This window comes from Sorex araneus, chromosome 2, assembly GCF_027595985.1.
Source record: "Sorex araneus isolate mSorAra2 chromosome 2, mSorAra2.pri, whole genome shotgun sequence".
Classification (NCBI taxonomy): domain Eukaryota; kingdom Metazoa; phylum Chordata; class Mammalia; order Eulipotyphla; family Soricidae; genus Sorex; species Sorex araneus.
This window is the reverse complement of record NC_073303.1, coordinates 86,670,095-86,958,452: the sequence shown is the minus strand read 5'-3', so window position 1 is coordinate 86,958,452 and position 288,358 is coordinate 86,670,095. Positions and strand designations below refer to the sequence as shown.

The following is a 288,358-nucleotide window of genomic DNA, read 5'->3' as shown; positions in this document are numbered from 1 at the left end:
TAATGCTTCCTTTTCAGCAGGTCTGACTTTAGGGGAGAGACTCTCCAAACAATAATAGTGAGTTTTGTTGAAATATTGTATGCAATTAAAATGAAAGTAAAGTGAAATTTATTAGTTACACAGGCAGGGGGGCTTAGGGTGGGGGGGCTAGGGGCGTGGGGGGGGTTGGGGTGTGAGGGGGCGGGGTGGAGCTATACTGGGATTTTTGGTGGTGGAATATGAGCACTAGTGAAGGGATGGGTATTCGAGCATTGTATAACTGAGATTTAAACCTGAAAACTTTGTAACTTTCCACATGGTGACTCAATAAAAAATTTTTTAAAAAAAGAGAAAAAAAAACCATAATATCGATGTTCAAGAGTTGGAGAAACATTCAGGTATTATTTTATGAAAAAAAAACACAGTATCAATGCATTTTAAATAACTGACTTTGTTTCAAAGTTTCTCTCTCTTAATTTATGTAGTAGTGCTTCTTAACAGTTTGGTTTTTTTTTTGCATTTGAATTTCTTAATATTGTGGCTGCAAATTCAGTACATGACTACTTAGAGGAACACAACTGGTTCAAGGTAAAAGAAAATAATTTATGTGTATCCCAAAGGCTGCCTTAAACATCATAATATCTACATTAAAAATATAGTAAAGCATTCAAATACTTTATAGTAGAAAACATGTTTTCTCGTTTTAAAAGATGGCATTCTGCCAAACTGGATGATTTGTTTTCATTAATGCAACTGCTAAACAATCTGTTTCTGTGTATTCCTACTCTTGTTCTGTGAGTATTGTCATGATTGTATTAGCTCCATGATGAGGAGTTTATACGTCTTTGGACAGTGCTAGTCAAAAAAGCCAGCAGGAATAAGGAGGAGACCTAGTTTAGCAAGAAGAAATTCAGCTTAGCCAGGGAGCGCTATGCCGCGTAAAGCAGAAACAATGACTTGAAAAGAGGATTTACTGTTGGAAATAAAACCAAAGCCTCGTTTTGGAAAAGCAAACCAAAATATAGCTTCCAAAAGGCAAAGTAGATATATTAAGGGAGAATGGGAAGTGGGTCAGGTTGTCTGAAAAATACGTATGACGGAAGGAAACTAGACAAAAGAGGCACAGTACCCAGCAGCTGAGAAATGAGCGGGCAATTAAAAAAATAGGTCAGTCATTAAGATGGAACGTCAGGCAACTTTCTGCCTGAGACTGAAGTGTTCTTGTACAAATAATGAGTAAAGCATTGATGGATCAAGAACTTATTAGTACTCAAAATACTAGAAATTAATGTTCTATAATAAAAGGATAAGGAACTGATACCCAGTTCCTTATCAATCATAAGAACAACTGTTGCACTTTATCATCTCCTATGTGTCAGACTCTGAACTAAGTAATACATACATATTCTCATTGAATCTTAACTGCAATTTTAGAGAATAAATGGTATATCTGGTCATATGTCTGAGAAGTTAAGAAATTTACTCCAATCTCATAAACTAATAAGTAGCAGGCTCAAAAATAAAATCTAGAATCTCTAGTTATTGTGAATGCCTTATGGTTGTGTAGAGCTTTCTCATTTTTTCCTCTACTGGAAAAGTTGAGAAGAAATGATAAATGGCCTTTGGCCACTTAGTCATGGAAAATAAGAGAGAATTTTTAAAGGCTAAGGCCCGTACAGCAGTAACATGAGTAGCACAGCCATCCTCTGGAATCCAACCAGTCTCTCAGAGCTTGGGAAATTAAGAACAGGATATGGAGAGTTGCATCATTTTTTCTTTGAGTTTGAGAAACTGGTTCAAGGAAAGGGCATTGAAGTTAGATGATTAGATTTAACTAAAGAATTTCAGTAGTCAAATGTTGAACTCAGTACCAAGATCTGGATAGCGGTCTTTGGAGTGATGGCATAGACCAGTCAGAGGGAACTCAGATAGTTCCCTTGGATACTTGGAAAGTGCTGGGAAAACAAGGAAGACTGATAGGGCCAGACAGAGGCTGAAACCCACTCAATTATTACTCTATAAATTTAGTACCTAAAACCAGAGATCTCATGACCTCAAACTTTTGTTGTGGACATAAAATAAAATAATACAGGTAAATGGACTGGTAATTTCTGAAATTTAGTACAATCCTTATGAACAATAGGTCTCCTTATATTGAATAGTTCATTAGTATTGAACTCAAAATGCATTCTGGACATAATTTTTCACTCTATAATTTATTCCTTATTTGAAACTGTAGCACTGGAGGACTGTCCTCCCGTTGTTCATCTCCACTATGAGACTTGTTACTGTTTTTGGCATATCAAATATGTCACAGGGAGCTTGCTGAGCTCTGCCGTGCGGGCAGGATACTCTCGGTAGCTTGCCAGGCTCTCGGAGAGGGATAGAGGAATCAAACCCGGGTCGATCACATGCTAGGCAAGTGCCCTACCCACTGTGCTATGGCTCCAGTCAAATTTTCTGGTGTGGTGCCAGAGACTGATCCTGGGGTGATAGTAACCGCAACATTTCTTGGAGTCTCGGAAATATGTGGATCAACTCAGAAATATGGGGATCTGCCTTACAGAGGGGTCTTGAGGAATTGTGTTGAGGGGTATCTTGCCAGCAAACCTGGATTTGATCCCCATATCTTCGATTTGATTCCCATATTTGAAATTATTTTCCGTAATTTTTTTTATAATGTAGGAGTGGACTGGAGCAATAGCACAGCCGGTAGGGCATTTACCTTGCATGCAGCAGACCTAGGTTTGATTCCTCTGTCCCTCTCGGAGAGCCCAGCAAGCTACCGAGAGTATCCCGCCTGCATGGCAGAGCCTGGCAAGCTACCTGTGGCGTATTCAATATGCCAAAAACAGTAACAACAAGTCTCATAGTGGAAACGTTACTGGTGCCCGCTCAAGCAAATTGATGAACAATGTGGGGACAGTGATACATTTCAGCACACAGTGCAACGTAAGAGTACTGCTATTCATTCAGTCATTGATTAAGCTGATTAAACTGGGCATGAACTCCACATTACTTGTTTTAAATTCAGAATGTTAATTTTATTTTATTATTTTATTATTATCCCCCCTTTTTATTGATTCACCATTAGATACAGTTACAAAGCTTTCATGTTTGAGCTTTGGTCATACAATCATCAAACACCCATCCCTTCACGAGTGCACATTTTCCACCACCAAAATCCCTAGTATTCCCACCACCCTCATTCCAACCCTTCCCCCTGCCTGTGTGGCAGACAATTTCCCCCATAATCTCTCTACTTTGGTTATATTCGATATTTTGACACCAGTCCCACCACCACTCAAACCTGCCAAAAAGGCAATGGTAGACAATTTGTTTTGCATTGATTGTTATGGATAGGTGTAGGGTGTTTGCTTTACACTTGGCTGACCTGGGTTCAATTCCTCCCACTCCAAGAGTCCAGCAAGCTACCGAGAGTATCCCGCCTGCATGGCAGAGCCTGGCAAGCTGCCCGTGGCACATTAGATATGCCAAAAACAGTAACAACAAGAGCCCAGCATGGAGATGTTACTGGAGCCCGCTCGAGCAAATCGATGAGCAATGGGATGACAGTGCTACAGTGCAGTTATGGATAGAATACAATGTCCAGGAAGTTCTGAGTTGTTCTCTTCTGGGAGCACTGGTTTATAATCTCTGGGTCTTGGCCGTTGATGAGATTACATGGTGCAGGGGGCAGTTTGTGGGTGAGACTACCTAACTACTGGAAAACTGGGGACCTGGGGGGAGGAGGATCAATCCTGATCCAAGGGGGCTGGAGATCTCTTTCATGTGTTCCCACTTACCTCCATGCCTAACCGCGTCTTTTGATCTCTTTCAAGATTTATGTGTCTCTGAAATAAGGCCAATAAATGAGCTTATATAGCTGAGCCGGAGGTGGTTTGTGGGTGTGGCTCCCACATACCTAACTTCTACTTCTGTTTAATTTCTTGGTAAACTTGGCCCCAAGTTGTTGAAGTCTGGCCAAAAGCACAGCAGCAATTTGGGGGTATCTGGAAGTCTGAAGGCACATCAGGCTGCTGGTGCACTCGCCCCAGAGGTACAGATTGACCTGCTGGCAGCATCATACCCCCATGATATTTGTTTTAATAGACAGAGAATAGGTTTTGTATATATATGTATATATACACACATATATATGTATATATATGCATGTATGTATACAAACACATATATGTACATATATACACACATATGTAGCTATATCCTGAATTATATTTCAATCTCTTCTGTAATTTGATAATAGAATATTACATTTTGTTCATCTTTTTGTCTTTTTTTTCTAAGACTCAAAGTAAGGGACCTGGGGATAGCTCAATAACGAAAGACAGACTGGTGAGTCTGATGGTTCAATCTCTGGCACTGCCCACACGCCCCAGTACAATTCCAATATTCCTGCTGTTTGGAATTCCCTGAATTACAAAAAAAATTGACCTTCAGAAAGTGTAGCAGCCACACACACAAGTACTGCAATCAAGTATGTGACCTCTTGCTATTGCAACAAAAATAACAACAAAGGAATGGACAGAAAAAGAGAACATTTAAAATGACTTTTATTTTTAAAAATAACTGGAAAATCAACAGTATAGGGAAATTAAGATGCATATTAACAAGCTATCTAAATTGAACCATTAATTACTTTCCCTTATATTGCCAACTGTCATTGGGAAGAATTAATTTTGTTGTTTAATATCATAATTAAGGTATTTTTTCCTAAAGAAAACAGAAAATGTTCTTAATATGTTTACTTATTTTGCTAATGAATTAATTTTGGCAATATTAGTACTTGTAAATGCTAGTCATGTTCTCTACCAGGTGAGTTATTACCTTGGTCTCGTTCATATTCTTAAATATTCCGATATACAGATAAATTGTGATCATGGTAGCATAGCACTGCACTGTAGCACTGTCTTCCAGTTGTTCATCTATTTGCTCGAGCAGGCACCAGTAACGTCTCCATTGTGAGACTTGTTGTTACTGCTTTTTTGGCACATCAAATATGCCATGGGTAGCTTGCCAGGCGGAATACTCTTGGTAACTTGAGATGGACGGAAGAATAGAACCCGGGTCAATCGTGTGCAAGGCAAATGCCCTACCTGCTCCAGTCCATGATCCTGGTATATTTCTTAAATTAACTGACAAATTTTAAGGCAAGAAACAAACACTATAACACTATGTCATTGATATATATATATATATATATAGCTAAATGTTGGTACATTCAATTTTCGATATAATATTTTAATACATATATTCATACTTTTCGGGGTGAAATTTCAGATTTCTTGAGAACGATTCTTCTAATTGTCCTCTCCTTCCAGGTTGTCTTTAATACTTCAAATATAGCAGAGTGGAAATTGAATGGGAAATGAAAGGGGAGAAGGAAGCTAACAGACCATGGTGAAGGATACTAGTATTCTGGTGTGGGTGTGGGGTAGAATTCCATTCTTAAAATACATGCAGCTGTCAACTAATAGATTCTTAATAAAATGATAAAAAGTATTAGTTATTCTGGGACTTGCAGATAAAACAGCATAACTGGCATGCACCTGACCCGGGTTCAATGCCTGGCACCACATGGTGCCCAGCATCTTACAGTATAGCTCAGGAGGCCTCCAAGCACCACTATGCATGGTCCTGGAGGCCCCCAGACTCGATAAAGTGGCCTAGGTATTCCGATCCAAAGAAAATATTTGTAAATAATTTAGCTGATGTTGCTTCTTTTTCTCTGTGCATTCTTCTAAGGAACTCATGTCTGCTCACATTTTTGATTAACTGACTCGAAGTTCTTTCAATACTTTCCAATACAGCTGACTCTAAATCGAGCCAATTTCTCATCTTGACTACAATGTCAAATGTCCGATAAGCTACTTTCTCATCTCTAAGCTGAATATCGGACAACCAACTTTTATTCTTATTTCTCTGTGTCGCTTAGGATAAACTAAGCCAATCTTATCTTCTTAATTTACGTAGTGAATGACCTCAAGCATACTAACACTGATTCATATTTCTAACTAGTCTGTTGACAGTGAGATCAGATTATAACTTTTATAATAATTTTCCTCAGTTTTTCTTCTATTAATGCATTTCTCAAAAAATGCATCCTTTGGGGGGGAACCGGGGGGTAAAAATGCATCCTTTGATTGTTATCAATAATCTGTAGCTTCTTTGTACTTTATTCATTGTTCTTATGTATTTCTATTGCATTTGTACTTCTGATCTTGTGGCTACCACACCACATCATAACTACTGACTGGAGTCACTGTCACTGTCACTGTCATCCCATTGCTCATCAATTTGTTTGAGCAGGCATCAGTAACGTCTCTCATTGTAAGACTTATTTGTTATTGTTTTTGGCATATCCAATATGCCACGGGTAGCTTGCCAGGCTCTGCCGTGTGGGCACAATACTCTCGGTAGCTTGCTGAGCTATCTGAGAGGGGTGGAGGAATTGAACATGGGTCGGCTGTGTGAAAGGCGAACGCCCTACCCGCTGTACTATCACTCCAGCCCACTGACTGGAGTAGGAAAATAATGTAACCCAACTCCTTCTACCCATCCTCACAAGGTTATTGTCAAAATTGCCAAAAATTATGATTATTTTGCTTATAAAGTTAGTTTTGTAAAAGTAAACTCAGAATCTTATAATAGGACAGTTGCCCTAGAATACATAAATTGGCCTCAAGTTATCCAATAATACAAAGAAGAAAGTATCAGAATTAGAAAAAGAGAATGTACTATGAAAATAGAAGTGAGAAAGTAAGGCAGTGGGGGTAGGAACAGAAGGAAAGGAAAGAGAAGGGAAGGAAGAGGAAAAGAAAAGAGAGGAGGTGTAATCATACAGTGAGGGAGAAAAAAAAAGAATTTTTAAGATGCTATACTCTGGCCTGGGCTGGAGAGATAGCACAGTGGTAGGGCATATGCCTTGCACGTGGCCAACCTGGGTTCAATTCCTCCGTCCCTCTCGAAGAGTCTGGCAAGCTACCGAGAGTATCTCATCCACAGGGCAGAGCTTGGCAAGCTCCCTGTGGCGTATTCAATATTCCAAAAGCAGTAGCAACAAGTCTCAAAATGGAGACATTACTGATGCCTGCTCGAGCATCTTGATGAGCAATGGGATGACAGTGATACAGTAATACAGCGATACTCTGGTCTTAAAGATGCTAGAGTAGGATGAATCAAAAAGACCTTTTATCATATGGAGACTTAAAGATAAGGAATCATTTCTGCTTCTATAGGTTTCCGGAACATCTTGATTTTAGACTCATAAATCATATTTTGGATATGTAATTATCTATCACCCATGAGATTTAAAATTACTTAGCCATTACATTGTTTGTGATTTGTTTTAGCAACAATAGAAAAATAATATACTTGTTCATATTTTTTCTCTGATTAGACTGTGGGCTCATGAGGTCAAGGGCACTCACGATCCCTATAGGAGACCCAACGGCAAGCTAAGGCACAACATAAATACGGTGTATAAAGAAATGCTTAAATATATCTTAGTAACAGAAACAAACATTTTATTATGTGTAAATAAATTACATTCGGGATAGTAGTATCCAGACACCAGGTTCAAAGGTGTTTAATGCTTAAATCCCATGTGACCAACTTGTTGCAGGCAAAAGTTTGGGTTTTCCCAGAAATGGGATCTTAAACTATCTACCAGGAATCTGCTGATATGTATTAACTGGTTATCTCCCTGATAGACTCCTCCCATGTCCTGAAGGAGTCTCAGCTTGAAATCATTCATCTCCTTGTTTGCTTAGTAGCTTCCATAATTCCTCTCCATCTCAGTTTCTACTCTGTAGAGCTATTTGGAGCTCCAGTTGACCTGGTAGATTGGATGCAACCTAATTTGAATCAATTTTTGCTGGAGTAAACTGCACAAATTAAATCTTTCCATGTGTTTCAGCTTATATTTTAACATTTTTCATTCTTTTGCTTTATTTTTATAATGTCACCTTGCCTTGACAATTCCAAACTAACAATAAATTTTTGATCATCTTATCAATAAAACGTGTGTGCACCCACTTTTTGGGAGGAGAGGGCCACACTCAGTATTGCTCAGATCTGACTCATTTCCATGCTCAGAGGTCATTCTAACAAGCTAGGTGGACTCTATGGAGTGCAGGGAACTGAAGCCCAGTTGGTGCACTCAAAACAAGCTCCCTACTCACGGCGCTATTACTCTAGCCCTCAATGAGTCTTTTTCATTAAGATGTAAAGAAGAAGGCACTTTCACATTTGATGAGATATTTTTTAGCACGTAGTCTCCATTTTTATTTGCCTTGATATATTTGAATTGTTCCTTCTTTTTACCTCTTAGATGTACTTGTATCTGTAACTCAGCTTTCAGATTTAGTTTTTGTTTTGCTTTGTTTTGTTTGCATTCTAACGGAATTTTTTGAAGAAATTCTGGGTTTTATTTTTATTATTTTATTGGTATGCAAAGAGGGTCCAATCCATTCCCTTTGGGCAGGACTGACCACTTGCCCCATCCTATAGCACCGTCTTTGTCTTTGGTATTTTCTTCTCTTGTTATCTAAAATTTGAAAGTTGAACATACAACTGCTCAGATTTCACAGAAGCTATTTTAAATAGCTATATTACCAAAGTGGCAGAATTTTGTTAAAATAATTAATGCTTATTAAAAATGCCATTTTCCTTTACCATTTAACTGAAACTACAATTATTTCATTGTAAAAATTACCACCATTCATAAAATAATGACAAAAGATATCAAATAACTAAAACAATAAGGTGAAAAGCTATCAAATAACTAACAAAGACAAGCTTGTTGTAATTTTTAAAGGTGATTTTTGCCATAAATCACTATATTTAGGCCACAGGAGATATTTTTGTGCCTAAAGTATATATAAGCTACTATTATATTCCTAGATCATACATTCACTTTGACTGTACAGTAGCAAACTAAGTTTAGAATTGCTTGCTAAGTTTTTCTTTAAGGTATCAAAAGCCAAATATCTTTCTTTAACTGTTACTTAAAACACCATCAGTAAAGAATAACATCCTAAATACAGATTTAGTTTTATGATGATCAAATGAAGAGAATTTATATATGCAATCTGAATTAGAGTGGCTTCTGGGAGGTGATGAATATAGAAACCTCATTTATGCTGTACACTGATTATGATATCATCTTTATCCAATAATCCAAGGAATCAACATTGCTATTTTTGAACAAAAGATAGAAAACAACCTAAAATTACTTAGGTTGCAATTAAGAGTTCTATTTTTATTAGAGACTTGAAATAACTCCAGGAAGGAGTTTGTGAATTTAGAGTATGATTTTGTTTTATGTGGTAGAATTCCACTTTAAAAAATGAAAATTGTTTTGTAAAGCCATCAATATTAAGCAAAAAGTCAGATTTAATTTGCTGTCAGAGAGAAATTAAACTTTCTACCAAAAAGAAAGTGTGGCTCTGAAACTGTTTATAAATACACTATTTTAATATCAAACAAACAAAAATTGCTTGTTTAATGTTGCCTAAGTGCAAAAAAAATTTACAAAATGTCCACTAAAATATCCCTGATAATTATATTTCAAGTTTAAATAGAGTTTCAAGTTGAAAAACCCAATGACTAGACTTTCTCCAAAACCTAATATATATCATTTTTAAAATTTTTTCTACCATGTAAATTTAATGAGGCTTAGATTTGTGTCAAAAGAAAATCTGAATACGTAAAGCATCAAATTAAATTCAAGTAGGTTTTCATTTTGATTAGAGGGAGGGGAGTAGAATAGGAACTGGAAGAAATGAGATTTTGATTTTGCATTAATGTTACTTTAGGCAGTCAGACAGAAGACCAACTTTTAGTATATTCTAACTATGGAAAAATAGGAAAAGAAGAAAAAAAGTGGAAGATTCTGGTACATGAAACCTCAAAAATAAATACATATTTTATGTAGTATATACTTGCATCCATTATTATTATCTTAAATGATATAACTGTAGGGAAAATACACATGCCTTACCATTTCTTCCCCTAAAACTTATCAATAATAATAGGCATTCACCTTATTTGTAGTTAAACAAATGGAATTGAAAAAATAATATAATTGGGGGCTGGAGCAATAGCACAGCGGGTAAGGTGTTTGCCTTGCATGCGGGCCACCCGGGTTCGATTCCCAGCATCCCATGTGGTCCCCTGAGCACCGCCAGAAGTAATTCCTTAGTGCAGAGCCAGGAATAACCCTTGTGCATCGCCAGGTGTGACCCAAAAAGTAAAAATAATAATATAATAAAAAAATACTTATTAATTTATTTTGGTTTGGGGACCACACCAATGTTGCTTAGGGGCTACTACTAATTAAGTACTTGGGGGTCACTTGTGACAGTGTTTGAGGGACCAAGTGGTGAAAAAAACTGAACACCAACCTCCTACATGCAATTCATGTGTGCCAACTCTTTGGGTTATCTCCCAGGCGCAATACAGCCATTTAAAAAATAAGTTTGTAGAAATAAATTTAACATCATCATATTTGATACCTAATATAGTTAAATGACTCATCAAGAAAGTGACTGCTTGTCTAGAAAATTTACAATTTTTGTGTGGCTGAAAGATAGTATAGGACGTAAGATGCTTACCTTGCATGCAGCCACCCCTGTTTGATCCCAGCACCTCATACCAACACTGTGAAGATTTACCCCTACCCACAGGTCTAAGAATAATCCCTGAATGCCAGCATATAGTCCCAAAACAAAAGAAAATTTCCCGAGGTGCAAATTCTAGTGTGTAATCTCACCAACGGCCAACATCCGAGACTATAAGACCAAGCTCCCAGAAGCGCGTGGCCGCAAAGCAGCCACGTGACATGTAATAGCCTTGTTCTCCCTCTTGGAGAATCTGACAAGCTACCAAGAGTTTATTTCCTCCAGGGGAGAGCCTTGCAAGCTTCCCATGGGTATTCATATCCCAAAATACAGTAAAATATATATGCATGCCTCTCAGAGAGCCTGGCAAGCTACCAAGAGTATCCCGCCCACATGGCAGAGCCTGGCAAGCTACCCATGGAGTATTTGATATGCCAGAACAGTAATGATAGGTCCATTTCCCTGACTCTGAAAGAGCCTCCAATCGTTGGGAAAGTCGAGTAAGGAGAGGCTGCTAAAGTCTCAGGGCTGAGTGTAATAGAGACATTACTGGTGCCCACTCGAATAAATCGACAAACAACGGGATGACAGTAATACAGTGATACAAATTCTAGAATCAGCTTAACTCCTACCTCAATGAGTGTTAATATTAGTCCAAAGTCGTATGTACTAAGTTTGAAAAGTAATCAAAATTCTATAATAACCCTACAGTTTTTCTTTAGTATCATACAGTCAGTGACGGTTGGATATGAACCTGCATTAACATAAAGAAAAGATAGATAATTCCAGCACTAATCTATAGACAAAAAGAAAAAAATCAATTTTTTAAACTCCCTTATTTAAATATCAAAAATAATCTTACTAAATTATCCTTGGCTTCAAGAACACAATATTCATTCTACCTAAAAGTTCAAATATAAGATAGAAAAACCACAGGGAAATAGACATTTTGCTTTTTCATTGTCACAAATATTTTTATCATGTAGTAATAATAACAAATTATTTACTATGGGTGTTTTCAGTTTAGATTATTTTATTTTACAGATCCCACAGACATCAGAGTCGGAGGTATGTGGGGTCCAGGGCCATTCCCTCATGCTAAGGAGCAAGGCTTAGTGCTGGGGGTCATGCCGTGTGTGGGATTACAGAATTGAATCTGGGGCCTACTTCATGCTAGGATTCTTCTCTATTGCTTTAGTTCATTCCCTGGCCTTTTAACTGCCATGTAATTTTTTTTCCCTTTTTGGGTCACACCCAGCGATTCACAGGGGTTCCTCCTGGCTTTACACTCAGGAATTACTCCTGGCAGTGCTCAGGGGATCATATGGGATGCAGGAAGTCGAACCCGGGTTGGCTGGGTGCAAGGCAAATGCCCTACCCGCTGTACTGCCATTGAACAGGAAAGATATTTTGTTGAAGATGTGCTCAGATTCGGAGCAACCATACATGTCAGCCATCTTCCCTTTAGATTAACTATCCAGATACATGATGCATACAGCAGTACGTAAAACCACTCTTGGGGACTGGAGAGATAGCACAAAGGACCATGCTTTGGCCTTGCACGTGGTCAAAGCAAGTTTGATTACTGGCACCCCATATGGTCCAGCAAGCCCCATCAGGAGTGAAGCCTCAGCAAACAGCCAATAGTAAGCCTTGAGTACCTCCAGGTGTGGTCCCCAAACAATCTGAATTGAAGTAGACAGTGAATGGTGGGTGATTTAGGACTGACCTGGCAGTACCCCAAGCTTCCAGGACCACCTCCCTTGCTGCTGTTTGGGCCTTGTGTAGGTTCAATCCGCACAGGACTGAACCCTTGTCCATGTGCAGCCTTGCGTGTGGCCTGACTGCTGGGCATCTCCCCAGCCCAGGATTGCACCATTTTAACCATATTTCAACTGTTCTTAGCAGACAGTCAAACCTCTAAATCCTGGAGAAAGTAGCCACTCACCACTTAGGAGCACACTGGACAAGAAAGCGTGGGAAACTGCACTAATGGTCAGATTAGAATTTGTCAGATTTTCAAACAGTGCTGGAAATAGTGTTGTGGTCACAGAGTAGAAGTCCAAGTACTCTAATGCCTGGATTCAGGGAAGAAAATGGGATTTCGTCAAATATACTTGATTTAGAGGAAAAAACTTATTTCCTCAAAACTCCTAGTGACAGTTTGTTAACTGCCATGTCTCACAATCATTAGCTAAGCAAAAAATTCCATTTGTTATAGCATTTCATTCATGGAAATAATAGACATGTGTTTTATATATACATATATATATATACATATCATATATGTATATATACATGTTTTATAACAACTAAATTAAAATTATATAAAACATTTAGCAGGAATCACTTTTTTATGAAGATATATTAAATACTCTTCAAAAGATTTAATATCATAGCCCTAGGATGATGAAAAGTATTAAAAATTAGTTAAATAGTAATTTTTGTTTCTTCATGCAGTTGCTACATATTCTACTCTATCAATTAGCGTTACAACATAGATTAAAGATAATAAAATACCATGTTATGATCAATTTATTATTTTAATTAAATTATTAGTTTGATTCATTAAATAATAAAGTTACTATTTAATAAAATACTAATTAAATTTTAACCAAAGCAAATATTACTTTGAATAGTTTTTTATAGACTATATTTTACATGAAGATTAAAAACAAATTTAAAAAAAGTCATTTACTTGTGTTGATAAGCCTGGCAGGAAACCCGTGGCGTATTCGATAATGCCAAAAACAGTAATGATAACAGGCCTCACTTCATGTTCCGGGACCAAGCAGATGCCACTGGGCTATACGGCATGTGACAGTGACAAACGGAGGCATTACTGGCACCCACTTGAGCAAATCGATAGACAGCGGGACACAGTGCTATGGTGTTATAGTGCTATTTTAAATGTATTTATTTACAAATGCTCCATTTTCAGGATTACAATTTAAGATGATAATCTAGGATAAGCATTCTTGAACACTAATGTCATATGGAATGATAAAAATATAATTTTTATATATTTTACAAATATGTGAAAATCTTTTTTCCTTTGGAGAATTCTTCAGAAAACTTAATAGATGTACCTTTACTTTTTTCACATGTAGCAATGAGTGTTATACATTCTGGGTGCCTTCGGTTCTTTATTTTTCTCAAGTGATTCTATAACTTTTGAAAGGACACAATCCAATCTCTTATAAAATGACCTTTGTTATATATAAAAAAATGCCCTTATTTCCTTCTGTGGAAAGATATGCTAAAAATAAGCCTCTCTTTCTTTCTTCTTGTTTTCCAATCCTCTTTACCATCTTTCTTCTTTCCTCCTAGTGATTGGTAGCCACAGAAGTAACTTTTATTTACTGTCTTTGAAATTTGTTTTCATTATTTACAGTGACATCTCTGGAGCTTTCTTCTATCTTAAATAGCCAATATTTGATTTTTTAACTTTTTTGCAAGTCTAGCTCTTTGCTATTTTGTCCCGTCAAGGGATTAAAAACTTAGTCAAAAAGTATGGGACCTTCATATTACCAGCAATAAGTGATATTGCTACCTAAAGTGGCAAACACTCTGTATTATCCAGCAAATATAGCCCCTTTTAACTTTACCTTACTCTATGATAAAATCTGGGAAATTAAACCCCAAACACCCTAACATCCTTTGAGACAGTTAGGATACAGAATGAATAAAAATAAAGTGTGACAGGCAACTGGTTGTGACATTGTCAATACAAAGACTGTGCTATGTCCTATGGTGAGAAAGATTATGCACAAAAGAATCAGGAGGCACATATTTACATATGCCACTCATTTCATGTCTACAATCTCTGGAGATAGTTTCTCTAATATAACAAATTATTGCCAAGTGCCAAATGCAATGCATTTATGTCCACCCTGTTTTTGCTCTGAGGTTGAAATAGAATATTTCCAATTTTTTTTTTGGTCTATAATCGAAGGGATTTACTCTTAACTTGCATCAAATTTATTGGAAATCAAGAATCTGAATACTTCTATATTCAGTACTTGGTTATACCTTTTCAAAGTCTGTGCCAACATCTACTTTGAGTCATCCATCTGGCTTTGTATGGGTCTAGTGGCAACCTGTGTCAACATTCCATTGAATAACTCCATCCTGAGATCTTCACTCCGAGTTTATGTTGCTCTGGACCATTACTGGGAATTAGTGGTCATAAGCTGACTTCAGCAGCTATAGTATTAGGGACTAGTAGCCCAGTGCTACCTCCCCAAGCTCAAAGTTGCTGGTTACTGACAGTATTTGTGGTGTCAACCCCTAACAGATCTAGGAAATCAATGGAAGCTTGTGATCACCAATGCTTAATAGCCATCATAGCACTGATCAGACTTGCATAGCATCTATGGTATTTATTTGCACTTGTCAACAAGTAGGAATACTTGTATTTTCCAGCTCAAACAGATTGAGAAGCATCCTGTGGTCCAGAAGCATGGTGTTTGGCAAGATTTGTGGCTCCAAGCTTGAATAGTTTGGGCTTTAGCCAAATGCTTAAACAAAGGGCTGAAAGTGGGTGTAATGGGAAAAGGGAGGTCTCATGTGTGCTTTTCTTATCTTTGAAGCTCTAACTCAAGACATTCATTTAGGCAGTCTAAGATCAGCCTGCTGTCCATTGGGAGGAGCTGGGTTTGTTTACCTGGTGTAAGCATTCACCCAGTCTCCTATCTCTCAGCACAAGGCTTTGAATGCCACAATTCACCCTCAGGCTGTTCCTCATTTTGAGAGGATTCAGTATTACCTGCTTGCAAAATGTGCTGCATGCCACAGTTTCTGGCTCCAAATTCCCTGTCCAATGTAGCAGTTAATCTTGCCTTCTGATCAACTTTTATAAAAGTAAAATCTGGAATTCTAAGACTAAAGCACCCAGGGTTTTACTACTCTTTCTCAGCCTACTGCAAAATTCTGAATCTCAACAGTCTCCATTCAAGTCTCTATTACTCCCTCCATGACCGTTCCCCCTCCTCAGATTTTAAATCCTAGGAAATTGTTTCACAAGAGGTTATTTTCTGGAAGAGGATGATTGAATTCTCCAGAAAACTTTTGCAGTGGAGATTCATGAATAATTTTATGTTTAATTTGATTTTAATGCATCATATTTTGGCCATGGGGTTTGGAAAGTTGTTTTAGATCCTTCCCTGTTTGAGCCTTTAGCCTTGCTTCTACACAGTCCCACGTTTTGATCTTTTTTTTTCTTTCGATTAATCTATGTTTCTTTCAAAACTGAATTTAAATCTGCTATCCAAAAAAAAAAAAAAACCTACTTCTCATTAACCAGAAACTTATTCAATGGATTTTAGGTTATATTGCTCACTTAAACTTTATGCAAGACTTCTTGAATTTCTATTAGTATCTTCTATTGCTATAGAATAATTTATGTTAAAAAATGTTAAGTATGAGGGCTGGAGAAACAGCTCAAACTATCTCTTAGTTTGAGCACACATTCCTTGCATTCTTGAGGCCAAGGTCCCCTAAGCATCACACAGATGGAAGTGACCCCTCCCCCCACACACATTTCAGCAACACAGCAGGAGTAGCTATTGAATGACACTAGGCATGGCCCCCAAACAAACAAACATAAAAAAATGTTGAATATGAGCTAGCAAAGATTCTATGACATGGTAATAAGCATGGACAATGCTTGTTGCATAGTTTAAAACTGTGTAATTATTTTTAGTAACCAAGTTATTCTTTGTATGTCTCTACTAATTAGCAGGATATTGCAGATAAACCCCTACATTAAATGCAAATTGTAAGAAATGAATATGACCATTTATGTCAAACTGTAATCACAATATTAATCTATTAATCATGTATAGGGAATAGCATGAACTCCTGGTAAATATAATTAGGCTTACTTTAAAATCCTGAAGGGTAAGAACAATAGCTATAACTTATTATCCACAACATTTGATAAAGAGTGGATACTTTCTACCTTACTACATACCTGTCATACAGAAATTTAATTTATTGTACATAACAGGCACTAATTAATAAGTATTGGGGGATGATAGCAATAATGAAAACTTTGTTATCCATCAATCCTAAATTAAGCAAACACAAAATAAATAATGATAACTTAGACTATGCCAATAATTAGAAAGATACTTTAAAAGTGGTAAATTATGAATTGGGGTCAGAAGTAAAGATAATCCAGACTTCTGTTTTGCCCCTCACATTTTATTTCCTAAGAAATAAAATAAGTTTTCAAATGATTGAGTTAAATCTGTCACTGTCACTGTCACTGTCATCCCATTGCTCGTTGATTTGTTCGAATGGACACCAGTAATGTCTCTCATTATGAGACTTATTGTTACTGTGTTTGGCATATTCAATACGCCATGGGTAGCTTGCCAGGCTCTGCCGTGTGGCCGTGATTAAGTATATGTCTTAATAGTTTTTAATGTCTATAAGATCATATGGAAATTATATTATAAATGGATATGAAATGAAGGAGGCAAAGTTTTGGCTGACAACACAATTAACATATAGGCCATAACTAAATAAAATATTTAGTACAAAGGAAAGTATCAAAAATCTGAGTGCTCTAATGTTTAGGAGTCAGATCTACTGGCCTTGCTCCAGAGACTCATTAAAAAAAAATCTCAAAAGAGATAATCCAGCCACCAAAAATACTTCAAACATCCACATATGGCTGACACATCAAGGGCACTTGGTGGCTGACCAGGAGGGCCTGGGCCGGCATGCCTAAACAGAGCCACTTGCTCCCACATTGAAAAATCATCGCCATGCCTCTGGTTGGACTGCATTGTCTCAGGATTGATCTTCATCCAGAATTAAGCTGCTGAAAATTCAGGTATTTGGGGGTTTTTGTGACTGAAATCTCCAGGCTTTCTTCAGTCAGGATTGGCTACTTCCCCCAACCTCCCTGTAATACTAGAAGCACCAGCAGTGATGTCCACACTCCAACACTGACTTCCAGTTAAAAAGTTAATTCCAGTTGTGCTCCCCATTTAAAACTTCTGAACTTCCTGGAGCACACAGCTGCATTTGCAACCAAATGGCATCTCGGAACTCTACAACACTGATAATCCAGTATTAGCATTCAAGATTGAATGGGATATAACATAGAAGGCAATCAATCTCAACTAACCAAATAGTAATACAGAATGCTTAACCTGTATCAACATCTTAATAAGTCTTCATATAAGGATTTAATATCTCCAGGGTGAGATACAACAATTTACACTTATTTTCTTCCAACAAAATATTTTTGATCATTTTGTTAGCATTTTGTTGATAACAAGCACTGTAGCACAGTAGCACTGTGGTCCCATTGTTCACTGATTTGCTTGAGAGGGCACCAATAACGTCTCCATTGTGAGACTTGTTACTGTTTTTGGCATATAGAATACACCACAGGTAGGTAAATTTACATAAGTAGGACTTATCTATTTCATGTAAACTGCAAATGTATTAGCACAAAACTTCTTTAGAAGTTTTATTAAAGACAGGTAAGGCATGACCATTACCATAATGAGATCCAAATATAAAATAAAGTTTAATGCAATATACTTTAGATTCCAGAGTAGAGAACATACTTATGCAAATTAAAATAAGTGTTTTATTACATTGCATGAAAGGGTTTTATTTTTCTTATTTACATAGGACTGGCACGATAGCACAGTGGGTAGGGCATTTGCCTTCTATGTGGCTGACCCGAGTTCAATTCCTCCATCCCTCATGGAGAGCCGGGCAAGCTACCGAGAGTATACTGCCCACAGAGAAGAGCCTAGCAAGCTCCCCGTGGCATATCCGATATGTCAAAAACAGTAACAACAAGTCTCACAACGGATACGTTACTGGTGCTCGCTCGAGCAAATCGATGAACAAGGGGTCAACAATACTACAGTGCTACATAGATGAAAATCATATAGCAATCACAAATTGGCTCTTACTGATTTATTTTCTGATTATTCTACTGGCCATTTCTTAAAATTTTGTTGGAACAAACAATATAAAGTCAATTTTTTATGTGCCTAAGGGGGCAGGTTGGGGATAGGAGGAAAAATGGGGACATTGGTGAACAGAAGGTCACACTGGTGGTGTTGGAACTCGAAATGCCTGAAACAACTGTATAATGAACAACTTTGTAAATTACGGTGCTTTTAATAAAAATATATATTTAGAAGTCACAGATAAAATGAAGTTATAAAAGTAGGCTAAAAAGTCATGAAAAATATTTTAAAGGAAATATGATGTTCTAGAAACAAGTGAACAAAGTATTGCAAAAAGAAAGTAATTGACTATTATAATCAACAATAAGACTGATCATCGGATTTGGAAATATGACAATAACATACTTTTGACAATGGTTTTGGTAGTGTGAAAAGGATAAAAACAGCATTAAAATGTCTAAAGAGAAAGAAAAATAGTATATCACAGCAAATTTAGATAAAGCTTTTATGAAGTTTTACTATGAAGGGAAGGAGAAAGGGGGCTATTATAGGATAAATGGGTAGTTTAAATATTTTTTGTTTATTATTTTTTGAGGTGGTAAACATTACATTCTTGTAACTGATAATAATTAAAATGAGAGAAAAATACACAGAGGTGAAATGAGATAGAAGCAGATATGGGGTGAGGAATATTAGGTGGCAATGGCAAAGACAAACGTGTTGATGGAGAAGAAAGGAGATTGGCAGTAGTGTTTTTGCTTAGATTAGAAATGGGCCTAAGAATGAAAGTGGAAGTTCAACATGACATCTACTTTTCTGATAAAAAGAAGTTAGTGAATAAGGAAATAGGAATTAAAAGAATGTGAAGATAAAGGAGATGTTAATATGGAGACATTCAATAAATGGAGAATCAATCAGTTAAAGTAATAGTTTTCAACTTTTTTTATAACTGTGGACTATTGAATATAGCAAACATATTTAATGTATGACTAAGGCAGAAATTTTTATAGCATTTTTATTCATCTTTAATATATTATAAAATAAAATTTCTGTTATTTAATTTTTCAATAACCATAAACCAAAAGTGAGTACAAAACTAATAGAAAATTCTTGAATTTCTGAGTGAGTAACGTTCAATCAAATATTGCTAGTGAAAAATCTGCTGGTATTTCTTTGCTGGAATATTCGAGAATAGTAGCTTCAGTATCATTTCTAAGAGACAATGGCCTGCGTTGACATCCATTGCAGGTCTCTGTTTGGTTTTTAACATTGTTTATGCTGAACAAATCTTTATACACAAATAGGCAGTTGAAACTATGACTAACATTGCAAAGATCCATACTGAGGTAGCGGTAATCTTCTCATAATACTCCTCAAAATCAAGACAATGTTTTGTTTAAATGCCAGAGACAACAAAACACTAGACCAGGATTTTGTTCACAGGATGAAGAATGCATGAGGTATGCTCCACAAAGAAATTATTTATCCAGAAGTTATCTTTATGGAAATCTTCATATTTTTAAGGTGACGATGATTAAAATACTCTCAAATGTTGATGTAATAAATTTAATATGACTTTCTGATCCATTATATGAGCAATCCAAAATTCTTGGAAAGGTGAAGCTTTTTTTTATTTCTTCATCTTGCATGCAACTATTGCAAAGAACCAGGTTCATTTGGAAAGCATCCATCTTATTTCTCAGTGTAAAATGTTTGACCAACATCCCTGAAGCAAAATGATAAACAAGACTTTCAGTTCAGCCATCTATTCTTTATGCAACAAAGGCTCTTCTAGTGCAGAGTTTTGATCACATAGAAACTGCTTTACTTCTTCCATCTTCCCTCCACACAAGGCATGAAAGAACCTCCTCTCAATAGCCCCATCCTTCCTGCTCGGAGGAGATGCTGCTGTTGGGAGTGCATACTCTCAAAGGGGCTTATGAACACTCACAGTTAAACACTTGCCTGTGGGATTTCATTTATGATCTTTACTGCATCATTCATCACAGTGTTTCCTTCCAGTAAAAAGCTTCTCTGCAATCAGGCATCCCCAGGATTCATGCAGTGAGTGCATACAATTTATTAATTAGCAATGTCTGTTATTTTCACGATTGCTCCTCAGTGATGCCTATTTCTGCTTGTAACATCATCCACATGAAATTCAGTCCAAGTCCTGTCTTTGAAAATACCAAGAGCATCGGATAGCTTTGAACTTGTGGTTGCTGGGCAAGTCAGGGCAGTGATAAAGTTCTTCCTTAAAGTCGTTACCTTCTCTATATCTCAAAAAGCAATCTCAAATAGCACAGCAACTCAACATCAAGACAGTTGATTCTGTTACTTTATATTCCACAGATGAGCACGATCTTTCTATGTCTGTCTCTCTCTTTCTGACACATTTCACTTAACATGGTACATAATAAAGTAACAGAGTGGGAGACTAACACTCAAGAGTAGTAGAGATAAGGACCAGGAGGTATGCCCCATAGCTTAGAAACTTGCCTCACATGCTGGGGGAAAAGGCAGCCGAATAGAGAAGGGAACACCAAGTAGAGGATGTTGGGAGGGCCCATTCAGGTTGAAAGATGAGTGCCGAAAGTAGACTATAGACTGAACATGAAGGCCACTCAATACCTCTATTGCAAACTACAACATCCCAAAGAAGAGAGAACAAAAGGGAATGTCCTGCCGCAGAGGCAGGGTGGGGCGGTGGGGGAGGGGGTGGGGGTGGTGGAGGGATACTGGGAACATTGGTGTAGGAGAATGGGCACTGATGGAGGGATGGGTAAATAATCACTGTATGACTGAAATGTAAACACAAAAGTTCATAAGTTTGTAGGTGTACCTCATGGTGATTAACTAATAAAAAAATAATAATAAAAAAAGATCCAGAGATGATAAAACAAAACTCCCGGAAGGGAGTGATACAGAATCTCGCACAGCACAGTCTGGCAAGCTACCCGTGGCATATTCGATATGCCAAAAACAGTAACAATAATGGACCTCATTCCCCTGACCCTGAACTCGACAGGAACGAATGAAGACATTACTGGCGCCCACTCGAGCAAATAGATGAGCAACAGGATGACATTGATACAGTGACCCAGTGAGATACAGTGATTTATTTCTGAAATATTTTCCACTATAATCAAGATATTTGCCTGATGTAAAAAAAAAAAAACCCAGTTAATTCATCAAGTGAAATGGTAAAACATCTTTACCCTTTACAAATTGCTCTTTAATATTGATGGACATGCCAATGTTTTTTCTAAATAAGATGCTTGAAGGAAAAGCTTGTCACTAATCTTCATTTTCTTCATTTGATCTTTTATTTGGTTGTGTAATCTTCCAGAAAAATCATATGGCTAATCAGTAAAATGATTTGAACACAAATGATGAGCAAGTTTAAAAGGTTTCACAGCATCATTTAATAGAATTTCTGAATATACTACGTTCAAGGCTCATGAAAATAGTTCAATACCAGTACTGAAATCAAGCTTTAAGTATTCTCTACTGTCATGAGTGATCACCCCTCCCCTCCCCTCCCCTCCCCTCCCCTCCCCTCCCCTCCCCTCCCCTCCCCTCCCCTCCCCTCCCCTCCCCTCCCCTCCCCTCCCCTCCCCTCTCCTCCCCTCCCCTCCCCTCCCCTCCCCTCCCCTCCTCTCCCCTCCTCTCCTCTCCCATCCTCTCCCCTCCTCTCCTCTCCCCTCCCCTCCTCTCCCCTCCCCTCCTCTCCCCTCCCCTCCTCTCCCCTCCCCTCCTCTCCTCTCCCCTCCCCTCCCCTCCTCTCCCCTCCCCTCCCCTCCCCTCCCCTCCCCTCCCCTCCCCTCCCCTCCCCTCCCCTCCTCTCCTCTCCTCTCCCCTCCCCTCCCCTCCCCTCCCCTCCCCTCCCCTCCCCTCCCCTCCCCTCCCCTCCCCTCCTCTCCTCTCCTCTCCCCTCCTCTCCTCTCCCCTCCTCTCCTCTCCTCTCCTCTCCTCTCCTCTCCTCTCCTCTCCTCTCCTCTCCTCTCCTCTCTTACCACCCTGTCCCAACCTGCAGAACCAGATAATGGTGAGGAGACAGGGTGAGGAGAGGGTGGGAGAGTAATACACACATACAGAGAGAGGTGAGCAAAAACAAAAGCTACTTTACTGTAACTCCACAGTGCTTATGTATACTTCGGTTTCAATCTACTTGCATCATGGCCTTAAGGTAAAACTAGAAGTAACTAATGTGCACCCGGGGCAACTAGGGGAGATATCAGTAGATATCCAGAAGGCTGATCTCTCTGTTCCTGTCAGCTAACCATCCTGCTCTTGTAAAAACTTCCCAGTCCTCTGGTTCTTGTAAAATGGCTCTCAACCTGTTTGTGCAAATGTTTGACCGCAAGCTATATGCTGAAGGTCCGCTCACCACACCACCGTCTCCCACTCCTCCCCTTCCTTCTCCTCCCCTCTCCTCCTGTCTTCTCCACTCCAATCTTCTTACCTCTATCCCCAGAATATATCAGCCTAAATATAACTTTTTAAAACTTTTATTATTTTGCTTTGTGTTTTGTTTGGGGCCACATCTAGTGGTGCTCAGGTTATTGCTGGCCCTGCAATCAGGAATCACTCCTGGTAGTGAGATGCTGAGAATGGAACCTGATGGAGCCTGAGTCAGCCACGTGCAAGGCAAGTGCCTTACCCACTGTGCTATTTCTCCAGCCCCATCAAACATATCTTTTCATTAAAAATTGCACTGAGCCTAAAGAAATTAACAAACAGGAAATCAGAAGAAGCGCCTCATTTTCTGCCCAGATGTAGTATATAAATTCCTTTTTTTTCTGACAATTGACTCTTTCTGTTCCACAGTGCACCAAAACAGTCTAAAAACCAACCTTCTTCCATTAGTTAGTACTGTATGTTTGCCATCTTTGGGAAAGTAAAATCAATTTCCTTTGCCTGTGTTTATCACTGTTGATTATGCTGTATAGACTAAAATTCTAATCTTCATTCATTCACCCATTCTAAGCCTGAAGAAGTTAGCATAATATGGAGTGAGAGGGGCTGGAGTGATAGAACAGCGGGGAGGGCGTTTGCCTTGCACGCGGCTGACCCGGGTTAGATTCCCAGCATCCCATATGGTCCCCTGAGCACCGCCAGGGGTAATTCCTGAGTACAGAGCCAGGAGCAACCCCTGTGCATCGCCAGGTGTGACCCAAAAAGCAAAAAAAAAAAAAAAAGAAATGGAGTGAGAGAACAAATAGTTATCAAAAAGTGTTTTCTGCACAGTTCACCACGCCTGCCAGTTAGAGACCTTTAAGAAAAAATCTAAGGATCTTAGAGACCTTTAAGAAAAAAAATCTAAAGATCTTTCACAAAAGTTCGACCTGTTGGCAATTCAGATATGTTTCATGCATACATATATGTATGAATGTGTATGTGTGACTAACATTGTAAAATTATATTTTTTAGTTGCAAATAACATAAAAATCAAGTCTGACTAACTTGAACCAGAAAACCATTCCTCACGTACTTTGGTAGGATGACAGGAGTATAGAACATACAACAGTTGAGCATAAAAATAGCCCTGAATGACAGGAATAGGAGCCGCAGATAAGGTCTCAGAACATGGACTGTTATAACACAACTTGTTTCATTCGGTTTGCATAATATATCAGAGGTTCAAAGTCTGTAGGACGAGCATCTAGGCTTGACGTGATAGCCTAACACGCTGGAGTGTAAGTTTTGCATGAAGGAACCACAGCACCAAATCAGCCCTATGCACTGCCAGGGGTCATCTCTGAGTTCTGAGCTAAGACTCCCGTAGGGACACTGCTAGGTGTGCCCTCAAACCCAACCCAAACCAAATAAATAACAAAAAACAAGAACATTTAGTTAACTTCCTTCCGATGGCAACTTGCAGATGACTGGGTCCATGAGAAGAAAAAAATAATCAAAAAAATAAGCTGTAAATCCACAGCAGGAATCAATGACCATGTCAATCAGACTGCACATGGACAGAGAAGTGAGAACTCAAAATAAAGCTGAGATTCTGAGTAAAAGAACAGATATAAATACAAGCCATTCATAGACCTCCTTTTGGAACGGGCATGAGCACTTGGTAGAAAAAAAATGCCTGTGGTAAAAGAGATATGTAGCTTCAGGAGATGACAAGAATTGATGCAGTCTTTAAAAAAAAAAACGAACAGTTGCTGTCATTTTCAGCTCTGTCAACGGGTTGTGGGTCTAATTCCTGACCTAGAACTTTTCCATCTGTAAAGTGATTATAACTTGTAGATATTCTTGTAGGGTTGGTTGTCATAAACTAATAGCATTCCAAATTAAGGTAGTTTTAGGATTATTTGAAGCTTTCAAATTTTTAGGACTATTTGGTAAATTCAAGCTGTCAAGACTGACATAGCCTATTCATATATAAATCTGAGTCTACCTTCTTCATTTATCAGACCTTCCTGTGTTACTGTTGAATTTAGAATTGCTGTTTTAAAATGTGGGCTATTACAATAGCTTGTAATCCTTCAGAAAGTGCAGTTGCAGAATGGGTGTTCAAAGTTTGTCCTCTTAATTTAATACACAGACTAATTTTCATTATTTCTCATCTTCCATTCTTTACACTGGGTATTGGTGATTAATGGTTCAGAGTTTACACATTTGTACTCCATGTAAATTATTATAAAACACTACTTTAAAATATCTGAAGTCATGATTTAAGCATGGAATTTCTATGGCTTTAATTTTTAATTATCATTTAACAAGATTAATCAAATTGCCTGTTAAACCATTAAATAAACAAATGGGACTATAACAAATTAAGAAGTTTGGGTTTTTTTGTTTTTATTTTTGCTCTTTGGGACATACCTGGAGATGCTCAGGGGTTACTCCTGGCTATACACTCAGGAATCACTCCTGGCAATGCTTGAGGGACCATATGGGATGCTGGGGATAGAATCTGGGTCAGCCACATGCAAGGCAAATGCCCTACCCACTGTATTATCACTCTAGTACCTAAGAAGATTTTTATGGCAAAAGAAATGACTAGAATAAACTTACATCCCATAAAGTGGAAGAAAATATTCACTTATCACATATCTGGTAAAAGACTAATATCCAAAGTGTATATGGCACTCATGGGCTGGAGTGATAGCACAGTGGGTAGAACGTTAGCCTTGCACATGGCCTACCTGGGTTTGATTCCTCCGTCCCTCCCAGAGAGCCCAGCAAGCTACCGAAAGTATCTCGCCCACATGGCAAAGCCTGGAAAGCTACCCATGGCGTATTCGATATGTCAAAAACAGTAACTACAAGTCTCACAATGGAGACATTACTGGTGCCCACTCGAGCAAATTGATGAGCAACGAGATGACAGTGATACAGTGATACAGTGATATGGTACGCATAAAACTTAATAACAGTGAAAAATGAATAAATTCACACAAAAATGTGGAGATCAGTTGTTTCAAAATCATAACATATGATCCAGTTTCTTTACATCTTTATATTGGAGTCTCATCCCAATTATAATTAGATACAGAAATCTTTGAGTTCATGTTACTATCTTCAAAGGTTTATCTTCAAATATACAACTTAAAAATTGTATATGAAAATAATTTTGCACTTGGAGAGAATAAGTAGTGCAAAATATGAAAAATGAGTTTATAAAAATGAAAGAAGACAATGTTTTAAGTGAGAATAATAGTACAGCAAGTAGCTTACTTGTCTTGCTAAGGGCTAATCCAGATTATACCCTGGGAATCACATGTAGTCCCCCGAACAACCCTCAGGCCCAAAACTAAATTAAAATAAAAGACATTAATACAAACAACTTTACATTAATGTCTTTCACTAAATTAAGAATTTCCTAGCATTATTTGTCTCATTGTGTGTGAACATGTATGAGTGTGCATGTGTGCGTGTGTGTGTGTGTGTGTGTGTGTGTGTGTTTACTTTGTTAGTCACTTGGGAATACAAATATATCAGGGTACTTTGCCCTTAAACACTACAAGGTATACAACTTATTATACTTCCCCAGTAGAGTTACCAATTTGTTACTTTTTAAGTTTTATTTTCATAATGTTGTTCACCATAATTTATTACATTCTATATTCCAACATCGATCCCACCCTCATTATACCTTCCTGTCACCAATATTTTTAATATTCACCACCACCACCCAAGCCTACCCCAATAGCAGGCCTAAATAATTTATTTTGTATTGCTTGTTATTGAATAATATGCTAAAAATAAAGTTTTTTTAAAAGAAAGTATGCAAAGATTATTGTATCTCAGCCTGGAGCCATTAAGCCATTATATATGAAACTTACTAACAAGCTCTTCCTTTACATCCCATCCAATGTGGTGTGCTATTCCTTGCATATCAGTGGTGTAGAGAATGAGATGTTGAGTGGCCGTGAATGTGGCTGAGAGCCCCTGATATTATAAAATTTTAAACAGGTTGATACTGGAGTTAAGTTTTAACTGGGTGGTGACTTTTGGTCTGGAGGCATATCTGCAGTTTGTTGCTCTGTTCCAAGATTCATTTGTGAGTCTCTGGATCATGGTCATTAATGAGCTTATGTGGCACCAGAGGCAGTTCATTGGCATGACTGTCAGGTTCCCAGGAGAAAAGAGAGATAGGAAGAAGTGGTCCATTCCCAACTATGTGCAAACCTGGAGATTTCAGTCACAAAACCCGCATACCTGAGGTTTCCAGCAGATTTACTCATGAATGAGGCTCGTCTGAATCTATGGAGATCAGCTATAAGCATGGTGGTGATTGAGTTCTGGAACTTTTCGGCTGCTGGGGCTTTGTTGGGGTGGGTGAGTCCCTCTACCCACCTCCCTCCAGGCTACCCCTGGTATGTAGTTCAGCCTGCGTGAAGTCCAGAGGCATGTCTGCAGCTTGTTCCTTTCTTTGGAAATTTATTTGTGAGAGTTTTAGAATGCTTTGATATAACTTAGTGTTTGCATTTGAAATTAGTATTTATATTTGAGTTTTGTCAATAGAACCAATAATGTGCTTAAATACTATGTTTTTCCCTTTCTACATAATTAACTTTGGAATCAACCCCTTGCATTTAGTTAACAAACTCACTTTTCACTTGAATTAACAGTTTCACATTTTTATTATCTGATGCTCTTTCATGTCCATGCATGATCCTTGCATAAATTGTGCTGACCATTCTCAAGGTCTAACATCTAAGTGCATATGACTTCCATCTGGCGCTCATCATTAATGTTAATTTTGATCACTGAGCCAATAAACTGTCTAGTTTCTATATTGTTTTGTTACAAACCATTAATGAGATTTTTATAACCATATTAGTAATCTTATATAAAACTCTCACAAATTTCTACAGGATTTATTATTCATTAATTATTTTTACTTAGTCTAATTTTCCCTATGATGGATGCAAAATCATGTGGGTTTTTTAAATGATTTCACTTCCATATTTAACATTTGACTTTCCTTCTTGATATAACTATTCACTGTCTTTTACATATTCTTCTATTTAGTTATATCCATCTTTATTTATTGGTGTTCATGTAGTGAATATAGTCATGCTACCTCTAATGGCTTGAGATTATGTCCTTAGTTATTGTGGTCCTGTATTTTGGAGTTAGAGTCATCCCATATGTTTCCTATTTCTTTATCTAATATCCCTATCATTTTCTAAAAGCACATGTATACTTTTTGACATTAAAAAAAAGCTCTATGCCCCAGATGAGGGATTATTTATTGATCTATGGATCCTATTAGTAGGGATGGAATGAGATATTATAGTCTGCAGTCTTGATTCAACAAAATACTTTTGTGTATACAAAATAGAAGTAATTTTATTATCATAATATTATGATTAATAATGTTTATAGTTTATTAATTGCTCACATAGCAATGAGTCTATTTGAAAATAATTATGTATGCTTTTATTTAGTATACAATTAGAGAATAATTTTAATGTGGTCAAGTTGAAAATACATTTAAGGAAATATGACTCTATGAATCTATTCAGTGTCAAATCATAAGGCATTTATTTAGAAGCTTCCTTGGTGATAAACTCCCTACAAATGAGTCTTCTTGTCAGGAGTTGCTGTCTGCTATAGGATTTCTTTCAGGTTGAACACTTTGCTTAGTTTGGCAGCTATTGACATTAAAGGTTGAAGTAAAGGAAAATAAGCTAATTTTAAAGCTTATTCTTGCTTAAGAGGAATGAGTCACTCTGGATCTGAATTACACAGGGCCATAGAAAATATACAACCTTTCCTTCTCTTTGCTGCATTGAAACAGTCATCTGAGGAATCTTTTTTCCCTTGTTTCTTGGCAAAGTCTCAAGGCACTAAAGTCTGGCTGGAACAAAATCTTGTGGGTTGAGGTTCTGAGACAGATTCCAATACAGGTACAATCTTCCTTTTCTCTCAGAGCTGGGGAAAAGAGAGAAGACTGGAACAAGACTTCTACAAAGACGTATGAATAACATAACACATAAAATACAGAACACTTTGTATAAATTCTTTTTTTGATTAAAAGTTTGCTTCTTTTCATTTTCAAGCTACTTTTCTTAGTAGTGTTTTAAATGTCTGAAACTCAGGGGGGAAATTGGGTTTACTAACATTTTTAATAAGTTGTCTAAGCTCTAAGAAACTTTCCTTCTTTTTTGTTAGACTAGTTATGCACCCACTCTTGTTACTAGTTTTAAGGCAATAATTATGATAAAGAATAAAATTTTATGAAATTCACATGCATCATACAATTCTGGAGAAAGAAATATTTTCTAGGGCCGGAGCGATAGTACTGTGGACAGGGCATTTGCCTTGCACGAGGCCAACCCGGGTTCAATCCCCAGCATCCCATATGGTCCCCAAGCACTGCTGGAAGTCATTCCTGAATGCAGAGCTAGGAGTAACCCCTAAACATCACTGAGTGTGACCAAAAAAGAAAAAAAAAGAAACATTTTCTAAAAAAATATTTCTCTAATAGGCAACTTTCAGTTACTGAATGTAATGATAATAACTAGTCATAATATTTTTTTGCCTCTGGTGTGTTGTTAATTTTTAGCAGGAAAAAAACAAAACCAGTATTTTTTAACAGCATCCAAATGGTTAAAATATATACTTAAAATTACATAATATTTATTTTTAGGAGTGAGAATGTAACTCAGTGCTAGAGTATGTGTCAGCATATAAGAATGAGGTCCTGAAAAATTAAAACCATCAACAGCAAACAATAAATACATATGCTGGCACCAGATAATCTCCTCATCGGCCACCCCCCAGAACTCATGGCTGCTTCCTCTGGAAGGGAGCATAAATTGAGGTTCCCATAATCATGCCACTGGACTCCACTCCAGAGACTGTTTTCACTCAGGGCGCCCCAGGGGGGGGCAGGTGAGAGCCAGCCCTCCACACCCCAAGGGACCCAGTCCCAGTAGCCATCCTCTACTACCCACCCTCTGCCATGCTCCAGGCTGCTTTCCACATGCTTGGGCCAAGTCTCAAGCATGAGTGAACATATTTCTGGACCACGTGACTGCACATCTTATGAAACTCCCTACCCATTTTCCATAAAATCATAGAAATATATAAACATATAGATATATACCTCTCAGAGAGCCTGGCAAGCTACCGAGAGTATCCTGCCCACACAGCAGAGCCTGGAAAGCTTCCCGTGATGTATTCAATATGCGAAAAACAATAACAATAATAAATCTCATTCCCCTAACCCTGAAAGAGCCTCCAATCCCTGGAAAGACAAATAAGGATTTAGCCCTGCTAAAATCTCAGGGCTGGGATAAGTGGAGATATCACTGGCACCCACTCGAGTAAATTGATGAACAATGGGATGACAGTGATAGTGACATATATGTATATATATAGCATCAAACATATTACCATGTAATAACTTCTTTTTTAAAATTTGTCAGAAATATAAAATGAGTGTGAGTGTAGTGCAGGAAGACTAATAGAACATACAATAATAAAAAATGTGTTATAACACAAAATAACAAATAACTGTGAGAATGCAAGAATTCATTGTATATACTAATATTTATATTTTAAATTTAAATTATATTTATATTGAAATTAGAATAAAATTTTAAAAACATGTAGTCTCAGTTCATGACAGAGCCTGGCAAGCTACCCTTGAAATACTTGATATGCCAAAAACAGTAACAATGACAGTCCTCATTCCCCTGATTCTGAAAGAGCCCCCAATACACCATTGGGCTACACTAGCACGTGACAGAGACGAATAGAGACATTACTGGTACCTGCTTGAACAAATCAGTAACAAAGGATGAGAGTGATACAGTGATACAGTAGTCTCAGTTAAAAATGGTAGTCTGGTTAGATTCTAATATTGCACTCATTCTCTTTGAATATTCACATTGTTAAGGAACATTCAGATTTAGGGAGAAATAATTTCTAGATTAACATTATTACCAGAAATTCTTGTCTGAATTATTGAATCAAAACCATTACCCTTATAAGTTGTAGTGGTTCAATTTAAATTTTCTAAAATACCATGTTTCTAACCAGTTTTATAAAGGCTAACTTGTGATATTTAAAACTAATCAGGAGTAAAGATGGAATATTGTTTCTTATCCTACGTCCATCACAGAGCATAACAATAGTGGTATTGACATATATATCATATATATACATATGTATATTTACCAAAAGTATTTTCTACATTTTGGCTAAAGATATATTTAATAGGTGCCCTCTCAAACCCAAGAAAAGAACTTAACATTTGTCAATATTATACTTTGCATTTTATAATATTAGTTTTTGTTTTATGTCATTTGTTACATTATTCTAGCTACTTGAGATATACCTACATTTGTTCAGTTAGATTGACACTTTTGTCATTTAAATCTAGTGAGTTTCTCTAAGTATGAGGAAACACTTTAAATTCATTTCTGTGACGAATCTTCTTGCTTTTCCTCTCAGTTCTCTGGCCTCTCCTCCTTAGTTATCCTGTATGGTTATTATTCTCCGACAAAAATCTACTATTTCTCTGAGTCCCATGACAAACCCTCTTCCATTTTATACCTACATATACTCTTTAGGAAACTCTGTATGTTCCCTTAAGAGAGTTTTTAATCAAACTTCCAACAAGGGGCTTCAGGAATTCCCAAAACATTGCATATATGGACTGGAGTGATAGCACAGTCCGTAGGGTGTTTGCCTTGCACGGGGCCGACCCAGGTCTGATTCCTCCATTCCTCTCGGAGAGCCCCGAAAGCTACCGAGAGTATCCTGCCTGTCCAGCAGAGCCTGGCAAGCTAGCCATGGCATATTTGATACACCAAAAACAGTAACAACATGTCTCACAATGGAGACGTTACTGGTGCTCGCTCGAGCAAATCGATGAACAACGGGAGGACAGTGCAAAAGTGCTACAGAGCATATGTGCATGTTTATTTTATACCATAGCATTAGATGGATTTTTAGTGTCCAGTATGACATGTAAATAACAATGAATTTAAATCAGCACTAATAATTCTTACATATATGTTCATTTTAATCTATTTCCTGCTCATCACCTGCCATACTGACTTTCTCATCTATACTCCCAAATTTCAAACTTGCTTTCTTTTTGTGTCCTAGTTCAGTTATTGTCCTCACCTTCCACAAAGGGATCCATATTAGAAACAAAATTTAATACCATTTATTCCCATTTATCTTTATTCTATGTCATCCATGCACTAGATTTCAAATTTCTATTAACAGGACCAGGGCAATATTTCACAGTACCACTATATCTCCATTCCAATTAAGTAAGTCACCAATATCTTTTTGCCTCTGGGATTTTTGCCTCTGAAGTGAGACGGTAAAAATTGTTCCCCTGACTAAGGAATTTTCCTAAAAGTAACAGTTGATAATATTGCATTCTAGCACAGAAAACATACATTTGCTGCTGTTTTGCAAAGAAAAAGGAAGAATGTACTTTATGAACAAGATTCTTAGAACTCTGTTACCCCATGTGTGTACTAGTTTGCTGCAATTCTATATATTCTGAGATATGTCCCTAGAATTTAGCAGTTATTACTCCTTTTATTTGTGAAATCCCCCTTTTATTTAACTTTATTTAACTTTAATTCCATAGCTAAAAGATATGGCATATTTTATTTTTTTTAATTTTTATTAGTAAATCACTGTGAGGTACAGTTACAAACTTATGAACGTTCATGTTTGTATTTGGTTTACATCCCACTACCAGTGCCCATTCTCCTCCACCAATGTTCCCAGTATCCCTCCCACCACTCCACCCCAATCCCCACCATCCCACCCTGCCTCTGTGACAGGACATTCCCTTTTGTCCTCTCTCCTGCTGGATATTATAGTTTGCAATAGAGGTATTGAGTGGCCATTATGTTTGGTCTATAGTCTACTTTTGGTACTCAGTTTTCAACCCGAGTAGATCCTCCCAACATTTTCTACTAGGTGTTCCCTCCTCTGTCTCTGCTGAATTATGGCATATTTTCCACCAAATTAGAACATATGCTCGAGCAGTGTAGAGTTTCAAATATACTATGCACACTATATACTATATAACACCTTAGATCTGTGTGCTTTATTATAGCACACTCTAGATGATTAACCATTAACCCACATTTCCATCATCTTTCAAAGCATTTCCACAATGTGTAAAAAAATAATTAAGCAAATTCAGTCCATGCTTTCCATACTCTTTCAAAATAAACCCCAGAGGCATAACTTCAGCCAGATTGTCAACACAAAACGCATCCTATGGTGTAATGTTTGCGCTTCCACTTTTTTTTTTCAGCTTATTTAAACTTTTCTGTTGCTTCTAGCAGGATTAATACATTCCAATGGTGGGATACTGAGCCCCCTTGTACACTGTTTCATCCTAAATATAGCACAGTGTGCATTAAATAAGGTGCTCAGGATTCATAATTACATCTATTATATTCTAAGATGTTTACATTTTTAAGCAAGGTTGTACTGAAGATAAGAGTTTATAGAAAGTAAATAGAAATCATGTTCTACTAATAGTTATTCATTAACACCCGTTGGAAAATTTATCACCTACCAATAACTCTAATTGTTAAGTTCTTCTGATTATGACCAAAAATCCATTGTTAGAAATGTTGTCAACTGCCTTGTAAATCCACTTTTACTTAGTTTAAAATTAATATTATCTCTAATCTTAAAACATAAATTGAATGTTAAATCTCAGACTCAAAAAAATATATGTGCCATCCATTGATTGAAGATTTTTTTCAATCTACTTAAGGGAAACACATATGTAGACACATTATTCCTAGGAACATAAGGTTCAAAATAGAGAGATATGAAGAAAATAATCTTTGGGTAAAAAGGGAAGTAGAAGATCAATTCTGAAGTTATCCCAAAATGATTCATCCTTTATGTGTCTATAATCTAATTTCTAGAGATTAATAATTGCTTCTCTCTAAACTCTCATTTCAAATTATTTAACTATTTGCTATGGAGCTTTGCTTAATTCTACCTCAATGAACCATATTCAAGAAATAAAAGAGTAAATAAGAGGAATGATAACAGGTAAAGTTTGTTGGAAGGACCTACTGAAACCTCTTAAACCAGGATATATCTCCTTTGTTATTACTCAGAGTAGTTAAGGACTCCCCGCAACAAATTCTCTCAGTTCCTTAGAACAATTTGTCAGGGTCCAGAAAATTGAATTCATTTTGAGTAGATGAGTGCTTCCTTACAATCTCTTTATTTATCTTTCAGTTTCAATTTTCCAGACTTGACATTATTTTTCATTCTTTCTATCTGAAAGTCATTCTCTTTGACATAAAGAACAAATGAAATAAGGTGTTTTCATTTTCTTTTGTCGCTTTCATATTTGGTAACTTTGTATTACTTATTCATAATTTAAAAAATTATAACCAACCTAAGATATTAAGTTTAGTTAAAACATAACTAAAGCATATAATATGACTTCTAAACTTTAACCTTAATAATACAGCACTAATCCCACCCTTCTTTTTATATTTCTTAACATATTTACATTTCCTTAGTTGTTACTTTTACTTCCAATGAGATAAAAACTTATAAAGATAACTTTAATGATTGTAGGCTGTCACTCCATGATCACATACTTTCTTTTATAGACAACTACCTGAGATGCTGTGTGGCTAAGAAATTTTAACCAGGTATCAAACAATAATTGACAGAAACTACCACTCAAACTCTTAAGATTCTAAGAGCACTCCTCTCTCCACAAGTCTACCACTTCTTCACTCACCACACAATTTTCCTTCTATAGAAAGTCCTGTGACTAGCTTATTCTTCAATAGATTCTTCTGTGCATAAATAAGAAAATATGTTTATAGATACATAGATATTAGTTTCACAGTAATGCTATTGTATTCATACACTCAGAATGCAACATCAAGACACCAGACTTAGTGTTTAAGTTGTACCCTTCTTTACACTGAAAGTGAAGCAACTTTCACTGCAGAATTTCCACATATGATTTACTCAGCCCAGTAGCCAGTCAATAACACTTTAGCATATAACCATTGATTGGTGTACTTCTTTTCATTGTGCTCTATCAAGGTAAATAGAACACCAATGTATGCACCAGTGGCATGGATGTACATTTGTCTTCAAGTGCACTGCATGCCTTCAGTTTAGAGTTCTAGACACAAGTACATGCACTACATGAAAATAAAGTCTTTAAAGACCATCAACACCATTTCTACCATTAGTGCATGCTTTGTGGTGATCAGCTGATGCTGGCTGAAATATTAAGTGCCTGTACTTGAAGCCATTTTGTTCTTAAGTAGTTGAGAGTTGGACATTATACCTTATAAAACAGTCATGAAAAACTTCAAAAAGGTGGGAGTTTTGATTGCACTAGATGGATCTGAAGATAATGTCCTGTGGCAGAGACTAAATGTACCTTATATGTGCAGTGCTGTGGAGGGCATATCAAATAACTAAACCAATTTACTCCAGTAAGTTTTGTCAAGTGTGTTCTTTCAAGTATAATGCAGAAATCAATAGAAAGTAATGAATTAACTTTTTCCCCCCGACCATAAAAAAAAATGTTCACTGGATTGTCACAGATGATATATGCCAATTTTGACTGTTTTTAACAAGAGTCTCTTGCCTTCGCACCTGACTGTTTTCACTAGGGCCCTTCGGAAAGGGTGGGTTGAATCTCCTTCCCCGCCCTGAGCAGAGCCCGGGCAACTGAAGACCTCCAGAACCTAGCCACAGCCATGCTCAAAGCCCCTTTTCACACATTAAGATGAGCCTCACGCATGAAGGAACTGGCAGAGGAACCCAGGTATGTGGGACCTGCAGCTGAGATCTCCAAGTCTGCTCGAATGGGGACCGGGACTCTTCCGCCCAGATTCCCCATTTTCCTGTAGTTAGACAGTCACACCCAGAAACTGCCCCCACTCCCCCACCCTCAGCGATGTGTAATCCCATCAAGGGCCAACATCCAGAGACTATAAAATCAAGCTCCCAGAAGACATCTTATTTTTTAAAAATTTTTATTGAATCACCATGTGGAAAGTTACAAAGTTCTCAGATTTATGTCTCAGTTATACAATATTCAAACACCCATCCATTCACCAGTGCCCATATTCCACCACCAAAAACCCCAGTATACCCCCACCCCCACTCCCCCACCCCCAACTGTATAACTGATGAATTTCACTTCATTTTCTCTTTACCTTGATTATGTTCCATATTTCAACACAAAACTCACTATTATTGTTGGAGTTTCCCCCCAAGAAAGACAGCCCTACTACCAAGGAAGCATTTGATAATTAGTTTTCCATTAAAAGATTGTATGTTTTCAGTTTTTAGAAAAGGTCACACGGCTGCTTTAGTGGCCAGGCGGTTCGGATGTGTTCCAGTCCCGCATCCCGGAGCACTGTTAGTTGCTGCTCAGTGTCGCCATATGGAGGAGGTGTGGTGGCTTCACCTCCTCCGTCTGGATCACCAGTGTTGCTGGCCCGGTTTCAGGTCCTGATCATTCTCCGGCTGCGTTGCTCACCAGAATGCCCAGCTTCTTCTCTGTTGAATGTGGCAAGATGGAGCCGAGGGTGGGTCAAGGGCGTGACTTCCGGCAGCCGGCCAGAAGATGTCTTATAGCCTAGTTCTTCCTCTCAGAGAACCTGGCAAGCTATTGAGAGTTTCCTGCCCGCATGGGAGAGCCTTACAAGCTCTTCATGGCGTATTCACATGCCAAATACAGTAAAAATGATGGGTCTCATTCTCCTGACCATGAAAGAGCCTCTCATGTGGCACTGATGAGTAAAGAGAAGCTGCTAAAATCTCAGAGTTAGGACAAATGGAGACGCTACTGGGCCCACTTGAACAAATCGATGATCAACGGGATGATAATGATAGTGATTGATTTTTAACATGCTGTCTCAATTATTCCATATATTCTAATCTTAAAGCAAATGCAGTTTTGCAATAAATTACTTTAAAGTATTAAGGCATAAGCAATTAATAAAAGCTTGACAAAATTTCCATACTTTCTTTTCCATAAAAAAAATCACACAAAATCTGCAATGATTATGCAATGTAATATAAGATGAAGGTAATAGAATTTTTAGTTTTACTTTTAAAATTTTATTTTGTTGAGTTATTCTATTGTTTTAGGAAACATGGTTGCAATAATATAAATGTTTATTATATCATTATATTGATGTACAAAGCTACTGCTCCACACCACCCTCAATTTCCAAGATCCTTCACCACTCTTCCATGTTACCTCAAATCCATCTTTTTTGGACCCCTCTATTTATTTGCACCCAAATTGGTAATACATTTCACGATCCAAGGACAAGGTTTTGCCACTATTTGATACTGTCTATTACCTCTCTGTATGCCAAAGATGAGTGTGATCTTATAAGATGTCACATACATACATCCCTCCACTAGTATACATTTTCCATGACCAATATCTCACATACCCCTCCTGTTTCCTCCCTCTCACCAGCTGCCTCTATGGAAGAAACTTTTCTTCTCAGACCTTTGTCTAACACCAAGCACAAAAGTCAGATCAAAATGGGTTAAAGACCTCAATATCAGACCTAAGTCCATAAGGTATGGGGCTGGAGCGATAGTATAGCGGGTAGAGCATTTGCCTTACATGCGGCTGACCTGGGTTTGATCCTTGGCATCCCATATGGTCCCCGGAGCACCTCCAGGAGTCATTCCTGAGTACACAGACAGGAGTAACACGTGAGCATCACCTGGTGTGACCCCCCAAAAGGCAAATAAATAAATAAATAAATCCATAAGATGTGTGAAGGAGAACATAGACCGCACCCTCCGTGACACTGAAGTTAGGGCAACTTTAAAGATGAAACACCACTGACCAAGCAACTGAAAGCAAAGATAAACAAATGGGACAACATTAAACTTCCAGTTGCCAACAATTACTGCAGTTTGATTACTTCTTAATAACCTATATTTTCTTTTTTTGGCAGGGGGACACACTAAACCACTGCTCAGGGCAAGGGTCAGGAAATCAAATGGGGTTCCAGGAATTAGACCTAGGTCGACCACAAGTGCCCTTTCTGCTGTACTATCTCTCTAGCACCAGTCATTCATATTTTCTACTAAAAATTTTCATTTGCTTTTTTTAGTTAATACAGAAAATGCTCTATGAAAATTATATAGATTTTTCTCTTTTATCTGATTGATTATAAACAAGTACCACACCGCTTACAGATAGCTGGCTTTATAATGGTGCTTAAATAATTTACAAAGGTAATCTTGTTTAGTGTTTATAAAATTACATTTTGTCCACCAACATACATTTAATATTGGGAAAAATAAACCTAGTATTCATACATATGTACATTATTATTATTCAACATTATAGCAGAAATTCTCATTTGCTTATAAAAAGCCAAGCTTTACTAGACTTTGAATCTGCATCCCAGATATTTATTTGCTTTGTTTTGTTTCAGGAGTAGTAAGTGGGTCTAGTGATTTTCTAGTGATTTTCTGTCAACTGGACTGATGGTTCCATGTGACCATAATCTTGCTTGGGCTCTGAATGCCATGGGTTATTTGAGCAGTGCTCAGGAGCCCACAACTCTGGCTAATGCTGTGACTCAAACTAAGGTTGGTTGTCTGCAAGGCCTTAGCCCCTAGAGTATCACTCCTTCCCCTTTACTTAATATTTATACTTCTTAAAGAATTATAGTATCTTCTGTTATATATGTTTATGTGTACATGCATTCACATAGTTATTGGGTCGTATTATTTTGCTGTAATACTTTCCATAATTCTGTGTCAATGCAGACATGTATAATTTATATTTATAATGTTATCCAATCTAGTTATGCTTTGTAATAGATATTTCATACTTAAAATAGTAGTTGTATCATAAAAAAATACCTAATTTTACCATAAAGCAACAATTGTTTAAGTTCAGTAATCTTCCTATTATTTAATAGTACAGAATTTTATTGATGTATTTTATTGTTGATCTGCTTCAGAGTAAAATTAGAAATAACTATACGAATTAAAGCAATATTTCAAAAGACATGATAATTTAGCCCCCTGTAACTTTGGCTAAAACAATAAAAACAAAACAAAAATGTAAGAAATCATACAGTCTATCTGTGAAAATTATTATAAATGAGCTAATTTCATTTCAAATTTACATTAAAATTTAAATAATGTTATTATTAATTGCTCCTTATCTTTTCTAGATAATGGCAACCCTAGAAAATGAGAATTTATTCTTAGATAGTCTTTATTTATTCCCTTTATACTTCAATTAGTGTTATATAGTTCACATTTTTTCATATTCCTTATTCTTATAGTAGGCCTGTTTTATGTCTTGAATATAAACTCACTGGTAGCAGTAACTATTCAGCATCAACATCCTATCCATAACTTCCTTTCCTTAGAGCAGTTATAAACATCCAGTAACAAGGAATTAGTTGTTTATAAAATTTAGTTTTATTGTAGCAATTATAAATAAATAGATAAAAGGAAATGCTTAAAGATTCACCTGGTGAGCTTTAGTGTTATTTTGTGAGAGGTAAATAAAGAGCAAACCTTGTAATAATTAGTTGCTGATGTATTTAGATATTTCCCACTGGCATCATTTCCAATTCATAAAAAGTACAGCATATATACTTTGATAATCGTGGGGAAGCAACATTTCAGGGTCAGGATGAAAAGTACTTCCCCACTACTACCAGTATTATTCACTACAACCACACAATAAATTATAATGTCCACCTTAAAAAATGAATGTGGTTCCTGGCTATAAAACAGTCACTTGCTTTCAGTAACTGATTCACTCAAAAATAAACAAATAAGTGGGCATTAAATAACGCAATCAATGGGGCTGGAGAGATAGCACAGCAGGTAGGGTGTTTGCCTTGCATGCAGCCAACCCTGGTTCGATTCTCAGCATCCCCTCGGGTCCCCTGAGCACCGCCAGAGGTAATTCCTGAGTGCATGAGCCAGGAATAACACCTGTGTAACGCCGGGTGTGACCCAAAAAAGAAAAAAAGAAAACACAATCAAGCAGATAATTATTTTATGAACAAAAGAACAATATTTATAAAGTTTTAAGTGCCAGTATTCCAGACACATGAGCAATGTTTTTGCATGAGCCCTATATTCTTCGACCTTTGGACAGTTTCTAATTTCTAATCTGTCTCAAGTGAGAAGCTAAAAAGACAAACAGAGAGCTTTAGTTTAGAAATCCCACCAGAGTTTTCAGCAGTCTCAGGAATCTAACGAGAAGATAAAAAAATGGAAATTCAGGGTTCACTAGGAAGAAAAATTTCCTAGGATTCCAGTCAGGCCCTATGTCTTAGGAATTAAAGCAGAAGTTACAGCAGCCCTCACACAGACTAAAATCTTTGACTGGATTAAGGAGATCAATGTTTATTATAAATGCTTATCAGAACTAAAGCAAGTCCTCTCTAGAGAAAAATAATATAATACAGAACTTCACATATGTCAAAATGAAATGACTTAAAAGAAGAGACATGAACTACAGAAACAAATAATTGTATGATCAAGGTATTAGAGAGAACAGGAACAAGCATGAGTAAAAGAGTTTTTAGATTTATTTCTTTTTTTTAGAATTCAATATTTTACCACATGAGTTTTTCCAGGAAACTCAAATTAATAAAAATATCACATGCACATTTTGATACTTAAAATACACAAAAGTAAAATTAAGAAAGTAATAATGGCCTAAACAAAGAATAGGTCCAGATGGATTAGAACATAAGTAAGTAGAAAATATCCAAACTTATCACATAAGAAAATATGAGGGGTTTTTTAAACCCATGAGACACAGAGACAAACACTAAAGCATATATTATTGTAGGGCTTTCACATTAAGAGAAGAAAAACAGGGGCTAGAGTAATAGCACAGTTGGTAGGGCATTTGCCTTGCAAGCGGCCAACCCGGGTTCGATTCCCAGCATTCCATATGGCCCCCTGAGCCCTGCCAGGGGTGATTCCTGAGTGCAGAGCCAGGAATAACCCCTGTGCATCATCGGGTGTGACCCAAAAAGAAAAAAATAGAGAGAAGAAAAACAGAATATAAACAATTCTCACAGAAATACTGGCATGAGAACTTTCTGAAGCTGAAGAAGTCACCAACCTACAATTTTAAGAAGTAATTTATTCAAACAAAATGAAGAAGACATGTATTTAGGAATTTATAAAATGCTGGAGACCAAATACAAAGAGCTTAAAAATATCCAGAGGAATATTTGCTCCTTTAAAGGTGCAAAAATAACACTGTCAGTTAACATTTCAGAAAAAAAATGAAAACAAGAGGAAAATTTTTATAAGATCATCTTGAAAGTGGTGAAAGAAAATGACTGTCCACCTGGAAATATATACCCAGTTATGATATTTGTAAAAAAGAGAGAAGTAAATAGACTTTCATAAAAACAAAAATAAAGAGAAAACGTTTTACTTTTAAAACATATTAAAATCTGTAAAACACTCATGCAAGCAGAAGAAAAACTATTCCAGTTGCAATCATAAAAATGAAAGAATAGAAATAGTTCAAATTAAGTATGCTTATAAATTTAAATAAAAATATTATACAAAGCAATAATGTGCTGAAGAATATGTATATGTACCTTTTCGATAGTAGTTTGAATTTTCTTGGTTATCTTCTATGCAGATGCTTAAAATTCCCTCACACTAAGATCTTCCTACCTATAATCCCTTGTGTCTTTTCTGTCTTCAGGCCTTTCGGTAGTGAAACACAGCCAAGCAGAACTCACTAACCAGAGCAGAAGTCCAGCAGGTTAACACTGGCGTTAATCCTCAAATTTCAGATGAGAGTCAGTGGCCAACTTCCTTCTCTCCAATGTCTTTCCAGAGACTGTCCTCTGTTTCACAGAGAATTTCTAGGTTTTCTGCAACAAATTGACACCAAAATTGTTTAAAACAAGAGAAATGTATTCCCTCACACTACTGGAAACCAGAAATCAGAGATACAGATGTTAGTATGTTGAACTTCTTGTATTTCTCTAATCTCCGTAAACATTCACATATGGCCTTCTCTTCTCAAGCATCTGTGTCTTCACTTTCCTCTTTTATTAGAATGCTTGCCATTGGATTCAAGATCTATACAGGTAATCCAGGGATGATCTCATTTTAAGATGCTAAATTGCTTAAGCCTGCAAAGACCACTTTTCCAAATAGAACCACATTCAAAGGTTTTGTGGATTAACACATAAGCAAATTGGATTTTGGTGGTGATCACCATCTGACCCACTACAGTCTGACCTCAGCAATGCTAAAATTCATACCTGCTTTACATGTAACTGTATTTATTCCATACCACTGCCAACTTCCAAATCCTAACCTATTCCTGCATCAACTCTAAATCTATAATCTTATCTAAACATCACAAATTAACAACAAATCTAAACATCATAAATATTATCCCTGAATCTCATCATCTAAATCAGATACGAGTGAAGTTCTAAAATATGGTTCATCCTGGATAAAAAATTTCCCCTTCATCCTTGTACATAAATAGTTTCTACTCTTACAGTGAAAAGTAGACATTGCCATTCTGACAGGGAAATTTGGAGGGGAAAAGGGAATCACTAGTAAGCATTTGAAATCCAATAGAGGAAAGTTTTGTTAGTTTTCAATACTTGAAAACAATTTCCTGTGATTCTATATTTCACTGTCTGACTGTACAGTGGATCTTCATTCTCAAAGTCATTCTTTCTTTTAAAACTTGAGTTTTCAGATGAGTAAGCCATGTCCTACTTGTAGAGATTTGACAGTGTTCTCTCATTTTTGTCCTGTTTTTATCCTTTCTGTCAAGCTTTGATTTTTTTATGATATCAAATACCTTGTGGAGTTCCAGTTTGTGTCATGTGGCCTACAATAGTGGCCAAAAATCTTTCTCAGGTAACTCCTGTCTGTCTATTTGTGGCATCTGCAAAAATGATTTAATAGGGTCCATGACTAATTTTTTCAGTTAAAGATTGTCCAGTCACACCTTTCTTTCCAGAAACAACACTTTCTACATTTTCTTTATTATTTATTTATTTTTGCCACACTTGTACTCAGTACTTTCATCCTGGTGATGCTCAGAGTCCTTATGCTATGCCAAAGATCAAACCTGGATTGGCTTAATACAGCAGAAGCACCTTATCCCATGTACTATTCCCAGACCCAGAGGCACTTTCTTAACCATAAATGTCCTTATTTTAGCATCCCTGGCAGTTTGGATAGACTAAGAAACTCTCAAATCATAAAACGGTCATTTCATTTTGCTTAGAATTTCCTTCCTCAATTTATCGTTTTTCCCCATAATATTTTAATAAGCTGCAAGGAGAAATCAGTCATAACTTCATTACTTCACTTAGAACTCGCTTTAGCTAAATATCCGATCCCATCACTTACAGGTTATACATGCCACTCAACAGTAAAACATGATTTAGCCAAATTTCCTTTATCTTTAAAACAGGAATTATATTCTTCTTAGTTTCCAGCATGTTCTTAATTTTCTTTTGGAACCGTCAAGAGAAATAAATGACTTCAACATCATCCTTAATTCCACCAATATATTTCTCAAAGTAATCTAGTCATGTTTTAACACGTATTCTCAGATTTCTTCCATTATTTACCATTAACCAAATAGTTTCTTCCACAATTTAGGTACTTGTTATACCATTTCCTGCTATAAAAATTTGCCAGTATGTATGAATTTATGGGACTGCTATACCTACAAATATATACTATAAATATATTCATATACTGTGAATTTGATGACTTAAAAGAATAGAAAATTAATTGTTCATATTACTGGAGGTTAAAAGTTTAAATCAAGTTGTCAGAACTTTATGTTTTCTATACATGAATGCTGTAAATAAGAATCCTATTATTTCCACTCTAATATCTTCAAAAATTCTTTGACTTGTGACTAGCATAATTCTAGTTTCCTTTGGGATAATTTCATTTCCACCTCTATTTTCTCAATCTAAGTGTAATTTTTACCTTTCTGTCTCTTAAATGATTAGTCATTGGATTTAGGAATTTCTCGTAATCAAAGCCTATTTCCATGTGTCAAGTCCTTAAATCTATTATATCTGTATGTTGTCTATTTCCCCCCAAAAGGACATATGCACATATTTCTGGATAATGACATGTACAGAGCCCTGTACATGTCATTGAGTGGTACAGAACCCTCTATAATAGAACTCAAACCTTTGAGTTGATCGTAAAGAATACTTTATTAACTTTTGTCCCTTTCTCGTTGATACTGTCTATATAAATAAAATAGCAAATAACTCTCTAAACTCTAAAGTATGACCCAAAATTTACATGGGGAGCTAAATTAAAAAATACAGTCAACATAAAAAACATGAAAACACATTATGACAAAAATTGTGAGAGTATAAATGAATTATTAAAAACATTCAAAGATATTTCATGACTAGGATGCTGTAAAAATTGCTAATTTATAATGATCTTATATAATTTATATATATATGAGTATTCTGATCTCTGTGTTAATAGCTAAAATAAAAATAATTTTAAAGCAGGATAGTTAACTTAGGAAAAAATTGGAACAAAATATTCTTAGAAACTTCCTACAAATCAAAGGCATACTTCCAACACAAATAATTCAGTATTTTATCAAATATAATTGTAATTAATGCATTAATTAAAATGAATTAATAGTAATAAAAAGCAAATACATGCTATGATAGGTAATAGATCTTAAAGATAATTAATACAGGTCTATTACTCACATATGGCAGATGGTTAGATTAACAACACTGATAAATATGCAAAGTTATTTTCTATAATACATCAACAGGTGCAGAGATCCTAAGGTCACAAAAATACAGTAAAAGGATCACGGTATCACTGTCATCTCATTGCTTATCGATTTGCTCAAGTGGGCCCAGTAACGTCTCATTCATCCCTGGGTGCACCCAAAACAAAGCTCCCGGAAGAGAGCAAAGCAGAATCTCGAATGGCAGAGCCTGGCAAGCTACCTGTGGCATATTTGATATGCCAAAAACAGTAACAGTAATGGGCCTCATTCCCCTGACCCAGAATGCAACAGGGACTAATGAGTAAAAGTATTAATGAAAATTAATTCAATTTATATTTTACCAAGAAAAGACATTGTATGATATATGTTTGGAAGCTGGTCATCTGTAATCACCATCTTTTGGAGGCAGGGAAGTGGGGGGGGCGGGGTTTGCATACCCAACTATGCTCAGGACTTACTCCTGGCAAAGCTCAAGGGACCTTCTGCATTGCTGGAGACTGATGCCAGGCCACCTTCCTTGCTGCTCTATATCTCTCTAGCCCTATCATCATTTGTTTTACAACAGAAAAGACTTTGCAACACACTAGAAAGAATATAATCTGAAAACAGCCCTTTAAGGAAATACTATCTTTGAAAGCTCACTATGTCATATTTCTCTTATGAGATTACATTACAGATGAGAAAAAAAAAAACTGTGCTGCAAAACTGTCAGTACTGGCAAATTCTATTTTAGTGGTACTCTTCCCCAGCATAAACTATTATTAGATTATTCCTATTTGTCAATGATATAGCCAATCTTATTCTACCTAAATAGTTGGCACAGCGTAATATTAAATTTGATTTATCTAATTTCAGATATCATTTTCATTTCTCAATAAAATCTTGGAAGCCCAAGGATGACTTAGTGACAAAGTACTTGCCTGGCAAATGAGTCCTTGAATTTGATCTTGTCAGCACCACACATATGCCAAGCACAGTTATGGTAGCATTACTCTAGGGCTACCATAACGAAGTGTGCAATCTCCAGAAACACAGTGTATGAAAAAACTACAAATGAAACATAAGAGCACTGCAGCTAAGTGTGGAGCCCCCTGGAAGCATCATTACCAAGTATGTGACCCTTGATTATAGTAACAGCAATAGCAAAAGTGGGGAGAGAGGGAGCAAGGGAAGCAAAATAAAAAATAATTACTTAAAATTAAATCTTTCTAAATTCCCTGCCAGGATGTTTGAGCTTTTTGCTTGTTTGTTTCATATCTGGAATTTAAGAAAACTAATGTTTTTTAATTCTTGGCTTTCAATATAATTCCCTACCTCACATTAACAGTTTAGTACAGTGATTACTTCCTATAAATTTTTCCTTTTTTTGCTAATACCAAAATTCCAGTCCTTTACAAAGATCTGATATATTACTTTCATAGTTTTATTTACAAATGCATACATCACTTGTATCACTTGTCATCCCATTGATCTTCGATTTGCTTGAGCAGGCGACAGTAATGTCTCCATTTGTCCCTATTGCATGCTAGTGTAGCCCAAAGATATCTGCTGGTTCCAGGAACAGGAAGAGCCTCAAACTGTTCATTCAGGGTTTTGATGAAGAAGTCTGACCATCTCATTGGTGGGCGGCCACGTGGTCTTTTGATGTCCCGTGGTATCCAGTTGGTAATAGCTCTAGTCCAGCTGTCTCTCAATTGCAATACGTGTCCAGCCCATCTGATTTTTGATGCCTTGGCAAACGAGACAGCATCACTCATTCTTGACCGTGCACAGAGGTTGGAATGCCAGATTCTTTCTCTCACTTGAGTGAAATGTGATACTCCAAGCATAGCTCTTTCAATTCCTCTTTGGGATACCTGAATAATGTTCTCATCCTGTTTGTGTAGGGCCCAGGTCTCTGAGGTGAAACAGCTTCTCAGTCCTATCTTGGCATTAAAATCACCAACAATGATCTTGTAGAAGGTGTGGTCTTCATTATAGAATCTCTCCAGCTCCATGTGGAACTCCTCAATTTCTTCTTCATCGTAGTTGGACATTGGTATGTAGACACATACATATCTAATCACACACTGCATAATATTTATCTAATATATATGATCATCTAATATATATGCATTTAGAGAACTTGAAAGTTTTGTATTATATATCTATGTTTTTAAGGAAGGGGGAGTTTGGCGCTACACCTAGCAGTTATTCCTAGCTCCGTGCTCAAAGATCACTCCTGATGTGGCTCAACAGACCATATGTGGTTGGCTATTGAACCTGGATTGGCAGCATGCAAGGCAAGCACCCTGCTCACTGTAATATATATAATACATATAATACATATCATACCGTGATTACTAAATCTTAATTGGGCCAGCTCCTCTCTGAGATAAAACTCCTCAGATAAAATTCATCCTAACTTGTTTGTTTCTCCATCCCCTCTAAGAAGTTAACTGACTTTCCAGTTCTCTATATCTAAACTTCTGTTTTTCAGTGACCAAAACAAAATAGGGTAGATTTTAATCTTTATATCTGAAGCAGAAATCAGTTTTAATCTGGAAAGGGAGGAACTTCCAGAGATGACAACTTTCTAAAAAAGTATCATTGTCCTTCTAACTCTACTGTTAGAGCAGTTTTATTGCCATCCATCTTAATCAAGGAAAAAATGTTTTCATGATTACTCTTGTTACTTGTCATTCAACTGCCTAGGTTTAATAAACTTGCTTGAAAAACAAAACGCTTCATCCTGTGATTTGTGATGTGGTTTAAAGTCCCTTTAGTCTCCTGAGTGGTGTTTAAACAGTACAAATTAAAATGTAAGCACTTGAGAACTAGATTAAATTATGTATCACAAGTTTCTTATCTTCAGCATTCCAAACTCATGTTGTCTTTGAAATTGAGTAGTAAATTATCCCCTGTGGTACTGAGCATTTCTTATATTTTAGAAATTTATATTAATATACAGTAAGTTAAGAAAAAAGTCACACTTACCTAATTTATTTTCTGACTCTTCTAAGAACATTGTTCAAAATAGAGAGCAAGCATACCTTTTCTTTACCTAAAAGAAGGCTTTATTTGGGGGGCAATAAAAAGAACAAATTGCATTTCTTAAACTTGCTGTGCTTAAACATATTGGTAGAATGTTTCCATGCCCCATTTGAATTGTATTCTTTGAATATATATGAGGCAGGGATTTTTCTAGAGTTTATCAATGAGAGAACTAAAGTCAAAGAACAAAGAAATTTTTCTAAAAATTTTCAAAGCCTATGATTGATCCCAACATATTTTGTATATGTTATGTGAAATTACAGATAAGGTAGACATGCATTGTGAGATATTTTTGTTTTCCATTTTTAAAAAATCTAGCCTTAGTCCTTTGTCATTATTATAATATCTGTCTATTTGTCCCCAAATCTCTCAGTGTTTCCAAAGTTGTTTTCCCCAATGAGTTCTGAGGCTTTTCTCTTTGCTCTATGTTGTTTGGATACTTGGACAGAATAAAAAATGGGAGAACCACAAAATTAAGGTAATGGCTAACTGTTAGATTCTCAGGATTCTCAGGGCCTAAGGAGAAAAAAGTTGGTCTTGTCAGTAATCTCACAATTCAGTCAAGATGAAGTGAGTGATAAGACAGCTCACCAGCTCCTCTTACTTGTATGTCCACTGGCTTGTTTTACTTTCATGTCTATGTTAACAGTTTTCTATTATTCTCCATACTGAATAAATTAACCTAGAATCTCTTCCACCCTAGTACTCTAAAAGCATTAATTCCAATGTTTTAAAATAGAGGCCTTATCCAAAAAGGTATAGTAGAAATGACATTTGCATTTCTATGTTCATTGCAGCACTGTTTACAATAGCCACAATCTGGAAAAAACTGGAGTGCCCAAAAACAGATGACTGGTTAAAGAAATTTTGGTACATGTACACAATGGGATACTATGCAGCTGTTAGAAAACATGAAGTCATGAAATTTGCATATAAGTGGATCAACATGGAAAGTATCATGTTGACTGAAATGAGTCAGAAAGAAAGAGACAGACATAGAAAGATTGCACTCATATGTGGAATATAAAGTAGCAGAGAGGTACGAGCTTGCAATGATGCAACTTCTGCCAGAAATTTTTCTGGACTTAGTTACTAAAATACTAAAATACAGGAATCCAAAAGCTCGTAGCCACTACTGTAGCCAGATGACCTCATATCTCTTAATTCTCAGCAATGGAAAACAAATTATTATCAAATGCTTCCTTTCCAGCAGGTCTGACTTTGGGGGGGGGGGAACTCCAAATAATAATAGTGAGGTTTTTTGTTGAAATATTGAATGTAATCAAAGTAAAGAGAAAGTAAAGTAAAATGTATCAGCTACACAGGCGGGGTGGGGGACTGGGGAGGTGGGAGGGTGGGAGGGAGGTTTACTGTGGTTCTTGGTGGTGGAATATTTGCACTGGTGAAGGGATGAGTGATTGAGTATTGTGTAACTGAAACTTAAGCCTGAAAGCTTTGTAACTTTCCACATGGTGATTCAATTAAAAAAAAAAATAGAGGCCTCATCAGTATTCGAACAAATAAACTCCATTTACCAAAAACTAATTTGAAAAGTTTCATATCAAAAACAATTTATTTCTCTGATGACAACTGCTAACCCCTTTTTACTGTTTATTTTAATCTCAAAAAATGCCACCATCTTCTATTGTCCTGTTCTCTTGCTATTGCAACTTTATTTGCAATATACTATATGTAAAAAAATATTTCATCACCTGAAATCTTTATGTGTATCTATATCACATGATTTATATCATATAATAGCATATAATCATATGATATCATATAATATATAACACCATATAATCATATAATATCATGTAACATCATATAATATATAAATCATGTGGTATAAACATATTTAAATTTTTTAGCTAGGACATATTTATTCCTTCCTTTAAATCCCAGAAGAACATAGACCTATGTCATCATGCAACTTCTGTGTGCAGAAAATTCAATCTACGCTCATAAGAAATTCCAAAAGAAATTTTGCATACATTGAGGGTTGGAGAGGTTGGCTGCAGTCTGTTTCTATCACTTTTCTTTTTCATCATTTTGGTCTTTGGGACACACCCAGTGATGATCTTGGCTTGTTCCTGATTCCATGCTCAGGGATGGTAGTGTCTGGGGGAACAATTATAGGAGATCAAATCGGGGTTGGATATATGCAAACCTTGTGCCTTACCTCTATACTACCTCTTTAGCTACTATTATATATATTATATGATATATATATATACTATATTTATGAAATGTATATGTTATATATATACATATATATAAAACACAGTTGTAATATATTTGGTTTTTGCTTTTGGGGCTGGATCCAGCAAGGCTCAGGAGTTACTCTTGGCTCCTCAGGGACTATCCTGTCAGTGCATTGGGATCCATATGGAATGCCAGGGATCAAGTCTGGGTCAACCTCATGCACTGCAAATATCCTAACTGCTGTATTATTGTTCTGGCCCTCCTATGATATTTTATGTTAATATTTATACACTTTTCTGTCCTTAAACTTATACTATGCAGATAAGCATACCATACTTCATTCAAAGACTTATACTTGTCATGTTATTCTTTCTCCAATGGCACAATGGCTCTCAGCTATTTCTTCAAAATTAATTTTGTATCTTATGTTAAATTTTGCATCCATCTTAAGTGGTGTTTGGGATCAGTGCTTAGCTCCTTAGAGCAGCTATGAATGCAAGTATGCTGAGTAGGATAATTAGGGTTTATTTGGAATTCTTTCCCTATCTTCTTTGTCCCTCCATCCCTTCGGCCCTCTGTCCCTCTTAATTTCCTTCCTTCCTTCCTTCCTTCCTTCCTTCCTTCCTTCCTTCCTTCCTTCCTTCCTTCCTTCCTTCCTTCCTTCCTTCCTTCCTTCCTTCCTTCCTTGCTTCTTTCCTTCCTTCCTTCCTTCCTTCCTTCCTTCCTTCCTTCCTTCCTTCCTTCCTTCCTTCCTTCCTTCCTTCCTTCCTTCCTTCCTTCCTTCCTTCCGTCTTTCCTTCCTTTCCAGTTTTAGGGTTACACCTGGAAGTACTCTGGGTCTATCACTCCTGGTGGTGCTCAGGGGAATTCAATGCAATACAATGATCAAACGTAAGTTGGCTGTATGCAAGGCAAGTGCCTTACTCACTATAGTAGCTTTCTGATCCCCCATTTGGAATTTTCAACTCTGTGAAGGGATGTAGTTGAACTCTGAGTCTTTTCATTATGACAGACCAATCATAAGTAAATAAAGGAAAATCTTTTGGGTACAGAAAGCCATTCAGGAGGTAAAATCTTGAAGCACAGTCCGGAAGACAACTAACTCGCCAGGCATTCTGCTGTCCTACACCCAACTGTGAGTTTTTTCTTCTGGGAGCAAGGCTTTAAATGGGACAGAGAAAATTCCCGCCTCTGTTTAGTCTCCAAAGGCTCTGTCACTTTCCATGTTGGGTGCTATTTCTAGTGCTCTCCCCTAACTGTGCTGTCAGCAAAGAGAAGGATGAGATTGAAGAAGATTAAACCATGTTTTGGTATTTTTGTTATTTTCTTGTAAATCTGTCTTTCAGTCACTAGATTTCTGACTTACCCCAAATAAACTAAGGGACTCAAGATAAAAGTTCTCTTTAGCAATAACAATAGTAAAAATCAATAAAATTTGACATTTGTAAAGAAGGTTGTTTTAGAGTTAGGGCCAGTTTTGCTTTTATTCTTTTGCTAGCTTTATTTTTTTTTTATTTTCCATCTTTCTGTTGGGAAAGGTTTTATTTTTCTCATTAATCTGTTTCATTGGTTAAAATGAATATAAAAAGTCAATTTGAAATGTTTCCCCAAATAGCCCAGGTTTCAAGTGAATGTTGCTGAACATTATAACCTTCTTATTAAAAAATAGATGAACTCAAGGAAAGGATTTTTGCAAACATCTAAAAATTAAATATGACATTTATTTTTTTTAAACTCTACCAAAAGCAGTTTGTATTTAACCTTTGCTTCCTGCATCTCTAGTCCCAATCTCCAACCCTTCCTTTAGTACTTTTTTCCCTCTTCCTCTGTCTCTTCCCAGGCCCTTAACTGCACAGACAAGTTCTTTCAAGAGCTGGGACATTCAGTTCTACCGAGCTGTTGTTTTCCATTATTCATTTGGTTTCTGTATTTTTCCATGTACAAGGTACTTTCACTTTTATAAAAATTGAGAAAAAAGCAATGTTGTCAGTATCAATAAATCTGCATCCACAGAGAGTCACTTTCTATCAAGGTCTCAAAAGTGCTTCATGGTTTTCCGATCTCCTGTCTCTGCTAATCAACGCTGATGTTTAACATACGCAGAACACGCCATGCCAACTTCTAACCCAGCTCTTGCTGCATTCCATTTTAGGAATGAGAACCTGGATTATTTATTTATAACTGTATAAAGTCCTGTTGTTAAGCTGCTTTCGGTGAAAAGCAGAGTGGTTTAAGCCAGATGGGGAAGAGGGGGAAGCAGGAAGGTGGTTGGACTCTGTGGGACAGAGGAGGGCAATTTTACCTCCTACTATAAATTAAGTAGTCTAATTTGAGTCTTCACCACTAAAATGATAACAAATTAATGCATTAATGGACAGGAATTAGAGTGTCTAGTTTTAGAAAATGGAAATTAAAAGTCATTTTTCCCTTCTCTGTGTAGCCAAAACTGTGATTATAGATCAATGAGAATTTTTAGAGAAAGACAAACAAAACTGCTTGACAGTTGTAATGTTACTTTAATATTTAGACAAGAAGTGCTGTATGAACTGCCAGACATGATATTTATGTAGAATAATTACATGAAGAGATAACCCAACTTGTGGGGGAAAATTTTATTTCTCCCAGTTAACAAATTACTAGCACTTTGTTCAATATATTGATACTGAAAGGTTACCAGAATATCCTGCAAACGAAAATGCCCAAAAGGGGAGAGAGATGAGAGAGAGAGGAGAGCGAGAGAGAGGGAGAGAAAGAGGGAGAGATACACAGAGAGAAAGAGAGATAGAGAGACAGAGAGAAGAAAAGCGCCTGCAAAAAGCGCCTGCATAGAGGCTTGCAGTGGGTGGGGGGTGGGGGGTGGGGGGTGATGGGAGGGAACCTGGGGACACTGGTGCTGGGAAATATACACTGGTGGAGGGATGGATGTTGGAATCCTGTATGCCTGAAATCCAATCATGAACAGCTTTGTGAGTGTATATCTCAGTGATTCAAAAAGTTTTTTAAAAAATAAAATATAAGAGTTAAATTCAAAAAAAGAGTCCATCAATATGATGTGGCACTTTCAACTCTGAGACAAGGGCATTCATTCACGTAAGGGTTATCACATGTTTTAGCCTTGTCTGAAGAATTTTGAATAATATTTTCGCCTCAATCACATAAGCTAGTGCTATCCAATACTATGTAATTTGCCAAATCTCAGTTTTAAGAACTCTTTAAAATTAAAGAGACACTGACACAGATTTAGAAACTAATACATACAGATGTGATAATGATAATCTTGCAATTGAATAATGCTTATTGAATTGGAATTCATCTTCAGTCTTCACATATCGTGTGATTTGGATTGACCGAAGTGGAATAAGAACTGCATTTGGATAAAACAGAAAATGAAATAAAATTGCTCCTTGAGTATAAAGCCATTCTGTAGATCTCTAGCACCCAAATATTTGGGAAAGAAAGGCTCGTACTCTGGAGATAATGGGCATATTTAAATATGATTAAGCATGTTTTTTTTTTTTAATTCTTACAAATGTGGACCTTGATGAAGACTGGCTTCTGTTGAGTCCCACTGATTTAATTTGGGTGTGCTGTAATTTACTGGGCTGGAGTAGAAATAGTAATTTGGTGAGGCCATCATAAGCTCATTAGAAACACACTGAGAATGCTTAATGGCAGAACAGCCCACAGCTTTTTTGTATCCATTTTATAGTGGTCCCCTCTTACCATGCCCGCAGACTACTGCTTCATGCTGGTGAGAGTCTGATCATTTTCAAACACACCCCAGAAAATGAGAGGTATTTTTATAACAAGATTGAAGTCACTAAGAAACTTTATAAAGCCAACGTTTTAGTGATATTCAGTACACGGCTAGGATTAAAAAAAAAAATAACTTCTCATGTATTGTTAATCACAGTGAGATTGGTTAGCTGTTAAATACTGTATAGTGCAACTAATCAAAAAGCTCAAAACATCCTACACAATGGAACAGAAATAATTACTCTCTGTGAGCTTCTATTGTTTTCTGCCTCTGCCTTCCCTGGACTAATAAAAGGTTTAATTTTAAATTGTGTGAAGGAGATGTCAGCATTACAAAGAAATATAATGTTCAACTGCTTTGCTCACCATCAGGTAAAATGCATAATAAATTAGACCTTAATAGGCTTAAGCTAAGTGAAGCCTAAACAAACCTGAACCCCTCCCTTTCCCACCACATATTATTCTCTAACACCCCGCCCCCAAAGCCCTTTACTCCTAATTGTTATCACCACAGGATAACAAGCCTGGTTCTAACATCCTTGTCTTTCAGATGAGAATGTTCTGATATGGTGTAAGAGCTCTGGTTATGGGGTATTTATGTCTGTGCTTATGATATCAGCTATACACAGTGGGGTGGTTTAGTTCAAATGAGGTTCGTTTATTCTGTTGCTTCACAGGAAGAATGGGGGAAGGGAGGGCAAAGGAGAGAAAGATTGCATAAAGGCTTCCTGCATTCAAATGTGTGAGGTGTTTTTTTTTTTTCACTTTTACTATCTTCAAAAAAAAAATGGTAAGTCTTCTATCCAAAACTTGTTTTTTGAAGTTTCAGTTTACAAAGAAGAAAAGACTGTATGAATATGTTTAAAAAGTGTTCAATTCTACTGAAATCTGAATTGTGTATTTCACAACATAATTTGACTCATGTTTCAAATAGAAACAGCAAAAAGAAAAACATACTAGAAGTCCTTGCATGTTAATTAGTTAAATTTTTATGTTATTGTCATATCAAATACGCAAGTAACATGGAAATTCCGGGAGATCTGATTATCTTTATTTATACTCTAGTCTGCTCACATATATGTTAATTATTGCTTTTTTGTATGAAATGTTAAGGTAGCTTCTAAAGGCAGAAAATAACAGTATTTTTTATTTTTTTATTTTATAAAGTAATTCACACTATTTGATTCCATTTAATATTCCAACACCAATCCCACCACCATTACACCTTCCCATCACTATATTTCGGATGTTTCCATCCCGAACCCCAATCCCTGCCCTAAAGCAAAACGAAAACAATATATATTTTTTACTCTTTGTTATGAAAAGACACTGAAAATGCTACAAAAAATTATCCTTGGAGGAAAGAGTGTGAAGAAAGATTGTTCTATTTCACCCAGGAACCATTAAGCCCTTCTATAAGAAATCACTAACATGTTGTTAAAGGTTGAGCCTTATGTGCATATATATATATATATGTATATACATATACATATATATGTATATATATCTGAAAAAAAATATTTCCTTCTAAGATTGGTTGCCTACTACTTTAAACCTCATCAAATGTGGCATGCTACTCTTGGAGTACAGGTAGGGTGTGTGGTATGAAGTCTCCAGGAAAAGGTTCACTTGTGGGTGAGGTTCGGCCTGAGCATGTGGAAAGTGGCTGTGAGGACTGGCGACAGGGGAGTTCTGGAGGTTTTTGGCTGCAGGGCCTAGTTCCCTTGGGGAGGGAGGACTCTCAACCACTTCCACTGTGGGGCACCACCCCTAGTGAAACAGCCTGGCACAGGGTCTGGTGGCATGGTTCTGGTGCGAGTCACGTTATGTTCCCTTTCCAGAGAGAAGGACATGTGATCTGGATGGTGGCCTATGACAAGATTATCTGGCACCAGCCAGAGGTGGCTTACGGGCGTGACTGCTGAGTCACTGGAGACAGGTGATAGAGGCAGAGAATCTCTGTTCCCCGATTCCGTTGAACCCAGAGTTCTCAGAAATAACACAATTTTTTCCCTGAGTTAAAGTCTATTGAAGTCATATGCAGCATTTTAAAACAGAGAACGATTTTATGTCACCATATTCTCAGAGCCTGGAACTGAACAAGTCACTATCCATTTTAGGTCACTTAATGGAGGGTACTAACCAACTAGCTGGTTTTGAGCGTGACAGATAAATAATGAGAGGGAAAGGCCTGGCATCATGCCAGGCATAAAGGGAAAGCTGAACTAATTGTAATTTCAATAATCAAAACAGTTGATAGAACACTATATGCTTTAAAAGTCTTATGTTTTATGTTATTTATAAACCATATTTCAGCTAATATGACTTCTCTACTCAAAGTCATTTATATATATATACACATATATATGTATATATTTATATATATACATATATATGTATATATATCATTCCAAGTATGTCTTGGGAGATAATCTCTTTTTAAACCATTCTATAAAATATAAAGAAAAATATGATTTTAATAGTCTACTCTTCATAAACTCAATTATTTTTTTTTTTTTTTGCTTTTTGGGTCACACCTGGCGATGCACAGGGGTTACTCCTGGCTCTGCACTCAGGAATTACTCCTGGCGGTGCTCAGGGGACCATATGGGATGCTGGGAATCGAACCCGGGTCGGCCGCGTGCAAGGCAAACGCCCTACCCGCTGTGCTATTGCTCCAGCCCCCATAAACTCAATTTTGCAGCATAATTTGGAGCAGGAACAGAGAAACTCTGTTGAAGAACTTAAGACTTTATGTATTTTATAATAATTTTTAAATTGACAACAAAGAATGATAGTGAAGTCTGCTATCAGTCTCAGTAGGGAAAGAAGTTGGAGTTTTTGTTCCATTATAAACTGAGTAGAAAATATATTTACTCATAAGAATAACTAGTCATATGTCCATTTTACATGTCATTTTATAATTAGTGGCTTAATTTAACTGAAATGTGAGAGAAATAATGGTAAATTTGATTTTCCTACTTCTCACAATTCTGTATTTTGGTGGGGAACAACAACAACATGTCACAAAATTTTTAACTTTTCTTAGCAGGCAAAGTATAGGTGGCAATACATACTACGAAAATTTATTTTGACTTATGCTTCACAGGATTCTTTCCCGCCCCTGTTTTATATATATATATTATTACCTTCTGGGATTTTTCATTTGGTAAAGTATTTTGGGCCTCTCCCTCCAAATAAAACCTTCTCTTCCCTCCAAATAAAGCACGCCCCCTCCAGGCCACAAGCCCAAAGGGACAAGTTGTGTGCTGCTAGGATTTGAAATATCCTAATGCGCCATGCTTTTCCTTGCATATTTATTAATGTTAGACTAGGCACAACATCCCAAGGTACTGTACCTTGCCTCAAATTTTAGTTGTGGATGGGAAATCTATTAGCACATTATTTACTTTGTCTATCACTCAAGAAACTTGGAGGAATTTCTCTTTCTTTGGAGATAAAAAAAAACTTTGCAGGTTTATGCTTTAGGATTTTTTTTATCTTTCTGCTCTTAATCTTAACTAGCACTTGGTGAGTATTTTTTTGTTTGAGAACTCACTTTCCATCAAAAGCACTTTTTGGCCCCCATATTGTCTTGATAGCACAGAGGGTAGTGCGTTCGCCTTGCATGTAGTCAGCCCGGGTTCTATTCCTCCATTCCTCTGGGAGAGCCCAGCAAGGTACCAAGAGTATCTTGCCCACACAGCAGAGCCTGGGAAGGTACGCGTGACGTACTTGATATACCAAAAACAGTAACAACAAGTCTCACAATGGAGATGTTACCGGTGCCCACTTGAGCAAATTGATGAGCAACAGGATGAGAGGGACAGTGACAGTGACAGTGATATTGTCTTGTTACAATCTAGTCTATTGTTTAGGGGAGGGGTTGTTCTTTTAGCACTGTCTGCCTTGGGGCATGACAAGGTGCTTCAGGCCCATTTTGTATATTTGCTGTACAAGTCCTAGAATTAATTAGAATCAGCTATTTTCTCCTTAGAGCTTAGATTCCCTTAATTGCAGAATGGTACTACAAACCAAGATCTTAATACTGGGTGTACATGTTAGTATAGTAGTGTGATTGTTTCTATGCCCTCATAGAAAGTAGAGCTATAAAATATATACTAACTGTATAAATATATACAACATCTTTGTGTGTGTTTGTCTGTGTATGTGTGTGTCAACATTGAGACCATTTTAATGACATTTTCAAATGGGATCTTTAGGAGATGATCAAATTTAGTGTCCTTATAAGAACTGAGAGTGTTCTCTCTTACTCCCTCCACGAGAAAGTCGTGTGAACATACAAATCAGGGAGTAAGTCTTCTGGCATCTTGATTATGAATTTTGAGTCCTGCAAAAATGTGAAAAAATAAGCCAACCAGTTTGTAGTATTTTGTTATAGTAGCCCAGTTAACTGAGAGAATTGGTAATTCATGAATACTAGCTGTTCATTTCTTAAACTGAGGGGTTAACAGCTACCTTTTATTACTGAATTTCATTACAACTTTTCTCTACTAAATTGCAAATAAATATGTAAAGCATATTTATACAAACATATGATTTAGGTCACTTTACTTTGGGGAAACAAATAAGCCTGCCAAAATACCTACACTATAAAGATATCAATTTTTAACAGGCAAGATATGAGGACTTCAAGTCAAATTTCATATTATAGCTACTTACAGTTGTGTATGTGATAAACATCCCATAAAATAATAAATCCACATGAAAACACCACACCCTGAAGTACAATGACTGTTCTTGTCTTGACTGAATTAGAAATTACATTTTCTAGTATCTTAGTCATAAAAAATTTTTGCAATATAAGTACAGAAAGTTTAATAAGCTCCTTCCTGGTAATGTAGCTTTTCCATCAAGTGATGCATTAAAGTATTTGAGTAATATCAACTATAAGTTTTAATCATGTTTTCAAAATATGTTACTCTGTTTTTTCAGTCAGAAAAAAATTTAAAGCTTTATTTTCATGCAAGCTATGTTGTATTACAGAATGAGGTTAGTATTTACAAGAATTTAGCAAAATACACCGCATAAAACATAGTGGAGTTGAAATATTTTATTGCAATATTCTCAAGGATAAATAAATATGAACATAGAACTTTAACCAGAAATAATTTCATGTAAAGGTTGAACATATTCATTTTTATTGTAGCCAACACAAGTTGATAATAGTTTGATTTGTTGTTTCTCCTCAAAACTAGTCTAAGATAAATCTTTATTTAATGTTTCTTAAATTGAGTAAGCATTATAGCTTTTATTAAATAAAATTATTTTACCTAACAAAACATTAAGAAAGTAGTATTGATAAATTAGTAAAATTAAAAACATATTTAGCATAAATTCTAAAAGTAGTTTTAACATATTTTAGCATTTCCTGATCTTAAGTGGACACGCAATTGAACACTTAAAATGATAATCAGTACAGACATTTTCCAAGTTTATTCACATTCTGATCCTTTTCCACTTTAGGTCTTTTCTCCTGGGATTTCCTCTTGCCAATAAAGCCTACCCACAACCTTTTCTTGGACCCTCTGTACTTTCTACTTCTGTATTTCTGACTGTTCTTTTGCAGAAGTTGTTTTTCTTGCTAGTCTTTTTGGTAAACATTTATTAAGTTTCTGTAAAATCTTAGCTTAGAGTCTGCTCTTTTGAGAGGTCTCTGATTTCCCCTGTCTGTTGGGCCTTTTTATATTCAGTGCACCTCAGGACTCTGCCTCACTCTACTTTGTGAGGAAAGCATGGTCCCTTTCTTGCCATACTCAGAGAGAAGGAATCCTGTGCACTTTCCAACACACAGTAATGAACAGGACATGCCCAGAGTCTCTAGCCCTACAATAGGACGCTAAACAGAACCTACACAAGAAGTTCTGGTTGACCTCTTGGTTAGAGTTTGACCTTATCTATTTTCCAGTGGACACATTAGAAAATAAGTATCTACTCATCCCTCACCCTTCCTGTACTCTCTGTGAGAGAGAAACCCCTAATCTTTGAAAATGTGGGTGACAGGTTCTAGTTATATATTTGTAGGACATGATTTGTCTTATGGTGGACTAAATATGTATCGATGGTGCCTCAGGTCTTAGCTTATTATTACAATGTTGTTTTCAAAACTGTCTACATGTTGGAGGCTATGAAATATTTGTTCAGATGAATAATATTGTGTCTCATTTTTCATTTTGCTTTCCATCCTTTAATGTGTATGCCATGGTCAGAAACCTAAAAGAAATAGAATAATAGGATTCAGTCATATCAAAGGCAGAACTCGTATGCTGCCTCTCATTCATCAAGATGTCAATCTCCTCTACTAGGCTGTTAGTTTCTGGATGACTTAAGAGGGTATCTTGAGCCCCAACTGACTTGCACAGGTACAAGCCGAAAGCAGACATGTAACAAGAATGTATTTAATAAATGTCTGATCAAAATATCTAATAGAGATTGACCTGGTATTGTATGAGAAATAATTGGAAAGGGAAGGAGAGATGAGATGAGGAGAATGAAATGGGAGAACTAGTGATAAATAGTACAAAGCATGTAGATCCACAAATTGGTTTGATTTCTGCCAGCTGTGGTACTGAAGAAAGATATTTCCTATGCCTTAATTTCTTCACCAAGAAAATAAAATTATGGTACATAAATATATTAAAACATATATTAAAAGGAATTAAACAAATAGGTATGTTTAAATAATATGTGGATGCTTCAAAAGATGGGTACTTTAAAAGAAATTTCTATTAATAATTATAAATATTTTTTGTGCAATGAATCAACAAACCAATTGATAACATTTAGATTATATTGTATTAGTAAAGTTGCCTTGAACCTAATTGATAAATTTAAAATGAAACATTGTAAGAAGAGTATTGAATAGATGACAGAGTGCTATTTAGTATACTTTTGAAATAATGAACTCCAGGACCCATCAAGGAAACTGGAGTATCTGACTAAGTCTGTGTAAATTTGACTTTACAAAGGCGAAGTTACAGATTTATTAATACTTTTCTGACATCAGAGAAATATAATTCTATATGCATCTATCTATTTTAGTTGCATTTCACCTAACCCCATTTTCATATTATGTTTATGTGAGAAAATAAACATCATGAGACATTATTTACAAGAAACTTTTGAGTCAGTCATACTATAAAAAAATTCAGAAAATGTCACCAATACTTTGACATCTGAAAGAAAAATAATTTTTATTCTAGAGATTTATTAAACAATATTTTAACATGTTTCAACTATATTCAATATAGAAATATAATAACTGGTTTCATTTTAATAAGATAAAAACCATTCTGTTGAAAAGAGATATTTATTATAGCACAAGGGTACGTATGATACCTCTGTGCCTTTTATGAATTGCAAGAAGTCACCCTTTCTAGGACAATGAAAAATGAGAAGAAAGTTTTTCTTCCCTCTTGATAGTGTTTGCCAAGTTAGGACCTGGATGTACAAGTACTCCCTTTCTTCTGACATAGACAGGTATACAGAGTCCTGCATGATAACCACATACACATACACATGTTCAGCTTTTACAAAAGGAGATGATGACATTGTTTGTGACTAAGACTGACTAGCTTAGACTAGCTTAGACTTAGGTGTCAACATAATTTGAATTTGTTAACTGGATTATATATAATTTTATTTTTGTTTATTATAAAAAACAGAAATTATTAAGGAGGAAACGTAAAAGTTTTGTTAATAGAAAGTTAATGGACTACTTTGTTAAAAGTTATGTTAATGGAAACATAAAAGCAATAGGTACCTTCAATACACCTGGCTTAAATTATTTGATTTTGAATATAAAAAGAATGAATCGTAGCTCAAACATTTAGATTTATTTTCTCATTTAAAACGAAAATAAAGCAAACAAAAATATATTCCTCATATCTTAAATATATTTTAAACATATTCTTATTAAAACACAAAAAATGACACTGTCACTGTCATCCCGTTGCTCATCGATTTGCTCGAGCAGGCACCAGTAATGTCTCCATTTCTTTTTTTTTGAGACATGTTGTTACTGTTTTTGGCATATTGAATATGCCACTGGTAGCTTGCCAGGCTCTGCCGTGTGGGCGAGATACTCTCTCTCGGTAGCTTGCCAGGCTCTCCAAGAGGGTGGAGACATCGAACCCAGGTCAGCTGCATGCAAGGCAAATGCCCTACCACTGCAGCCCACAAAACAAAAAAAGCAAACAAAAATATATATTCCTCATATTTTAAATAAGAACTGAAGATTAAGGTAGGTAATAAAGATAAAAAAACATGTATATCTTAATGTGTTTGAAATGTTACTTAATGATATACTTTAGTAATTTCATAGTAATTATTTTAAGTAATAAAATATGAAAATGATAAATTATGTCTAAAAAGAAAATAAAAAATATTGCTTTTGCTTTTAAAATTTATATACTGTAAGCCCACTATTTTATTTATTTAAAAAATCAATATTTAGATCAAAGTAAGAATATAATTTTTTAATGTGGTACTTTAAATTCATATTACCAACTTGTTGTATAAACGAAATTTCTTTCTTTATATCTTAGAATGAAAAGGAGTTACTACTGCATCAATATCTCTTTCATCGAAATGATATCTGAATATTTAGTATTTTCATATTGAAAGTCATTTAGAAATACTTTCAAAAGTGAATTTTTGCCAAAGTGAAAATCATTCTCTACATGGTAATAAAATTGAAAATATTGTCTTTTCATATATCTATATTTACCTATTCCCAGAGAGAAAATATTGTTTTCCAGTTTAATCATCAGAAAATTGTGCTTACTTAGTTAACATTTAGCATTTTGATTTTAGGTTACTATATATGCTCATCTTAAACTAAATAGAAAATACACTGAATTCTGGACTGTGAGTAAACAATAAATATATTTATTTCAGACATACTAATGTTTGAAAATATTTATGGATATAAATTATAAATTTTATTTGCTTCAATGAGTATTTTCTCAATATCTTGTTTTATTTTACATTTATATGCATTATTCACATTCAAATCCACTATAATCGGTTCAGGCTGTGTCCATAATAGTTCTTACTGTTTGCTCCATATGCAACATATTTCAACAAATTTTTCACACCAGTACTGAATTGCAACATACAAAATTTTTGTGAACTGGGCTGTAAAATATTAGAAACAATATGCTCTATCCAAGTTGACAGCTGATATCTGATCTGAAAATAGTGTATTTTCCTTCAAATGTTGGTATTCTGTCACTTTGCATTGCATTGATATAAACAGTTGTACAAGAGGAAAAATTACTGTGAAAAAAAATTAAATTGTTCTTTCGTAAATAATAACTGAAAAGCAAACCAAACAAAAATCAAAACTGTCTCCATGTTTTGAGTATCTGAAATCCTGCTTCACTTCAGGAGTGTGATAATCTGTTGCAAATGTTTATAACGCGGTGTATCATTCTCTTATTGCTGCCCTAACAAATCACCAGAGGTTTCTTGACTTAAAACCACACACATTGGAGATCAGAACTTCGAAAATAATCACAGGTGGCTCAAAGCAAGGTGTGCATGGTAGTGCAGTTTCCTTTTCGGGAGAGAGTGATAGTGTAACTACATGCCTGGGCTCTTCTCCAGAAGCCAAAATTGAAAGCATGGGATAAGGAACAGGAAGGCAAAACAGAGTAGAGGTTTTATTTGAGAGGAGGAAGGGAACACAGGTATTCCTGGGAGATGAGCAGGCTTTTTAATCAGGATTCCCAAAAATGTGGACAATCCCTCCCTTTTTAAATCTTTTTAAGTAGGGATAGGTGAGTACTTTGCACTAGATTTAAGGTATGAAAAGCAGTAAGACAGCAGTGGGTCAGGCAAGTGCAGGATATTTGAGAGAATTATTTTCTGTCATATCCTGGTCCCACTTTTGAGGCATTCCATACTGGTAATCCCTTTTATTATGCTGACCCTACCAATTCTCTTTTTGCCTCAGTATCCTAGAAGAGAATTTATTTATTCTTTGTTTTGGTCCCTGGCATCTGAGCTCTTAAACCCTTGGAATCTCCAGAGTGAGAGAAGTGTCATTGGTATGCTAATGGATGAGTCTTGGTTCTCAGGCTAAGTAGCTTCAAAATAAAGCTGGTCTTTAGAAGGATCAATCCTTCATTAGAATGTTCAGAAGTTAAAGCACCACCCTACTACATCTGGCCTCCCCTGTGCCCAGGGGAGCTGGAAATTGAGTTTCCAATAACTGGTAATTGCCAATAACTGGTAATTCAATCAATCATGCAGATGTAATGAAATCTCCATTAATATTCCCTAGCCTATAGGGTTTAGAGTTTCCAGGTGGCTGAGAACATCAAGGTACTGACAAAGTGGCAAAGAACCTAGAAGCTCTGCACCCCTCACCCCACCCCTCAGTCCCAATACCTGTCTTTCTAGTGAACAGGTAACAGTAAGAAAACTCAGTCAGAGTCTTGTGAATTGTTCTAGCAAGGTATTGACCCTGCTGTAAAACCATAGGAACCCCTATATTTATTGTTAGGCAGAAATATGAATTGCCTGTCACCACCCTCCCACCCCATTGTGCATTGTGGCTAGTATTTCAAATGGAGACCACTTGAGGGGATTGAACACTTAAATTCTTGTGAATGCTAACTGAAGGTGTTAGGCTGTCACAATTAAATTGAAATTTTGAACACCAGTGGTGTCAGAGAATAGTGGACTAGGTGTTAGAAAAGACATGGATTGTGTGTCTCTGGGAGAATCCACTTTCTTTCCTTTCCTGGTGTTACAGTGGGCACAGGAGCTTGGATTCTTGACCTCAAGTAATCAAGGTCAGAAGCGGGACCACAGATGAGTGACTGAACACAGTGCTGAACACTGAAAAATTTTTAGGGAAAGGAATGGAAGGGGAAAAAAAGGTAGCAAACTCCCAGATTGTGGGAAAGGTCCCAAGAAAGATTTTGGAGTAAGAAAGGCAAAATCTGTTCACCCTTTATACCTTTTTAACAAAGGTGTACGGGGGGGGGGGGGGGGGTGAGTTTTTTGTTGTCTTCCAAGAAGGTGGACCTGTGAGGTAGAGATAAGATGATTCACTCACCATCCACTCACCATCCAGGTTATCTGCACAGTCCAGGCCCTCTAGGTTATCAGGTGCCATCCTCCTGACATTCCATTACTGGAAACTCTCTTTGGGCCATATTCCCGATCTCCCTCTCCCTGTACCCCCTTTCTCCCAGCTTCTAAAGACCTCCAGTTTTTCTTATTTTTGGGCCCCTTCCTCCTCAAACCAAATAATGGTTGGTTTCAGCCTTCTAGTATTGTCTTCTGTCACATCTTCCCCATTTAAAGGACTTTTGTGAGTAATTTTGGCTCAAGAGATAATCCAGGATTATCTTTTTATCTTAAAGTAAGCTGTTTAGTAACCATGATTTAATCTACAAACTTAATTCTGTCTTGCTACGTAATTAAGGGCAATGTATTCACATCACAGTTTAGGGAATTAGGATGTGACTATTCTTAGGAAGCCACTATTCAACCTACTTTAATTGTTGATAGATGCAAATATACTTTTTCACAAAAGAAATCATCTAGTAGGTTAAAATTTTAAGAATTACATGAATGCTTACAAGGTATCCACGTTATTTGGTGATGCGAGAATTTTTATTGCCAAATGAATGCTTGAAAGTGTGGAGAAAAAATTGCATCTGCCAAACCCTCAGAAGACCTGACATTTTACAACTTGTTCTGTTTCCCAAGTGACTTGGGCAAAATCTATCAACATTCTCAGTGTTCTCATGAATGGGAAGGATACTACCAGTCATGTTCAAAAGTTGTTGAAATGAAATAATGCGCGTGAAAATTTACTGGAAATATTACAGAGCTAGTTATGCATTGAAATATATCAGTGTGCCATTACTTGCTCTTAATAAACTTTTAAAATAAGCTTATTTTTTTAAATTTTAACATTCTTTACTATAATATTTAAGTATCAAAACCCAAGATGAGGATGTTTTTCTCAAAATTAATATTTCTTTATTACTGCCCTAGATACTCTGCCCTTTACCATCTACAACATCCCTACCCCCCAAAAAGTTTGAGAAAAACATAGTCAAAGAAAGAACATAGCAAGACTATAAAACTAAGGAAAAGTTTGTGAGTCATTTTTTCCTTGTACTGAGAAAGAAAATGAGAATGCAGTAAGAGGTTCTTTTTCTTATTCTTCTTTTTTGTATCTATCCTTACAGGATAAAGAATGGTGAGGAAATAAGAAAACTAGCTTAAGAAAAAGATATTTAGTTTAGAGCTAAAAAAATAATTTTCAAAAATGAAAAATATGAAACAGGGTATGAAAAGAATTTTTTTATTTTTATGATTTAGACATATTTCAAAGTATGAAAATGTGATATTCTATTTTGTGATCTCCAAAGGACTTTAAGTATTATCTCTTTTATTTATTTTTTATTTTTTTAAATTTATTTTATTGAATCACCATGTGGAAAGTTACAAAGTTCTCAGGCTTATGTCTCAGTTATACAATGCTCAAACACCCATCACCAGTGCCCATATTCCACCACCAAAAAAAAAGAAAAAAACAGTAGACCTCCCACCCCCCCACCCCCCACCTCCACCTGCATAATTAATAAAATTCACTTCATTTTCTCTTTACCTTGATTACATTCCATATTTCAACCCAAATATCACTATTGTTGGGGTTTCAACACAGAACTCACTATTCTTCTTGGAGTTTATCCCCCCAAAATACGGCCCTATTGACAAGGAAAAATTTGATAATTAGTTCTCCACTAATCAGAATGAAGAGGTAAAAGGTTTAGGATTTCTGTGTTTTAGTAATTAAATACATGGAGATTTAAGTGGGAAATTTCATCATTTCCCTTCCTGGGGCAGGATAAAGCAAAAGCTAGTTCACGGTCTGGGGACATGGCTGTGAGCACTTGCTGGGTTCAGAAGTAATCTAACTGGCTCTGGATGTTGGTCATTTAGCAGCAAAGCGGCTATGCAGATGCATGGCCACCCGATTCGATATCTCTTTTATTTTTAAAGGTCATAAATTTAGGTCCTTACTAAGTAACATTTTTAGTATCAAATTGAATTTGTACTTGTTCAGAATGATTTTGACTTGGAATTTCTCCCCCTCTGATAATCACTTGGCACTACCAATTTCTCAACCTCCCCAGCATTTCCATTTGTCAATTTTTTTCAGAATAGCTTCACTTTTAATATTAATGTGGGACAAGTAAATATTTTTTTACATTGAGTGTTGCACTTATAGCTAATCATAGATTTGTGTTCTCTTTAAATTCTTCAGTGACATTTTATAACTTTGCCCTATAGTTTATTGTTCAACTTTAAGGTTATTAATGAGGGACTGTTCTTTCTTAATTATATTATAAATATTTTAATTTTATAATCAACTAAAATACACAATAAAATTAGTAAAATATTGTGAATGGGATTTTTTTTAGTCTCTTTCTTCTCTTTCATTATTTGTATATAAGAAAGCCATGGACTTTTGGGTGTTGATTTTGTAGCCTGCCACATTACTATATAGACTTATTGTTCCTAAGAGCTTTTCTGTAGAATATTCAGAGTTTTCTAAGTATAGTATCATATCATCTGCAAATAGTGATAGCCTAACTTTCCTATCTGTATGCCCTTGATATATTTTTCTTGTCTAACTGCTATGGCCAGGACTTCCAGTACTATATTGAATAGGAGTGGCAAAAGTGGGCAACCTTGTCTTGTGCCTGATCTTAGAGGGAAGGCTTTTAGTTTTTTCCCACTGTTGGTGGGAATGCCGACTGTTCCAGCCTATCTGGGAAACAGTTGTGTTGTCCTTCAAAAACTAGAAATTGAGCTTTCATATGACCCCGAAATACCACTTTCTGGAATTTATCCCAAGGATGCAAAAAAGCACAGTAGAAATGACATCTGTACCTACATGCTCATTGCAGCACTGTCCACAATAGCCCAAATCTGGAAACAACCCAAGTGCCCTAGAACAGATGACTGGTTAAAGAGACTTTGGTATATCTACATAATGTACTACTATGCAGCTGTTAAGAGAGATGAAGTCATGAAATTTACTTATAAATGGATAAACATGGAGAGTATCATGCAAAGTGAAAAGAGTCAGAAAGAGAGGGATAGACATAGAAGGACTGCACTCATTTGTGGAGTATAGACACATGAGGTTGACACCCAAGGACAGTAGATAGATGCAAGGGCCAGGGGGATTGCCCCATAGCTGGAAGCCTGCTTCATGAGAGGAGGGGAGAAGGCAGACAGAATAGAGAAGGGATCACTAAGAAAATGATGGCTGGAGGAATCAGTTGGGATGGGAGATGCATGCTGAAAGTAGATAATGGACCAAACATGATGAGCTCTCAGTTTCTGTGTTGCAAGCCATAATGCCCAAAAGTAGAGAGAGAGAGAGTATGGGGAATATTGTCTACCATGGACGCAGAGGGAGGGTGGGAAAGGGGTTTTATGCCGGGGATATTGGTGGTGGAGAATGTGCATGGTGGGGGGATGGGTGTTTGATCATTGTGATTGTAACACAAACATGAAAGCTTGTAACTATCTCTTGGTGATTCAATAAAATTTTTTAAAAATTAATAAAATACAGTGACAGGATAAAAAACAAATGAGCAAAATAAACACAAAGATCAAGTACTAGTATATTTCTTGCACTCTGGAAAATGCCTTCTATCCTTTTTACAAACTAATTGCAACTACATTTGAAATAACATATTCCATATCTTAAATTAATCTTAATTTTTGAGAGTTATTTTCTAAATTTTGATTATAGTTTTACCATGTAATTATGTACTTGTAGAATTTATAGTTTTATAGCAATGAGCTTTGCTATAATTAGTACTATAGTTTTTTTATTTCTTTGCTAGAAATTTGTTTTAGTGAGATTTCTTCATGTTATGTTAAAATTTGTCATTTTATTTTCCTTAGCTTTGTCCATAGTGATATTTTGGACTTAGAAATGTGCTTTTAACGTACGTATATCTCTGTGCAGTATACATGTCGAAGTATATAATTAATAAAAACTACCATATATATGTATACCTGATATGTATGTATATTTTTAAATATCATTAGGTGACAACATGTTGCAAAAGAGCTAGAGAAATCATACAAGGGTTAAGGCATTTGCTTTGCAGGTGGTCATTCAGTTTCAATCTTCTATACCACATATGGTCCCCTAAGTTACCATCATGAACATTACCTGAGCACTGAGAGTAAGCCCTGAGAATTGCTGGGTGTGGCCTAAATTCTTACTCCCCAGAGAAAAAGTGCAGCAAGGTACATTGCCACAAGTTGCAGTTTTGATTGTTCTGTATCTTTACCAATACTTGATATTGGCAGTCATTTCAACTCTACATTGATTAGTGTGCATGCCTTATTGTGACATTAATTTGCAATTATAGGAACAACAGCACTTTCTCATATCCTTAGTGGTCACTTGAAACTATTCTTTATATGAAGCCCTTTTTTGTAAAATATTAATTATCAATTTTCTGTCTTTTGTTTAATGAAGTTTTATGTTAATTTTAATCCTTTATTTACAAGTCTTCTTTATCATGTTTTGCTCAGCATCTTATTGCATTTTAAGAAATATGTTATTTTAAGATACTTATCAGTGTTTTTCTTTATTGCAATTGCTATTTGTGTTATATTTAAGACAACATTTTTGAGCTCTTGAACATATAATGTTGCATATCTTTTAAATGCTTCATATATTTTTCTTTGTATTTTTAAATACAAAAAAATTAAATATAAATATATCTTTATATTTTTCTTTGTCATTTCACTTACCTGAAATTGATATTTTCTGTAAAGTGTGAGACTTGAAATCAAATTTATTTTTTCCAAATGGTATTCAGCTGTATGGAGTCATTTATTGGACTATCCATAATTTCCATTGATCTATTTAGCATTTCTGTCATATGTCAAGTTCTATACATGTGTGTCTATTTCTTGGTTCTCTACCATGCTTTTTGTGCCATTTTTAAACTCATAATATCTAAATTATTGTAACTATGATATGTAAAAATATCTTGAAATTAAGTTCTCAACTTGATTTTCTTTTCCTTCAAAAATAGTTTGGTTATTATTTTTCCAAATTTATTTGGACTGGAACAATAGCATGGCGGGTAGGGTGTTTGCCTTCCATGTGGCTGTCCCGGGTTTGATTCCTCTATCTTTCTTGGAGAGCCAGGCAAGCTACCGAGACTATCCCACATGCATGGCAGAGCCCGGCAAGCTACCTGTGGCATATTCGATATGCCAAACACAGTAACAGCAGGTCTCACAATGGAGATGTTACAGGTGCCCACTCAAGCAAATCTATGAACAACTGGATGACAGTGCTGCAGTGCTATTTTAAAATTACTTTGTTAAGTTCCACAAAAACAAAAATCAAGACATTGGGAATATAAATAAATCTATTATTATGTTTGTAATATTTTAGTCTTAAACCCACAAATACAGCTTATTTTTTCATTCAGTTTTTTCTTTAATAAATACTTACTAATGAAATTTTGTTATTGAAATATGCCTTACATATTTATTTCTATATAATTTATGACTTTAATAGCATATTCAATGATACAGCTTGTTTTATTTTTATGTAAATTGTATAATAAAATAAAATTGATATTTGCTTCAACATGTCATTGTCATTATTTCTTCTTTTATATTTCCTGTGATCCCTTTAATTTTTAAAAATTTTTTTCTTAATTAGGAAAATTTTTTTCCTAATTTTCCCAACCAGTACTGCAAGAATCTAAGAATATAATTGTAAAATTTGTCAAGTTCTTCTTTGAACCAAGTATTTGTTGATACTTGACAATGTCATAAAATTTTATGTTAAAATGTCATTTTAGTCATTTATATCCATTTTACTCCATTCAACATTTGCAATTCAGCTAATTTCTTTTGCCATTTTTAATTAAATATGTAGACACAACTTAATAAGTAATAATTAAAAAGGTCATCAATATCACTATTCTTCTGAATAAGACAGTATTTCCTTATAATCTCAACTGTCTAAATGAGAGATTTAGACAGTGTTTAGGTTAACCCTAAGTGTTTTAGGTTTCATCACTGAATTGGCCCTTTTCCTCTCACAGAGAAGCTTACAGTGCTCTTATGAGCACCCCCTGAACCCCAGAAAAACCTTTCCTTTGTGCTTTTCCACTCCTTCTGTTAGCTAGTAAATTCCCCAAGTCAGGCTTGGTGATTTATAAAGCCAAACTTTCTGGTCACTCTGGTCTTTGTATCTGTAGTGAATGACTTGCTTTTCTCTTTTCCCTATAGCCTCTTCATATTTTACTATAGAACAATGACTTTGCTTAAACAAGAGAGATAATTAATGCTATGCTCCTAATATTTGGGAGTTAATTGACTCTGAAATATGTCTACTCTGGGCATCTTTCATAATTTCTTAACTCAGTCTCCAGTTGCCATAATTCCTAACACCCCTGAAAACAGGGCCCCACCATGAGATTGCTGGATGGGCCCGAGGAAAGCAGCAAAGTTACCCTGATTTTAATACAGGAAATCATAATGCATAGTCTTGATACAAGCTGTAATCACTAAAAGATAGGAACCCAAGACGTAAGGAAAAGTAACTGGCCCAAGATATCACTTCTGGGAGCTTGCTTTTAAGTCTCTGGATGTTGGCCGTTGATGGAATTACACACACCTGGGTTCCTCTGCCGGTACCTTCAAGCATGAGGCTTGTCCGAGGGGCCTTGAGCATGCCTGTGGCTAGGTTCCGGTGTTCTTCAGCTGACGGGAGCTCTGCTTGAGACGGGGAGGAAAGCTGGAGCCCATCCCCTCCAAGGGGCCCCAGGGAAGACAGCCAGGCAAAGGTTCCGTTGAACAATGTAGTGGTGCTGGATAACCCTTCTCCTTTCTACTACTCATTCCAGTTCGAGATCACCATTGAGTGCATTCAGGACCTGTCTGAAGACTTGGAATGGAAAATTATCTATGTGGGCTCTGCAGAAAGTGAAGAATACAATCAAGTTTTAGACTCTGTTTTAGTGGGTTCTGTACCTGCGGTAAGGGATATGCTTGTATTTAAGGCTGATGTGCCTAATCCAGGACTCATTCCAGATGAAGATGCAGTAGGTGGTGGTACTCATATATTTTTATTTCTACATGGAAGCAATCTCAAAAGGCATTGTTATTATTTTAAACCATCAATAATATTCTTTTGAATGTTGATGCATATTTTATTTCATTTTTTTCATGTTTGGGGTTTTGCCATAATTGATAGTATAAATTCTGGGGAAAAATATTTATTTTTAAACTCCTTTTATTTGGAGGCCACGCCCAGCCGTGCTCAGGATTTACTTCTGGTTCTGAGCTCAATGATGACTCCTGGTGGTTTCAGGAGACCAGATGAGGTTGGGAATCAAATCTGGGCCAGCTGCAAAGAAAAGCAAACAGCTTAACTATGTACACTGATGAGCATCACTAAAATTTATTATAGCAGTGATCGTTTGAAAATATACACAAATATTGAGTCATTGTATCAAAAACCTAAAGCTACTTGAATAAACGCCAATTGAACCTCAATAAAAATTCACTGAGAAAGAAGAGAATAAAGTGCAAATATATAAACTTCATTATTGTTGGAATTTGAATCACTTAAAAACTTTAACCCTATAAATTAGACAGAGAGTCCCAAAGCAGTGGGAGACAGGTATGAAGTTATAGGAAAAGGTAACACAATCAGTTTCGAAGCTTGGAAAGAGTTGAAAACATGCTTCTCTAAGGAAAATAAAATTATGCTTATAAAACACTGAACACATTTTCCTTACTTTCATGTAGGAAAAGAGTTGAAACTGCTTACACAAGAAGGAAGTTTCTCTGACCCATTAAATATGGAGAAGGAGAGGAAACCAGAATAGAAACTCTAAAACAGTTAAACTATATTTTCTGGAAGCAGCCAAACTCTGTGACTTAGGGTGAAAAAAAATTCATCATGTGGAAAATTCAATAGCTTCATATCTCTGTTGGACAGGCCGAAGTAGAATTTTAAAGAATTTACAGACCAAATACTGCATCTGCGGAAAAATTGTTGCTAGCATTGAACACAATTATAGATTTTCCCCCAGAACACCTATAAATAGGTGTATCAGAAATAGCTCTCTCTTCAAAAAAGGGAAATCAAAAATTAAATTAAACAACAGATGACATATTTAAATGTACAGGGAAATTAACTACCAGAAGAAAAATACTTGAATTTCTCACAAAGAAGAAAATTTTGTTACTAAGAAGGAAATTATGACCCAATAATCTTCAATGAATTAAAAATCCCAAAACAAAATGACCTTAATTAATAAATTGCCCCTATGTGGTACAAGAAAAATTAAAATAGAAAAGAACTTCAAGAAGAAATAACTGGACAATACGTAGAAATGAAATGACAGTTGGGAACCAGAGAGGTAATACAGGGGTTAAGACACTTATCTTGCATACTTACCCAAATTCAATCCTAGCACCACTTGAAGCCTACTCAGGTTCAATATCAGCATCGCATATGATCCTCCAAAGAGCTAGGAATGATCCCTGAGTATGGATCAGAGAGATACCTGAGCACACACAGGTTTGACACAAAAATCAAAAACAATAAAACAAAAACTAAAAGCAAAGAAGAAATTCTAGTTGGACAAGGTCAAAAAAAATAAAGTGGGGGAAAAACAAAAAACTATAAAAATATGAACTAGGGGCCAGAGAGATAGTAGAAGCTGTCAGTTGTAGCACCCTCTAATACAATCTCTTTTTTAAAAAGTAAGAATATTTCATTCTTTGTGCAGGAAAATATTTCTTAAGAGTGAAAAACAATATAAATTGATATTATATGATTGGAAAAATATATCACATAAGTATATAAAAATATAATGACTACATCAAATTATGCAAAGTATACTCATGGATAAAGACAAAGTATATGCAATATAAGGACTTTTAGTATACAATAAATAGCTAGTGTATCTAAATTAAGAAACAACAAAGCATGAATTTTTATTCCACTAGTAAGTCAATGTTGAATACATACATCAAAACCTGAAAGAATTGAAACAAAACACAGATTTTTTGCCATTATAATTGGAGACACTACTTCTCTCAGTAACTGAAAGAAAACATCAGTAAGGATATAGAGAAACAAAACATTATCGACAACTGAAGCTATTTAATATTTATAGACCTGACCACAGCACACACACATTGTTTCTAAGAGCACATAAAACATCTAAAAAGGATGAATATTTTATTTCACAAGACATTTTAATTTGATATGATCAAAATTATATAAGATATATTCAATAACTACTTTAACAAAAAAAATCTGGAAAAATCCCCAAATATATTCAAACTCTGAAGCAGACTTATAGAAAAATCCCCAAAGTGCATAAATTAAACTACATACTTAAAAATAGCCCATAGGTAAAAGGAAAAGTTTGAAGTAAATTAGTTGACACTTTCACAAGACTGAAAATATCAAAATATCAAAATTTCAGTAGCTATATATTATTTTGCTTTTATTTTTTTGTGATGCCAGTAATCAAGCCACGATCTCTAATGTTAAGCTACATCCTTCACCCTATTTAAGAATTATTTGTGTTAGAAAATAAGGATGGTCTCAGTTCAGTCATTTTTTCAGTTAAAAAGTGATTAAAAATTGGTGCTAGAGCAATAGTACAGCAGTTACACTTACATATACATATGTGTATTACATATTTTTTATATGCTTGCATGTATTATATATATGCTTTCTAACCATTTGAAAAGTTGCATTTTTTTCAGTTTACTCTTTGTTTATTTTATCATTAATGGAGATCGTATTTTGTCTGGAACAATTTTATGCATTTATTAAGTTAATCATGATATTTTTCCCCATTTAGACCGTTAACCAAGTGAATTAGAATCATTGATTCTTTTGAGTAGATGTGACAAATCTTGTTTTTTCTTTCATGAATCTTACCTTTTTGTAATGTGTTTTTCAAAATATGTAAATTCAGAAGGAAAATTTAAAACCTCAATTTACAATTGCAAACTCTGAATTATTTGGAAGACAACTTTTCAACTCAATAAAGAAAACTTTAAAACATGCCAATATTATAACTAAAGGTGAAAATCAGTACATTTCCACTAGGGTTGCAACAAAGCAAGCATTTATAATCTCACTAATTATATTTGACACTAATCTAGAGATCCTAAGTAGTGACTGAAGTAAAGAACACGAAGTGCATACAAATTGTGAGGAAAGAGGAAAGAATATCTCTATTCACAGAGGGCATGACTATTTATGTAGATAATCTCAGAAAATAGAAAAAAAAGCTGTTACATTAATAAGGAAGATTACCATGTCACAGGACCCAAGGCTAATAAACAATCAGTTGTGTTTCTAAATCTTGGCAATGGTCAATTGTCAATAAAAATTTAGCATTAACATTGTTTGTAATTTGAAAAAAGTGAAGTACTTTGTTATTAATTTCATAAACTATATGCAAGAAACATTTCTTTTGGTAAGAATTTGTGATTTTAAATTATATGGAAATATAAAGGACTTAAGACAGTCAACTTGTTATCTAAAAGAATAACTGCAAGATTTAAAATTCTGACTTTAAAATTTACTACAACTTGTTGGTACGTGGATAGATGTACAGAACCAGAAAGGGATGTAAAAAATTGAGACAAATTATATAGTTAATTGACTTATAAGAAATATATTGTTATAGGAAGAATTTTCTCTCAAACTACCATCCCATATGATTACGTATGACCTCTTAGGATAAAAGGATGGAATAGTATAGATGGAATTGAGGTTAGTCAATCAACTGACATTAAAACACGAAGGCTGTCCTAGTACCAAGTGTAAACAAATTAAGAATAAGATCTTAAAATGAGAGAAGGAGATCACAAGTGGTTAAAAAAAAATAGAGTGAGAAGCCTGTGAAATCTGAGAACTGCTTGACCCACCATTATTTCAAGTGAGAAGCACATAAAGAGAAAACAAGTTTTTGTTTGTTTGTTTGTTTGTTTTAACCGTTAGGGATATATTTTTTTAACTTGTTGGTTAAAAAGTAAACCCAGAACCAATTTCTTATTTATATCAGGCATTCAATTTTAATGGGTCTGCAGAATTTCACTTTGTTCTGACATTAAAATCTTTGAGCTAAATTCAAATGGTGGCAATTTCTCCACTGTATAAAGACTACAAATTGTGTTTAACTACTGGCCCGCATGTCTTTCCACATTTGTACTATCTTCACTATAAACATTATGCTTTTACTTTTGAAAATATGCATGTATTTATTTTTTTCTGCATTTACCATTTCTGGAAAGATGAGATTAAAGAGACATGAGGGCCCCAATGCTTGCTAGTTCCATAGATACGCTATTCAGAAGAGCAGTTACTGAGATTTCTGTTAGCATAACTTCTAAATCTTCCTGAGTTTCAAAATTTTCTGAGGAGATAGAGTTTTGTTTTTTTGTGATTTTTGATTAAAATGCTTTTTTTTTGCATCCCCTTGCAGTTATATTATTTAGTTATATTAGGAAAGTATAGTTTACACAGGAAGTTTGGTGTTTGTTTAATGTCAAGTCTTTAGCAATGCAATGAAAACAATTTCCTGGGGATGCCAGGATTCTTGGGAATTCTAGAAATATTTTTAAATCATTGACCTTCTTCTAGGCCAATAGCTCAGCATTTTTCTTACTTTAAATGGCAATGAGAATAATTATAGTTAAAATTTTACACATATATAGTTCTCTAATTTTTTTCCTCAAGGTAAAACTCAAGAGTTGTAATTAGTTATCCAAAGATATGTTTTTTAAAGACTTTTGGAAAAAACAGCAACAATGATGCATGGAAATTAGTATTTGCGTCTAAGACATTTAAAATTTCTAATTTAATAACACATATTTATTTCTAAAACATAGATATACTGTTAGATAAAGCTATATCTCACTGTATGCATTCCACTCCATGAAATCTACCTAGTTTCTTGCAAACTCTATAGCCACAACTTTAAAACAATTAACATTCATGCACAAAGTAACTCATAAAGTATTGGGTACTCAATACTTGGTATAAAAAAAGAGATCATATGTCCTTGAAAAAGGGAAAATTCAAGAATGGTCACTATACAACTCCTATTTAACACTTTTCTGGAAAATTTTGTCAGTGTACTATAAAAAGAGATTATAAAACCAAAGCTTAATTTTTTAAAATGAAAAATTAAGATAAATTAAAATTTATAATTAAGTTGCTTTCGTAAGGGCACTGTTAAGAGAAACAAAAGTTAGATCAGAAAGATAGTAGAGTGAGTAAGGTACATATGTCGCAGGCAGCCAACCCAGGTTCTATCCCCAGCACAACTTATGGCTATCTGAGATTACCAGCGTGACTTCTGAGTACAAAGTCAGAAGTGAGCTCTGAGTCCCATTGCACTCAGACAACAAGTGAAAGTGAGTGAGCAAGATGGGTGGGGGAAGGGCAGGATTCTAAAATCATCTCTACCACTGACTAAAAAAAAATTACAAATCATATATTTAAGAAAGGATTTCTATTCAGAATATTTATATTTTTGAAGGCTCTCAAACCCAACAATAGAAAAGTAAATCACTAAAGTAGACAAAAATCAGAATTTACACCTCATCAATGAAGCTATTCAAAAGGGAAAATAAAGCACATGGAAAGAGGCTTAACATTCCTAACCAACAATGAAATGCAAATCAAAACCACAAAGAATTGTCACTACAAACTGAGTAGATTGGCACATTTAATCTAGGACAAAAAAGGTCTTGCAGAAAGTGGAGCATAAAAAGCCTCTTGGTATTGGAAAAATTGGTTAGCCATATGCAAAAAAAAGAAACTGGACCCACATTTTATATTGTATACAAAGCAAATTCAAATTGGATATATATAAAGACTTTACAATTAGAATTCATAAGATACATTGAAGAAAAATATAGGCAGAGAATGTCAGGATATGAACCTCAGAAGTGTTTTCATGACTTGATTGCATTGACAATGATACCAAGAACAAAAACATGAGACTACATCAAATTTAAAAGTTTTCATATGGCGAGATCGTGTTAGGCTATAAAAAGAACATACTACCAAATAAGAGAAAATATTTGCACACAATGTAATTGAATAACTAAAAACAAGATAATAATAATAATAGTAATAATAATAATAATAATAATAATAAACTCCCAAAGCACAGAAACAAAAAAATTTTAACAAGCCTATCAAATGGGATAGGAGAGAAAACAGGCATTTCCATGAAGAGAATATATAGAAGATCAAAAGCAGATAAAAAAGTGTTCACCATCATTTGTTTATTAAGGAAATACAAATCAAAATAACATGAGATATTATCTCACACCAGTGATAATGTCATATATCAAAACAGATTGGAAAAAAATCTTTGTTGGCTGAGATATGTTGAAAAGGAACCTTTATTTAATGTTGGTAGAAATGTTTTCTGATTCAACTTCTATGGAGAACAGTAAGTAAAATTCTCAAATACTTAGAACTAGAGCTCCCACATGGCCATGTGATACCACTTGTTGTTGTTTACATTCAAAACGCAATAGCATTTATTTGAAAGATATGTGCATACCTGCGTTTATTGTAGTACTCAGAACAATTGTCAGGATTTAGAAGCAACCCAAATGTCTAACAACAGTTGAGTGGGTAAAGAAGTTGGGATATAGATACACTATGCAATACTATGCAGCCAGAAGTCAGATTTAACAGCTTGAAAGGATTTGCAAGGTATATTGAGTGAAGTAAGCCAAAGGAAAGGAAAAAATATCAAATAATTTCACTCAATTGTGGTATATAGAGTAACAAGATAATGGAATGAAAAGTGATGGCAGATCCTTGATTCTGGAATCCTGCATTATAGAACTGAGAATGCCAAGGAAAAGAAAGTTTAGGGTAAAAACAATAAGATGGACTGGATATAACACAAAAATATTGGTCTAGTTTCTTATACATTTTGTTAGTCTCAAGGTGAAATAACTGTGTTCATCAAAACCATAGGCAATAACATTGCAAGTACGTGACCCTGGAACTAAATAAATAAATAGCAACAAAAAACATGTTTGCTAAGGAGGCAGAGGGGACGGTAGGAGAGAATCTGGGACATTGGTATAGGCTTGCTGACACTGATGGGTTTGGAGTTGGCACATCGCATGCCTGAAACATTACTATTAATAATATTGTGAATAACAGTTTATAAATACTCAAATCAAAAAGAAAACAGTGTACAATGACACCTGAAAAAAAAAGACAAGGAAATAATATTCTGAAAATATCAAATGGTGACAAGGACATAGGAGAGTGAAATATCTAGTTTCTTATTAGTCCTCAAATTTATATTATCTCTCTGAAAATAATTTGACAATATCTCATAAAGTTAAATATTTCCTTATGATAGTATACAGCAGATTCAGACCTACATGTTTGTTCTAGGAAATAATAATCTGTGCACATGTAAAATGTTTTAAGTGAATATTTATTGTATCATTTCTTATAGTCACCAAAAATGCATATCACTAAATAAACAGAGAAGCAACTTCCTATATTCTAATAAAAAATAAATAATACTTAGCTACAAATGTGATTGATATATGCTACAAAGTGGATGGATTTTAAATGCATATGCCAAATGCAAGGATCTGTCCTTCAGAATTTGTTTATTCTAGGAATGGAATGGTATAGAATAGAACCACAAGGGGGATAACAAAACAAAGTTTCTATTTTTTAATTTTTTATGTGGTTGTTACGTGGTTTGATAAGTGCTCTGAATGCCATATATGTATATAGAAAACTAATCATTGAACTAAATGCAAATTAAAATATAATAATCACAAAGCTGTTCACATTAAGCATTTTTTACCAATTTTAAAAAAGTCATATTCCTCCTGTGTTTTACTAATAATTTTACTCCACAATTTAAAAATTCTAATCTAAGAATAGAAATTGTAAACAGATAATAATCAGGGTATATTTTAGTTTTAAAATTAAAATTATAACATTTCAGATAAAATATAATTAAATAGTTACAGATTTCAGTTAATTTGTAAAATTGAAAAAAAGTCCCCTACCACTACTTGTGACTAGAGACATTTATAGATCTACTTTTGACATTAAAAATGTCATTTTTAAAAATTGAATCACGGTGAGCTACATGTACAAAGCTTTCATGTTCAAGTTTCAGTCATACAATAATCAAGAACCCATCCCTCCACATGTATACTTTTTTCACCACCAATGTCCCCAGTATCCCTACCCCCTCATCCCACACCTTCCCCTGTCTCTATGGCAAACAGTTTCTCTCTTTCTCTCTCTCTCTACTTATGGGCATATGGTTTACAATACAGATACTGAGAGGCCATCATGTTTGTTTCTTCATCTACTTTCAGCACACATCTCCCATCCTGAACAATCCCTCCAACCATCATTGACTTAGTGATCCCTTCTCTATCCCAGCTGCTTTCTCCCCCTGCTCATAAGGCAAGCTTCCAACTGTGGAGCAATCTTCTGCCCTTATTTGTGGAATATAAACACAGTAGAGACATAACAGTGATGGATGCTTAGTGTTGTTCAGAGCCATTGCACCATGTGACCAGACGTCCTCTGGTGTGTTCAAGCAAATCACATGGGGTATAAGGAACTAAGGGCAACTGAGGCTTAAGTCAAGTAAATATGATGGATGCCCAGGATTAAATCTTATTTGAAATCAATTTGCTCTCACGTTACAAAAATATTGCATCAACTATCTTCCCATGTCTACAAAAAGGACATTGCTCTAAAGTAAACTATGCAAAGGACATAAAGAAAAGAGAAAAACAATATTTCACTTACATGTACAAAATCCAGAGCCCCAGGAGATTTGACTTTACAGGTTAGTGTATGATATAGAGATATTTGTGATTAACAGATAGGGAAGAAGAGCACAATGAAGAGGTGAAGGATAAACATAGAGGATTGGGATTGCCCCAGTGGATTCTGTGCCTCAGAATCACTGTGGTGGGTGTAACTCAATAAACTTAAGCTCTCTGTCAGAGGAAAAAAGGACAAAGAAAAGTTAAACCTAAAGTTCTTAAGACTATAATCCAACAGTTTAACATTTACTTCTTGTTTTCAGTATACTATAATGTGATAGACTTCTAAAATTGATGATTTGTTGGGTTTAAATCCAAAATCCCTTTACAAAGTATGTTATTTTTCCTCACTTAGGGTCACAAACCACCATCTCTTTGATTTACAATAGTGAGATTTCTAACACACTGACTTAAGATCACTCTCCTCACAGTCTACTGAGATTGGAAATATGTTTAGACTAGAGATGTCAGTGGGTTACTGACAATTTGCCAAATTTGCCCAAAGCTGACAAGCAATGGAGAAATTATTTTAGTGGTTCTCATAGAGTAACCCAAATGTAACCCATAATGTAATAGATCTACACACAGAGACACACATACATTGATTTATATATAATAGAATTATTTATGCAGTTCAACTCAAAGTTAGTTTTGTGCAAATCTATAGAGACTGATATATTATTTATGGATGGAGAGAAGTTGCAAAATTACCACAAGAATTCTTAATGCACATATGTACATTTAGTGCTGTTGGGTGACTCATTTTCATATTATTTGACCAATGATAGATACAACACATAATTACAAAGTATAGAAATATTAATTATTAATGAATCTATGATAGGCCTTATTATTGTATGTTATTTAGAAATTAATATTCATTATAATTGCAATTATAAGGGTCAATTAGATATTTTTAATTAAGAGGAGGTGTCAGAAGGTAAATTTGTAACACAAAAAAAATGTCATATGATACTTGTAGAAGACCTCAACACCAAGCCAAAGACTTTTTCTCTCCATTATTTTTTCATCTTTGCCTCACTCAACTCAATTACTTTATTTTGGGGGCAGTGATCAAATTAAGAACATAAGGGTTCTTTTAAATTAATTTTTATTAAAAACACTGTGATTTACAAAGTTGTTTGCTATACAGTTGTTTCAAGTATTTAGTGTTCCGACACTTTCATGTGACCTTCCCTCTACCATTATTTCATTTCCCTCCCAATCCCAACCTGCCCACTTAGACACCTAACAAATTAGATTACTTACTCCAACAAAACTTTAAGAAATGTCAATTTGAATGATTAGAAAATAAATCATTAGAAGCCAATTTGTTATTTTATCTTAAATATATGATTTTGATGTATATAAATAAGAAAATTCAAAGCATTTAATACAATATAATAAAATGCCTATTCTCATTTATATATATATATATCTATACATTTTCAACTCTGGAATCTAAAGTATATTGCATTAAAATTATTTTATACTTGGTTACAGTTATGGTAATCTTCTCTCACCTGTCATTAATAAAACTTTTAAAGCAATTCCGTATTAATATATTTGGGAGTTTACATGGAATAGTTAAGGCCTATATATGTAAAATTTTCTCTCTACACTTTATATAAACACTGTGGTTTATGAAGCTGTTCATGATGATTTGTTATAGGCATTCAATATTGCAACACCAATCCCACCATCATTACAACTTTCCTCCACCATTGTCTCCTATTTGCTCAGTTACCCCTTAAGCTTGCCCCTATAGCAAGCCCTCAATATTTTATTTCTTATTATTAATAATTTGCTAACAGAATTGTTAAATATGTATTTTTAGAAGAAAATAGTGTAAATTGTTGTATCTCACCATGGAAACATTAAATCCTTGTGAGAGATTACTAAGACGTTATTGGCTAAGACTCCTGTGTTTAAGTTTAATTAATCAAGATTGGTTGCTCTTACATTACATACCATCAAGTCTGGTGTGCTCCTACTGCTTTATCAGTGCTGTAGAATTTGAGAAATCTGGAAGTTTTAGGGGGTGGCACAGCTTGAGTTAAATTTTTAACTTGTGGCAGCTTTGGGGTGTGTGCAAGACTGCTTGGGCTAACTAAAGTACGGGAAGCTGGGGGAAGGTAGCCCATCCTGACCCTGAAAACCTGGAGATTTCAGTCTCAAAACATACATATCTAAAATTTTCAGCAGATTAATTTTCAGGTGAGACAGTGGAGTCCAGCTGAGGGTATGGCAGCCTTTCGCAGTGTGAAAGCAATTGACTACTGGAGCTCTGTTTAGGCGGGTAAGTCCAGAGACTGTCCCCCTTTACGGTAACCCTGATGTCTCAGCCAGGAATAGGTGTCTGGAAATATCTTTCCCGGTTTGTTGATCTCTTTTGAGGTGTATTTATGAGTCTCTGGAGCATGGCTGATAGGTAAGCTTACATAGTACTGGAGATAATTCATGGGCATTACTCAAAGTCTTTTTTGTTATTATCATTATTATCTAAAAACACCTTTCAACCTGGTTTCTTTACAAAAAGAAAATTTTCTCAACTGTACAGATATTTCAGGTTGATCAGAGCAAATTCAATTCCATTTGAAGTTAAACAATTCATTCTATTAATCTACTGCTGACTGCTATGAGGAGATGCCTATCTAATTAGCTCTCCCAACAATTCGTATAACAATTCATGTAAAGAAAATTATATAGAATGTATATTTATGTTTTATTCTAGTCAGTGGATATTGATGTGATTTGTGTTAGGCAGCTCATCGATCTCAGCATTACTGTTTTGCTTTTTTCAATATTTTACATACTTGGAATTTTACTTTCTGACACTGTGTTAATTATTTTTTGTCATGTTTGACTTTAACTCTACAGATATGATTTCATTTATTTTGTTTAACTTACTTTGATAGCCATTTTGATTTATTTTCTGTTACAAACAGCTTGTAGGTTCAAATGGACTCAGCCTACTTCTAATTTCATCATTTCCTGAATTCCACGCAGATCACAATGGGTTATACTTTTCTGTTTCTTTGAGCATCCTATATTTTTGATTAATAACTCAATATTTTAAATGATACATTTTTTACTTTTTCTGGTTCTTATACCCTCTGATATTTGTTGCTGTTATTTATATTTATTTTTACACTTGCTTAAATATTTTTGGTATAAATCTATGAAATATTTTCTTATCTTTGTATTAAATATTAGCTTCTTAGAGGTTGCCCCATTTTTCATTGGTTGAAAATCATCCACTGACAGCATAGAAATTATTTTTAATGATCTTGATATGGTGAGGATTCCAATCTATACTCAGGTAAGAAAAGACATTTCTGACCATTTTCAAGTATTCTCTGACGTCTGCTTTTTATATGGATATTTTCACATTTCCTAGGTGAATACATACCTATATGTGGTTTCAGGAAAATTTGTGGGTGTGTTCTCACTGGAGTCCTCTCTCTAGTCTGTTTTACATCTGCATATTCCCAGCCAGCAATAGACTTGTCATAACCATAACCACAAATTCAATCTAATGCAAACATCAGAGCTTCTCACTCACCTATCTCCAATATCATCACTTCTAATGACAGTGCACTTCTTAAAACTAGGTGGTCCACTTTGACCACGAAAGAGAAAATACTGATCTTCAGAGACTGAAACACTCTGGCAAAAATTCTGCATCCACCAGGTTTATATTAGGCTCAATCATAATGCTATAAAATTCAAAATATTTTTTTAAAGGAACTGAATCAATTTTTTTCAAGTCCAAATGTTTTTATGTTTTTGGTCAATTTACAAAGTGCTAAAAGTGGTTTACAAAGTGTTTTCTTTGTCAAATTTGTTCAACTTTTTAGTTGCTTTCTAAAAATAGTATTAAAGAATCTTCTCAGTGCCCATAGTCAAACAGTCCCCAACTACCTGTTAGCATTTTGTTTGGGGGTGAATTAAATCTCGGCATGAGTTTAGGGAGAATTAAAATTTTAACTATATTTTATTTTCAAACAGGAACAAAGACTTCTTCTTTATATACTTAGGTATTACTTAATCATCCTCTGCAAGTTTTGCAGAAAAAATGATATTGAATTTGTTGACTTTTTTCTATATTTCTCTGATGCAGTCATTAAAGGATTTAATTTTTATTTTGGTTCTTCAAAACTATTTACGATTATGTTTCTTTTAGATTCTTGTGAGTAGGAAACTTACTCTTCTTTAAGTACTTGTGTCTGGCTTTAGTAGTGCTATTTTATAAAATAAGTTGGAAGTAGTTCCTTTTTCCTCTATTTTCTTAAAGTTCAAATATGATAAGTTGTCTTTCTTAACTAAAGTCAAGGCTAATAAATATTATCTCTTTTAAAATAAGGCATTGTTGTTAACAAAACTATTAATAGTTGGTTTTCAAACATAAAACATTCCAGAGCTTCCATTTCAGAATATACTTAAAAACCCTGATAATGCTTCCATTTAAAAATATTTCATCTGGTATTAATATAACACCATATGGTACTTATGCTATGAATGATGTATTTTCCCCACAATTTTACTTGTAGATTATCCAGCACTTTATATTTTAATAATGTATTTTATAGACAATATGTACCTGGGTATTTTTTACCCTTTATCAATTAATCTGAAGTTATTTATTGAGTGTAGTCCCTTATAATTAATATAGTTATAAAGTTGGTGCAAATATATTATTTGAGTCTTACTTATTCCTTTTATTCATATATTTTGCCATTTTTCAATTATTCTGATCTCTAGAGAATGCCAATTGCATATTTCTAGTGGTTTTTCAACTGTATTCTTATTGTTTTAGTGGTGTTTTAATCTTTATACTATCACTGTATCATTGTCATCCTGTTGCTCATTGATTTGCTCGAGCGGGTGCCAGTAACGTCTCCACTCATCCCTGTTGCATTGTTAGTGTAGCCCAATGGTGTCTGCTCACTCCAGGAACATGAAGAGCATCAAATCATTCGTTTAGGGTCTTGACGAAGATGTAGTTCGGCCCTGAGATTTTATCAGCTTCTCCTTACTTGTCCTTCCCAAAACTGCCATACTGGAGGCTCTTTCAGGGTGAGGGGAATGAGCCTCATTATTGTCACTGTTTTGGGCATATCAAATATGCCACGGGCAGCTTGGCAGGCAGGCGGGATACCCTTGGTAGCTTGCCAGGACCTCCAAGGGGAATGCATGTTGTAATGATGCACCTGTTGGTTCAATCTTCGCTGGTTGGCACCATTGCCACCCCCCACCACGAGAGGCAGTGAACTGTCTTTACACTATATACCAAAAAATTTTCAAAACTTTGTTTTGACTACTATTATATAACTTTACACAAAATACAGAATACCATCAACTATGTACCCCTTTCTTTTATGCAGTGTGAGTTTGGGTTTTTACTGCTAATGTTTAGTAATGCAGAGGCCTTTGAAATCAGCAGTGCTGGGTGCTACCAGGGCAGCATTACAATGCTCACAGGCTCGATGAGGGAGTCATGCAGTGCCAAGGACATAATTTGGGGTCTATTCACACAAACTACATATATATATATATGCTCTAGCACTTTGAACTATCTCCCTGCCCCGCCCCACTGAAACCTTAGAGATGAAAATTGAATATTGAAATAGTTATTCTGTAAACTGAAAAAGAATCTCAAATTAATGGTAACTTTTGCTATTTATTTACACACATACATATTTGTACAAAGTACTCTAAGTACTATATGCATAGCCATATCTATATCTACATCAATACTTAAGTCTATTTATAGCTTGCATAGCTGTGAACAAACATTACAAAGATAGATTGCTATTTTTTAGGAGAATATTTGTTCTATCAGTCCCCTTGTATTTTAGTGTTTAAGTAAATTATATTTTATAAATAAATGTAAATATTTATCTTTAAGAAATATATATGTATAAATAACTTTTAGGATTTTGATTAAAAAAAACAAATGAAGTCACCAAAAATAGTCACTGTTTTTGTAACATATTTGTTCAGAACTATGAAATCCAGAATATAATTAATGTAATAATGAAATAAGTGTCTTTTCAGAATCTGTACTCATCTAAAGTATAATTTACTTGACAGAATTTTTTAAGTGTTTAAATGTATTGAAGAACTCTGAACAATTTCTACCACTGCCATCTAAGGAGAAATATTTAATTTTAACCAATTAGTAAATGAGACTGCAATCTGAGACCATTAGAATAGAAACTCAACATTCCTAATGAAAGTGAAATAAAAAGTAGAGAAGAAGAATGTGACTATTAAGGATAAAGTACCATAACTTATAGATAGGATATGGGAAGGAGATAGGCTATAGGAAAAAAAGGAGATAGGAAATAAATTGATATAATTAGAAAATTGCTGGGTGACAGTGAAAAATAGTTTAGAGATCAGAGCTCGTACGAGGGATAAGGCATATGCTATCCATGCAGTCCACTCCAGTTCAACCCCTAGAATCTCATGGTCCTCAAGCATTCATGGATGCAGCCTAGTGAGCCTGAGTCCTAGTGAGCCTGGTGTCACCCAGAAGGTTGCTGAGCACTGTTGTGGTAGCACAGATAAACCCCGGCACTGCAAGCCTGGAACGCCACTATAGCCTCAGGTGGCTGCAGGTTGCAGGTAGGGTCCTGGACTTTCAAACCAACTCTTAGGAGACCCCTCCAAAGCAATAAATGCAAATAATTAAAAAGACATTAATTTCTATGTTTTCAATCTATGAAAGGAAATAAAAAGCAACTGTGAGCCAAGCAGTAGAAAGAGGAAAGGAAATAGTTTAAATACACAATCCACAACGAATCTATAACAGGATTTGGTTCAAACACATACTTAAATGTTTTTCAATTTTTTAAAAAATTTTTTGGCTTCATTTCTCACTTGGTAGTGCTCAGGGGCACTTTGAAAGGTTCTCAAAATGCTCATTAGAGCTGAACTGAATTCATATGTAAATATGAAATATGATAGTTTAGATTGTCTATTTTTCCATACGATAACATGATGTTTCTTAGTTATTCAGATTCCTTTTATGTCCTTCAGTCAACATAGTTTTTACAGATAAACATTTTCAGTTTATTTATTCTTCTCTTAGAGGAATTTTGATCACACTGTGAATAGAATACCATCTTCAATTTTCACTTGTGAAGTTCATTGTTAGACAGTAAAAATGGTTACTTTGATGCTTATCTTGTGATTTATTTCTATTGTGAAGTTCTCTTAAAATTGCATACCAAAAGCACGAATATTAATTTTTATTGTTTTAAAAATTTTAAGGTTTCAAAATTTTTTATATATAAAAATAAGGAATAAGACCAGGGATATAGTTTAGCTGTAGAGTACCTGCCTTAAACGTGTGGGTTCCTGCATTCAGTCCGGGCACTGTTAAAAATAAACAGCCCAGTCAGTGTCTCATCCCAGTCCGCCCCCTCCCAGTCCCAGACTACTGGCCTGGCCAGCTGCATACCATTCCCCAGCACCACAGCGCTTTTCTCTTCTGGCCCAGGTGTGTGACCTTTCCTGACCTGACTTTAGTGGGTCCCAGCCAGCGACTCAGACCCAGCTACAGCGCTGCAGGGACGTGGCCTATTTTCAGGGGCGTGGCCTCTGATGAAGTGGGCGTGGCCTCTTTTGGAGCCAACTGTAGTTATTTTCCTCAAACCCAGCAATCTGTTGTTACATCTCAATATTCATTACCTATGTCCGTGAGTAACATCCTAGCTATCCAAAAACCAGTAGGCCAATAGGCCACTAGTCTATCCAATTTCACCAAAATACTAATGAATACAAGCAGCTGTACAAGCCCAATGTAAAAGAGCACATTTTTCAAAAGCATCACTTGAGACCTCACATACGGATTAGAGGAACATCTGAGAAAAAGGACATGTTCTAGAAGGGGAAGATAAAAATGTGACCACCATTGACCAAGCCCTTCCAGAATCCTTTTTCGCAACAAGAGAGGATAGGAATAGTGAACTTGAAGGTCACTCCTCCATACTACCACAACAATATAAAGAAACAGCAAAAATCCCCACCACAAGGAGAGGATGATAAAGGAGTCCAGAAGCCTCAGTAGGCGTTTCCCACAAACTTGAGCTCTCCAATGAAGAATTCAGAGATGAAATGCTGAAGATGTTCAATGAACTCAATATAAAGATGGAACAGATATCCATTAAATTAAAGGAGGACCTGAAAGACACAATGGAATAGACAGCCAAGAAAATACAGTAAGAAATGAGAGTAGAAATAAAAAAGCTACAAAAAATGAAAAATGTCATGAATAAAGGACTCGATATGTAAAATAAAAATCTCAGTGGGTGCCCTCAACTACAGAACGGCTACAGCAGAATGCAGAATCAGTGAGATTGAAGATGAGCTGCAGGAAGCCTACAGGCAACAATAAACAACGGGAAGAGACCTCAAAATAGCTCTAGGGCAAATCAGAGTCCTAAGGGATGATTTCAAGAGGAAGAACATTATAATCATCGGAGTACCAGAACCCCAATGAAAAAGCTAGAAAAGCCAGTCAAGGAACTCATTGCTGGAAAGTTCCCAGAGCTGGAGAATTCAAGCATCCAGATTCAAGAAGGGTGCCAGCTAAAAGAGACCCTTACAAAAAAACTCCAAGACATATCATAGTCAGAATGACGGATACTGTGGGCTAGAGACACAATACTGCAAGCAGCAAGGTCAAAGAAGGAAATCACATAAAAAAGGCGCACCCTTTAGATTCACAGCCGACCTATCAGAGGAAACCCTCCAAGCCCAGAGGCAATGATGGGATATAGTGAAAAAACTCAATGAAATGAAAGCTTCATCAAGAATACTTTATCCGGCTAAACTTTCACTCAAACTCGAAGGAACGATACTCTATTTTGAGGATAAACAACAGCTCAGGAACTTCATAGACTCAAAACCAAACCTAAAAGAAGGACTAAAGGAGCTATTGTAAGACAAGAAAAACCCCTACAAGCACAACAAACCCTTACAGAAAGATGGCACAAAACCCCATAACAATAATCTCTCTCAATGTCAATGGTCTAAATTCACCAATTAAGAGACACAGAGTGGCAAAATGGATTCAGAGACTGAACCCAACATTATGTTGCCTACAAGAAATACATCTGAACAGCCAGAACAAACACAGATCAAAGTCAAAGGATGAAAAACAATTCTGGAAGCAAACAACTTCCTCAAAAAAGATGGGGTGGCCTTACTAGTATCAGGCAACATAGATTTCAGGTTAAAAAAGATTAGAAGGGACAGTGAAGGTCATTTTTTATTAATCAAGGGATATGTACAACAGGAAGAAATCACACTTCTAAACGTGTATGCACCCAATGAGGGACCAGCTAAATACCTACAATATCTGCTAACAGACCTTAAGAGAGACAGTGAGAACAACACAATAGTAGTTGGAGACTTCAACACCACCCTGTCTCCTATGGATAGATCAAGAAGATTAAAATTTAACAAGAAAATACTGGCTTTGAAGGAAGAAATAGATGAGAGAGTGCTAATAGATCTATACAGGTCTTTATATCACCCCCAAAAAGAGAATACACATTCTTTTCCAGTGCCCATGGAATATTTTCCAGAATTAACCATGTACTAGGCCACACAACATACCTTAACAGAATCAGGAAGATAGACATTGTATAAGCTATCTTTTTCAGACCATGATGCACCGAAGATTGAAGTTAATCATGTACATACGCAGAAAACCAAATCAAACACCTGGAAATTAAACAACTCAATGTTAAACAATGAGTGGGTCAGGAAGGAAATCAAGGAAGAAATCAAAAGGTACATGGAAATAAATGAGTATGAAGACATGAGCTACCAGAACCTGTGGGACACAGCTAAAGCCTTGTTAAGGGGAAAATTTATAGCCCTGCAAGCATTTCTCAGGAAGGAAGAAAGGGCCAACATAAATAACTTGACTTCACAGCTCAAGATTTTAGAAAAGGACCAACAAAAGGAGCCCAAACCAGGCAGAAGGAAAGAGATAATAAAACTTAGAGCAGAAATCAACAACATGAAAACCCAAAAGACAGTCCAAAAGATTAATGAAACCAAGAGCTGGTTCTTCGATAAAATAAACAAGATTGATAAATCGCTAGCAAGACTCACAAAGAAAGAGAGAGAGGACCCGAATAAACTGAATCAGAAATGAAAAGGAGAATATCACAACAGAAACCAAACAAATTCAAAAGGCCATCAGAGACAGCTTTGAAAATCTGTGTGCCACCAAATAAGAGAACCTAGAAGAAATGAATAAATTCCTGGATTCGTATAATCTCTCAAGGCTGAATCAAGAATACCTGGAATACCTGAATAGTTCTATTAATAGCAAGGAAATTGAAACTGTAATCAAAAGTTTTCCAAAAAACAAAAGCCGAGGTCCAGATGGATTCACTAGAGAATTCTTCCAAACATTTAAAGAGGACCAACTGCCAGTTCTTCTCAAGCTTTTCCAGAAAATTGAAGAAACAGAAACCTTCAAAACAGTTTCTATGAGGCTCATATCTCCCTAATACCATAAGCAAACAAAGACACCACAAAAAAAAAAACTACAGGCCAATATCCCTGATGAACATGACTGCAAAGATTCTCAACAAAATACTAGCAAATAGAATTCAACAACTTATCAAAAAGATCATACACCATGACCAAGTGGGACTCATCCCATGACGCAAGGATTGTTCAACATTTGGAAATCAATCAACATAATCAGTCATATCAACAAAAGAAAGGATAAGAGCCATATGATCATATCAATAGATGCAGAGAAAGCATTTGACAAATCTAGCACCCATTTATGATAAAAATCTTGCCAGAATGGGTATAGAAGGGACTTTTCTCAATATAGTCAAAACCATCTACTACACGCCTACAGCAAGCATCATCCTCAATGGGGAAAAACTAAGAACCTTCCCTCTAAGTTCAGGGATGGAACAAGGATGCCCATTCTCTCCACTTCTGTTCAATATAGCAATATTGAAAGTATTGCTTGTAATACTTTCAATATTGAAAGTATTATTGAAAGCAATATTGAAAGTATTACTTCCAAAAAATGGAAGTACTTGCAATAGCGGTTAGGCAAGAAAAAGATATTAAGGGCATTCAGGTAGGAAAGGAAGAATTCAAGCTCTCATTATTTGCAGATGATATGATACTATACTTAGAGAACGCTAAAACCTCTACCAAGAAACTCCTAAAAACAATAGATCTGTATAGTAAAGTTGCAGGCTATAAAAATCAATACCCAAAATTCCATGGCTTTCCTATACACAAATAATGAGAGAGAAGAAAGTGACATGAAAAACGCAATCCCATTCACAATCGTGCCTCAGAAATTCAAGTACCTCAGAATCAGCTTAACTAAGGAGGTAAAGGACTTGTACAAAGAAACCTACAAAAACGCTACCTCAAGAAATTAAAGAGAACACAAGGAAATGGGAAGATATTGCCTGCTCATGAATTGGAAGAATTAGCATTGTTTGAATGGCAGTACTCCCTAAAGCATTGTACACATTCAATGCAATCACTATAAGGATACCATGACATTCTTCAAAGAAATGGAGGAAAAACTGCAATTCATATGGAACAATAAGCCCCTACGACTAGCTAAAGCTACTCTTGGGGAAAAGGAATATGGGAGGAATCACCCTCCCCAACCTCAATCTCTACTATAAAGCAGTAATAATGAAAACAGCATAGTACTAGAACAAAGGCTGAGCCACAGACCAATGGAGCAGGGTTGAATATCCTGACACACTCCCTCAAATATATGATCATATAATATTTGATAATAGAGCAAGAAATGTGGTTTAGAGCAAGGAAAGCCTGTTCAACAAATGGTGCTGGCAAAACTGGACAGCTACTGTTACTGTCATCCTGTTGCTCATCAATTTGTTCAAGTGGGCACCAGTAACGTCTCTCATTAAGAGACTTATTGTTACTTTTTTTTTGCATATCCAATATACATGAGTAGCTAGCCAGGCTCTGCCGTGTGGGCAAGATACTCTTGGTAGCTTGCTGGGCTCTCAGAGAGGGGCGGAGGAATCAAACACCAGTTGGCTGTGTGAAAGGCGAACGCTCAACAGCTGTGCTGTCGGAGCGATAGAAACATGCAAAATAAAAAATGGGCTTAGATCTCTACTTAACACCATGTACAAAAGTCAGGTAAAAGGAGATTAAAGATCTCAACATCAGACCAGAATCCATAAGGTACATGGAAGACAAGGTTGACAAAACCCTCCACGACATTGATGCTAAAGGTATTTTAAAAGATGACACACCACTGGCCAAGCCAATGAAAACAGAGATAAACAAATGGGACTATGTTAAACTAAGAAGCTTCTGCACCTCAAAAGAAACAGTGACCAAAACATAAAGACAGTCTACAAAATGGGAAAGAATATTCACCCAATACACACCTAATAAGGGGTTGATATCAAGAATATACAAAGCACTGGTTGAGCTCTACGAGAAGAAAACATTCAACCCCATCAGAAAATGGGGGTGGAAGTGAACAGAAATTTTCTCAAAGAAGAAATTCGAATGGGTAAAAGACATATGAGAAAATGCTCTACATCACTAATCATCAGGGAGATGCATATTAAAACAACAATGAAATGTCATTTCATACCACAGAGACTGGCCCACATCTAAAAGAACAAAAGCAACCAGTGTTGGCGCGGATGTTGGGAGAAAGAGACTCTCCTTCACTGCTGGTGGGAATGCTAACTCACTCAGCCGTTTTGGAAAACAATATGGACGATTCTCAAAAAATTAGAAAGTGAGCTCCAATTTGACCCAGCAATACCACTCCTGGGAATATATCCTGGAGAGGCAAAAAGGTACAGTAGAAATGACATCTGCATTTGTATGTTCATTGCAGCACTGTTTACAATAGCCAAAATCTGGAAAAAACCGGAGTGCCCAAAACCAGATGACTGGTTAAAGAAACTTTGGTACATCTACACAATGGAATACTATGCAGCTGTTAGAAAAGGTGAAGTCATGAAATTTGCATATAGGTGGATCAACATGGAAAGTATCATGTTAAGTGAAATGAGTCAGAAAGAGAGAGACAGACATAGTAAGATCGCACTCTCTGTGGAATATAAAGTAACAGAGTGGGAGACTACCACCCAAGAGTAGTAGAGATAAGGACCAAGAGGTTTTCCCCAGTTTGGAAACTGGCCTCACACGCTGTGGGGAAAGGCAGCTGATAGAGAGAAGGGAACACTAAGTAGAGGATGTTGGGAGGACCCATTTGGGTTGAAAGATGCATGCTGAAAGTAGAGCAGAGACCAAACATTAAGGCCACTCAATACCTCTATTGGAAAGTACAACACCCAAAAGGAGAGAGAACAAAAGGGAATGCCCTGCCACAGAGGCAGGGTGGGGTGGTTGGGAATGGGGTGGGGGTGGTGGGAGGGATACTGGGAACATTGGTGGAGGAGAATGGGCACTGGTGGAGGGATGGGTAAAAGATCAATATAGGACTGAAATGCAAACATGAAAGTTCATAAGTTTGTAACTGTACCTCACAGTGATTCACTAATAAAAAATTAAAAACATAAACAAATGAGTAAAAAATAGTGGTATTTTCTAAAGATTTTCTCTATATCAGAAAAAATTAACATAACTATTAATTTCTTTAAAATACATCACTTTAAATTGAGATTTTGGGTAATCACCGGGAGCTAGCGAAAGCCCCGGTGGCTCTCTCCCTCGCCACCTGGGTTTTGTGAATTCAGGCCACTCCCCCTCCTGGGGCAGCCCAGGCCATTAAGGATGAATCGAGGACCACACTGGTTGGTGATCAGTTGCCTTATATTCCATTCTTCCTTCGTGCCTGTTCCAGTGTCACTAAGCTCCCCATTCCAGTCTCACACAGAACCCTCATTCCCATCTCCTCCTGTCTCTCCCACTAATCTCTGCACTCCATCTCACAGCCGCGTCTCTCATCTCCGCACACCTGCTCCTGCATTCTTCCCCTACAACCTTCTCTTGCTAGTCTCTCCGTGCTCCAGTGCTCCATCTTGCTGCCCTGGTCTCTCTCTCTCTCTCTCTCCAACTCCCTCACATTAGGAGTAGATACCACACCCTGTTCCAAAGCAAAATCAACATATCAAAAGCCCTTGTTTGTTGGATATCATTGGTTCGTCCTTTCTTCCTTGCCACAGAGTTTGGGCTTATCTGGTAATAATCTCTAAACTATTCTAGACTACATTGGTATGTCCTGCTCCCCTTGCCACTAGGAGCTTACTTATATCAGTTACACCCATCAAAGTGCTCCCAAGTCACTTCCATTCCTTTGTTTATCTGTAACCACTTCTACTAGTTTATCTGCTCTTTCTCTAATCAAACTCTGTTAATTTGTAAGGTCAGACCTTGCTAGGACAGTGAACTTGTATTGTAAGTTAATATTGTCTTTTTCCTCTCATGTCTTTTGAATAGTTTACTTTAAAACAATATCCTTTCTGTATGGACAAAGAAAGACATTTGTTCATATGCTTTGGTAACATGGGATTTAATTGACCTCAAATATTATTCACTCCTGGGCATCTGCTTTCTTGACTTAAGCCTCATCTGTCCTTACTTCCTAGCACCCCCAAAAGCAGGGTCCCGACGAGGGACGGGACGGACCCAGGGCAAGTGGTGAGTTATGTGCTACCCTGGCATCGAGATGGGCCTGGCCAAAGCGCCTAATGCTTAACTATATGTTAAGAGATTGGTCATGGACATGTCATGTCATGATCCAAAAGCAACAAGGAGACTAGGACCCTGCTAGGGATAGGAAAGACTAATCTGGCCTGAGCACTGTAGCCTGAGATCGAGATACCCCAGGAGAGCAATTCTATAAGCTTAATGCATCTCTTGCTATGTCCATACAAAATGATTTATAATATGAGTACTTATATGTTAGTTGGACAAAGAGAGGAGAAACACACCCATGGGATTCCACTCTTGGGCAGATGTCCTGCTGAAAGAGATTCTGTCCTAGTGAAAGCATCCCCAAAGGGATAGAACTTTACCCCTTATTGATTGTAACCACACCTATGCATAAGCCCAGGCACCGCATGTGGGGGAGGGGGGATTTAAGGTGGCTGTATGAGGGGGTTGGGGAGGAAGCAGTGAGAGAGACAGGAGTGGATAGAGAGGAGATTGGAATAAACTGCGATTGAGACCAACCAGCTTGGCTCCGTTCCTTTCTTCGCCTGCCTCGTCATCGCCATCAACCTCCCCGGGGTGGGAGAAGCAGCTGGAGACTACCGAACGCGGGTGGCGGGAGAGACAGCGCCATTGCCCTGTGCCCTGTGCCTGGCTCGGTGTGGTGAGGTGCTCTTCGCCCCTTTCTTTTTCTTTTTGTGTTTTTACATACTTGTTCTGCTCAAGGGCAAAATACCATGTAGGGGTGTTTCTGATCTCCTTGGTCCAATGACTTAATTAACATCTTAATTAACATCTTAATTCTACTTCATAATATTAGTTATTTCGTATGAACACAGTAAGAGATACATTAAGCTTGTAGGGTGGCTCTCTTGGGGACATCTCACCACAGACTCAGACTACAGTGTTTAGGCCGGATTAATCATTCCTAACCCTAGCAGGTTCTGCATCTAGTTATTACTTTTTGCATCATGACACAATTTTTCCATGGCCATGCTCTTACCTTATAGTTAAGTATTATGGCATTTTGGTCTGGCTAATTTTGATGCCATGATAGCTCACTGCTTGCCCTGGGCCCAACCAGTCCCTCCTCGGGACCCTACTTTTGGGGTGATAGGAAGTAAGGACAACTGAGAACAGTTGTCCAGGAGGAAAATATCATTCAGAGTCAATGAACTCCCAAGTTACAAAAGCATAGCATTAACTGTCTTCCTCTGTCCATACAAAAAGGACATTGAGGACATTGCTCTGAATTTATTATGCAAAGGACTTAAGGAGAAGAGAAAAACAATATTTACAAGGCAACAGAGCACAAAGAAAGAGGTTACAAATAAACACAGAGGAATGAGAGCACTGTAATGGGAGTAACCCAATAAACCTAAACTCCCTGCAGCAAGGCTAAAAGGACAAACCAATGTTATTCTAAGAGATATCACTACTTTATATCACTGGTTATGTTCTAAAGTTATAACTTCATGTCTCTTCATGGCATATATTGCTGAATAACAGTCACTAACTCTCAAAGTACCAATATCACTCCATAGCCCAATCAACCTTCTCCTGAGTCCCACCTTCCCTACTTCTCAGCTGGTTACATCAGCATTACAGTCTGAGTCCACAGGTTTGTTTTTACATGGTTTTGTCTGTTCCAGAATGAATTACAACTATCTTAGAAAAGATGGACTTGAGTTCAATATTCAAAACCAAAAAGAAAAATTAAACATCAAGTCAGGCACATGGCATAACAATAGAGCTCCTGCCTCAGATATATGAGGGCCTGGGTTCAATCCCCAGAATAATCTCCTCTCCTCCTCTCTCCCTCCCCCCCATTCCCCACGAAGAAAAGGAAAGGAAAGATAAATTAGCATTAGAAGGACTCTTAGGTGTGATTTGGCTTACCAAAAATGAACATGCTGCATATCTATCCACTCATATTATATTGGAACAGCACTGTAGCACTGTCGTCCAGTTGTCCATTGATTTTCTCGAGCAGGCACCAGTAACGTCTCCATTGTGAGACTTGCTGTTACTATTTTTGACATATCAAATACGCCAGCGGTAGCTTGCCAGGCTCTGCCATGCGGGCGGGATACTCTCAGTAGCTTGCTGGGCTCTCAGAGAGGGATGAAGGAATCGAACTCGGGTCAGCCGCATGCAAGGCAAACGCCCTACCCACTATGTTATCACTCAGGTGAAATTAAATATATCAGCAAATTAAATATTCAGAATCAGATCCTTAGGATGAGAAATATACAAGGTCATTAGAGGGAATTCAGTAGCTAAGGTATTTGGCTTGTATGCAACCAACCCCCATTGGATCCCCAACACTCTAAATGGTAACCTGAGCATGATCATGAGTGATTATAGAGCACAGAGTCAAGAGTAAGCACGCAGTAGCATGTGTGATCCCAAGCAAACAATTACCAAAAAAAAAAACAAAAACCTGGTAGGGCATTTGCCTTGCACACAGCCAACCCAGGTTTGATTCCTTTCTCCCTCTTGGAGAGCCCAGCAAGCTGCTGAGCGTATCCCGCACGACAGAGCCTGGCAAGCTACCCGTGGCATATTTGATATGCCAAAACCAGTAACAAGTCTCACAATGGAGACATTACTGGTGCCCACTCAAGCAAATCTATGAACAACGGGACAACAGCGCTATACAGTGCTATAAAACAATGTAGAATTAAAAAAATCAACAGTTACAATTTGTTTTATGAATAATGAGCAAAAATATTATATTATGTATCACTGTCACTGTCACTATTATCCTGTTGCTCATCGATTTGTTCGAGCAGGCACCAGTAACGTCTCTCATTGAGAGACTTATTGTTGCTGTTTTTGGCATATCCGATACACACGGGTAGCTTGCCAGGCTCTATCGAGCGGGCTCGATACTCTCTGTAGCTTGCCGGGCTCTCTGAGGGACAGAGGAATCGAACTCGGGTCAGCCACGTGAAAGGCAAACGCCCAAACCCGCTGTGCTATTGCTCCAGCCATATATTATGTATAAAATAATTAAAATAAATGAAGCATATAGAATACTGCAATAAAAAGAAGTTTCCTTGCAGAGGATTTAAATCTCTAGATGCAAAATCAAAGGGTACCAGAAGCTTCCCTAGGTAATACTCTGTATGCTGCAAGTTATAAAAAAAAGAAAATCTTAGTTATATACTGAAAATGTAAATATATAAAAATTTACATGGTAAAACTTTTAATAGGCATAAAGAAAAATTGTTTTCTAGTTGCGAAGGATATATATAATTGTATGTATAATTCTCTTTTAATACAACTACTTTAATAGGGGAGAATTAAGAAATAACAGTTACTATAGGTAAGACATTGAAGAAAAAAAAACCTGAGGAGCTGGCGCGATAGCACAGTGGGCAGGATGTTTGCCTTGCACGAGGCTGACCCAGGTTTGATTCCCAGCATCCCATATTGTCCCCAGAGCACCACCAGGAGTAATTCCTGAGTGCAGAGGCAGGAGTAACCCTTGTGTACCACTAGCCTTTTCCTCGTTGTTGTCAATTTATTCTCAATGCCATTTAAGTATCCTTTGTTTTTCTTGATTTTAGATTCACAATTACACCACATAAGGTGGCACTACTGATGGTTATTCCATTTTATGAAAATTATGTCTTAAGAATGATTACTGATATTATTTATAATTTTACATTTAGTGTTAACATCTAATGAAACACACTGTACCTTTACTGTTGAATCTTCTAGACCAGCCATGAATAAACATGAGGACTGTTTAGTATTACTGATGCCCTTATTTAGGGTTGTAAATTTGGAGCTGCTGATTTAATGGTAAAGAGAAAATACTGATGTTCCTTTCTGTTTTGGGGGAAGTATACAATTTTAGGTTAACCTTCATTGTTTAGAGATATAATATTGTCAGGATGTATGACTCATTCCTATTGCTAAACAAATAACCCTTCATTAAATCTAAAGTGAGTAGTACCATACAATCAAGGGCAGCACAGTGTTTATTTACTTGACTCTTTTGTCACTGCTTAATAGCACATTTGTGGCTAGTTTTATTGTTCAAACCATCTTCATGAGACATTTTAAATAGAAAATTGATTTTAATATAGTAATCTGAGTTATCTAGTCATTAGATCTTTAAAATTTTGCACAAAGAACACTATTTTAGCAGAATTAAATAGAGAAAATTGTGGCAAAACATGCAACAATAATTTATTTTGCAAAACAAAAAGCGTATAGCTATTCTCTAATTACTAGCCTTTGAAGCATTTACAGCTAAATTAAAATCATCATTAGCTCTTAAATGTGTTTGTTTCAATTGGTTCCTGTCTTAGGAAGTTTTAGGCAGAAGTAATTTTGTTATTTTGTTATTAATGATTTAATGTTCAATAAAAATATTGTTGTTATTTTACAAGTATCAGTTCTAGAAATTATCAGTTTAAAATTTGATGTAAGAAATCACAAAGATGACCTTTAATATATTTACTATCAAAAGGATCATATTCAACAAAAAAGTTATCCTCAAAACTAGTTAAGTGGGAAAAAAGTTGAAGAAAACTTTAGTACCTTAACCCTTATAGTCCAATAAGAGTAACATGAAAAACATGAAAGTTTCATATTTTGTACATTAAAGTTCATATTTTATCACTGTTTATTTGGACCAGTTACTTTAGCTGACTTATACATTAGATTTTGGATCTATAAAACATTGGGGTACTAAAAATTATCCTTTAGGAAATATTTAAGAGTTTAATAAAATATTTTTGAGTTAAGGAAGTAACATGGTATTTTGTACTTTCTTTTAAGAGTTAATCCTTCCACTTTATTTCTTCATGATCTAATGTGTCTAAGATATTTAAAAAAATATTTCCAACATCTTTCTAAATGAAAGGATTTAGTATATACATATTATCACATTTGAAGCTTGGAGAGAGAAATAGTATATGTGAGCTTCTCATAAAGAGAAATAATTATGTGAGCTTCTTTAAACTGATAGTGAAGGAAAAGTGTATTAAATAGGTCATTTAAATTTTATATTATTAGAAAGATAACTCTTTTCAAATATTTTAATATTTTTGAGGGCACTTGAAAATGTGCCTATATCTGATTCATTTGTACTCAAATCTAGTGAGCAAACTTAATTGCCCCATGTTTTATGTCAAGGAAATTGAGACAAAAAAGAATTAAAGAAAATGGAATTAGAAATTGTCAGAGGCTTCATTCATATATCTGATTCCAACACCATTATGACCATAATCTTTTACAAAACTAGTATCTGTGACCCCAAAACTGCACTTCTGTGTTTATCTTGATTAATATTTAAAATATTTTCACTCTAACACATTATTTATTCTAAAAATTTGTCATGAAAAACTAAATTTAAGTCATTGCTATTATATAAGAAAAAAGGTGGATTTTTGTATATGTTAATAAGATGAAATTTTAGCCCTACAATATTCTTTCTCCTGGAATCATGAAACATCTCTGAAAGTTGCAATGTGATTGATGATAATCTAGGGACAATCATACCGATTTCCCAGTGTTTGATTCAAAGAAAAAGATGAAAATGAAAGTTTTGTTTTATTGTGCATTAGACCTACTTATTGGTGAAAGAATTACATGCTCAGAATACAACCAGAAAGGAATTATGAGGAGAAATAAGGCTAAATAATTCATCATAAAAGATGATTTAGTAGTTACATTAAATGTAGAGATCAGAATATTAAAGTTTCCTGCAAATTCCATAGAACCAGCATTTATATGCACCTGGCCATAGTAAATGTAACAGCAGGTGGAAACCATATTATAGTCTTAATGGCATTCATTCTGATCTGAAATCACTGTATTTTGGATGAGAAATATTGGAGAGCAGCTCTGCATCATAAGCTCTATATTATCTTATAGTAAGCTCTTTTTTAGTATTAAAGAGTCTTTGATGTAGAAGAACACAAGCATTTAAGCTGTTGTTAGGATTCTAGTCAGTTGCTCAGAGTAGTGTTAACAGTGATTGTGTACATTGTAATTGGTCAGTTTAACAGTTTCATGGACTGTGTATTCCTATATTATTTAAACTGGTATCACTTGTATCACTTGTCATCCCATTGATCCTCGATTTGCTTGATTGGGCACCAGTAACGTCTCTATTCATCCCTGTCACGTGCTAGTGTAGCCCAATGGTATATGCTCATTCCAGGAACATGAAGAGCCTCAAACCGTTCATTCAGGGTTTTGACAAAGAAGTCTGACCATCTCATAGGTGGGTGGCCATGCGGTCTTTTGACATCCCATAGAATTCAGTCAGTAACAGCTCTAGTCTAGCGGTCCTCACTATTATGTGTCTGCATTATGTGTCCCACCAATCTGATTTTTGACACCTTGGCAAATGAGACAGCGTCTTTGATTCTTGACCATCGATGGAGGTCCGAACTCCAGATTCCTTCTCTCACTTGAGTGAAATGTGATATTCCAAGCAGAGCTCTTTCGATTCCTCTTTGGGATACCTGAAAAGTGTTCTTATCCTTTTTGCATAGGACCCAGGTCTCTGAGGCGTATGTTAGTGCATGAAGAATGGTGGAGTCAAAAAGATGTGCCCAGAGCCGGAGGTTCTTCATCCTCTTAACCACTTCTTGGATGCTCTTGAAGGCATTCCATGCTGCTCTCTTCCTCCTGTGCAGTTCTGGCGCCAAGTTCTTCCTTATGTTGAGTTCTCGACCCAGGTATACATAGCTGCTGCATTCAGAGATGTTCGTTCAATTGAGAGCAAATGGAACGTCAGGGACTAGTTAATTTTTCATGTATGATGTTTTGGTGACATTCAGCTGCAGTCTGACCTTTCCACACTCGAGGTCGAAGTCGGCTAGTATTTGTGCCTCTTGGCTAATATTTGGTGTTATTAGAACAATGTCATCAGTGAAGAGGAGGTGGTGTAGTTGCTGACCGTCTATCTTCGCTCCCATTCCTTCCCATTCCAGTCATCGCATGACGTGGCACTGAAGAGTTTCAGTGAAATGGTATCACCCTACCGAACCCTTCTCTTTACATCAATGATCACTTCCTTGTAGAATGGTGAGATTCTGGTGGTGAATCCATAATACAGGTTGCAGAGGATCTTGATGTACTGAGTTTGAACACCCTATTAGGCTAGGGCTTCGATGACTGCTTCAGTCTGAACAGAATCAAAGGCCCTCTTTAAATTGATGAATGTTAGACAGAGTGGCATCTTGAACTTTCAAGAAACTTCAATGTGTTTGGTCACTGTGTGGATATGGTCGATTGTGCTGAATCCTTTTCGGATCCCTCTTTCTCCAATAGTTGTCCTTTGTCTAGTGTTCTGCCTATTCTATTCAGGATGACTCGAGTGAACAGCTTGTAGATGACAGGCAACAGGCAGTTCGGGTGATAGTTGTGGATGTCTCCTTTCTTGTACAACAGAATGGTCCTGCTGGTTTTTCACTGGGATAGGACCTTGAAGTCAGACAGGTAGCGTGTGAAGAGCCGAGCCAGTGTATTGACGAGTATTGGCGGCAGATTCTTCAGGTGTACGTTATAATTGGTCAGTTTAACAGTTTCATGGAATGTGTGGACTGTGTATTCCTATAGTATTTAAACTTGTATAAATAGTCACAATTGAGAAATTTCAGTTATTAAATGTTGGATCTACAAAAGCAAGTTTAATTAAAAAATAGATTTTTATAAAGACAGCAGACTTTCAATAACAATGTCATTTTTCTCCTCGTGGAATGTTGAGGCTCAAAGAAAAATTCTATCACCCTCTTGGTTCTTTTTATCTTAGATGAACAAATTAATAGTAATAGTATTAATAGGAGGAAAAGCCAATGATACACATATGAAGAATTTTACATGGTTGTTCATATCAAAGTAAAATAGAACCAAATCAGGGGTTTTTATTCTATGCTAAGGGATCTGAGGCATAAAAGTGAAAGGAGATGTTTCATAGGAGGAGAGGATAATTTCATTTTTCCTGGGAAAGCTAAACAATGAGCTTCTAAGAGATAATGATGCCCTAATTTTCCAAATGATAGAAAGAGAGCAGACTACTTTCCTTAAGGAAAGGGTAAAATATAAAGGAAAAAATGAGTTGCCTTTGAGTTTCTAAGGTTCTTACTGATCATCACTCAAGATAATATATATAGTCTATAATATATATACACATATATATTATTATTATTATTATTATTATTTGGCCAGAGCTATAATAGAGTGGCAGGGCATTTGCCTTGCACACTGCCAACCCAGGTTTGATTCCTCAGCCCCTCTCGGATAGCCCAGCAAGCTACCGAGAGTGTCCCTCCCCCACAGCAGAACCTGGCAAGCTACCTGTGGTGTATTCAACATGCCAAAAACAGTAGCAAACAAGTCTCACAGTGGAGACTTTACTGGTACCCACTCGAGCAAATCGATGAGCAACGGGATGACAGTGACAGTGAGAGTGATTATTATAATTATTGCTCCTAGGCCCACAAGATTTTGTTTTGTTTTGGGAGACCACATCCAATGATATCTGAGCTTACTCCTGGCTCAGTGTTTAGGGGAAGGGAAGTGCTAGGAATGGAAGCAGGGTTGGGTTGCATATAAGACAAGAGCCTTACCTTCTAGACTATCTCTCTAGCCCAAGACTTTGGCCTCAGTTCTACAAATCAAGATGAAACATATGGAAATTGATATGGAAAACTGGGAAAAGCACAGCTAACATTTGGCAAGACCAATCTAATAATGATGATGATAATGATGATGATAATGATAATAATAATAATGATTAATAATGTATAGATATGTACCTCTAAGACCTGAATATTGCTGAGGAAATTCATAATTTACTTTGTAATTTTAAGCATTAGCCAAATTACAGTTTATCATCACTAGGAATCCAAACATTATTCCAATCATTTTGCATGAATTCATTATATATTTACCATCCATTTTCATAATGAAGCACAAAATTTGATAAATTAGTAGAAAGGAAGCAAATCAAAATAAATAATAGATCATTTCACGGCAGTGTATGATACAAGCAAAAGTGAACACATATCTAAAGCCTTGGATAAGCTGAGTTTCTCTGTAGTAGATACAAAGGAAATAATAGGTAGTCTTTTTTTTCATTCAAATCCTGCCCAAAGCATTTTATACAGGTTAAAAACAAGTCACATTAGAAAATATTTGATTTACATTGTATAACAATACCCAAGTTGCACTGTAAAATTGTATTTTGTAGAAGAAATAATGTTATTGATTGATATCAACAAATCCTCATTGATATCCATGTATTTTAGTTGTTGGATTTAAAAAGTAAACTAAATATGCTAAGGGCGGCTAGAGCCCCGGCTGCCAAAGACCTCTGGAATCCAGTCACAGCCATGCACAAGGCCACTCTCCACACCTTCCGAAGAGCCTCAAACATGAAGGAACTGGCAAAAGAACCCAGGTGTGTGGGAGCTGGGGCTGAGATCTCCAAGCCTGCTCGGATAGGGACTGGGCCTCTACCACCCAGATCCCCCATTTTGCAGTAGCTAGGTGGTCACACCCAGAAACTGCCCCAGGCACCATGTATTCCCAATGGCCAACATCCAGAAACTATAAAACCAAGCTTCCAGAAGCAACATCTTATATCCTAGTTCTCCCTCTCAGAGAACCTGGCAAGCTACTGAGAGTTTCCTGCCTGCATGGAAGACCCTGGCAAGCTCCCTGTGCTGTATTCATATGTCAAAACCAGTAACAATGATGGGTCTCATTCCCCTGACCCTGAAAGAGCCTCCAATACAGCACTATTGGGAAGGACGCGTAAAGCAAGGCTTCTAAATTTCTAAAATCTCAGGGCTAGGACGAATGGAGACGTTACTGAGACTGCTCAAGAAAATTGATGATCAAGGGGATGATGATGATGATGATGATGATGATATATGCTAGGTTAGTTGATCTATCTTTTCTGACTGTGACCACTTTTGAACTTATTTCCCCCCTCTTCTGTCTTCCTATCTCATGCCATTGGCCTTCCTTTATGCAATTTTTAACTGTGACCTAATAGAATATTTTTAGGAGACACAGATAACTATGTAGAAGAATGTTTTCAATAATGCCCTTGCAAAAGTATTTTTTTAATTTTTAATTTTAGACTTAATTTATTTGTCAATGAATAAAGACATCTGCCCTTATTGCTATACTGAATTAATCTAAAGCCATTTTAATCTATGGCAAATGCTATATTGTTTGTCAAAAGATACAGTTTGTCACAGAGCTCGGTCTCCCATTCTCCTCTAAATAGCTAGGTAATATTTGATCAATAAAATTAGGATTGCATTATTCCGAAATATTTGGATGATTATTTTGCGTCAAGGACAAAACTCCACTATTTTATCAATGAAAATGCATTTAAAATGGATATTTCAGTGTATATTTTCATTTGGTAACTTTTCTGTGTACTAGAGAGTAGTCATCATAAAGATCTTAATTCTTATAAGCCATGAGCAAAGGACTTTTTCAGTTCTTTGAGTCTTCTGCTTTTTCCATCGGTGAGAGAGTTTTCAATAAATAAGTTTTTTTTACCATCTCCATTAAATTGACTCTTCTATTACATACACAGCAAGTGAGTCATCAGTATATAAAAGATTCTATTATATCAGTATATAAAAGACTCTCTTCCATTCCACAGTTGTTTTCCTAAGGATATTACCACTTCCTTGTAATGTTTCTTTTCTATTAGCAGACTGTTTAGTGCTGCTTCCCTAATTGAACAATAGTGATTACCTTCTCTAACTCTTACGTTGGTGGTGTCCTGACATGACCTTCTTTAACGCTTCTTTTCTTTCAAATTTGAATGACAAATTATGAATAGATTATTCTTGCTGCCCATATTATGCTACTCTTTAAACCTGTGGGGTTTCATTTGATACATCTGGTATGAATTCTATGGTTATTCTCTTACATATGAGTTTTTTCTTTGTTCTTAACTATTTTTAGGATTCTATCTCAATCAATTTTTACCATTTTAATTAATTTGATTACTTGTTCTTCTCTTTGGATTTATTTTGTTTGAAACTTTTTGAGCTTCTTGAATCTGGTTATGTTTGGATTAGAAGACTGCAGATTAGAAGACTTCTGGACTTTCATTTATTTAACACATAATTCTTTTCCTTTTTTCAGATTAGAAGACTTCAGATTAGAAGACTTCTGGACTTTCATTTATTCAACAATAAATAAATGTTGAATTTTTCCCCCTCAATTTCCAAGGCCCCAGTGAAAATATTATTCCTTTTATTGGAATCCCATAGATCTCCTATTTTCTCTGTGCTCTTTTTGTTTTTGAGGGTTTTGTTTATCTTGCCTTCAAGCTCACCCATTACTCAGATTCTGTCTCCTGCTGCACAACCCCTCTATTGAGTTTAGTTTACTTACTATGTCCTTCAGTTCTGTTTTCTCATAATGACTCTTCTCTTTCTTCGAACTCTCATTTGTTGCTTTTCTCCATTAAATGATCATCCTTACCATTGTCCCTTTTAAGTTTTCATCAAAGAATTTACAGAGCTCTTGGACTTTTGTCTTTAGCCTTCAATGCAAGTGAATTCTTCCACTTCCATTGTATCTTAAATACAGGTGGAACTAGGATAGGGGTGAAGGAATAGCCTTATAGGACAGTGCGGACTAGCGGTGAAGATCTGGTTTTGAGCAGGCCGAGATGGCATTCTGAGGTTCATATTTATTATTCCATCAGTGACTATGGTTCTGATTTTCTGTCATTCACCATGACTACTGTGATTTTTGTGGTCATATACTTAGTGCATTCGCTACTTCAGTGAAGATGGACAGAAAATACTATGTTTAGAGTTCACAGTTTTAGATGCCAGAATATAATATATATTCATATTCCACAGACTTGAGCAGTATATGGGGATTCACAATCAAGAGCTCTTAATAGCATCTGTAGTACTAAACAAACCTGGCATCTACTAAAGTATTTTCATTTGGTAACTTCCGAAAATACCTGTGGTGCTGGGTTTAATCTGACTTGGGAAGCATCCTGTGGTCCAGTCCCAAATTTGAACAGGTCTGAACTCTAGTTTAACAGTCAATAGAAGGTGTGCATTTTAAAATCTATAGTAACCCTATTTGATTAGGGTAGTTCATCACTCTGCAATCACTCAGGAGTGAATTGGAAGGAGGATGTTTTGCTTTGTTTCATTTTGTTTTGCCTTGGGTAAGCAAGTGTTTCTCAGCTCTGAGCTGCTCTGTTCTCTGCTTGGAATGGAAGAATTTGTCTCAAGCTTCTTCAAATTCAGAAAGATTTAGAGTTTATGGCTCCCTGCCAGTTTATAGGGAATATGCCTATTATACGTGGCAGACCTCAATATCTTGCCTGGGTTAATTATGCCTCTGATCAAGTTTTGTAAAAGTAAAGATTCAAAGATGGTGTATCAGTGTTGACACATGCCTTCCTTTCCCAGGGCAAAGGTTCATAGCTTAGTTGTCTCTGTCCTGCCCTGCACACACCAAACCCACCTCTAGCCCAGTTTACTGCAGTGTTGGATACACTAGATTTGGTGATTAGGTTCTTCATTGAAATTTCTCAGTGGGGACCCAACCAGAATTCTGTATTAATTGTTTGGGGTTTTTTTTTGTTTTGTTTTGTTTTGTTTTTGCTTTTTGGGTCACACCCGGCGATGCACAGGAGTAACTCCTGGCTCTGCACTCAGAAATTACCCCTGGCGGTGATCAGGGGACCATATGGGATCCTGGGAATCAAACCGGGTCAGCCGCGTGCAAGGCAAATAAATGCCCTACCTGCTGTGCTATCACCCCAGCCCCTGTATTTAATTGTTTTTGATGAAGATTTTGCTGTAAAGTCTCAAGAAGGCTCATTAGTTGCTTCTCTTTCTACCATTTTGGCCTCTTCTCTTTTTATTTCCTAAATAATCCATTTCTTCCTTCCAATTACAATATAAAACAATAACAACCACGAGAATATTCTTTACCATTAAAAGAATAACAATGAAAATAAGGCAATTATTAGCAATTATTCTAAATAGTCATTCTTTAAGTAAAGAATTAATTGAAATGTGATGTAATATTGTGATGTTTTATTTTATAGACATAAGATCTGTGGTATATTCTTTTTTTTTTTGCTTTATTTTGTTTTGTTTTATTTTGGAGCCTCATCAGATGATGCTCTGAGCTTACTCCTGGAGGACTTGGGTAACTACATGGGGCCTGGGGATTGTACCTACCTTGGTTAAATGCAAAGGAAGCCCCCTACCCACTTTACTATCACCCAGACTGATTAAATCACTTATTCTTTTTTAAAATTGCTATTTAATAATGCATTTTAGTTTATGTAATATGGTTATAGCATGGTTAGAGTTCTATGGTATTGATGTACAAAGTATGGTATTGACATACAAGGTTACTGTATAACACCATCATTGAAGTGCCAAGAATCCACTACCACTATTTTGTGTCCCCTTTCATCTGATTACGTTTACTTGACTCTTCTTTTTGCTGTTGATCAGTTTTGCAATCCAAGGCAAAGGGTTTCTCATTGTTTGATACTTCTTTTATGTTATTTAATATACAAATTAATTTATTATATTATTTAATAATACTTATTTTATTAATGCATTTTTTACTTTACTTTTTTCTTTTTTATTACTTTGTTTTATTTTATTACTTTAAATCAGCCCAACTATTGATGATTGCGTGAAGATGTGCAATTTGTGAAAAATAGAATATTACCAATAGGAAAGGATGAAATCTTGCCTTTTGCTCCAATATAGATGGAACTAGGGTGGGGTGGAGGATGATTAGTACTAAGTGAACTAGGTCAGAAAGAAAAAAATAGCATATGCTTTACACATAAATATAGGATATTGAGAAACAGGAATATAATAGAACCAGTGCAAACAAGTATAGAGGTTTAACTGAGATTGTCAGAGAAGAAAGGAGGAAAAGAATTGAGTAGGGAAGGGGTGTGGTGGTAGAGGGATGCTGGTACTATGGTGGTGTGTACATTAAAAGACATGCATCGTCAGAGATGTGTAACTGTATTCCTACAACATGAACTGTCTTGTAAACCAGTATTACTCAATAAAAATAGTAAATAGTAAAAGAAATAATATTATGAAATGAATCACCATAAACAGTACTTTATTTTAATTTTAATTAACTCCTAGATCTGAGTGACTTTATTTCTTTTAGTTTTGATTTATATTTTTCAACTTCATAAGGAACGTCATCCTCCACACAAAAATCTAATATAAAAAGTTTTTAAAACTGTTATGGAACAAAAGTAGTCATGTGGACAACATACATAAGCTAGTGATACATATATTCAGAAACAAATACTTCAAATCACATAGAAATATTTAAATTTTAGAACTGCAATGCACTCTGTAATTAAAGTGCATTTTTGAGTTAATTAGAAAACTTAGTCATAGTCAAATGACTATAGGGTTTTTTTTTTGGTTTTTGCTTTTTCCCTAATTAGTATAAGATTCAAGATTTGGTGAGTAATTTTTAAAATTAGAATTCTTTTAGCTAATGAATTTCCCTTCTATTTTTAGTTTCAAATTATTGTGACAAAATATTGTTGATTTTTAAATACTATATTGAATAAATTGAGATATGCCTCATTTACCTGTAAGTTTTTCTAGCGTAAAAAATGATTCAGGGCTGTTGTAAAGATAATAATAACCTGGCTTTATACATGTTATTTCATTTTATTAAAAAAATTCCTCAGATTGGAACTATCACTATCTACTTTATTTTAAAGATGATATATGTGTGAATCAGAGTTTAATAGAATTCTGTTTTTATCTAAGCAAACTGTAGAATGGGATTTAAACTGTTGAATGGGATTTAAACCAAAGTACATGCAAATACAACACATTCCAATGAAAAGCATTATGCCTTTCCTTTTTTCTTAATTTTTTGCCACTCATTTTTTTTATATTTTTAAATATTAATACAGGATGAAATGGAGAAATAGCACAGCGGGTAGGGCATTTGCCTTGCACATGGTTGACATGGGTTCAATTCCTCTGTCCCTCTTGGAGAGCCCAGCAAGCTACTGAGAGTATCCCGCTCGCACTGCAGAGCCTGGCAAGCTCCCTGTGGCATATTCAATACCCCAAAAACAGTAACAACAAGTCTCACAATGAAGACATTACTAGTGCCCGCTTGAGCAAATCAATAAACAATGGGATTACAGTACGACAGTGTGATTAATGTAGGATATATTACACTTGCCTTTTATTATAAGCTCTAAATTCACAGAAAATAAATTTTGTTTTGAACATATATATCTATGTATATGACATATATCTATACATACAAATATATATGTATATATTATTTGTGGTGAATATTTTGGTTTTGTTTTTCTCTTTTGTAAAGAAAATTTTGTCAACAAAATTATCTGAGTGGAACCAAATCAGGCATCAGGAGGACTTTCTCACCCACAGCTGATCTGTCTTTATAGCCACAATCCTCCGTTAGTTCCTTAGATATCTTTCCTGGAAGACAATAAATTTACATGCCATATTCCTTGCTCTTTCTCTACTTAATCCAGTACATTGCTATTGCTTATATATTTTTCCTGTCATCCTCCTATTTAAGATTATATAGAGGCACACTATTAACTATGTTAGCAAATAAGTAACAGTCACAAACCCCATGTTACTACACTTTGTATCTTATTTAGATAATTTTCGCCTATATATTTTCCTATCACCATAAACCTTCCAACTTCATATGGCTTCAACTGGTTTTATTGTTGTTCTACTTGTGATATTGACTAAGTACTCTCTGCGAACAAAATATCTTTCAGGCAATATGGTATTCTTAACTATGATGTTTCTCTTGTGTTTTGGCTTTACATTTCAAAATTTCATTAATAAAAATAATATTATATATTTTCCTTAATTCTCATAACTTTTGATTCACAATAGTGCCCTGAGAATATTCATATACTTCTTGGCTCTTACAAAGCACATGGAAACAGAATTAAAGGTTTGAAAGAGTGAATAAACCCACAATGGCAATAAAATAGGACAGAGAGCCAACAGTGGATGAAAGTTATTAATACAATTCTGGAAGACAAAAAGCAGACATGTGTATCATGATGGATGAAGCAAAGCAGAAACAACCACGAGTCACAATAAGCAGAGAATCAATTTCCATGGCAATATCCAGGGCAATTTTACTGGGGACTCTGTGAAGAACTTTCAGATGGAATCAGTGGATACTCACAAAAACTTCAACCCAGCTAAGCAAGAACACGGTGTCATTGTTTGACAATATCCATGTTGTACCAGTCCAACCTGTGAACCCATAAATGTCATACGACTGTGAACTGAAGTTTATATCATTAGAACAGAACTGGAGGACTATTCTTTAAAAGAAATAAACTTATTTTTACTGTATCTTTAGAATATCAAACATGTCATGTCCGAGTAAAGGCCTTCTTATTCTAATTTGATGTACCCTATCTGACATCATGCACTAAAGTTAAATATTCAGTTGACATTCATTGATGTGTCAGAGTCAAAGACTTTGAAGCGATAAAATAAAAACTTTTTATTTAAGAAAAAGCACTTATAGAATAAGAACACATTATTTGAAATACAAATTATGATATTATAAGCTATGATGGAATGGTGGTGATTAGAGATGTGAATGAAATGTTCTCCCAGATTTTAAACACGAAAATTCAGACTGAAATATAAAAGTAATTCAAATGCTATGGGAAGTTGAGTGAGAATGGAATTGAGATAGGTACCTAGGAAACAAAAAATTAGATTAAAAGACTTAATTACAATTAAAAACAAAATTCATACTAAGGACTTTTCTGAAATTTCAGATTTCCATGGTTAAAGAGAAGATTCTGAGGGTTTTCTGTAGGGAAGAACTAAGGAAGTTCTGGGGCAATAAAGTTCTCATCTGCTGCACTTAAGAGAAGAAGGTGATAGAGAAATAATTCCACTACAAAGAGAAGCCCGGCAAGCTACCAAGAGTACCCTGCCCACATGGCAGAGCCTGGCAAGCTACCTGTGGCGTATTCCATATGCCAAAAACAGTAACAATAAGTCTCACAATCAGACATTACTGGTGCCCACTTGAGCAAATTGATGAGCAACAAGATGACAGTGACAGATAAAGAGAAGCTTCCAGGGGGCCAGAGTGGTAGTACAGTGGGTAGGACACATACCCTGCACATAGTCAGTCTGGCATCACATATGGTCCCGGAGTATCTAGGAGTAACTTCTAAACTCAACTTATTGTGTATTCAAAATAATGCAAGACAAAATAACAAAAAAGAATTTTCCTCCACGTAACTCTCACCTGAGATCCTTGGGTTTTTTTCTTTATGTAGTCGTTTGTAGAAATATATATGTACTGTTGATGCTTTTTGAATATCCAAAATATATGAACATAAGCAAGTCCCTTCAACTAGAGCAGATCTTTTTTCTCTTTTGCTCATAATACAACTTAGATTTTGAATAAATCTTTTCTGTATTTCTAATTTCCTTCCATTCTGACATGTTTGAAATTCAGTGGTTCACCTTAGTAATAATAAACTCTTTAATCATAGTTTTATACCATAAAATGAACACATTTAACATGCATGAGTCAATTTTTTTACCATAAGTAATTGTAGATGAGTAAAATAATATCCATAATCTAGGTTGGGAAATTTTTGCTACCTGAAAATAAACCCCTTCATACAATTGCATTCAGTCAACCCTCAATCCCAACTCCAAGCAAGCACTTCAAATAGATTTACTTAATTTGGATTTTCTGATGATAGGAATCATATGTGAATTTTTGTGATTAGCCTCTTTCCATAAGCATATTTTTTCAATATTTGTTCTTATTAGTACAGCATTCTTTTCATTAAATATATATTATATGAAATGTATATTTTAATTAATTCATTTAACAATAAACATTTAAATTATCTTCACTTTTGGCTGTAACAGAAAATGCTGATATAAATGTTCAAAAATAATTTTTGTATGGTTGTGTTTTACTTTAATTTGAAATATATCTAGAATTGGAATTGTTCTAAGGAAAATATTTTTTTTTAGTAATCATTAGTTTTCCAAAGGAGTTGCAGCATTTTCTATCCCAACTATAAGACTAGCATATAAATGTTTCTATTACTTCACATCCCTTGTTAACAATAGTATTTACCTGATTTTAAATTCTAGTCATCCTGCTGAGTATCAAGTGATATCTCATTATGATTTTGATTTACATTTCCCTGATGATTAATGATTTGAATATATTTTTATGCATTTTTCAGTTGAAGATTTTTTACAGAAATACTTAGTTTTGTCTTTTATCCATTTGAATTATGTTATCTTTTCATTATTGAATGTTAGGAAATTCATTGGAATTATATTTCCAGCTTTATACTTCAATGACTATTATCTAGTCTACACTGATGCTCAAAATTGAGAGTTATTATTTTTTAAATGCTATATTCCTATATACTTTAGTTTCAGTTATCAGTGTGTTTGTGATGCAAAGTTGTATCTTAGTTAAGTTTTTATGAAGTTCTGTCAATGTTTATTTTATTTAAGGCAAATTTTTACCCTTGAAGCTATATTTTTCTTTGTGAAGAAATGTTCAGTTCTCCTTTTCCTAAAATTACATTTTGATAAATTCTATTTGTTGAGTGCATAACATAATACATAAGTTAAATGAATGCCAATCTATTTGTTATTCATCGGAATGAGAAGTATCCAGATATTTGGATATCTAGATATTTGGATACTCACTGATATTGTTCTTAACTTGAAAACTTATGTAAGTTACATAGATTGTTATGTTACGTATCAGATTAATTTAAGCAATAAATTATCAAATAGTTTTCTTGTAGAATTCACCATGCTTTTCTTACACATTTTAGTGCCACTATTTTTCACCACAGCACTGATGGTGAACTTTATTTTTGTGGTCACTTTCAAACATATCTACAGAAATGTGCACTTGATCACTTTAACAACCCATGGTTTGTATCTGCATAGCAGCTAAACAATTTATATTTCTGAATGAGAGAATGAATAATTATATTATATCATGAATCTTTGAATTTATTCTAAAGCAGTGAACATTGTTATGTTCAATCTACTCACCGTAAGCATCTTCTGACTAAGTCTGAAACAGTACACTGCCTTGATTTCAAGTCTTCATAGACGTTTGGTGAGTGAAACTTTTCTGGGGAGAGAGACCAAGAGAGTAAGGCTAGTAAAACCAAGATAAATAGTTGAAATATCTGTGGGTGAGGGGTTAAGACAAACATGCACAAACAATTGCTTTAAATAATAAAAATATATTCACCTGGAAAATATTATAGTCCATAAAGGTGGAAGTAAAATAAACATAATTTGTTAAGAATTTAGCTTAATAAAATACTATCTTAGGGAGTATAACTGAACAGTCTTGAAATGGCATATTAAAAATGGATTTTGAGTTCTATAAACTTGGACTTAATTTAGTCAAGATTGGCCAACCCTTCATGAGATAATGAAGAGTAATAGCTGATGAAGGGTGAGAATAAATAATTTTCCAGGCTTTTATCAAAATGCAAATTCTGTTCTGAGTTCATGCATACCATAAAACATTAGGTGCTTAATTTGATAATTATCACAGAACTGAATTTTGTTCCTTTGTAAAGACATTTAAAAAATTCTTTTAAAAGAAATCTTAGAATTAATAACCTTATCTATGGCTTTAGGATATCATGGGCAGGTAGATCGGGAAGGGTTTTGTCATTTTTGTTCTGTACAAACAAAATTGAGTTATAAGTGTTTTAAAGTTTTCTGCAAAGTATAATTCTCATGATGTTCATCACATAAATAAATTGATTTTTATAAAATGCATTATATATATACATCAGCACCAACACATAAAAATATATTTTGGTCCACATTTAGTCTTGCATTAATAACTTCAAATTTTTATACTCTTTAAAAATTGTTATGCAAACTTCACCAAAACATCATCTATAAAATTTGAAATTTTTCCTTATTTTTATGATGATTAAAATTTTAATATAGATTACCAATATAGATTAACAATAATGGGTGTCATTCCATTGACCCTGAAAGAGTCTCCAATCTTTGGGAAAGAAGAGTAAGGAGAAGCTGCTAAAATCTCAGGGCTGGGATGAATGGAGACGCTACCATCGCCCGAGCAAGCAAATCGATGAACAATGAGATGACAGTGATACAGTGATATAGATTACCACCTTACTAACAACATGTTAAAGACATGCAATTTTGTCTTTGAATTTTAGTCTACTATAAGTAGACTTTGATCATTTGGTCAGTGGTAAATCTTTGAAGAAGACTAGATTCAGTGTCTTTGATGGTTCTGACTACAATTTTTTCCATGACCTTGTGTTTTCAGGTATGATATTGAGGTCTTTAAAACATTCTGATCTGACTTTTGTGCCTGAGCATTAAAGGGAGAGAGATATCTGAGTTCATTTTTTTTTCATGTAGCTGTCCAGATTTCCTAGTACTAATGTTGAAGACATTTTCCTTGTTCCACTTCATATATCTTGTTCCTTTATCAAATATTAAATAATCATATAAATTTAAGTGTCTGTGTCATGATATTCAGCCCTATGCAAAAAGTTCAACTCTATTTTTTCTATACTATAGTTATGCGTTGTCCATGAATGCATAATGAACATGGATTCTAAATTACCTACATCTCACAGATTAAGTGGAAAAGTAGTATTGAAACAAATTAAAACACTGGTCTTGGACAGAGTTTTTATTCTAGACACATTCCATTGTCCTATTCATTCAAGATCACGATCACGAAATCCCGTTAATCATCAATTTCTCGAGCGGACTCAGTAAACTCTCCATTTGTCCTTTCCCTAAAATCTTAGAAGTCTCTCTTGATTCGCCCTCCCAATGATGTCCCACTGGAGGCTCTTTCAGGGTCAGGGGAATGGGATCCAGCCTGTTACTGGATTTAGCATATGGATACACCATGGGAAGCTTGCAAAGCTGTCCCATGTGGGCAGGAAACTTTCATATGCTTGCCAGTTTCCATTCATTAGTTCCCATTATATGCCTATTTTATATAGGGTGCATGGCAATCCATGATGACTCCTTTATTTTTACATTTTAAAGATCACTATGGAGCAGTGAGGCATGTGATAAACCTAACTCAATCTAAGTCCTGATTAATATATACTTAGATTCTGTTTTGCATTGTTCTAGTATCCTAATTTTTTCCCTGCCATATCATCATTCATAATATTTAACTTACTTAAGATATCAAGTGTTTCTGGAAACAAAAAATGTTACCACTGTGTAGACTGATTGGGTGTTTTTTTTTAAAGAATTTGTGACTACATCTTTTATCATCAGGGAAATTAAATCATCAGACAATGAAATGCCTCCTCTTTTCAATGGGAATAGCACACATCAAAAAGAACAAAAACAAGTATTAATAAGGGGAAAGGAACCCTCTTTCACTACTGGTGGGAATGTTGACTAGTTCACATATTTTGGAAAACAACATCAACACTCTTCAATAAAATAGGAATTAAGTTTTCATAGGATTCCTCAATTCCACCTCTGAGTATCAACTTACTCCAGTGGTTCCAAAAGATATTCAGAAAAGATATTTCCACTTCTATGCTCATTGAAGCTCTATTCATGATAACTAAAATCTGGCTGTTGTCCAAGAATGCATGATGACATAAACAAATTATGGCATATATAAAAACAAAGTCATGCTACTGGGCTATAAGAAAAGATAAAAGTCAAACAATTTGCCATACCATGGATGCAATATGCTGAGAAAATTTAGGCAGAAGGAGAAGGACAGATACAGAATGATCTCTTGTATGTGGGATATAAGGATGCTCAGTAATGAAGAAGTAAATGTTTCACTGCTCTAAGAAAAAAAAAAAGACCAAAGACAACAGAATCTGAGAACCAGCCTACAGTACTGAGTTTACTAGTAGTAAACAGACAGTAGGTGAGAGGGGGGTCAGGGGAATTGTAGGGGCAGACACTGAAACTGTAGTGGAAGAAAGAGGACACTGATGAAGGTGTGGGGTTGGAACATTGTATGCATGTAGTCCTAACATGAATAATTTTGTTAATCATGGCAGATAAAATATTTTTTTTGGAAGCACACCCAGGGTGCTCAAGGCTTATTCCTGGCTGTGTGCACATGGATCACTCCTGGTGCACCTGAGGACTATTTGTTGTTCCAGGGATTGAACTCAAATATACCATTAAATCCTTAATAATGGGTAAGGCAAGCTTCTTCCCCACTCTAGTATTGCTCTATCCCTATAAAAAATTAAAGATTTTATTACTGTCAATCAGGGTATCACTGCATCACTGTCATCCTGTTGCTCATCGATTTTCTCGAGCGAGCACCAGTAATGTCTCCATTGTGAGAGTTGTTGTTACTGTTTTTGGCATATCAAATACACCACGGGTAGCTTCCCAGGCTCTGCTGGGCGGGCGAGATACTCTCAGGAAATCAAAAATACTTTCACATTTCTTAATGATAAGAGCTTCTTTACTACCTTACCATAAAGCTTTTAGGTCCTCTTTTACATCAATGCTTCTAATACCTTCGAATGCTCTCTATCTGTTGATTCCATGTCACTTCTTGCTTTCCGATCTCAAGTCTTTGCTACTCAAGATACAGAACCTCCTGGTCCGTGTTATATTACTATTCTTTCACAAAGATTTTGAACTTAATTTCATTAATTATTTTTGTAAATGTTTCCAGCTTCCTTGTTTAAGTGATTTTTAATCTTTTTGTAGAATGACACCTCATCACTCCCATTAAAAATAAAAAAAGTCTCGACAGCTTGTAACTATATCTCATGGTGAATCAATAAAATAAAACGAAATAAAATAAAAAGAAATCTCTTCTATCCTACACAGAAAAAAAATTATTGCAGACATAGCTTACACTTACTACTTCTAATACAGCAGGTAGGGCGTTTGCCTTGCACATGGCCAACCGGGGTTCAATTCCTCCGGTCCTGTCGGAGAGCCCGGCAAGCTACCAAGAGTATCCCGCCCGTACTGCAGATCCTGGCAAGCTACCCGTGGCTTATTCAATATGCCAAAAACAGTAACAACAAATCTCACAATGGAGACGTTTCTGGTGCCTGCTCAAGCGAATCTATGAATAATGGGATGACAGTGCTACAGTGTTACCTTCTCATAAAACTTTATTATAATATTGCACTAAAACTGACATGGAATATCCAAACCTCCTCCACATATTTTATAAATCTGGCCACGTGTTCCTAGTTCTTCTACTATCTGGCCTCTGCAATATTTGGCTTTGATCAGTCTTTTACTCTTCTCTACTGTATATTTCTTCGTTCTATTTCTTTTACTAATAATGTAGAAACACTACTTATTTTCAACTCACCATTTAAATGTGGTTTTGTGTTTTCCAGTGTTCTATTGTTATCCCTCATCTCATGCAACTGTTTATCTTCTGTCTGCTCCGTTTCCTTTACTTATATTATCGAACAGATAGTAATACCTGGAACATTATCTTTAGTACCAGCTTATCAAAATACAGATCTTATCCAAATACAAATTGTAATTCTTGGTAGGCAGTTCTTTTTAGATTACCTATGTATAAGTCAAACTCAGCAAATTAAAATGTTTTATCTCCAACCTGCCCCTAATTTGTCTTCCAGATTCTGTCATCATTTCACAACAACATTTTTTTTTTAAAAAATCAAAATACTTTCACAACTCCATGTATAGGCCTTTTCATTATTGACTCTAGAGAAAGTTATTTATGATAGGGAACAAAAATTTTAGATATGTGTTTCTTTGAAATCTTCTATAATTCTTTAAATTACCAATTGCGTCAAAGGGGAAAATAAAACCTTAGGATGTCTCTCAAATTAAATGAAATAATTTAATAAATCAAATACTCTGTGATATAATTTAAGTTATATAAATAGGAAAATGTAGGATTGCCATTGACTTTATAAAATTGACAATGTAACAATCATAATTTTAATGCTCCTAGAATATATAGAAAGAACTAAAAATTAATTCTCAGAAACATAATAATCTTGGAAAAACTAGACAAAATTTTTTCTGCATTAAGAAGACATCAAAAGGATATTTTGAATAAGAAATTTTTTTTTGTGACTTTTTGGATCACACCCAGCGATGCTCAGAGGTTACTCCTGGCTCTTCACTCAGGAATTACTCCTGGCGGTGCTGTGGGACCATATGGGATGTCGGTGATTGAACCTGGGTTGGCGGTGTGCAAAGCAAATGCCCTACCCACTGTGCTATCACTCTGGCCCCAAATAAGAAAATTTCAGTATAAGAATAAAACTTCCTTCTCTCTATATATATACAAAGATATATATTAAAACTAACTATATATTTATTATTATTAGTTTTAAAACCCCATACGGCAGAGCCTGGCAAGCTCCTTGTGTGTATTGGATATGCCAAAAACAGTAACAATAATTCTCTCAATAAGAGATGTTACTGGTGCCCGCTCGAACAAATCGATGAGCAACAGGATGACAGTGACAGTGACCAGTTTTAAAACTAAATAAATATATATTAAGTTTTAAAACTATATGTATGTATATATATATATATATATATATATATATGGAGAGAGAGAAAGGAAGAGAGAGAGAGGGAGGGCGGGCGGTAAAGAAAGAAAGAGTTTTAAAAATTTTGCCTCAAGGAGGAAAACATAGGAAATATTAATAAGAAAAAATGGATTTGGAAATATATCAATATTTTATAGTATTTTAAAGCAGATAATAAAATTTAAATAAGATTGCTTATTATGAAATAGCAAACATTTGTTGATCACTTACTTTTTAGAAAATATGTATTTATTGGCTTTATTTTACTTAACCTAAATATAAAACATATGATGTTAGTTAAGTTCTATAGATGAGTTAGCTGAGGCGTAGACAGGTTAAGGGTTATGTTAGTTGCTATAAAACCAATAAGAACCACATTAGGGACATGAGCAGTCTATTTAGTGTTATGGTGCTAGACCATGCTAAACATGGTTTTAAGATCTAACCCAGAAACCATCTGCATCAGAATGATATGAACTTCTACAGGAATCAATTGTTTGAAGAAATTATCCTGGTGATCCTTAAAATGTAATGGGCTATGCTATACTTCTAGTTTTCAAGGAGATAAAGAATGACCATAGTATTCCCATTTAAGAGAAAAAGCATAGTGAAGATACTGCCTAATTCCTCTATTTGATGACAAGAAAGGAGATAATCTAACTACTTTTAATGAAAATGTACTATATGATTTTTTCACTAGAGGAAAAAAAGCTCAGTGTTTAAGAAGCAGTTATGAAAACAATAAAAATGTTAGTGACACCAGTACTAACATGTTCTTGTGAAGAAGTTGCTGATTTCTTGGTTTTTTGGTTTCTTGTTTCCAAAATGGAAATAACCTGAGGTACCATATCACAGAATTGCTAAGAAAATTATGTCAGATCTTTCACAATATGCCTAATGAAATAACGGGCACTCAAAAAATAGAGGCTTTATTTTATGTACTTATCTTTTGAAATATGAGAAAAGTTATTTCAAAGAATCTAAATTCATGGCCAGAGAGATAGAACAAGAATTAAAGCATTTAATTTACATATGTGGTCCCCTGAATACTACCAGGAGTAACACCTAAGCACCATCTGATATGGTTCCAAAACAGAAAAACAATAAAAAAGAATCTAAATTTCAAGGAGGTAGTTTCCTTGACCAAAAAAAAAAAAAAGTTCATTCTTATAATAGTCGTATATAGCGGCTCTCACATTATTAACGGAGCATAGAGAGGAATGCTTATAGTTAGATAAACAATTATTACTTAAATTTTTCCAAAAATAATATAGAGCAGGGGGGGAGAGTAAATTTTACTCCAAGTAGTGACCTCTTTGATTTCCCACTAAGGCATCTTCATGGGAGAAGTCCTTTAAAACATTTAACCTCTGATTTCATAGAAAATAGTTTCGCTGTTACAGTACCATGAAGATTAAATGTTTCTGGCAGGAGGCCATTCATACAGAGAGCAGCAGCTGTAGCAGCAGGGGAAGCAAACAGAACCCCAGATTATGCCTTCACAGAGCAGCCTGAAGAGATGAAGAGTAGATTACTAATTCCAGAGTACATGTCAGATACTGTCTAGGGATTTCCTAAATAGAGGTCAAGGTCCTGCTGTTATACAGGTAGGGGTTAATGAGCTAGCAAATTAGGATATTAATATTAATGGAGCTTCCTTAGTACCTACAGGCTAATGAAGTCCAGGTCGTTTGGGTTATATTAACATCAAACAGTGGAATTATAGGCCAAAGACATTACCAATGTAAAGAGAAAATTTTTATTGATTAAGGAATTTAAGATTTGCTATTATTACCTGAGGTGAATAACATTAAAAAAGATAAAACTACAGATAACTATGTACACCAATACCATGAATATGAATTCTGTTGTAAACACATGATATATAATATATATAAAACTATAATACATAAAACTAAACTAAAACTAAAATTAAACTATAATACATAAAAACAATTTGAAATATATAAGTAGATAAAATTAGGACTAAATATCACTAAATAATATAAAGACCACTTCAAAACACAGTGCTTCACTATCTTTGACAGTTTACTGCAACAGGAATCTTAGAGAATCTGAATAATACAACCAAATCACATGTAAAAGTATATATACATATATGCATATGTGTATACTCTTTCTTTTAACAGACTTTGGGACTTAAAAAAGTAAAACTGCTTTAGTGAGTGAGTCTCCATAAAAAAATCATAGAGGCGGGCAGGGGTGGGAGGTGGAGTGTGATGGGAGGGAACCTGGGGAACTGGTGCTGGGAAATGTACCCTGGTGGGAGGGATGGGTGTTGGAATACTGTGTGACTGAAATCCAATCATGATCAGCTTTGTAAGGGTCTATCTCATAGTGATTAAATAAAAAAAGTACAAAAAAAAAGAAATCAACTGAGAAAAAAAATTTTAATACAACTATACTATATTTCAAAAATAAATCTTTTTAGTATTACCTTTAAAAAACACTGAAAATTCCCTTATCAAACCTATGTGCCTACTTTTTAATTGAACATATCTATATAATTATGTAAACATTAACACTTAATATTCCTTTTTTTTAGTTTTCACTTATAAGAATGTTAAGAACAATGTTTAAATATTAAGCATAGGTCAATTCACTTTGAAAAAAAAACCAAACCAATAATGTAGAAAATTAAATTTGTTGATGTATTTAAAAAAAATTACAGGTCAAAGGTAAATGCAATGTATAAATAATATAATGGGACATTGACTTAAGAAATAAAATAATACAACTAATTAGTTAATTGGTTTTATATTTTGTTAAAGAATATATTATATCTACTTAATATATTAAAGACATATTGAGTTGAGTCTATTTTCTCTCTCTCTATATATATTTCTATCTTTTTCTATCAAAGTCAATAACGACAAATGGTGGGGAGCTTAGACCATACTACAGGGATTAAGTTTCATGTCTTGCTTAGAGTTGATCATGTTGGATCTTCAACACTGCATATGGTTCATTGAACACTGAGTCAGGAGTAAGTCAATCTCTGTCAGGTATATCCCCAAAAGCAAAATTAATAAACAATTTTTATCATTAAATAATTTGAAAATGTAGAGATGTAAAATTAAGAGATGAAAATATGATGTGATATATATAGCAAATTGGAAGACAAAATATGATAGAAGTTTGTTTTTTTTTTAAAAAAAAGCAAGCAAGAATTGGGATTTGGAAAAGGAAACAAAAGCAGAGTGGATTATTTTTTTGGGCCCCTAATTATTTTTTATCTATTTCAAATTTTTTTAAAATTATTTATTTTATTGAGTCACCATGTGGAAAGTTACAAAGTTTTCAGGCTTATGTCTCAGTTATACACTGCTTAAACATCCAACCCTTCACCAGTGCCCATATTCCACCACCAAAAACCCCAGTATACCTCCCACCCCCACCCCCCACCCCCACCTGTGTAACTGATAAACTTCACCCCATTTTCTCTTTACCTTGATTACATTCCATATTTCAACACAAAACTCACTATTGTTGTTGGAGTTTCCTCTGCCCAAAAAACAGCCCTACTGACAAGGAAGCATTTGATAATTAGTTTTCCATTGCTGAGAATGAAGAGATATGAAGTTTAGGATTTCTGTATTTTAGTATTTTAGTAATTAAGTCCAGGGAGATTTATGTTAGAAAATACATCATTTCCCTTCCTGAGCAGTATGGGGCAATGGCTTAGTTCACAGTCTAGATACATGGCTGCAAGCAGTTTATGGGACCAAAAGGAGTCTAGCTGGCCTCTGGATCGTAGTCAATCAGCAGCAAAGTGGCCACACCAAAATGTGGCCTCCCAGGTCGAGTCTTGGCAGACCGCGAGCCGGTATTGGCCCTGGCCCGAGACTTCCCAAGTGTCCCGCTGTTCCAAGTACATAACTCTATCTTTTTTTTTTTTCTCCTTCTTATGCCACCAAGTTCATACCTGCTTATAGTCTTTATAATATGGCGGACGCCATGCTGCTTCTCCCTGACAAGGGAAAAAAAAACGAGAGAGAAGGATATTTCCCCTCCTCTGCTGGCGTGGGGCAATGGCTTAGTTCACAGTGTCCAGAGTGGATTACTTAAAATGAGCAAAAGGTATAAATCGGCAATTCACAAATAATTGTAAATATTTGATAGATCAGATGTTCAACCTAACCAGTGACCTAAAACAAAATCAATTAGCATGTTTCTTAAATTTTTCAAATAAAATGTTGTGCAGTAGGAAGTGTGGTGTGGTTAATATAATAAGAAAACAGAAGTTTTCTTACTAAAACAGAGGTTTTCATATGCATACCTTAATGGAAGCAAAAATTGTTACATTCTTAGAGAAAATTTCATTATGAATCAGTACAGAAATGTGAGCTTTTATTTAGAAACATTTTTATAGGCTAGTAATTTCTTCTTCTTTTAAATTAAAAATTTTGTTTTTCAATTTAGTCACCATGAAATTACCAAGCTGTTTATGATGGAGTTTCAGTGATTCATGATTTAGTTTCAGGCATGTGATGTTTCAACACCAGTCCCTTCACCAGTGTCTTCTCTCTCCACCAATACACCCTCCCACCTCTGTGCCATTTGATTCCCATCCTATTTTTATGAGAGGTTTTTTTTTATATATAACATATATACACACATACATATATGTGTATATGTGTGTGTTTTTGCTATATGATTCATAATACTGTTGCTGAAGGGTATCACGCACAACACTTGACATCTTTCAGCACCACCTCATTCTCCTTCCTAGTAGTCCTGTAACTTAATTTCTAAGAATTTATTCTAAGAAAATTCTTAGAATATATATATTCTAAGAAAATTTATGGGCATAAACTGGCAATGATCAGGAATAATTTTATTAATTATAGAAACTACTTAAGATATATAGAATTTCCTAATTGGCAAAATCAAGTTTAGTTTCTGGACCAGTGTTTAACTGGAACACTTTCTAACCTCTCCACATTAATTCTATTGAGGAGCTGCCTCAGTCATCCTTACTGCATGGGAATTATGATGCCTTAGCAAAACTTTCCTTTTACCAATCTGCTGGCAACTTCCAACCATCATAATGTGAAAAACAACTGGAATATACATAATCACCATGAGGAAACTGAGTTCATTAGGCCTGGGATATTTTGGTATGCACATTTATCAAAGTTAAGTTTCTTATACAAAATGACCCATGAAAATCTTCCTGAGGAAAATCAAAGTTACATATGCCCATATTTGAAGAATTCAAAGTACATATTAGTATCCAAAGGACAGACACTTTTGATACAGTGTTTTCTGTACTTATCTGATGAAGCTTGTGTTTTTAGGTCCTAGGAAATCCTGAAAAATTTTGCATACAGAGGAAGTATTGCAGAGCCTGGATTGTATTTATTGCTCTAAAATAACTCAACTTTTCCCTATATGTCACAATATAGTAGAATGAATATGTGTTTAAAATAGGCTAAAATGGATGACCTGATATTGATTCAATTATCTATAGTGCTGAGTCTTACCAAATTCTTTACATTTTTGTGAGTTTCCCTTTATTAAACCTGTCAATTGAAATATTGTAATTTTGTGTCTTTGCAATGACTCTACTTGTACTAAAGGCATTAGTGTATGGTAACTCATTAAAAAGTATTTTGCTGAAATTGTGGTGCCAGGAAAGTTATTTTAGAATCCACAACAGATTTGACTGTTAAAGCTGAGCCCTGTGCACAAGTATGTAAGGATAGGGACTATGCCACCCATGACAAGTTTAGCATTGATTTTGTGATGCTACCCATGGCAAGTTTTTCCCAAACTTGTGTCTTGATAAAGCATGTCACTGACTACACTAAGGACCAGATTCCAATCTCCCCTTGGTTAAAAATACCAAGAATATTCAGGAGGTTCAGATGTGTACTGAGGAACATTGTTCATTTTCTCCCTGTGATTTTAATTTTGATCTGTATATAAATGCCAGATTTAATTTTTAGGTCCAGCACTCTCCTTATTATTCTTTTACTGCAACTTCCATAAAAAGATTTTTTCCATTTCCCCCACCCCCACCCAGAAGTCTATATGCACATAAAGCCACATGAGCCTGATTCTATACTTTATTTGTTTGAATATAGTACAATACGGGGAGAGGAGGTAAATTAACAAATACAAACACATGGGGAACACTAAAGCAAGATCACATAACTTTTAATGTAGCTTTTCATCTCTACTTCAATTACTGTAATGGAAATTCCTTTAGAGATGTTAGCTTAGTTTATTTAGATTATGTCATTTAAGAGTTTGAAGATAGTTCTAGTTTCACTTAAACTTAGAGCAATGTTTATAAAACTTTTAGGTCCTTAAAGAAACAGCTGATGCATTTCCAGGACAGCCAATTTGGAATTAAAGGCAGACCAAACTCCTAGCACCGTTTAAATAGATGATCCTCCCAGTAGACAGAATGACTAGCAAGAGGACAGCCTGGTTGGTACTTCTGTTTTGTTTAACTAGTATTTTATTTTTATTTTAGACCACAGAGTGTGTATAAGCAAATAATTGATTTAACCCCCTTAAATCTGTCTTAAAACAATTAACAAAGGATCGTAGCCCTAGCCTAGTAGGAAGTAAATTTATTTTTGAGAGTAAGCTAGTCCTTTGTAAGGAACAAGAACTTTTTAAGGTCCCGAGGATACCATTTAGCAAATTATTGTAGCAGTTTCCTTAGTGATACCCAAGGGCCCAGAAAGATTTAATGAGCCTTCCAAAGTGCCAAAGTTACTTTTAGGGAGTAACTTATAACTGGTGGAATTTAGCTAACCCCACTGGAAAGTTTCTTTGGATGGCTTTGTAGATCAAGGACAGACAATAAAAAGCATAGACTTTAAGTAGAAAATAATGACTTAGTGAGATGAGCTTTATTTTATCTAGTCAGATAGCATTATTAACAATACTATATGGTAGATATAAATAATGCATCTAACAAAATGCTTTTGAAGTTATTGCTTGCCTATATATATATTCTGTAAAATAGTAAGAGTTACAAAACCCCCATTTAGTAGTTGAGATATATTTTGGGATCTATGTTGTTCCTGCTGGGTGTGTAATCAGAACAAAGTAGTTTGGTTCGTGTTCTGCGTGTACAAAGTGCCTGGTTTTGAAGTCTACTTTTACCAAGAACATAAATCTTAACTTCAGATACTAAGATTGCAAATATATTGGGAAATTCTGTCTCTTTATTTTCAAATTTCAAAATAGAATTTAAGTAATTTAGAATTATTCACACTACACTGAAAAAATTGCAAGGACTCTTTTTAAAGGGTAAAAAAGGGTCGATGCTGAAATATTATACCTGTTGAGATCCAATTTAGGTCAGTGATATTATATAAAATAATTACAGTCTTTATATAATATATATAAATATGACTCTCAAGGGAAGAATGGCAAAGTAATTCCAAAAATAAGAAAAAATAAGTATTTAAGACCATTTACCCATGGCATATTCAATATGCCAAAAACAGTAACAAGTCTCACAATGGAGATGTTACTGGTGCCCACTCGAGCAAATCGATAAACAACGGGACGACAGTGCTTCAGTGCTACCCTTTTTTTTTTTTGCTTTTTGGGTCACACCCGGCAATGCACAGGGATCATTCCTGGCTCATGCACTCAGGAATTACCCCTGGCAGTGCTCAGGGGACCATATGGGATGCTGGGATTCGAACCCGGGTCGGCCGCATGCAAGGCAAACGCCCTACCGGCTGTGCTATCACTCCAGCCCCATAGTGCTACCCTTTTTAGAAAAGGCTAGCATCTAGTATTTTGAAAGAAAACCAACTTGGTATAATTTACAAATCAATTACTTTATGATTATTACCTTATCTTACTGATCAGTCATGTTGTGCGAGTGTGTGTACACTGTCACGCACATCTTTTCAGAAAAGTGGGTGGTTCTTATTTTTAAGGGTGAGAGGCACACTTGGCAGTGTTCAAGGTTTACTTCTCTAGCTCTATACTCAGGAATAACTTCTAGTGGCACTAACTATATATATAGCTGGGGAAAGAACGAGGGTTGGTCGCATGCATGACAAGCAACATAACACCTGTACTCTTTCTGGTTCATAATTTATTATTTCATAGAAGTTTGATTTAAGGACAAAGTAACCTTGGAATTACATAATGTGTACATTATAATGTAGAGGTAATTACATTTGCCTAGTGAATGCTTTGCTATTTCACAAGCCAATCTTCCCAAATCTTTTAACAAACAAAAATCTGGTGGTAAAAAATTTATAAAGTTGTTTATCCTCCATTGATTTTCTTTTAATTCCAATTTCTGGGTTTTTATTCTTCATTTGATTATATACATTCACAGGAACAAGAGATTGATTGTTTTAAATAAAGGGAACAAGTCACATTGTGGGTCAGAAGAACTCATGCCCTGCTGGGTAGAGTGTGATGACCAGAACAAACCCTTGGCAAAAATCAATCATACAGGATGGTATATAAAAACTTCTCAGGAATACCAAACAAAGTATGTTATACTTGATTTCAACATATAAATCTATTTCTCTGCTAAGACACTCACTGCTGAATGGTAGTTCAAAGCAAAGGTGACATAATCCGTCTGCCCTCTAGGCTTCTCAAAACCTGACTTTAAAGTTATTCTCAAGGATTAAAATTCTTAATTTTTGAGTCCCCTTTCTCATCTCTTGAAATTAATCTTATGGGTCCCAAATTATATTGCACATTAGAATTACCTGGGAGAGCAGTCATTCTTATTACCAGGATGGATGCCAAAGCAATTAAGGCAGAATGTCTTTAAGAGTAAACTAGGCACTAGTGTTGTTAAAAGAACTTTTTCATCATTTCATGCTGAAACTTCATACTTATTAAGAAATACTTACCCATTGTTCACTTTACCTCATGTTGTATTACAAATATTTTATTTTATCTGTTTTTGACAGATTTCAGCTACCTCAACTAACTAAAATTGTTTAGTTTTTATTTTTGTCTTTTATGTTCTGGTTTATTTCACCTACCATCTTATTTTTAAGGTTTCCCATGTAGGACATGGAAAAGCCTGTGTCAGGATTTCCTTCCTTTTTAAAGCTGAATAATATCTCATCGTATGTATTCCCTGCATTTTGTTCATTCCATCATTGATGGCCATTTGAATTATTTCTACTTCTTGGATATTGTAGTAATTGCTCCTATAAAAAAATGAGTGTACGCCTATGTCTTTGAGTCATTGCTTTTAAATTATTTGCGACACAGACCTGAGAATTCTTAGTCATATAACAATTATATGTTGAGTTGTTGTAAGAATAACTATACTGATTTTCAAAGCACAGTCCCACCAGCAGTGCTCAAGAAATTCATTTTTTCATAACCTCAACAACTTTTATTTTCTCTTTGTTTTTTAGTATCTTAATGGATATAAGCAATATAATTGATTTTTGACATTCTGTCATTTTTCTCCTCCCCATCCCTACCAGGCCACCCACTGTCACTCTAGCTTTTAATTCTTCATCTACACAATCCAGAACCTTGATACTCAAAGTGAAGTCTCTGGAACTCCAGAATAAGTTTCATGTGGGAATTTGTTAAAAATGAGTACATAAATTCACGATTCCAGAATATTTATTTTGCCTTGCTTGTGGCTGAAAATGGGTGAATCCCCAGCATCCCAAATGGTCCTTCAAGCCACCCCACCAGGAGTGATCCCTGATTGCAGAGACAGAAGTATGCCTTGACCACTGCCAGATTTTATATATATAATATATACTATATACTATATAATATGATATATGCATATATATCACACATGTGTGTATATTATAGCTGTGTCTATCAGTTTAAGACTGATTCTTCTACACCGCCACAAAAGTAAAACATGCATTGATTGCAGAACACATCAAACTACATTGCCGTTGCTGACATGCATTGCTAAAAGCTAGACTATAATGAAATTTTTAATTTTTAATGTTGCAGACCTAAAATTTATAGATTTCTATAATTCAATGTATTTCAATTAAAAAATATTCCTAGCTCCTAACTCCATTTCTGGCTCTGTTTGTTGAATGTTTATTGAATGATCAAGAAAGGCCAAGTTCTGAAGGACGTATAATATCCAGCGTGACATCAGTAATTTTCTGTGTTGGTGTAGCTTGCACTATAGTTGCTTCTTGCATCTTGCACTATCCAATATTCCTTTGTAATTGCAGGGTATGTTTTCTGTGAGAAAGAACCATTATATAAGCTTTAGCTTAGACCCTGGTTTTCTGTCATGTATATTAATTTCACGCTTATTTTCCATTAAATGAGGAAGAAAAGTCTAATTTATTTGTAATTTTAATTAGAATGTCAGATACGTGGAGGATTTATAACTACCAACTTAAATTGGTTCTCTAATATGAATTTAAGAAATTTATTCAGCATTTCCAAGATGAGTGTTTCTTGGTCCTTAATATGCAACCAGATTACCTGGGGAGCTTGTTAAAATACAAATTCTGATTTAAATTCTACAGTTATAAGTTTGGGTTGGCATGAAATTCACTTTTTCTAACAGTTTTAATTGTAGACTGGACATCACATTTTGATTAGCAAAACCTCAGACGATCACCTCACATTGCTATATTTTTAATTTTTATTGTGTGAATTCTATCATTTCATGATTAAACATAAGAAGTTATACTATGTATTCACAATGGTTGTTTAAAATTAAAGACCAATTATCGAGTTGATAACTACTTCTTTTTGTGTTATATTAGGAACCTATCAGAAGTTAAGAACAGGCTGTGAACATCAAAGATAATCATTTTGTTTGTTTGAATACAAAGAGCAATTTCAAACTCTCAAAGGTTCATTTGGAGGGGTTTACAACTTCACATCTGAAGCAGGAAGACACACCTTTAAGAAGAAAAGAACCATGTCTTGGGACACAGAGCAAGGTGCTAATTTATGATTTGCACTCTGAATTTAAATGTTAAACGTGACTATAAGATGCCTGTTGTATTAGGCATGATGCAAAAACACCTCATTGGGGAAACCTGAAACAGGAGGTAGGAAGAAATCTAGAAGTGTAGTCAGGCTCTTTATCAGTTCTTCTCGGGAAAGCCATCACGGATCATTGTATTGGACTATAGATAGTGTCCCAGGTATTGGACTGTGGAGGTGCCTTGTGACTCTGCTAGGGCTACCAGAATTGGATCTGGAAATTTGACGAGGTTTTGAGTTATGGTTCTTATTTTAAATAACAATACTATTATGATTTTAGAAATGGGGACACATGATAATTTATTTACTTGGGCAATGGAGACTCCTAAAATGATAACCTGATCTCCCTAGATCAGCAATTAAGTTCTCACTGCACATAATAATCATTGGGGACATATTTTTTTTAAAAAAATACAATGACAGGACCGCATCCTCACAAGTTCTGCTGCAGTTAGTAATGAGAAGACATGGGCATCTGTAGTGGAAGTGTCCCATGCGGCTATAAAACATGCAGCATGTATGGGAACTATACCTAGAAGTACTCCAGGAAAAAATAATATATTTCCTGTAGACACAATAGGGTGACACTTGCTTCTGCTGACCCGTAAATAACAATTTTCAGACTTACATTTATACCTTTTTCAAAAATGGTAGTTGTCAAACTTAAGTGAGCATAAGAATCACTAGACAGTTTATTTAAACAAATGATTAAGCTCAATACCAAGTGTGGCCAGTGTTCTAGGTTTTGGACCTATGGGTGCTGAAATTTTTTACTTCCAACAAGTTTCCTAGCACTGTCAACACTGCTGGTTGAAGGACTCTGAAAACTTTTCCAAAAAGAACTGGTGATCTTTTTCTTAACTTGATGCTTTTCGGTCTTAAATCTTTTGGGTCCTAAATCCAGTTATGAAATCTAAATTTACACTTTTTAGGATGACTTGGTCATCATCCTATATGCTGATTTACATGTTTCAGTTTCTTATTGTTACATTTTTTCTTTTTTTTAAATTAAAAATTTTATTTTATTCCGGCAGGGTATGGTCTTTTCTCTCTCAACTCTTTCTTTTTGAATGCAGCGAGGCAATAGCCGGTTTTTAGACTATGCAGGAAGCCCGGGAAAGCCGATGGGGCGGGACTTCCGGATCCGCCCTGAGCCGGCCGACATTTAAGCACAGAGCCATGTGGGGACGCTCCTTTCCGGCCCCGTGCGAGATCGACCCCGGAGGTAACTGAACCACTTTGGACACGAGCTGCGCCCCCAAAATGCCTCCAAACTGTGTGCTCGGAGCTTCTGGCCCAGGCGCTGCCAGCGAGTGATGCAATTACCAAAAGGATTTTCCCTGGACTTCATATAGAAATCCCAAACTGCGGCTGCGACCTAATATCTCTTGATTGTCAGCAACGTGTAAATGTTCCTTTTTGGCAGGGCTTACCGTGGGGGGAAACTCCAAACAATAGTACTAAGGTTTTTGTTGAAGGGTAAAAGATTGTAGCGATAGAATTTTAGGCAGAATTTTCCCTGGACTTTATATAGAAACCCAAAACCGCGCGGCCGCGGCAGCTTAATGTCATCTAATCATCAGCAATATGAAATTGTTCCTTTGTAATGGGTTGCACTTTAGGGGCACCATAATAGGGTTAAAGTTTGTAGCGACGTGTAATTTCTGGCTGTACTTTCCCTGGACTTTATACAGAAATTCAAAGCCGCAAGGCCGCTGCCATGGCCGTGCAACCTATTGTCATTTAATCATCACCAATATGAAATGGTTCCCTTTTAACGGGTTGGACTTTGGTGAGAAATCCTAACAAGAATAGGATTTTCTTGTGATCTTGGTGGCGCGGGACGAGGGGGGAAAAAAATATAAAAGTTATGTAACAAACAGCGGGACTTAATATCTCTACATTCTCAGCAATGGAGAGCCATCAAATGCTTCCTTGACAGTGGGACTGTCTTCTCTTTTTTGGGGGGAAACCCTAGCAACAATAGTGAGTTATGTGTTGAAACATGGACTGTAACCAAGATAAAGCGTAAACAAAGTGAAACTTATCACTTACAAGGGCGGGGACTGGGGGGGCGGGAGGGGGCGGGAGGTATAATGGGGTGGTTGGTGATGGAATATGGGCACGGGTGAAGGGAAGGGTGTTTGAGTATTGTATAACTGACATAATCCTGAGAACTATGTAACCCTCCACTTGGTGATTCAATAAAATTTTAATAAAACAAAACAAAACAAAACAAAAAAAAATTTATTTTATTGAATCACCACGTGGCAAATTACAATGCTTTCAGGTTTAAGTCTCAGTTATGCAATGCTAAAACAACCATCCCTTCACCAGTGCCCATATACCACCACCCCCCCAAAAAAAAGAAAGAAAAAAAAGTACACCTCCCATCCCGCCCCCCTCCTCTCCCCCGGAATTGATAAATTTCACTTTACTTTCTCTTTTCTTTGGTTACATTCAATATTTCAACAAAAACCTCACTATTATTGTCAGGAGTTCCACACTAGAGTCAGACCTGTTGTGAAGAGATATGAGGTTTTGGATTTCTGTACTTTAGCAACTAAGTCCAGGGAGACTTTTTTCCAGATATTGGATCATTGCAAGCTTGTAACTCTCATCTGTGGTCGTCATAATATGGCAGTCGCCACACCCTTCACCCCCGCAAGGAAGAGGCAAGAGAGAGAAATACCTTTCCCCTCCTGAGCAGGCATGGGGCCTCGGCTTAGTTCTGTCTGGAGACATTTTGCAAGGAGCTGCCCATACCAAAAGTGGTTTAGCTGGCCTCTTGAGTCATGCTCGTGCAGCTGCGAAGGGGCCCCCGGGATCACATCTTGGTGGCAGGTGGGGCAGGTGCAACCCTCGTTTTTTTTTTCTTAACTCACAGGTCAAAATAAGTCACATTCTAATTTGGATTCATAAGTTTGGAGTATATCAAAGGTGCAAAGAACTGCCTTAAGATTAGATTTGTCATTTAGAAGATTATTGCTTTTGAGGATGGGCTGGAGAACAGCAGGTAGAAACTGGAGGAGAGGTAGTTGGGAGAACGGTGACATTAGAATGGAAAGAAGTAAACTATTCAAAAAATATTAAGGAAATTGAACCAACTTATTGGCTAATAAGTATATGGTAGAAAGCTGAGAGAGAAGAATAAATAATAGTTTATGAGAATACACAACTTATTAAGGAAATAACTATAGTCACCAAACTGTATTAAATGTTTCAAGATATGTAATAATTGTTCCTAAATAGTCTGACATAAAATGATCTCCCTTCTATATTTTTTACAGGAGACATGGTGATTGCATGATATGTCTTATACTCAACTTTGTTCTACTTTTATCTTTCTATAAAGGAGCACAGATGGTTATCTGAGATTCCTCAGTGTTTCTCATCAGGTGCTGTTATCACGTTAGAGTAGGTTAGATTTCTTAGGGGAAGTACATTAATTCTTCCATGACATGAAAGAATTTATATGTAATTGAGATTAGAAACCTATCAGACCACAGTAGAGGAAAACTCAAAATTTCAGCGGTGCACATAAGAAGCCTATAAGTATTTTTCAGAACAATGTGATTTCTCATTTTTAGTATTTCCTTTTAGCAAAATTTCATATTATCATATTCTAGTTTTAGAAATAAATCCAATAAATTACAAACATGTTTTGAGAGCAAAAAAAAAACATTTGAAGTTGAATTTTGTATTTTTGAATTTTTCTTTGTTTTAATTGCTAAACAATTTGTCTTTAAGATGATATTGGCATTGATAGAATGATTTATTCAAGTCTACTTGGTTTAGAAAATATTAAGAAATCAATTCTCATAATGATAATAAAATTTTCACATGGCATGAATAATTGCAATTTTCTTTATGTTTGCTAAATAGATAAGTAATATAGAACTTTAACAACTAAAGATATGGTGTTGAGCAAGAGAGGAGTTTAAAGTGTTTAAAGTGTGTGAGATTTTATGAAGTTGCCTGAAAATCAAAGTTGTTTGAATAACTCAGAAAGTAATCTGATCTGGCATTCCCAAAATTCTTTAAAATATTCAGTTAGAAAACAGAAGATGTACTCTGGCACCTTGAAACACTTTCTGTCTTATAAGACTACATCTCCTCCAAACTGTGATCCAGGATAAAGCTATATGAGAGCAAAAGGAATAACAGTTGGTGGAAATATAACAAGATAAAATGTACAAGACAGAAATATCCACTGTAAAATCCCAGATGTACAGAAGTGATTTTAATTTCAGGAGTCATTGTTACAGCTTGAATTTAATTTTTTTATATTTCACCAGAATTACAAATTATGGAATTATGTAAGCCATTTTCAATATTAGTAAAATTTATGCTTTTATTTAAAATGTATTCTAAGTAGGACAATAATGAAAAGGTAAGGGAATTTTTATAGTGTCACTTCCATTTGTTCTCTGAAATGATTGTAATTATTTTGAAGATAATTCTATAAATTTTGAACTTAGAAAATCATAAGATTTATATGTATATCATGTATATATATTGTTTTCAAGTAATGGTTTCTTGAATTCAAACAATTTATATTTATATTGCTAACAGTTAGTAATTTTATTTTAAAATTGTAACGATTTTATTATATTACTAACAAAGATATGCGTAAAGAACATTCCATTTACACAGCAGGCTCACAATAAGAATTCTAAATTTTAGAGAAAAAACTACATGGAAGTTTCAAATGATTTGGCATTAAGAAGGCTCAATATTTGTTCACTTTTCACATAGAGAATGTGAATAATGGAAAATAACATAAGTAAGGGCACCAAAGAAGTGGGTACTACCTGTTTAACTTGCAGTAAGTGTCCATCCCAGTAAACTCTGTTTTGCATCCAGGCTGCAGAATTAGGCCTGGATCTTTTACTAAGTAAGATATTCCAAAAACACTAAAGAAATGAACATAACTGGTATGCAGAAGAGCAAGGTTATCAGTAAAAGAATTTAGAAAAATGAATATTGGGCAATTCAATGTGTTCTAAAGCAAGACAATTCTTATGAAACAATGCTGGTTCATCAAAGTTGAGTATACTTAAATATTTTGCATAGGAAAACAATAAAAAAATCATCATCTAATTTGTAGATTTCTTTTAAGTAAGCCACCACTAATACAATATGATGAACTAGTTTTTGGAAGGGTGCTGAGTTAGAGTCATATTGGTCACTTCATAATTAGCCCATTACCATTCTTAACATTATTTTGCTTAACTGTCTGCAAAATTCTTCTTGTTCTTACATTCTTTTTTTTTTTTTGTAAAGTGGCAGGCTACAAAATCAACACCCAAAAATCCATGGTTTTATTATATACAAATAATGAAAGAGAAGAAAAGGCATTAAAAAAAAAACATTCACAATAGTACCTAAGAAAATCAAGTACCTTGGGATCAGCTTAACCAAAGAGGTGAAGGACCTATATAAGGAAAATTACAAAACAACAACGACAACAACAACAACAACAACAACAAACTACTTCAAGAAATAAAAGACGACACTAAGAAGTGGAGACACATCTCCTGCTTATGGATAGGGAGAATGAGCATTATTAAAATGCCAATACTGCCCAAAGCTCTATACAAATTCAGTGCTGTCCCTATCAGGATGCAAATGACAGTTTTGAAAGAAACAGACAAAACACTCCTAAAATTCATATGAAAAATAACTCCCCATGCCCACGAATAACTACAGCAATCCTTGGGAAAAAGAAGATGGTTGACATCACCTTCCCCAATCTTAAACTCTACATATAATTAAAACACCATGTTCTCACATTCTTTAGCTCAGTGTCTCTTTTTGATATTTGCTTTAAGAATTCATTCATTAATTACAATGCTTGTTCGAGCTGGCACCAGTGACAGCTCTCATTGAGAGACTTATTGTTACTGTTTTTGGCATATCCAACACGCACAGGTAGCTTGCCAGGCTCTGCCATGCGGGCTCCACACTCTCGATAGCTTGAAGGGCTCTTAGAGAGGGGCGGAGGAATCGAACTCGTATTCGATTTTTATAAGCATATATATATTTGCTTTTGGGGGTCACACCCAGCAATGCTCAAGGCTTATTCCTGGCTCTGCATTCAGGAATTACACCTGGCGGTGCTCAGGGGATTGTATGGGATGCTGGGAATCGAACCTGGGTCGGCCATGTGCAAGACAAATGCCCAACCCGCTGTGCTATTGCTCCAGCCCCAATAAAATATAATTCTTATATAATTCTTCCACAGTTGAAGCCTATTCCAGTTGAATTTATGCAGAGTGATTTTACTACCAAGTTTCATAAGATTTCACAGGTCCAGTTGGATCACACATGAAGAACTGCTCCGTGTGTATTGCTACCTGTAATATAAAACAAAAAGTATCAGTTGACAGATGATGATGACAATTTAGCTTCATATTTAAATATTTTTAAATTTTATTATGCTTTATTCACCATTTTCAAATTATATGAAAATTCTATGAGGCATATCACATGTTTTCTTTTTATATTAATAAAAAATTGACTGGAGCACAGCAGGTAGGGCGTTTGCCTTGCACGTGGCCAACCCACGTTTGATTCCTCAGTTCCTTTCTGAGAGCCCAACAAGCTACTGAGAGTATCCCGCCCACACGGCAGAGCCTGGCAAACTGCTCATGGCGTATTCAATATGCCAAAGCAGTAGCAGCAAGTCCCACAATGGAGATGTTACAGGTGCCCACTCATGCAAATCAATGAACAATGGAATGACAGTGCTGCAGTGCTATAGTGCTACATTAAGTAAAAATTCTGACATTTTTAGTTTTCTTAGTGATATAATAGGACCAATGCAATAGAAATAACATTAAGTATTTAAGTATTTTTTCAGACAAGGAATATATACATAAATTCATGTTTACTCTAAAATTCTCAAGATTGTTTTGTGTGATTTATACATGTATGTTTGTTGTAACAAAGGTCTTTGGTTTGAATTGTAAGCTGCACAGATTGATGCGTTGAACTGAACATGGACATCTTGCATCTCCTTAGAATTATACTTCAGATAATGAAAAGGTAAATCCCATTAATTGAGAATTATTTTAAAAAATGTATTAGAATTGGCTTTAAAACATTTAGTTTTATATTATGAAATTTTAATATAATAAGAAAAGTCAACTATAAACCGTGAAATTTAGTAGAGTATGATTTTGAAAAAGAAATTATAAAATTCTCTACCACGTTATTTACAGTATCTGAGATATTATAACTAAGTACTTACTGTTATATTAAGATTGATTTTTTTTTTGTTTTACACTAACTCAAATGCTGTAGTATTAGTTATTGCTCTTTAGATACTAAATAATGAACGTCCCAGCAGGGCAGTTTTCTGAGTTACATAAGATGGCGTAACCATATATCAAAGCAATTCAAGTTAAGGAACGTGTATTACTTCCTGGATAGAACATTCTCTTAAGATTATAGATAAAGAGCATTGTCTTAAAGAAGAAATAAAAGCTAACCTGACAGAAATGGTTGAAAGCTCTTGAAGATTTCAACATATCATGTATCCTATAATTTAACTTCTAAGGTTTTGATTTTTCCTTCTTAGTTATTTTAATGTCTCTGAGTAATCTGTTGTATATTTTAAGTTATTTAACTTCATTTTAGAAAGAGTTTTCTATGAGTATTTTGTCCTTAATAGATGAAATAAATAAATATCTGATATAGTAAAATATTACAGTTGTCATTAATATATGAGTATCGAAAAGGAAAATGATAGAAATGTAACAGAAGTCCTGACCACTTAAAATTTTGTTTCTTTGTGTAAATTGAAAGCTTATTTATCTTCAATCAGATAGTATGCTAATTTCAAAAATGGTCTTTCTTGGCAATAATTTTGAGGTAATTGCCAAAGAAAAGAGCCCAACCCAATGATTACTTCCTTGAACGACTGATCGGTTATTTAAATAGGAATATAATGCCAAATTTGTTTATTTTTAAGAGTCACACTGTCTTTTATAAATAACAAAGGAAATAATATGCAACTTTAAAGTTATATTATCTTTAAATTTTTTTCTACTAAAGTTTCTAAAAGTCATAAATCAATGAGTGATTCCCTGAAATAGTTATAATCATATAAACAATATGTATAAGTTATCATAGTGAAACTTTGTCTTTCACACTCTAGAGCTGGTCTTTAAGAAAGAAAAATTTAAAAGTTAATTTTAAAATTTCCTCCCACAAATCTCACATCTTCTTAGTTAACCAAAAACATGAATTATAGCAATCTGACCTGGAACTGGGGGAAATGAGATGCTACATTTTCCTAAAGGCTGACATTAACAGCTCACCTGGACACATGCAAAATTTATCTCAAACATGTATACAAAAGGCTTTCATATTGTCTGCTTACATAAGAAAAATAAACAAAGAAAGATTTTAGTGACCCAGAACCCCAGGTTCTAAACCCATAAGGCCTCTGTTGACAATGTTCATTAAAAACAATACACGTATAGAATTGTTCAAAACAGTACATTTTTAAATAATTCGTAAATGAAAGGAAACTATTTTGGAAATTCTTAAGTATCTTTTCTTTGTCTTTTGATGCTATACTATAGCATGTATTATTAGTCTAGTCTATTTTGTCCTAAATTCCTTAGTATAATTATTGCAAGCGTGAACCTGATCAGATGTGGAATATTTCACTAAGATGGAGGATACTGAGGGAGGTAAATGGATAGCCACAACAGAAAGCTTATCATTGAAATTTTTCCTATACCTTTTATATATTTTGGTAAAAGTGGCTGTGAACTCACAATCACACGTATCTTTGAAAGTATTCAGTGCTTTTTTTCCTGCTTATAAGCAGGACCCAAAGCTTTAATGTCTGACTCAATTTTCTGCAATCTATTCATGAATACTCAACATGACTGCAATAAATTATAAAGCCTTCAGGTTCATGTGAATGCTTGCATCTTAGGGTACAATTTCTTACAGGCAAAACCCATGGTAGGTCTGTATTGAAGTACATTCTCTGTAATGTTTTTCTATTGAAAGTGAAAGAAAAGCTTGAATTAAGATGTAAGACCATATAGAATGATTGACACAGATGAATCGGTGAATTATACTCATTACCTGGTGTGACTGTATGTTATGTAGTTTGGTGCTGTGGTGTATTACTATATACGTTCTTGTCAAACTCTTCACACTCACAGTGTTTATTCCAAGCCCATGAAAAATGGGTTGCCTTTAAAGTTAGAGTATTTTGAGCCATAAACTTTAAATATTTTTCCCAAAACTATTTGAGGAGAAAATGTGGTTTTAATTTTTCTGTAACTATTTATCTTCTAGTGGTGCAAAGTATTTCCTTTGGGTTGTTTATACTGCTATCCAGGTGAAAGGGGTAATCAGTGTTGTGTTGAAAGTAACTTTAAAAAAAGCTCACCAAAAGTTGTGCTTGGAAACTATTCATTTGACCTTCAGTGACAAAGCTTATGCCTTGCAAATTGATTAATACAGATACAATATCAAATCATTTTTCATACAATTTTTAATGTTTGTTAAGTGCTGAAGCAGTATGTAAACAGAGTATTTGGCATTTTTATTAGGCTGCGGAACTCAGTCATTTCCTTTGCAACAACATCTCATAAACTATTTTGACAGTCTAATAAACTATAAAAAGCTGTGGTAAAAACTGGCTCTGAATGTTATAACCGTACAAAATGGAAAGAGCAAGAGAAAACATCTATCACCAGGATTATTATCACTGTTGCTATGGCAACCTGGTTGCAATGGCAATATCTCCACGGTTCTGCTGTTTGTTATCATCTTTCTTGATTTTACATCATTGAAATTGTAGTAATTACACTGTGCCTGATGAAAAATGCATGCTGTCATGGCAACTAAGTCAAATATTCTTAATCATTTCACCTCTTCAATCTAAAATGTAATTGTTTGTCAGTAAAATAGGTTATACAGAAGGCTTCTATGGACTTATGATTGACTTAAGTGTTTTGCAAAAAATAGTGCTTTTAGGCTCAAGACCCTAAGCTAAACTAATAGCCTGAGATGGTAAACAATGCCTCTTTATAATAAGTAAGCACTATTAATTGTACAGTGACTCCTCCAGTGTGGCAAAATTATAAACCATGGTGACGTTAATATAGTACTTAAAATCAAAGACACAAGAGAATATTTTCAATCATCTTAATATCTTCAGTAAATTATTTGAATCTTGTGTTATGTTCATTTTTATGTGTCCCACTTATATTTTATGAATCCACATCTTGATAAATATATTTAAAATGTTTACTTTGCACTGGCTACAATTACGACACAAAGAAAGAAGTCTCTGTAAAAATGAAAAAATAATCAATTAATAAGATATAAAAGTAACACCTATGTAACTAGTGTCCTTACTGTATAAAGTCCATTGCTAGAATGTTGTGTGTAATATTTTCCAAAGAATATCATTTCAGGTACTTAGCTACGAGTCTAAGGTATATGTATTTTCTATTAGATATAATGGTATAATCAATATATAAGTTGTAGTACAAAATGATGAATTTACATATTTGAGAGACAATTAAATTTTTGATATGAAAATTCAGTGCAATTTTTAAAATCATTTATTCATTTTCTTTGGAAGATGATGGTTTTGTTTTAATAATAGAGAAAAATCCTTGTTTAATTTTTGATGCAACAGAGCTATAACTGAAAGTAGCAAAATAAATTATTTCTACTTTTCAAGAATTTATGAGTACTATAATTATCTTTACATGTGTCTATAGGCTTACATACTTTACATTTGGAAATACTTGGTTATCTAGTTTTTAGATGCATGAGATAATTTTCACATAAAAATTATTTATTTCTATTTCAACCTCACTAATAATAATTCTTTCCTCTACTTGTATTTCTTCTTTTTATTAGTATCTCATTACTTTTATTTGAGAACCAGGTACTAGCAAACTGTAATATGATTAATCCATTTCTGCCAAAAGCAGAAGATGTCTTTGCTATCATAATGCTTAGATATTATCAACATTAAGGGAGGGGGGAGAGAAATGAAATGCAACTATGTATTCTTAGAGCTTGAGTAGCAATGCATTTTAACAAGGTTAGTAATTTGATTGTGATGGTGACTGTTTACTTCATCTTTAATGGATTTAATCATAAAATTGCTTTAAAACTTATTCATTGCATTTACATGAAAACAAAATATTACACAAATAAAATGAATATAAAACAGTGGAATGCAAAAAAGTCTTTCTATTAATAATTTAGATAGGACTATGTTATTTTAATTAAAGGAACAGGAAATCACATTTAAAGACTAGATTGAACCTGTTATTTATACCAGTTATAAGCTAAGAAAGTATTCGGCAGTGAAATGTTACATTATGCAAACAAAGTAAGTAGGAGACAATTAAAAATTTTAATGATCTTAAATAATCTATCATCAGACACTCTTGAAGTTGTTTAAAATTAGAAATAAATGATATTATAATATAAATAACTCTCTTAAAAGACTTCAGAATTGCTCATCATCTTTTTTCCCCCCAGAATCCTGGATTCAATAAATTTTTTAACACCACAATAAATTTCCCAAAAGAATTCTTTTAAACACTAGTTTTTTTCAACACCGTAACTGTGGGTAAATGTGTAGTGTCGCTAAAAGAGCAATCACACTAGTCTTAGTCCCACCCTTTCCCACCCACTCAAACACACTTGGGGGTCTATTATTAATAATAGAGACTATGTGAAGAATGAAATGTTTAAGACCTTTTGCTTGCCTTTTAGCTTGAGCATGCTCCTGTAACTGATGGCTTCTCCATTTTCTAATTATTCTTATGAGAAATAGGGCCATTTGATCTTTAACACAAACTTCCACTTCACCCTTTCATTAGCTGCTGGTCTGATTCGGAGAACACTGGTCACTCAGCAGCTCTGTTCCTGCTCCACTGTCTACTCGGCTTGTAAAAGTGGAGATGGGACCACCTTTGACAGAATAGGACAGCACAGGACTGACCCTTTAGCAAAAAATGTCATCTTTATCTCATTATCAAATATCATGTTTGCACCAATGATGCCCGTGACTGAGGCTCTGGGGGTTTGGTTTACCTCCAAACAACCTTAAAATCCCTGTGCTTAAGAAACATAGTCATTTTCTTTTGAAGAAGATGTTGCTTGGTAGATTTTTTTATATAGCACATACAATCTCTATCTGCCTTTTAATGGTTGGGACAACTCAGTAAAAATAAAATTGCATTATTAGCTCTGAAGTGGTATAGAAACATTTTTATTTAATCTGATTTGTCCTTCCCTTCAGGAAATTTTCTCCTCCATTCTTCTCACTGTCAGTTGCAAGCTCAAGGAATTCAAATTAATTTAAAGATTAGGCTGAGTAAAACATAATTAGGTAGGTAAATGTGCTGAGGTGGGGGTGTGGGGGAAAGGACAGCAGCAAATGCATTTCAGACATAAATATAAATGATGCCTGTGTTATCTGCTATTTTTACATGATCGTTGTCACTGTTCCCACTATTTGATGTGAATAATCCAAAGTCAACTAAACTGAGAAAGTAAACTGAATAATTCTAAATTTTGAAGATAATCGAAGTTAATTTTAAAATAGTTATTATTCTTAAAGATTTTTAGTCATATTTGACTGGTCTTTTTCTTAAAACATAAACATGAGCTAATTTATAGAATATATAAGATCTTGTATATTTCCAAATATTTACAAACACATAAGTACACATCAGCCATGTTATAGAAGATGAGTAATTTATTACCTAAATAACTTAAATCCTATTGTACAATGTGTGTATGTGTGTGCTTTTTAACATCTTTATGTGATGATAAATTTCAGGGATCTTTTATTAGTTAGAAGCCTCTGAAACTCAGAGAAAAGCCCTAAAAGATGAAATTCTCTCTTTATAAACTCCAGGGGAATTTCTTTAGAATCCTGATTGGTTAATATTTTTATTGCGTATTATTTTTCTGAAAACAGATTTTGAATTACTCAGAATTAAAAAGCATCACATTGGAAAGGGCTTCTTTTCCTAGAGATAAGATTATTCACATTTTAATGGAATCTTCACACAAGCTAAAAATATAGACACTTTAAAAAAGCATATTATCTTTATGAATCACAAGTTAACTATTAAATATTTCTTACAGCCTCCAAGGCAAAAATACTATTAAGGTATTGAAAATCTGAGTACATTTAAACTTCACTGATAGAGCTTTTAGGTCAGAATGAAACTTTGAGATTCTGTAATGTGAATTTCATTTCATTGTATAACATTCTTAGAACTGCCTCGAGGCTCAGACTAATAATACTTTTAATAAACGACAAGCTTTAAAATATATGGACTCAGTCCAGCATTTGAGCTAAGCATGTTTGGGGAAAAAAATGAAAATCTCTTTTATTTCTACCACATTTTGATATTAGAGCTTCAAAGAAAAAAGGAAAAGATCAATTTGTAAAAATATGGACTTGAGAAGCATGAAAGTAACTTTTTGTTAAGTTTCTAAGTCACAATTTAAGAGTAAGCAAGTCAAATCAGTAGCACCATGTTTAGTGTGGTATTCAGTCATTCAACATGTTTTGCTCTTTAGTGCACCTAAAACTCTCAGGTCAAGGCACAAAAATGTGTGTTTCATTTCATAATAGTATCTGATAAAGGGGCAAATCTCTGTGACAGTATGGTCTGTCTCCTAGCAACATATTAATCAATCAGAAATAAACTCTTAAATAAAAGTTGAAACTAAGAGACAAAGGGGAACTGATTAGCCTTTTGAGCTTATCCTGATGCTACTTTGTGTGACAGCAAGCAGTGGTACCCTTGGTTGTGTTTGTAGCTTATTGCCGCTGCCCCATTGTTGGCTTGGATACCTTCTTTTGCAGCGAACATTCACGTCTGCCTTCATGCTTTCCCCAGTCTCAGACTGCAAACAGGTATGTGGAGTGACCTTGGAAAACCCAGGGTTCATACTGGCCAAGTTATGATGTACTTTAAACCAAGATTCAGAACAAGGAGCATGTGACTCTCTCTGATTCAAGTTCCCTGGTCATCAGAAGACACATATCTCCAAAATGCATGCGTTTGAAGACATGATGACTAAGAAGTTGCTCATCCCAGACATCTTTCGGACTCTGGACAAAAGGTTGGGGCTGGAGTCTCGAGGTTCCATGTGCTCCCTCTCACACTCCACCCAAGGACACCCCAATAAATCCTTCCAATAAAAAAAGATGCAAATAACTCCATTTTCGTCATTAACTACTGCATATTATTTAGAAGAATATTAAAATATCAGTGGTTTTCCTCATTAGTGACCACCTATTATATGAACGATGAAAACAAAAATCTCAAAACACCCACACAGAGGTGTGATTCAAAGCATGTTCTTGAAAAAAAAAAAAGTTTAACTTTCTGATACACAAAATCTCCTTCTAAAAAATTCCTGAAAGATCATTGATTTCAAATTCTACCCAGCTCATGAGTGAAAGAACATTTATTATAACCTATGATATAACGAACAGGAAATACATTAGTGGGCAAGACTTTTAGCTTAACCATTAAGAAACTCAACTGAGTCTTATAGTATTCTTACCCATTTGATCTTAAAAGAAAAACAAAGGAATGGATAAGAAAGCAATGGCTTTTTTGGAAAGAGAAGATATCCCCAAACTCTAAGGAAAGTACTAGTCTATTGCCTTCTCATCTGCAAGTGTTTTATTTCTCTTGAAGCGTTGTCTCAGTAAGATTGATTTTTTGTGGTTGTTTATTTTATTTTTTGTTGAATAGCTGTGTTATATGCAGTTATAAAATTGTTCATGACTGAGTCTCAATCACACTATGTTCCAGCACCTGTCCTTTCACCGGTGCACATTCCCTCTCACCAATGTCCCGTGTCCTCCTGTCTGATTTTTTAGTTTTTGACTGGGGCCACAATTTAAGCTAGTTACAGTTAAAATAAAAGTTCTTGGCAGGTTTCAGGTACAGTTCTCCTCAATTCCAAGGATTTCTGCGGGTCCATTTCTCACCATCATTTCTTTCAAGATGGTTACCAGTTTTCTTCCTTCCTTCCTTCCTTCCTTCCTTCCTTCCTTCCTTCCTTCCTTCCTTCCTTCCTTCCTTCCTTCCTTCCTTCCTTCCTTCCTTCCTTCCTTCCTTCCTTCCTTCCTTCCTTCCTTCTTTCTTTCTTTCTTTCTTTCTTTCTTTCTTTCTTTCTTTCTTTCTTTCTTTCTTTCTTTCTTTCTTTCTTTCTTTTCATTGATTTTCCAAATAAAGCAGTAAAGAATAAGACATTAATGGCAAAAGAAAACAACAAAAAAAGGGGAGGTGCAAAGAGATAGTACAGTGCAGAGGGTGATTGTCTTGTACATGGCAGACTGGTCCATCCCCAGTACCCCATCCCATATGGTCCTACACACACCTCCAGGAGTGATCTCTGAGCACAGGGCCAGGAGTAATCCCTGAGCACTGTCGGGTATGGGCCAACACTCCCATCTCCCAGAAAGACACATCAATGTAAACTCAACAACAGTAACCAAAGTCCCAATTTACATTCAGCTTTTCATCTTTAGAATGATTCAACAATTGAGGTGAAAGGAATAGTTATATTTAACTTTACTCCTAGATTATGTAATTCTTTGGGGTTCTGAGTGACAAAGCCTTTTATCAGAGATAGACGACCAGAGGAGAAATCAAACAACTAATTAAAAAAAAATTAAATGTAGGGTGTGGCTAGAAGGAGGAGGAATACAGCAGAAGCTCAGAACATAGTCACAACTGTTTTTGCTAACCATCTTTCATAGCACTTAAAAATTGCAATTTTTCATTCATTATTTCTGCAGCACACAGATCCCTATCAATAAACACCATGAAATACAATCTCTTGCTTCCTGATTGTAATATATGAGTAATGAATGCACTTATGTGTTAGAGTATCATAATTTGTAGTTTAATGTAGGGAGTCAACAAAAACAGGATAGGGCATAATAGGATTGCAGAGGAAAGGTAGCATGGTTGGCAGCTTTGGGTGTGTGGGATTCTCAAAGGCAATGATAATAGAAGGGCTATGAGTAGCTTCAAATTACTTTTTCTTTCTAATTGACAATTAGTTCTAATTAACTTTTAATTAATATTCAACATTTTCTTTAACAAATGGAACCCTGATGAGATCACATCTGTTATTACCACTCAGCTTCTATTTCTGTATTCTGCAATTTTCTATTATAATTGTCATAAGTGAAATTTTAGACCAAAAAAAAGCAACTATCACCTTTTAGTTAGGATGAAAAAGATGTCCTATTTAAAGCCATTGTATTTTAAATATAATTTAGGCCAAAATATAAAAAAAACTTCATTGTATTCTCTGAAATTGCATTTTTTGCTATACAATCTTAAGATATGAGGTCAGGGGGCTGGAGCGATAGCACATCAGGTAGAGCATTTGCCTTGCATGCAGCTAACCCGGGTTCAATTCCCAGCATCCCATATGGTCCCCTGAGCACCACCAAGGTAATTCCTGAGTGGAGAGTCAGGAGTGACTCTTGTCCATGGCCAGGTATGACCCAAAAAGCAATATATATATATATATGCATATATGTATATGCATATATATATATATGAGATCAGGAATTCCAAGTTACAGCCACTTTTCTATAGCCCCAGTGGAAATTATTTAAAAAAATTATAATCTGTATAGTGCATCTACTATGATGTACATGTATAAAATAGAAAGTAGTATCTAGAATACAATGTATATGATCAAGTAAAAGGGTTAATATATAGTGAAATATTGAATTATATTTTAATGGCAAACTTACTGTAGTATACACATACTGATTTATACAGACATACTTGTAAGACCTATATAATGCTATTCACAAATGTTTCATCAATAGAAATTTAATAGGTACCAGAGAAATAATATAGTGGGTATAGTTCTTGCCTTGCACACAGCTGGATCAGTTCAATCCCAAGTACCTCATATGATGACCAAGCACAGCCAGGAAAGATCCCTGTAAACAGAGACAGGAGAAAGTCTTGAATTATTCCAAGTGTGGTCTACATGTCCTCTAAAATAAAAATATTTAAAAAGTTTCCTTCCAATCAATAACTTTGAAGATAATGTCTAGAGAAAATTTCCGTACTTTCCATTATTGCTATACACTAATATTATTGGGAGTAATAAAACACAGGAACCTGCAGATAGAACAATTTGTAGGATACAAAGATGGAGAAAACTTTCCCAAGATCTGTTTCTCTTAGACTTTTGTTGATATCATTCTAATAATATTTTAAAATTTTAATTATTTAACTCGTTTGTCCGGCTAGTTTTTGACTTGGCATTTCAGTTTATGCTCTGAATAATCTTTCTATACTACCTGATTTTAAAACTTATAAGCAGGTTCCTAATAAATGTAAAGATGTATATCTTTAAAGATTATTATATTGCCTTCTCTGAGTAGCACAATTTTGCAAATTTATATCTTCAGATGCTCAATATTAAGTAGAACTGGAGCCATTGTTAATCATGGTATACAGATTAAGTAGAGTAATAAGGCATATCAAATATGTTCTTAATTTTTAACCAAAGTCAAACTCAAAGCACAGATTCTTTTACTTGAATATCCAATTTATTTTCCTTTATAAAATCTGTAAAGCAAACATTTAGTATAGAAAAGTAAAACTCAAATAGTCTTACTATTGAATGTTGGTTGCAAATTATATTTAGGAAACTTTTTTTTTAAGTATTTAACTCATAGCAAAGGTATTGAGATGACTATATTTGAGTAAATGGCCAATCACTTACTTTTTGGTCTCAGAGAGCACAGCAAGCTACCAAGAATATACCACCCACACGGCAGAGCCTGGCAAGCTACCAGTGGCATATTCAATATGCTAAAAACACTAACAAGAAGTCTCACAATGGAGACATTACTGGTGCCCGATCCAGCAAATCAATGAAAAATGGGATGACAGTGCTACAGTGCTACAGTGCTATATTCATTTACTTGTGGAAAAATATGGACTTGTTTAAATTTAGAGATAATATATTTAAGGAAAAATTATAGAGGTGTATTATTTTAAAATATCATTTTGTTATGGGCTGGAGCAATAGCATAGCGAGTAGGGCGTTTGCCTTGCACACAGCCGACCCAGGTTCGATTCCTTCGCTCCTGTTGGAGAGGCTGGCAAGCTACTGAGAGTATACCGCCCACATGGCAGAGCCTGACAAGCTACCCATGGCGTATTCAATATGCCAAAAACACTAACAACAAGTCTCACAATGGAGACGTTACTGGTGCCCGCTCCAGCAAATCGATGAGCAACGCGATGACAGTGATATCAGTGATACAGTGATCATTTGGCTATAAGACTCTTACTACCTTAAAAATTCAAAACCTATAAACATTAGATACACTGAAAATCTTGGATGTGATGCAATAGATATTTATTATTTACCAAGACTGTTGAAATTCTGAATATAATTTAAATTTAAATAATATATCATAAGAGCATTTAAAGAAAATTTTTCCATGCTGCAAAAGTACAGTTCTATTGTAATATTTTTAATAATTGCATTTTATGGTCATAAAAACTAATAGAAGAAACACTGTTAAACAAGTGATTTAAAAGACTGTAAAATAACATTGAATTGTTTACATAAAAGTTGGAGAATGTAATCTGAATTGAATGAAAACTATTACAAAATGACAACTCTGAAGGTAACTTTCTGAATCTCTCAACAGAGGCAAATTTTCTCTTTAAATGTTTATCTTTAATATCTTGTTTTTCACTTTCTTAATACAAATATGTGCCAGAGTTTATTTTATAATTCAGGACAATCATAACTAGAGACTCTTTTGGAGTGAGTTTATGGATGTATTAAATGTCAACACCTACCAAGATTGGTGGTGCCTCTTAGATTAACCAGTCTTGTGTTGGGAGTTGGCAAAAGACTATGAGATCTATATTTATTTAAAAGAATTTTTAAATTGAACCCTTTTGATTCAAGGAATCGCTCTCCTGCCATGGAAACCATGCCACAAGCAGATGCTCTGGGGAAAAGTCCAGTTAAGATCATGTACCATCTTGCTATTTTCTTTGCTTGTAGATTTTTCTATTAGTAATGTTTTTTCTTTTGCACTCTGCAATTTATTTTTATGAAGAAGAAAACAGAAATTAATATTCAACTTTTTGTAATTAATTTTGTAATTAACAGAACTGTATTGAAAGGAATCTATGCTGATTTGTTGACATTTTGTTAGGTAATAATAGATGAGGTCGCAATAAGATAATATTCATAAAGTGATTTGTGCTCCTCCGTGTTCTATGAGGCTTAGCATTATAGTCTTTGAATTAGAATAAAATTCTATATTATTTTACCTAATAAGTCATTTCATATCAACTTTGAAAAAAATCCCTCATTTTAACTGGTCACAAGCAATTAATAAGACATCACTTTTACATTTTACTGATTAAGAAAAACATGCCTTCAAAGTTTACAAGGGAAACGTGAGCATAAATTTTAGGGTCCCTCTGGCAAGTAGGAATTTTATATACATTTATGAAAAATTCTACTACTTTGCAATGGTAGTTTTATGAACTAAAAATAAACATAAAAGGGGAATATATAAAGTGCAACAGGTAACACTCTCGCCTTGCATAATGGCACTGCTGGGAGAGATGCCTGGAGCACTTCCGAAGGACACTCTGAGGACACTGTGGAGAGTAAATCCTAAGCACAGTTGGGTGTGCATCCAACTCCCTCAAAAAATATATAGTGTAACTTTAAAAGGGCTAGTACCAGGTGATTTTTTTTAAAAAAAAAAAACATTTTGCAAAGCTGTAGTTTTAAGAATGGTATGGTGGTGGATAATTTTGAAACTATCAAAAAGACACATTGATCTTAAATTACATTTTTGATAGTACATGTCTTTACTGATAGCTAATTTCTATTAGCATTCAATTTGGAGGTTTTTTTTTTTTAGATACATTGATGGTTTGTGGTTTTCATGATTTATTTTCACATTTTGGTTACACATATGTGGATTTCACAGATTGGGACATTTAATCTAAGAAAATCACCTGCTCAGAAAAGAAAAATCCATCCACACTACTCCTGAAAAAGATTCATGCCCCTTAGTCATATTGTTGACTCCAAGATAGTATATAATAAAATATACAATAAAATAAAATGAGAAATAAAATATAGTAGAAAAATACAATCTCGTTGAAACTGAACACAAAACAGAGTATACTCCAAAGCTGCATTTAATAACATTATTTCATTAATTTGTAGTGGAAACCTCTTGCAAAAAATAGCAAGCAGAAATTCGACAGAATCCCTCAGCATCCTATATCCCATTATCAAATCTATGAGAATTATTTTAATGAGCAGACTCATGCCTCTATACAAGCAGCGCTGGCAATCATAGTGAAACACCTTCCATTTATCTTACATGTCAAAAGGCCAATATTTCCTCCTCATAACATGTTTTGTTGATCATTAAAACATCGGTTTAAACCAAGAATGAGTCAAAGTGTAAAAGTCTAAAAAATAAGACATTTATGTCTTTTCCATAGGGAATTTTACTCTTAGCTTTGTCTAAATTTTTATTTGCCCTAAAAAAATAAAAATCAGAATTCATAAAATCATACTTGCAGGAGTTTTGCCTTATGGTCTTATATTTGTATTTCCTTAACCCTGACTCTATACCTTCTTCCTGTCTGTGTGGACTGGTTACTTGTTGAGGTCTAGATTAAACTATTTGGGTTTGCTTTCCCCCTCACCCCACAAAAAGGGCCCTATCAGCAAGTATCTTCCTGGCTGTCCACTGGAAACACAGCGTAGTTTAAAAACGTGGATAGGAAAGGAGCGTCAATTAATCCATATTACTTACTTCGGGATTAGCATATTTCTTCTGCCGGAGAAGACACATTTACAACTGCTGTGGCAAAATATTTTAAGTCTCTTCTCAGGATATTTTGACCCATTTCTGCAGCATTTAGTTCCTGTCATAGCCTCGGGCTTCACTAAGGTAAATGGTCAAAGGAAAACCTTAATATCTTCTTTGGCAAGGTCTGTGTGGCGGCAGGATGGTGTGTTGAGACTCCCAATATAAATCAATATTATCCCACTAGAGTTACTGTGACAACAAAAAGAAAACAAGCTATCATTACTCCACTACGGAATATTTCTTTTGTGTGTGTGTAAATTATAAATATTACTTTTTTCCCCCACCTTCAGTTTTTAAAATGTGGTTTCACATTTCATTTAATGCTAAATGGTTCATTACATAGAGTAGCAACTCAGTTCTCTTATTACGGTCTTATCTTTCACTTTGTCAAAATATGTCTACTTGATAAGAAATCTGACAGAAGTTGCTTATGATGGGATCACTAACAGCCATCAGTTTCTCTCTAGCAAATGAAACTGTAACCATGGTGACGGCCTTTTTTTGCCAGAATGAAAATGAGACAGCACTCTGCAGCAGCCATTAGCAGAATACACAAATGTCCCTCAAGGCAAACATCTAAAGCAAATGGACTGCAAAGGAAGGAGCACTAATTTCTATTTATTTAGGATTTGTAAACCTAGCAGAGCAAGATATTAACAAAGGAACAAACAAAGAAAGCTTAAAAAATCCCTGCTGTTTGTGTTTTTCTTCTGGTTTATGAAACCCTTGTTTCAAATCTGCAATACTCCTGTACAATTTTCCTACTCTGATACTGTATAATACCAGCTATGTGTCTTTCACCCTACCCTTGGATATTTTACTGGCTTTTATTTTCTCCTTGCATGAAAGGAGGAAGCAGCAACTTAATCAAATAGGAAAAGTACTTTGAATGATAAGGAGTTTGTTCTTTTTAATGTACGTGTTAGGAAAACCTTTCCAAATGAAATATAAAACGTACTTTTTCACATGCTTTAATTTTCAAAGAGTAGCGTTCATTGTGATAAGGTGTATAAAAACTGATAACAAGTCCACTCTAACAATATTAGCAATCAGCTCTGGACTGTCAAAGACCTTTCAAGTGTCAGACCCTTCCCACTGTTTTCTTACCCCCTACTAGACCCATCTCACAAAAAAATACTTACAGCCTTCGGACATTCATTTGGCTTAGCTCAAGGTTCTTCAGTCCTCTAGGATGTGAGAAAGTGGTAGGCTTTACCTCTTCTACACCTAAACCAATGGATTAGCTTAAAATACTTTCCCAGGGATTGGTCTAATTTACTTCATATAAATCTTTACTTAGTTTTTCAGTTATATTTTGATGAAAAAATGCAAATAACATCAGTAGCATCTTACACTATCCAACTGAAGTTCCATTTATGCAGACATTAGTCTCAAAATACTGCCTTGCCACCTCACAAAAAATAAAAACATAAAAAATAATGACATTTTCCAACATCATATTCAGAAGATGTGAGTTAGAAGATTTTGAGGATCAGAAAAAGGGACGAGTCTAAACTTTTCACTGTGTTCATACCATCAATCTGCAGCATCTTTGGGTCAATTATGCATCTAGTCATTCTGCTTGCTCATCTATGTCTCAGACTTTTTCTTCTTAGTTTTTTCTTTAAGTTGTTTGCTTAGGTAGATGTGACAACTGATCTCTTGAGTTTTACTAGACCATTTTCAGCTTTGTTAAAACACTGTGGATTGAAGCTCACTCTAGATTGAAATTGTATTGGGTGTAGAAACTTACCATGGACCAGATGTTCTACAACAATTTGTTTGCACTTTACCTGTAAGATAACTAAGGGACATCATAAAATGCTAAGGAAAATTAAAATAAAAACAGGATAGGGGATTTAGGTGTTGATTTTTAGATATGACCCAAGTTAAGTTTGTAATATTTTCTTTTTAGATCAACTTTTTCATATTTACTGAAATCTATGTTTCTTATGGTATTCTTAAAACAAAGATACTTTAACTTGTAATGATAAAGGTAATTTACATATTATTTGTATTTTATCTTCAGACTACTTTAATAAAAGTTTATCAATTAATTAAACTATGCATCAATTATATAGTCTTAAGCACAACTAAAGAGTAGCACATGAGAGCATCTGAGATTTATGCAAAAATCAATAAATATAATATTAATAATAACTTGCTATATCTATTACATGGTTCACTAGTGCTAGTGAAGTAGTTTGTGCACTATTTCTATTGCATTGTCTGAGGACAATCTATAAAAAATTTTCCTGGATAATGATAGTGGAGAAAGGAGTTTTGCCTACAAATACACGTAGAACTAATAAGAACATCTTAGAAGGAAGAAGAGATTCATATATGCCTCTGAGATTTTGGTATTTCCAACTTTTATAAAATATTCTTTCCAATTTTTCCATAAATGTGGTAAAGGAGTAAAGAGACTCTGTTTGAACTGTAACTAGCATACATGTGGAAGTGTTGGACAACACGTTTCCTTTTTTGTTAAATTGTGAATATAGTGATTATATTTAGTATATATTTATAAATATTAGCCTTTTGTCTATAGTTTGCAGTATAAATAAAAAATACTGCTTGGGACTGGAGTGATAGCATAGCGAGTCGAGCATTTGCCTTGCACGTGGCCAACCCCGGTTCAATTCCCAGCATCCCATATGGTCCCTTGAGCATGACCAGGGGTAATTACTGAGTACAGAGCCAAGAGTGACCCCTGAACATCGCTGGGTGTGATCCAAAGATCAAAAAAAACAAAAACAAACAAACAAAAAGATACTGCTTAAATTGTATACTTCCATGGTATATTCCATGCTAATGTATAATTGTCTGATGAGCTCCATTAAAATTGAGGTAAGAAGCTTTAGCTAGAGGCTAGAACTTCGCAGTTTCCCTCATAGACAAAAGAAATGACTTTGCAATGGAGCAGTGTGTTCAGAGTTAGACTGTATGTGTGCTGTAGCAAGTTTCTCAAAGACTCATGGACTATGATATGGATTCTTCACTGCTTGTAGTGAAATTTCCAAAGCCTATAGTTTGTTTATCATTGATTTCTACATTTATTCAAAGGAAATACAAAAAACGTAGAAGTATTTCAAAGACGCACATGGGGACACACACAATATTAGAAGCCAACCTTCCCTTGCAAGATGGACACACATTTAGAATGAGGAACACAAGGGAGGGCACTTTAGTTCGTATTTGTTCTCTACTAGTTGTAGCCCCAGAATATGAGGCTCAACTTTCTTCAAGTTAAACCAGTTATATTAGTTTCATGACTGTTCGAGCTGCTGTTGACTGTTGACTATGAATCAAGTTTTTAAATTTCTAGTTATATTTTGTGTTACATAGCACACCGAGGTTGGTGTTAGCTTGATTGGTAATCACACGAACTCACCTCCCTCTAGAACAATAACCTTAAACTTAATATTGGATGAAAACTGTATCTTCACGTTCAAAAATAGGAAGATTTATAATCTGGCATTTGCTTTATTTATTGTAATTTGAGGATCATTTCTAAATTTTACTGCAGTCATGGGCTATTTAAGCAAGGCAAATAAAAATCAAATTGATTCTAAAATAGTTCAGGTTCAGTCCTGTACTCCTTGAAAAGTATTTAGCTCCTACATACTTTCCATCCAGAACGTTTTACCTCCCAGAGGAAGATTGAATTCTAAACTCAGCAGAGTTGCCTATTATACACTCCAGGATTTCCCTTCCAATAACTTCCAACTTTTTAGTGAGTCTTTCTGCAAGAACTTCTTCATTTCTTTCCTTTTTAAAATTTTAGTTTTAGCAACATTACTCACAATAGTATTACTGTTTATATTTTGATGTACAAAGGTACAGTGTCTTACCAGGACTGAAGTCCTGAAGACCCTCCTTCACTGTTCTTCTATGTCACTGATCTTCCACCTCTTCCTTCCCTCAGTATAACTCTTCCCACTAGTTTGATAACCCAATCAATTCTGTAGTCAACGTCCAAGGGTTTATCATTTGATACTATCCATGTTCTTGCTTTGTTTCTTTACATATAACAAAGAAATGAGATGAGATTGTCTTTTTTTTTTTTTTGCTTTTTGGGTCACACCTGGCGATGAACAGGGGTTACTCCTGGTTTATGCACTCAGAAATTACTCCTGGCGGTGCTTGAGGGACCATATGGGATGCTGGGAATGGAACCCTGGTCGGCCCAGTGCAAGGCAAACAATTTACTGACTGTGCTATAGCTCCAGCCCTGAAATGAGATTATCTTATATTTGTCCTTAGCCGGCTAATTTATCTCATTTTACTTATGCCACTAGCTACTTCCAAATTGTAACAAAAGATAAGTCTTCATCCTAAATCCAGCTTTCTTATGATACAATCTTTTTTTTTTTTTTTAAGCAGGAAAAAATAAGGAAGGAAGGGGGAAGGAAGGAAGGGAGAATGGGGTAAGGAAAAAAGGGAAGAATGGAGAAAGGGAAGAAGAAAAGATAGATATAAAAGGGAATATTCGTGGCAGTAACAATCAAGAGTTGAAACCAAACCTAAGCAGTTCAGCCTCTCTAGGAGGAGAATTCTAAACAAACCAATCAACAGTTTTTGAGCATACGTTTTATAATGTTCCTGATATGCTGACTTCTTTTGAGAGAAGGCTTTGCCTGAAATCATTTTCTTTTTCTTCAAGTTATTTTCCACACTCATTTATATGAAATTAACCCATTTTGTAAAAATTATGCATGAGATTACAAATGGATACAATGTATAATTGAATGGTATGCTGCTGTATCTGTAAATTGTTCAATAAATCTAAACCTATATGTAAATTCATTTAGATAAATTTTATTTTATTTTATTTTATTTTGCTATTTTTGGGAGGGATCACACCTGGCAATGCACAGGGGTTACTCCTGGCTCTGCACTCAGGAATTACTCCTGGCAGTGCTCAGGGGACCATATGGGATGCTGGGATTTGAACCTGAGTTGGCCGTGTGCAAGGCGAATGCCCTACCCGCTATGCTATTGCTCCAGCCCATGAATTTTATTTTTTTACAAAACTGAATATTTAATTCATACATAGGTATAACAACAATTTGTAGAAATTATAGGAAGTGCTTATTTTCTAAGAGTAAGTAGAGTAGTGAGTGGGTAAGCATGTCTTAATAATGGTATTATATATAATAATTTATATCATCATTATTTTTGGTGTCAAGTTTGCCATGTATCCATCAAACAATTTTTCATTACTTGAAACTGTTGGATACCATTGGTTTGTCCTGCTCCCCTTGCCACTAGGAGCTTAGGTATATCAGTCACGCCCATCAAAGTGCTCCCAAGTCACTCACATTCCTTTGTTTATCTGTAACCACTTCTACCAGTTTATCTGCTCTTCCTCTAATCAAACTCTTAATTTGTAAGGTTAGACCTTGCTAAGACAGTGTAAGTTAATATTGTCTTTAAGTTAATATTGCCTTTCTCTTCTCTTATGTCTTTTGAATAGTTTACCTTAAAACAATATCCTTTTTGTATGGATAAAGAAAGACATTTATTAATATGCTTTGGTAACATGGGATTTAATTGGCTTCAAATATTATTCATTCCCGGACATCTGCTTTCTTGACTTAAGCCTCAGCTGGCCTTACTTCCTAGCACCCTCAAAAGCAGGGTCCCAACGGGGGACGGGATGGATCCAGGGCAAGCGGTGAGTTGTGTGCTACCCTGGCATCGAGATGGGCCTGGCCAAAGCGCCTAATGCTTAACTATATGTTAAGAGCTTGGTCATGGGCTTGTCATGTCATGATCCAAAAGCAATGACGACTAGGCCCTGCTAGGGCTAGGAAAGACTAATCTGGCCTGAGTGCTGTAGTCTGAGATCCAGGTGACCCCCGGAGAGCAATTCTATAAGCTTAATGTGTCTTTTGCTGTCCTTACAAAATGATTTATAATATGAATACTTATACTGTAGTCCACAAAGAGAGGAGAAACACACCCATGGAATTCTACTCTTGGGCGGATGTCCCCCTGAGAGAGATTCTGTCCTAGTGAAAGCATCCCCTAAGGGATAGAACTTTACCCCCTATTGACTGTAACCACACCTATTGTGTAAGCCCAGGCCCCCTAAGGTGGGAAGGTGGAGGGATTTAAGGAGGTTGTATGAGGGGGCTGGGGGCGAGTTCCTGTGGAAGCAGAGAAGGAGAATGAAGTAACATGGGGGAGGAAGAAGCAGGAGGAGAATCAGAGGAGAATGGAGAAAGGAGTTTGGAATAAACTGCGACTGAGACCAACCATCTTGGCTCTGTTCCTTCCTTCACCTGCCTCGTCATTGACATTCAACCTCCCTGGTGTGGCGTCCCTTTCTTTTTTGTGTGTGTTTTACACAGAAACCATAATAAAGCAAGATTCAACATCTACATATGATAAAATCTCTTTTACAAAAAGGGATAGATGGGATATTTTTGTAGTTTCTTATAGCAAGATTATTTGTATACTTAGAATGAATGCTTTCAAAGAAAAAAACTTCAGGTTATCTGTGGTTCAAAAATAGTTCTAGTCCTTTCTAAGCAAAAGTCATCCTTATCCTGGATGCAAGTTAAAATACACTCTTTCAATAGCATTAAGGAACATGAGAGATTGAGAAATACTGTATGGTGGGTGGGGTGAGGATCCCAGCTGTCTTTCCACATTAGGATTGTAAATCTATAAACGTGAGTCATGGCACAGTAGCAGTAGATTACTAGAAGTAAATAGTGAAGAACCTTGTAGGGTCACAAGACAGAATTCGTTGTGCAGAAACATCACATAGAAAGTAGTTTTGCTTTTTCAACATTTTCTTTTGCCCCACCCCCACATACCATTATTTCATGTTTTCTGGGTGAGTATAAGGATGAAATGAGCACAGTGTCACTGAGCTTATAGACTTTATTCGAATAAGACTACTACCACATGCAAAATATTTGTCATCACTTTGGGAGTGGTAGAATGATAATGGAAAAGACTTAGCATGAAAAATGCCAAAGATATGATACAAGTATAGTGCTCCAGAGATTCAGGAAAGAATAGAGCAATTTCTTATTGCAGAATAAGATGTTTAATATCTGTTATGGAATAGTAAAGTTTTGGTAACAAAAGTAATGGAAGGTAAACTATTCTATAGAGAGAAGCCAGGGTAAATAAAGCCACAGTAGAGGAAATTCAATGACAAACTTTGGAAACAGCATTGAGAAAAAAAATAGTCTTAACAATAAGGATATGTATATGCATTCCAATCTAACATAAATTTTAAGTCTTGGGTTTGTGTATAAAATCTTATGACATTATTTGTAAATTAGTTGTGATGCCACTGTCCTTAGAGTGATTATATAGATTGACCATGATAGTATTCACATAAGCAAATGTTTAGCACATCATAGCAATTCATTTAGGGTTTTATTTTCCACAAGGCAACTATAATTTTAGATCTCTTTTTGTTTTCTTTAGACCAAATACTTTTCTTAAAAACAGAGTCAAAGGTGTTTTCGCCTATGTTGAACATCATAGAAAGTATTTAATTTGGGGATTAGTGTAGTTACAGTTGATCCCATATAAAACTGCTAATTATGCATTATGCTTCAGGATTTTAAGGGTCGAATCACCAATGATACTATTTATCTGATATTTAGAGGAGAGAGAAGGCAGACTCGAGAAGGAAATCTGCCTTTTTCTCTCTATCCACCTCTGCAACCCAGGAAATAGCTGGGAAAATCTAGGACTGAGTCAGCTGTGAGCCCTGCTCTTTGCAAGAAAATAATGTCAGACCTAGACCTTATCCAAGCCTTTCAGGCCCTTTGCCTTTCCCTTTCAGATCAGAGTTTCAGGAGGAGGTAGCCAGCAGTGAAGTTAAAAAAAAAAAAAAAAGTTTTATTTGGAAGTTTTGAGGAGGGTGAGATGTCGAATATCAGATGGGCCGGACACGTAATGCAATTCAGAGATGACCACTGGACTAGAGCTGTTACCGATTGGATTCCATGGGACATTAAAAGACCAAGTGGCCACCCAGCAAGGAGATGGTCATACTTCTTCGTCAAAACCTTGAATGAATGATTTAAGGCTCTTCCTGTTCCTGGAGCAAGCAGATATCATTGGGCTACACTAGCTCGAGACAGGGACAAATGGAAATGTTACTGGCGCCCTCTTGAGTATATTGAGGATCAACGGGATGACAAGTGATTCAAGTGACAAGAGAGGAAGGTGAGGTGGAGAGAGAAACAGGCTCGGTGAGAAAGCAGGCATCTCCAGAGTGGAGAGAGAGTCCCAGCACACATCCCAGTGTCAGATAGAAAAGTGCACACATCTCAAGGGGGAGGATGCAGGAGACACGTGCTTGGACAACACACGTGCATGACAGCAACACATGTGCTGGGGCAGCATATGTGTTCAGCAGCAACACCTAGGCATGCCTCCTTTGTTCAAGTTAGCTCCCTGAGGGACTTTCTATCTAGGTAAGGTTCAGTAGCTAGAGTGATTGCCAGGGGGTGGAGTTGGGAGTAGTTGATGGCTTCTTTCATATTCTGTTCCTGGCCTTTGTTCCTGCCAGAGATTCTCTAGGAATTGGGTGTGTGCTGGCTGGCACCAGGTAGAAGTCTTATCAGGCTTAGTTCCTGTGTCCACAAAGTAGGTGTGGCAGCCTGAGGGCTTTTTGGTTTTATTACTTCTCAAGAACTCATTGCCAGGGAGTATCCTTTTCCCTGTCAGCCTGCCTACCTGCTTCATTCTTATGCTAATAGTAAAAACTGAGCAAGTGAGATAGTTATTTTGTTAATTAACCATAAATGTAATTTTAGAATCATAATTCCTCTGCGTTCCCTCAGAGCTCCTGTTCATCCAAGAAATTTTCAGTGGGATCCCAGTATGTACCTAGGTGTCCAAATCAACCAGACTGGTAATAAATCATATAAAACATTGTTAGAAGTTATGTAACTTTATATGAGGTCACAACCTTGTTTTAGAAGGTGGAGCTCAACTCTGTTTTCAGTGATGAATTCAAAGTGGATGTAGTTAAATGTTATTAAATACCGTGAAGAACTTTGATACCTGGTTTATTTTATTAGTTCATGGCAAAATTAAAAATATTTTAATGTTATAAGATTTTATGAAGCTAAATTTATATAAAATTTCACTGTATTATTTTTCTGCTTAAGTGTTCACATAAAATAGTGAAGGAGATGACAATTTTTAAAATGACCTTTTTTTTTTTTTGCTTTTTGGGTCACACCCGGCAATGCACAGGGGGTTACTCCTGGCACATGCACTCAGGAATTACTCCTGGTGGTGCTCTGGGGACCATATGAAATGCTGGGATTTGAACTCGGGTTGGCCACGTGCAAGGCAAACGCCCTAACTGCTCTGCTATTGCTCCAGCCCCAAAATTATCTTTATTGAAAAACATGTCGTAAAAATTTGTTATTACTTTTAGTTTTTTTTTTTTTTAAACTTACTTATCTGGGAGGTTGGGTTACAACCAGCTATGCTCAGGGCTTACTCTTAGACCTGTGCTCAGGATTCATTCAGGATTCATTCCAGGCATTGCTAAAGGGACCATATGTGGTGCCAGGTATTAATAAGAGTTGAACTCAAAAAGCCAAGAGCCATGACTCCTGTACTTTATCTCTGACTCTTCACTTTAGTTATTTTAAAAAGAGTTAATAGCTTATGAAATCAAACATCTTGCAAAAGTCACGAAATCCCGAAATCCTGTTGATTGTCGAATATCTGGAGTGGTCTCAGTAACCTCTCCATTTGTCCTATCCCTGAGATTCTAGAAGCCTCTCTCTACTTGGCCTTCCCAATGATGCCACATTGGAGGCTCTTTCAAGGTCGGGGAGTGAGATCCAGCTTGTTACTGGATTTGGCATATGGATACATCATGGAAAGCTTGTGAGGCTGTCCCATGTGGGCAGGAAACTCTCAGTAGCTTGCTAGTTTCTCCCAGAGGGAGAGGTAGGTTATAAGATATCTTGCAAAAGTAACCCATGAAAAACTTTTTTAGAAAAATATACAAAAATATTAACAGATTTCTGTGCTGTTTAATTCAGTACAGTTTCCAATGTATCACTGTATCACTGTCATCCCATTGCTCATCGATTTGCTCCAGCAGGCACCAGTAACATCTCCATTGTGAGACTTGTTACTGTTTTTGGCATATCGAATATGCCACGGGTAGCTTGCCAGCCTCTGCCGTGTGGGAGTTTCCAATGTATGCCAACTCAATTTCTGTCAGGTTTTCTAGGATCGAGAAAGGTCAGTTCATTCTTCCTATTCTTTCCTATATGGTGTTTATCCATTCTCTTTCTAATTCACTCTCTTTTTAAATAGTTTTCCTTAGTTAAGGAGACTAAAAGAGTTCATTACAAAACTTAAAGTGCATCAATATTCCTTCCTTATAGTCATTCTTAGGATGCTTTATAGATTTAGATTTATGCTTTATAGATTTATGTTTCATGGTTGAGTTATATAGTCTATTACCATTGCACTAAAATATTTCTGAAAGATGATTAAAAGTAAATCCATTTGATATAAAACTTAGCTCAGTTGTTTAAAATATTAGCATCATGTTATTAATAATAATATATGGGGCCAGAGCATTAGTATAGTGGGTAGGGTGCTTGCCTATATATATGGCCAATTGGGTTCAATTCCCGGTCCCACATATGTTCCCCTGAAACCACCAGGAGTGTTCCCTGAGCACTGCCAGGTGCTCACCCCCTAAATAGTGAATAGTAATATGACTGGTATTTTAGTTCTCAAGATTTAATCATCAATGTATTTGACTCATGTTATCTTATAAATTACTCCTTGGTTAAAAAAATAAAAAGAACTATTAACAAGAAGGCAGAATCTTTTGCCCCTGAATCAGGCTGTCTTCACCGGGGACCCCTCAGAGGAGGGGTGGGTTGAGTTTTCCTCCTTGTCCCAAGCAGAGCCCTGGCAGCCAAAAACCTCCATAACCCAGCCACAGCCATGCTCAAGGCCACTCTCCACATGCTCGGACAAGCCTCACACATGAAGGAACTGGCAGAGAAACCCAGGTGTGTGGAACCTGGGGCTGAGATCTCTAAGCCTGCTCAGATCAGGACTGGGCCTCCTCCCCCCAGGTCTCCAGTTTTCCAGTAGCTTGGCAGTCACACCCACAAACTGCCCCAGTGCCATGTAATCTCATCAGTGGCCAAGATCCAGAGACTATAAAACAAAGCTCCCAAACACAGCAGAGCACAGCAGAGCCTGGCAAGCTGCCCGTGGAGTATTTGATATGCCAAAAACAGTAACAATAATGGGCCTCATCCCCCTGACACTGGAATGCGATAGGGACGAATGGAGACATTACTGGCACCCGCTCGAGCAAATCCATGAGCAAGGGGAGGATAGTAATACAGTGACATAGTGATTAACAGGAAAGCATGGCAAAATATTTTAAATCTGGTCTTAGTAGTCAAAAAAAGGGCAAAATTAAAATTTCAAAAGTTTTAAATTTCAGAGATTTATTATACATATCATATATTCTATGATGTATATTGATAGCCACTTCTTTCTGTTTAATTGTGGAGATCCATTTAGAAATATGGTAAAATTGAGGTATGAATTAGACAATCTGTACTTGTGCATAGTTGATTCTTATGAAAGACAGGAGATGCAAGCTTTGCTTCACATTTGAGTTATATTCCAATTTGATAGAATTCAATGAGGATGGAATCCTAGGGCAGTTATCTTAGTTCTCTCAAATTTTCTTCCTACATATTCCATTGACACCTGGGGTCAGTCAAAGACAATGTCTGCTGCCACCACTCTGAGGTGATAAAAGTATCATTATGCTCAAAAATATATTTGATGAGCCAGAGAGAAAGTACAGCAGGTAGGGCACTGCTTTTCACATTGCCAATCTTTGTTCCATCTCCAGCATCATATATGGTCCCCAGGCTCCTCCAGGAGTGATTCCTGAGCACAAATGAATGTGGCCCCAAAACAAAAAAAGAGAAAGAAATTTGTCTTCAGTTTTTAATTTCCTCCCCTCTGATAAGTCACAAACCTCTTATCCTTTGCATCAGCCCTCATAGGGATTCTTGCTTGGTTTTAGGATGGGGGGTGGGAATTAGATTCAGAATGAAAAGGAGAGAAAATATTACCATGGATGCTACAGGGATTTTAAAAAATCATGCGAGACCACTGCAAACAATTACATGCTCTCAAACTGGATAACTTGAAAGACATAGTCAAATTTCTAGAAGCATACATCATAATTTGTCTGAAACAAGAATAAATAGAATTTTTTTCTGGTTAGATTTCCTGTACCATCACATTGTTCACAAGATATACTCTTATTAAGAACTCTGAATGTCATTATAAACATGCCATATAATATCCTGGTATCAGGAAATGATTGTGCTTCAATCAATGTTAAAAGTGACTATGATGTAACCTAAGAATATTCTTTGAAAGCTAAAGAAATAGCTTATGATATAAAAATATATGGAAAAAATATGTGTCCTTTGACAGAAAACTGTAATTCATCAAATAAGTCCCCTTCAAATTTACATAAGCCACCAATTTGATCAGTGAGTTGACTTTTATTTTGAGGTAGTTTTTAATGTAATTTTGTGTTCATAGTGCAATGTTTAAACAGCTGGAACAATTTATAGACTAAAAGATTTAGGTAAGAAAAACCTATGAACAGATGACATTTGCCTGAGGGGGGAAAATACTTTCTCGTGGATGCATATCTAGTGAGATCTGAGATAGTAAACCAACTCTTCTGATTTGTAACAAAATAACAGACTAATTGATAATTCAGACTTATGCTCCTGTCTATATATTATGAATCACAAAACAGTAATTTAGTTGAACAATTTTAGTGGTGAAACCTAGTTTGTATACTATTTTTATGTGTATTTTGCTGGCACCCGCTAGAGCAAATCCATGAGCAAGGGGGGGAGCATAGCTAAAGTCTGGGGGGGGGGGTTTACAAATGTTTCTGATCATATTCCCTACAAATGTTAGAGGTTCCGTCTATAAGTAAGCAAACTAACTGGCTCTTAAGAAGGCGGAAATGAGAAAATTTTGTTCCAAAAATTAGATGAAGCTGCAGCCAAGCTTTGGACTCTAGCATATAAGATTTAAAACAAGTAGAAGAGATCTTCAAGGAAAACACAGAAAATCAAGAATCAGATAAACAGATAATGACAATGCTTAGACAAAGCTTATTAGGGGAGATGAGGTCTGCCAATCTGATGTTCCTTTCCATTGTTGTGATACCAGATGCATCTTCAGTGCTTTTCAAGCTCCACATCAAAATTGTGCAGAGGCATTATTAAATGCAGATTTCTGGGCCCTGTTACTTATTTGTCATGTCTGGACTAATGTGTGAGAATTTATACTTTCAACCACTTCCAAGGTGGTACTGATTCTTTTATTCTGAGAACAAGATTTCAAAAAAAATCACTTTCCAAACCAAAGGATTAAATAAGCAGAACCTGCTGCTAGTCACCACTTAATCAAATGACTATTTTCAAGATATTTAGTCCTGGTTCTTTGTTAGCCTGAAAAAAAAAATTTTGTCCAGAATAAATAAATGATGTTATGCATGCAATGTAAGTCTTCACTCAGCATTTATGGTTAGCACTGTGTATTAATGAATTATTTTTCTGGTTTAGATATAAATCTTTGGTGGTGTTGATTACACAATTTGTTGGGAAATTCATTTTAAGTAAAACCATTTGAATAAAATCTTTGATATAAAGATATCTGTCTGGAAAATAAATCTCAAAGTATTTTAAATTACTGTGAAAACTTACAAGTACCACAAAACATCACAAAATTAAAATATCTATGCTCTCACTGCTGCCTCTGTCCAATCCAAAGCTTGTTAATCTCCTCTAACCACAGTCACCTGTATAGGACTCTAGGGTATACACTCATGTGAAATACGAGCTCTGTTCCAGCAATTACATGAGAAAACCATGTGAGTTAATGCAGGGGGGTTAGATATTACTAGAGATTATCCCTACTTGTTGGTTTAGCAATAAAAATCTATATCTGATAAGTCACAATATATAACTCACTGTTTCCAAACCAAATGCACTCACAACTTGTCATTCTTTAGAAATATTTCAAAACATTCCTGGACCACTTCAATGACACCGAACATGTTTAAATGAGTTAATGAAGTCTTAACAAATTGCGGATGAAATAAGTCATTTGATTTGCCAAATTGTGATCACGTGAACTCTGCATTAAAATTCTTATTATAGACTTAGAAATATTCTTATTATTTGTATCACTTGGCATCCTGTTGATCTTTGATTTGCTTGTGTGGGTGCCAGTAATGTCTCCATTTGTCCCTGTCGCATGCTAGTGTAGCCCAATGATATCTGCTTGCTCCCAGAACACGAAGAGCCTCAAACCAGGGTTTTGACGAAGAAGTCTGACCATCTCATAAGTGGGCGGCCACACGGTCTTTTGACATCCTGTGGAATCTAGTCGGTAACAGCTTTAGTCCAGTGGTCATCTCTAAATCCTATTATGTGTCCAGCCCATCTGATTTTTGATGCCTTGGCAAACGAGACAGAGTCCCTGATTCTTGATCATCGACATAGGTCAGAACTCCGAATTCTTTCTCTCACTTGAGTGAAATGTGATACTCCAAGCATAGCTCTTTTGATTCCTCTTCGGGATACTCGAATAGCGTTCTTATCTTATTTTCATAGGTCCCAGGTCTCTGAGGCGTATATTAGTGCAGGAAAATTGGTGGTGTCAAAAAGATATGCACGGAGCCAGAGTTTCTTCGCCCTCTTAACAACTTCTTTGACGCTCTTGAAGGCATTGCACACTACTCTTTTCTTCCTGTGCAGTTCTGGCACCAAGTCGTTCCTCATGTTGATTTTAGACCCAGGTACACATAGCTGCTGCATTCAGAGATGGTCATTCCATTGAGAGCAAATGGAATGTCAGGGACTAGTTTATTTTCTTCTTAATCGTATTACTTAGGTATCCTACATTTTCATTTCACGGACTCAACATGTTAATTAGGAGAAAGAGAAAGAACATCAAAACCTGATTTAATCTAGATACACAAGTTTTTCCAGTGGTTGAGTTTATGCTGCTGAGGATTTAAAATTAACTGACATGGATTCAGCAAAATAAAAAGTCATGTTCGTGGTCTATTTGTTACATAGTTATATTCAACATCCCATATCTAGATTTGTAGAAATATTACCAGCTTTGTATATTTTATAACTGGGTCAGAATCCAGTTTGGTCCACTTCCACCTTTACTGCACACTTTTGTCTGCTCATTCATAAATGTGTGAGGAGTGATAGGTAGAGCATGAAGTCGCCAGGAAAGTGGTGGTGTGCTCCTGACACTGATCTCAAGCTGTAAAGTCAGAAGTAAAGTATGTGATGCAGTGTGACTCATTCAGACTGAATTTTACTCTTCACTAGCTGTCACACCTTGACTATGTTATCAGTTCCTCTGTGCCTGAGTTTACTATTTCAAGTAAACTTGAAATAATGCTAGTATAAACTTATTAAATTTGTCATAGGACTAAATGAGTTAATGTGTGTAAAACCTGTAGAAACAGTCTGGCATGCAAGTAATGCCTCAATAAAAGTTAGCTGCTATTATTTGGAAAGGAGAAGGCATTTTAAAATGTGATTTCCAATGCAGTAGCAGATATTTTGACTTTTTTCCACTCTCCCACTCTCTTTTTATAATACTAAAATTAGCATCCTTCCAAGTCCAGTCCCTCGGTAACTGCTGTTACTATTCTCAGCCATCTGTGATCTTCAATAGCACCAAGTTTGGCGTTTCCAAACCAGACTAGATAGCATCACAACTCTTAGTGATCTGTTGTCTGTTTATTTGCAGAATTGGTCACAATTTTGTCTTTTTTATATAAATTGTCTACATTAGCTCTTAAAACTCTGCAGTTGTCTACTGGGGCGCCAGCATTTGGATGGGTGTTATAACACTACATTTTCTCTTCATTACAAGTCCTAAAAATAGGGTGCAACTGACTAACGTTTTCAGCATTCACAGCTAGATTTGGTTTGTCAGGAAATGATGTGGGAGTAGTTCTCATATGCACCAAAGGTGCAAAGTGCAAAACAAAAATAACTCAACAAGAGTTTAACAGCCCTTCTTTATGTACGTTATTTACAAAGGCCACAATCTGGAGTTCTAGGCAGAGCCTGAGGAAGCTCCAGAGATCCTTCTGGAATGGGAAACAATGCCAATATAGATTACATATAAAGGAGAATGGGAAGAAGTAAGACAAGGTTTAATTTGTTATCTCTGTCTTCGCAAGCATCAATAGATCTTTCTTTAGTCAAACTTCAGAAAGTCTCTTTAATAAAATAATGCATAAACACACTATAGCACTGTAGCACTGCCCTTCCATTGCTCATCGATTTGCTCAAGCGGGCACCAGTAACGTCTCCATTGTGAGACTTGTTACTATTTTTGGCATATCAAATACTCCAGGGGTAGCTTGCCAGGCTCTGCCATGCGAGCTTTCCCGAATACAGTCCAACCGGTCTTCTATCGAGGGTATACGAGAAGCTGAGCTCCCCTGCTAGAACCTCAAAAAAAGCTATCAAGTATAAACACACATAATAAAAATTTTAAATCTTTGTTTCTTTAATTTTTATGTTACATTTTCACTATTTTTTAGACTTTTTTCTCAGCTGTCTTATTTTCCTATGAATAAAGATGAATAGAATTAGTAAATCATAATTACATTTTCAGTTTTTGTGACTTTCTGTTCGGTAGAAAATATTTTGCAACTCTTAATATATTTAGAATTATTTATCTTATCCTTCAGGAGGCAAGATAAAAACAGTTATATTCATTAATAGCACTACAATAAAGATAAAAAAGCAATAATATTTAGAGCAAACTTTCATTTATGTAATAACACATTCTTGAATAGACTTAAAAATTGTCAGATGCACATAATTAAATTCTTGCAGCTTTTAAAAGAATGTTTTAAAAAGTTGTTATCTAGCTTGTTAGTTTTTCCATTATCAACGTTGAAGAAAACTTGCATGTCTGAAAGCATTGAGAAATGGATGTTTTCTTTTCATATCAATAAAATAATATCAGAAACACCTTGGACAGGCAAAAAAGATTTAGAATCTTTTGCTTTATCATAGCTTAAAGTGTGCATTTTGAATTAATAGACTTACACAAAAGAAAAAAACCCAAACCACCAAAAAGATTTTCCTTTTTGCATTTTGGAGTTTTATTCTTATAAAAAAAAGTTTTTCCTTTTTACAGTGTGGAAAACTTTCTCTTGAAACTTAGTAATCAGAGAGAGGAAAACACACTACTTTTATTTTTTTGGAGGAGCAAAGAAGATGATGGATTAAAGCAGATGTAGAGTGTTTGCAGTTATAGAAGGCTATTAGGGACCCTGCTTGTTCTGGTTTGTGTAATTTGTCCATGTCCTACTTTATATAACTCAATCCATTGTAAGCCAAACATAAAATAAGTGAATACTGTATTTCATATTTCACTTTGTCAGCAAATTAAAAAAAGTGTAGAACAAACACAATAGTCATCATGACTCTTGAATAGAGAACAAAGCATTTTTCAAATCCCAGGGACTTGTAAGAAATAGAAGGTTAAGAAAAAATTTTCTGAACAATGAGCAGATGTGTTTGTTACTGTTGATGGACAAGCTTATCCATTTTGTTCAATTAATAAGAAGAGTGAGCACATCAATACGTAAGCTTGTCTTGGTGTCATGATTTTTTTCCACTTTGACAGGTAATAGTGGGGCTGGGAAAATGTCACAACGGTTTAGTCCTGCCTCACTAGCTCTAACTAGTTCAATGACGATGGGATAGCATCTTGCAAACATTTTTTTAATTCATAATAATCTTATATTTATTGACACTTACAGAGAGTTTAAATTTTATGACAATGGTTTAAAATCAGTTTTCTATGGGTTATTCAATTATGTACTGTGCAAAATCAAGTTAAAATATTTATGAACAATATGAAAATGTGGAAACTTTCTTTAGGAACCTGTCTTTTCATATTGAGTCACAAATGAAACCAACTATGCTTGACAAAGAAACTCCATTTCATCATACAGCTGAGCTAGTGACCGCTCTCCTTGTTCTAAAAGATGTTTTCTAAAAATCTACAGGATTTTTTTCAGAGAAACTATGGTGGTTTTTTAAAGTACCCTGTTTCACAAATTAGTATATGAGAGCAAATTAGACTAACAGCGAACATAAACATAGATATAAATATGTATTAGTATCAGCAAATGACTTCAATATTCACTGACCTAATAAATAAATATCTTCCTTTTAGCAATGAATCCAGAATGATTAATACCTAAAGGGGAGTGGGAGTAGAAAAGTGACAATTTATTCTTCAGAGCAAAATAAGAACCCATTTACACTTTTTCAGCGGCAGCATAGTATAGGTTGCAACCCCACATGTTCCTTAGAGGTTTGACATATCTCAGATCATGCTAAGAATATGTGGCCAGATAATGTGCTTCTTTATAGAATGAACAATATCATATTCATCTCTGTATGTCCACAGTGTGTGAGACAACACTTTACACACGTAAGGGACTCAACAAATATTTTAATACAAGTAATTTTCTTTTAGATAGCTTCCAACAGAACAGCGAACAAAGGGAAAGGGTTTTAAAAACAGATCCATAGGACATAAAGCGTGTGAGAGACTTGGAGGAAAGCCCTCTATTGCTCTCTACAAAACGTAATTTCTTACTACTATGCTCTGTACACTTCATTCTGTCCTGTGAGATCATCCAAACCCTTGGAAAATCTGCAAAACGAGTAATACCTTCCCTCCTATGCTTGGTCATAGTAAGTGCATATAACTTAAAATATGACATGTACTATTACATATAGAGACAGTACAGCAGATAAGTTCCTTGCCTTTCATGTGACCAACGCAAGAATGATCCCTGCACCCCAAACAGTGCCCTGAGCACTGCCAGGAGTGATTTCTGAGGGCAGAGTCTGGAGTAACTTCTGAGCATCACAAGTGGGAACCAAACAGAACAACAACAACAAATCAAAGAATATCAATGGATGATGGACTATTCTTTAAATTCATCACTGTATCACTGTCATCCATTGCTCATCGATTTGCTCCAGCGGGCACCAGTAACGTCTCCACTGTGAGATTTGTTGTTACTGTTTTTGGCATATCAAATATGCTTTAAATTCATAGTGAAAATAAATTCAAAGTGGATTAAAGTCAGTATAAGATCAGGGAGATACTACAAGGGTGAAGGGGCTTGCCTGCTTGCTTAGCACACAGCCACCCAGGTTCCATCCCCAGCCGCACAGATGATCCCAGAGCCCCACCAGGAGTAAGCCCTGAGCACAGAGCCAGGAGTTAAGCCCTGAGCACAGCTGGGTGTGGTTCCAAAACAAAAGTTATAAAGTTTAAAGTTAAGAGAAGTGAATTGTTCCATGATATTAGCATTAGGGACTCAATCCCACAGCAAGGAAAATGAGAGTAAACATGAATAGTGAGTACTTTCTTCATTAAAAAGATGTGTAAAGGAAAAGATAATCAGAGAAAAATGGCTCAATGAGCTGAGCTCATGCTTGGTGTGCAAAAAGGTCTGGGTCCAGTGCCCTGGGCCCCCAAGCACCACCAGGAGGGACCCCAAACAGAGCTGGAATTGCTTACCCACACACTGTTATTGGTACAGCGTAATCACCACAATACGGTATTACATTAACATCTATTGGACTGTCTTTGTGTGCCTCGAACAAAACCCATTCGGTGATGATATTTGATTTAGGGTGGGGGCCGAGTACACCTGGTTGATGCTCCTGGTGATTGTGATCAGGGGCCCATGTGGAATGCTGGAGATTGAACCAGGATTGCCTGTGTGCAAGGCAAGTGCCCTACCCACTGTGTGGTCTCTCAAGACCTATATTTGATCTTTTTTATTTTGGAGAGGGTCACACTCAGTGATGCTCAGGTATTACTCTTGGCTCTGCACTCAGAGATCACTCCTGGTGGGCTCTGTGGGATTCTTTGAGGTGCCATCGATTGAACCTGGGTCAGCTGCATGCAAGGTAAACACGTACCCACTGTTCTATTGCTCTGGACGCATATATTTGATCTTTCTAATGCATTGTCAAGAATTTATTGAGAATTTTTACATTTGTGTTCATCAAGGATATTAGTTTTTAGTTTTCTTTTTTTGCATGTAATATCTCTGACTGATTTTAGTATCAGTATAGTGTCAACCTCAAAATGTGTGTAGAAGTATTCCTTCCAGCTTTTTGAGTCTGAAGAGGATACATCTGGGATCATCTTAAAAGATGTGGTCAAATTCTTCAGAAAAGCCTTCTGATCCAGGACTTTTGTCTATTTTTGGTCCTGTCTTGGTAGTTACATTGATATAGAGTACCTATTTCTTTTTTCTTTTTTTTTTTTTTGGCCACACTGGGAGGTGCTCAGGGCTGACTCTGGTTTGGGTGTGGTACAGAATGTCTGGGATGGAACCCAGATCAGCAGTGTGTAAGTGCCTTACCTGCTCTACAGCGGAGTCTCCTGCCCCTGCGCCTGGCTGTCTTCACTGGGGCCTCTTGGAGGGGGGCTGGTTGAGTTTCCCTCTCCGCCCCCAGCAGAGCCCAGGCAGCCGAAGTCCTCCAGATCCCAGCAACAGTCATGCTCAAGGCCACCCTCCACATGCTCAGATGAGCCTCACACATGAAAGAACCGGCAGAGGAATCCAGGTGTGCGGGACCTGGGGCTGAGATCTCCAAGCCTGCTTGGATGGGGACTGGGCCTCTTTCACCCAGATCCCCCATTTCCCAGTAGTTAAGCAGTCACACCCACCCACAAACTGGCCCCTGTGCTGTGTAAGCCCGTCAACGACCAAGATCCAGAGACTATAAAACAAAGCTCCAGGAAGCATGACCTCCTATTTTCTAGTTCTCTCTCTTGGAGACCCCTGCAAGCTACCGAGAGTATCCTGCCCCCACAACAGAGCCTGGCAAGCTCCCTGTGGCATACTAGATATACCAAAAGCAGTAACAATGATGGGTCTCATTCCCCTGACCCTGAAAGAGCCTCCAATGTGGCACCATTGGGAAGGACGAGTAAAGAGAGGCTGCTAAAATCTCAAGGATAGGACAAATGGAGATGTTACTGACTCCCACACGAGCAAACTGATGAACAATAAGATGACAGTGATACAGTGATACTATTATATACTTAGCAATGTTTTATCTCTGTGACTACACTTGAACCTAGGATGTTTGTTCCCCTACTGATAACTAAAGTATCTGATTCCATAGAGTACTATGTCTCTAGTTGTGAGTAAATTTTCAATGCATGTTTGATTTTTTTATTGGATTGCTGGTGGGAATATATATTTTTTTATTTTTTTAACATAAAGCAGTGTTACTGCTATATATTCCAGTGCTGCAATACCATATTGGCCACTGGCATTCTGGGATCCCTCCGTCATTAACGCATGGTCCCTTTCCCCTTCTCCTTTACCATCCTCAAATCACAGTTCTATTGACCTTATCTCATGGTCTGTCTCCCTTGTGGATTATATGGAACCTTGTGTTATTTATGTATCATCTGCATGTGGATTATAAATATGGACAGTGCTGCATAATAACTCAGTTATTAACACTGAGTTATAAGTAGAAAAGATTAAGTATGTTGAGGCTGGAGTGATAGTACAGAGTAGGGTATTTGCTTTCAACTGGCCGACCCATTTGGATCCCCAGCAACTCCTCTGGTCCCCCAAACATTGAGAGGTGGAAGGCAGGTGCCTTTCTAAGTGGAGAGCACTGAGCAATGTTGTCCTGTTGTTCATCAATTTGCTTGAGCGGGCGCCAGTAATGTCTCCATTGTGAGATTTGTTATTACTGTTTTTGGCATATCAAATACGCAGCGGGTAGCTTGCCAATCTCTCAGTAGCTTGTCAGACTCTCCAGAGGAACAGAGGAATCAAACCCAGTCAGCCTCGCACAAAGCAAATCCCCTACCCACTGTGCTATCACTCCAGCCCCCAAGCATTACCAGAAATAATTCATGTAGGCAGCCAGGAGCAAAGCCTAAGCATCCCTGGATGTGGCAAAAGCAAACAAAACAAAACATACAAACCGGACAAACTGTGGTGAAAATAAGTGTTATATAAAATTTCATCTCTTCTCACATTTCAGTAGTACTCAATCATGTATGTATACTACAATTTTTAATGGTTTTTATGTTCTTTAATACTTTAACTGTTTCTAGATTTTGGGTATTGCAAAAATGCTGTGGTGAAAATAAGTGCACATAGGTCCTTTGAGATTAAAATCGATTTTGCATTCTTGTGGTAGATGTCTAAGATTGATATTAGAGGCCTGTATATATGTTATATTCCTAGCATTTTGATAAGTTCGGGTACAGTTTTGCCAAAGAGCTGTATTAAGCAACAGTCCCACCAGTTATAAATCAAAGTTATTTATTTTTGGCACATCCTGGCCAGAACTTACTTTTTATAAAGGTTTTTTTTTTTTTTTGCTTTTTGGGTCACACCCAGCAATGCACAGGGGTCACTCCTGGCTCATGCACTCAGGAATCACCCCTGGCGGTGCGCTGGGGGACCATATGGGATGCTGGGATTTGAACTCGGGTCGGCCGCATGCAAGGCAGACGCCTTACCCGCTGTGCTATCACTCCAGCCCCAGTTTTTTTTTTAATGAACCATTAAAAGATGTTATGTTAACTGAAGTAAGTAAGAAAGAAGAAGATAAATACTAGATAACCTGACTCTACATGCAGATTATAAATAAATAACACAATGTTCCATATAATCCACAAGGGAGACAGACCATGAGATAAGGTCAATGGAACTGTAATTTGGGGATAGTAAAGGAGAAGGGGAAAGGGACCATGCATTAATGACGGAGGGATCCCAGAATGCCAGTGGTCAATATGGTATTGCAGCACTGGAATATATAGCAGTAACACTGCTTTATTTTAAAAAATAATAAATAAAAATGTAAAAATTAACAAAGGTGTTTTTCAAAACTGAAAATAATGTATTTTGGGTTGAATGTGATCCCCGGCACCCAGTTTCTCAGAAGATGACATTTGGAGAGACATATGATCTTTACAGAGGAAATCAGATTAAAGAATTTATAGCAGACTACCCATATAACTAGTGTTCTTAGAAGAAAGACAAATTTGAAAGCAAAGCACAGAAAGAATGTAAAAGATCCAGGGAGAAGACACTGTGTCCAGGCCAATAAGAAAGGTGGGGGATACATCTTTCCCCCATAGCCCTGAGAAATGAATCCTCGACATCTGGATCTGAGCTATAGTTTACATAACCATGAAGCCATGAATTTTTATCGTTTAAATCACACAGTTTGTGGTACTTTCTTATAGCTGCCAGAAACCTAACAGAGTATTTGATTTCCTTTCCCATTAAAGAGAAAAGGTAAACAAGAAAAAAGTTGTTAGCAATGGTACTGTGGACTTACGTGGGGAAAGATAGATTGTATAAGCACTTTTATATGCCATCATGGAAAACTTCCATTTGCCCTTCCTAGAGAAAATCTCATCTGGATTCCATATTATCCTACACTGACTTTGCAAATAGAACTTCAAGTAGGACAGGAAGTTATATTTGCTGTAATCAGTTATCCTGCGTTGACTAATAGATCATTGAAAATCCCTTTATTTGAAAGGTCTGGAGCAATACTACAGTGGGCAGGGCGTTTACCTTTCACACAGTCAACTCCAGGTTTGATTCCCAGCAACTTATGATTTTTCAAACCTTACCAGTGGAGGTCCCTGAGTTCAGAGCCACGAGTAACCCCTGAGCACCACAGGGTGTGTCCCAAAATGAAACAAAACAAAATTCCTTCATTTGATTATGTGGGTGAAAATATAAATGAAGAACAATTCCCAATGCAGTATAAATATTGATAATGCAATGACTAGAGGGATTCTGTTCATTCATAATGATATAATGAAATAATTTTATATTATATTAAATACTACAGTAATACATAACTCTTAAATTAATTGTAATGTTCTTAGGCTTTGCAATACAATTTCTGTAGGTGAAGTGACTACTGTTTCTTGAACTAAAAGTAGAGGTAAAGAAACAAAGAGCGGCATCTTTGAGGAGGTAAGAGGTGAGGCAAGGTGAGAAAAATAAATTCACAGAAAGCATTGCATTTGAAAATAAATTATTCATTTAAGAAATTGAGATACTATACTTGAGAAGACAAAATTGGTCTTTGATCAGTTCTATGGCTTTGTTTTTTATCCCTCCCACCCCCCCAGGCTTTAACTTGATTCTAGCCTAAGAAAGTTGAAATTTGTTTTCTTTCATACAAAAGCCAACACTCATTCTGTGGGGGAAAACAAAAGCACAAGTGTAAAAAAATATGGAGAGTTATATCCAGAAAACAAAATAGAATTTTTGACTTTAAAATAGCTCATGCAAACCTATAATAATAAACCAAAAAGGATCATGAGTGTACAGATCATATTTCACTAAAAGAAAATCCCTGAAATATAAGTCCTTTCCTACATTACAAAAAAGGACTAAATATGTCAATATTTGCTTTTCAATTATTCATTTCAGATATTTTTAGTGAGTGAATGTAGTTATTCACTCACTAAAAAATTAAATTAGGAATGTTTTGAAAATTATGAGACCTTCAGTGAAATATATGAAAAACAATAAAAAAGTAAAATAGAGAAATACTGGTAGTTTCTTTTAACCTATAAAAAGCATATCCTCACCAATTCAGCTAATAGTAATTCACTATTGTTTTTATATGTTTTTGCCTCATTTGTTTGCATATGCCCATAAAGTTATTTTACATATGTAATTATTTAGGCTTAAATACATTCAAACTTCAACTTCATTTCTTAATGTAAATATACATCTATAAATATAAAAATGGATTCTAAACAAATGTTTTTATATCTAATATGAAAATCTATTTTGAAAAAGAAAATAATGCATTATTTTTATTTTTGGAAACAAATCTAAATAAGGAACAAGAGAATGCAAGAAAATACTTTGTAAAGTGTGTACAGATTGCTATTTTTCATACCTTTCCAATATTCCCTGTGTATGTTTTTGTGGCATGAGTCACAGTTTTTATAGAGGATAATCACTGTATCACTGTCATCCCATTGTTCATTGGTTTGTTTGAGCGGGCACCAGTAACATCTTGATTCATCTCAGCCCTGAGATTTAGCTCTCCTTACTCATCCTTCCCAACAGTGCCATATTGAAGGCTCTTTCAGGGTCAGGGGAATGAGACCCATCATTGCTACTGTTTTTGGCATATCGAATATGCCATGGGGAGCTTTCCAGGCTCTGCCAAAGAGAATATTAGAGTAACTAAATAACAAGTTATAAAAACTGATTAGCAGTGACTTAGATAAGCAGCTCAACATGAATTTATGAATTTTTCTTTTATTTTCTTTAATATTTTATACCCCTTGCTCCACAAAACCTCAGCATAGGGCTAATATAAAAATGCCATTTTTGTACTTCTGTATCTGAATAATGACAATATTCATCTTCAACTTCAGTCAAGCTAAATATCTCTACGGGATCTTTCAACAACTCTTTTATCAAGGTTTCAAGACATTATAAGACTACACATCTATTATGTAAACTATTCTCTCTTCCCAACTTGTGTAAGATGCTTTTTCTTTTATTTTCATTATAAAAATCAATATCAATAGGAATAAATTGTATTGTTTTCTTCAATTTCTGCATATAAATAAACATCTTTATATATTTTTCCCTGTGTCAAGGGTTTCCAGGACTAGTTGATTTCAGATATAATGATATGTTTGATAGATGTAATGATATGTTTGATTTAGGAAAGCTATTATATTCATGGTTATGACTTATCACAGTGAAATGACACATTAGATTTATCAGTGAGTAAAGGGTCCTTAAGGTTATGTCCAGGCACAAATTTCCAATTATTTCACTCTTTTACTTCCTAGTCAGATCCAAAAACTGGCCCCAGCACCATGTAAGCCCATCAACCGACAAGATCCAGAGACTATAAAACAAAGTTCCGGAAAGCGCATGGCCACATTTGTAGCCAGGTGACCTCTTATAGTCTAGTTCTCCCTCTAGAAGAACCAGGCAAGCTGCCAATAGTATTCTGCCTGCACGGCAGATCCTGGCAAGCTCTCCGTGGCATATTTGATATGCCAAAAAAAGTAACAATGATGGGTCTCATTCCCCTGACCCTGAAAGAACCTCCAACTCGGCACCATTGGGAAGGACGAGTAAAGGGAGGCTGCTAAAATTTCAGGGCTATGACGAATAGAGACGTTATGGGTGCCTGCTCAAGCAAATCGAAGAACAACATGATGACAGTGTTACAGTGATACTTCCTATATAGATTACTCTACCAGCCATGATATGGACTGCATGTATAAAATTTGCCACCTAAAAGACACTGAGTCTTGACATCCAGAATGTTTTACAGTCCTATGTATAGGTAGCCTCCATAATATCTTAGCAACCCTGATTCCATCCAAGAAAAAAGAATCATGTTGTGTACAGCATGGCTCAAGTACAAAAGTACTTTTATCAGACAGAACATTTAAAAATCTTCGAGATTATCTTCCAGGAACTGGCTGAAAATCAGTCCTCAAAGATGTTTTAATTTTGAATATTTTATTTGATTTGACTGGCTACGGGGCTACCCTTCCTGCCAATCCTCTAATATCACAGTTCCTCAGTTGTCATTTCTCTGGTCAAATATAATATTTTGTTTGTTTCCTAGATTTAAATCTTAATTTCTTGTTTATACTCATATACTTCATTCCATCAACAATTCCTTCTTCTATTCCCTCAATCTCTGCTTCCATAAGTATATTCTAATCTCTCATATTAAAATAAATTGCAGGGGCTGGAGCAATAGCACAGTGGGCAGAGCGTTTGCCTTGCATGTGGCCGACCCGGGTTCGATTCCCAGCATCCCATATGGTCCCCTGAGCACCGCCAGGAGTAATTCCTGAGTGCAGAGCCAGGAATAACCCCTGTGCATCACTGGGTGTGACCCAAAAAAAATTAAAAAAATTTCAGAGACTCTTTGGCCATAGTAAAGTTATTATTTCCAGGGCTACATTCAACAAAATAAAATAAAATATGTAAAATAAAATAAAATATGTGAATCCAACAAATCAATATAGGGAACTTGGGAACAAGCTCCTAATATTAGGTATAAGATGATAGCAACAAAAGGAACTTAGAACTTTAAAAAAATAACTGTCAGTAAGTTTTCCGGTTCTTTTTAAAAACTTGGTGCCCATATTTCCCAGAGTTCCATATTAATCGAAATGAATTACATGAATTCTATTACCCCTAGTCAAAGAAAGTTTATTAACATGATTTCTTACTCATAATAACTATTCCACTCTAGTCAAAGACCAGTGATAAAACTGTTTAACCACTCTATTGCTACATTTACAGTAGTACAGTGTTATAATTTGGTGTTCCACTCTACTTCCCAGTCAAAGGAGAACAGAGGCATCCTTCAGTAGCCTTACTGGATATTATCCAGTAACCTAATCCCTGTCTGTGTGGCAGAAGCAGGCTTTTTTTTTTCATTCACCATCCAGATGATATAAAAGAAAACTAGTAATTGAATAATTACCTGCTGGAGGTAGCAAGTACAGCTCTCAGGTCTATGAATGGTCGAAATCTCCCCTTGTCCTAGCATCAAAGAAACGTAAGAATATAGAGTGAGAAGATATATAGGCTTCAAACTCCAAATTTCTCTATTGTTAGAACCAGTGAGGAGTTAAGCCTCTACCCGTCTAGTTGACACTTCTCTTTTCCCACCCATATCTATGGTCGACAGGATAATGGCACTTCTATAGCCAGATGTATCTTCAGCATCTCAGAATACATTCTCTCTCATGGATTAAAAAGTTCCTTGCAAAAGTTATTAAAAGATCTTGAAGTTAGGTTACTTCCCTCTCTGACGTGGAAGCCCTTACCCAATCATATATGTCCTGAAAAGTAGACATTCCTGCTTTCAGAGGGTTAAGGTGATGGCCCCATGAAAAGACTCAATCTTTCCTGGAAGGAAGAAAAATCATAAGCCAAAGAAAGTAAACAATCTCAAGACTCTAGAAAACACAAAGTAATGGTTCAACTGTAGAACTGTAGAACTCTTGCAAGGAATGAAGCCTTGATGTTCTGTTTAATTTCAACAAGATGTAAATTTTTGACCAAGAGAACTTGTGATAATAAAATTGTCATGCTCTTAGCCATTGCAATAGTTTATGACATGAACAATAGAAAAATACATATTTCCCAGTTGTAGCATGGACAAACAGTAACCACTCATTGGCCTCCACAAAGGCAGCATGGCAAAGTGAGCTGTTGCCTCATAAGAACTGAAATTATAATAGCAAGATCAAGAAAATATATGAAATTTCACCCCACTCGTTTGTAAGAAAACAATGTGGGTCAGTGTCACTTGATGTGATACAAAGTGGAAATATGGAAATAGATCTGCATTTAAGGCTCAGACAACAATTTAATATAAGGACTGATTTTTAAAAGATAAGACTGGAAAGATAACTCAAAGGGGTGGAGTGCATGGTCTAGACAAGTGCACCGTGTTCAGTCCCCACACTTGTTCCCCTGTGGATAGATGTAAATAGATTCCATGCATGTCCAGATGTGGTTCCCAAAGGTTAAGGATAAATAACTTTAGGAAACTAGGTCCCATTCATGATTTAAAAATAATCAGCAAACAATAAATAAAGGAGAGTACTTCATTTTGTACAAAAAGCATACCTATAACAATCCATACTCAATGAAAGGCTAAATGCTTTTCAAGATTGGGATCAAGATAAAGATGAATATTCTCACCATTCACATTCAACACACTGCAAGAATTTCAAACCAATCCCCAAAGAAAAATTATTCAAGAACTATAAGATAAAATGTTTAGTAAAACATCAGCCCTGTTTTCTATTGACATTGGTATCTATGTAGAAAATACGAAGGAATTTTTTAAATAATTAAACAGAATAAAATCAGTTCAACCAGGTTGTAGAAAACAAGACCAACACATAGTCAATAGCATGTATACATACCAACAATTAGCATGTATAAAACAAAATAAAGATTATATATAATTTCAATCATTCCAAAGAAAATCAAATACTTGAATATGAACTTAATGAAATAGGACATAGGCAGGATTTGTTGACTGAAATTACAGATGGGAGAAATAAAAAAATTAATTTATGGATTTATAAACCATGGCCAGGATTTAAAATGTTATTTCTCTGCCAAAATTTACGTATGGGTTTAATTCAATATCAAAATCATTAGATTGTTTTTAATTGTTTCAGTGGCTAACAGGGTCACAGCCAGGCATGCTAAGAGTGTATTCAGCTTATGGCCTTGTATAAGCATGACATATATACAACCACTTGAGTCACACATTTGACCTGTAGACATTTCGAGGGAGTTATAAACAGTTGCTTTAAAAATATATGTGAAGGACCAGAGTAATAGTACAGTCAATAGGCTATTTGCCTTGCATGTGGCTGACTGCGGTTAAATTTCCGGCATCCCATGCAGTCCCCCATTCACCAGCAGAAATAATTCTTGAGTGCAGAGCCAGGAGTAACCCTTGAGCATCACCTGGTGTGACCTTAAAGAATAAAAAAATAAAATAAAAATATATAGAATGTATATTCTTAGGATAGACAAAACATTAGACTTAGGACAGATAAAGCATTTTGAAATAAAGAACAACTAATTATAGACAATACTAAGGATGACTATATTGTTATAGAAATCAATAGTTTTTATTGGCCTGGGAGTAGCATACATTTCCTATCATTGTAATACTAATGTCCCCAGTTTCCCTCTCACTACCCCCACCCCAACCGCCAGCCTCCCTCTATGGCAAGCACTTTCTCTCTGTCTGTCTGTCTCTCTTTCTCTGTCTCTCTCTTCCTATCCTTTTGTGCATTGGTTTGCAATACAAGTACTAAGAGGTCTCTGTGTTTGTTCAGGGAGTTCAGTATTTTATCACGAAGGTATAGCGGGAGTAGCCTTTTTAACTGAGTGGCAGTTTTGGGGTGTGAATGGGACTACTAGGGCTTCCAGAAGTATAGGGAGGTGAAGGGAGATAGCCAATCCTGACTCTGGGAAAGTCTTGAGGTTTCAGTCACAAAATCCACATATTTGATATTTCTGCAGAAAATATCTCCATAACATTCATTTCTAGATGGTAGAGTCCGGCTGGGTGCATGGTGGCGATTTTGGATGATGGGAGCAAGTGACTGCCAGGGGTTCTTTCGGACAGGCGCTGGGCTAACCAACTCCCTTCCATGGTACCTCTTATTATTCAGCCAGGCATGGCTCTGAGATTTAGTGCAGCTTTTGGTCTCTTTTGAGATTTACTTATGGGTTTCTGGAGGAAGGTCGGTAGGAGGGCTTACATGGTGGCACTGGAGTTGATTTGTGAGGTGATTGCATACTTCAGGGGGGATAGGGAAGCGGAGCTAGGTAGCCCATCCTGACTCATAAAGCCTGGAGATTTTAGTCATAAAACCCACATACCTGAATTTTCAGCAGGTTAATTTCTCAGTGAGATTCATCTTGAGAAAGTCGGCCTCGGGACATGGCAGCAATTTTGGATTGCAGGAGCAAGTGGCTGCTGAATGCTCTGTTTGGACAAGTACTGGGCTAACCCACCCCGCACCCCCACCCCCATCGAGGTGCCCCAGATTATTCAGCCATGTGTGGGTCCAAGAAGATTTACTGTATCTTTTTGATCTCTTCTGAAATTTATTTATGAGTCTCTGGAGCAAGTCAAAAAATGAGCTTGTATGGCAGATCTGGAAGTGGTTTCTGGGTGTGGTTCCTACATACCTAAATTTTGGCCGTTTAATTCCTCAGAAAACTTGGTCCCCAGTTGTTGGAGTTCAACTGGAGGTGCAGTGGTGACTGGGGTATCAGAAGTTGAAGGATGCCATCAGACTGCTGATGCTTTGGCCCACAGGACCAGGTTCGCCCACTGGTAGCATTACACCCTCTGGGTCCCAGTGGTGATTGCAGCATCAGCCTTGCCTGGAACAGGACTGGGACCAAGGAGGCTCTGCAGCTTGGGTGCTCTGGGAGGGCCACCACTACCAGTCCAGCAGAACCTGACCAGGAGGCACTGGCCAGTCTTCAGGCTCATTCTCCAGCCAGTTGGCACTCAGGGAAGTTTTCTCCATAATATGCTGCAGGTGGCCCCAGCAGCGGTGAGGAGTGGAGGCCAAAAGGCCCTTCCACCTGCGTGAGTTTCAGTACTACCCAAGTCAGCAGGGCAGCCCGAGATGACCTCCAATGGTGGGAACCCCAGTGGCCCCTCAACTCTGGGATCCACATTCCACGCTAGTCATTCACACAAAACTTCTGCTTGTGGGGCCACCGGAGCCCACAGCATAGAGAGTTGCAGTAGCTTTGTCAGCGGTGACACAGCGCAACCTTCTTCCTGGGTCCTACTCTGGGCCGGAGCTCTGAGGGCTGGGCTGGTTTCACTTGGAGGCCCTCTTTTTGAGTCACAGTCACAGTCACAGTCATCCCGTTGGTCATCGATTTGCTCGAGCGGGTACCAGTAACATTTCATTGCGAGACTTATTGTTACTGTTTTTGGCATATCAAATACACCACGGGTAGCTTGCCAGACTCTGCCATGAGGGTGCGATACTCCTGGTAGCTTGCCGGGCTCTCCGAGAGGGGCGGGGGAATTGAACATGGGTTGGCTGCATGCAAGGAGAGCACCCTACCACTGTGTTATCACTCCAGTCCTCTTTATGAGATAATTTTTTTTCTTTTTGGGTCACACCTGGCAGTGCACAGGGGTTACTCCTGGTTCTGCACTCAGGAATTATTCCTGGCGGTGCTCGGGGGACCATATGGGATGCTGAGAATTGAATCCGAGTTGGCCGTGTGCAAGGCAAATGCCCTCCCTGCTGTACTATCACTCCAGCCCCGAGTCACTTATGCTCATTCATGTAGAAATGTTATGACCCCATTGTCCAATTTTTTAAAGTCACTTATGCTCATTCATATAAAAATGTTATGACCCCATTGTCCAACCTTTCAGAGTTCTGCTACAGATGTGCCCGGTCTGGCGCCTGCCACCATGCCCCCACCATCTTAGGGTTCCCCCTGAAATTTTATCCTAAGTGTGGCATATTATTCTTCAGTGGCAAATCAGAAGCATTCCATTTTTATTTTTCTATAGTTACACTTAATAATGCCATAACACATGTGTAGGCTAGTTCTATAGAAGAATGAAGTTACAAAGAATTTAGGGTGAAAAAAAACTCACCATTTTCATGGCATTTTAAATATTGCTAAACTAAATCAGGTTTGGAGGCTTAACACCAATAAATAATTTTTAAGATTATTAAAAAATAAATTTATCATTTAATGGCAGCTATTTTTTTATTCATAAACATACTTCCTATTACCTGCAAGTTAGTAAGCGGCTGTAGCACTGTAGCACTGTCGTCCCATTGCTCATCCTTTTGTTCGAGCCAGCACCAGTAATGTCTCCATTGTGAGACTTGTTGTTACTGTTTTTGGCATATTGAATGTGCCATGGTAGCTAGCCAGGCTCTTCCGTGTGGGCGGGATACTCTCGGTAGCTTGCCGGGCTCTCTGAGAGGGGCGGAGAAATCAAACCAGAGTCTGCCCTGTGCAAAGCAAATGCCCTACCCGCTGTGCTATTGCTCCAGTCCAGTAAATGGCTAAGAATAAGAAAATTAATTGAAGTAAAATTTCTGAGATAGGATCCTATGACATAAGTTAACTTTATAGAAAATAAGTGAATGACTATATAAAATGAAATAAAAAACTGGAAAATTTTGAGGTCCTATTGAGTTTACAGTGACTTTAGATAGACAAATACTTGTTAATGGGTACTCACTGCTGCTCAGTCTTGTCTGATTTTATTCTTTTTTTGACTTTCTGTAGAACTTGGTCTTTCACTTTATTAAGACCACCACTGAGATTCATTAAATATGTGGTATACTAGTAGATATTAATTGTACAAATGTCAATTGACTGCATATTCTTTGTAGTTTGCCTTGACTGTCAAGATTATAGAAGTTCAAAGTATATTTAACTTCATTTTTTTCTCAGTATTAAAGTGACCTTTTAGACATTTTGCTCTACTGATATCTGAACTTCAGTTGATGCTGTTTGAAAAGAGTGTTTGTTCTAGGTGAACAATAGCAAAATGACAAGTGTAAGTGAAAGCACAGGTGCCACAAATAGAAGTATACCCACATTTCTTTTATTCTCCACATCCTTTACCTTGTAGCTACCGATTATTGAACAGGCAGGAACAAAAAGAGCAGTCGCAAATAAGGGATGGGCATAAGGTCAATTATCAATAAATTATCTGTTTTAGAAACTGATATAGGAAAATCTATAAAAGATAAATTATTTTATAATTGTAACATCAAATTATAATTATAAGTTATAATTATATTATAAAAGCATAATAAATTTGTATGCTTGAGTGAGAAAGTATAAATTAACCAGTTAGTGCCCCTGCAAAACACATTCTGGGCCAAGGATAAATCTATATTAAGGACACAGACATATACATATACAGAATCTGCAATAAATCTTATTCTTTCTTTCCCTCCACCACAAAATACCACCTCCCCCAAGCAATAACTGGCATAGAACAGGAAGAAATTTTACATTTCCTGGGATAGTCTCCAAAAGTCTTTTCTTTTAAAAATTAATAACTTTTCAGCTTGTAAGATTAACAAAAAAACATTGGAATAGTGACATTCAAATTTCAGATCGCAAACTATTGGGCAAATAAAATTGTTTCATATGTTAGCAACCAGCAGTTTAAGTGATTCAAAAATAAAGTGTCATTTCTTTTAAAACAATTACACAATATCCAAACCAATAGCAAAATAGAGAAAGATAATCATTGAAATTGAGACACTAATATATAGTAGATACATCTTTTGGATAATATGCATATAAAATTTTAAGTGCAAGGCATAAGCTTTTTCTAGAAATGCACAACTCACTGAAATTGACCTCAGAAAGGTGGATTAGTACTCAAGAAATAATTTTGTTAAAAAAGAAATACATAATAGCACATAATACCTCAGAAAAATAAATGACAAAATATCACTAGATTCAGATGGTTTAACAGGAAAGTTCTATCTTTCATATAAAAAGGGAACTAAAATAGTATAAAATTATTACAGATCATAGAAAAATAAGAGCTTTCAAATCATTTGTATGGAGGAAGTATGAAATTGATTTTGAAACTGGGTAAATATAGCAGAAAAGGGGTAACCATACACCAAATTGACTCATCTGGTTTATGGTGCATGGAATAGTAAAGTAAAAGCACCAAGTAATCTATTAAGAGAAAACAGATTGACAAAATAACTCTGGAAATTTTTCCAGGAGTTCAAAGATGGAGCAGTGTTAGAGATTCAATAACTAAACTTGCCATCATAAAGAGTTTAAGCTTTCTCAAAGTAATGGGCAAACTAGGACTGTAACAGATAACATGCAAAGTGAAATAAAATAAAAAACAGTCAAATAATAATGGGTACATATCAAAAACATATGAGATGGCTTATTGGAATACCCACTGTTCAAATCTAGAACAATTTTATCACAAAAATGGTGGTACTTATATATTAGAACATGCTAAATAAAAATGAGTCCATTTATTCACTGATATATATCTGAATAATGAGAGGGAGTATATAACTACTTTCACTGAAAAAATGTCACATAATAAATGCAGAAAAGATAGATAATTAAAGGTGCCATAGTTAGCAACATGGAATAGAAATAATTTTGAATAAGTTATTGACAGATGTTAAATGAAGCAATTGAACTATTACTGGAAAAGAATATTCACACTATCTCAATCTATAGATTACATATTTACTACCAAAAGGAAAAGTAGCATAAAAATGGAAAAATCTAATATTCATTACCTTAAAAAATGAATGGAACAAATTAACACTATGTTTTCAATGTAAAATGCAAAATTCCTCTATTTACGTTTCTGGCACAATGTTTGACACAAATGGTACAAAAAATATGATGAATAGTAGGGAGAGAAGTGCGATAACTAACTTCTAAGTAACCTGCTTCCCTCCAAAGGATATAACTAACTTCTAAATAAACAGGTTTTCTCCAAAGGAAGAACAAATTTGAGGTGAGGATACATATTTGATCAAATATTAGAAACTTGTGTGGAAAGTGAATAAGTAGAAGGATTCCCCTTTTATTTAGCACATGAGCATTTTTGATAAATATTAATGCTTGTTCAACCTAAGTGATGATAGCATCACTTTGCTGGTATCTAGCTTTACGTAGAACTCAAATTTTTATACTTCTCAACCATTTCAAAAAGAAATTGTTTTATGAGGTCTGAGTCTTGTTGCCAGACGTTGAGCATAAATTTATATTCGGTATAAGTTTGGACGTATTTATGGGAAAATATCTACTATAGTGTTTGATTTGCGTAACCACAGAGGTAACTTAATCAGTTGAAGTCCATTCTTTTTACAAAGGAGGCTCAGATTTGCTCCATGACACAGCCTGATTCCCCTACCATCATCAGGAGTACCTTCAAACATGAGCAGGGAGCAGCCTCTGAGTGATTTCAGTTATGCCATTTCCCATAAAACAAGTATAACTGCAGAGGTACACTTACATGTATAATTAATTTTTTTAATTTTTACTTTATCATTGTCTTATCATTGGTTTACAACATCATAGAAAGTAGATTGTCCCAGTTTTCCCGGAGTTTAGGCTTACCCCAGTCTCACCCATCAAGGTGATCCTGAATCTCTCCCATCCCTTTGTTTAGCTGTAATCACTTCTCTATGCTCTCTTCCCCAAAAAGAGTTAATCAGCTTCTCCCCCTAATCTGACTCTGCTAATTTGTAAGGTCAGACCATCCTAGGATACTGAATTTATATTATAAGTTAATATTGCCTTTCTCCTCTCCTTATGCCTTTTGAATAATTTACTTTAAAGCATCTGCTTTCTCCATTAAGCCTCAGTTGCCCTAGTTCTTAGCACCCCAAAAGCAGGGTCCTGACAAGGGACAGGACGGATCCAGGGCAAGCGGTGAGTTATGTGCTACCCTGGCATCGAGATGGGCCTGGTCAAAGTGCCTAATTCTTAACTATAAGTTAAGAGCTTGGTCATAGACAAATGCTGTCATGATCCAAAAGTAATGATGAGACTAGGACCCTGCTAGGGATAGGAAAGACTGATCTGGCCTGAGCACTGTAGTCTGAGATTGAGATGGCCCCAGGAGAGCAATTCTATAAGCTTTAATGCATTTCTTATTGTGTCCATACAAAATGATTAGTATTATGAATTCTTATATGTTTGCTGGATGAGGAGAGGAGAAACACACTCATGGGCCTCCGCCCTTGGGTGGATCCTCCTGATGAAAGAGAATCAGTCCTAGGAGAAGCATCCCCTGAGGGAAAAGAACTTTACTCCTATTGATGGTGACCACACCTATGTATAAGCCCCAACCCCCTCATGCGTGGAGGTTTAATTAGGCTGTAAGAGTGGGTTGGGGGGCCAGATCCAAAGATCCAGAGAGAGATCCAGAGCCAGGAGAGAAGCAGAGAGAACAAAATAAACTGATCAAGCAACCAGTTTGGCCTTCTTCCTTCCATCGCCTGCCCTTGACCAACAGCCACACACAACAGTTCCAGAGCACCGAATGAAGGTGGTGAGACAGAGCCGCCTGGAGAGCCCGAGAGTGCACACACCCAACAGCATGCTTTAGGTTTTTTACAATAGAATGCTACTTTCGCACATTTAGATGTATATAATCGTCACACTTCCACCACCAGCTCCAAAGTGATATTTATGCAACAAAAAAGTCTATTCATTCCTCCAATATCCCCCTATTCATTTCCCCTGGTAACTGTTATTATAGTTTAAATAAGTCTAGGAGTTAATTTAGTTGTTTTTTGCTTATTGTTTGTTTTAGCAATTTATATACATATATCAATGAAACCATTCAATAATTGTCGTTCTTTTGATTACTTGATAATAGCTTAATAAACTCAAGATCCATACTCTTTGTCACAAAGGGTACAATGTCATCTTTTTAAAAACGACATGCTACTATTCCACTGAATACATTTACCACAGTTTCATTATGTAGTCCTCTCTTGATGGCATTTCGGTTATCCATGTATTGAACTGGAATGTAGAACTGGTTCTCTGAGCATAAGTCTGAAGAAGTCTTTTTGATTTATTATTTTAATATCTTTGAGATACATGCTTAGAATTTGCATTGCTAGATAATATCCAATTTTACTTTTGAAGTTACCTCAATACCATTTTTTTTCATAAATGCTTCACAATTTTTGTTCCCACGAACGTTGTACTAGAGTTTTTCTCATCTCGTTAATGACACTGGTTGTTTCCAACTATTTAGGTGAGGGAATTCTCAGCGGTATGAGAAAATCTCATTGTGGTTTTTTTTCTTTGAGTTTCCATAATAATAACGAGCATTTTCCCCCATATGATTGTGGACCATCTGTATATCTTCATTTGAGATTTATCTGTTCTGTCCTATATTTCATTGCTTGGTTGGACCTTTGTTTTAGAAGGCTTTTTTTTTTAAATGTGTTATTTAAATTAGTGTAGATGAACCTTGTCAGGTCAACTTAATTTCTATGATAGATCCATTTCCAGATGACTTTTTTTTTACCACTGAAGAACAATTTAATACTTTTGGATTAGTATACTTATACCTATTATATGTCTTTTTTTTTAATTCTTTAATTAGTGAATCACCATGAGGGTACAGATACAGATTCACACATTTTCAAGCTTGTTTTTCCCTCATACAATGTTCACAAACACATCCCTCCACCAGTGCCCATTCTCCACCACCAATAAACCCAGTATCCCTCCCACCCCCAAATCGGATCTCCCCCTCCCCCGCCCCACCCTGCCTCTGTGGCAGGGCATTCCCTTTTGTTTTCTCTCTCTCCAATTTGGTGTTGTGGTTTGCAATAGGGGTATTGAGTGGCCATTGTGTTCAGTCTCTAGTCTACTTTCAGCACGCATCACCCTTCCCTCTAGTGGCCTCCAACCACATTTCACTTGGTGTTCCCTTCTCTATCTGTGCTGCCTTTTTCCCCAGCATGTGAGACCAGCCTCCAAGACATGGAGCCATTGGCTGGGCTTTGTTGTGGTAGTGACAGCAATGGACTGGAGCAATAGCACAGTGGGTTGGGTGTTTGCCTCACACGCGGCCGGCCCAAGTTCGATTCCTCTGTCCCTCTTGGAGAGCCCAGAAAGCTACTGACAGTATCCCACCCACACGATAGAGCCTGGTAAGCTCCCCGTGGTGTAGTGGCGTACTCAATATGCTAAAAACAGTAACAAGCCTCACAATGGAGACATTACTAGTGCCCACTTGAGCAAATCAATGAACAATAGGAGGACAAGGCTACAGTGCTACATTTCAAGCCCATCTCTTGCATTATTTAATTTAATTTACTTTCCTTGATTTTTAAATGTACCATTTGTTTGTAACTATAGAATGTGTTGAAATCTCTTGCAATCATTCTTTTGCTATCAAAGTACCCCTGAAGACCCAATAACATTGCTTGGTATATCTGTGACTCCATGTTGGATACATTTCTATAGATGGTCAGTACATATTCTTGAGTTCTTGACCCTTAGGTCAATATACATCTTTGCCTCATTATTACCTTTTTGGTTGAAATTCTATTTTATCAGTTTTGAGACTAACATCGAAGGACAGTAGAGACAAGGGTCAGGAAGATTCCTTTATGGTTGGAAGCTTGCCTTATGAGCTGGGGGAGAAGGCAGCTGGGGTAAAGAAGGGATCATTAAGTCAATGGTGGTTGGAGGGATCACTTGGGGTGGGAGATGTGTGCTGAAAGTAGATAAAGGAACAAATATGATGGCCTCTCATTATCTGTATTGCAAGCCATAATGTCCATAAGTAGAGAGAAAGAGGGAAATTGTCTGCCATAGAGGCAGAAGAGGGGTGATGGAGGGGCGGGATACTGGGGACATTGGTCGTGGAAAACGTACACTGGTAGAGGGATGGGCATTTGATCATTGTATGACTGAAACTCAAACATGAAAGCTTTGTAACTGTAGCTCATGGTGATTCAATTTAAAAAAATAAAAAAATATATAATAAAAGCAATGGACTGGTGAGATAGTACAGTGAGTAGTGAGCTTGTCTTGCATTTGAGGAACAGGGTTTAATCCTTGGCATCCCATATGATCCCCCAAGCATCACGAAGAGTAATGCCTGAGTGTAGAGCCAGGACTAACCACTGAGCATTGTCAGGTATGTATGGCCTCAAAAAAATTAAAGAAAGTAAGTTAAAAGCAGCATTCCTTCCCTAGTCTCTGCATTACTTTTTATGCCTTGCTCTAGCCTATTTGCTCTAGCCTTTCATTCTGAGCTTATATTTATCTTTAAAACTAATACCAGAGCCTGAATGCATAGTAGAGATGAATCCTGGTTGTTTACATTATTTATTTATTTGTTTTTCATCCACCTACTCAAATTTAGCATGATTGTTGATAGATGAAACTTATTTACTACCATTCGATCTTTTGATTTCTGGTTGTTTTACATTTCTGTTGTTTTCCTCCCATTTGTTTTCCTTTATGTGAATGATTTTCTTTATCTATTCTCTACATTTCACCATTTAATCTTCTAAAGGTCTCCAGATTTTTATTGCTGTTACCATGGAGACTATCTCATACACTTTATATCTAAAATAATTTTTGTGATGATATTTGCTTGTTATCATTTGAATACACTCTTTTGTTCTATCATTGTCCCTTATTTATTTTTGTGTTGTACCGTAATTGATGTTATTTTCACTACTATACACATTTTCATCCTCCTACTCAAGATTTTATGAACTTTCTTTTTCTCTTTGTCACACAGAAGAAACTCCAGCATTTCTTATAGAGTAGATTGGGGGGTGGCAAACTGCAAGTGTTTGTCAAAACAATCCTGTGTTTCTCCATCATACTTTAAGTATAATTTTTATGGTAAGCTAGCCTTAAATAAAAGTCTTTGCACTTAGGTAAGGTGATGACATCATAACATTCTCTCCCACCCTCTACAGGGTGTCTGGTGAAAAATTTGATGAAAGTCTCATAGTACATTTGTACATTATACTTCGCCCAAGAAAACTTCATTTTTTTCTTTATTGTAGACTTTTGGTAATTCAATAATTATGTTTTGGTAAGTGTATTTAGGCTTTAAAATGTGAATTTGAACTGGAGACATAATACAAGGTTAAGACACTTGCTTTGCATGCAGTTGATCCTCAGTTTGATCTTCAGTGCCAACGCCAAGCATGAACCCTAAGCACAGAGGTAGTAGTCACTGGGCATGACCAAGGGGTGATGTGTTCCAAGAACAAACAAAAAAATCTAGGTGTTCTCTCAGCTCCCAGCAAATGAATAGTTATTTCATTAGTCATGAGAAGTCCTTCTCTATTATTTCTTTAAATAGTGTCTTCTTTCTTCACCTGTGCTCATTTGGTACTCACGTAGAACTAATTTGTACTATTCTAACAGTCTAATTTTTTTGGTAGACTTTGTCTCATGTTAATCTCGTTAATCCTCTTTGATTCATCACTATAATTTTTATTTTTTAGTTCAATTTCTGATATTCTGCCCTCTGTGATATTGTTATTGCTACTTACTTTGTGTAAACTCTATCTTCAATATATTCTCCACCCCCATCTATTCTATTCTGTTTGAAATATTTTAATACCTCATAATTTTTTTGAGTATCCTTGGCAATCTGAGCCTTATTTCAGGCTCATTTATTTTTGAAAACATAGTTTTCAGATTCCCAGCTAACTATCTGAAAACTCTTAGAAATGTAGAATGGCATAACAATATTTGAAAAAGTTGATGTTTTCTCAAAGAACTACAGATAGGAATGTCATTTGTTCTAGTGATGCAACTTCTGAATGTATAAGAACATAAAAATATTAATACAAAAAGTTCTATCCATCCCAATGTTTATGCAGCAATATTATAATATTTAAAATGTGGATGCCACCAAAGTGACTAACAAGTGATGATTGGATGAATGAGATGTGATGTATTTGAATAGTGGTATACTATTCAGATATAAAGATGAAATATCTTGCCATTCATAACAAAACCAAAGGAACTCAAAGAAATTATGCAAAGCAAAATAAGAGAAAAGGAAGCAAACAAGTTTTGTATGGTTTTAACTATGTGTGTAATACAAATATATATAATTAATAAAATAAACAACCATCAGATAAGCCAATATTTATTGCTAACAGAATTAAAATATCTAAAAAGAACAGAGTATCATTGCAGCAATTTACAATAGTCACAATCTGGATAAAACCAGAGTGCCCAAAAACAGATGACTGGTTAAAGAAACTTTGGTACATCTACACAATGGAATACTATGCAGCTGTTGGAAAACATGAAGTCATGAAATGTGCATATAAGTGGATCAACATGGAAAGTATCATGTTGACTGAAATGAGTCAGAAAGAATGAGACAGACATAGAAAGATTGCACTCATATGTGGAATATAATGTAGCAGAGAGGTACGATCTAGCAATGATGCCACTTCTGGCAGAAATTTCTCTGGACATAGTTACTAAAATACTAAAATACAGAAATCCAAAACCTTGTGGCCGCTATTATAGCCACACAACCTTATATCTCTTCATTCTCAGCAATGGAAAACATATTATCAAATGCTTCCTTTCCAGCAGGTCTGACTTTGGAGGTGGGGTGGGGACTCCAAACAATAATAGTGAGTTTTTAGTTGAAATATTGAATGTAATCAAAGTAAAGAGAAAGTAAAGTGAAATTTGTCAGCTATACAGGCAAGGTGGGGGGTTGGGGAGGTGGGGGTATGGGGGGGGAGGTTTACTGTGGTTCTTGGTGGTGGAATATGTGCACTGGTGAAGGGATGGGTGATTGAGTATTGTGTAACTGAGACTTAAGCCTGAAAGCTTTGTAACTTTCAACATGGTGATTCAATAAAAAATTTAAAAAACATAAAAAAAAACAGAGTAGAAGGAGTTATTATAGGGGTATTTTTTAAATGTCATGCAAAGTCTAAGTAGCCTGAAAAACTCTTTGGTTTGTGTGGGCTTCCCATATTTGTTTTACTTCTATAAAATTGATTTAATAAATATTTTAGTACTTTTGATACTTTGGAAATTAATTAATATATTCCCAAATATCAGCTATACATTGCCTAGTAGGTAAATCCTTGCCTTTCTTATTGAGAGATGTATCTTCAGGTCAGAACCATTCTGGGTCCACATACTCATGAACATTTTTAGAAAAGAGGAAGTTGATAAAATTTTAGTTATATTGATATTTTTATTCATTTATTTTCAAGAAAAAATTATGCAAGCATTAATTTCATTCTTTAGGACAAGCTAGGAAATACTAAACTTGAGTTGATTTTCTTTTGATTCTTTTTCAGGTAATTTTTATATGTCATTGGTTTTTGTTGTTCTTTTAGAGATAGAACATTAAGATCATAAAGATACTCAGAAACTTTTACAAAGAGTTTCTAAAACATTTATAGTTACTTTAACAAGAAGCAATATTTGGAAAATTACAATTCTTTTAAAATGTTCTACTTTTTCTCTGGTGCATCCTAAAACTCATTTTTATGGATCAAAAGATTGGTATTCATAAATCTTTAGGATGTTCAGAACAGAATACAACACACAAGGTGAAGACTATATGAAACAAATACACTTAATTTATGAGCTAATTTTTAATGAATATATCTATAAAATTGTTTTAAATCTAATATTTATACTCCTGAAAGTGTCATTTAATTGCTTGTAAAATGCCAAACATCAATTCCCTCATGTTTCTCAAATGAAAAAACTTCTAAAAAAAAAGTAACTCACACTAATTTAGTAATGAGATTAAACCGTTTGTCTAGTAAATATTTGTAACAACTCAGAACAAGGAATCTAGAAGACTACTATATATTAAGAAAACAGCATGTTTTGAATTGTTGCTGCTTCACATATTCCACATATTGCCCCTAGAAAGCCCTTAAAAATATAAAAGATGTATCTCAAAAATAATCTCAAGTTGACATTAGTTTATTTTACTAATACAAAATTATATAGATTTATAAAATTTATACAATTCTTTATGTATTGCCTTGTGGGAAAATGTTATACTAGTATAAAATCACGCATGCTTTAAACATACATAATGAACTATTAATTTACCATATGTCAATGGCTGAGGTAATTATTATTACTGAGCCAATTCTCTATAAAATAAGGTGTATAGATTTTAAAACAAGATCTTTCGAATTGGCAGTGCTACTTATGCAAAACCTCCTTCAATATGTTGTCCATAGGAGCTCTGCAATATGTTATATATAGGAAGTTGAAAAGACATGACACCTCCCTCAGGAAAGCAGACAGTCTGCATTAACAAACTGTATAAACAATACTATGAGCTAAATGTGCATAAATCATCCTGATAGTCGTGATGTGAGCAGTACTAAAAGACTCGGATCACCTGGAAATAACATCCTAGTCACTGGAAGTTTAATTTTAGATTGATTCCAAAGATAAATAATAAAATGATTATGCTTTGGGCTGGTAAATGGAGCTCAAGTAGAACACATATCTTGTATGTGCAAGGTGTAGGATTACACTGGTTTGTCTTTTCTACCTTGCTGCAGGGAACTTAGGTTTATTTGGTTACTCCCATCACAATGCTCCCATTCCTCTGTGTCTATTTGTAACCTCTTTCTTTGTGCTCTGTTAACTTATATTTATTGCTTTTCTTTTCTCCTTAAGTCCTTTGCATAGTTAATTCAGAGCAATGTCCTTTTTGTATAGACACAGGAAGACAGTTAATGTGCTTTTATAAACTGGGAGTTAATTGACTCTGAATGATATTCACTCGGGACATCTCTTCTTTCAACGTAAGGCTCAGTTTTCCTTACTTTCTAGCACCCCAAAAGCAGGGTCCTGACGAGGGACTGGATAGACCCAGGGCAAGCAGTGAGCTACCCTGGCATTGAAATGGGCCTGGCCAAAGTGTCAAAATACTTAACTATAAGTTAAGAACATGGTCATGAACAAATTCTGTCATGATCCAAAAAGTAATAACTAGATTCGGACCCTGCTAGGGTTAAGAATGATTATTTAATGATTAATGAGCACTGTAGTCTGAGTCTGTGGCGAGATGTTCCCAGGAGAGCCACCCTACACGTTCAATGTATCTCTTACTGTGCTTACTGTGTCCATACAAAATAACTAAGTTATTGGACTAAGGAGAGCAGAAACACCTCTAAGTGGTATTTTGCCCTTGAGGGGAAGAAGGGTTATTGATACGCTGATTTTGCTATGGAACAGGGTGTAGTGTCTACTCTCAATGTGGGAAGTTGGAGAGAGATGAGAGAGAGAGAGACAGAGACAGAGACAGAGACCAGGAGAGACCAGGGCAGCAAGCACAGAGAGACTAGCAAGAGGGACAGAGGGAGAAGAATGTAGGGGAAGAATGCAGGAGCAGGCGCGTGGAGAGACGAGAGACACAGATGCGAGAGGGAGCGCGGTGAGATGAGCAGGAGGGAAAGGAGGAGACAGGAATGAGAGGCAGAGTGAGACTAGAATGAGTGGCTCAGTGAGACTGGAACAGGCGCGTGGGGAGAATGAAATAAATGGCAACTGATTATCAACCAGCTTGGCCCTCGTTTCCTCCTTCATCCACCCTTGGCATGGGCTGTCCCAAGCTGCAAGTGGCCTGAATCCACTGAACGCAGGCGGCAAGAGAGAGCCACTCGGGGCTCTCCCTAGCCGCCCCAGAGAATACGCAACAAGGGAACAGGTTCAATTACAGGCACAACACCACTTCCATCTCCCACCTCCCACCTCCCACCACATTAGCAAGGCTTGTTTTTGTAAAGTTCCTTTGAATTTCTTTGTGTCTACGGCATATGACAACATTTGTTTTATCATTTATTTGTTCCAACTCCTGTGGAAAATTCCTTCTCCTTTGAATTCCAACATTTCGATTTGCCTCCCAAGTAGTGCTCAGGGAGTCCAGGCCACTGCAGCTATTCTTGGTCACTGGGGTCAAATGGTCAAGAGTTAGGGTCTCAGGGTGTGGTGTTCAGGCCCTAGGGGTGTATAGGTAGCAGATCTAAGCACCATAAGGTGTCAGCCATCAGACTGGGTTGGGAACATGCAACACATCTATCCTTAGACCCTATTATCTTCCCAGTTCAAATTCTAAGTATTTTTACAAGATATCGGTAAAGAGCAATTCCCACTAGCTCTCTGGATTTTGCTTGAGTTTTAAAGCTGTAAGCCTTGGAGAAGGAGAAAAAAAAATTTAATTGCATACATATGGGGTATCTGCATATTGTAGATTCCAAATACTTGGAGACAAAATGGTTGGTCAATATACTGAGCCAAGAGAAAATAGGGTGGGCCCTCAGGGAGAAATGATGGAGACAATGATGAGGAGATGAGGGCTGATTTAATGAAGACCAGATGTTCTGGAATTAGATACTCCCCTGCCAGATAGGCAGGTTTAGTTAATAGAAAGGTAATTTCTGGTAACATTATAATCCTGGGTACTAATCCCCAATTTTTGGTCTTTAAAAAATTAACAAAGTGGTACAATTTTTTCTTGAACCTGTGGGGCTTCATCTGACCTCAGCTTGAAGTAACCCACAGATCAGAATGAGTTTCACTCAACATCTTGAGAGCTTGTTTTGAACATGGAGAGGAGGCGTTAATTGAGCCTAATCTTCAGAGTAAGCAGAAGCACAAGCATTTTTTATGTTATAGTGCACAAAACATTTTTGACTTAAGGGAAAAGTCCTCCTATAACAAATGTTAAGAGGTCGTGATCTTGAATAAACTCCTTGAAGACAAAGTTTTTCCAAGAAAGCTTATGAGGGAAAAAAGTGGAAATCTAATAATTTAGTAGCTAAAACTGCTAAGATTTTTGTATAAAGATGTGAAAAAAATCCACCATATTTTACCCAGTTAGGTAGATTTCTGATATGAAATAAATACATAAATTTAGACCTTCATTCCACCCTACTAATTTAATTGAGGAGGTACAAAGCAAAAATTGAATCTCAAATAGTTTATTGATCTTTGCAACAGAAATCTATGTAGATATAGAGTAGATAATTCTTGTACCCAGAAACATATCATGGGCCATTTGGTTAAAATTGTTTAGTGACATCCCTGGTTAGACTAGGTGATTAATTAATTATATTGATGAAGAAAATAAAGGAAATAAAGTAATGTGATGAGAATTTGGATTTTTCTAATCATGATCAGAGAAGGGGTAACTGGATTAGAGAAAAAAACTTTCGTTACATATGGGATATTTGATGCAATGCATTTAATAAAAGTTTACCTGTGAAATAAGCTGTGAGGAAAAATAATGTCAAATATTCAACTGAAAACTGTTTTCTCTTGTCAAAATGATCCCTTGATATTTTCAAAACAATAGTAAAATGTGTTATTCAAACAGTTTTCTATCAGTGCTGCTTTAGGGGACAAAGAGAAGGGCAGAATTCCCACTCAATGGTAAGTTACGATAGAGTCAAAGTAACAGCTGCAGGAAGATAACTGAGTTTTATATCTGAATGAGGAGTAAAATTTAAGCACTGTAGCACTGTAGTGCTGTAGTCCTATTGCTCATCAATTTGCTCAAGCAGGCACCAGTAACGTCTCCATTGTGAGACTAACACTGACAAGAAATTTAAGAATAAAATTAACAATAAGACATAAATTTTCTTAAAGAATTCAGAATTTTGATGTTTTTTGGGGGGCATTTTATAGAAGATATAATTTTTTGTTTGTATGTTAAAGTTGGGGCTCACATGCTAGATTACTATAGACTAAGTTAAAATATGAAATGAAATTCCCTTCAATGCATATGTAACATAGCAACAAAGGATTGCATATGTTTGGAACTGGGGTGGATTTTGCATGGTGGGCAGGATGGATAAGTAGAGGGAGAAAGTATTCCAAGTCATAAAATAATAGTGGTTTATGTGCAAAAAGCAGAAGAAAGAATAAAACACATTTTATATTCTGTTCCTCTCTAAAACATCTTAAAGTATCCTTGGCAAATTTTGTCAGAATATTTTTTCATAGAAATAATAATAATAGTGATTATTATTGTGATTATTATGCCTAAACAAAGAAAGTGCTTAGGTACTAACTTGAAGCAGGACTTGTAAAGGTCAAGTGAACTTAAGCAACTTTTGAAACTCTTTAAAAATACTTCAGAGGTTGAGGTATATGAAGAAAAGAGTTGCAAAAGAATATTTTTTCATTATTATTGTATTTATGTCTTTGCTCCACTATTATCAAATGTGGCCTGGACTTTTCAAAGGTAATTTAAATGAGTAATTCTTGATTATTACTGACAAAAAATAGATAAAAATCTAATAACTGGCATGGGAGAAAAGGGGAAATAATATATGGGAAATCATGCTGTTTGATTCAAAACATCAGAAGGACTGGTGTTTACACATTTGAAATGATATGACAGCTATACTTTGAACTGCAGTTATAAAATAAAATTAAAGTGCAACAAATGAATGGTACAAATTAAGAGGTGCATGTGCAGAACCAAAACATGATGTGATTTTCAGAAAACCAAGCACATTTTGTAACAGAATTTTTTCAATGTGCATGTATTTTTGCTATGGTTGTAGTGATAAATATGGATATAATTTTGAGTATTTAAATTTAAAATATGCTATACATCTCTAGAAGCTCTTTACCACATAAGACACTGAGATACAGAATTAAATTTATTTCTGAAATCTCACAAACATGCTCTTAATAGCATCCATCAATGAAATTTTTATGGACTGTAGGAGCACTCATGTTCTTAACTAAACGGAAACCACTGATTTTTGGTTATATCTCAGCCCCTCCTCCATGCTACCTTAGAACTTAGCCAGAAGAGATGTATTCTGTAAGTTCCATATTACTACTATTCCTTTATGAAAGTATGCTCCAAACCTCTTAACTACAGATGAAGACAAAAACAAGACATATTTCTCATTATGCAAGCAGACTTCACATATAAATTCTAAAGGAAAGCACAGAACAGCTGCATTCCACTTTTTTGGCATGAATAGGGCCTTTAATATCAATACTGAAATGGAAGTGATTAGTACTATTTACTGAATTTTAAAGCACCTTCGGATGTTCAGCCAGAGAGTTTATTTGATTGGCTGAACACACGGACACCTCATTTTGGGGAAAATTTGTTGGCACAGGCAAAGAAAGAGCTATCTGGCTGCTTCATAGACATTTTCAGAGAATTTGAACAGATAATTCTGCTTTTACAAATGATGGTTTATAAAGAATAGCATGATCTTTCTAACATTATATGATCTTACTTACCTAATTACACTCCTTACTGTTAAAATTGAGTACTGAAGAAGATCATTGAGCTTTTGCTTAGCTCATAAATGGGGACTTATGATCCTCTGATGTATCTAATGTGCAAATTTTTCATTAGATTGTGATGGGTTAGTAGTAGAATAAATACATGAATAGGTTATATTTCTATAATCTAGAAAATAAGAGTATAAAATTGAAACTAATTAAAATATTCTATTCATAACTGCATTCAGAAGAACAAATTTAACAAAAACATATACTGATTGTATATGCATACTGAAAAATATATAACAGCATTGAAAAATATTTTATAAAATGAAATAAACTCAAGATTTTTCTAGGTTGGTAGATAATGTCAATATAATGACAATTCTCTTTCAATTATTCTACAGCTTCAACACTATCAATATTAAAATGAGTACTGCATAATTTTTGCAGAAATGGACAAACTAAACCTAAAATTTAAATGGTACTATGAGAAGCCCAGAATTATCAAAACTGTTTTTTTTGTTTACTTTTGTTTTGTTTTGTGTTTTGTTTTGTAGGTGCTTACAATATACTTTTGACCCCACACTCAGGTATCACCCCTGGCAGGGATGGAGAGGAACATACACAGTGCTGAGCATTGAACTCCAGATAGTCACATGCAAGGCAAGGCAAGCACCCTATCTTCTCTGGTGGAAATACAAAATGCCACAGCCACTGCAGAAAACCATTGGGTAAATTTTTACCGAACTTACCATACAAAAGCAGTTTTGTTTCTTGATATTCAATCTATTGAATTGCAAACTTATCTGTGGACAAATACCTGTGCAGGCGAAATATTGGTAACTGTATTCATAATTCCTAGTAATACCAGGAATGTTTTGTTGACATTTATTGACATTGGGTCAACATATATGGAAAATAATATCATATGAGAACATGAAAAGTTTCATTACTCAAACTTAATTTTTGAACCTTATTTTTCCTTTCACTGTCTTTTTGCAATAACTAGATTTTACAGTTTCACATGAAATAGCAGTGGTAAGATGATTCCACCTTGCCTTGTTCTTGGTCAAAATAGGAAAATACTTATTATAAATGATGTTGCAATAGAGATTTTTATAGCTACTCCTTTTCAAGTAGAAGTTGCTTGGTTCTGGTTTATTAATTTTCTTTTTGTTTCAAACCATGAATGATACTGAATTTTGTCAGATGCTTTATTCTGTATCTTTAGATATGGTCATATGATTTTCCTTCTTCAGACTATTGATATAATGGATTTTGTCTTATTTTTAAATATTGAAGCAGTCGTGTACAATAGGAGAAAATCCCATTTGATTGTCTTGTATAATTATTTAATATTTTTTTTCAATTTTCAATATCTGTTGGACTTTTTTACAAAAGCTGTTCATGGAAGACATTGATGTATAACTTTCATCTAATGTAATGTTTACTAGGGTTATAGAGTTTTCATAGAATGAGTTAGTAATTTTCCTTCTGTATCTGTCTTAATGAAATACATTATAGAAAACTGGAATAATTTTTTTACTTAAGTAGTTGTTGATTTTTTGCACTGCTGAAAAAATAGTTATTAAAATATGTAATAGATATTTACCAATCCAAAGAATTTTCTATTTCTTCTTCGGCAAATTTTGATAGTTTTTTTTCCAAAGATACTGTGTATTTCATTGTTTTTTGATTTTGTTATTTTTGGAGGAGAGTTCAAAGATCAAACCTAGGATCCTATAAACACAAAGTGCACAAAACATCTACCACTGAACTACCTTTCCGCCTCCATTTCTTGGATTATTTTTTGACTTGTTTCAATTTTTATTGAGGCACTGTGATTTATTATATCAATAATCATGTTTTCAGCATACAGCATTCTAATACTACACACCGATTAACAAAATGTCAGCATCCCTCCAACACAATCTCAAGGACATCTTACTCTAATTTCTTGACCCCCCCTTCTGAGCAAACAGTTCTAAGACTGATTTTCAGGATTGGTACCATTGGCTGATTATCATTCTACAGTTTCTTTACTCTCTCCTCTCTTTGAGGGCACATAGGTTATTTTCAAATTTGGGCAATTGCAGATAGCACTGCAATGAATATAGGAGTGCCAGTGTCTTCTCAAATTAATGTTCTTGACTTTTAGGATAGATGCAAGAAGTGGATTGGTCATAATAATCTCCATTCTTAATTTTTCAAGAAACCTTTATACTATTTTCCATAGAAGGTGAACCAGACAACATTTCTACTAATAAGGGAAGATGATTACATCCCCAGAACTGGCTGTTTCTATTCTTTTTAATACGTTCCAGTCTCACTGTTGTGAGAGTACAAAAGTTTGTAAGTCTGTAACTGTACCTCACGGTGATTCACTCATAAAAAAATTTAAAAAATAAATAAATAAAAATAAATGAGTAAGTGAAAAAAGTCAGTCTTAAAAGAATACATACTTTAGGGCTGAAGCAATAGTACAGTGGGTAGAACATTTGCCTTGCACGTGGCCACATACCAGGGTTCAATCCCCAGCATCCCATAAGGTTCCTTGAGCCTGGCAGGAGTAATTACTGAGTGCAGAGCCAGGAATAACCCCTGAAACTGCTGGGAATGGCTCAAAAAACAAAAATTAAAAAAAAAACCAAAACCCATATTCTTTATGATTCAAGCCACATAATAAGTTTAGAATAGAAAAGCAAAAGTATGGATAATGTTTAGTGGTGTGCTGATATTAGGTAGTGTATAGCATAATTTTTATGGAACTAAAATTATTCTTTATGGTACTTAAGGGTTGAATACATGTCTTTATGCATTTTTCAAAATCCCAAGAATGTGCAACACAAAAAGAAAGTTCCAATGTAAGCTTTAGGAAAAAAATTGACATTTGCTCATCATGAGTTCCAAACGTTCTACACTGATGAATATATTAGTAAGGGGGGACAAGGTAGTAACAGGAGAAGTTACTACAGAAGCTTGTAGTAAATCTCTATGCTTCCTACTCAATTTTTCTATAAGCTCAAAATATTCATACTAAAGTGCATTTAATAAATAAAACTTAAAGGGATGATGTACATTGTGAAAGTTTAAAAACTAATAATATATTTTATAACTATAATTATATAGGAAGAATATCTAAGAATTGCTTATTTATGATAAGTGTGAGGTATTTACATAAAATAGAATACAGTGAGAGCAGGCATTACTAGCAGCTTGTTACTTAGAATCTTAAATGACTACTAGTGGTCACTCAGCATTAAGCCCAGTTTGGGGGGCCAAACCCTGAGCATCATTAGTTTTGGCCTAACCTCCCCCCCACCATAAGATTTTTGGGAGTTAGGGAAATAACTCAGAATTTAAGGGCGCAAGGTCACATGCTTGTGCGCTTAAGGATCTGAGTTCAAACCCTGGAATAACACTAATGCCAATCCCACTAGCAGTAGTCCAGTAGACACCTTATCAGCACTGCTGGGGATTGCCTTGGTGGCATTTAGCAATATATGACCTAGGTCTACCATCAAACCTTCTCACTCAGTTGTCCTAGTATCCCTGGACAAAGCCCCCGTGCCAGCTGAGCATGCGCACGTGCACGCGCGTGTGCGCACACACACACACACACACACACATACAGAGAGAGAGAGAGAGAGAGAGAGAGAGAGAGAGAGAGTGGTATTGCTGGGTCAAATGGGAGCTCAATTTCTAATTTCTTGAGAAGCATCCGTACTGTTTTCCAAAAGGTCTGAACCAGTTGGCATTTCCACCAGCAGTGAAGGAGAGTCCCTTTCTACCCACATTCATACCAACACCGGTTGCTTTTGCTCTTTCGGATAACAAATGGTACTGGCAAAACTGGACAGCTACATATAAAAAAATGGGCTTAGACCTCTACCTATCACCATGCACAAAAGCCAGATCAAACTGGATTAAAGACCTTAACATCAGACCGGAATCCATAAGGTACATTGAACACAAGGTCGGCAAAACCCTCTATGACATTGAAGCTAAAGGAATCTTCAAAGATGAAACACCACTGACCAACCAAGAGGAAACAGAGATAAACAGATGGGACTGTCTTAAACTAAGAAGCTTCTGCACCTCAAAAGATACAGTGACCAGAATACAAAGACAATCTACAGAATGGGAAAGGATATTTTCCCAATAGCCATCTGATAAGGGGTTGATATCAAGGATATACAAGGCACTGGTTGAACTCTACAAAAAGAAAACATCCAATCCCATCAGAAAATGGGACGATGAAATGAACAGAAACTTTCTCAAAGAGGAGATCCAAGTGGCCAAAAGGCACATGAAAAAAATGCTCTTCATCACTAATCATCGGGGAGATGCAGATCAAAACAACAATGAGAGATCACCTCACACCACAGAGACTGGCCCTTATCCAAAAGAAAATGGCCTGTTTAATGCAGAGCTGTTAGCATACTTATAGAAAGAACATCTCAAGAGGTCAGAGGTATAGGACTGCAAATCTGTGTGATTTACTGAGGTAAAATATTCAAGCAGGGGCAATTCTCTGGGGGATATAAACTCAAGGAGATGCTCGTCCCCCAGATATATCTATATTGCTTTTCTCTTTCCTTCTAGTCATATATATCAAACAATTAAGTGAAACAATTTGTGAAACAATTAATTCTACCTCTTACAATTACTTGGAACTGTGCACCAGGCTCTTTTCACTTGGGGTTTCCCAGAGCAGGGTGGGTGAGAACCCTCCTAGCCCCAAGGGACCCAGCCCTGGCAGCAGACCTCCACTACCCATCCACGGCCACACTCCAGGCCACTTTCCAGACCTCGTGGCCACTTTCCGCGTGACACATTATAAGACAATTCCTACCCATTTTCTATAATTACCACATCATATTTGATGGAGTTCAGACAGTAGGCAACAAATCATATACAGTAATATTTCTCTCAGAGAGCCCGGTAAGCTACCAAGACTCCACCCACACAGGCAGAGTCTGGCAAGCTACCCGTGGCATATTCGATACGCCAAAGACAATATTGATAGGTCTCATTCCCCTGACCCTGAAAAAGCCTTCAATCATTGGGAAGGATGAGTAAGGAGAGGCTGCTAAAGTCTCAGGTGCTCGCTCAAGTAAATAGACAAACAACCAGATGACAGTGACAGTGACCAATACTTGCAGTTGTTTGGATAAACACAGTAAGAGATAAAGACCCCAAAACGTAGTTCTCTGGGCTCTGAGTCTCTCATTGAGAGACATACTGTTACTGTTTTTGGCATATCCAATATGCACGGTAGCTTGCCAGGCTCTGCCGTGTGGGCTCCTTACTCTCAGTAGCTTACCGGGTTTTCCGAGAGGGGCGGAAGAATCGAACATGGGTTGGCTGCGTGAAAGGTGAAAGCCCAACCGCTGTGCTATCGCTCCAGCCTGAGTAATTCACTACAAATACAAAATCCAGAATTACCAGAAAGTTTTGGCTTATAAGTATCCAAGATTTACTTGGGAACTGTGACAATGAGGTGTAAAACACAAAGGAAAGGTTAGGGATGCTCACAAGAGCACTGTGAGCTTCGCTGGGAAGAGGAAAAAAGGCAATTCACTGATGAAGCCTAAAACACTTAGGTTAATACCCAACAGTGAGGTACAATAATTGTGTACATCAAAAACATAAACATCAACCCTACTGTAACCATGTATCCTAAACTATAAGAAAAGGTTAATTATATAGAAACACATATGGGCAAATGACATATATGCCTGTTTATTAATCTATTTTAAGTTAGTTTCAATTATTTTATTATGAGTTTCTTAAAACCACTTTTATTTATAATATATTAATAGCATCAACTTACTGAAAATTTATTTCTAATTATAATTAATAATATGAAAAGTTGGTAGAATCAATTTACCCAAGTAGTTAACTAAAATAAATATCTTTTCCTAAACCTACTGGAACGATATCTGAAACATTTTTCTTCAAATTCAAAAAAGGATCTGAAAAGTGTTCATGAAAAAGATCAAATCTCCTGAGCTAAATTTCCCTTGAAATTAGATTCTTTTAGAATGCTATTCAATTCACTGAATCCCCACTATGTTCACAGATGAGTAATACCAATCATTTTCAAAAGAAAAACCTTACCTTTTAAAATAAAAGACTAAATCTACATTTTACTTCCAAACAGAACAAATTTCTAAGAAATTGTGTTGCATCTTTGTTTATAATAAACTTGTAGTTTTTTTAAATTAAAATCCTTTAACTTTTAAACAATTATCACCTGTGAAAATAGATGGGACTGTATTAGAAATGGTAAATTAGCCAAAAGAAAATGGGAGAATTTAATGTGACTGTATTAGAAGTGTTTGTTTAAAAAAAAAGAAAATGGGAGAATTTAATTATATAATTGTATCTGCTTATCTCTATAACTATACTATTTACAGGTAGACACAACTATAAATTATAAATTTAATATAATTTATGAATATTGAATTATTAATCAAAATAAAAATCGCAAATACAGGACACAAACTAATTTGAAGGGTTGTGACAATATATAACTGTACCTACACATATATATCAACATTTATGTAGCTTAGTTAAGCCAAAAAGTTGATTTTGATTGTGGATAATATCTTTTTTTTTTTTTTTTTTTTGCTTTTTGGGTCACACCTGGCAATGCACAGGGGTTACTCCTGGCTCTGCACTCAGGAATTACCCCTGGCCGTGCTCAGGGGTCCATATGGGATGTTGGGATTAGAACCCGGGTCGGCCGCGTGCAAGGCAAACGCCCTACCCGCTGTGCTATCTCTCCAGCCCCTAATATCATTATTTTAACCTGTGTATTTCAAGTCATAAGAAGAATTAGCACTGAAAAATTTGATAAAATATCGAGTGTAGAAATTACATTTTTATTGCAGAATCCATTACCTGTCAACTTGAACATTATCTCTAGATGTGCTGATAACAGAAAATATTTAGAATTGTATATTATGATACTTCACAAACAGGTTTAATAGTCAAAATATTTATAGTTGTACATCAAAACAAATCTTACTTTTGGATATTAAAGCAAATTGTGCTTTTGGTTGTATTAAAATAAATAAGACAAAAATTACATAAAATTTGTCCATTAAGGATCTTTTCAATAAGAATGCAGCATCAAGGAAGAAAAGTCTTGTGTTTTTTTCACTTGTTTGTAGTGTTAGGGGTTGGACACAGCTTTTCTATGTGCAAGGCAATGATTCTATCACTGAGTCACATTCCTGGCACAGATGGAAATTCCTATAGTTGAAGAGTCATTCAAATAAATCTTTCTCCATCTCTAAAGTCACTGAAATTCCAGAAAAATACACGTGATGCCTAGTTGATTCCAATCTAAAACCAGTCTCTTCTTATTTTCTGTTTTATTTTGTCCAAAGCTATTATACAAATCATAGCTTTTTTAAAAAGTGCACAATCTTCTCATGTTCTCATTCTTCCTTTAATTAATGCATGAAGAGACTTTCCAAACCAAAAAAATTAGCCTTAATTTTCTTGGGGGGAAAATACTCTCATTTGACATTTTCCATTAAAATAAATATATATTAAACTCCTCTGATTGCTTTTCTGATAACCCTCTTTATTCTTGGAAATGGCAGTTTCCTTCTGGATCATATTTTTATCTCACTATAAATTTGGATATACCACCATTTTGCTAGACCTCTTGAAAGTTGTAGCAGATACTCAGTACCTTTAGTGTTTTAGCCCCCACATACTGATGGGGAATGGTAAGAAAGGTTACCAACCAAATGGCATCACCCCCCACCCTCAGGTCCCCCATAAAAGTGAATCTATAACCTAAACTGGGCAATATGGGTACCCCATACCCCTGTGGTAAGTGATGGTTTGGGAATAACAGGTGAATCCAGCAAGACCAATATGATCCTATATGAGAATTCTACAGACACTGAAGTTAGTTTAAATTGTAATGTGTATAGTATAAAGTACCTCTGACCCCAAATCTACATTTATCTTTATCTTATACTTCCTAATAATCTTAAACTATAAAAATATCAATTTCTGATTTGAAGACTATAAAATATTTTTCTTCTCAAATCCTATTAAAAGGATTTATAACTACTGATATTTAACTTTTTTGATTATAGGTTGGGCTGGAGCAATAGCACAGCGGTAGGTCATTTGCCTTTCACTCGGCTGACCCGAGTTTGATTCCTCCTCCCCTCTCGGAGAGCCCGGCAAGCTACCGAGAGTATGGAGCCTTCGCGGCAGAGCCTGGCAAGCTACCCGTGCGTATTGGATATGCCAGAAACAGTAACAATAAGTCTCTCAATGAGAGATGTTACTGGTGCCCGCTCGAACAAATTGATGAGCAATGGATGACAGTGACAGTGACAGTGGTTATTGGTTAATGGCAAATTTATTATTGGAACTAAAAAAGCTATACAGATGTTAAAAAAACAAAATCATGAAATTCGCTTATACATGGATGGAAATGGATGGAGAGTATCATGCTGAGTGAAATAAGTCAGAAGGAAAAGCACAGACATAGAATAACGGCACTAATTTGTGGGATATTTAAAAAAAAAAGAAAAAGAAACAAGACATAATAAGAAACTAACACTCAAGAACAGTAGAAACAAGGGTCAGGATGAATGGTCCATGTTTGGAAGCCTGCCTCAAGGGCTGGTGGAGAGGGTGGTTGGGACAGAGAAGGGACAATTATAACAATAATGGTTGTGTTTGCAGATGTGTTCAGAAATGCACAAACGACCATACATGATGGCCTCTCACTCACAGAGGCAGGCTGTGATTGGGAGGCCATCAGGTGGGGTGTGGCAGAAGGGATATGGTGGATATTGGTAGTGAAAATGTACACTGGTGGAGGGATAGGTGTGGGAACATTGTACGGCTGAAAATCATAAAAGCTTTGTAACTGTATCTCACAGTGACACAGTGATTCAATTGAAAAGTAAATTTAAAAAATTTTAAAAGGAAATTGTATTACTCAGAATATAGTGATGGATAATGGTGTCATCACCAAACATACTGATTTTAATATTACTTTCTGTTAGAAATTCTGTAAATTATATAAACTATGAAAGACTTCTGCCCTTATTCTATAGCAATATATGCAGAGTGAAATCACTGCCACATACCTTAATGTAGAGATAGAATTATTGAAACTATTTGCATAGAACTAATAGTTTCAGGTGAGAAGCCAAGGATTAATTGGGCATAAAAAGAACAGACTTTAGAAGTTACAAAGGAAAAATGTGGTTGGGAAGTGAGCAATACCTTAAATACTACTATCAGAGAGATTTCTAAACCTTGTCATATGATATGAATAATTTATAGTTTCTCTGAACATATACAGAAATAAATTGCTAATGAAATTAGTTTTCTCTATTTAAAAGAGGTTAGGTATTCTTAAATAAATGTTTAGGATAGTGTTATTATGTGTGCAAATGTTAAATGTTAATATTTCTCATGGTAAATTAGCAAGCTATAATAATCTCTCATAATTTAAAATAATAATTTTCTTAGTGTGTGAATTAGGAAACTATTTATTAATCTTATATTAAATCTGCATATTTGAACCAACAATAACAGTTAAGTCAATGAAGTAACTTAACTAACTTAACTATGAACTTAACGTTCACTGACTTAAAGAAGGCCTTCGATTCTGTTGAGACTGAGGCAGTCATTGAAGCCCTGGCAAAACAGGGATTTCAAACTCAGTATATCAAAATCCTCCGAGAGCTATATTGTGGATTCACCACCAGGATGTCACCATTCTACAAGGAAGTGATCATTAATGTAAAGAGAGGGGTGAGGCAGGGTGATACCATTTCACCGAAACTCTTCAGTGCCACCCTCGAGAACATCATGTGACGGCTGGAATGGGAAGGAATGGGAGTGAAGATAGACAGTTGGCAATTACACCACCTCCGCTTTGCTGATGACATCGTTCTCATAACACCAAACATTAACCAAGTGGCACAAATGCTGGGCGACTTCTACCACGAGTGTGGAAAGGTCGGATTGCAGCTGAATCTCAACAAGACGATGTTCATGAGAAACGAACTAGTCCCTGAAGCTCCATTTGCTCTCAATGGAATGAACATCTCCGAATGCAGCAGCTATGTGTACTTGGGTCGAAGAATCAACATGAGGAACGACTTGGTGCCAGAACTGCGCAGGAGGAAGAGAGCAGCGTGGAATGCCTTCAAGAGCGTCGCAGAGGTGGTTAAGAGAACGAAGAACCTCCGACTCTGGGCACATCTTTTCGATTCCACCGTTCTTCCTGCACTAACATATGCCTCAGAGACCTGGGTCCTATGCAAACAGGATGAGAATGCTATTAGGGTATCCCAAAGAGGAATCGAAAGAGCTATGATGGGAATATCATGTCTCACTCAAGTGAGAGAAGGAATCCGAGTTCTGACCTCTGTTGACGGTCAAAAATCAGGGATACTGTCTTGTTTGCCAAGGCATCAAAAATCAGATGGGCCGGTCATGTATGTAATGTGATTCAGAGATGACCTCTGGACTAGAGCTGTTACCGACTGGATTGCACGGGACGTCAGAAGACAGCGTGGCTGCCCACCAGCTAGATGGTCAGATTTCTTCGTCAAATCCCTGAATAATGATTTGAGGCTCTTTCTGTTCCTGGAGTGAGCAGATATTATTGGGCTGCACTAGCACGCAACAGGGACAAATGGAGACGTTACTGGCACCCGCCCGAGCAAATCGAAGATAAACAGGACTACAAGTGATATAAGTGATAACAGTTATTTCAAACAAAAACCATATATTCTATCCAAGTGAGAAATAACTGTAAAAAATCTATGATTATGCCTCCAAAAGCAATTTTATGAGCACTTTTTTTGAGCCTGCTACAATATTTAGTCTCCTTTGACATCCATCTGATTGATATTAGTATTTTTTATTCATTTTCATTTCTTAGTATACGTTTTGAGATTTATGAGCCAACCCCTCTTTTTTTCAGGACTTTCTCATAGCTCTGTGCTGAGGTTCTATGACTCCTGGTGGGGCTTAGGAGTCAAATGGGGTGCTGGGGACCAAACCCAGGTTAACTACCTAATGTACTAGATCTTTGACCTATAGACCTTTAGATTATACATAATTTTTCTCTAATGGTGCATTAAAATTTTTTTAAATTACATTTAAAAATGTATTAAAAATTTTATTCAATCAGGATGCTTATGGAATGGACTAATTTCGGTATTAGTGGATAAAGAATAGCTACAATATTTTATATGTTTTTTGAAAATGGGTAATTTCACTATGTATGCTACAAATCCGATGAAAAACTCAATGAAAGAAAATGTGAAATCTTAATTTCACGGTAGTTAAGATAATATGATTACAAATGTATAATGCTTTTAGAAAGCATCTTTCCTAATGTATTACCTTCAAAAATCATTTATTCTTTGTATAGGGGCACTTTAGTAACTGTTTAAGGCCCAGAAGAAGGCTAATGAGATAAATTTTACATTATGATGAGTAACTGTATTATATCATAAAAAAGATATTTGAGTATTCATAAATTAAATATTTGAAAAATTTATTCCCCTTAAAATTAAGAAACAGTCAAGGATACTCATGTTAATCACTTCTACTCAACATAGTATGGAAATTCAAACCAGAGCAACATTTTTCACTTTTAACCTATTATTGCTCTAGCTTCATTGAAAGTAGTTTTTTTTAAGTTCCATGCAATTTTATTCTTATTTTTAATATAAATGTTATTTTACAAAACTTAATTTTAATTTACTAAAATTTACTAAAACTGGATTGGAGACATAGTAAGGCAGGAAACTTGCTTGTCTTGCATGCAACAGACCTGGATTTGATCTCCAGCACCTCATATTATCCCCTTCCCTAACCCTGCTAAGAGTGATCCCCGAATGAAGAGCTAGGAGTAAGCTCTGAGCAACACAGGTATGTGGTTTAAAAGCAAATAAATAAAGAAAATTAAAAGTTAACTATAATGCTAATGAAAATATAAGTCAAATTTAACAGGCATTGTAGATGTAAAAGAAGCAACACTTGCTTTATCAAATGTAAGCGCAAAGAAATGAGAAGATTGACAAAACTAGAAAAGATTCTGCTTCCTGTCAGTTATTTGGTGAGCCAGTATAGCAGAAAATAAATGGTATGCAGGGATAGATGAAGCGGAAGAAATGAGGAAGACAAATGACATTCTGAGAAAAAAAATCCATGAAAATATGTCCAACTAAATGTCTACAATTTAAGTTAATAAATACTATAATCTTTGAGAGATAATTCATGAAATTACTAAAAAATAATTTGTACACATGTTTCTTAACAGTACCATGTTAATATGCAATTGTTTAAGAAATTACTAGACTGCTGGCTAATTCTTTCTCTCACATGTATCCATTAATAAATAGAAGGAGCTTCAGAATGATTGCTTTGCTGAGTGGGTCTTTAAGGATGTATTTAATGTCAAAGGAGGTCATAAGGGTGGGGCCATAATCCAATAATTTTTATGTCTTTGTAGGAAAAGGCACTAGAGTTCTCTCACTCTTAGTGCATGTTTAGAGAAATATTATGTGGACACACACACACACAATGATGATCACCTGTATTTCAGAAAGAGAAATCTCACCAGAAATCAAGGCTGATGCCCTTTACTTTGATATTTTTGCTTCCATGACTATAGGAAAATACATTTATGAGGGCTGAAACTATGGTGGATGATGCACCTGCCTTGCAAATAGCCAACCTGGGTTCAACCTGTGTCCAGTACCACATATGGTTCCCTAAGCACCACCAGGAGTGATTCCTAAGCATAGAACCAGGAGTAACCTCTGATAATATAGTGGTGTGACCCAAACAAAAAAAGGAAAAAAAAGAAAGAAAGGAAGAAGGGAAGAAAGGAAGAAAAAGGAAGAAGGAAAGAAAGATAGAAAGAAAGAAAGAAAGAAAGAAAGAAAGAAAGAAAGAAAGAAAGAAAGAAAGAAAGAAAGAAAGAAAGAAAGAAAGAAAGAAAGAAAGAAAGAAAGAAAGAAAGAAAGAAGGAAAGAGGAAAGGAAGGAAGGAAGGAAGGAAGGAAGGAAGGAAGGAAGGAAGGAAGGAAGGAAGGAAGGAAGGAAGGAAGGAAGGAAGGAAGGAAGGAAGGAAGAAAGAAACAGAGAAAGAAAAAGAGAGACAAAAGAGAGAAAGAAAGAGATAAAGAGAGAAAGGGGCTGAAAGGATGAAGGAAGGAAGGAAGGAAGGAAGGAAGGAAGGAAGGAAGGAAGGAAGGAAGGAAGGAAGGAAGGAAGGAAGGAAGGAAAAGAAATTTATATTATTTAAGACCCTGTGGCATCTTATTGATGCTGCCAAAGCTGACTAAATATGCTAGGAATTATAATTATAATTATATTTATTTATATATGTATAATTATATATAAATAAATATATGTGTATAATCCCTGTGTCTATTATCCCAGGTAATATTGAATATTTTTACAATAAGTAGCCATACCTGTTCCTTTATTTCTCAGAACCAGAAATTGAGATAAAATGTCTAAGAGTTCTGTTCTGGCTTAGTAAAACATTAAGTAGAGTAGAACATAAACTGAGTAGAACATAAAAATTAAGTGTTGTAGAATGCTAGCTACGATAGAAGTGAGAGAGAGAGATAACTGTTGCATAAGACAGAAAGCAGTGGAGTAGGGATTCTAATCCAGGTCATGTGAGTCCATTCTATACCAGTGATACTTCCTTAATTTCACTGGATAAGTGAAAGTGCCAGAGAAGAATTGAAAATTATTGACATTTAATAATCCCTGAAGTTAAATTTATGCTAGTGCAAATAAAAATCTACTCATGTTTAGATATTTAAATCCATGAAGAAATAATAAGCACAGAAATAAAGCTAGGTTATACATAATTTTTAGCAGTACAAAAATGAGAAAACTCAGATTCAACTGGAAACAGAGTGGCAAAGAAAGATGGCCAATAAGAACTAATTAAATGATACAATGCCTATGAACAGAAACATGGGATGCATTCAATTAATTATTGGTAAACAGCAGAATGGGATCTATGCACTAAAGAAAACAAGAGAATGTGGATACAATTAAGGAAGAAGTTAGCATGAGTGAAAAGAACATTTCTAAACAGGTGAAAATACCTTTTTATTTCTTCCCCTACCAATAGAATTGGGAAAAAAAACATACAAGTATGTGTTGGTACATTTTTGTTCTGGGGTTTAGAAAGCTTTATATGACTTTATACCTATATTTCTGCTACTAAAAGATACATTAAGGAAGAAGCAGATGATGTTGGATGAAGCTCTGCCCTTGATTACATGGAAGACCTTTATTAACAGCTTTGGCTTTATGACACCAGATGGGGAGAATGGAACAGTACTCCACTATTTATGAAGATATCGTGTTTCTTTGACTGCTCTTTATTATACTACAAGTACAGTAGTTTTCACTTCCCCAAACTGGGAATGGTTCCAGAGGAATGCATCTGGATAGCATTTTCCCAATACCCTCCCCAGAAAAGAATTAGTCAGCAAGGACCCTATTCATAAAAACAAATTCCATCCATTTCTACTTGAATGTCACGTTTTTATGTGGAAAAGTATGAAACGAGGTCCTTTTTCCACATAAAGAATGCTTTTCTGTGATTAATGGCCCTCCCTGCCCGCAATATGTAAGTAGACACCTCCTGATTATATACCTGAGGGAACTCGAAGACTACAGGCATGATGAGATAGGGTTGAAGTGATGTTTCTGGACTAAATAGTACCCTTTCTGAAAATAGCATAAGTAGAAGTTACTGCTTTCAAGAAAAGTGCATATTTTTTAAAGCATAGGAGAAACATAACAGAATTTTACACATACAAATATTTTCTAAAAAAACCTTATACTTCTATTCTGGAATAAAGTGAAGGTTTTAAGAAATCTGTTTTTTGGCAATTGGCAGCAACCAAATTCCACGCTCTCAATCGAGTGTTTTACTTCACAAAATGTTAATTCTCAGAAGTGAGGGTCTAATAGAGTAATATAGTTTTAATCAGCCCATAAGGTTGATAAATTGGGTTGATTGGAATCACATCATTAGACAGTGAATTTTGGCAGATTTTAATAGGCACTGAGGGTTCCTGGGATTTATAGCCTAGCTAGTTTATTATTTTCTTTTGGTTGAATGATCATTTTAATGTCCTGTGACATATAGTATACCTTGCCCACTGTGGAATTTATTCAATGACAAAAGATTTTAACATAGTGTAAGTCTAGATCATTACATTTCAACTAAGGAGCAGCATAGAACTAATGTTATGCTTTGCTTCAGATACTTCAGGGAGACTGGGTCTTGTGTTGGAGTAATTTAATGCAGTTCTCAACTGTTGATCTACATCATCCCTGCAGTAAAGGAGGCTCATGGTAAAATGGATATATCTGACCAAAAGGACTGAAGCATCTTTAGTGAAACTGGAATTGAAAAAAATATTTTAACAGGAAAGAAATTCATGTCGTAGTTATACTCAACTTATTGTAGATACATAGGTAAATCTCGCCCCCCTGACCCCTTTTGGGGAGTTTGGAGGCTCATACATATACAGCTGTGCTCAGGGCTTCCTCCTGGCTCTGTGTTCATGGATCACTCCTGAGGGGCTCAGGGAGACTATATGTGGTGAAAGGATGAAATTGAAGTCATCAGGTTATATGCAAGGCAAGTACCTAAATCCCATACAATCTCTGGTCCAATAATCTTTGATAGTTTTATATGCTATAGTAGGCACACACAAATACATAGCACAGGAAAGTTAGACAGTTAGACCTTACATCTTAAGTCACCCAATTATGATGTACTTTATGCAATTACTATACACACGTTTAGTCTGGGAAAGTTGTTTGTCAGAGTCAATATCTTCCTTCCCTTTGTGATGTGTGATTTAGTTGTATTCTGAATCCAGAAAGGCAAGAAGCATAGTCCCTTTTGAAAAATGAGTCAGAACTTCAAGGTAAATATTTTTTGTAACTTTTTAAATTATAAAATTTAGATATTTTCAGTGAACTTCTCAAATAAAAATGTATAGGATATTTAAAGGAAATGAAAAGCACATTTGCTCTCTGATAATTCATCTGCTAATATTTCTGTAACAGAAACAGCACAAGTGGAAATCATTTCCAGTATTCCATAAAACCCACAAGAAATCCATAAGGAATATCAATGAGAAAAATACTAAGCAAAAATATGTCACCTTTTATTTGTCAGACACCTTAATGATTACTTTGTCTATATAAATTTATTCATATTCTTAAAAATTAAACAAGGAAAACTTGACCTTTTCCCTTTTTTGAGATAAAGATATCAAGGTTTAAAAAAAGTTAAGTAACCATAAGATCACAATTTGAAAGTCTAACATCCAGAACTTAGTTTAAGGTATGTCTACACCAAGGTGATGAAAAATATTTTATCTTAAGAGCAACTGCGTCACCAGAATGCTTCATATGTCTTAACAATATAAATGTTAGCAATTTCCTAATACTTAGCTGGCAGGGGAGACACCAAGATCATGAAGGTGATTTTCTTAGGGGTAGGCTTACCCATTGCTTATTCATAAGCACATCCACTTTGGATTTGTTTACTCCTATGATTTTCCCAAATGTGGGAAACTCGACTGAATAATTTGTGGTAATGGAGTGACTGCGTTCATGCTGTGCCTTATTTTTTTTAAGTAAACATATATGTTTATCTATATATGCATACACACATGTTTAGATGACTTTTGGTCATCTAAAGTTTAATTTGGTAGTGCAACTAATCAGTATGTCATATAAGTAGTTCCATTTAAACCTCAAAAGAAAGTTCAGAAGCAGATAAGGCGGGGGGGGGGGCACTGAAGCGATAGTAGAGCAGGTAGCAGCTCTGCCTGACACATGACAGGGTGCGATCTTCGGCATCTGATAATGGTCCTCTCAGCACTACCAGGGGTGATTCTTAAGCGCAGAGCCAGGAGTAACCCCTGAGGACAGTTCTGTGGGTGAGCAACCCCACCTCCCCAATAAAAGGAAAGAGAAACAGACTTGTCTCAAAACAGTCTTTGATTGCCTCAAGCACAGTATGTCTCTTTTAATTCAATTAAAATACTCCAGTTTTTTTTAAAAACACCACATAAAACTTTTAAGTGTAAAACACTGTACCCTTATTTATTATTCCAGAAACATCCTTTAAATAACTTGTTTTTTCAATATTATCTTCTCTCCTGTTTTTCCCAGATGACAGACCGTTCAAGGGATAATAAAATGGGCATTCTTTGATTTTAAAAATGGCCCAAAAGCTGCAGGAAAAATGCTCAAATTCTCTAAAGCCGAAAAATCTAATGAGCACACCTTCTTCTGCAAGACTGGCCAGTAAGGAGTGTGATGTTTTCGTGATTACTGCAAAACTGAGGGCCTTTGCATAAAGTAATATTGTTTAAATATCTAACAAAATACAATAAAATACGCACAAAAAAATCCAACATTCTGTCAATCTCCATTAAACAAGGCAACTAGAATTTTTATTTCAAAATGTCTTGTGAGGATGGCTCATTGGCTACATAACTACAAATGCACATATCTGAAATTCAAATGTCCGATTTCAAATAACCAGTCATAGGCCAAAAATGTTGGCAAGATCACTCACAGATGTTTCACAGAAATGGGGAGAAGAGGTCAACGTTCTGTAAATACATGTAGTTGCCCGATGCTTCTCTGGTCAATTTCCTCCTCAGCAGAATACATTTAGTGTAATAAATGTTTCATCCGGGAAGCTTTCCAGATTCATCATTAAAATAAAAAAGTAAGCAGAGTTGTTCTTAGTATATCTTTTTTCCATCACAGTATCAGTCACATCTCAGAAGTACGCTGAAATGTGTTGGTGAACACAAAAGGGTCAGAAGAGATATGAGAATGTAAAAGACATAAGAGAGGAATATGAGTTTTTCTGGTGAAATAAATTTAAGCTTTTGGATTTCTTGTTATCTGTTAGATGATAGCACAATATATTAAAAATAGAATTTTATTTTGCAATGCCTTTTTGCTTTGACCTTGGTCAAAATGATGTCATTTTTCTAAATTTTTGTGCTATTTGTGGACTATTCTGCTTTGGATTGCAAGTTATTCTACCATGTATTATCCAATTTTAGTTACTACAAAATAATTAAAGCCAGGGACTAAGTTTTATATTCCGTGGATTCTTTGTTGTTTTAATTGACTTGAGTTGTCATAGAAAATGCCATAGACAAGCAGCTTAAACAGATTTATTTTCTTAAACGCTGTCAAGCAGAAAAGACCGGGGTTCAAGCAAGTGAGTGTTTGCTGGTCATACTGTTTCAGGCTTTTTCATGGCCACCATCTTGTTAAACACTCACAAGATCTTTTTGTCCATGTGTGACAAGAGCCACCCAATGTTTCTTCTTGGAGGCATTAATCCTATTATTATCATATATAAAGTTGGTTATCTATTAGTAGCTTCATTTCCGAATACCAAAACATTAGGATTTAGAGTCTCGACACAAGATTTGGAAAGTAACATATTCAGTGTCTAGAACTCATTTTACTTAGCACATTGCCTTGAACAATGAAAAACAGGAACATTTCATTGACTTTAAGGTATCTTGGTGGTTATTATTTAAACTTAGCAAGGAGGAAAACGCTTAATAGAGATCATTCCTGGTTTGCACTAAGTATCTGCAAAAAACTCAATTTGACAGATGGGTTGAGCATTGAACTCTCATGCCTACATAACCAAAGCAATATGCCTGGAGTGTTCCCCAGCCCTGACGGAGCCTTCTCCCTTCTGCTTCCCCACCAAAAGAAGCTTCCCGACACTTACCAAAAGAACCAATTATAGCAACCAAAAAGTGTAGAAAACTTTAATTGTTCTCCAAACTATGTTAACCAGTGCTTTTAAAAAATAAGATGCAATCATTTTATAAAATATAAGATAAACTTCTGGACATAGAGAAAAAAAGAAAAAAAAACTTTTATTTTTATCTAAAAAATAGGCAAGTAAATTGCTCTTTTATGTGAAATATGTGAAAGTGAATCCTAGCGTGTATCTTTAAGAACACTTTGTGTTCTTGCACTTTATATAGCTCTCATTTATCTAGCAAAAATGAAATAGAGTGGCTGGAGCAATACCAGCACAGCTGGTAGGATATTTGCCTTACACGCGGCCAACCCAAGTTCAATTCCCAGCATCCCATATGGTCCCCCAAGCACCACCAGGGGTAATTCCTGAGTGCAGAGGCAGGAGTAATCCCTGTGCATCGCCGGGTGTGACCCCCCAAAAAATGAAATAGAATATTTTATTTTATAGACAAATAACTGTAAAGAATCCCAGATTTATTCAGCAAAATAAAATCATTCATTTTAAGGAAGGTTAGGAGAGCAAAATCAAGTTGATCACCAATACAGTAAAATCTAATCTAATGTTGTTGATAGATTGGGAAAAACTGACATAATGATGAGAGCTCGCCCTCAGCACTGTTGTGTCGGCTGAAATTTTTTCGTCTCACCAATATCCTAAGAAAACTATGTGAAGCAAAACCATAATATTAGAGAAGCTGCACAAGTTCTCAGCTCTTGATGCAGGAAATTGGCCACTGCCTCTGCCTTTCCAAGATCAGCAAATAAAACCATAACAATGTCACAGATGTCATTGCCCACACTTCTGTGAAGATGATGGTAAGAAAAAGACATGGGACAACCATGGCCACCCCTCTCAGCTCTCAACCCTCTCCCACCTGGAGAAAGCAGAATGACTCAGAGCACATTTGCAACTTCTGCCGAAGAGCATTTTGTTGGCAGGACCAAAACTGTCAACAACCCAGCCTGCAGGGCGTTTGAAAGCTCTTCCAGATCCTGCAATGGAAGGGAAATCCCAGAAGGGAATAAAATGACTGCTGAGTGGCAACCCGTAATTTCCAGCTCAGAGAAAAAATGCAAATAATGCTAAAATCAGGGAAAAAAAAACAAGAAGCACAAGAAAATGGCAGAGTTGGCACTTTTCTCTGGTATTACCTTTGTTGACATTCTAAGAAATTATTTTATAAGAGTATTTATGTAAGAGAGTATCACATATCAGTATACATAATAATGTGATGACATGATAATAGAAACAAATTAAATATTTAGGGTAAATATAATAAACACATATATACATGTATACAATTGGATGAAAATTTTCCTCAAACTATAAATGTTTCAAAATTAGTTTTAAATATAAATTTATACTAATAAATATGACTTTCACTTATTGTACATTTTGATATTAGCATATAAAAGTAATCCATTCTGGGACATTTAAAACTTTGCATATACAATATGGGATCAGCGATTGTTATTTCAGTGATATTTTAGTGATGAGAGCCTTGATTCAACATCTTAAAGAATTTTAATAAAATTAATAATTACTTGGAAGCCTCTTAAAGTTCTAAAATATATAATGAAAAGAGAAAGGAAGATACATATCACTGGGGAATTACTATTTCTGTCATAGCATATTTTGCCATAATAAGTAGAAAATACAGCAATTAAATAAATACATTCTTTAGTTAATGAGTACTGCTAGCTGATGTATGTCTATAGTACATTTCAGAATGGGTATAAAAACAAATATTAAAAGTGTGCAGTCTGCAAAGGTGTGCTGCAGAGTTCAATAAAAGAACAGATGTTTCTGGCGTGTAATATGTTATTTTCTAGAATCTGTGCCAATGGTATATTGCAAAAAGTAACTACTTTTAGTCACTAAAGAGGTCCTTAGAAGATGGTCTGAATACTAACATTTTTATTAATTATGCAATATTTAAAGAAGAAATGCATACAAATATAGCCACTGGCAGAAAAAGTTTTGACAAAAAAATTAAGAGTGTTTAGACATTTCTATAAAAACATAAAGAGGCATAATTTAATATGAAAAATTGTATGTAAAAAAGTATAAAGAGGAAAAGTTCATGTGTGAAATTAAAGTATTTTTTACAGAGATGTCATTGAAAAATAAATGCATAAAAGATAAAGTCCTTAAAATAATAAAACCAAAAGATTTTAAATACTTTAAAAGTAATTGAAATATTTTATTATATCCTCAGATATGCATTTACATGTCTTTAAGCAAATAATTATTCTTCAGTTTTATTTAAACAAATAGTAAGTTTTCTTAGTATAAGTAATAGTAAGTATAGCTTCAGTTCTACTATATATATGTATTATATATATATATATATATGTGTGTGTGTGTGTGTGTGTATATATAGCTCAGTGGGTAGGGTGCTTGCCTTGCACGCGGCTGTGGCTGACCAGGGTTTGATTCCTATGTGCTCTCGGAGAGCCTGGCAAGCTACCAAGACTATTCTACCCGCATGGCAGAGCCTGGCAAGCTACCCGTGGAGTATTCAATATGCCAAAAACAGTAACAAGTCTCAAAATGGAGACGTTCTTGGTGCCCTCTCGAGGAAATCGATGAGCAATGGAATGACAGTGCTACAGTGCTATACATATATACTTATGTTGGGGAACATAAATTATTATTAATTTAAAGTTGTTATAATTTTTCATTTTTATTCCTTGACAAGTTATATTTCTGTTTTTTTGTTCTTGATGGTATGTACATGTTAAATATCAAATGGACATATAATTTAAAAGCAGACATTTATGTGCACCTCTCAAAGTAAAAATATTCTTACAGTGATGAAAATAAGTGTTTTTCAGAAGAAATAACAATGCTTTGAAATAAATATGTAGAATAATTGTGTTATTTCATATTTACTGTCAGATGCCACGGGTAGGGGCTTACAATATTTTATCTATACACACCAAGAAAATAAAAAATTTACAATTTAAACAAATAAAAATAGATATTCCTCAGTTTTATTTCTTATTTAACTAAATGTTATTCATTTTTCAGGTATATGTTGTGAGAAAATTTTCTCCCATTCAGTAGAATGTCTTTTTAATGATATTTTATTTTTACTTGTACAGAAAATCCTTTCACTTTGATATCAATATCATGTATTTTTGTTTCCTATTCCCTTTTATTTTGTCTTATTGATGCTTTTGTTTTTATTTCCCATGGATGTTATCCCCAGCGACACCAATGAAACCAATATCTTAAAGTGTTTTGACAATGTTTATTCTAGGTATTTTATGGTTTTGAGTCTAATATCCAAACTTTTAAACAATTTTGAGTTAACCTTTGTGTGCATGTATGATATGAGTGATTAAATACTCTTGCATGCGGCCCTCCAGTTTTTCCAACACCAGTCATTCATTCATTTCTGTTGGTGGCCATACCCAGTGGTGCTTGGGGGTCTACTCCCAGACTGCTGGCTTGGGAGATTCTTTGGGTAATGCTCAGAGAACTGAGTGGTGCTGTACAATAAGCATCTGACTCCCACTTGCAAGCATGCACTCAGGCCCCATGCACTCTCCCCCTTCTCCCAACACTACTGACTGTAATGAATTTTCTTAGCCCACCTAATTCCTTTGGCTCCTTTGTCATAAATTAGATATCTATGTGTATAAGGATTCAATTCTTGACATTCAATTCTAGTCTAATGATCTATAAACCTATTTTGATTTTAATAAAGTGTTTTGATTTATTCTATAGCTTTGTTTTATAGTTTGGAGTCAAAGATATAATTTGGAGTCAAAGATATAGTTTGGAGTCATAGTGATGACTTCATCTGTTTTCTCAGAATTTTTTCGGTCACTTTGGGGTTTGTATTCTATGCAGAACGTCTTCCATGGAACCTCCTTTCAGTGTAGATTATTAAAATATTTCTCTTGACAGCTCCATCAGGTACCTTGCATAGCTCTGTTGCATTAGGAGTTCTTTCCAGAATTCTGTCTTGATCTGTTGATGTAGGTGATTTCCTCTATCTCCCACTTTTTTGTGGTTATCCCTATGGACTTGTACAGTGACCTAAGGTCTGTATTTGAGCAGACTTATCTGACAACCTGGGGTTTAAGTATACAACTTAGCAAGTATTGGCAGGAGTATTGGGGAGTACCATAGTTCAAGAGGTGAAGACAAGCAGAAGTGTGTAGTCACAAGAACCCGGAGCAGTTGTGATCCAAGTACAAGGAATTTGGGTGGTGATTGAACTTCAATATCGCCTGTGCTCAACAGTCAACACACTGTTTTAATCCCACAGACCTGGTAAGTGGAAAACTTGTGCTCAGTTGAAACAGGGGCCTAGGCCACAAGTGATGACAGAGAAACTACCACAGCGATGGCAGGAAAGTAGCCATGGGGTCCTGTGGCCAACTGACTATAGCTTAGGTTGTCCACAGGTTTATTCAGAAAATAAGAAAAGAGAGAGAGAGAGAGAGAGAGAGAGAGAGAGAGAGAGAGAGAGAGAGAGAGAGAAGGAGGGGGGTGTGAAATTATGCATTCAATCTGGGAGGGAACTGACTCCAGGATATTTTTCTGGAGTACCAGGGTATGTTAGGGTATGTTTTACTACCAGATGAAAGCACATTTTATAAGTGTTTCTCTAACTCCAGATACCTCAGTCTTTGTTAGTGATAGGTTGAGCTCTTCCCTGGAATGTTCCCTCAGAGTCTGTTTCTATGGAGACTTAAAATCAATATCTTTTCCACCAATAAATTTGCTTGACAACAAGGTCACTAAGATGGCACCTGCTAGCAATTTGTTGCCCTGTTTACACCTTCTGGTTTCTTTCCTCCAATTATAATGATAGTAGTATAAATTGTGGAGTTAGAATGCTGAATGATCAACCCAATAACCACTGAGAAAGTCAAACACCTGAGAGGTAAGTGTCTTCACCTTAAAAATGTCTCTCCCTGAATACAGTGAGGTTTCTCCCATGGTTGGTGGGTCTTTTGGTTTTCCATTTTGAATGGGTGTTTTCCTTCTCTCCTGGGCTGTGAAAGTTCGATTCCTCTTGATTTCAGGTCAGCATTTTATTAGATTGTATAGATAGACTCATCCAATATTTAGGTAGACTTTTTAGATTGCTGTTAAGAGGTTAATAAATTGAATTTGAGACCAGATATTACTTAAGGGTAATTTGAAACTTTAAAAATGTTACCAGATTCGATTACATTACTTAACAGTGTTTAACTTAGAATAATAGCTATAAAATTAAAATATTTTAAAATATTATTCATTTATTCTTTCATCTTATCCAACTTAATGTGTACTTTTATTTTTCCTTTTTGAGTCACACCCAGAGATGCACAGGGGTTACTCCTGAATCATGCACTCAGGAATTACTCCCAGCAGTGCTCAGGAACCATATGGGATGCTAGGAATCGAACCTGGGTCAAGTACGTGCAAGGCAAATGCCCTACCCACTGTGCTATCACTCCAGCCCCTTGCTGTGTATTTTTATAATATGAAAATTATAGCAGCATATGTGTTATGTGTTATTCCATGTTACATTTAAAATGCACTCTAAAACTTAGTGGTTCAAAATAGCAAACATTTGTGTTTCACCATTTCTGTGAATGCAGAAGGCAGGTGAAGCTTTTCTTAGATGCCGCCTCTGGCTCATGGTTTCCAAAAGGCGGCACTCAAGCTGTTGTCTGTGAGTCGAGTCTCCTCAAGACATTCTATGAGCAGAAAGATCTGCATCCCCACACCCTCCTCTGGATACTGACAGGTTCCAGTTCCTTGGGGTCTTGTCTGGCACTAATATACACGGACTTTTGTATAGCACTGCTTACTTCAAGGCAACTGGTTTTTCTCAGAGTGAATGACTACCCCCAAAATGATCCAAATCCTTTTTTCCTTTTGCACTTAATCTGAAAGTGATATTTTACCATTTTTGCCATATTCATTATAAGTGCATGAGAGGTTGAACCCACCTCAGGGCTAAAAGGAATCCCAATAATGCATGGATAACAGAAGGTGACAATCACTAAGTATCACATTAGAGTTTGTCTACTACTTAAAAGAAAGCATGTGTACAATTTTTTAGGTATGTAAATATATTGATACTGAGTTACAAAGCATTCATATTGGGGATGATGAAAATTTTTGAAATAAAGTAATTGGATGCAAACTTGATGACTGTGCTTAATCCTATTAAATTCTATACTTACTATAGTTAAAACAGACACTAAAAGAAAGTTTAGGTAATATTTTTATAAAGTTAACTTTTTAATCTATAGAAGAGACAGATTTTAGATAAATCTAATCACAAAATATTAAATTATTGCTTAATAAATATGAGATTTATAAATAATATTTTCACTGAAATTTATAACTCCTAGTCTTTCTATAAAGAGGAGAACAGAGAAGACAAGAGTTGTGATGGAATTTTATTTAGTTTCACTTCATTTTCTAAAAACTGAAATCTGACTTCAAAACGTAGGTGTAATTTAGAATAGGATCCAAACCTCGGAGTTTAAACTGGATTCAGTATTAATGTATCAATTTTTCCATACCCTTCCAATATATTTTCTATTTTGTATTTTTGCTTTTGAGTGGAACTTTTGTAAAAGTCTAACCTAAAATGTCTCAGCATCTTAACTTATTTCGCATTCTGCACATTTTACTGTCAATATTACTTTTAACTTTAGAAGAAAAATCTATTTTTTCTTAATTGAATTACCGTGAGAAACATAGCTACAAAGTTGTTCATGATTTGCTTCAGTGATATAATCTTCCAACACCCATCCCTTCACTAGTGTACATTTCCCACCACCAATGTCCCCAGTTTCTCTTCTGCCATCCCCCTTCCCCAACCCACAGTCTGTCTCTATGGCAGGCACCTCTCTCTCTCTCTCTCTCTCTCTCTCTCTCTCTCTCTACCTCTCTCTCTTTCTTGTTCTTTCTCTGTGTGTGTGTTTGTGTTTGTGTCTTTCCTTCTGGACATTATGGTTTGCAATACATGTAGTGAAAGGTTATCATGTTCTCATGTATATCACGTTACCTACTTTCAGCACTCAGTTCTTGTCAAGAATGATCATTTACAACTGTCATTGTCATAGTCCCTTCTCTAATCTCTAGTCAAATTTTTTCATGATTTTAACACAATATTTTATTTGAAAAACTTTAACATGGAATATTTTGTTCATTTTTTATAGGTAGGTAACATAGTTGCAATAATGCCAACATTTTTGGTATCAATGCACAGTCAGTCACTGCACCTCACACCATAAAAGGACCCCATACCCCCCACCAATGCCCCTAGATCACTTCTAGTCCACTTCTTCCGGCTCTACATCCTGCCCCCCTTGGTGATCTGAGTTTTACCATCTAAGCCAAGAATTTTTCAGTGTTCAATGCTGTCTGTCATTGTTTTGTCTCTCTATATAATACAGATGAGTGAGATCATCTGGAATTTATCTTCCTTCTATGACTTATTTAGTTTAACATGATAGCATCCAGTTACACCCATGTTGTAGAAAACTGCATGATTTTTATCTTTTCTTAGAACTCTTAAACCTGTGCTTTTGCATTTTTTCATTTTTAATGTGCTGATAAGATGGACTCTACTAATTGATTATCTAATATTTAACTACCTTGTACACCTGGGTAAATTCCATTCATGTGATGTGTAGATTTTTGCACACATTTTTAAATTTAATTTTCTAATTACAGACTAGAGCAATAGCACAGTGGGCAGGGCGTTTGCCTTGCACGTGACAGACCTGGGTTTGATTCCTCCATCCCTCTCGGAGAGCCCGGCAAGCTACCAAGAGTATCCCACCCACACGGCAGAGACTGGCAAGCTACCCATGGCACATTCAATATACCAAAAATAGTAACAACAAGTTTCGCAATGGAGACGTTACTGGTGCCCGCTCAAACAAATTGATGAACAATGAGATGACAGTGTTTCAGTGGCAGTGCTTCAATAATTTTTAGACTTTTTGAATCTATGTTCCTGAGTGGTATATTGATCTATATGTTTGTGTTATCTCTTCATCTTATTTACTATTACAGAGCTTGTTTTAGCATTCCATTTGGAATATTTCATATTCCTTATAAAATAAATTAGAAAGCACTTTCTCTGTTTGTATCATGTGAAAAAGATTATAGAGATTCTATAACTATTTCCTCAAATGCTTGGTAGGATTCACCAATTAACCAATCTGGGTCTAGTGCTTCCTGTTTGGGAAGGTTAGTAATTATTGGTTTAATTTATTTATTAGATTCAGTGTTATTTTGATTAGTTCTTTATAGGAGAGTGTTGAATTGTGTCTTTCAAGGAATTGGCAGATTTCAATTACCAACTTTGTGGGTATAGAGTTGTTTATAGTAATAATTTACTATGCTTTTATTACTCATGGTCTCTGTAGCCTTTCTTTTTTGATATATGTATTTGATGCCGAAACTTTCACTTTAAGTATTGTTTTTACTGCATTCCACAATGTGCTTTTGTTTTTTCTTCAGACTTGAATGCTCTAGCATAGGCTCTCATCTTTCCTTTTCTGAGTTAGTGAAAAGTATTGTAATTGAATTTTCCACATTTCCATTTCATTTCTTTATAGCAGTCATTCTTCACGATGTTACAGTGTTTTTTATTTTCAATTACTATTTGGCTGCTCCTTTCTTAAAATCCTCCAATAACTTCTTTGTAGATAAATGTTTAAAAATAGTATAATGTATAAAAACTTTAATATCCTAAATCATCCCTCCTTTTATGCCTTTCCATACTTTTATCTCAAATGATCTTCCATTTGTAGTCAAACATTTCCTCTTCTCTTTTTTCATTTTCTTCTTTCCTGTTCCCTCTCTCTTCTCTTTCAGTTCCTTTATTCCTCCCTTCTCTTCTTTCTCTCTTTGTTGGCTTTTTTTTTTCCTTTTTCCATTGGCATAGATGTTATTACATGGTAATGGTAACTATGTATGTGTGTTTATGTATTTATATGTATATAATGTTCATCTTTCATAATTATCCAGGACTTATTGAAAGAGTTATTCATCTTTATTCTGCTGGGCTTAGATCCAGTGCCATTTCCTTGCAAATAGTTACAGTCAGTGATTGTTATTTGACTTGTAAGAGAATGAATAAAATATTTATATGATTAAAGAGACATGAGTATCACATGAAATCTTTAATACTAAATAACTTCTGAGGTCACTTCCATCCTTTTTTAGGAAATGACAAATCATGTTTTATATTTTGTAATGTGTGAGAGATAGTTGTATCAATATCATATGGAAAGACCACTAAAATAGGATTCAGGGAAATTTCTTTTGCTATTCATCCTATAGTTAACATTGCTACTTAAATTAGCTTTTCTCATGATCTCAAATTTTTTATTACCAAACTTTTTAAATATTTATCTTCTTGAATTGATGTTCTCCTTACACGTGGCTAACCTGGGTTCGATTCTTCCGTCCCTCTTGGAGAGCCCAGCAAGCTACCGAGACTATCTCGCCCGCACGGCAGAGCCTGGCAAGCTACCCGTGGCATATTGGATATGTGCCAAAAACAATAACAACAAGTCTCACAATGGAGGCGTTACTGGTCCTGCTCGAGCAAATCGATGAGCAACAGGATGACAGCGACAATGACAGTGAATTGATGATCATTTTATCAGACAGATGTATGAGAGAGCAAGCCCTTTACCTGCATCTATACCTGAATCAGCTTTTGTCTCCTTAACAAGGAATAAATCACTTAGAAGAGATTTGAAGATGAAGTACCAATTCAAAATATTATTGTTACACAATAAAAATTTCCTTCAACTTTGCATAATTTCATTGAGCTTTCTTATTAGTGAGCATTTGTAAGGAGACATCTTCGTATGCCTTTGTTACAGAGGAACTTTGAGTACAGTGAGAGAACAAACATTTTATAAGGTATATGTTAAGGTTGTCTGCTCTGAAAACACAAATGTCACTGTCACTTCGTTGCTCATCAATTTGTTCGAGTGGGCACCAGTAACATCTCTCATTGAGATACTTATTGTTACTGTTTTTGGCATATCCAATGCGCACGCACGGGTAGCTTGCCAGGCTCTGCCGTGTGGGCACAATACTCTCGGTAGCTTGCAGGGTTCTCCGAGAGGGGCGGAGGAATCGAACTGGGGTCTGCCGCTTGAAAGGCGAACGCCCAACCGCTGTGCTATCGCTCCAGCCCAACACAAATGTATTCCTTATTATTTCTGATGCTTGCTTTTGTTTATTGAGGCCTGTCTTTTTTTTTTCTGTAATTTGTTTCAGGGTTCCCATCAGGATCCAGTACTACATAAAGAATGCTTAGCTTTTCCCACATTCACGTGGCCACTGGGCCGGACTACGGGGCGTGAGTGCAGAGCTCGGGAGTGCGGCAGTCAGCGTGTTGGCAGGACAAGCATTTAGAAAATTTCTTCCGTTCTTTGACCAGGTATTAGTTGAGAGGAGTGCAGCTGAAACTGTAACCAAAGGAGGCATTGTGCTTCCTGAGAAATCTCAAGGAAAGGTGTTGCAAGCCACGGTGGTTGCTGTTGGGTCGGGCTCAAAAGGGAAGGGTGCAGAAATTCAACCAGTTAGTGTAAAAGTTGGAGATAAAGTACTTCTACCAGAATACAGAGGCACCAAAGTGGCTCTAGATTACAAGGATTATTTCTTGTTTAGAGTCGGTGACATTCTTGGAAAGTATGTAGATTGAAATAGCACTATTGAAATGGCATCCCATGAAGCTGCCCATTCCACTGAAGTTCTGAAATCTTTCATCATGTAAATAATTTCCATGTCTCTTTTATAATAAACTAGTGATACCCAAACTAATGACAACAGTCTCAACTTTTAGTTTCACTGTACTGATATAAATGCTTCTAAATAAAAATATATATAAATGAAAAAAAAAAGAATGCTTAGATGTCATCAGGAACACATAGGTGGCAGTTGGGGAGGAAAGGTCAGACAGAGAAAGGGTCAGATAAAGACAGCCTTGCACATGCAAAACTACCACAATAAGCCACATCCCTGATTTATATCTTTAAAAATTAAGAAGGTGATAATCAGTATTTTTAGCTTTGCAACTTTGCTTTTTATTCTAAATCCTCTTCTTATTCTAAATCTTTAATCATGAGAGATTTTTGGTTTAATTAATAATTTTCTATTTTGTTTCAGAGTATTATTGCATTCCTGAATAAATTAATTTAAGCAAATACTCATTATGTACTCTACTATATGAATACAGTTTCTCACTATTCAGTGTTGACAATGACATCTTGTATTTAAAGGACCATTAAATGCTACCTAGCCATACTCTTGCTTTTCAACAAATCTTTAAGAATTATTCTGACCAAAAAGACTTAAGAAGCTAAAATGAGAATTTTTGACCTACCAAAATATTATGTATGTTATTCTATTTTCTGTCATGCTTATTTTCTTAACAAGTACTGCTAAGTAATTATTTTCTGGGTGTGAAACTGCACCCAGAAACTGCCCCCTGCGCTGTGTAATCTTATCAACTGCCAACATCCAGAGATTATAAAACCAAGCTCCCGGAGGAGAGCAATGCAGTCTCTTGCTTCCGAGCCTGGCTGGCTTCACCAGGGCCCCTCAGAGGGGGCAGGTTGAGTTTCCCTCTGCCCTGAGCAGAGCCCTGGCAGCCAAAGACCTCAGGAACCCAGCCACAGTCATGGTCAAGGCCCCTCTCCACACTTTCAGATGAGCCTCACACATGAAAGAACCGGCAGAGGAATCCAGGTGTGTGGCACCAGGAACTGAGATCTCCAAGCCTGCTCAGATTGGACCCGGCCTCTTCCACCCAGATCCCCCATTTTCCAGCAGCTAGACAGTCACACCCAGAAACTATCCCTAGCTCCATGTAATCCCATCAATGGCCATGATCCAGGGACTATAAAACCAAGCTCCTGGAACCTTGAACATCTTATAGCCTAGTTCTCCCTCTCAGAGAACCTGGCAAGAATTTCCTGCTCTCATGGCAGAACCTGGCAAGCTCCCTGTGGAGTGTTCATATGTGAAATATAGTTAACAATGATGGGTCTCATTCTGCTGACCCTGAAAGAGTCTCTAATGCAGCACCGTTGGGAAGGACAAGTAAAGAGAGGCTGCTAAAATCTCAGAGTTAGGACAAATGAAGACTTTACTAGGCCCGCTTGAGCAAATCGAGGATCAATAGGATGATAGTGATAGTGATAACAGATAGAAGTAATTATTTTAATCTATTCACTATACTAAAGGTGGCCACAGTTGAAACGGTTGAAAATTTTGGTGGTAATTTTATCCCCTTAAATATAGAGCAAGTGGAAAAAGGCATAATTATGGAATTGAAAATTGAATTTCCTAGTTTATTCATAGCATAACCAATAATTCTGTATACCTCTTATTCTTTTTAATGACTGTGAAAATGAAAGAACATGGTCTTGGAGACTAGACTCTCAATCCTCGCATTTTTCTTTCAGTTTATAGTGTTTTCTGCTAAGAGGCCCAAACCTAAGCCTTACCACAGAGAACCTTCCATGTCAGCCTAGATCGCCAGAGCATCTGGGCAGACCATCTACACTGAACTGAAGGTGTAGAATCTAAACACAACCACTGACGTTCTTTCACAACCATTTTTCCATTTTATTTAAAACCTGTCAGGGTGCCGGCTTGATAGCACAACGGGTAGGGCGTTCGCCTTGCACGTGGCCGACCCAGGTTCGATCCCCGGCATCCCATATGGTCCCCCAAGCACCGCCAGGAGTAATTCCTGAGTGCAAAGCCAAGGAGTAACACCTGAGCATCGCTGGGTGTGACCCAAAAAGCAAAAGCAAAAAAAAAACCTGTCGAAAAAAATTATCACGGCCACAAAAATTCAAAGCAATCTACAAAAAGAATGGAGCTTTTGAATTTACTGTGCAAACATACTTTCTAGAAAATCATAGTAAACTTACTCATTTGTATGTCTTCTTGGGAGACATGTCTTTCCAATTTCTTTATCTATTTTAAAATCAGATTTTTTTCCTTTCAATTTATAGGAGTACCTTATTTTGAGGCAAGCTCCCAAAGTGGTGCTTGGGGCCTCAGGGGTCATCCCCACATTCTTACCCAACCTGGTCACAAGTTCAATGCAAGAATCCGAGGATGCAGTGATGCTCAGGCAGCCAGGCACCACCAAGGAAGTATTTGGGGCCTACACTGTGTCGATTATAAAATTATAAATTATGCAATGTAATTACAATAGTGATAAAGGCTATGGTATCAACATACAAAGTTACTGCACACTATTACCACTGAAGTGACCATGGCCCCCCACCTTTGTCCTTAAAGCCACTCTCAAGTCACCTTCATTCAATGTGGCATTTTCATAGTTGACAAACATGGAAGAAATCTAATGCGGATTACTAAATTAAGAGTTGAACTGTGGCCTGTGGCACACATACACACAAACACACACACAATGAGATAGTATTGAACATTAAAAGAAAATTCTGCTCTTTGTAGCATAAATGATTGCAAATGTATATACATATTCCATATTTTATTTATGAAAATATAATACATTATATTTTATTATTTCTATATATTGCTATATATGATATCTAAAATAGTCAAAATATTTTAGGAAAGGTATTTACTAGGGACTGTGGGTCTGGAAGGGAGAAGAAAATAGGAAGTTATCAGGGATACAAAGTCATGGTTACCATCACTGTATCACTGCCATCCCATTGTTTGTCGATTTACTCGAGTGGGCACCAGTAACGTCTCTATTCCTCTCAGCCCTGAGATTTTAGCAGGCTCTCCTTACTCATATTTCCCAACAATTGGAGGCTCTTTCAGGGTCAGGAGAATGAGACCTATCATTACTGTTTTTGGCATATTGAATACACCACAGAGAGTTTGCCAGGCTCTGTCTGTGTGAGCAGAATACTCTCGGTAGCTTACAGGGCTTTCTGGGAGGTATGTATGTATCTGTTACTGTATTTTGGATATGAATATGCCATGGGGAGCTTGCCAGGCTCTCTGTGAGGGCAATAAACTCTCAGTAGCTTGCCAGATTTTCCAAGAGGGAGAGCTAGGCTATCAGATGTCAATTGTATCATGGTTATAAAAGACTAAAAAATTGTGGGGAGATCTTTTATTATATTTAACATGTGTATTATGCATTTCTATTTGTTAAGAAGACATATCTCAAGTAAAGTATTTTTATCACAAAATATCAGTAGTAGTATAGCAACTAGCAACTAAATAAAGTAGGAGAAAACTTGAGCAAGATATTGAATATATTTATGAAATAGGTTATTATTAATTAATGGATAATATCTAAATTTATATGTTTTTATACATTATTTGTGTAAATTTTTTCACTTATACCTCCATCCCCCTCGGAGAGCCCTACTGAGAGGATCTCACCCACACAGTAAAGCCTGGCAAGCTTCCCGTGGAGTATTCGATATGCCAAAAACAGTAACAACAAGTCTCACAATGGAGACGTTACTGGTGTCTACTTGAGCAAATCGATGAGCATAAGGATGACAGTGATACAGTAATACAGTGATACTTCAAAAGTATGTTTCTTAATTTTTTTATTTGTAACCATTATAATAGTGTTATCTCTAACATATTCTGCTGAGCTATTTCTAAGAGCAGAAGCTCTCTTCCCTGGAAAGCGTATTTACTGATCAGTTCATAATATTATATGGGGATCAGAAACACAGAAGTAAATGGAGCATCACTGAACCTATTAAATTAGCCTGAGCTCTTTCCACATGTGATTGGGATGATCTAATTGGCTTGTGCAGTAAGTCAGTTATCCTGAGTGTTTGAATATAAGGCATGGATAGTTACAATATCAAATCATGTTAGAAATAGCTTTATTTACTCTCTTTCTTTTGACATTCCTCCTCAATTCCTACTCAAGAAAGTAGGAATTTCAGTGAAAGAAGAATATTTGGAAGTTATTCATAACAGCCTCCTAAGAGAATTGCACTGTAGTCAAGTCATCAACTTTCTTCAGATGCCATCTTAAGAAAAGGGTGCTTTTTAAGTCTATGTTTACCTAAATCATTTTTGTGTATATTTGATTGATAGACCACATGAAAGAAAATAGCACCCATTCTTAATAGCATAGTCAACTATGGCGGCAATATATTATATTCTCTATTGCCTAAATTTTCTTTTAGTCTTTAATAGAAGCCATTCAGATGATAATAAGAAAATATTCAGAGATAAGGAAAAGAACATTTTACTTTTATTGTCATTTCAAGATACTGTTGCTAGCAATTAAATTCTCTTATTCTTTAACACAGAATATACATTGAAAGAAACAAAAAGAATATAATTGTTGAATCTTACATTAACTAATGGGTCCTTTATTGATATTTTTATAGTCTCAAAATTATATATAGAAATAATCATCAAGATGGTTAAATAGAACATTTGGACCACAAAAGAACTATTACTTATTGCTGATTAATTTTAGTAATATTCATGGAATTATCAAATCTGCAGGAAGGCATGGAATTAAACCGATAATAGAAAAGACATCCCCTAATTGCAATGAAATTGAAGAGCAATCAGTGTGTATGCATTAAACATTGTGACAGGTACTCCTGTATCTAATATCTGAGTCTTTTTTTGTTTTTTTATCTAAAGAATTAAAAACTCTCTCTAAATTTTACTCACCAGTTTTTATTCCTTCAGTAACCACTTACAGATTACCTGCTTCATACTGAACACATGGTTTGTTGCCCATGTTCTCTACAGGATTACATATAATATTAATGGTCAGGAAAATCTGACATACACCGTTGTTTTTAATATCTTTGAGTACTTTAATGGGTAGTGTATTATGAGATTAGAGGCAGCCTTTTTTGTTTAATGCACACACAAACCTAGCTTTTAATAATTTACTATATAACAATAACAATTTTTCTAGGTAATATACTAGAGAGAATTTAAAAAACATAAAAGCTCTGCTCACCATGGAATTTACACTGCTTCATTGTGACAGAATAAAAATGGGCCTCCAAATTTGCAAGACCATGGTCATTTGAGTATTAACTCACATCATTCATTTTTAGTTCTGCTTAAAAGGAGAAAAGTATATAACCATGCTACTGAAATTTTGGGGAAATTTTATTCTGGGAGGAATGCCTTTTCAGTGAGATGAATTTGATATTCAATTCTATCAGATGTTTCATGAAAACCACAGCAGGTGAAATGCCCTATCCAAGGTCATCTGCTTCTTTTCAAACCATTTAAAAGGAGAATACCTGTTATATAATATATGGTATATACTGAATTGTGCCTGTTCAAACTTCCTGTGTTGAAGGTTTCATTGCCAATTTTACTATATTCATTGACAGGACTTCTACGATATAATTAACATGTCCTGAGGGAAAGGCCCTAATCTGACAACACTGGTGTTCCTATAAAAAAAAAAAAAAGGAGCGAGCAATCAGAGAGATACACAGGTTAAGGCACTTGCCTTGCATGTAACTGTCACTGGTTCAATCCCTGGCACTTCATATGATCCACTGAGAACTTCCAGGAATGATCCCTGAACACAGAGACAGGAATAAGCCCTTAACAAAACTGAGTATTCCAAACTCCACACCCCCAAATATAGAAGAGATAGAAACATTACAGGTACATCCAGACAAAGTGTCACCAGGGGATATTATAAGAGTGTACCATGTAGAGGAATCGAAAGAGCTGTGCTGGGAATGTCATGTCTCACTCAAGTGAGAAGGAATCCGGAGTTCTGACCTCCATCGACAGTCAAAAATCAGAGGTGCTGTCTCGTTTGCCAAGGCATCAAAAATCAGATGGGCCAGTCATGTAATGCAATTCAGAGACGACCGTTGGACTAGAGCTGTTACAGACTGGATTCCACAGGACGTCAGAAGACCTCTGGTTACCCTCCAACTAGATGGTCAGATTTCTTCGTCAAATCTCTGAATGAATGATTTGAGGCTCTTTCTGTCCCTGGAGCGAGCAGGTATTATTGGGCTACACTAGCTCTCGACAGGGACAAATGGAGATGTTACTGGCACCCGCTCTAGCAAATCAAAGATCAACGGGACTACAAGTGATATAAGTGATATCATGTAGAAATTGAAGACAGAAGCCTCAATAGAAACCAATTTTGTAGGAGTATTGAAATTCAACCTCCATAATGGGAAAAAAATGTGTTTTAAACCACAGCATCAATTGTATTTTGTTACAGCAGTCCAAATAAATTAATACATGACTCAGGGTTGTTCGGTTTTTTTGTTCCCTAAGAAACAAACAAAAAGTGTCAGATAGACCAAGGTCTTAAAGAAGACCCAGTCAACGAGGGTGTGCATCAGTTCATAGTCCACATAAAGAAGGTCCCTAAATATCATTACATGTGCGCTGGGCTCACTGATGGGAAAGACTGGGAAAGGTAAAAGGGAGAGAAAGACAGATGAGATGCACTGAGCACTCAAGTTGATATGCAGGTCTGACACTTGTAAAAAAGAGAAACAGACGGAAGAAGGGTTAAATGAGTAAGTAGTGTTCCAAACTGTAAATATGACATGAGACAATCTTGGTCAGTTACTGCAGAGACCCAGAGGAAATAATGCTAGCCCTACATTAAGATGACATGTTGAAGTAATAGAACCCCCACTGTGCTCATTCATTTTCTAGGAGCAGTGTGGAGTGAATGGATGTTGTGTAGACATGAATTCCGTGTCGGTTTTAATGCTGCAGTAATTGGAGATGAGCTATCAAAAGGCTTCCTCTCAGCAGATTCTCTCCATGAGTAGTCCAAACAGGATAGTTATAAGTTTAGAGAGTCATTGTATATAGATAAAAACCATTGCTCAAACTTAAATAGCTCTGTCGCTTCTTCGTCTTAATGCCTTGCAAAATTATAAGGCTAAGAAATTTCATGTAAGTTAAGGTGGTCTACAAAAAAGAACTTGTTAAAAAACTGCATCTGAGTAGAAATGTTGGCTAAGATATGTTTTGTGTGAGATGTCCCTAGGGATTTAGAAATCAGTAGCAATGTTTGCTTTATCTTTTTCTGTGATAAGATAAAAATTCAAGTGATGTGATTAATTATACTATGTTGACAATTATGAGCTTGATATTTGCAAATAAAGTGATAATAAATTTCGCGTAAGAAACTATCGCCTATCATCACAAAATTGTCATTGCATAGTTACCAAACTGGCATGTGCAATTTTAAAGACCTTTTAATGTTCATGCCAGCTGACCATAACAATCTGATTAGAATCCTCCCATTTATTAAATGAATTATGAATGCAGTTTATAGCAGTTTCCTCCCTGTGTTAGGCATAGGATTGGTCCGAAACTCTTCAGTTAAAGAATTGGTCTCAGTGACTTAATTAAAATCTTCTCTAATACTCTTGGTTTATACAGTTATCCAGATACCAGTTCCTGAGTATGTGGGGAAATTACATTAGTGAAAGGTGGAAAGGATGGGCCTGTCTGAGGCACTTATGCTAGAATAGGTACCTTTGTGGAACAAACATCACATTATCTGTGTGCATTGAGTTGTGTCCCACAAGATTCATTAGTTAAAATCCTTAACCTGAGTGTGATGATATTTAGAGATTGTACCTTAATAGAAAACTATATTTAGATAAGGTAGCAAGCACAGACTTTTCATGATGGGATCAATGTAGAATTTGGAGAGGCAATAACACAAGAAGAATGTTCACTTGTTCTCTCACTTTTTCTTTTCTCCTTCTTTTCCTACTCACCTCTCTCTTCCCTCATCTTTCTCCTTCTCTCCTTTTTTCTCTCCATCTCCCTCTGTCTCTCACTCTCACTCTTGCTCTCTCTACAGAAAGCTTATAGAGACACACAGAATGCTGGCAGGGCTCTGGAAACCAGAAAGATGACCCTCACTACTAAGTGAATTTTTTCGCTCCTTGACCTTGGCATCCAGAACTATAAGGAACAACTCTGTTATTCAGGAATAAGTGTCAAAAACAATAGAGAAGTTAACTGTTAAAATTATCTATTGTTTATTTGAAAACATTTCATAATTCAGATAAATTTTCACTAATAGTAGAGTCTTATCAAGGTGCATAAACCCTCCTTGCTATCACTCACAACATTGTAGCTTCATCAATACTTCTTTAGGCTATTATTTTTTTTGTACCTTCATTAACTTCCAGCAAGGTAGGATTTCCTTTGGCCCATTTCATTTCAGTTTGCAACAGCTCTAAATAGGCAAATAATAAGTCATTAATAAAGGTAGTAGTAAATAAAATTTCAACTATTCTAAATGTTATTTATAAAGTTTTGAATATCTTATTATAAATGTTTTATTTTGTAAGGGAGTAGCTAAAATTATTCTGGATAAGCCACTCATCCATATTAACTTTGATTATTACACCAAAAAATCAGCTTGATGACTTGAAAGGTATCTTGACTGGGAGGGCACTAGGGATAATGGGGAGGTAGACGCTTTCATGGACCTATGGGTCCCCTGACATATTCCATGCTTCCTTGCCAATTCTTATTAACAAGAGCAAGCAAATGGCTCTCAGGGTGATTCATAGTTAGGACTTGCTGTTCAATATGCCATAGGCCAAAAATATGCTGCTTATGCTGATCTGCAGGCATCCAGTGGAATTTAATAACTCTGTAATTTTAAGCATACCTAAACACAACAGTTTAGCCAAGTTCTTACTTTCTAGGTTGTACTGAAATACTTGTTTATAGCATCATGCCAGAAAAGAATATAAAACAGATTTTCTTCATATTAAACTAATATTCTCTTTTCTGAGAGAAGGAAAATCATATCATTAGACTCAGAATCATTTCCTAATTAGGATGGAGGAATAGTTTATAGGAAACAAAAGAATTTGTACTTGGTGAAAGGTTCAAATATGACAAACTTAATGGGATGCTTCACATACTTTATGCATTTTAAAAGCTCTGCTAATATTTCATAAATTTCCATGAAATATTTTGGTTTTTTAGCAAAAACATTTCTACATGTCTTTTGTTGTTTAAAATAATTGACAACAGTACAGGCTTTATGAGCCAATATTAAAACATAATTCCATTACATAATTGAAGAAAGAAATATTAACATGGAGTGGTTTTGTTATGTTTCTATAATTGCAATAAAAATAATGGCAAAACCATCCTTGACTATTACTGAGCCCCTGACTGAATAGTACTGCTGGCTTAAACCTGATTCTGCAAACCTCTACCTGAGTTGATAGCTCCCAAACAGAGTCACATGTACTTTTTCAATCTTATTCCTTCCTTTACATTAGCACTTCTTCAGTATTGTCGCAATATAGTATTGGGTTTAACTGTTATTAATTCACATAACAACAGTTTGTGATTATTTCTATGCATATAGATGTGTACATATGACAGGTGTGCATATTGATATTGCATGCATGTGCATATATTATTTATCATAATGCAATAAATATATAAAATTAAACATATATATTTGACCTCAATGAAACAAAGTAAATATGAGACAGGAGAGATAATGTGGGCTTTAGGCATTTGCCTTACATGTAACTGATCTCAGGTTCATCCTTGGCACCAGGCATCGTATTTGATTTCCTGAGTGACCCCTGAACACAAAATTTGGGGTAATCCCTGATCACAGCACCCCCCCAAAAAAGAGTGATAGCACAGCGGGTATGGCGTTTGCCTTGCACGCTGGCTTATCCAGGTTCAATTCTTCCGTCTCTCTCGGAGAGCCCGGCAAGCTACTGAGAGTATACCACCCACATGGCAGAGCCTGGCAAGCTCCCCATGGCATATTCGATATGCCAAAAATAGTAACAACAAGTCTCACAATGGGCATGTTACTGGTGCCCGCCCAAGCAAATTGATGCACAATGGGATGACAGTGACAGTGACAGTGAATAGCAGCTTATCACATGGCAAAAATAAGAGAGAGCTGACTAGGGTGATCAGGACAGTGTTTGTTGGGCTTTGAATTCACTGAGAAAAATCACATATTCTTTTTATTGAGAACGGATTCAGGAAAATCAGTAATTTTTACTTTATTTTTTGGAATAATTTGTAAAAATTAAAATCAAGTAATAATAAGAAACAAAACATACCTACACATTTAGTAAGAAGACTTGGTAATTTCTCATCAAGTCCTTTAATATTCAGCACTCACGGAGGTCCTGGATGATGACAGAAACAAAGTTGACCGTATCTGCCTAGTATTCAGCATTCTTATCTTCCTTCCACCATTTTTGTTTTACTAAACATCATAATTCCATCAAGTAAAGTAAGTTACCTGGGACCCTCAAAGGTTTATTCCAGTAAAGCTGAAGAGAAATTTTCCCCTGAAATTCACAGGGAAAGGCAGGGGCTCTGAGGAGCCAATTAGTTCTTGGAGCTAGATAGACTCACAGCCCCCGATCAGGATGGAAGATGTGGGTCAACTCTGCAACACAATGCCGGCCTTTCACAGCTTCATATTCAGTGCAAATTCCTTCTGAGAGCTGAACTGATTTTTTTTTCCCTGAGATTTGTTGCTTCTAAGAATGAGATGAGACATTCAAACTCATTTCCCTAGAGGCTCAAACCAAATTTGAAACTAGCAGAAAAACAGTGAAAGACCAATAATTTCACCAGCTGGCTCTCCCACAATAATCTAACATTGTATGGGAAGTTGTAATATCTTGTGTGATTACTTCCTTTCTTTTATGTGTTTCCTTTCCCCCTCTATTTCTGAGTTATCTTTCTTCATTTTGTGAAGAACAATATAAATATATAATGTTTTCAGGTTAGAAACAGGTTTGTTCAAAGCTGCTGTGCTTGTTTTTATTTCTGAATACTTGAACAGTAAGCTATAATTTTCATTTTTCGCTATGTAGAAGGTAGAAAAAGAGTAATCATAGAGTCAGTTACGTAATGATTATAACAAGAAATTATTTTTATTGGAATCCTGCATGCTCTTAGTTATCAGGCTGCTAGTTTTCTGTATTCAACAGTTTTCAAACTGTGAGATTTGTTTAATTCTTTGAAACATCACAGTACTCTTTGCAGAATTTAATCTCAAATTATATTTCTCTAGCTGCAAATTCAGTAAATAGTAAGTGCCTCATTTATTGTAATTGTTTCAGTGCAGTAGTCTCAGCTTCAACAGTGCATATATATTCATATATATATATATATACACAGATCTTTATAAAAATGTATCTTGAATGTACTACTCCCCAGCTGTCCCATATTAATACACATATCTTCAATGTATGAAACATCACTTATTCTTTGACATCTGAAGTGTCAGTTTCATAAAAATGCACACATATTTAAGGGACGTTTTAACTGATTTGACATTTTAATATAAATTTAATTATAGTGGTATGAATATTATTTCCATTTACAAATATCTTAATCTACTATTTTGTTTATCTTCATTAATTTTCCCTGATCTCAGTTATAAAGTGCACTTCACCACTGTTTTATCTTATCACTGATTCATCCACAAAATACTATTTTAGTATTATCTGCCATAGTTGTTCCAGATTCTGGTTTTAAAACAGTAACCACAATAGGGACAAACCAATCTTCAAACATATGCTCAAATATTTTAGAAATAAATTTCAAAACAAGAAGCATAATTTTTAATAATAACTAAATTTCTTTTGTAAGTCCCCATTATATAAGTTAATAGATTTAATTAATTTAGAAACAACTTCTTACCATGATAGAAGACAGTGTGCTGATGACATAAAAGAAAAAGAGAGAGAGTAAGACTGAGGTTCTTGGTTGAAATAGAAACCCAAACTGGAATTGGTTTTAGAATATTCTATTAAGAGTCACATGATTCCTGTTATTATTACTTGAAAACTGTTATTTAAGCTAAATGTTCAGTGACTTTCAACTAACTGCTTCCCAACATGAAAACATATTTCATAAATTTGTAAACTGAGCATTTAATAAGGGAATCAAGCATGGAAAAATATTTGAAGATAAATGTGAAGAACAATGATAAAACTGAAAAATAAAGTATGATTGGAACTGTAAAGTGTAACTTCTAAGATATGGGGTTAAAATTCAGATAAGCACTCAAAATCATGTTTTTGCATTAAAATACAAGTATTTGCATTTAGATTTTATCCTAAGGTCAAATAAGTTAGTTCAATAATAAGGAGGGATCACTTCACTTGTATCACTTGTAGTCCCGTTGATCTTCGATTTGCTGGAAGCGGGCGCCAGTAACGTCTCCATTTGTCCCTGTCACAAGCTAGTATAGCCCAATAAGGAGGGATATGTGATCAAATTTGCAAAATTAGAATAGACTAAATATAGTCTATAAATATAGTCTGACTTGGTTCCTAGGAGAGAGTTGAAGAGAACTAAAGTGAAAGAGGAAATCAACTGAGTTTTATAAATGACTGAAATTCAGCCATTGCGTTGAGAGATGAGTAAGAGTTTAGTAAATTTTTTGTCATGACAACTGGTGGAGGAATTAGAAGTATCTAAAAAATAGAAATATTGAAAAACACTTTTCTCAAAAAAAGTACACTATCTTAATTATTTGTAGTTATTCAAACTTAATTGTTCTTATAATAGAATTATAAATCAACTATGTCTATAAAATAGCCTGCATCATGTGACTGAGCAGCAAACCTTAATGAATTTAAACAAACCAAATTGTTAATTATATTTATTATCAAAGAAATACGTTACTTGTTTGCAATAATATTAAACTTTGCATCAGAGTCAAGTAATTACTACGATAGTAAGAACACCAAAATGAATGTATTAAAAACTGTATTTTTTTATTGCTATGCTTATAAACAACTGGGCCATAGCACAGCAGGTAGGGTGTTTGATTCCTCTGTCCCTCTCAGAGAGCCCGGCAAACTAGCGAGAGTATCCAGGCCACATGGCAGAGCCTGGCAAGCTACCTGTTGCATATTCGATATGCCAAACACAGTAACACATTACTGGTACCTGCTAGAGCAAATTGGTGAGCAACAGGATGATAGTGATACAGTGATACAGTGATAAATTATTTAGGGTCTGCTATTGGGGCAGGCTTGGGTGGTGGTTGCAAAAATTCAAAATATTGGTGGTGGGACTGGTGTTGCAATATTGAATGTATAAATCATTGTGAACAACTTTATAAAAATAAAATTAAAAAAGAAAAATATATTGACAAAATATTGTTAGTGGGAAGAATACATACAATGGAACAATTATTCTTCTTGGTAGTCACTTAGGGCTGTCATTGTCATCACTGTCATTGTATCACTATCATCCTGTTGCTCATCGATTTGCTCTAGTGGACACCAGTAACGTTTCCATTGTGAGACTTGTTGTTACTGTTTTTGGCATATTGAATATACCACGGGAAGTTTGACAGTGTCTGCCGTATGGGTGGGATACTCTCGGTAGCTTGCCAGGCTTTCTGAGAGGGATGGAGGAATCAAACCTGGGTCGGCCACATGCAAGGCAAATTCCCTACCCGCTGTGCTATTACTCCAGCCCAACGTAGGGCTAGAAACAGAAAGAAATATTTATAACATCCATAAACCCAAAGGATAGAGTCAGAAAGACAAGACAAGTTAAGGCACTTTCCTTGCACAAGGCTGACCCAAGTTGAATGTTGGCAGCATACAGAGTCCCCCAGTACTCTGAAGAGTCCTCATGGATCACAAAAATAGGAACAATCCCTGAGCACCCCAGGGTGTGGCCTAGAAAACAAAAACAAAGCCAAAAAATATAGGGCCGAGAGAAAGTACTGGGATTTAGGTACTTGCCTTGCACACAATCCCGAAGGATTCTATCCTTGGCACCACATATGGGCCTTCAACAATGCTAGGAGTTCTCCAGGAATACAGAGCCAACATTAAACCACCACTTTGTGTCCACCCACCCCCACCCCCCAGTGGAAAAAGAATAAACAATAGAGGAAGGGACAATTACTAGAACTTATTCTTCCTGGCCTGGAAATATGACAAAGTTGTGAAGCCTTGAATTCAGTCCCCTAAACATCACATGGTGCAGCCGGTACCACCGCTCGGCTGCCCTGAGCCCTCAAACTGCACTGCAGGGCTGAGAAAAGCAGGGAGTGAATACTAAATTTCCCATACCCCCAACATCACTAAGTGTGACTTCTATAAAAGGAAAGGAAAGAGAAGGAAACCCTTCAGTCAGGGGTATTACCCCTATAGGAAGCAATCATATATGTAGCGAGGAATAAAATATGCTGATCTGACTCTTTTTCTTCCCACTGATTTTCTGTGAGGACTAATCATTAACTGAATGTAACTGGGGGATCTTAGGAAAGGCATATGTTAGATATAATTTTTGTTGTTCATTCAACCCTATATAGCTTCACTCTTGAGGATATAGAGTAAAGAGAGGAGAGAGACTAAAGGGGATACAAGTGTATTTACCCTCAATGGCATGATGGTATGATTATATTATCTGAATTCATGATATATGTCAAGATTAAGTATATGTTACATTTAACTATTAGGATTTTAAACACTGTGAAAATGAAATAACTCAAAGCCAGAAACTTTTATATCAAAAGATCTGTGTGGATATAAGAGCTCACAAAAACCTAATTAAGTGTTTTAATTAGTTTTTCCTGCTGAAGATATTAGACCATATTTGTTTATAACCTAACAGAACAGCTTTGTTTTATTTTGGGGTGATGAGAGAAGTATAATAGGATTAATTATGAATGAAAGAGCAAAATTGCAATATTAAACTATATTAATACTTAGTGATTACTTAAAATGTAATTGTGTACTTAGTGAATTATTTTTTATAGACAGTGTTGTGATAATTTCTAGTACTAAAAGGGATTGATACTAATAAAAGGCTTCTTAGTTTGACTTGAATCTTGGAGTGGTTTGTAAAGATAATTGATGCTTTATCAGTTCTCTCTAGGAATCAGAACCATCTGGAATATCAGAAGAACCCATCTTGTAGACCAACTAGGGTTTTATTGTACAAAAGTTGCAGCACTAACTAATAAAGAATACATACTAAAGAAAGGGGAAGCAAGGGATTCCAATTTGTTCTTAAAAGAAAAAGTCAGCAATTCTGGAATGTGACGAAGTATATATTCTTTTTTTTTTTTTCATTGCTCTGGATCCACAGTGATTCGGTGCTCTGGATCCACAGTGTGTGGACTGGATCGGGACGGCCGGTGGTCAAGGACAGGCGAAGGAAGAATGAGGACCAAGCTGGTTGCTGATTAGTTACCGTTTATTCAATCTTCCATCTTTCTCATCTCCCGCACTCCCAGCTCAGACCTCTCTCTGGATCTACTGCAGCCTCTCTCCCTTTTCTTGTCTCTCTCCTCCCTTTTTCCTCTCTTGCCCTTGCCCCCAGGTTACACACTGCCAGGTAGCAAAATCATCATAAGAAAGCCCTTCCTGAGGGCCTTGCATTCCAAAGTCCTTCCTGACTATTAAGGTGTTTTTCTCTTTTCCTTTGTCCAAACACTCATTAACATCTTAATACTAGTTATTTTTGTATGGACATAGCAAGAGATACATTGAGGCTTGCAAGGCAGCTCTCCTGGCAACATCTTTCCAGTCTCAACTACAGCACTCAGCCCAGATTAATGATTTCTCACCCTAGGAGGGTCTAAATCTAGTTATCAGTGTTTGGATCATGACAACATTTGTCCATGATCAAGCTCTTAACTTATAGTTAAGCATTAGGCACTTTGGCCAGGCCCATCTCGATGCCAGGGTAGCATATAACTCACCGCTTGTCCTGGGTCCATCTCATCCCTCGGCGGGACCCTGCTTTTGGGGGTGCTAGGAAGTAAGGGCAGCTGAGCTTAGGTTGAGAGAACAGATGCTCAGGAGGAAAATATCATGTAGAGTCAAATGACTCCCAGGTTACAAAAGCATGGCATTTGCTAAGTCTTCCTGTGTCCATACAAAAAGGACATGGCTCTGAATAAACTTATGCAAAGGACTCAAGGAGAAGAGAAAAACAATATTCACAAGTCAACAGAACACTAAGAAAGAAGTTACAAATAAACAAAGAGGAATGGGAGCACTGTAATGGGTGTAACCCAATAAACCTAAACTACCTGAGGCTATGTTATCCTACAACTAAATATTGCAGTTAGCTCTATTTTTTGATGTTTGTGTTTCACACTCTTTTCCAGGTTAGTAAGTTTAATAATATGGCAGAGTCTGACTGGTAATATAAAACTACATATTTTAGGATTTAGTATCACTGTATCACTGTCATTCCATTGTTCATCGATTTGCTCGAGCCGGTAACGTCTCCATTTGTCCCTGTCATGTGCTAGTGTAGCCCAATGGCATATTGGGTCTAGGATTTAGTATTTATTTTAATTAATAATTCATTCAGAAAATTTTTATTGAGCATCCACAAAATAAAAATAGTGATAGCTTTTTCAATTTAGCAATATTTGTAGTTCCTCATGGATTAAAAGATAGAAAGAGAAGGTACCCAAAATTTGACATTACATGATCTGAGAATTTGCCATGGAAAAATAGTGGTTCAAATTTCTACTTAAATGTAGTTACAATTTATTTTGGGGTGTTTAGGGGTTCACGCCAAGCAGTGCTCAGGGCTTACTCCTATCTCTGTGTTTAGGATCATTCCTGGTGGACTCATGGGACTAAAATTTGTGCCAGGGATCAAATGTAGGTCACTGAATTGTCTTTATAAAGTGTTTAAAACAATGCTAAACTCCAATGATTATTTTTTTAACATCTTAAAGAATGATATCTAAAGCAGTTGATGACTGACAATGTATATGTTTGAAATCAGTTACATATGAAAAATAAAATTACTCTATTCAGTGGTATAAAGATATTACTTTTACCTACCTCTGATGACATTACTGTTTTCTAATGTATTTCCATTATGAAATAAGTATCACCTCTAGAGAAACCAACATAAACTGAAGCTACTAACATTTTTTCCTGTGGTCATAATTCTAGCAACTCATTTTCCTTGTATAACTCCTATGGTTTCCATTTTAGATATTTCTAATACAGTGATGAGAAAAAGAAATCACAGCCATAAGATTTTATTTCTGTATGCCAAATTTATAGTCATATTCTCACATTAAAGCCAATTTGTTAGAACAGTTCCAGAAAATACAATATTTAGTGTAAGCCATATGAAAAAGTATTTATGGTTGTAACAATTCTTTCACCCTTAAAAGTGTTGTTTTTGTTGTTATTTCTTTAACAGTTTGCTTTTAAGAATTGGAAAAAAATGGAAGAATTTGTGAAATGCTATGATAAAATTTTATAAATAAGTGTATATTCATGGTCTAGGCTATGGGATAAAAATCTAATCTCTGTATTATCAGCAACTTTTATTAAAATTACAATACCATATGTTTACAGGGTTTGGGGTTTGGGAGTCACAAGTTGTGCTCAGGGATTACTCCCATCTCTCTCAGGTATGAATTTTGCTGAGGTTTGGGTGCCAACATGGGGTGCTTGGGATAATATCTGGGTAGGTCACATACAAGACAAGTGCTTTGTCTGCTGTACTATATCTCCGGCCCTGAATACCGTATCTTGCACAAGACTTGTGGGGTGCAAATGCTCTTTACTGGTTAGGATTTGGGTCACTATTATTTCTCATGTAATCCCATCAACTGCCAAGATCCAAAGACTACATAAAATGAAGCTCCTGGAAGCTTATAATCTATATAATAATCTATATAATAGCCTCTTATAATCTATCCCACTGACATGCCTAAAGCACACATGTGTTTGGTTTTAACATACTTGCTTGTATTCTCTGATATACATTCTCCATCCCCCTTGGAGAGCCTGACAAGCTACCGAGAATACACTGCTCTCACAGAAGAGCCTGGCAAGCTCCCCGTGGCATATTCAATATGCCAAATACAGTAACAATAACAGGTCTCACTCCACTAACCCTAAAAGAGCCTCCAATCATTGGAAAAGATGAGTAAGGAGAGGCTGCTAAAATCTCAGGGCTGGGACGAATGGAGACGTTACTGGTGCCCGCTCCAGCAAATCGATGGACAACGGGATGACAGTGATACAGTGATACAGTGATTTTTTCTCTTAATGAAATCAATGATAGTCAGTCTTAACACAAAAAGAAATTATTTGGATCCATTTACTAGAAATTTGTATTTAATGTGAGACAAAAGTTGATTTGAACACTTTAATAAAATGACTGCTGACAGGTTTTATATTAAACAAATAACTGAATAGTGCTAACTTTTGTTCAAAACTGGGTAATAAGATCACTGATTAAAAGTTTGATCTCTCAGTTTTTCTCTGTATTACTAAAAGCTAGCTTTAAATTCCAAAATTTTGGGTATGATAAAAATATAAGTAAATAGAACTTTATTCATTAATGTGAAAAATTTGTGTTTAGCATAAATTAGTGTCAATTGACCATTGGTTATCTTTACTCTAAGTATAAAATCATTTTTCATAGGTATAAATAATTCTATTTTTTCATGTCATAATACTCGTGTGCCAGTTTCATAGTGACATCTAACAATTTAGCTATACCCAATAGGGTTTAATTAAGAACAATTTGCACATGAGATAATAATAAGTGATAGTAAATCATTTATTTGTGTTTTAATAATTTTGAAAGAAAATAGTACAAAGTCAAAATATACACAAAGACATGTAGAGAAAAAAAATTTCTACTTCAAAATGCTAGTACAACTCTTACCAATAATCTACATGAATTAATTTTTCTCTATGAATTAAAGGTATTAACTTTATATATGTTGGATTAATTAAAACAAATTGATATATATGATTGTCACAACATCAAAATTATCTCCCTTTATCTGTTTTTTAACTTGTATCACTTGTATCACTTGTCTTCCCGTTGATCTTTGATTTGCTCAAGCGGATGCCAGTAACGTCTCCATTTGGCCCTGTTGCATGCCAGTGCAGCCCAGTGGTATCTGCTCGCTCCAGGAACATGAAGAGTCTCAAACTGTTCATTCAGGGTTTTGATGAAGAAGTCTGACCATCTCATTGGTGGGCGGCCACTCGGTCTTGACATCCCGTGGAATCCAGTCGGTAACAGCTCTAGTCCAGCGGTTGTCTCTGAGTCGCATTGCAGGTCTGGCCCATCTGATTTTCGATGCCTTGGCAAACAAGACAGCATCCCTGATTCTTGATCATTGATGGAGGTGAGAACTCCAGATTCCCTCTCTCACTTGAGTGAAATGTGATATTCCAAGCAGAGCTCTTTCGATTCCTCTTTGGGATACCCAAATAGCGTTCTCATCCTGTTTGCATAGGGTCCAGGTCTCTGAGGCATATGTTAGTGCAGGAAGAACGGTGGAACAAGGAAAATTTATTTAAAAATTTAATCTGAATATACTCATTAGATGTACTTTTATATGCAAATGTACTCATAACCACAGTTTCCCAGACATGTCTTATTTCCACTCTTGGACAACATTTAAATTTCTATTTCATGTTAGGTGTGATTGTTCATAAAACTGTGAATGTAGGGTTTGATACATAAAACATTTCCACACCACACCCTCTACCTAGTGTCCCCTCCACAGCCATCATTTCCCACTCTCCTCCACTGCCACTTAGGAGACTTCCTACTGAAAATCTGTTTTGTCAGTTTCTGTTGCTTTTGGACATTGGTCATTCACTATTAGGTTCCTTTGCATCCTGAATATGACAGAGATCATTCTATGTTTATCCCTCTCTGTCTGACTAGCTATGTACTGTATGCACCCATTTGGTCATTTATAATTACCATATGTATACTCTATATTATCTTTTGGACCAGACCTGTTGCTGCTCAGAACTTACTCCTGACTCTGCGCTCAGGAATCACTCCTGGAAGGATGTGACTTAGGGAACAATACAGGGTGCTAGGGATGAAACCTGGGTAGTCACATGCAAGGCCAGTGCTCTCTATCTGTGGTTCTATCACTGTGGTTACAATACTACCACTACAAATTTTTTTTTATTCTAAACCAAAATTAGGTGAATTAGAAAATTTACTATATTAGACCTGTTTCACATGATATATTTAAAATTCCTTACTATCCCCCTTTCCCAAAAAATTATACTCTGACTCTAAGACATTTCTCCACTATATCTTCTACCAGTAAAACTAAACCTTTTCTTGTCTGAAGATGCACTAAGTCCCTTCACTATCTTGTTTCTGAATAGTCTTATTTTGTTATGAAAGATAACCATTGATCTGTTTGTCTATTTTGTGGGTTTATACATACCATTAAATATCTATTTCACATAGTTCCATCTTTGAAAATCTATCCCCATTTAATGCTTACAAAAATAGAACATTTCTCTTCTATATCCCTAATGTTCTAATTATATTCTGATCACGTTAACTCATTGAATTTGTGTAACATATGTCTTCTGTCTGAGATTCTAATTATCATAAATATAACTTATTTATATTTATGAACATTTGCAGACAATTGCTATTCACCAAAAATTTGCTTAACAAAAGCCTTTAGGACTGAAACAATTAAAGTTATAATTTAAGTGATTATTAAAATTATAATGCATGTATAATGAACATGAAACAAAACATATCAATCAGTATCATCAGATTGACGTATTTTACATTTTGTCCTAATGTATACTAAGAAATTATGTGCCTATGGCTAAACCAACACCTTTCCTAATGTGGTAAGTAAATAATGATGTTTAGTTAATAATTACATATTTTCATTTTTCAATAAATGTAATTTGTTTTCATATTTGTTTTTGCAGCTTTTGTATTTGAATAGGTATCTGTCAATAATAGAAGAGTCAGGGACTGGAAAGATGGATCAATGAGCTACAGTCCATGCTTTGCAGTAAGGAATCCCAGGCTTGACCTCTGACACCACATGGTCTCCTCAATACAGCTGCAGGTGACCCCCAGATACATAACTTGGAGTACCTCCCCATAACGCTTAATGTGCCCCTAAATATAAGATGATGATGACAATGATAATGCAGAATCTGGAAATATACAATATGGGAATTATGTAATATCTTAGAAATTTCCCTACAAATAAAAAGGTGTCTAAAAAACAGGTTTCTAAAACACTTAATGTAAACATAAGATTAAAAAATTTAATGTAAACATGGGCTGAAGTGATAGCACAGTGGTAGGGCATTTGCCTTGCACAAGGCTGACCTGGGTTTGATTCCTCCGCCCCTCTCAAAGAGCCCGGCAAGCTACCAAGAATATGTCGCCTGCATGGCAGAGCCTGGCAAGCTACCCGTGACGTATTCCATATGCCAAAAAACAGTAACAAGTCTCAAAATGGAGACATTACTGGTGCCACTCGAGCAAATTGATGAGCAATGGGATGACAGTGGCAGTGACTGTAAACATAGAAATAAAATAATAAATAAAATTAGAGAACCAGGGGCATAATACTTACAGCAGATAAGGTTCTGTCCTTGCACTTTACCTGACCTATGTTTTGTCTGAGGTACTGCAATATGGTTCCCAGAGCATGGCCAGAAGTGATGCCTGAGCACAAAGTCAGGAGTAAATCAGGCAAAACCAGCCACGTTTTGCCACAATTTACTACAAATAAATAAATATAATTGCAATCCATACCAATCTTGAAATTCCAACACCTACCAAAAGGTTCCTATAAGTGTAAACAAAATAGAATATGTACAGATATCATTGAAAAATTTATTTTCCAAGGCAAAGAACTTGTTTCTAATTAAAAATTTATACTATGTATAAACTTTGTATTCCTCAATTAAAAACAAAAACAGAATCCTACAAAATCACATCACCATGAATTTCATAATGAGAAGAAAAGTGAGGAGTACAGAGATTCCTAAAATTTCTTTTAGAAATAATGAGATACTGCTCCTAAAGACTATGATCCAAGAGGTCTTCTAACCCATTTTGGTACCCAGAGCGGCTTCTTATAGGCATGCACTAGACTGTGAGCTGTACTACAACTATGTGCCGCCCGGGGAGGGATTTTCCCTTTCCACCCTGTTTTTCTGCGCTGAAAATGGTGGTGGTGGCATCATACACGTGGCGAGAGCCACCCCTTAAGACTTCCACCCAGAGGTAGGAACTTTGCAATGCTGTGGCTCATAGGCCATCATGGGAAGGGGGCGGTACCGGCACGCCCTCGGCCCAGATAAGATCTGGAGCTGCTGCTCACGAAACAGACCCTCTGCTCATAAAGACTATGATCCAAGAGGTCTTCGAACCCATCTTGGCACCCAGAGCGGCTTCTTACAGACATGCATCTAGACGGTGAACTGAACTAAAACATCAGAAATTCAAAACCGCGCAGCCGCTGTTGCTCATAGAATCTTCATTCTGAGCAATGAAAAGAAATTATTCAATGATTCCTTTTCAGCAGGCCTGATTGCTGAGGGAAAATTCCAAACAATAATAGTGAGTTCTCTATTGAAATATTGAATGTATTCAAAGTATAGAGAATAAAATGAAGATCATTAGCTACTTAGGTGGGAGCTGGGTGGGAGGGAGGTATATTGGGGTTCTTGGTGGTGGAACATGTGCACTGGTGAAGGGATGGGGTTTCAATCATTATATGACTGAGACTTATACCTGAAAGCTTTGTATTTTTTTCACAGTGATTCAATATAATAAAATAAAATTTATAAAAAAAGAAGTAATGAGATAATATGACAAATGTTGGGAATTCAAATTGCAATACTAATGCATATTCTAATGCAGCCATTTTTCGTACATGCAAAATCATACACACACAAAATCACAACTTTACATGTACCCTTTTTATGGAAGTGATGACTACAGTTTATGTTTTCAAAAGGTGATTATAAATTGGGACTGCAGAATATTTCAGCTGGTAGGGTATTTGCCTGCTTTGGGCCTGACATGGGTTTGATCCCAAATATTCTACATAGTCCCGATTCCTGCCAGGAGTGACCTCTGAGCACAGAGCCAGGACAAGTTCTGAGCACCACTAGGTTTGTGGCCCCAAAACCAAATATATATATATATATGTATATATTATACATATATATACATATGCACACATATACACACATATATATAAAATAAAATAAGTCATGATAGTTCAGAGATAATGAATTCAGGAATAAAATAAAGTAAACATTCCAATAGTAAAACAAAGGAGATATCCAGGATGATGTTGAAGGAACAATACATTAAAATGCTATAAAAAGCAGAGGGAGAATTCAGTCTATAATTCACTGAGTTAGAATATGCCAAAAAGATTGCTAAAAATACCTGCCTTATCTGAACATATGGACAAGATATTTAGGAAGCTACTAGATTTGGAATAAGAAAAGTGATAAAAAATTAACCTAATATAAAAATATCCACTATTACTTCCTCCAGACAGATAAGCTAGAAAAGGAGAATAATTTTTCATATATATGTACACCTATACAAGAAACTGATATATATAATACATATGTGATAAATGTGCATATGGATAAAAGGATATATATACTATTGCTATTACATCATTAATCTGCCTTCAATAGAAACCAAAAATATAAAAAAAGAGATGTTGATTTAGTCAATATGGCTATGAAGTATTTAAGTATGTACACATTTTATTCATATTTCATTGTAAGGTATCATATACATGAAGGATGTATATACATATTTTCCATAATAAAAGTTATAAATGCCATTTAATATTGAAAACTGTTATTGAATTTCCTATATGCAAATAATTAGAGGGAAGAAAGTGATATTAAATAAACAATCCCATTCACAATTGTGCCTCAGAATCAGCTTTACTAAGGTGGTAAAGGACCTATACAAAAAAAAAGAAACACAAACCTAAAAAATGCTGCTTCAAGAAACAAAAAACAGAAGAGGACACAAGCAAATGGAGACACATCCCCTGCTCATGGATTGGGAGAATTAACATTCTCCCAATGTTAACATTGCCCAATGTTTGGGCAATATTCCCCAAAGCACTATATAGATTCAATGCAGTCCCTATAGGGATATACATGACATTTTTCAAAGAAACAAATCATATGAAACAATAACCCCCCACAAATAGCTAAAGTGATCCTTGGGAAAATGAAGATGGGAGGCATCACCTTCCCAATTTCAAACTGTATTACAAAGCAGTAGTAATCAAAACAGCATTGTATTGGAATAGAAACAGACACCCAGATGAATGGAATAGAGCTGAATATTCTGACACATACACAAATATATAATCACTTAATCTTTATGTAATATGTAGTATGAAGTGGATCAAGGAAAGCCTTTTCAACAAGTGGTGCTGGGAAAACTAGGCAGCTACATGCAAAATAAAACCATCAGGCCGTTTCTAATGCTAAGCACAAAAGTCAAATCAAAGTGAATTAAAGACCTCAATATCAAAATTTGGGATGGGAGATGTGTGTTGAAAGTAGATAAAGGACCAAACATGATACCTTCTCAGTATCTATATTGCAAACCATAATGCCCCAAAGTAGAGAGATAGTAAGGGGGAAAATTTCTGCCATAGAGGCAGGGGGAGTGTAGGGATGGGAAGAGGGTGAGGGATACTGGGGACATTGGTGGTGGAAAATATGCAGTTGTAGAGTTATGGATGTTTGATCATTGTATGACTAAAACTCAAACACGAAAGCTTCAAAACTATATCTCATGGTGATTTAATAAACAAATTAAAATTAAAAATAAAAGACTTCAATATCAGACCTAAATGCATAAGGAACATAGAGATAAATGTAGACAGAACCCTCCATGACATTGAAACTAAAGGCATCTTCAAATATGAGACACCACTGACCAAGCAAGTGGAAGCAAAGATTAACAAATGAGACTATATTAAAGAAAGAAGCTTCTGCACCTCAAAAGAAACAATGGCCAAGAAACAAACACAGTCCATGGAATGGAAAAAATTATTATGCCCATTACCTATCAGATAAAGGTTAATATCAAAGATGGTAAGGCAGACACTGGTAGAACTTTACAAGAAAAATACATCCAACATCATCAAAAAAATGGGAGACATGAACAGAAATGTCCTAAAAAAAAATACAAACAGACAAAAGGGCCATGAATAAATGCTCTACATAGCCAATCATCAAGGAGATGCGAATCAAAACAATGAGATATCTCACACCACAGAGATTGGCACACCAAAAAGAACAAAACCAGCCAGAGCTGCTCTGAATGCAGGGAGAAAGTTTCTCTCATACATTGTTGGTGAAAATTCTTACTGGTCCAGCATTTTTGGAAAATTATGGAAATTCCTATACAAACAAACAGTCCCTAGAAATTGAGCTTTTATAGGACCCAGCAATAATTTTTCTGGGAATATATCTTAGGGCATTAAAACATACAGTGGGAATTCCATCCATATTTCTATGTTCATTGCACCACTATTCATAATAGCCAAAATCTGTAAAGATCTTGAGTGCCTGAGAACAGATGACTGGATAATGAAACTATGGTACATCTATGCAATGGAATACTACACAGCCACCAAGAAAAATGAAGTGATGGAATTTTCTTATACATGGATGAACATGAAGAGTATCATGTTAAATGAAATGAGTCAAAAGGAGAGAGACAGAATGATTGCACTCACCCATAAGATATAAAAAAGCGTAATATGAGACTAATACCCATTAACAGTGAAAACAAGGGCCAGGAAGACTGGTCTCTGGTTGGAAGTTTGTCACAAGTGAAAAGGTGGGGAAAGGGCAGTTAGGATAGAGAAAGGACCAGTAAGATCATAGTAGTTTGAAATGATCACTCTGTACAGGAAGTAGGTAAGAGGATACACATGATAACTTCTACGTACCTATACTGCAAATCATAATTCCCAAAAGGAAAGAGAGAAAGTAAGAGACAAAGAGAGAGAGATAGAGAGAGAAGAAAAGAGGAAGGTTGGAATAGTGTGTGACTGAAACTCAATCATGAACAGCCTTGTAAGTGTATATCTCACGGTGATTAAATAAAAAAAATAAGAAAGAATAAAACATTATATAAATAATATAGATGTTATTCGCAGGTTACTGAAATATAAAATCCATGTATGCAATTAATTTATAAAACTAAGGAAAATGAATCTAGATTTAAAATATTACTAAAATATATATTTATTAAACTTCTACTGGTTAGCTCTTTAAAGTGTTCCAAAAGCATGCTTGATTTAATATAAAGGTTTAGGGTGGATTTTTTACTATGTCATGTAAAAGGAATGCAACAAGATTTATTTATCCAGACTTTCAGACTTTCAGAAAGAAGAAAAACATTTATAATTCATAAAGATAGGTGAATGACGGAAAGAGTCTTATTTTTCATGTTTTTCAATGAAACTTTAGTTTGTATTTCTCTTATTGCAAGTTTTTTTTTTTTTTTGGCTTCTTCTAAAAACAGATGGGAGCAATAATCCAGGTGGGTCACTATGATACTTTTGTACAAGGATGAGAATCAAAATAGCACATTAACGTGCATTGCTCTCAATTTTGCCCATATAAAATTATTCACTTTACTGAAAGGTTTGGATGATCCTCAAGTCTCTACAAAGATTATACATCATTACATTGAATAGCCAAAATAATCAAACTAAATAATGCACATCTGTGGTAGACAAGAAATGGTGCCCTTTCCCCCGATTTATTGCTATGGTAATTAAAGATAGAAATTTTCCTTAATTGTTGACAATGTGAGCTTTCTTCTAACTGGCTTATGTTTTTAAAGAAAAATCCTTTTTTGTCTTAAACCAGAAAACTTTAAAATCATAGCTACACAAATGTTAAGTTCTGGCTGAAGAAAGCCCAGTTACAGAGAAGCCAACATTGTGAACTCATTTTTAAGTTTATTTTATCTTGTTTCTTAAGTTTTATCGTACTACATTATTTCATTCCTAATCTAAAATTCCCCTGTTACATTGATCATCAATAATTATCAGAGTTGTAAGGTGTTGGATAACATTGGGTTGTCCCTGCTCCTCCTGCAGAGAGTTTGGGTATATTGAGTTACTCCTACAACAGCGGCCCTGAGGAACACCCAATTCCATCAAGCACTAATAACCCTATATTGCTTTTCTCTTTTCTTTATGTCACCTGCAGGGTTTATTCAGCAGCGTCCTTTTTGTATAAACACAGGAAGACAGTTCATGCTATGCTTTTGTAACATGGGAGTAAATTGACTCAAAATAATATTTACTCCTAGGCATCCATATTTACTTGATTTAAACCTCAGTTGCCCTTAGTTCCTAACACTCCAAAAGCAGGGTCTAGTTGAAGGAACTGGATGGATCCAAAGCAAGCTGTAAGCTATTCTGTCATCAAAAAAGGAAAGAGGGAACTAGAAGATGAGGACTAAAGGAGGACTAGAAGGAAAAGAACTCGAAAGTGGAGAACTTTGAGGTCTATGAAGAGACTAGGATGATGGAACTATGATGACTGTGACTACGACCAAAACTATGACTACTATTGTGCTGTGAGGGAGAGATTGGACTACACTGAGGAGGAAAGAGAAATAAATGGTCTACCTACAAGTCTGGGGCCCTGTTTCTCCGTTCCCATGGTCCTTCATCCATCCATTGCCGTGGGCCAGCTAGAAGAATGGTTCTCAGCCACCGAACACTTGAGTCCCATGCGCGCCCATGCTTTTCTTTGGAAACTCGGAGTGAGGTATCATTGGTTTTCTCCAATTTTAAAATTATTCCAGTATGCTGCCAATATTGGATTACATCCAGACCTTAAATAATTTTTCTAATCATTCCCAAAAGTATTTCTTTAAAAGACAGAAGTTACTTTGAGGTAATATAAATTAGACCTCATTCTTTTTAAAAATAATTCATTTTCCAAGTAATTTATTGGATCTATTTATTGGTAATGGAGAAGTGTTCTAGAAAAAGTTAATGATAATTCTCCCTGAAACCCTATCGTCACCTATGGTCAATAATGTTTCAGAATAATAAATGGAAGAAGTTCTGAGTTTAAGTGATATTTGGTTAAAGTAGTCAGCTTTCATTAAGGAATAAAAAAATCATCAGTACTTTTAAAAACAATTTAAAATGTTTGGATTATAACTGAAATTTTATTTCATAAAGGAAAGTTTAGTACATTAAATTAGTTCCCACTGACTAAAGCAGGATTATAAACTTTCTGAAATAGTGCAGCTTTTTAGAATGTACTTTTTATGTGCTCATGATCCATCAAATTTTCTATATTTAGAAAATATATAAAAATATTTTTAAATATTATAATGAAATGTCTATTTTTATAGTGTATTGGTCATTTTTCAAAAACCAGGGCACGATTTCATGAAATTTAAAGAAATTTTCACAGGTACTTTTAGATCTTTTCAGGAGCTAGGAAGACTGAAATTGGTTAAATTGCCTTGGGTTCCATACCCCATATCCCATATGGTCCCTTTAGCCCATCAGGACTGATCCCTTAGTGCAGAGCAGGGAGTAAAGCCTGAGCACAGTCAGGTGTAGCCCCAAACAAACAAACAAATAAATAAACAAAAATTCTCGTATCTTCACAAAGAGCTGAAAAACTTAATCCCTGGTTGTAAAAAAAAGTTATATGCTTCTGATTTATTCTTATTCTACATATAAGGTTTGATAAGCCTATTTGTAATCATTTAAAATATTAACTTGTATCTGTGGCTGGAGCTATAGCACAGCAGGTTCATTTCCACCATCTCTCTCGGAGAGCCCGGCAAGCTACGAGAGTATCTCACCCGCACAGCAGAGCCTGGAAAGCTACTCATGGTGTATTCAATATGCCAAAATCAGTAACAACAAGTCTCACAACGGAGACATTACTGGTGACCACTAGAGCAAATCGATGAACAACTGGATGACAGTGCTACAGTGCTATCTGGGATACTGAACAAATGTGTTGATACAGATGTTTGAATACAAGAATTAGTATTTATTTCTCTCGCTTCTCATCCTTTATTCATGGTCTGTTCACTGCATATCTGTACCAGTTTCCATTCTGAAGATATGTCTAATTTGAGGGAACATATTATACAAAGCAATTTCTTATATGGATATGGGTTTCCTCTTTGAAAAAGATGAATTTTGATACATAATATATGTTAATATATTTGTCTCTGGACTGGAGAAATAGTGCATTAGATAAGGTGCTGCCCTTGCTTGTTGCTGACAGAGGTTGGATGCCAACACCACTCATGGTCCTCAAGACCCCAGGAGTAATTTTTGTGTATGGACCCAGGAATAAACTCTGAGCAAGCTTGTGGCCCCAAAACAAAAGTAAATAAATAAATTAAATACGTGTCTTTGTTGCGACTTTAACATATAACAATAAAAACCAATAGAAAAATTTTATATACAAGTGCATATATCCTACATATTTTATTTTTAGAATATTGTGAGAGCAAAATTAGATCATTATTATGTGCCGAAGTAAAAACTTTAAAGTAGTTGATCATGTTTCATTGCTGTATATACACAACCTATGGTTTTTGAAAACTGATTGTAAGTTTATGTGTTGGAGGTTTATTTAATGTTACCTTGGTCTTTGATTTTTAGTCCAATGGACTATAACGTAAGTTACTGAAGAATTGTCCTTTCTTGGTGCTGGAGAGATAGTACAGTGGGCAAGGTGCTCGCATTGCATGCATCCCTGAACACTGCTAGTGTTGTCCCAAAATAAAAATAATAATAATAATGCAATAATAACTACAATTACTTTAATAGTAAAATAAATGTTTAGTCATGTCAGCTACTGTAAGGATTAAAAAATTTGATACTGTTACTGACAAGCATTAAAAATGTTTAAAATTTATTAGCTGAGCAATGATTTTAAAAATATTAAATTATATTGTGATATATAATTAAGACTACAAAGTGTTTAATCAATAAAACTATTCAAGACAAGAGCACAGTGCTTACAATAATGTATGCTACTGTGTCATGAGATAATTGAATCCTACTATTTTCTCTGCTTAAGTCACAGAAATCTTTCAGTTTTATGGAACTTGATATGCTGTGGTCTCCCTCTGACGTAATGAAGATGAAATATGAATCCTTTTAGACACACTAAATTATATATCAGCATTTTATTATAAGTCATTTCAAACTATTCAGGATATAATTTAGTTGTTTTAAAATATCAATAAGATAAAAAATGTATTTTATAAAGTCATATAGTAATCAAGAGACCCAGAATATAGGCCTTTGAAACACGTTAGGGTGTTCTAGTGTTTATATAGTCTTAGAAACCTTGATAGTTCTCTAAATATCTGTTTGAGAGTATGTGAGGAAATACAGGAATTTGACAGGATGGTGAGACTAGGCATGGGTCAGAAACTGTTTCAGAAAAGTTGTGTGTTATAAATGGGTCAGGAAAAAACTTAAATGAATTGGAAGTCAAAACACTGGAGGCAACTAGACATTTTTCCAGTTGCTGTAATGCTGGATGTCCCAAATATACTTGAATCTAATTATCATTTTATCTCATTAACACATTGAAAATAAAATTATTTAATCATGACATTTAAATGAGGTATAAATGAAGATAAACTCCTATTTTTTGGTCAAGTTAATGCAGATTGACAGCCTTTTGTGTTTCAGGATGTGATTAGCAGGGAAATATATTCATCTTTATCTGTTAATTTTTCATACAACTGGAATATGAAGAAAAATTTTCATTATTATTCTTTAGGTAATTTGATTACAATAGTGTAATATTTATAATTTTGGTATATGAGTTATTGCATCTTACCACCACCGAAGTATTCAAGAAGTTCCACCAACATCCACATGCTACTTAAACAACCTTACTTAATTCCTGAGCCACCATCCTATTTGGTAACTATTTTGTAATACAAGGTTAATATATTTTTCATCAATCTATAAAAGTAAGATGATCCTAAGAGAACAAAGAAATTAATACAAAAACAACTTAGTAACTCTGTTACGGAAGTATAGGACCAGATAGATGACCATTCAATTTGCTTTCTTACTTACTAATCTGAGTCTAATTATCTTCTTTAACTGCTTAGACATATTTGATAATATAAGAATTTTAAGTTGACAATGATGCTGCATATGCTTTATAAGCATGGCAAAAATTATGTGTATCTAAATTTTATATATATATATATAGTCCTATCAATCTAAGTGTATATTTACACAAACACATGTTGCTGTGCATGTGTCAACTGAAAGGTTGAAGCATATAAATTATGCTGGAAATACAAGATTCCTAGAACAGTATGCAGCACAAATGCATATAACTGTGATGGAGATTCATTTTAGGCCAAGTATAGAAGAAGTGATTTTAGTATCTAACCTTAGCCTCCAAAAAGAACCTTTTTGTTTGTTTTTCTTAATACCATATATCTCTATAAGGAAACACAATTTTCTTGGTTGAAAGAGAAACCATTTGGGAGTAATGTGATTACATAAGTAATATATTTGTCCATACATAGCTACATAAAATATAACCTGTATCTCTAAACTTAAGTTCATAAACCATTTAAATTTTAATGTCACAGCTCTGAAACTGTCAGGATTTGCAAGAGAAATATTCTGCTTTATGCATTTCATTCTTTCCACCTCTTTTGTATTTGCCATAGAATCAATCTTAGGAGTCATTCTTATAAATCTTCATTTTTAAACAGTCATTCTATTAAAAATGCTTGAAACTTTGCAGGATAAATTTAAATTAAATACAGCTGGGTCTTCCACAATTCATGGCATATCGATACCTGACTAAATTTAATATAACTGCATCTACCACAGACTGTCAACACTTCAGTCAATGTTAGACATGAGACGCATGTGTTTCTAGTCAATGTACAACATTATCTTCCATTGCCAGCCTTTAGGAAGACTCTGGAGACCAAGGATTGAGAAGGGATATAACTTAAAAGAGTCTTTAAAGGATATTTTTAGAAGAAAACTGAACAAGAAAACTAAATTGATTTATTTTTTTCTAGAAAGTAGACAAGTTTGGTGAACAGAGGGGTTTAATCCACTAATGAAAACTTGACAATAACAAAGGGCCTAAATGTATTGTATTAGAGAGCAGGGTTATTGAGTTATCCTCTAAAATATAGATCATGGGAGAAGAGAAACAAGAACCAACTCTAAACCATTCTCAAAATGTACACTCATCAGGGATAAGTAAGAATTTTAATATTCAATAGATTGGAAAAAAAATAACCAACCGCGGTAGACATTAGATTTCAGCCACCAGTCTGATATAACTCAGACATTAAAGACGAGCTGTGTTTTCTTAAAGGGAGGTAAAGTCATGTTATCATAGAGAATCGAAGTGATTTATAGTGTTATGCAATATTCATACTGTATGAGAGAATTTTAATTGAATTCTTAATAGCTTTTGGAACAGAGAGCTCAAACTGTACTGGTCATTATAAAATGCAGAATTTAGCAGAAGAATCTAATTTTCATTAATGAGTAACTGAGTCATCAAGTATCTAAATGGGGCAATTTTAAGGGATCTGGTTTTAAAAGAGCAGAGTTATTATATCCAACATTAGCAGTCTCTCTCCCTGCATCAAATCTTATAATATCTATGCAGCATTTCTAAAATCTGAGATGAGTGCTTTAATGGTTCAAGACACTGGGAGAACTTTATAAGAGACTGAAGAACAGAATGATGGGTAAGCCTCCCACTAGTAAGTGCTTTGAGCACCTTCTTGAACACACGACTGTATCAAAATAGGTTAAATAGGACTTAGGCACAGTAACTGATTCATGAACAGAAAAACATTCAGGGAACACATAGGCATGGTAAAGTAACCAAAAATAGAATTTACCTTACTATGTCTGCCAATTTCCAAGAGAAAATCTTATTCTAAACAAAAGTTTATGTGGGAGTTTTAAGAAAAGATATAAGGCAGTAGTTTAGGGACATAGACTGACTACCACCCTGTTAAAAATGTGGAACACAACCATACAAATAATTACTAGTCTTACCAAAGGCTGATTGTTTAAGTGTAGCTTAACAGATGAAAAAGTTCCCCAAAATAAAGTTGAATACAAAATATTAAGTCACTCGATATTTGAGAAGTGCCTTCAATATGAAGTATCAATAATAATAAATAGAAATTAAAATAATATGGGATGTTTAAATGTCTCCAATTTTAGAACTATTTTTCTAGATTATTAATATATAGTCAAATTATTATAAGGAACTTATCTAAAACTAAATAAAATATAAATTTTAAATATTATATATTAGGTATGGTAAAATTGGTCTCTTCCTAAAATTCTTTAGTAAAGGAAAGAACACTAAAATATGATAAATAGAACATAAGAGGACAATCAATAAAAGCACCAAAAGTTTAGAACAAAGAAAGCAAAAAAATATATTTTCAAAAAATAATAAAAAGAAAAAAATTATAATAGCAAGAAACAAGAAACAAATCTCAGGAGGGTTATATAAGCCATGGGGAGGAGAAGAAAACCAACTGCCATAACCTTTCCAGAGTCACGAATTAGAGATAAGGAAAACTGTTAGGTCAAAACTGAAAACGGGAAAATAAAATATACTTTATGTGTTTTTTAAAATTTATATCAATTTATATCAATTAATTGTTCTTAACAGGGACATTTTTTAATCTGGCTATTATAGTTGGGTTTCAGGCTTACAGTTTTGTTGGCTGTGTAACATATGTATATATTATGTATGTGTATATATAATATATACCACATACACACATGCACACACACATGTATATAAGCGCATAAACCTCCAAGGATGAGAAATGATTCTTAATCAGAAAAATACATAGGGAAGGTAGATGGTACAAGAAGTAAAAAGTTATTATATGAGTATCTGACCTGATTCAATCACTGTTAACACATGTCATCTATTAAGAACCGCTGAGCACCACTGAGTATGACTCCAAAGCCAAAACACACACACACACACACACACACACAAAAAAAAAAAACAAACTAGAACAGCTATGACAATTTTGACAATGCAATAAAGCAAGAGATTTACTCTCTCATGTAGGATAAATTTTATAACTATATTAGTTTGGTTTAAGTGAACCAATCCATTCAACACTTTATCATCAAGTGGTATTGAATAAATTCAAAGAAATATATTCAGGGCCAGAGAGATACAGTACAGTGACTATTGTGCTTGCCTAGCATATAGTCAACCTAGTTTGGATTCTTGGCACTACATATAGTCTCTGGGTCCTGCTAGGAATGAGCCTTGAGCCCAGAGGCAAGAGTAACCCCCAAGGGCCTCTGTATGTGGCTCAACTACCTCCTTGTTTCCCCTCCCCATATCTGCACTGGTCAAAAAATAGTAATGATACAGTAATTTTGTACAGCAGAACTATGAATGCTAATACTATTATGTAATTATCCTCTTTTATACTCGAAATATAAATGCAAACAAAATCCAATTTCAAGGGACATGAATATAGCCCATTGGTAAAACTTATGCTTATTATATTTGAGAATCTGGTACACCAAACAATAATAAACATAAATATACCTAGAAAGTGCATAAGTATATCAGCAGAGAATGAATCAGAAGTTTCATCTGGCGTAAGGTGGTCAAAGATACAAACTAGGTTGGGGAGATAATATAGCAGGTAGAGCAATTTCCTTGCATGTGGTTAACCTGACTTTGATTCTGGGCACTGCATATTGTGCACCCAGCACTGCCAGGACTGATCATTGAGCACACAGACAAGAGGATGCTCTAAGAACCACTAGTTGCAATGCTTCCCTGCCCAATTAAAAGGTAAAAACTAGGGCTAGATAAATAGTACAGCCAGCTAGGAAGGTGCCTTGCAAGCAGGCATCCTATTTGGTCCCCCAAGCAACATCAGAAGTGTCCACTGAGCATGAAGCCAGGAATAACACTGAGCACCACTGTTGTGCCCGTGTTTCAGATTCCCAATTGCAGAAAGAGCAAGTCCACACACGATAATGCAAAAGCAAAGGAAATTTATTACTAGCCCAAGCCATTGCTAGCTCAAGCTAGGGTCCAAGTCTCATCCAACACAGTGGAGTCTTGACAAGGACCCCAACTCGAAATCACAAGCAGTTTATATAGGGTTTATATAGGGTTCGGAATTAAGAAGCAATTTATATACTGGTCTATTTTTAGCATTGGCCCTATTAGGACAGTCATCAGCAATTAGACAATGGTTGTAACAGTTTCTAAGGAGGGTACAGTGACCCCTCATGACCAGCTAGACCCAACTGCCCAATTCATTATCTAGGCAAATTAATCAACTGGGAGTCTACCAGAAACTGCAAGTTCTGCTTCAGGGAAACAGAAACTGAGCCTAGCTGAGACTTAATGTTGGTTGCAGCTTGTCATGGCATCAGCTTCACCCTCATACTACCAGGTGTGGCCCCAAAACCAAAGTTTTTAGAACGCATAAATGTACATTCTAAGATACAGTATATAGCATGATGATTAACTACAGTTAATCAGAGTATTGTGAATTTGAAAAAAATAATAGTCTGTAACTTACAAGAAGTCATCATTAAAATAAAATTGTAACTGTATGACAAAGAATGTGAATTGAACTTGTAGTAATCATTTCCATATGCATACACAAATCAGGTCATTTTGCCATTGTACATCAAAGACTAATGTGTGCTATATAACCCTATTTTTAAAAGCAATTGAGTAATAAGTATTTATCTTTTAGCTAATAAGACAAAATTTGGTATCTACAGTGCATAAGAGAATTCTAAATAGATAAATTTTTAAAATATTGACCTGAAAAACAATATGCATATGTGATTCGTGGAAAATATAAATCAAATTTAAAAAAGAGGAGATGCTAGGCATCAATAGTCAATAGGAAATTTTAGATTAAGAAAACACTCTTTACAGAGCATTTTTAACCCTTTAACTAGCAAAAAATTGGCCAGAATGATAGATACTACAGGTGATAAGTTGCTTTCAGTGCATGCAGTTCAATCCCAGTTCAAATTAGCAGCACCATATGTAGTCCCTTGGACATCACCAAAAGAGTGACCTCCTAAAGTATATATATGGAACGTCTAAGAGAAGGCAGGTTCTTTGTCTTCTGGGATGTCTGAATCATCCCAGATAGATCCAGATCTGGGCTGAGAGCTCTGGGACTTTCTCAGAATGGAGGAGGGTGGATTCTCCTCCCTGTCAGAAGGACCAGTAGCCTCACCCACACTTGACACCCTCTCACATAGAAACTTCCCATCTCCACACCACTGAACCTCATCAATCCATCAAGCTACCAGATTGTCCCAGTTCCACAGGTCCTGGAGTAGACACAGCCATATGACCCCTCCAAATTTCATTGTACTTACAGCTCAGTCAGAAACACTGCAAATTTGATGGGAAATTATATAGAAGCCCACCAAGCTCAATGAATGTAGACAACTCAGAAGGCTTGACTAGCACCAACTAGCTCAGTGAATTCTCAAATGCTGACTTCAGTAACACCGTTGTGTTCATAGCAACTATGAACATTTGTATTTTATTGATCAATTTTCTTATAATTCCACTTGCCCTTTTGTCAGAATAACCAATATGAAGAAAATTGTGCCTGCTAAGGGGGCAGGCTTGTGGGTGGGTGTGTAACTGGAGACATTGGTAGAGCAGAGTGATGGTGTCACACTGGTGGCCAGATTGCTGCTGGAACATTGAATACCTGAAACAACTACATTTTGAACAATTTTATAAATGCCAGTGATCAAATAAATTTTTTAAAAAGAAGAAAAAGGCAGGTTCTTGGCGGTGATGCTATGATATAGACGAGAGTGCTGAGGATCCTACAATTATACAATCCATAAAGAACCAAATTTTCATCATATAAGTCAATAAATCTACAGCATCTCAGGTCAGTTAGGTTAACTTTCACAAAATTTTCTTCGAGATACATAACTTAGACTTATTTTACTTTTTTGCAATTTTATTAGCAAAATATATCTCTCTACCTTATCATTAAAACGTATTAAATAAAATTTCTTAAACTAATAGATTTCTGAGATCTACTAATAAGTGCAATTTTTGAAATTCTACTAAAGTATTTGAGATAGAGCATACAATATTTAAAAATATATAAACACATCTTGGCAGAAGACTACAAGTAAGCAATCACTTTAGGTACTTTATAGGTTTACTTGCATAAACCTAAATAATAAATACATATAATTAGAAGGAAAAATTGTAGTTGGATTCAAATGAAGTACTTAGATAAAACAACTGCTACAGATGGTATTTCTATTCACTTAATTAATGCTGAGAAAACGCAGTTCTTTCTTTTTATAAATGTTGCTCTTTTAAAATGCAACATGAACGGTATAAAATTTGTAGGTTAAGGGACAGATCCACTTCTTGTAACTGTTATGCTTGAGTGAAAAGAGAACACCATCAATGAATAGGACCTTCAAAATAAAGACTTTTTGTTATCGTTCTTTTCCCTGTGCTTTACATTCTGGTCTCTTTTCTTCTGTCTTTGAGAAGTTCAAGCACAAGAGGACCCATTCACTTCCTCTCTGTGTGCCTCTGTTTTCCTTACAGCCAGCTGTGCTCTTTCCCTAGAACGTTGCAGTATTCAACTGGGCACTTTCTACTTCATTTTACCCATCTTTAATAAGACCATTGAGAACGCTGATTCTCAGTACAGCATTAAAAAAAAGGTTTGGACTATCTTCAATGGTCATTTGGCTTAAATGTCAACATACATGGACAGTGTCTCACTGTGAGTGTATCACATTCATCACTCCCACACAGACACAGAGGTGCCAAATGTGGGGTGGGATGGGATGGACACCTGTTTATTGAAAAAATGGAAATGGTACATAGTAATTACACATGTGTGCTAATAGGCTACATGAAAAATGCCAATGGTAATAACTTTCAATTTCTGGGTACAATTATGACTTAAAGGAATTACATAAAAATTTATAGCTTATGTTTTTTTTCTGTGTTATTTCCATGGCATTGCTTCTCTAAATTATTTTGTAAAATGATACCATTGTTTACAATGATGAATTTATATAACCCAAATAAACAGGTGGTCTCTCTGCTGCAAACTGACAACCAGATTGTTAATTGTAAATTAATTTCAGTGAAATACCTGATTAAGGCAGAAAATCAATTCATTTAGAAAATGAGTAAATTTGAAATCTAAAGCTTCAGTGGAAATAGATATGTTATTATTAAATAGAACTATATAGTTAAATAAATTAAACAAGTTAAAATTGTATTTGTAGATCTTTTGTCTTGTATTCAAAGCCATAGAATAACACAAACAGAACTATATGGCATGCCAAAACGGTCAGTGAAAGATAATACCTATTAGGTTTTTTGAACTTTATTTTTCAAACCCTCCTCCAATTTCCTGTTTAATCTATTTTATGTATTTCAAATGTTCTCCTTCTTTAAAACAAAGCTGTGGTTTTCTGTGTCATCTAATATAAAAGCCAATATTTTAGAGACCAGAATTATGATAAAATAGGTTTATTTTGGTATTAACAACCTGAGAATATGATGAGTTCCATTCCCCAACAAATCTTACTTTCATAGAGGGACTTGGTGTTTATAAAGGGCTGATGGAGGAATTAGATTAAAACAGAAAAATGGTTTAGGTAATGGGAGAAAAGAATCCAGTCATGCAAGTATCTAGCTAACATCAGTGATTTGATTAAATCAATTGGGCATGCAAACTTGATCTTCCTGAAAAGAAAAGTTAGTAATGAGGTTTTATTAAAAGGGAGAGAAAAGAAAATTTACTAGAGGTAATGCGGACTTCCAGACAGGAGAGCCCACAAAATAAAAGAGAGGAATTACCCCTGTCCTTTGTAAAATTTAATATAATACCACTAACTTAAAACATCTGATTTAATTGATCCACAACATGACCACTTTTGCCCTACAATTTTTAATATGATCCTGAGTGTATAGGTATATAAAATAGATATATAAATTAAATGCACACTAATAATGGATCATAAAAATATTTATGTTAAAACAATCTCTGCATTCAATTATGTGACCCCTCTATAGGATTATCTTGGTCACAGTTTTAAAAAGTAAGTCTATGCTAAACAATTCTGGGGAAAAAGATGATAGGAGGCATCACCCTCCCCAACCTTAAACTTTACTACAAAGCGGTAACAATTAAAACAGCATGGTACTGGAACAAAGGCAGAGCCACAGACCAATGGAACAGAGTGGAATACCCCAACACACGACCCCAAATGTATGATCATCTAAACTTTGATAAGGGGGCAAGAAAAGTGAAGTGGAGTAAGGAAATCCTCTTCAACAAATGTTGCTGGCATAACTGGAAAACCACATGCAAAAGAATGGGCTTAGACCTCAACTTGACACCATGCACAAAAATCAGATCAAAATGAATTAAAGACCTCAACATCAGACCACAGTCCATAAGGTACATCAAAGACAAGGTTGGCAAAACCCTCTGCAATATTGAAGATAAAGGTATCTTCAAAGATGACACGTAACTTAAGCAATCAAGTAAAAACAGAGATGAACAAATGGGACTACATTAAACTAAGGAGTTTCTGCACCGCAAAAGACATAGGGACCAGAATACAAAGGCAATCTACAGAGTGGGAAAGGATATTCACCCAATACCCATCCAATATGGATTGATATCAAGGGTATACAAAGCACTAGTTGAACTCTACAAGAAGAAAACATCCAACCCCATCAGAATATGGGCCGAAGAAATGAACAGAAACTTTTCCAAGAAAGAGATACGAATGGCTAAAAGGCATATGAAAAAATGCTCTGCATCACTAATCATCAGGGAGATGCAGATCAAAACAACCATGAGATACCACCTCACACCACCGAGAATGGTGCACATCCAAAAGAACAAAAGCAACCGCTGTTGGAGAGGATGTGGAGAGAAAGGGACCCTTCCACACTGCTGGTGGGAATGCCGACTGGTCCAGCCCTTTGGAAAACAATATGGACACTTCTCAAAAAATTAGAAATTGAGTTTCCATTTGATCCAGCTATACCACTTCTGGGAATATATCCTGGAGAGGAAAAAAGTACAGTAAAAATGACATCTTCACTTATATGTTAATCGCGGCACTGTTTACAATAGCCAGAATCTGGAAAAAACCCAAGTGCCCAAGAACAGATGATTGGTTAAAGAAACTTTGGTACATCTATACAATGGAATACTATGTAGCTGTTAGAAAAAATGAAGTCATGAACTTTGCATATAAGTGGATCAACATGGAAAGTACCATGCTAAGTGAAATGAGCCAGAAAGAGAGGGACAGACATAGAAAGATTGCACTCATCTGTGGAATATAAAATGGCAGAGTAGGAGACTAATACCCAAGAAAAGTAGTTTATAATACCAGGAGGTTGTCTTCCATGGCTTGGAAGCTAGCCTCACACGCTGGGGGAAAGCTATCCCAGATAGAGAAGGGAACACAAAGTAAAATGTGATTGGAAATCTCGAGCGGGGAGGGAGATGCACGCTGAAAGTAAACTAGAGACTGTACATGATGGCCACTCAATACCCCTATTGCAAACCAGGACACCCAAAAGAGGAGAGAGAGAACAAATTGGAATGCTCTGCCACAGAGGCGGAGTGGGGTGGGGGGATGGAATAGGGGGGTGGGAGGGATACTGGGTTCATAAGTGGTGGAGAATGGACACTGGTGGAGGGATGGGCTCTCGAACATTGCATGAGGCAAAAAACAAGCACAAAAGTGTGTGAATCTGTAACTGTACCCTCACTGTGACTCACTAATTAAAAAAAATCAATAAATTATAAAAAAAGTAAGTCTATGATTGTTAGCAGGAATCAGACTTTTTTGTTTGTTGGTTTTTTATTTTGTCTATGATTGGCTCCAAATTTCATGAAAAAATGCACAATTTACAGGAATTTACTCCTCTATGTCAAGAGGAAAAAATATATATATATGCATGTATATATATATATTTACACACAGATATAGCATGATGGAGTTTCAAGTGCTAGCCCATTTAAATTTGTAGTTCTAAAATTTTTTAATTATTATTGCTTTGATATCATTTAAACTCTTATTCTTCACCACACATTGAGTCAGGTTATTATATCTTACTATATCTTGATGCAACACATGATACTACTTTGAATTCTGTTATTGAATTCATTAAATTTGCTTCTTCATAATAAATACAACAATGGCTTCTTTTATACTGAAAAGTATGCAACAGTAACATGCATACCAGTATGTATCACTTGTGTGAGTTATTAAAGTCAGAAAATATGCTTGAAGCATCTGATAACTTTCATGTACTGTGTGAGGAATGATGAATATGACAGTGCTAAAAAGAATGATAGAGAGAGGGAGAGAGAGAGAGAGAGAGAGATGTCTTGGTCCAAAGGAGGTTATGTTTTAGTAGACTTTTGTCTAGATTACATATTCAATAACAGATTTGCTATATTATGTTATACCTATTTAATTTTATCAAGAAATTTTATTATAAAAATACTCTCTGAAACAGTTTTGCTAAGTTAAAAATTTTAGTAATGTATGAATACCCTGCCTTCCTGATACAAACCTGTTAGACACACATAATTACCTGATTTTCTAAAATTTGCCTACCATATAATTATATAATGGAGAGCCCGGCAAGCCACCGAGTATGGAAATGAATTAAATAATGACATGATTTTTTAAAATTTAGGATAAAATGTGCTATAGATAACTCCAATGAATTTGTAAATTACCTATTTAGAATTGCTTCCAATTTGTCTAATTTTTGCTTGATTATTCTTTGGCCACACTGAGTGATGCTCAGATTCACCCCTGTTGGTGTTCAGGGGACCATATGTGGCAATAGGAATTCAACCCATGACAGCCATTTGGAAGGGAACCATCCTCCCCATGATGCTATCTCTCTGGTCTCTACTTTTGTTTTTAAGCACTTACTATTTTATAAGAAAATAAAAACCAAACAAGTAAACAAAAAAGTACAACTGACCCAATACAGAAAGGCAAGGGGAAAAATTATATATAAATAATAACAATTCTCAAAGACACAGAGAAAAATTGCCACAGTACACTAAAGAGTTATAACATTTGGTGAGGAAAAACAGTTCTTTGCAAAACAAGCCAAAAATAAAAAACAAGAAGAAGAGAAATATTTGGTGTTTCATAACATTGGTTTGTCCTTGCTTCTCCTGCAGGGAGCTTAGTTTTATTGAGTTACTCCCATTGCAGTGCTCCTGAGACACACCCAATTCAATCAAGCACTAAATGATTCTCTATTGCTTTTCTCTTTCCTTTATGTTACTTGCATGCATGGTTTAGTAGTGTCCTTTTTGTATAGACACAGGAAGACAGTTGATGCTATGTTTTTATAACATAGGAGTTAATTGACTCTGATTAATATTTACTCATGGGCATCCATCATATTTATTTGACTTAAGCCTCTGTCACCTTACTTTCTAACACCCCCAAAAGGAGCATACTGATGAGGGACAAGGATGGACCCAGGGCAAGCAGTAAGCAAGCTTCCCTGGTATCAAAAAAGGACAAGCTAAGCACCATAATAAATATAACAAAGTTAAGAGCACGGTCATGTGTTGGATATCATTAGTTTGTCCTTTCCCCCTTACCACTAGGAGCTTAGGTTTATCAGTCACACCCATCAAAGTGCTCCCGAGTCACTCCCATTCCTTTGTTTATCTGTAACCATTTCTACCAGTTTATCTGCTCTTCCCTTAATCAAACTCTGTTAATTGGTAAGGTCAGAACTTCCTAGGACACTGAATATTATAACATTGCCTTTCTCTCCTCTTTATGCCTTTTGAATAATTTACTTTAAAGCTATGTCTTTTTTGTATAGACACAAGAAGACAATATTATGTTTTTATAACTTAAGACTTAATTGGCCTTGATATTCCCTCCTGGGCATCTGCTTTCTCCACTTAAGCCTCAGTTGCCCTCAGTTCCTAGCACCCCAAAGTAGGGTCCCCGACGTGGGACGGGAAGGATCCAGGGCAAGCGGTGAGTTATGTGCTACCCTGGCATCGAGATGGGCCTGGCCAAAGTGCCTAATTCTTAACTATAAGTTAAGAGCTTGATCATAGACAAATGCTGTCATGATCCAATAGTAATTATGAGACTGGGACCCTGCCAGGGATAGGAAAGACTGATCTGGCCTGAGCACTGTAGTCTGAGATTGAGATGGCCCCAGGAGAGCAATTCTATAAGCTTTAATGCATCTCTTATTGTGTCCATACAAAATAATTAATATTATGAATTCTTATATGTTTGCTGGCTGAGGAGAAGAGAAACACATTCATGGGACTCCGCCCTTGGGTGGATCCTCCTGCTGAAAGAGAATTAAGTCCTAGGAGAAGCATCCCCTGAGGAAAAAGAACCTTAATCTATTGCTGACCACACCTATGTGTATGCCCCAACCCCCTCATGCGGTGGAGATTTAACTAGGCTGTAAGAGTGGGTTGGGGGCCAGATCCACGGCGAGATCCACAGGGCCAGATCCACGGAGCCAGATCCACGGGGGCCAGATCCACAGATCGAGAGAGAGACTGAGAGCCGGGAGAGAGGCAGAGAGAGAGAGAATGAAGTAGGATGGGGGAGAAAGAAGCAGGAGGAGAATTAGAGGAGAATGGAGATGGACATGAAATAAACCGATAGAGCAACCAGTTTGGCCTTCTTCCTTCCTTCACCTGCTTCGCCGCCTGCGCGTCTTTTCTTTTTATTTTTATTTTTATACAGTCATGGAACAAACTCTGTCATGAACTGAAAAGAAGTAACTGCATAAGAATCCTGCTGGTGTTAGGAAAGACTAACATGGCCTGAGGACTATAGTCTGGGATGTACAGTGAGATGCCCCAGGAAGACTCAACCTTTAAGCTTAATATGTCTTACTGTGTTCATACAAAATAACTAGAAATATTAGTATTCATTATTCAATAGCACTGTAGCACTGTCATCCCATTGCTTATCAATTTGCTCGTGCGGGCACCAATAACATCTCCATTGTGAGACTTGTTGTTACTGTTTTTGGCATATTGAATACACCACGGGGAGCTTGCCAGGCTCTGTCCTGTGGGCAGGATATTCTCGGTAGCTTGCCAGACTATCCGAAAGGGATGGAGGAATCGAACCCGGGTTGGTCGCATGCAAGGCAAATGCCCTAACCTCTGTGCTATCACTAGTATTAAATATGATTGTTTAAATGGATGACTAGCTAATAAAGGAGTAGCAATACACCTTTAGATGGAATCCCACCCTCGAGCAGATCTCCTCGTCATCTAGAGTGCTGAACTCCCAGAAGAGATCTTGTCCTTGAGTTAATCTCATTTATTTTGCCTTTTGGGTCACCCTCAGTGATGCTCAGGGCTAACTGTTGGCTCTGTACTCAGAAATCACTCCTGACAGTGCTCTGGGAACCAGATGGGATGCTGGGAATCGAACCTGTGTCGGCCGTGTGCAAGGCAAAAGCCCTACCCTGCTATGCTATCTGGACAGTGACAGTGACAGTTAATCTCCTAGAAAAACTGCCCCATTGTATAATAAAAACAAAACTATTTTCATTTTGCTTACATCCAGGGAAAAACTTTCAGAGAAAACAGAAAGCTGTTAAACAAGAGAGAGATTCTTAGTGCTGGAACTAGTTTCCCTGTAAAAACTTTTGAGAAACATCTAAGAGAAATAAGGATTAATTTTTGAGGAGTCTAAGAAAAACAAGTCTATTAATTGACTGCCATTTTCAACGAAGATTTTAAAGATTTAAAGATTAAGTAGGAATCAGGTGCTATTTTATAATAAGAATGGTTTAGCAATTATGCAAGTACTATAATTAATGACGTAAGAAAGCATGTTTGGGCAGAGAAAAGTAATTATCCAAAGTGCATTCTTTGTGGCATTTTATAACTGCAACATGATCTTGGGAGATACAATACTGTTAATTGTTAATTTTTCAGGTGACTTTGTCTGTCCTCCTATCTTGATTAATGTCAGAACTACCTTTTTGCTTTTTCAGTTATAACTCATTTTCACTCTTCAGTCTGGATTGATTAGAATCCTTCACAAGTAAAGGAACTTTAAGCAATATAATTGAAAGAATACTTTATGAATGCAATTAGCTTTTTCTTAATTTCACCAAAAACAAGTAAAAATAAAATTTAGAGATAAAATATATTAAGAAAAGTGGAATATGTAAAAAAATGTTGAAACTTTATTGATAGAACATGTTAACAAATATTAAAAATATGTTGTTCTTAATCAGAACAACACAAATTGTAAAGTATAGAGCCCTACCATTTTACTATTTGTACCATTATACCATAAAATTAATTCTCAAATGTCAATTAATTCCTGAAACAGTTCTGGGAACACTTGAAAATATTAACTTTAAAATTTGTATGATAATATACCTCTACATATCTAAGACATTTTTTAAGTAAACATAAAAACAGATTGAGGAAGTACTCAACTGTGATGAAACTTTAAAACAAAAATCATGACATTAAGCCTCTGTGATAAAGAAACCAATTGAACTAAAATAGTATAATGCCAGGTAGATAATTATCTCATCTTTGAATCGTGATAGATGAAAGAGATAAAATTAGACATTATTTGAGAAATTTCTTAATATTCTTAATATTTCTAATGTTTGCATTGGAGAAATGACTCATGATGCAAAGAAAAAGTAATATTAAATTTCTCCCTCAGAACATGTACAGATATAAATCCCAAGTCAGTCAAGTATTTCTACATCAACTGTAAGACTAGTAGAAAGAGAGATTACAAGGTCCAGATGCTTCTTATAAATGCTCTACCCTATCTCAATCATCACCAGCACTGCATGGTCCCCTAAGTAAATTTGGAAGCTCTTTGCAATCACTGAGCCTGAAATGGCATCTGAACACTGCAAGTATGACCCCTAACCTACCCACTCCTAAATATCAATAAGACTATTAAGTTGTACGTCCTGACCACAAGACAGGCTGTCTTCACTGGGGCAACTGGGAGGGGGGCATGTTGAGTTTCTCTCCCCGCCCCAGCAAAACCCCGGCAGCTGAAAACCTCCAGAACTCAATCAGAGCCATGCTCAAGGCTGCTCTCCACAAGCTTGGACAGGCCTCACCCATGAGGGAAACTGCAGAAAAACTCAGGTATGTGGGACCCGTGACAGAGATCTCCAAGCTAGCTTGGAGCAGGATTGGGCCTCCTCCCCACAGATCCCAAGTTTTTCCAGTAGCTTGGCAGTCACACTCACAAACTGCCCCTGGTGCTGCATAATCTCATCAATGGCCAAGATCCAGAGACTCTGAGATCCAGAGACTCTCCCGGAAGAGAACTATATAGGCCTTACCCATGAGTAAATCTGCTCTATAATCGTATTCTAAATTTCAGAATTCCTGGACCTCTCATACTTTGACCCACTGATATAGCAAAAGTAGCACACATTACATATATGTTTGTAATCTCTTATGCAAGGGCTTAATGGCCCCAGGACTGAACACAACAATCTTCACACACTTTCCTCTGATGGTGGTGGGAAGGTGCATGGTGGTGGGATTAGTGTTTGAATATTAAATGTAAAGAATTACTGTGAACAATTTTATAAAACTAAATTAAAATTTTAAAAAATTGCTTGGAGAAAAATGAAAAATATTAGAAATTAAAAGAAACTTTGTAAAAGAAAAAACTATAAAGAATTTTTTAAAAGAAAAAAACTATAAAGTTAATAAGAAAAAAATGGAATGCCTTACCTCCTTAAAATCAGAATAATTTGCTTTTTAATGGAGTGAAAATTCAAACTTAATGATTATTTTTATAAACTACAGACTATGATCTTACTTGCTTTTAATGAACATTTCTAAAGATTATAAAATAATTTCTATTCACACACTTCTCTATATTAGTCACCATTTATATTAATAAAAGAAACTTCAGTAGAAGTACTAATACAGGAGGTAAGGCACTTGCCTTGCACATGGCCAATTTGGGTTCAATGCTCAGCATCTCATACAGTGTCGTGAGCCCCTCCAGGAGTAACCCCTGAAAACAGAGCCAGATATAGGCCCCGACCACTGCCAGGTCTGCCCCTCCTCAAGAAAAAAACTGCAATAAAATTATATTTAGAAAGTGTTATTTGCACCTCTAATTGTTACATGTCCATATATATTTGAGCATCCCAAAGTATCTAAAAACTTTCTTCCATGAAGAGGAAAACAATTAGTACTATAGGTAATGCAAATCACCTTTTATTTGACAATCGGCTGAAAGAGTATAGGCCTCAAGAAATAAAAGTATCCCTGAAAGTGGATTATAGATCAAACATGATGGCCACTCAATACCTCTGTTGCAAACCACAACACCTAAAAGGAGAGCGAAAACAAAAGGGAATGCCCTGCCACAGAGGCAGGGTGGGGTGGGGGATGGGGTGGGGGGGTGGGAGGGATACTGAGATTATTAACGGTGGAGAATGAGCACTGGTGGAGGGATGGGTACTAAAGTATTTTATGACTGAAACACAAGCACAAAAGTTTGTAAGTCTAACTGTACCTTGTGGTGATTCGCTAATATTTTTTTTAAAAAAGAAATAAAATTATCCAAAATTGTGAAATCATGATAAAACTAGGAAGGTCATTTGAGAGACCAAGGAATGGTAACACTTCTGCGTAAGATTAAGTTAATAAACTGGCATTGACAAAATGTACTAGCTTTTTATATGTTTATAATAAATATCACATCTCTCAGTTACAAATTGTGTTGTTATATTTTCCATTTTCTTTCATTTTTAACTGTAGTGACCCTACTGTTACTAAAAAGTACTAAGACGCAACTAAGTATAACAAGAATAAACTAAGTATTGGTGAGGTATAAGAGCTTGACCTTAGTTGGCTTTGTAGAAAAAGAATGTGTACTTTCATTAATTTTTGTTTCTAGAAGAAAATTATTACAATTATCACATAGAAGAAAAACAAATAAAATGTTTAAACATTTTTTAAACTTTCAGTTTCACTGGCAAGGATGCTTTTATCTTTTGTCATGCTGTTCTTAGCTTAAAGAATCCTGTCTCTTTCAGTAGAAATACTTGACAGCTGATATTTTTTTCTTTTACTTCTACTTCAACTGCTAATTGCATATTTACAATCCTTCAATCAAGAGGAAAAAAGAAACAGATTAGAAAAATTTTCTATCTGTCAACAGAACTATGTACTATAATGAAACATCTACTCATTAAATATAGAGAACTTCATGGCATCAATAATAAGTGTTATAAAGGGCACAAAGGTATTATTAATTCTGAAAGAATGCAGGACTGTAAAAACAATAAGTCATTTTGACAGTTGCTATGAAGACTATTACCAAATGTTATGTTTACTCTGCTAGCTCAATTTATAAAACAAGGCCTATAAAAAGTCTACAGTTTAATCAATTGAGATGTGCTATTATAAACAACTGCTAATGGACTGAAGCTTTGCTTTCCTTCTTAATGACTGAATTGTGACTGCATTTTTTAAAATTAGGGTAATTACAAGTGTGGGCAGTTTATATGCATTTTTAAAATAATCTTGAGAAATAAAACTGAAGAACAGATTTAATAAGAACATAAATGTTTCTCTTCATGTTAAATTAAGCTAAAGATGAAAGTCTCTTTAAATACAGTATATGATTACTTTTTCAGGGAGAAGTCACAAAGGTATTTGTTTATCATGCAAATTAAAGAAAACTAGTGGATTTAAGTCCCAACCATGATCAATGATTACATTTTTCTGTATATCTCATGAAAGTTTAAATCACAATCCTACAAAATAGCATTTTATCTTTGATTGCATTTCATTTAGTTAAAAGAAAAGCAGTTGATGAATTTGATCATATAGGTAATCTAAGAGATTAAATTATGGATTTGGTCATAAATTTGGGCACTACTTTAAAGTGCTTGTGTTTCAGACAAACTTATATGAAATAGGATTATCTTTATGAAATGAGAATCAGTGATTTGTTCATTCATTTTATAAAAATGTGAAGACATTCTTTTGTGTAAACTTTTGTAGACAACAATGAGGAACATAGAACTCTATCAAATATAAATCTATATATACTTGATTTATAACCCTATGAGTTATTTATAAAACACTGAATAGTCACTGTCACTGTCATCCCATTGCTCATCGATTTGTTTGAGCAGACACCAGTAACATCTCTCATTGTGAGACTTATTGTTACTGTTTTTGGCATATCCAATACGCCATGGGTAGCTTGCCAGCCTCTGCCGTGCGGGCTCGATACTCTGGGTAGCTTGCTGGGCTCTCTGAGAGGGGCAGAGGAATTGAACATGGGTCAGCTGCAACACTGAATAGTATCTCTATTAATTTGTTGATTTATAGATTCATGTGGGAATGTGTTGGTCCGTGTGCATAAGTAGTTTGAGTATGTAATAAGGTGTGTTTAGGTACAGAGATTATATGGAATCATGTTATTATAACCATTGCTAATAGTGCTGAAATTAATACAACATGGTACATATATGTAATTATGTATGACAAAATGTGCATGTATAGGTAAGTGACACCCAAATTTAAAGTGACTTCAAGAAAACAAGAAAATATGTGTTCAAAAGATAATGAACATACTTAATGATTCCATGTACACAGTCCTACAATATTTTAGTTTTTGTTCTACTTTGAGATAAAATAAGCAGAGATTTTTTAAAATATTACAACTGGTCCATCCCATAACTCAACAGGATCAAAGATGAGCCCAAAGCCATATTGACCTAATGGCCACAGCCAGGGAAGCCCCTCCAAGCTGCAATGAACAAAGAAGTGCAGATGGTTTCTGCTATTATTTTTTTAGACCTTCAGAGTATATTCCCAGAAATGGTATTGCTGGGTCAAATGGGAGCTCAATTCAAGTTTTTGAATGTCCATCCTGTTTTTCCAAAAGGCTGGACCAGTCAGCATTCTCACCAGCAATGAATGAGGGTCCCTTTCTCCCTGCATCTGTACCAGCAATGGTTGTTCTTGTTCATTTGTATGTATGTCAGTCTCTGTGGCATGAGATAGTATCTCATTGTTGTTTTGATTTGCATATCCCTGATGATTAGTGATGTAGGACATTTTTTCCTGTGGCTCTTGGCCATTTTAATTTCTTCTTTGAGGAAATTTCTAGTCATAAGGAGAAAAACAGATATAAAATGACTGCATTTGTTCATTTGTGGGATATATAAAAAAAGTATGAAACTAATATCCAAGGCCAGGGAAAATGAGCCAGGAGGACTGGTCAAAGGTTGGTCAATGGTGTGGGAGATGGAGGTTGTTAAGATAGAGGAGGCTCCATTGTGACAATACTAGTTAGAAATGATCACTCTGGGCAAGAATTGAGTGTTAAAAGCAGGTAACGGGATATAGATGATAACATTTCAGCACCTGTATTGTAAACCATAATACCTAAAATGAGAGAAAGATAGAGAGGAGAGAAGTGCCTACCATAGTAGTAGACTGGGGTAGGGGGTGGCTTTATGGGGCAGCGAAAATCTGGGGACACTGGTGCTGAGAAATTACATTGATGGAGGGATGGGTGTTGGAATATTAGATGACTGAAACACAATCATGAATGATTCTGTAGTTCTCTATCTCACAGCAATTCAATTAAATAAATAAATAAATAAATAGATAAAATAAATCAGTCAATGGATTGGGTTTAAAATTGAACAGAATGTGGGGTGGGGAGACAACAGAAAGTGGAGAAAAGAAAAGGGAAATCTCAGGAAGAAAGCAGTCATTGCCATTTCCCTCCGTGTAACACACTAGAAGATAAACTTTCGTAAGTTAAAAAACAACAACAACAAAAGACTAAGGAGTACAGACAAATCTTCCCATGCAAAAGAATTCCAAATTTTTGGAGTATATAATCTACCCTTCATAGTGATGGAGTAAACCACCCAGCTCCTTGGGTGTGAACTGAATATAATTATTTTCTTCTAAAGAGTGGTATGGAAAAGAAAGAAAGTTTATCTTCCTTTATAATGGAGAAACTGTATAGCCACTATGTTAGCCAATTTATCAAGGGCAGCGGTATCAATAAAAATTTTGATATTAAACACATTCTCATATCTTTCACCTGATGTGCTGTGAATAACACCTTGCTTCTATGGTCATTTTTCAAAATTCATCACTGGGTCCAAACATTAGAAAACTATAGTATATAAATTATAAACTATTAGACTTTGTTCAAATAACTAGACTAGCAATTGTCAACACTGTCAAGAACACTGAAATTAAGAAAAGTCTGATAAATTACCCTAAGAGGAATTTGATGGTGAAACGGCAACAAAATGTAATGTAGCACCATTATTCTGCAGAGGACTCTGAAACAATAAAATGGCACTGGATATATAAATTAAAAAGATTTGAATAAATTGTATTAGGAAATGTATATTATTTACTAATTATTCTGACTACATACTAATGTAAAATGTAATCAATAAAAGCTAATACAAGTATTTGGGAATTTTCTTTTGTATGTTTTTCTGCAAAAGAGAATATATTTAAAGAGAAACATTTATTATATTAAACCGTTTTTTATATTATTGGCTCCCAACATGCCACCTGCATGGCAGAGCCTACCCATGGCATATTCGATATGCCAAAAACAGTAACAAAAATGAGACTTATTCCCCTGACCCTGGAAGAGGCCCCAATACGGCAGTTTTGAGAAGGACAAGCAAGGAGAGGTTGCTAAAATCTCAGGGCCAAACTAGGCTGTCAAAACGAAGAAGGACGGAAACGACTGTCTGCTTTTTTAACTCACATATGCTGGTATCAGAAGCATCCATTGAGAACCTGATGGTGCAAGTGCAGAAGATCAAGTAAGACCTAATTGGATTGACTGAAACAAGAAGGCATCGATCACATCACGCTGTTTTCAACAATAGAGAAGAACTGTTCCTTGGAACATGCAACAGTAGAGGCATCGGTTGTGTTGGTGTCCTTATCAACATGAACTTGGCCTGAGCACTGATTCGTTTGAATACCTAACAACCCAAATCAGACGCTTACGTTTGAAATAGATGTGACTCATTGCCAGCAGTTTTTATCTTCGTTGTCTACACACCAGCATCCAAGAAATTAAAAAGTTCTACATGGAGCTGGAAAAGTTCTATAAAGAAGGCTGTCTCCTTTGTGCAAAATTGTATTTCGCAGAACAGGGAGAAAGAGCTGCCGTTTAAGAAGAAAACTTCCAGAATGACCACCTATGGGAGCTCTTTGGCACTATTGCGGCAATATGGGAAGATGCCATCGTTGACAGCATTGACAAGAAATATTATCAACTGGTTCAGCACCTCCATGATTGTGCGAGGAATGCCGAGAGAGAGAGAGAAAGCCACAAAAATACACCTGTCTTCAGAAACTCTCGGGCTCATTCACCAATGTGGTCTGGCGTGAGCCTCAGGCAATCACAAGCTAAGGTCCAAGTTCACAAAGCTGTACAGAGAAGCGATAAAGGAAGACCTCAAAGAGAGAAGAGTAGCAGTGTTGGCCTATGTGGCAGAAACCAGAAAAAGTATTTGCAACGCCTGCCTGTTCTTCACCAACTATAAAACCAAGATGACTGCCCTATGACATCCTGATGGATCTATCACATCTTCCAGAAGGGCAATGGAAAAGGTTATCCAAAACTTCTGCTTGGATCTCTTCAATGGCCATGTCCACCTGCCCACATTCCGAATTCCGCAGGATGGATATGTCGTTCCCAGCATTCTCCCTTCCAAAATCCAACATGACATTTCGTCTGTAAAGAAGCATACAGCACTTGGTCCAGACAAGGTCAGACCCGAACACCTGAAGAATCTGCCACCAGTACTTGTCAATATACTGGCGCAGCACTTCACACACTACCTGTCTGAATGCAAGGTTCCGTCCCAATGGAAAACCAGCAGTCCTGTTGTACAAGAATGGAGACATCCACGACGTTGACAACTATAGCCCAATCAGCCTGTTTTCCGTTGTCTACAAGTTATTCACTCTTGTCATCCTGAATAGGATTGGCAGAAAACTAGATGAAGGACAACCATGCGAGCAAGCAGTGTTCTGAAAAGAATTCAGCACAATTGACCATATCCACACGGTGACCAAGCACATTTAGGTTTGGCGAGAGTTCAAGATGCCTCTCTGTCTAACTTTCACTGATTTAAAGAAGGCCTTTGATTCTGTTGAGACTGAAGTGGTCATCAGAGCCCTATCCAAACAGGTATTCAAGGTCAATACATCAGGATCCTCCATGAGCTGTATTACGGATTCACCACCAGGATCTCACCATTATACAAGAAAGTGATCATCAATGTAAAGAGAGGGATTCAGCTACACGATACCATTTCACTTCAGTGCCACTCTTGAGAATGTCATGTGATGACTGGAATGGGAAGGAATGGGAGTGAAGATAGATAGTCGACAACTACACCACCTCTGCTTCACTGATGACATCGTTCTAATAACACTAAACATTAGCCAAGTGGCAAGAATGCTGGCCAACTTCAACCATGAGTGCAGAAAGGTTGGAATGCAGCTGAATCTCATGAAGACAATGTACCTCCATCAACTATCGAGAACCAGGGATGCTTTCTCATTTGCCAATGCGTCAAAAATAAGATGGGCCAGATACCTCATGTGATTTGGACTAGAGATATTACTAACTGGATTCCATGGGACATCAAAAGAACGCATGACTGCCCACCTACGAGATGGTCAGACTTCTTCGCCAAGACCCTGAACATATGGTTTCAGGCTTTTCATGTTCCTGGAGTGAGCAGACACCATTGGGCTACACTAGCACGCGACAGGTAGGAATGGAGACATTATTGGTGCCCACTCGAGCAAATTGGTGTTCAATGGGATGACAAGTGATACACGTGAAGTGATATTATTGGCAAATCTTTCCAAATGTCACAAACTAACTTCTAATAGCAGAGAACTTGACTTATAGAACTGATCCTGACAATTTTGAAAAGAAAAAATTCATAAGCTTTTTGCTTTCTCAGACATTGGAATGAACAGTCAAGCCACACATGAAGAGAATAGATATGTAAAATGTATCTAACAAAGAACTATTATTCAGTATATTCTAAGCATTCTTAAAACTTAACAACAGTAAAGCAAAAACCTAATATTCAAACGACCAAAACCCAAAGAAGATACATAGATAACAAATTAGCACATGTAATGATGCTCAACATCATATGCCAAAAGGGAAATACAGATTATACTAACAATTATGCTCCTTTATACATTTATACAAGTGGTCAAATTTGGACAACAAACTACCACATTCTAACTAGAATGTTAAGTGTGAGTTCCGGTATTAATTGAAGGTGAGAATGCAAGTGGAATAAAATTATGGAAGGCAGTTTTGTACTTTCTCATTTTTTAAAATTTATTAGTGAATCACCATGAGGTACAGTTACAGATTTATATATTTTTGTGCTTGTGTTTTCAGCTTGTGTTTTAATGCTCAAGTACCCATCCCTCCACCAGAGCCCATTCTCCACCACCGATGATCCCGGTATCCCTCCTACCAGTTTGGTACTTTCTGAGAAAACTAAACATAGTCTTACTAGATGTTACAGAAACTGTATTTTCTAGACTTTTACTCAAAGGAGTAAAAAGGAATATAAAAGTCTGCACAGGGATGTTTACACAGCTTTCTTCATAACTGCCCAAATTTTGAAAGCATAGAGAAAAAAATTATTATGTATTTCTATGTGACAGAATCCAGACTAGGAAAAAAAAAGTGCATACTATAAAGCTCTAAATTCTTGACATTCTTGAAAAACCAAAACATGACAGTAAATGAGTATGTTTTGCCAGGGTTCGGGGAATGAGGGGTGGATTAGAGAAGTACACAGAAATTTTAGGGTAGTAAAATTACTCTCATGTTGTCGTGATGCTATATATGTGCCACTATACACTTGTTCAGATTCACAGAATAAAGTTCAAGAATAAATTTTATTGTAGACTAGTAATGTAGCTCAGGGGCAGAGTCCTTCCCTCATAGGTGTGAGTGTCTGGTTTGCATCCCCTACACTGAAAAAATAACAGCAACTACAAAGGCTTAATTATAAATCATGGACTCTAGCTAATAATGATGTCAATTTAGAGCCATCACTTGATAAAGCACCACTTTGCTAAGGGACATTAATCAGGGAGATTATACATGCATGTATAGAGGTATAAAGTGTATGGGGATCTAGTAACAGTCTAGCTATTTTTTCTCTAACTCTCAAATTTCTCTGAAAGGAGCTTATAAAAATATCGATGAGCAGGTCCAGAGCGACAGTAGGTTGGGTAGGGTACTTGTCTTATACACGGCTAACTCAGTTTGATCCCTGCCAAACCATAGCACTGCAGCACAGTAGCACTGTCGTCCCATTGTTCATCCATTTGCTCGAGCAGGCACCAGCAATGTCTCTGTTGTGAGACTTGCTGTTACTGTTTTTAGCACATCGGATATGCCACCAGTAGCTTGCCAGGCTCTGCCGTGTGGGATCCAACCCTTACAGTCCCCCAAATTTACCTGGAGTAATCACTGAGTGCAGAGACAGGAGTAAGCCCTAAATACCTTTGGTGTGGCCCAAGAACCAAAAACCTAGATATATATGTATGTATGTATGCATATATTAATATTTATTATTTATTTTAGAAATAGAAATGTTTGCAATTAAATTCCACACAAAGTGGGCATACAAAAATAAAAAAAAAAGAGGGCAGAGACATAACCCCACACATCATATAGGCCATGAGCCTAACTGGTAGTGACCCTTGAACTCCAAGCAAGGAATAACTTTGTGGGGAATTCACAAAGTGAGGAATGACCATTGCTGGGTGTGGCAAAAAAAAAACAGATAGTACTTATACAGACGTTCCAGATAGATAAGCAAAAACATAAAAATGATAACTTATTTGCAAAAGTACTAAAGACAAAAAATACATTTTTAAAAAAGGCATAGCAATTAAAAATTGATTACATTTAAAGGTCGATAAATATAGTCTTTTTTCTGAATTATCTTATGAACTGTAACTAGACATATCCTAAAATTATTTTAGTGAATAAAAGAAAATAAAAAGACAAACTAAAAATTTCATAGGTTTGCAATCTCCAATAAATTATTGTATCCAGACAATAGAAATTACTTCTAATATAAAAAAGTAAAGATAAGTAGATATCAAGTGCATTCTGATTATTTTTTAAAGTTCAAAATCACTGTATTACCAAAGGAACTAACTTGCATATGATCAAACCTTGGGATTCAGTAGTCAAAATCTGCAAAACATAGCAGACAATGAAGCATGATAAGCTAGACCATGAGTAGTCCATTAGCACTCAATAAATTGATGAGAATTTCCACATGTGAAATTTCCAGGCTTCTATATCAAAAACCTTTTAAAGGGGAGAAAGATGATTTATAAAAACTTAAAATAGTGTACCAAAAAAAGAATCATTTAATGTCTAGGTTTGCTTTCTCTGGTGCTAAGCCTACTCAGAATTGGTCATTACAAAAGTCAGACTGGTAGTTAATTTTTTAAAAGTGTCAGTAAAATGATGCCTTGAGTTTTATGGAACAATTCTGGGTAACCAATAAAGTGCTTTTGTAATTCCAGTGGTTATTTTAGCTATATCTGGTTTTATGTGATTTTCTATAATTCTATTTTCTTTTATACTGTGAAAATTATAAAGGAAATAAAAGTTCTGGATCTGGCTAATGTGAAGCAAGCATAGTCCATCCTGTAGGATAACATTGGTTTGGTCTTTGTCCCTTGCCACAAGGAGTTTAGGTTTATCGAGTTACACCCCGCACAGTGCTCCCAAGTCACTCCCATGCCTTTGCCTATTTGCAACCTCTTTGTGCTCTGCTTCCCTAACCAACCTAGCTCTGTTATCCCTTAAAAACACTCTGTTTATTTTTTTGGTTTTTTTTTCAGACTCTGTTAAATTGTAAGATTGGGATCCTTCTAAGAAGACTTGACTTGTACTCATAAGTGAAATATTGCTTTTCTCCTTCTCTTATGTCTTTTTTGCATAGTTTGCTCTAAAGCAATGCCCTTTTTGTATAGACACAGGAAGACAGTTGATATTATGCTTTTGTAACTTGGGAGTTAATTGACTGAAAAATATTCAATTCTGAGCATCTGCCCTCTCAACTTAAGCCTCAGTTATTCTTAGTTCCTAGCACCCCAAAAGCAGGGTCTCAATGAGGGAGTGGATGGACCCAGGGCAAGGTGTGAGCTACCTGGCATCGAAATGGGCCAGGCCAATGTACCACAATACTTACTATAAGTTAAGAGCATGACCATGGACAAATTCTGTCATGTTCCAAAAGTAACAACTAGACTAAGACCCTGCTAAGGTTAGGAAAGATTGATCTGGCCTGAGCATTGTAGATCTATAGTGAGATCGCCCCACAAATCCCCCACCTCAAATATCACCAGGGAGATTGGAAAAGAATTAAAAACTCACAGAAGCCTGATAAGATGGTGAGTTGTTGCTGCACTATAAAATTTCTGTATATTTTTCTTCAGAATTTAGAGAGCTTGATTCTTCAAACTTAGAAGATTAAGACAGAAAGAGTTCTTTTCAGAGGAATATCAAGTAAGGCCTTCAGAATAGAATGAGTGTAGACCGCCTTTTATTTCATTTTTCTACCAAACCAGCAGTCTTTTAATTAACTCCAGTCACGAAACTAAATTTCTGTTGTGGTAACAGTGGTAGCAACAGTTCCAGAAGGGGAAAAAGGTGATATTTTCTTTTGAGCAAAAGATTAAGGATTACAGCTGAGACATGTAATAAACTTTGAACAAGAACCTGGAAGAGAAATATGGGAAGTGTTTCTTTGGGAATGGAGGATACTTTCATATCCTGCATAATTTTAAATGCTCTGCAC

General features: G+C 35.8%; 1 protein-coding gene and 1 pseudogene across 1 annotated transcript; both read left to right on the top strand.

Annotated features, from left to right (window-relative positions):
• The first annotated feature begins 53,805 nt into the window (after positions 1-53,805).
• LOC129401686 (10 kDa heat shock protein, mitochondrial-like) lies at positions 53,806-230,184 on the top strand. The gene is made up of 3 exons (XM_055124465.1): positions 53,806-53,832; positions 71,798-71,995; positions 229,798-230,184. Exons 1-3 carry the CDS (start codon positions 53,806-53,808, stop codon positions 230,182-230,184), a joined length of 612 nt encoding a protein of 203 aa, XP_054980440.1.
• Positions 217,110-217,292, top strand: LOC129402641 (U1 spliceosomal RNA; annotated as a pseudogene).
• Positions 230,185-288,358: the final 58,174 nt, after the last annotated feature.

Coding starts and splice junctions, on each gene's coding strand:
- LOC129401686 (XM_055124465.1), top strand. CDS start 53,806: ATGCCCGCAGACTACTGCTTCATGCTG. Junction 53,833..71,797: donor CAGACTACTGCTTCATGCTG/GTGAGAGTCTGA, acceptor TACTCATTCCAG/TTCGAGATCACCATTGAGTG. Junction 71,996..229,797: donor TCATTCCAGATGAAGATGCA/GTAGGTGGTGGT, acceptor AAGAATGCTTAG/CTTTTCCCACATTCACGTGG.